The 247,770-nt window shown below is 46.9% G+C and overlaps 6 protein-coding genes and 3 long non-coding RNA genes across 23 annotated transcripts; 5 read left to right on the top strand and 4 right to left on the bottom strand.

Annotated features, from left to right (window-relative positions):
- Positions 1–13,719: 13,719 nt before the first annotated feature.
- Positions 13,720–18,171, bottom strand: LOC102966939 (cytochrome P450 1A2). Of its 2 annotated transcripts, XM_015538672.2 has the most exons (6): positions 17,344–18,171; positions 16,678–16,798; positions 16,112–16,201; positions 15,810–15,933; positions 14,806–14,892; positions 13,720–14,080 (listed from the first exon to the last, which is right to left on the bottom strand). In XM_015538672.2, exons 1-6 carry the CDS (start codon positions 18,160–18,162, stop codon positions 13,783–13,785), a joined length of 1,539 nt encoding a protein of 512 aa, XP_015394158.1. In that variant the 5' UTR covers positions 18,163–18,171; the 3' UTR covers positions 13,720–13,782. The 2 variants fall into 2 exon arrangements, with proteins under 2 accessions (XP_015394158.1, XP_042843612.1); XM_042987678.1 differs by lacking the exon at positions 14,806–14,892 and having other exon boundaries at positions 17,344–18,162.
- Positions 18,172–35,019: 16,848 nt separating this feature from the next.
- Positions 35,020–41,983, top strand: LOC102966263 (cytochrome P450 1A1). 2 transcript variants are annotated; one of them, XM_007084593.3, is made up of 7 exons: positions 35,020–35,140; positions 37,989–38,853; positions 39,401–39,527; positions 39,619–39,708; positions 39,793–39,916; positions 40,062–40,148; positions 40,300–41,983. In XM_007084593.3, the coding sequence occupies exons 2-7, from the start codon at positions 38,014–38,016 to the stop codon at positions 40,583–40,585; spliced, it is 1,554 nt and encodes a 517-aa protein (XP_007084655.1). In that variant the 5' UTR covers positions 35,020–35,140; positions 37,989–38,013; the 3' UTR covers positions 40,586–41,983. The 2 variants fall into 2 exon arrangements, with proteins under 2 accessions (XP_007084655.1, XP_007084656.1); XM_007084594.3 differs by having other exon boundaries at positions 37,992–38,853.
- Positions 41,984–54,481: 12,498 nt separating this feature from the next.
- Positions 54,482–115,094, top strand: EDC3 (enhancer of mRNA decapping 3). 4 transcript variants are annotated; one of them, XR_006218501.1, is made up of 8 exons: positions 54,817–54,997; positions 72,473–72,654; positions 75,857–76,176; positions 92,433–92,768; positions 106,787–106,940; positions 109,390–109,607; positions 112,238–114,433; positions 114,519–115,094. XR_006218501.1 is itself a non-coding variant. In XM_042988395.1 (7 exons), the coding sequence occupies exons 2-7, from the start codon at positions 72,491–72,493 to the stop codon at positions 112,570–112,572; spliced, it is 1,527 nt and encodes a 508-aa protein (XP_042844329.1). In that variant the 5' UTR covers positions 54,482–54,615; positions 72,473–72,490; the 3' UTR covers positions 112,573–115,094. The 4 variants fall into 4 exon arrangements, 3 of the variants coding, with proteins under 3 accessions (XP_042844329.1, XP_007084654.1, XP_042844330.1); XM_042988395.1 differs by lacking the exon at positions 54,817–54,997 and adding an exon at positions 54,482–54,615 and having other exon boundaries at positions 112,238–115,094; XM_007084592.3 differs by having other exon boundaries at positions 112,238–115,094.
- Positions 115,095–115,166: 72 nt separating this feature from the next.
- Positions 115,167–129,079, bottom strand: CLK3 (CDC like kinase 3). 2 transcript variants are annotated; one of them, XM_042988398.1, is made up of 13 exons: positions 128,978–129,079; positions 125,332–125,483; positions 124,498–124,714; positions 122,561–122,657; positions 122,217–122,283; positions 119,787–119,903; positions 118,946–119,112; positions 117,654–117,748; positions 117,434–117,563; positions 117,101–117,183; positions 116,607–116,686; positions 116,219–116,309; positions 115,167–115,579 (listed from the first exon to the last, which is right to left on the bottom strand). In XM_042988398.1, exons 2-13 carry the CDS (start codon positions 125,481–125,483, stop codon positions 115,403–115,405), a joined length of 1,473 nt encoding a protein of 490 aa, XP_042844332.1. In that variant the 5' UTR covers positions 128,978–129,079; the 3' UTR covers positions 115,167–115,402. The 2 variants fall into 2 exon arrangements, with proteins under 2 accessions (XP_042844332.1, XP_042844333.1); XM_042988399.1 differs by having other exon boundaries at positions 128,930–129,050.
- Positions 125,664–127,315, top strand: LOC122239422. Its single transcript, XR_006218502.1, has 2 exons — positions 125,664–125,765; positions 126,959–127,315. It is a non-coding gene; the product is annotated as an uncharacterized LOC122239422 (long non-coding RNA).
- A 1,579-nt stretch (positions 129,080–130,658) lies between the features above and the next one.
- LOC107179870 lies at positions 130,659–145,369 on the bottom strand. Its single transcript, XM_042989208.1, has 3 exons — positions 145,167–145,369; positions 137,810–137,949; positions 130,659–131,044 (listed from the first exon to the last, which is right to left on the bottom strand). Exons 1-3 carry the CDS (start codon positions 145,367–145,369, stop codon positions 130,659–130,661), a joined length of 729 nt encoding a protein of 242 aa, XP_042845142.1.
- A 68-nt stretch (positions 145,370–145,437) lies between these two features.
- Positions 145,438–206,057, bottom strand: ARID3B (AT-rich interaction domain 3B). Of its 7 annotated transcripts, none has more exons than XR_006218500.1 (10): positions 205,949–206,057; positions 202,760–203,397; positions 169,677–169,748; positions 169,401–169,473; positions 156,395–156,578; positions 155,027–155,307; positions 154,673–154,927; positions 153,161–153,259; positions 149,459–151,266; positions 145,438–145,715 (listed from the first exon to the last, which is right to left on the bottom strand). XR_006218500.1 is itself a non-coding variant. In XM_042988390.1 (9 exons), exons 2-9 carry the CDS (start codon positions 203,318–203,320, stop codon positions 151,109–151,111), a joined length of 1,683 nt encoding a protein of 560 aa, XP_042844324.1. In that variant the 5' UTR covers positions 203,321–203,397; positions 205,949–206,057; the 3' UTR covers positions 148,698–151,108. The 7 variants fall into 7 exon arrangements, 5 of the variants coding, with proteins under 5 accessions (XP_042844324.1, XP_042844328.1, XP_042844325.1 ...); XR_006218499.1 differs by having other exon boundaries at positions 145,439–145,715; positions 149,298–151,266; XM_042988390.1 differs by lacking the exon at positions 145,438–145,715 and having other exon boundaries at positions 148,698–151,266.
- Positions 150,488–152,419, top strand: LOC122239424. 2 transcript variants are annotated; one of them, XR_006218505.1, is made up of 3 exons: positions 150,488–150,575; positions 150,926–151,038; positions 152,335–152,419. It is a non-coding gene; the product is annotated as an uncharacterized LOC122239424 (long non-coding RNA). The 2 variants fall into 2 exon arrangements; XR_006218506.1 differs by lacking the exon at positions 152,335–152,419 and adding an exon at positions 152,153–152,325.
- Positions 154,033–160,525, top strand: LOC122239423. Of its 2 annotated transcripts, XR_006218504.1 has the most exons (6): positions 154,033–154,407; positions 155,287–155,366; positions 155,839–155,986; positions 157,644–157,726; positions 157,956–158,076; positions 160,241–160,525. It is a non-coding gene; the product is annotated as an uncharacterized LOC122239423 (long non-coding RNA). The 2 variants fall into 2 exon arrangements; XR_006218503.1 differs by having other exon boundaries at positions 157,644–158,076.
- Positions 206,058–247,770: the final 41,713 nt, after the last annotated feature.

Genomic DNA, 247,770 nt, shown 5'->3' on the forward strand with positions numbered 1-247,770 from the left:
CCGCTCTGGCTCAGTCGGTTGAGCGGCCGACTTCGGCTCAGGTCACGATCTCGCGGTCCGTGAGTTCAAGCCCCGCGTCGGGCTCGGTGCTGACGGCTCAGAGCCTGGAGCCTGTTTCGGATTCTGTGTCTCCCTCTCTCTGACCCTCCCCCGTTCATGCTCTGTCTCTGTCTCAAAAATAAATAAACGTTAAAAAAAAATTAAAAAAAAAAACATCAATGATAACAAAGCTAGATATTCTGTCCTGGAGAATCTTCCATATCATACATATTGTCTTGTATGGGTCTATTATAATTTATGTAGTCATTTCCAGGTTATTAGGATTAATGAGATGCTGCAAAAAAATCACTGAAAATACTGTCATTTGTGTCAGCTTAACTGAAGCATGAGTTTCTAGAAGTGGCATTTCTGGGTCAAAGGTATACACTTTTTTTCCTAAAGATTTTACTTTATTTTAATTTAATTTAAATTGTTTTAATTTACTTTTTAAGTTATCTCTACACCCAATGTGGGGCTCAGACTTACAACCCCAAGATCAAGAGTTGCTTGCTCTGTTGACTGAGCTAGCCAGGTAACTCCAAAAGTATATACTTAAAAAAATTTTTTTAAGAATTTTTTTTTTTTTTTGTAATCTCTCCGCCCAACGTGGGGCTCGAACTTACAACCCTGAGATCAAGAGTTGCATGTTCCAACTGAGCTAGCCAGGTGGCCTTATGCTTGAAAATTTTTGACAAATATTGTCAAAATTCATTTTTAGAGATTTATTTTTTAACTAAAATTCACTTTCACCAGTAATGAATATGAGTGACTGTTTTTAATCCCGTGGCCAACACAGTGTTATCAAATATTTCATGTTTGCCAATATGATTGGGGAAAAAATGTCTGTCATTTTAGGGTTTTTTTGAAGTTTTATTTACTTAAGTAATCTCTGCCTTCAATGTGGGGCTCAAATTCACAACCCAAAGATCAAGAGTCGCGTGCTCTTCTGACTGAACCAGCCACGTGCCCCTCTGTCATTTTTGTTTTAAGTTATATTTTTGGGGGCACCTGGGTAGCCAAGTCAGTTAGCGTCCAACTCTTGATTTTGGCTCAAGTCACGATCCCAGGGTTGTGGGATCAAGCCCCGCAGTGGGCTCTGCGCTGATCATAGAGCCTGCTTGAGATTCTCTCTCTTTCCCTCAACCCCTCTCTCCCGCTTGCATTTTTTCTCTCTCTCAAGTAAAAAAAAAGTTATATTACAAGTGAGGCCAAGTATCTCTTTATAGTTTAAAATTCATTTGTATTTTCCTGTTCTGTTAACATTTCATGTTCTTTGTCCATTTTTATTAGATTGTTGTTTTTCTGTAGGAACTCTTTGCATATTAAGCAAATTAACCTTTTACCTACATATCATGTATGTACCTATGTATCATGTACCTATGTATCATGCAGGGTTCCGACAAGAAACAGATGGCATTCTTTTTTTTTTATTTATATAAATAGATATCTATAGATCTATATATATATAAAGAGAGAGAGAGAGAGACAGAGAGAGACAGGGAGGGAGGGCGGAGGGGCAGATAGGGAGAGAGAACCCCAAGCAAGCTCCACACTGTCAGGGTGGAGCCTGATGTGGGGCTTGAACTCACAAACGGTGAGATCATGACCTGAGCTGAAATCAGGCGTTAGACGCTTAACTGACTGAGCCACCCAGATGCCCCCAGATGGCATTCTTAAATAAGTTTAATTTGAGGAAGGTTTAATACAGGGATTATTGGGGCGCCTGGGTGGCTCAGTCGGTTAAGCGGCCGACTTCGGCTCAGGTCATGATCTCACGGTCAGTGAGTTCAAGCCCCGCGTCAGGCTCTGTGCTGATGGCTCGGAGCCTGGGGCCTGTTTCAGATTCTGTGTCTCCCTCTCTCTCTCTGACCCTCCCCCGTTCATGCTCTGTCTCTCTCTGTCTCAAAAATAAATAAACGTTAAAAAAAAATTTTTAAAAAAAATACAGGGATTATTTACAAGGGCATAGGCAGGGAATAGGGAGGAGCTCGAGGGATAGTTCAGTTGTCTGAAGGACGCTGCTGGAGGGAACAGCTGAGCCCCGGGGAGAGAGCTGCATGGGGAGGGAGGTCTGAGAGGACACATCCCCCATCTTCCATTACAGCTTAATTTCCATGTATGCAGCTAGAAAGCAGAGGGCAAGAGAGTCTGTGGGGGAGGCTCCTGCAGGTCGCCTTCCCATGACAAAGAGCAGCGTAGAGAAGGGTAGAGAGGGGGATCTGCAGGGGCAAAATGGAAGACACATTTATTGCATGTCTTTTGACTTTATGATTCATTTACATGCAGAAATGGTTTATTTTGGGGGCGCCTGGGTGGCTCAATCAGTTAAGCGTCTGACTTCGGCTCCGGTCACGACCTCACAGTTCATGGTTTGAGCCCCGCATCGGGCTCTGTGCTGACAGCTCGGAGCCTGGAGCCTGCTTTGGATTCTGCGTCTCCCTCGCTCTCTCTCTGCCCCTCCTCCGCTCACGTTCTGTCTCCCTCTCTCTGTCAAAAATAAATAAACATTAAAAATTTTTTAAAAAAGAAATGATTTATCTTTATGTAGCAGAATCAATCTTTTATAGCTTTTGGACTTGTGTCAAATTTAGAAAGACTTTTTCCACTCTCAGATTATTTTCAAGAATCCATTAATTCCATTTTCTTTGGGCCTTTTACGGTTTTATTACCAACATGTAAATTTTTGATCTGTTTGAATTTATGTTGGTGTTAGGACGGAGGGAGGTATCTGGTTTTTTCCAACATCATTGATTCAATGGTTGAACCATTGATTCCCACACTGGTTGGAAACGATGCTTTGTAATAACGTATGAATGAGTGAATCGGTAGTATTGCTGAAAACAAAAACTCATTGTTGTATCACTTGCTACACAGCGCTAGACCTCCGCCATTATCACTTGGCTCTGTCTGGGGTTCATCTCCAAAGCCCTTTTACGCCCCTAGTGTCCTCTGAACCTCCAAAGTGGACATAGTGTGGGGTCCACAAGAAGATGTAGGTCCGGGGGTGGCCCGAGAGCACCAGTGGGCCAGTGGGGAGTGGCGGTAGGCGTGGGCACGCCTATCGAGCACTAGTCCTGGGGGGGTGTGTAAGAGGCTGCGGATGGGGTGGGGGGGCACCTGCTCTCGGTGGGTGGGTGCACGCGGGCGAGTGTGGGCCTGGAGTGGCCAGGTAGATTTGCGTGCGTGAGTTTGCCAGGTGTGTGTTCAGGTGAATCAGCACACCAGCCAAGTATGTGCGTGCTTGCAGCCAGGCGTGTGTTCGCAGGTGTGCCTGCCATCTCCTGTGCCCTCCGGGCCACGGGAGCTGCCCGCTCGCGTGCCTGAGTCCTTGCCTTGAGAATCGTGAGAATCAGGAATCTCTCAGTCCCCAGATTAGTGCTTCCTCCGCAGTGGGGGTGGCTGTGGGGAGGTGGCTGGCAGGGTAATTAGGCAGGTTTGGGAAGTATGTGTTTGCTCCTCCTGCTCACAGGCAGTGGTCGCACCTGAGAACCTGGAGACCTGGACCTGTTGGCCAGGGGAGCTGAGACCCTGCCCAGAGCTCTGGGCGGGGGCGACACGGGGAAAACAAGTAGCTGGGGCGAGATCCAGGCGGACCTCAGCTTCTATCGCACATCAGACAAGGCTGCGCTCTGGGCCGCAGCATCCGCACACCCAGGCCAGGAGGGCCCCGCCGCAGGGATGGTCTCATCCAGTCCACACCTCATACACACACGGCTTCTCTTCTCGGTGGGGAAACTGGTGCCTAGATGGGGGTGCTGTCCAGAGCTTCAGGTGGCTAGCCCCCCTGGTGTGAACCCTCTGACACGTGCTGCTGGGTATGGACAGGCAGAGTGGGAGAAGAGCGCCCCCCTTCCCTCCACCCTCCTCCCTGGCCTTAGAGAGCCCCTAGTCTGAAGGAGGAGGCACTGGACCCACCCGGGGTGAGGGGGATGTGCGTGAGAAAGTTGGGGTTGTAGGTGAAGGAACTGCTCTACAAATGAAACCCTGTATGGTGGAAGGACTTTTGAGGGAGGGCGAGAGCACCCTTGGCCCCCCAGCAGTGGGCCCTATGCTCTCTCGAGGGATTTCCGGGGCCCTGGCCTCATCGCTATCTGCAGTGTAAGTTCTGGCTGAGCTGGATCCTTCTCTCTCTCATCTTTCCTGGCTCAGCCCTGGGCCCCCGACTATCCCTGGACTGGCTTCCTGCACTCGGTCGCTCACTTAGTTGGTCAACACTCATGGAGACTGCTCCAGCCGGGCCACACACTAAGGGACACAGGGATGAATGACAACGGAGTCCTGGGCTCCTGTGGAGGGGGGCAGGGATGCCTTGGCCAGAGCAGTACAGGAAGCCAGTCCAGGTGGTAGGGACAGAATGCACCCTGAGGGAGAGGCCTGGAGCACACAGAGGCCCTCCCCTTGAGCAGCATGGGGGTCTCCAGGCTTCCCTGGAGCAGGCGTCAGGGTGGTGGCAGCCTGTCCCACCGGGAGGTGAGTTTCCTTCCGGCAGCTCCTTCTCACGCAATGGGCCGGAAGGGGTTGGGGGCCTATTGTTCCCTGGCACGCCAGCACCCCCAGCCCTTCCCAGCTTCTGGGCGGGGAGGGGCGGGGAGCAGTGGAAGGAAGTGGGCTGAGCCCAGACCCTGGCAAGACCCCAGTGAGAGGGTGTAGGGTCCCGGGAATGCTGGCTCACACATGTGTGCCTGGCATACACACAGCTGCAAATGCAGCATGCGTGTCATGGTTTCGGTCTTGCCCCGAGACCTCTCTTCCCAGCCTTCCTGGTGTGTGTGTGTGTGTGTGTGTGTGTGTGTGCTGAGCATTGACCTAAATAATACCTGGCACTTTACCCCCTGTATCTCATCAAGCCTCCCAGCAGCCCTGTGGGGTAGGATTGTCATCCCCAGTCGCACCATGGGAAAAGCTACATTCAGAAAGGTTATACAACTGGCCCAGGGGTGAGCTGGGATTTGGACCTCTCCTTGTGAGCCAGCCTCCTGCCTTATCTCCTTTCCCTTTCCCAGGCCCTGCTGGGGATTGGACTCCCATCGTCAATTACCTGCCCAGAAGGAAGTGGGAGGTGCAGACATGAAGGGGCAGTGTGGGGAAACGTATCGAGTATCACTGTGTTATCCTTCCAAAACCAGAGAAATCTGCTGGCCCCCAGGGCCCCCAGGGAGAGTGCAGGTGGCCTCAGAGAGGACCAGAGATGGCCCCCCTCGTTAGTGCAAGGTGAGGGCTTTGCACAGGGCAGTCTCCTTCCCCCAAAGTTCTCCTACCCTTGCACATCTTTGAATTTTGGCCCCAACTCCAGGGGGACCCTGCGAACCTGGTGTTATGTCATGGTAGAGGCATAACCAGAGTGCAGGGACTTGGGGGCTAATTTTGAGGGAGGGCATCATTGCAAGGTGGGGCACTCAGGTGAGGGTGTGATGAACTCTGCTGGCAGCCCCCTCTCGGGCACAAGAGCCAATAGCAAGGATGAGGCGGAGGACAGACTCAGGGACTGACTTTCTGAGCCAGATAAACTTTGGAGTAGGAAAATCTAGCCTCTGCTTGGTTTCCCAGACGTGCACCCACCACCCTGGTTTCAGTCTGCCCTGTCCCTCAGATTTCTTTGTCAACTGGAAAATCTTTCCTTGGGGAGCAAGTTGCCTTAGGACTGAGACTTATCTGGGCAGATCTGGGTTCATTTGCATCGGGACCAAGGGGATCCTGGGAGAGAGGTCACCCTGCTGACAAAAGGATCAAGGCAGGACCACCTGGCTCAGCATCACTATAGCCCCTTCAGAGATGGGTTGAGCTGCCTTGGAGTAAGAACAGGGATGGTCCTTCTCCTTTCCTAATCAGAAGGCCCAGTCTTGGAGTATCAAGGAGAATATGGTTGTTCTGCACTGAGGGTGTGAGGAGGGGTGGGCCAGGCAGGAAAGTGACAGATGGGAGTTCTTGTGCCATCGTCTCTCCAGCGTGCTGAGACCACTTGGATCAGACGTGAGCAATTGCTCCAAGGTGACCCAATCACTGGCTAACCTGTGACCTCTCACCCATACGGCCTCGGTGGAAAAGATGGCTTGAGCCCATCACATTCCTCTCCAAGAACATGAACTAAGACCTAGTAGGTGGATGATACTTGAGATAAAAGGAGTTGGGGATCTGACTGCACATGCTGGGAGGCCAAGGAGTCATTTCATTCTCCCCCTGAGGCAGAGGCGGGGTTCCCACTGTGTTCACCAGAATTAGCCCTCCCCTGTGCACTGCCCCTCCAGGTGTGCCGGAGCCTCATGGGATTTTGCCCACAGCCTGAAATGAGGCTGGCAGAGCAGGGATATTGTTCTTGGCCCTGGCTTCAGGTTTACAGTGCTGGAGAAGACATCAGAGGTGGTTGAAGACAGGGGTCTGAGGCCCAGAGATGGGGAGGGACGTGCCCAAGGTCACCCACACCTGGAACCTGAGCTCAGGGCTCCCAACCGTCCCACTGAGTGCTTTTCCAACTCTCCACGGGGTTCACTGATCAAACTGCATTTCGAGAGCCACCCTGTTCCAGCCAGACAGTCCTGGCTAAGTTGGGGGGGGGGGGGGAGGAGCAGGCAGGGAAAGAGGCTCTGCACAGGTGACACAGCCCTGAGTTCCTTCCCCACCGGTTCCAGCACATGCTTTCCCAGGCGTGGACTCCTTGTCTCCAAGCAGGGTATAATGGTGCCTACCTCCTAGGGTTGAGAGAACACCCTGCGGTGATGTGTGTCCCACACCTGCCCAGGAAGGGGCAGGACATGACTGTTCCAATCGGCCTCCAGCCTGCTGTGGGGGGCAGGGATGATTAGCAGGGGTGAGGGGTTGCGGAGTCTCTATGTCTAATTCCTCCAACTTTGGCTCTGGCCAGAGGTGAGCCCTAGGCCAGCCTGGGTGAGTTAAAGATTGGCCAGGCATGCGTGAGAAGCTCAGGCCAACTCCTGACCACAGGGAGCAGGACAGGGTGGTGACCGCTGAGTGACCTGTGAGCCTGAAAGTCAGCTGGGACCTGGCTGGAATCTCAGACTGGGAAAGTATGGCACTGTTTGTTGCTTGATGGGGTCTTCATGTGTGCCACAAGGGTGCATCCATGGAGTTTTCCACGAGGGAGAGGATCTGAAGGATTGGACCATGTTCCCCTCAGACTGGGGCTCCCAGAACAAGGCAATGTTTCCTTCTTCAGACAAGGCCATGCTTCTTGAGATTCCAGGGCTGGGCTCCACCCCCATCCTCAGACCCGGACTCTCAGGGCACGCACATTTCCCCCTCAGAGTGGAGCGCCACCCCCCCCCCCCCGCCCCCCGGGGTTGTGTCTCCTCCCCTCAGTTTGGGATGTCCAGAAAAGTCTCAAGTCCCCAGGGCAGGACTTTGTAGTCCTCCTCAGGCTGGTGTTCCCTAGGGCAGAGCTGTGCCTCTTCCATCGGATAGGTGAACTGAGTTTTCTCTCAGATGGAGGTTCCTTGGAGAGTTTGCTTTAGGTTTGAGGACAGGTGTGGGCACAGCTGGCTGGAACCCAGGTGGGGTGCATCCTCCCTTCAGGCTTTTAGCACAGACTCCAGCTGATTTTCCTTCTTAAAATGTATCAACCTTTTCAAAGCTGCAGATGACCACAATTGTTTCCAGAACGTTGGGGGCCATTGTGCCATTGGATGAACACTTCAGAAATGAAGGTCTGGCTCATTTTCATCTCGTCTCATCTCGGAGAATTGTAATTTGTAGGACAGATGAGGCTGAGTTTATTCCAGAAAGCAGGGGGTCATAATAGCTGGAGGGGCACAGCCATCCTTTCTGTGTCCGACCTCCTTCAAGGGCCCGCCCTGAGGATTCCTCCATGATTTTCTCTCTTCCATCCCACTCACACCTGGGTGGGTACTCTGGAGTCAGTTGGTCCCTTCAGGCATAAAGGCGTGTCCCTGGAAAGAGCCTGGGGCCAGAGGGGCATTAAAGAGTCAGGTGGCCATTCAGGTGTGTGGGGGAAGGGGGGAAGCCCAAATCTCGGCATCCCCTAGTTTCCTGTTTCTGTTTTTCAATGGGGAGGGGATAAAAGATGATGAACAGCTTTCTCTTTTTGTAAAGAACAAAGCAAACTTCTTATACACTTAGAACCTAGGGCTCTTATGAGATCAACTAATCCAACTCTGCCTCCATTCTGCAGGTGGAAACACTGGTGGTGAAATCAGGGGGCACCGGAGTGGAAAATGGGGGCTCCCCCCCCTCCCCAGAGCTATGTGGAGAGATGGAAAGGCCTGGACCTTTGTTTAATGTTCTGGCAATATATTATTGTGTTATTTGTCTTTTTTTAATTGATAAACTTTCATTTTTTTATTTCAGAGAGAGAGCTGAGAGGGGCAGAGAATCTTTTTTTTTTCTTTAAATGTTTATTTTTGAGAGAGAAAGACAGAACATGAGTAGGGGAGGGGAGAGAGAGGGGGAGAGCAGGCTCCAGGCTCTGAGCTGTCAGCACAGAGCCAGCCACGGGGCTTGAACTCACAAACCACGAGATTATGACCTGAGCCAAAGTTGGACGCTTAACCGACTGAGCCAGCCAGGCGCCGAGAGAGAGAGAGAGAGAGAGAGAGAGAGACAGAGAGAGAGAGAGAGAATCCTAACCAGGCTCCATGCTCTGCCCTGAGCCCAACGCAGGGCTCAATCTGGGATGAGCCTGGGATCATGACCTGAGCTGAAATCAAGGTTGGAAGCCCAACCAATTGAGCCACCCAGGCGCCCCAGATAGGCCTTAATTAATTAATTAATTGATTAAAGCAGTTTTAGGTTTAGAAAATGAGCAGAAAGCATGGAGAGTTCCCACATACCTGCTTGCCCTGCTTCCAGTTTCCCTATTAGTAACATCTTGCATGAGTAGGCACATATTTTGCAATTAATGAACCAGTATCGATTCTTATTATTAACTAAAGTCCACAGTTTACATTAGGATTCACTTTATGTTGTACATTCTGTGAGTTTTGACAAATGTATAATGCCATGTATCCGCCATCATATTATCACATGGAATAGCTTCACTGCCCTAAAAGTGCTGTGTTCTACCTGTTCATCTCTCCCCCACCCCCACACCTCATCCCTAAACTCCTGGAAACCATGGATCTTTTCTCTGTCTCCACCATTTTTCCTTTTCCAGGATATCATACAGTTGGAATCATAAAGTAGGTCACCTTTTCAGATTTGCTTCTCTCTGTTAGTGATAGGCATTTAAGCTTCCTCCCTGTCTTTTTGTCACTTTGGTAGCTTATTTCTTTTTACCGCATGCAATATTTCATTGTGTTACTTGCTTTTTAGAAAAATTGTGGTAGGAGTGCCTGGGTGGCTCAGTCGGTTAAGTGTCCAACTTCAGCTCAGGTCGTGATCTCATGGTTCCTGAGTTTGAGCCCCACGTGCTGTCAGCACAGAACATGGAGCCTGCTTCGAGTTCTGTGTCTCCCTCTCTCTCTGCTCCTCCCCTGCTTGTGCTCTGTCTCTCTCTGCCTCTCTCTCTTTCTTAAAAATAAATAAAACATTAAAAAAAAATTTAAAGTCCCCTAGTATTGTATTACTGTCTATTTTTCTCTTTAGGTCCGTTAGTATTTATATATTTAGGGGTCTCTATGTTGGCTGCATAAATATTTACAAGTGTCATATCCTTTTGTCGGATTGACTTCTTTATCATTATGTAGTGACCTTCTTTGTCTCATTACGGTCTTTGTTTTAAGCTCTTTTTTGTCTGATGTGATCCCAACTTCCTTTTGGTTTCCATTTGTATGGAATATCTTTTTTTCATCCCTTCACTTTCAGTCTGTGTGTCCTTACATCTGAAATGAGTTTCTTGGAGGCAGCGTATAGATAGTTATTGGTTTTTTTTTTAATCTGTTCATCCACTCTATGTTTTTTGATAGGAGAATTTAGTCCATTTACATTTAAAATAATTATTGATATGTAGTGATTGCCATTTTGTTAATTGTTTTGTGTCTCTTTTGTATTTCTCCTGCTCCTCTTTTTCTTTTGTTCTCTTCCTTTGTGATTTGATTATTTTCTGTAGTGGTGTATTTATTTTTGTTTTTGTTTTGTTTTGTTTTGTTTTGTTTTGTTTTTTTTAAATTTTTTTTTCAACGTTTTTTATTTATTTTTGGGACAGAGAGAGACAGAGCATGAACGGGGGAGAGGCAGAGAGAGAGGGAGATGCAGAATCGGAAACAGGCTCCAGGCTCCGAGCCATCAGCCCAGAGCCTGACGCGGGGCTCGAACTCACGGACCGCGAGATCGTGACCTGGCTGAAGTCGGACGCTTAACCGACTGCGCCACCTAGGCGCCCCTTTGTTTTGTTTTTATTTTTTTTTAAATTTTTTTTTTCAACGTTTTTTATTTATTTTTGGCACAGAGAGAGACAGAGCATGAACGGGGGAGGGGCAGAGAGAGAGGGAGACACAGAATCGGAAACAGGCTCCAGGCTCTGAGCCATCAGCCCAGAGCCTGACGCGGGGCTCGAACTCACGGACCGCGAGATCGTGACCTGGCTGAAGTCGGACGCTTAGCCGACTGCGCCACCCAGGCGCCCCTGTTTTGTTTTTAAATAGGTTCCACACCTAGCATGGGGCTTGAACTCAGAAGCCTGAGATTAAGACCTGAGATCAAGAGTTGGATGTTCTACTGATTGAGCCACCGAGGTGCCCCTTTTGTTTTTGTTTTTGTTTTAATTTTGAATATAACATTTTATTTAACACGCTATACCAAACATATAATTTCACCAATATACCAAATTGAGATATTTTACATTTTTTGTACATCTTCAAAATCTTGAGTGTAACTTACATTGACAGCACATATCAATTTGGATTAGCCACATTTTAAGGGCTCAATACCCCCATTAAAATAGATTGTATGAAAAGAAATTGGCCTGTACCTTTCTTTTTTAAAATGTTTTTTTAAATTTACTTTTGAGAGACAGAGAGAGACAGAGTGTGAGCAGGGAAGGGGCAGAAAGAGAGGGAGATGCAGAATCTGAAGCAGGCTCCAGGCTCTGAGCTATCAGCCTAGAGCTTGACATGGGGCTGGAACTTGTAAACTGGGAGATCACAGCATGAGCTGAAGTTGGACACTTAACCTACTGAGCCATTGAGGTGCCCCAACCTGTATCTTTCTATTGTCTGGTCTTACTAATGTACTTGTGGACAAACATTCGAATGTCTGCTACTCTCCAAACTCTATATTCTATCATTATAGATTTGGCCCAAGATATATTACTAGCAGAATTTATATATTAACAAAATTAAACAGTGTGAGACCAGTACCACATCTGATACTAGATAAATTGCAACAAAAATGTCTACCATGTGAAGTTCCTTTCAATTATTTATCCATTTATAGGTATTAACACAGCTAACAGTGAGTGGACAGTCTTGTTTGTAATACCACAATTACTCATTTTCTGTATTTTTTTTTTTCTTATAAAAAATGTGTGTTGTATGTGTGTGCATCTGGTTGTGGAGTGTTTAGATTCCTTTCTCTTTATCTTTTGTGTATCTACCATAGGGTTTTGCTTTATGGTTACAATGGAATGACCATTTATATTTATATAACGAATTATTTTTATACCCATCTAGGTTTTTAAAAATCATTATTATAGCCATTCTAGTATGTATGAAGTGGTATCTCACTGTGGCTTTGATTTGCATTTCTCTAATAATTAATGATGTTCAGCATCTTTTCATGTACTTATTGTTCATTTGCATGTTTGCTTTAGAGACCTTTATTCCAGTCTTTCTCCCATTTTTAAATTTGGTTGTTTGTTTTCTTGTTGATTTGTAGGATTTCCTTGTGTATTCTGGATATTAATCCCTTATCAGATATATGATTTGCAAATGTGATTTGCAAATCTTTTTTCCCATTCTATGGCTTATGTTTTTACTCTTTGATAATTCCCTTTGATGAGACCTGGGCTCTTGCAGATAACCTGAGGACTTCTGGGGAACTTGTCCTCCCCTAGCTGTAGATGAACAAATGAAAGTCTTGTGAGAAGTCAGATGTTTTGAGGATGGGACATGAAGTTCCCCCCATTCAGCCATCTGTGTTTGGTCCACAAACCTGGGTCCCTTCCTTCATATTCCCTTCAAGTGTTCAAAGACTTGGGTCAAACAGGAAAGGAGAAAAGAGAGCAGTGAACAATGTACCCTCAATGATGGAGGAAACAAACCTGGGCCTACTCATAGTACTCAAGACATTTGATACTGATACATGCTATAACATGGATGAACCTTGAAAACATTACACTAGTAATGTATAGTAAAGTGAAGAAGCCAGTCACAAAAGACCACTTGTCACAAAAGTCACAAAAGACCTCTTGTTGTATAATTGCATTTATATGAAATGTGCAAAGTAGGAAAATCTATAGAGATAGAAAGTAGATTAGTAGTTGCCTAGAACTGGTGGGACTCGGAGGAGGGTTGGGGAAAATGGGGAGTGACTGCCAGTGGGTATGAGCTTTCTTTTCCAGTCAATGAGAAGTTTCTAAAATTGATTATGGTATGGTAGTACAATTCTGTTGCAATTTGTGGTTTATGAGAAATAGATGTTGGTCATATGAATGACCAAACATATTTCTCATATATATTTGGTCTTTGTCCACAGATCCTGGCTCACAGCTTCTCAAACCCTTGGAAGTTCCTAAGTGTTGAGAGTGATGAAGGTGTCTTTTGTTTATATATATGTATATATTAAATGTATATATATATTATATATATTTAATATATATATAAAGTATATATGTATTATAGAGAGAGTGAGTGAGTAGGGGAGAGGGGCAGAGAGAGAGAGAGAGAGAGGGAGAATCTTAAGCAGGCTCCATGCTCAGTGTGGGCTCAACCCTGGGATCGTGACCTGAGCCGACTGAGCTACCCAGGCACTCCATCTTTTGTTGCATTAATGAAGGTAACTTTGGGAGATGGTTTCCAGGAGGTCCAACCATGTGATTAGAGTGTTGGATCAGTCTCACTCCCTGATCTCTGGGGAGGGGAAAGGGGCTGATGGTTCAATGAGACAGTGGTCAAGGACTTAGTCAGTCCTGAGTATGCAATGAAACTTCCATAAAATCCCAAAAGGACTGGGATCAAAAGCTTCCATGTTGGTGAACACCCAGAGATTGGGGAGAATGATGTGCCTGGAGAGGGCATGGAAGTTCTATACCCCTTCCCCAGACCTTGCCCTGTATATCTCTTTGGCTGCTGATTCCTATCTTTCATCATATCTTTTAATAAACTGGTAAACATAAGTAAGTGTCTCCCTGAGTTCTGTGGGCCACTCTAGCAAATTAAAGAACCTAAGGAGGGGGAGGTCATTGGAACCCCCAGTCTGAAGCTGGTTGGTCAGAAGCACAAGTAGCAGCTTGGGGCTTGTGACTAGCAACTAAAGTCAGGAGTGGGGGGTGGGGGGCAGTTCTGTAGGATTGAGCCCTTAACCTGTGAAGTGTAATGCTATCTCTGGGTAGACAGTGTTAGAATTGAGTTGAATTCTTGGACACCCTGTTGGTGTCCAAGAATTGCTTGGTGTTGTATGTGTGGGGACCCCCCCATGTTGAAACTAGATCCAGGAACCCCCTGAGATCTGTGAATATACTAAAAGCCATTGGATTGTCTACTTTTAAGAAAGTGAATTGTATGGTATGTATATTATACCTCAATAAAGCTTTCATTTAAGAAAAAGGCAAAAAACAAGGGCTGGGGACCCATGGGTGATCCTCACCCCTCCCTCTGCCTTGGCATGCTGGTGTCTTCACTTGATGGAGAAACGTGGCCGGGCCTGGACGTGCTCACAGCGGACGTGCTTCATGGTCAGTCCATAGATGGGAGTTAGGTCTACTTTCACACCCGCTGGCACGCTGAACTCCAGCTGCTGCAGCAAGATGGCTAGGAAGAGGAAGACCTCCCACTTGGCCAGGACCTCCCCTATACACCGGCGCTTGCCCAGGCCAAAGATCATCACCTTCTCGCTTAAGATCTTGTTGATGGCAGTGCCATCAGCAGTGAGGAATCGCTCTGGCCGGAACTCAAATGGATCTCCCCACACCTTTCTGCAAGAGGAACAGAGGAGATGGGATTTCTGGGTGGGGGAGACCCTGGGAGGAAAGACCTGGGGGAGACTTCTGTTGATGGTACAAGTGTTAGAATAGGTCGAGAGTAATGAAAAGAGAGTGGAGAAAGCGGCCAAACCGTATTTTGATGCTTATTTCTTTTACAAATCTCTCTCTAAAATGATTGGCCTTGCAAATGGTGCTTTTTAATATTAGTTTGTTATTTTAAAGAAATAATGCTTCAATTACAAGAAATTAAAAGAAGGAAAATGTTATCTCCATCCTACTCAATATATAAGGGGAATCAACAGTACATCCTGGTTTATGCTTATTGCTTTGGAGGAATTGTTGGCAGTATCCCTTTTCACACTCAGGAGCGCCCCCGTTTAGATGGTAAATTATATGGTCCCTCTACCTACAGGCTAGAGTGGGATTTTCTAAAGAGAGGTCACCAGGCCATTGCCATCAGAATCACCTGAGGTACTCCATTTTACCTCCCAAAGTGGAATCTTGGGGGATGAGGCACCCTAATCTAACCAACCTGCTGGTCATTTCCTATGTGCACTATAGTTTGAGAAACATGGACCTAAAGTCTGTTACTTAGAACAGACTATGTATAGCAATCAAGGCCCCATTCCTCTATTATATAACCAGTTCCCAGGGGGACAGACAGCCTTCCTGACTGCTGAGCCTCACGTATTTTTTAGTGGGAGATGTATACTCACTGGTCATGATTGACCTGCCACTGGTTTATGAAGACAAGGTGTTTCTCTGGGATGTAGAAGCCATTCAGTGTCGTGTCCCTTGTTGTGCTGAGGAAGGAAGAGGGAGCAGTCAGGCTCAGGGCAGGAAAACTGGGGCATGTCTTTGGGAACTATTCTCTCCTACTTCCGCCCCAGCCCAATAGCTTGCTCGCCACAGTCTCCATACCCCACACTGGGAGGGAATGTCAGGTGCAGGGAAGCGGTGAAGTTATCCTTCCCCTTCCTCAGCGCCTGTTTTTCACCTTCAGCCGAGCAAGTGTTTACTAAACTTTTTTGTGCATCTGGCTGTGCACTTGGCCATCCTCTGGAGCCAAGAAGAAGGCAGTCTGGGCCAGCCCTGCGGGAGTTCCCAGCTTGGCTGAGGAGTCAGACCTCTTGCTCCAGGAATGACTAGACCAATATATGGGTAGAAGTAAATGTTCACTAACTCTCTTGACATTGTGAAAAATCCCAGGACATTATCAAAGACAAATGGCTGAAAGTTCTGCAAGATATCAGAGAATGAATCTGTGCCAGCCAGTTGAGTCAAGAAAGCCTGCTAGCGAAGGGGAAGTTTGTGTCAGGATGGACCTTGGGCAAGCACAGGATTCTGGTAGCCAGAGAAGAGGGTAGATGGCATTCCCAGAAGAAGGTCCAGCATCAGCAGGATTGGAGGTTGGCTTCATCGTGCTGGTGAGGTACAGTGAGGCCAGCCTGGCTGGGCTGAGAGTACTTGCAGGGAGGGAATGTGAGCAGAGGTGAGTGAGAGCTGAGGTCAAGAATGTGACTTTGTCTTGAAAGTGGGGTAGTTTGATCAGGCTTGGACTGGCTGGGGGACAGACTAGAGGCTGAGAGTCTGTGAGGAACTTGGTGACATGGCCAGAAATGAGATGCCGAGATCTGAGCCAGGGCCAGGGCTGAGAAGATGGGAAGAAGAGACATGGTGAGGACTTCAAAGGTGGCAGGGCAGAATAAACAGATCTTACCTGTGGGGGACAGTGAAGGGGATGAAGGAGGAGTGTCGGAAGATCTCCAAGATGGAGGCCTCCAGGTAGGGCAGCTGGAGTCTGTCAGACAACCGGGGCCGCCGTGCCCTGCCAACCACTGTGTCTGTAGAACACGGAAGACCAAACAGGGCTTAGGGCCGTCCTGATTGCTCCATAGCATCTGCGTCCCCTAGTATGTCCCTATTACATCCCCTGTTAGGCCCATAACGGCCACGTGTAGATCGAATAAATCACCTGGGGATCCCAAGGCTTCTCTCAGCCAATGCATCTCTGCCACGTACCCAGCTCCTCCTGGATCTTTCTCTGTTTCTCAGGATTTGTCACAAGGTACATAAGGCTCCAGGAGATGGCTGTTGTGACAGTGTCAAATCCTGGGCAGCATGGTGCAAGGTAAGGAAGTAAGAAAGCCAAGAACAAGAAACCGGCATTCCCCAAACACCCAGCATGAATGTACAAAGCATTGCTTTCTCTGCCTTCTTCCCCCCTACCTTCTCCACCCACTCCATGAGTTTTCTGAGGGCAGAGACAGATCTTCTCACCGCAAATTTGGTCACTGGTTTTAGAATTCGTTTCTGGAATTACAGGGACCCAGACTTCCAGGCTAGAGAACCCTTTATTATTCAGGTAGGGAAACTGAGGCCCAGAGGCAGAGAGGGGTTTGGTTGAATTTCCACTGACAGTTGTTGGCATGGCCTGGACTCAGACCCTGAACATGGGCCAGGTGTCTGTGTGTCCTGCACCCATCTGGTATGTGGTTGGCAAGTTATCTGATGGACTCAGGGGCTGAACAAGTCTGTGGGTGGACAGCAGGCAGTGATGGATGGAGGAGCAAGGGTCTGACTCCTACCGGCCCCAAAAATGTCGTTGATAAGGCTGACAATCTTCTCGTGAGGGATGCGGCCACCATTAGCTCTGGAGCCCTTCTTACAGTGCTTCAACAGGGCGCCTGTGATGTCCTGGATGTTGTTCTGTGAGGACACAAGCTTAGGGACAACCCTGGCACTTCCAGGGCCAACCACTGAACCTTGCCCCATTCCACATGGCACCTCCCCCTGGCCTCTAGGCAGTAAGCTGGGCTTACAGTGGGAGCTGGTGGCAGCCCTGGGGACCCTTCCTCCCAATAACCCCAAGGGTCCAGTTTCCAAGGAGGAGGCTGGGGTGAGTACTGGGAAGCAAAGTGCCACCTGAGCTGGGGATTAGCCTCTGTCAGCATTCAGATTCCTGCAGAACAAAAGCCTTCTTAAGACAACAACCCCCACATTGCAGGACTCTGCCAGGGGCCCATTCACAGCCAAATATCTCTGGGGCTTCAAGCCACCCTGAAAGAGAGGCAGGAGGGATGAGGAAACTGAGGCCAGAGAGGGAAAGGGATTGTTTCCAGGTCCCTCAGCTAGTCCAGGGTGTTCCAGAGCCTTCCCAGGCCTTGGCAGCAGCATATCAGCTGCGTGTGTACCTTGAAGCTGAGTGAGAGGGATGGCACCCAGGCCCTGCCGCTCCAAAACCCTGGGCTCACCTCGTCAAAGTCCTGGTAGTGCTCCTGGATAATTTTCTGCAGGAACTGTACCAACTTCTGGTTGAAGGCCTTGAATCTCTGCAGGCCAGGGGTGGGGATATATTGAAAGATGGGGAAGAAGTCCACAGGGTTCCCAGAGGACGCATTCTCCACGAATGTATTGCTGCTGTGTATGAGGCTGAGCTTTTCCTCACTGTCCTGAGGAAAGTGCTGCCCAAAGCACATGGCACCAATGACATTGGCCACTGACAGCACCACTTGGCTATGGGGATCGAAGCTCCCGACCTCTGCCATCTGTTCCTGCAACCTGCTGATGAGGGCCTCGGCCTCCTTGCTCACATGGTCTTCCAGATGGCAGGAGGATGCGGAAGCCGGGTCTGAGGCAATGGAGAAGGTGTTGAGAGCGCTCTGGGCCAGGCGCTTGCAGGCGGCCCACACCGGTCCAGAGTCTGGGCTGAAGGCTATGCTGTGGCCATCAGTGACCAGCCTGAAGCTGTAGAGGTCGGGCCGGCCCTTGAAGTCATCACCCTGCTGCACCAGGGCCTGCCGGATGGTGTCCAGGCCACTGAGCACCAGCACGGGTGTGGAGCCGATGCGGATTTGCAGCACGTCCCCGTAACGCTGGCTCAGCCTTGCCAGCACCAGATGTGGGTTCTTCCCCAAGGTCAGCACGTGCCCGAGCAGAGGCCAGCCCCAGGGCCCTGGTGGACTCTTCAGGCCTTTGGGAACCCGAGGCTGCCAGGCCCTGACCACCCAGAACACCAGGCAGAAGGCAAAGGAGGCCAGGAGAAGCTCTGTGGCCGTTGGGGATATTGCCATCTGTATCAACTACTGGGGAAGAAGGAGGAGCCAGGTTGAGTATCAAGATGGAGCCATTCACTCGTTCATTCACTCACTCAGTCAATAAACACTGGCACATGATTGGTACTTGGCTCCTAGCTAGATGCCAGAAAGACTTAAGTGTATCCACCGTAGGTCCCATGTCCCAAGAGCTCACTCTTAGAGCATCACCGAATCTGAGGCCTGGAAAGGAGACTCAAAATTCCCAACCTAAGTGTCTGAACTCTTACCCCTGATGCTCCCATCTGCCCATCACCTCAATTTCCAATTCTGAGGCTGGAGTGGAGGCAATGGACGACTTCAAAACAGGGAAGCACCCTTGCCAGCCCCCAGTTCAAGGTTATGCTGGACATTATGCCAAAGGGTCCCTGCCGATGCTGACTTCCTGCCAATACCTCCTCCTACCCAGGGAAAGGGGAACAGCTCCCACCCAGCAACAAACACTGAGGGGGCCAGGGTCCCAGGGCTCATGCAAATGACTGGTGATGCTTCCTCCCCTGGGGCATTCTTTACCAGATCAAGGAGAGTCCCTCCTCTGAGGTTGAGTCCCCACCCTCTCACAGTCTTGGAGACTGAGATTGGGCTGCAACCAAGCCACAGCCAGGGCTGCCCTTGTGCCAGGTGGGGACCCCTCCCCATCTCTCCATTCTAATCAGAGATGGCCCAGTCCAAGTTGCTAATTTAAAAATGGAGACAGAAAGAAAATTTAAAAATAAAAATGGAGAGGGGCTTTTGGGTGGCTCAGTTGGTTAAGCTTCCAACTCTTGATTTCAGCTCAGGTCATGATCCCAGGGTCATGGGATTGAGCCCCGTGTTGGACTCCACACTGAGAATGGAGTCTGCTTTGGATTCTCTCTCTCTCTCTCTCTCTCTCTCTCTTCCTCTGTAACTCTCCCCCACTCTCTCTCTCTCTAAAGATAAATAAATAAATAAGTAGAAACTGAGGTCTGGAACTGGTCAGGGTGGACCAGAACTCAGGCCTCCTACACCTAACTCAGGGTCTATTCCTTTCCATTCATTCCCAAGATATTTCCCAGGGACTGGGAAATGAGCCCAAGAAAGGTACCTGTAGAGGCAGGTGCTTGAGATCAGCAGGATTATGGAGTCTGGCACGGAGCTTCTGTCTCTGGGTGAAGGGCGTTTTATAGACATCACCCTCTGTCAGATTGGCCTGGCCATCCTGGTCACCTGATATCAATGTCATCAAATGAAATCAGAAGGGTCAGCCCTTGACCTTGGGCAAGGATCCCTCAGCTGCACCCGCTACCCAGGGCCCAAGGCAGGTCTTGTCATGTCCCTGGGGAGGAATGTCCAGCTCTTTTCAGGCTCCAGGGTCAAAATGTTTTTTTCTCTCAAGGGCAGGTCAGGGTCTAGGAGCAAAAGACCCCTGGGCTGTTTCAGTCTCCTCTCCCACTGCACCCATGAGGAGGCACCCTGCCTGGGCACTTGGTCCAGGCTGATCTGCTCCTCTCAGGAATGGTGATCTGTAGCACCCTTCCAACAAGCTGCAAGACCCCGTAAGAAATGGGCGTGTTCCGGCCAACTCCGAGTTTCAGCCCAAATCTTTAATCTGAAAAACATTTAGGACCCTGCATTCTGAAAGGTGACCCCTTTGCCCTCCTCCCTCCTGGTAAGAGATGATAAGAAATTTAAAATCAAATGAAGAATATCCATGCTGTGGGCGGTTCCTCATGGCAACTGGCTTCAAAACAGTCAACGTCATTAAAAAAAAAGGTCCTTTTCTAGAGTGAAGAACCTGAAGAGACAAAGCAACCAAATACAATATGTAGGGGCATCCGGGCGGCTCAGTTGGTTGAGTGTCCAACTTCAGTTCAGGTCATGATCTTGCGGTTCATGAGTTTGAACCCCACATTGGGCTCACTGTTGTCAGCCTGTCAGTGTAGAACCTGCTTTGGATCCTCTGTCCCCCTCTCTCTGCCCCTCCCCCTCTTGTGCTTTCTCAAAAGTAAATAAATATTTTTTAAAAAAACAAAAAAAAATGCAATATGTAAAATTTCACTGGACCCTGGATTTAAAGGAAAAAAATTTTTTTAAATTTTACAGAGAGCGTGTGAGTTGGGAAGAGGGGCAGAGGGAAAGAGAGAGAGAATCCAAACAGGCTCCACGTTCCGGCTCCATGCCCAGTGCAAAGCCTGATGGGGGGCTCGATCCCATGACCCTGGGATCATGACCCAAGCAGAAATCAAGAGTCAGACACTCAACCGTCTGAGCTACCCAGGCGCCCCAAGAAAAAAATTTTTTAAAGCTACAGAAGACATTTTTGGGACAACCGGAGGCACATGAACATAGATTGGAGATTAGAAGATATTAAGGAATTAATGTTAATTTTCTTAGATGTGAATGTAGCATCGTGGTTATGTGGCAGGGTACTGTAGGAAATTTTCTTAGGAGATTAATGTTATGGTGTTTGGGGGTGACGTGTCATGATTTTTGCAACTTAAAAACATTTTTTTTTTACATTTATTTATTTTCTTTTTTTTTTTAATTTTTTTTTCAACGTTTTTTATTTATTTTTGGGACAGAGAGAGACAGAGCATGAACGGGGGAGGGGCAGAGAGAGAGGGTGACACAGAATCGGAAACAGGCTCCAGGCTCCGAGCCATCAGCCCAGAGCCTGACGCGGGGCTCGAACTCACGGACCGCGAGATCGTGACCTGGCTGAAGTCGGACGCTTAACCGACTGCGCCACCCAGGCGCCCCTACATTTATTTATTTTCGATAGAGAGAGAGCACAAGTTGGGGAGGGGCAGAGAGAGAAGGAGACACAGAATCCGAAGCAGGCTTCAGGCTTCTAGCTGTCAGCACAGAGCCCCATGTGGCACTCAAACTCACAAACCGTGAGACCATGACCTAAGGTCAAGTTGGACACTTAACCAACTGAACCACCCAGGCGCCCCTGATTTTTTCAACTTTTAAATAATTCTGTTAAAAAATGTCTAAGGGGCCTCTGGGTGGCTCAGTCGGTTAAGCTTCCAACTCTTGATTTTGGCTTAGGTCATGATCTCACACGGTTTGTGGGACTGAACCCCACCTTGAACTCTGTGTTCACATCAAGGAGTCTGCTTGGGATCGTCTCTCTGCCCCTCCCCTGTTTATGCAGTATCTCTCTCAAAATAAAGAAATAAACATTAAAAAGAAAATGGGAAAAAATGTATGTCTCTGGGTGTATGCATATAGAGAGGAGAGACAGTAGATATGGCAAATGTTAGCTATCCAAGGTCCTAGGGGAAGGTATGTGGGTGTTCACTGACTATCAAGGAGCTTTAAGGTAGCAAGAGGGCTGTTGCTTGGTGAGGATTTCCATCGTGATTCGCTCTCCCTCCCTGGGGAAGGCAGGAGGAACTCTCCATCTCAGAGCGCTAAGTGAGGAGGGTCCAGAAGACCCAAGGTTTGAAAGTCGGATACCTGTTGGGGTCCCTGGGTGGCTCAGTGGGTTGAGTGTTTGACTCTTGATTTCGGCTCAGGTGGTGATCTCACTGTTTGTGGTTTCGAGCCCCCGTGTCCGACTCTGTGCTGATGGTTCAGAGCCTGCTTGGGATTCTCTCTCTGCTCCTCCCCACCTCAAAATAAATAAACTTTAAAAAAAAAAGGAGGGGAGAATGGCGTCTCCTTCTCGGGCCAAGAGTCCAGGTGGGTTGGACAGTGGTGAGGAGGACTGTGCCATTTGCATATTTATCACATACTTTATAGAGCTTGATAGTTATGGACTCAGTTGTTCTAAGAGCTTTTCACATATGAACAAAAAGCATTCTCAGTCATCCCATGGAATCGAAATTAATACTGTTCTCGTATTACAATGGAGTAAGAGAGGCACAGACAAGTTGTGTAATTTGCTCTAGGTTCCAGAGGAGTGTATTAGAGCTGAGACCCAAACCTTCAGAAGACTGTACTCCGGACCAACATGTTATACACCTGCTGGAAATGTGTCCCTGGATTTGGGGGAGCAGCTGTGATGGTGGGGGCAGCAGAGGGCAGTCTGCATGGCCAGAGTGGGATGCAGTACCAGGATATGAGTCTCCTGAGGGCTGGGTAGACATCCTGAAGGGATTAGACATAAGCTGCATCATGGGACCTCACTGCAGAAGGGAGGGGACCTCAGCAGCCACAGGTTGCAAATGTACCCTGTGAGAGTGAGCTGGGGGCGGGCAAGAGGTCAGCCAGAGAGTCCATGCGCTACTTAGGGACTCTATGATATGGAGGACAGTTGGGACTCTAAGCCACCCGATGCAAAGCTGGCAGTGGAGTATCTGCTACACATAAGGGCGTCTTTAGCCAAGAGAGAAGATAAATAGCACCCAGCAAATACAAAGAGATTGGCTTCTCTTCCAGCACCTTCCCTCTTTGCCCTCCCTGGTGGAGAGGCCAGTAAAGAGCAGGGCAGGGGAAGGAAGGAGTACAGAAACAGAGCAACATTCTCTCCTCATGGGGTCTGGCCAGGTCTCCAAGAGGCTGGGAACACACCCTAAATTGGACGTGAGAAGCAAATTTTGATTTAAAATTTTTTTTTAATGTTTATTCATTCCTTGAGAGAGATAGCATGAGCAGGGGAGAGGCAGAGAGAGGGAGACACAGAATCCGAAGCAGGCTCCAGGCTCTGAGTCCAATGCGGGGCCCAAACCCACGAACCGTGAGATCATGACCCAGGCCAAAATCGGACACTTAACTGACTGAGCCACCCAGGCGCCCCGTAGCAAATTTTGATTTAGATTGAACTGGGGAAAGCTGTGTGGTCAAGCTGGGCCAAGGTCAAGAAGTCTGATACAACTGCAGAGAGGGTTTGAAGATCCACGGCTGAGAGAAAGGAAAGCGGTTTTCTGTCTGTATCTCTACTGGGTTCAGCTTGCGCAATAAAAAGATCAAGGTTTGGGGCACCTGGATGGCTCAGTCGGTTGAGTGTCTGACTTTGGCTCAGGTCCTGATATCAAGGATCGTGAGTTCGAGTCCCGCATTGGGCTCTCTGCTGTCAGCGCAGAGCCCTCTTCGGATCCTCTAGTCTCCCTCTCTCTCTGCTCCTCCCCCATGCTTTCTCTCAAAAATAAATAAACACTAAAAAGAAAGATTAAAGTTTGAGGTTAGGCTAAGTTTTACAGAAAATTAAATATTTCTCTCTTTCTTTCTGTGGGTGTCTCTCCTCCCTCCCTCCTGTCCTTCCTACTTTCTTTCTTCCTTCCTTCCTTCCTTCCTTCCTTCCTTCCTTCCTTCCTTCCTTCCTTCCCTTCCTCATCCCCTCTACCTTTATTTCCCTCTCCATCTCTCTCACTCTAATTCTTTAATTAAAAAGTCATACTTTATTCAGATCTCCTTAGTTTTTGCCTGATGTCTCCTTCTGTTCCACTATCCCATCAAGGAAGACCCCATATTACACTGAGCCATCGTTAAGCTCCCCTAGGTTGTGACGTTTCTCAGAGTATCTTTTTTGATGGCCTTGACAGTTCTCAGGAGTACTGGTCTGTTATTCCACAGGAGGCCCAGTGTTGGAATCTGTTTGATGCTGGGACTATGGGTTATTTGTAGAAGACCACAGAAGAAAAGTGTCATCTTTGTCACATCATGTCAAGGCTACATATTGTCAGCTTGGCTCAGGATGGTTGATGTTGACTTTGATCAGCTGGTTGAAGTGGAGTTTGTCAAGTTTTTCCATGGTGAGTCACTCCTCCCCCCCCACCCCACTTCTGTACTGTGCTCTTTGGAAAGAAGTCCCTGTGAGCAGCCCACACCTCCAGAGTGGAGAGTTCTGCTCCCCACTCCCAACCTTGAGGATGGAGTATCTACATAAAATATTTGAACTTCTATGCAACAGGCTATCTTATTTTTAATAAAAATCTTAAAACTTTTAATTAATTATAAGATCCACACTGAAAAGTGTAGATATTGTGTACAGCTTGATGAATTTTTACGGATTTAACAAACCCATGTAACCAGCCCTCAAATCAAGAAACAGAATGTTACCAGCACCCTAGAAACCCCCTTGTGCTCCTACCCTGAGGGAAGCCATCACCCCAACTTCTAAGACTGCAGGTTAGTCTTGTCTGTGTTTGTTCTTTTTTAAAAAAATTTTTTAATGTTTATTTTTGAGACAGAGACAGAGCACGACTGGGGGAGGGGCAGAGAGAGAAGGAGACACAGAATCTGAAATAGGCTCCAGGCTCTGAGCTGTCAGCACAGAACCTGACACGGGGCTTGAACCCACAAACTGTGAGATCATGACCTGAGCTGAAGTTGGACACTTAACCAACTGAGCCACCCAGGTGCCCCTGTGTTTGTTCTTTATATAAATGAAATTATGCTGTGTCTACTCTTTTTTTTTTTGTCATGGAATATTTAAAAAATGTTTTTAAGTGTTTATTTTATTTTTGAGACAGAGACAGAATGTGAGTGGGAGAGGGTCAGAGAGAGAGGGAGACACAGAATCTGAAGCAGGCTCTAGGTTCTGAGCTGTCAGCATGCATGAACCTCGAGATCATGACCTGAGTCGGATGCTTAACTGATCGAGCCACCCAGGTGCCCCTGTCCTGTAATATTTTTAGTTAATAGACTTTCTTTAGAGAAAGGGAGAGGGGCAGAGGAGAGAGAGAAGGAGAGAGACAGAGAGAGACAGAGAGAGAGAGAGAGAGAGAGAGAGAGAGAGAGAGAAAGAAAGAGAGAGAGTGAGAGAGAGAGAGACAGAGAGAGAGAGAGAATCCCAAGCAGGATCCACATTCAGCATGGAGCCCAATGTGGGGCTCCATCCCCCAACCCTGGGATCGTGACTTGAGCCGAAATCAAGAGTCTGAATTTTAACTGACTGAGCCCCCAGTAGATTTTATTTTTTATAATAGTCTAACTTTATAGAAAAATTGAGTGGAAAGTAGAGAAAACTGCCATATACCCCCCTACCTCCACTCCCCCTTTCCCCTATGATCAACACCTCCCATTAGCATGATTTGTTACAACTGGTGAATGAATACTGATACATCAGTATTAACTAAAGTCCATTGTTTACATTAGAGTGACCTCTGCTCTATGAATTGTATGGTTCTATGAATTTGTTTTTACTTTTTCTATTATGGTAAAATATAAAATAAAAAATCATAAAACTCATTCCAACCACTTTTAAGTGTCTAACTGAGCAGTCAGTGCGTACTCCTTTGTATCTACCTTCGTCCCTTTCCATCCATTTATGAGATTTATTCACAAGTTGGATGTGGTTGTAGTTCGTTCCCCTTACTGTATGCTGTTCCATTATAACATGAACACGCAATTTATTTATCCATTCAACTGCTGATTGATGTTTGGGTTGTTTTCCATCTCGCACTATGATGAGCCTGAATGTTGAGAGCGTTCTTACACATATTTCTGTATGTATTTCTGCTACGTATAAAGCCATAAGAGGACATGCTACATCATAGGCTAGACATAGGTTCCGTGCTAGTGGATTCTACCAAACAATTTTCCAAAGTACTTGAACCAATAGGTACGTCCACCAGCTGTGTGTGAGGGTGCATGCTTCTCATGCACACACCACCATGGACTACTGTTCACATTTTTCATTTTGTCCATTCTGGAGAGCGTATTGACTACTTCCCTTTTTAAAATCCCTTGATGTTTCTCAGATTTCAGGATAAAAACCAGACTCCTTTGCTCAGCACCCAAAGGCTTCAGAGGCAGCTGTTGCTCACCTCTATGGCTCTGTTTGCTGCCATGAGCCCCCAGCATACCCCCAGCCCACCTCCATTGTCTTTCTCCATATGTTGATCCCTTTGCTCGAAACTCACGGCTACCCCGTGTTCTCTGGCCAGTTCCTGCTCATCATTCTATACCCTGCTGAGCTGTCACCACATTGCTCCTCTGAGTTCCCCCAGGCCTCACACTGCTCTCCTTGACAGCTCCCTTCATGCTGTCTCCCCTTTGGACTGTGAGCTTAAGGGTCGAGGTAGCCTCTGCTTTTCTCCTTACCTCTAGTTTCCAGCACCAAAACTGGCACACAACATGTATTCAGAGCAAGATTTGTTGAATCCATTAGTGTTCACAAGTAAGAGTGCTAACCTGCATGAGAGCTTTGTGAACACTCTGCTTTGGGCATTTCCTGCATCAGTTCTATGGAAATTTCAAGTAATAATCCTGACAGTTAAAATTTGCTGAGCACCTACTATGGCCCAGGCTCTGTGCTGCATACTTAATGTTGGCTGTCTCTGTTTTAGCTTCACAGCAGTCCTATCCTGACGAAAGGATTCCAGGAAAGTGCAGAGTGTGGCTAAGGTTAAGGTGAGGGGAAGGGTGAAGGGCACTCCTCCATCACTCAACAAATTTGTTCAGTGCACAGTCATCAGCCTGGTTGGTGGTCAGGACTCAGCAATTGGCAGCCCCTTTTCTGCTCCTTGTGGGGTGAGTCCTTCTCTGTGCCTCTCATCATCCCATTCTCACTTCTGCCACAGCTCTGGCCACAAGGAGCTGTAGTTTTTGGCTGGCCCGTCATCTCACCTAAACTCCAGCAGAGACTGTGGGCCCCTTGAAGGCAGGGGCTGAGTCCCATTCATCTCTGTGCCCAGATCTGGCAGAGAAGGAGACCTTGCTGGACATAGGTGGATAATGAAATCTAGGGAGGGAGTCTCACGATCTATGAGATATGGATCTGGAGCTTCAGTTCTGGACATCCAATCACCTGCTGCATGGGTCCACCCAGGAGCCCCCTCCCACAGCACCCTTATCATGCCCACATGAATCATGTCACCTCCCTGCCCACACACCTTCCCTCTGGATCATCAGCCCAGCCAGAAACTCAGGAATCCTTCACCACCAGCTGGATTCTCAAGATCCTACTGCCTAAATACCTCTTAAGCCTTGCTCCTTCTCTCTGTTACTGTGGCACTGTCTGCAGAAGGCTGTCCACACCACTTCCTGCCCTCGCTTTTGCGGGAATCTCCTACTTGATCTCACTGCCTCTAAGCCAGTGCTGTCCAACAGAACTTTCTGTGGTGGTAGAATGTTCTGCGTCTGTGCTATCTGATAGGGTAGCCACGAGCCACAAGCTGCTATCAAGCACTTGAAATGTGGTTAGTGCAACTGAGATACTGAATTTTATTTTTTTATTAAGTGTTTATTTATTTATTTTTGAGAGAGAGAGAAAGAGAGAGAGAGAGAGAGAGAGAGAGAGAGAGGGAGAACGCAAGCAGGGGAGGGGCAGAGAGAGAGAGGGAGAATCCCAAACAGGCTCTGCACTGTCAGTGTTGTTACTGTAGAGTCTGATGAGAGGCTCAGTCTCACAAACAGTGAGATCATGACCTGAACCAAAATCAAGAGTCCGACGCTCCACTGACTAAGCCACCCAGGCACCCCTAACATACTGAATTTTAATTCCATTTAATTTAATTTAATTTAATTAATTTTTTAATTCCCTTAAATTAAATTATTTTTAAATTCCATTTAATTTAATTTAATTTAATTTATTTATTTTTTAAATTCCATTTAATTCTAAATGGAAGTAGCCGCATGTGGCTCAGGGTTGCTGTATTGGCCAGCACCCTTCTTGGCTCCCTCCTCGACTCATCCCTCCAGTCTGAGCTCCATACCACCACCCAAGTGAACTTGTTGAATTGCAGGTCTGAACGTGTTATATCCCTATTCAATTTTTTCTTTAGTAATCTCTCCACCCAACATGGGGCTCAAACTCATGACCCGGAGATCCAGAGCGGCATGTTCCACAGACTGAGCCGGCCAGGTGCCCCCAAAGCCTTTAGTAATTTCTTAAGACATTTGAAACAAATTTCAAACTCAGTTCAGCATGTGAGCCATTTTCTGTTCACTCCTCTCCTCACTTCCCACCGTCCCCTCCTTCTTAGGCGTCTTTCCCACCAGTCAGAGGTACCATTTATCCTTCTTGTTGCCTGCCTCTGTGCTTTCACACATGCTCTTCCCTCTGCCTGGAACACCCTATCCTCTTCCAACCACTTCTTCCCCATCCAACAAACACCCTCCAGGAAAAGCATTGCTTCCAGGTTAGAAATGCTTACTTACATTACGATATTGTGATGCATTAATGACAAAGGATTCTCATCTCTCCAGTAGAGCAAATTCTCCAAACCTTAGCTCCAGCCCCACCTCCTCTGGGCCAGCCTGACCCCTTACTCTGGTTCGGATCCTCCTCTTTCGGGCCAAACTCTCCATGGCACTAATACCCCGGTGTCACATTGCTTGGTTTCATTCTTCCTTTCTAGACCAGACAACTCAGTTTTTAGTACAGTGCCTGTCATTAGCGGATGTTCGGCCATATTTATTGAGCATAGATCATGCTGCCGGCTCCTGTTCTGGGAGAAAACGTACAGCAGTGAAGAAGACAGGCCCCCTGCCTTCACAGAGGAGACTGACAACAAGCAGGCAAACAGAGGAATGAGATCATCGCAGACTCACTGAAACTCCTCTTTGTCCTCCAGACCCACCCCCACCCCCTTGCTCTGTGCACGGAGAGGTTAACCACTGCAGACTATATCAGTGCCCTCCTCCCACCACCATCCTCTGGCTCCTTGTTGGGTTCAGTCAATGGGAGGCGCTGGCCTGAGATGGGAGGGTGGCAAGAGAGTGAGGCTGGGGTATTTTTTCTCACACAGCCTAGCAAAGTCGCTACAGTAGGCCACAGCTTGACAGCCACCTCTACTGGACCTTGTTTCATACACGAGACAACACAAATGGTCCACAAAACATTTTCCTTTCTTTCTGAAGGTTTTATTGAAGATGCGTTGTTATCATTAACCAGTCTTCCTTCACCAGATGGAGTCCTAGAATTTACCAGATTTCTCCAGATCTCATTAGCCAGAATCATAGTACAGATCTGTGTTTAATCCAATCACCAGCAAGGCAACTGGAGCCATAATGAGTGGTTCAAAGCAGCCAGGACACAGTACCCGCGGCTGGGGGGCTAGGGTCAGCCTCCTCCAGAGGCACATAGCTCTGGAAAGGAAGAGGAAGGGTACTTGCACAAAACTGGGGCTGGGGGCGGTGTGAGAAAGGAGGAAAACTCAAGGTGGGAAGAGTGGCTACTGGGTGCCTACAAGAGGCGGGGCAGTTGGGAAAGGGTTGCTAAGTTGGTTGAGTGGCCTGTCTCTGGCTAGCGGTGCAGCCGGGCTGTGCCCCATAGGTCTGAATGAGACCTCCTCCTTGGCAGAGACAGTGGGAGGTCATCCAGGAACATCTGGCTGACAAAGCAGAGGCCTTGCTTTGATAAGAGGACAAGAACGTTAGCTCTCAGCAAACCTCTGTGTTTATTCAAAGGGCATCTCTAACGGGAGATCAGAGCATTTCCCTGAGTGTGCTGAACATGCCCTTTAGCTAGTCAAACATTTCCCTGCAAGGCTGTTTTCACAATGCACTGGCTTGGCAAACATCCCCAGCAGTAAAGGCAACTGCCAAGCTGAGTAGAATTAGTCAAGCTCTGCTATGTAATATGGATCTAAATTAATCATATCAGATGCCATTGGAGGAAGAAGAGAAAAAGGCGAAAAGAAGGGCTGCCTTCATCTCCACTGCCCTCCAGAGTTAGCCCGGAACCCTGGGCACCTTCCCCCACCCCCAGCCTTCTCTGTGCAGTGTCACAGGGTCTGTACCTTCCCAGCCTTTCCCCATCTATCAAAACATGGAGATCTCTTGTCCTGATCCTGCAGAGGTCTATCTCTGCGGAGGGCCCCCACAGAGCCTGCTTTCTGCTGATTATTGGGGGGGCCTGGTTGTGGCCCTGTTGAGAGGAGCCAGGAGGCTTTGAAACTGAAAGAAAGTGAGGACTTCTGGTGATCGCGGCCCTGTGGCCAGCAGTGTGGCCTTGCCCAGATGCTGGCCCTGGACGGAAGTGAAGGGAGCATATGGTAGGATGCCTGACCTGGGCCATCTCTCCTCATCTCTCAGCTTTGCTTTCCCCTGAATGGACATCATTCTAAAGTAGGCCTCCTTTAAACATGGCCACTGGTAGCCCCAGACTTATTTTCCTACTAGCTTGGCCACCCCTGGCAGAAAGAGAACTTCTCTTTTCCAGCAATTTCATAAAAACATCTGTAACGCTCTCACTGGCCTCAGTCATGTGCCAGACTGATGGCCAAACCTACTGGCTAAGAATAGAAGTGAGGTAGTCCTCAAAGGACAATCAAAGTGGTACTTCCAGAAGAAGAGAGAATGGATGCTGGGCACACAAAACCCCTCAGATATCCACTAACACTGGGGTAATCATATGACTTATGGTCCAAGCCATAAGTCTCTGAGAGGAGAGTGAGAGGAGAGTGAGAGAGGGCACTTTTAATAGTCATACCAGTTCAGTAGGTTTTGTGGGAAAGTGTTGTCACCCAAACTAGAGTAGCCAAGGGCCAGGGAGCCAGGGGGCACTGCCCCATCTGAGCCCTGGATCCTGCAAACCAAGTCTGTCTGGCTGTCGGGGCACAGGTAGGAGAGGTGAAGGTGCTTAGGGTTCAGAGCTCAGTGTGGTCGAGGGCGAAGACACACTGGGAGGCAAGTCTCGGTGCTCCACATCCACTCACACCCTACTCTTGTTCCACAGCCTCACCCCAACCTCCCGCTACCGTGCCTCGTTGGTGCTATGTCCCCTCCGCAGGCCAGGAATACCCCTCCTCTACTCTTCTTACTCTACCCTCCAGCAGAGTCCCCTTACCTGCCCCCCACCCCAGGGTCTCAACTTTTTCTCAGCTCCCGGAGCACTTCCAGATTCCGCACAGGCTATGTTTGGGGCATCAACCCCGTCTCCACCGTGGGGTAGGGGTTTCTTGTGAGTCTTGCTGTCCCATCCCCCTACTACACTGCCTTCAGCAGTGCTGACCAAACACTCTTGGCTGGACCAAGACCCTCAGCCCAGAGCCCTTTCCCCCTCCTCACTGCCCCCCCCGCCCCCATGTTCCTGGTATCAGACCAATCGATTGCTAGGGAATCCTAGCCAAAGATCTTCTCACGCAAAGGCATGTAAACTTTGACCCAGGATGGGCTGTTCAGCTCCATGCCAAGGCTCTCTAGCCACCTGCCTTGCCTCCCTCTTTCTCTGCCTGGTGATTTGGAGGCCCCTTTGTCTTGTGGGCTGTTCACTGAGACAGGGCTTGCTGATGAGAAGTGCAATGCCTCCTGTCACCCCAGTGCTCCAGACTCTTGTCCAGGAGTATGGGGAAATGGGGGCCCCTGATCCAGGGGCTGAGCCTGTCCACCTTTGGACCCCTGAGGCTTTGCTGGTAATCTGGGATAATAAATCATGGTGGGTAGAGCCCTGGCCGGGAAGGAAGAGGCCAGAGTTCTGGACTCTGATTTACCACATGCCCTTGGGCCTTCGTTCTGGTGTCAGTCTCTCCAGCTCAAAGTGCCTGAGAAGTGGGAAAGAAATTGGCTTAATTAGCTAATGAATTTCTCTGGGGTCAAGAGCCCCTTAGAGAATGTGAGCAAAGCATCTTCTACCAAGAGGAGTTTGCTGGCTCCCTGGTCAGGAGCCCCAGCAGACAGTCTCCATCCCTGATGAGCAGGCTGCCATGATTTTCTAGAGCTAGGGCATTGGCGGGGATTCTGGGAAGCCAAAGGGAGAGACTGGGTTGCAGAGCAGGATAGGGATCTGGGGGTGCCTTGCTCTTTGCTCCCTTGTCACAGTTTCCATATGGGTTCTTTCCACTCTCTGTTGCTCCAGCTCCAACTGAGATTAAAGGACAGACCTTTACTGGGTGCCATGAAGCTCCTCAGGCTGAGCCAGCGGTACAAAGGTGGAATGAATGGAAGGATGCTAGGCAGAATGGAAGCCCATACCTCCCTTGTCTCCCGCCTGTCCTTTTGCTTAAATTCCACTATTATAGCATTAGGGCTCAATATCACCCAGGTAGGGGCGTCTGGGTGGCTCAGTCAGTTAAGTGTCTGACTTTGGCTCAGGTCGTGATCTCATGGTTTGTGGGTTCCAGCCCTGCATCGGGCTGTATGCTGACAGATCAGAGCCTGGAGCCTGCTTCGGATTCTGTGTCTCCCCCTCTCTCTGCCCCTCCCCTCCTCATGCTTTGTCTCTCTCTGTCTCTCAAAAATAAATAAACGTTGGAAAAAAATTAAAAAAAAATATCACCCAGTGGATCTAACTCCTTTACCAATTATTAATATCTTGCAAGGCCTTGACTTAGCAATCTGTTTCTCCCAGGTTGGTGTTTGTCTTGTGTTAGGGCATGGAGGCAGGAATGACGAGTTGGGTTGGGGTCCTAGCAGGGGTCAAGTGTTCTGAGAATCACCACGGGGCGGGGGGAGCGGAGTGTTGGAAGACCAGATCAGGAGACCCCAAACTAGCTGTGGGGAGGATTTGGGGTGGGGTAGGGGCTTCCCAAAGAAAGTGATGTTTTAGCTGAGATTTCAAATAGGGGAGATTAGAAGTCGAGGTGCAGGCCAGGTAGGTTCTGCTAAAGATTCTGGGGTTTGTTCAGATGGGGGCTACTGAAGGGGCATGGTTGTGACAATGAGATTTTCCATTTTTGGAAAGACCATTCTGGATCCAACAGGCTAGAGAAGGAATCGGAGGGAGCCACAGGCAAGTGGGAACCAGGTTTGGAGGCCATTTTAACAATAGGGAGCAATGCTGGGGTCCTGGCCAAAGACACAGCAGGGCTGGACAGATGTTAAGGTGGAGAAGTGTGTCCTCCACGTAGTCTATTCTCAGTACAGTAGCCAGAGTGATCTTCCTTGTCTCAGACCCCACAATGTGTCCATCTCACATGGAGGAGATGTTTCTAGTGCCCCTGGTACTGCTCCCTCCCAAAGACCACCCTTAGGGTCCTTTGAACTTGCTGTTTCCTCAGCCCCGTGCACTCTGCTTCCAGATATCGGTGCGTCTTGAGTCTTGATTCCACACACCTGCCTCTGCTCAGTGTCATTCTCTCAGTGAGGCCTTCTCTGATCACCCTATTTTTCTTAAAGTAGGTTCCACGCCAAACATGGGGCTTGAACTCTCAACCCCCGAGATCAAATGTCGCATGCTCCACCAACTGAGCCAGCCAGACGCCCCTGACCACCCTATTTTGAATGGCAATTTTCCCCAACGTGATTCCTACCCCTTCTTTTACTTTTCACCCTCTGACATTCTCTGTGCATTACCGACCCCACCCCACTCCGGGGGCCACCAACATAAGTTCCGTGTGAGCAGGAGCGGTGTCAGTTCTGTTCACTTTTATATCAGTCGCCAGCATCCAAAACGGCGCCTGCCACATAGTAGGGGTCTGGTAAATATTTGTCCAATGCGTGCATGAGTAGAGCGCAAGGTGAGGGAACCTCAGAGGGGAGGAGGCTCTGGTTTTGGTTGGGCCAGGGGATGGCGGTGCCATTTGCTGGGTTTGGGAGCACGATGGGGAGGGCGGGTGACGTGATTAGTTTGGGACAGGTTGAGCTAGACACGCAAATACAACTTTTTCTCCCTGCACATTCTATGGAGGGAGGCTTGGCAAGGGCGAGGACAGCGTTCGAGGCAGCCAGCCAGGCGTTGGGTCTGCGTGTCTGCCCCCAGGCGTGGGCCACGAATACGGACACACGCAGGCGCCTGCTTGGAGGCAAAAGCCCAGCTCCGCACGCAAACCTGGGCCCTTTGCACCGCACCCGCCCCCCAATCCGGTCGTGCACCCGAGGCTTCGCGGCTACTCCCGCTCCACCCTCACCTCCAAGCTCGCTAGGGACTGGCTCTTTAAGAGCCCCGCCCTCGACTCCCCGCCCCCTTCGCGTGACTTTGCCGGTACCCGAGCCTGGGAATTGGGCTGTTGGGTGGTTGCGCAGGTCTCCGAGCCCTTCTCACGCAACTCCCGGGCATCGTGCCCCCGGCCAGGTGGGGCAGGGATGGGCCGCGTGACCTCTGCCCCCTGGAGGGATGTACCAGACACGTGCACGCTAGCCTGGGGAGGCATCAGCGCCTGGCGCCCGGCTCCTCGGTCCCTGGGCCCCCTCCCCTGCCCGGCCCGAGGGTCCTCCTTTCCTCGGCCACCGGGAGCTAGCCGCGCAGCCCCAGTCGCCTCCCGATTTCTCCGCCCCGCCAACACGCTAGCAATCCCGGGAGTCAAGAGGGAACCTCGAGGGCGGGTGGGTCCCGGCTGGAAGTACCTCTGGTTTACAGTATTCCAAAGTGGCCCTAGAGCTAGTGAGAGCCAGTGAGCCCTCAGCGAGACTGCCACCGCAGGTTTCCATGCATTCCTGCCGGTCTGTCCGGGAGCTCAGACTTCAACTAGTCGCCCGGGCTCTGGGGGCTCTTGGCGAACGGAGCCAGCCCATCGGCGCCTCTGGCCTTCCGGCCCCGGTAACCTCGAGGCTGGGGTCGCCGCGCTTCTCACGCGAGCCCGAGCCCGGACTCAGTAACCCGGGGGAAAGAGGTCATCACACGGCAGCCTGGCCCCGCCTGCCAGGCCCCTGTCAACTAGTAGCGAGGGGAGGCACTTGCAAGCACTTGCAAGTTCCAGTGCATGCAAAAATTAGGGTGAGGGGTCCCCGCGCCCGGGGATGGAGGCCTCCCAATACCGTGTCTTCGGGGTGTCCTGGGACTTCTCCTTCAAATTCCCACCTCAGCGGGGCTCTGTGCTGTCCATGGGGTACCTTGGAACTGGGGTCCCAGGTGTCCCCAGCCCTCACCCCTTTACGTGCTGGCACTAGGATGAGGAGTGCCCATAGTGGGTTCTTACCTGTCCCTCTGAGTTCCCCCAATCCTGTCTTCTCCCCCACTTACCATCCCCCTTTCCTTCCCTTTCCCTCCCTCCTTTCCCTCCATCCTAGAGCGACCACTCCCCCCCCCCCCCCCCAGCCCGCCCCTTCCTCTGTCCGAGCTCCAGAGGGCGTGGCCAAGCGTGCAAGCTGTTTTATAAAGGTCGAAGTGACTTCACCCTCATCCTGAAGGTGACAGGTCTAGCAGTCTTCCCTGATCTTCTTTGGGGTCCTGGCTTAAGAGACCACGCATCTCAGCTGAGTTCAGTACTCCTCACAGCCACAGGTGAGTGCTGGGAGCTTATGGCTTGCCCTTTCCCAACAAAAAGAAAATTTTGATGCCTCCAGGTTTTCCTAGGTGGCCACCGGTCTAGCACCTCAAAAAAGGAGGCTAAGAGGATCCTTGGTGACCAGGCTCTCCAGCTCCATAGTGGGAAAACTGGGAAAACTGAGGCCAGGGGGAAGGGCAGGCATTGCCCAAGGTCCCACAGCTGGTGCCAGAATTCTAGATATTAGATGGCCCCCCTCCAAGGACTCCAGGATTTAGTCTCCAGCTCCATTCCCACTGACTCCCTGAATGCCCTGGGGCTTCCCCATCAGGGTCACCTGGGAGGCTGGGATACGGACACAACTGTGGAAAGCTGGGATCATGTGCAGCCCTTTTGTCAGGCGGTGTGATGAGAGGGCTTCTTCATGGGTGGTCAGAGTGGATGGAGGGGAAGGTTGGGTTCTTACCAGCTGTACCTTGCCTTGTCTGTAAGCTACGCCTGGCTGTCTCTACCCTCCCAAGGCATGGCTTGTTAGAGCCAAGATGTGCTGGCCAGTACAAAAGATGCAGATCTGAATAGGAGTCCCGGGCACTGCCCCGGGCCTTCCCTACCTCATCGACTGCCTTCTCTGGCTTGTACTGGGCAGGGGCAATCAGTGTGAAAGACTGCTAGCTGTAGAGAGCTGGACTATCAGTCCCTGAAAACTCACCAATCACATCTCTCTTGGCCTCTTACCATCTCACTAAGGCTAGAGGTCCTTGGGGCACCTGTGAGCAGAAGGGAACACTGTGGCACACCAAGGCTCATCCCTCGTTCACTCAGAGTCAGGGCTAGAGTGTGCTTTGAGATCCAGCTCCTCCAGGGAGCCGCCCTAGAGAGATGGCTATATAGGTAAGGTCGGATCCAGACAATCTTCCCATCCTGGGTAGTTCTCCTGTGGGGAAACCTCACTAGTCAGACCGTGAGGTTCCGCAGGTCAGATGTGGGTTTTCTTTCTCTGGGATCCAGCTGGGCACCCTGAACCGGAGATCATATCCTACCCCCTCTCTCAGGTGATATAACTGGAGCCCAGAAAGACAAAATGACAAGTCCAAGGCCATGCCATGGAACCTGGAATACTCAGTCTCCTCATCTCCAGTCCAGGGCACCTGGCAGATACCCCAGTCAGAGGCCAAAATCTTGAGGAGAATCCTCCATGAATTTGCGTACCCTTTCTAGAACAAGCCTAGAGAGAAAGTATTATCTCCACCTCTGTTAAATCTAGATTGATTCCTAATGTCCCTTATTCCAGTCTAGCATTTTCTTGCAGCCCTTATCTGGTGGGGGCTTTCCATTTTATTCTCTGCTCTCTGGTGACTGGTAAGTGGGGGAGGCTGAGACTACTCATTTATCGAGAACTGAGCCCAACAAAAACCCTGGCCTGGACCTCTGTGACCAGCAACCTCAATGTAGCTTGTCTCCAACTGCTTTTAAACTATGAGTCAGTTGAACTCAGAGAGCTGAGGCTTAGTAGTGTGGCTTAGGCAGTGGTCTTCCAGTCCCTTCTCCCCTCCCAAGGTCTGGTCTGGCAGGATTCCCTAGACCCTGGGAGTGAGCAGTAAAAAAACTGAAGGTTCTGAAAAACAAAACAAAACAAAACAAAACAAAACAAAACAAAACAAAACAAAACAAAAACACCTTTTCATTGATTAATCTGGCCACTCTTCAAAGGGAGGTTTCTGTGACAGGAGCTGAAAACTTACCAGGGAATTTTCCATAAGAAGTCTGAGTCCTGGCTCTGTTGGTGAGTGCTGGGTGACTTTAATCAAGTCAATGACCCCTCTGGAGGTCAATTTCCCCAAATGTGAAATGAGGCAAAAGAAGCCCACGATCTCTAGCTCTCCTGATGGCAGTGTTTCCCCAAGTGTGGTGGGTAGTATTCAAGGGGGTTGGGGGTGACATATATTGATTATGCGCTTAATTAGGGGAAAAAATCAAACCTGTTCTTTCACGCAGGTGTCTGTATGTGGAATCATGCTCAGTGGGTAGATTTAAAGTTGATTTTAGTGGGGTGTCTGGGTGGCTCAGTCAGTTAAGCATCTGACTCTTGATGTCAACTTAGGTCTTGACCGCAGGGTCTTGATCTCACAGTCGTGAGTTTGAGCCCAGCGTTGGGCTCCACGCTGGGCATGGAGCCAACTAATAAAAATTGTTTTTCTTCAGTTGGTTTTAGAAAAGCACAAAATAGGGGCGCCTGGGTGGCTCAGTCGGTTAGGCGTCCGACTTCAGCTCAGGTCACGATCTCACGGTCCGTGAGTTCGAGCCCCGCGTCGGGCTCTGGGCTGATGGCTCAGAGCCTGGAGCCTGCTTCCGATTCTGTGTCTCCCTCTCTCTCTGCCCCTCCCCCGTTCATGCTCTGTCTCACTCTGTCTCAAAAATAAATAAACGTTAAAAAAAATTAAAAAAAAAAAAGAAAAGCACAAAATAAATAACAGTACAGGTGCCATATGGGAATCACAGACTGATGTTTGGAAAACCCATTCAGCGGGTGGTGCAGCGGGATTCTGAAATTGGGCACTTGGGAGTGTGGATCCAACACTTCCTGACGGTGTGACCTTGTACAAGTTACTTACCATCTCTGAGCCTCACTGTGGTCCACCTTATAGGCGGTGGCCAGGACTGAATGAATGGCAGTGAAATTCTTGGCACACAGTGGCAGCTCAACAAACAGCTTCTCTCCTCTCCTCCTTTCCTTCATGTCCACTTGGCTGTTCTGGGTAGGAAGATTTCCCCTCTCTTTGACTAGCATGATGACACTTTCGGACGCTGGTTCCTCACATCCCCCCTTCTGATATCTTCATCTTTTCTTCTCGCCCCACCTCTCAGCAGCCATCTTGAGATCTCTACACTGATGATGTTGTCTGTGTTTGGACTCTCTGTCCCCATCTCGGCCACAGAGCTTCTCCTGGCCTCCTTTGTCTTCTGCCTGGTGTTCTGGGTGGTCAGGGCCTGGCAGCCTCGGGTTCCCAAAGGCCTGAAGAGTCCACCAGGGCCCTGGGGCTGGCCTCTGCTCGGGCACGTGCTGACCTTGGGGAAGAACCCACATCTGGTGCTGGCAAGGCTGAGCCAGCGTTACGGGGACGTGCTGCAAATCCGCATCGGCTCCACACCCGTGCTGGTGCTCAGTGGCCTGGACACCATCCGGCAGGCCCTGGTGCGTCAGGGTGATGATTTCAAGGGGCGGCCCGATCTCTACAGCTTCAGTCTGATCTCTGAGGGCCAAAGCATGACCTTCAGCCCAGACTCTGGACCGGTGTGGGCTGCCCGCAGGCGCCTGGCCCAGAATGCCCTGAAGAGTTTCTCCATTGCTTCAGACCCGGCTTCCTCATCCTCCTGCTACCTGGAAGACCATGTGAGCAAGGAGGCTGAGTACCTCATTGGCAAGTTCCAGGAGCTGATGGCAAAGGTTGGGCACTTTGACCCCTACAGATATGTAGTGGTGTCAGTGGCCAATGTCATCTGCGCCATGTGTTTTGGCCGGCGCTATGACCATGATGACCAAGAGCTGCTTAGCTTAGTCAACCTGAGTAATGAGTTCGGGGATGGCGCTGCCTCTGGGAACCCTGTGGACTTCTTCCCCATCCTTCGATACCTACCTAACCCTGCCCTGGATTTCTTCAAGGACGTGAATGAGAAGTTCTCCATCTTCATGCATAAGATGGTCAAGGAACACTACAAAACTTTTGAGAAGGTACAGGCTGGGGAGAGGCGGGTGGATGGTGGGGAGCAGGTAGGGTTGGGGCCAGAAGGTCAGACATAAATGGAGCAGTGGGGGGGGGGTTCTGGTAGGCTCTCAGGGACCTTCCTCCCTGGGGTTTTGAGGCCAGTGGTACAGTGAACTCCATCCTTGGTGGGGAATTAGAACTTTTCCTTGGCTAGCCTTTCTTTCCTTCTGTCAGACAGCAATATTTACTGAACAGCCAGTCTGTGCAGAACCCTAGGCCAGTTGTCCTGGGGACCAGGGAGAGTTAAAAAGTTGATCTCCTGGCCTCATGGGAGAGAGAAGGGTAAAGAGCATATCCAGAGGACACCTCTGTCTCAAGTGTCCCTTGAGTTGGGGCCACCAGTACTCTGGGCAGGAGGGAGCCTTGAAGAGGTGTGGGAAGCTGGGACGGCAGCCTAGGAGCACAGAAGTCACCTCTTGAACAAAGGTACTAAGAATGGTGAGGAACCAGGCCCAGATGGAGAGGTAGCTCTGGGTTTGGGATCTGGTTCATCTGTGGGCTTTCCCCACCCAGGGTCACATTCGGGATATCACAGACAGCCTGATTGAGCACTGTCAGGACAAGAGGCTGGACGAGAATGCCAATATCCAGCTGTCTGACGAGAAGATTGTTAATGTTGTCTCGGACCTCTTCGGAGCTGGTATGAGCTACCCCATTGTCCTTTCCTGTGCCCAACTGCCCTGACCTGCCAAGCACTTGATTTCTTTTCCCCTTTGTTTTTCCCTGGTCAGGATTTGACACAGTCACAACTGCCATCTCCTGGTGCCTCATGTACCTGGTGACGAGCCCCAATGTACAGGAAAAGATCCAGAAGGAGCTGGGTAGGTGGTGGCTTCCTTTAACAAGACAGAGGGTCTTGCCTCTTCCAGGCAGCCCCTTCATCCATGGTCCTTTATGTTCTACAGACACAGTGATTGGGAGGGCGCGGCAGCCCCGGCTCTCTGACAGACTCCAGCTGCCCTACATGGAAGCATTCATCCTGGAGATCTTCCGACATACCTCCTTCATCCCTTTCACTATCCCCCATAGGTGAGGCCCCGTGCATCCACTGCTCTCTGATCCTGGCCCTTCCTCCAGACCATGTACCTGATCAGGGCTGGTGGAAAGGACATGTATGGGGGGCAGGGAGATCTCTTTGTAGCCCTGAGCCTGACTGAGCTTCCTTCCTCCCCAGTACCACAAAAGACACAAGTCTGAGTGGCTTTTACATCCCCAAGGAGCGTTGTGTCTTTGTGAACCAGTGGCAGATCAACCATGACCAGTAAGTTGAGAGGAGGCAGGGGAAACCCTACCCTGTCCCAAGCTGTCCCTGGGCCACTTGCCCATCTCCTACTCTTTGGGGCTGGGGTTCAACCCACTTGATGCTTCGGAGCCCCCAGGCTACCACTTCAGCTGCCTGTCTCTGATTACAGGAAGCTATGGGGTGACCCATCTGAGTTCCGACCAGAACGATTTCTCACTCCTGATGGCACCATCAACAAGGCACTGAGTGAGAAGGTGATTCTCTTTGGTTTGGGCAAGAGGAAGTGCATCGGTGAGACCATTGCCCGCTTGGAGGTCTTTCTCTTCCTGGCCATCCTGCTGCAGCAGGTGGAATTCAGTGTGCCACAGGGCACGAAGGTGGATATGACCCCTATTTATGGGCTGACCATGAAGCATGCCCGGTGTGAGCACTTCCAAGTGCGGATGCGCACTTAGGGGTCTGAGAGCCCTGCAGCTTAGACTCTATCTACCTGGCCTGTCTGGGCAGCCAGGCCAGGGGGCTGACCTGGGGTCTGGGTGGGGGGAGGGCGATCTAAACCTTGGCCTGAAACCCACAGATATTGGTCTGGCTGAGTTTTGCTGTCTGGGCTGCAGGCAAGCATGAAGGATCATGCCTGCCCCCCACCCTGGACTTGCTCCTTTGCATATTGACCACAGACAATGGACACAGCAGGGGCCAAAAAAGGAGCAGATGGAGCCTTCCAGAGTTGTGCTTGAGGCAGGAGGCTTGGTAGGGTTAGGAGGTCCTCAGGCCCCTGGAAACCTTGAGGGAATTCTCTAGAAGCCTCTAAACCCAGCGGCTGGCTGGCTTTCTGTGGGGACTGACTGGTTTGAGAAACATTTAGAGCAGGCCACATCAGGGCCTGTCTAATCTCTTTGACAATTGGGAGCTGCCAAGAGTGAAGGGAAGAGGCAGCTTAGGCACAGAGGTGGTCTCCCAGATTGAATAAGGCTGAGCAGTCTAACCACATGGGTTTGGGACACTGCGATGCCTTCTTCTGTTCTCCCTGCAGGCAGGAACAGGGCTGCATCCTGGCCTCACAAGGACCCTGTTCCTGTCCAGGAGGGGCTGGGGGCTTGTGCCTAAGAGGAGCAGAGAACAGAGGGAGTGCCCAGATTCAGGCACCTGAGTCAGGTCTCTATGCCCAATATTAAAATGCCTTTAAAAAATGTTTATATGCAAGAAGTTTTATATTTTAGCCTGCATTGTACTGGCATGCCTTCATTTATCATACGTAAGAGCTTAAGAACAATTTATTGAGTGCAATAGAGAACATTGTAACCCAAGTATCCAGAAATGTGCAAGAAATTTCTACCTAAGCTAAATAAAGATATTATCCAGAAGTCCTATGGTGGAAATGTTTTGAATCTGGAATGAAACCATCACTCCTCTATATGCCCACTTTGAGCCCAGGCTCATGTTGGATTTTAGTGTGGGAGAAAGAAAAGGAAAAGGAGTCAGTGAAGAGGTGAAGCCATGGCTCTCAGGAAGCTTGCAATCCAGTTGGGGCGCAAGACTCTATCCCTACACTGTCTTTCTCCTTCTCTAACTGATCACACGTTGATGAAGTACATTCTGTAGACCAGGCACTGGGGGTATAAAGCAAATAAAACATGGTCTCTGCCTTCAAAGTCCTCCCAAACTGGTTGGAAGAACAAACTTACAAACACATCATGTAATTCATTGTGATTACAGCTCTATCAGACAGATCACCCAGGAAGGTGAGGCTCAGAGCTGGGGCTCATTGGGTGTGGAGAGGGGCTGCTGCACATCTTGGGGCTATCTATGCAGATCCCTCTTCAAAGAATGAGAGGCAATCTCACTTGGGTCTCATGGCATTAGATTCTCAAGTCCAACAGGGAAGACTCTAGTCACAGTGTGGGGGGAGAAGGAAGGTTCTCAGCTCAGAAGCTGTGGTCTGCTCCTCACTTAGTCATGCCCGGTTTAGGTCCTGCTGCCTTATTGGAACCCAAGGCTGGTCACAGTTGGAAAACGAGGCCTTTGGTCATTGGGCCCCACAAGCAGGCTGTGGCCCAGATTTCAACACTGAAAGTCCCTGTCCATTTGGAATGTCAGAGTAGTTAGTGGTACCCAGTATGGACAGAGGCTGGACCCACATAACCAGTAGCTGTTCTGACTGACGGACTGAGGGATAACACATCCTAGGATGTGACCTCCAGCCTAGCTTTTGTCCTCAAGCAACCAGCAGTTGCTATACAGGAGTAGATAGAGCCAATGTACCAAAAGCTTCAGGCTACTGCAAGGGACAAGCTGAAGTCAGCCGGAGCGAGCCTGCTTATGTAGGGAAATGAGGCATTTGGTGTCCAATCTTACTTGTATTGACTTATTTTTTTATTTTTATTTTTAACATTTTTATTAATTTTTGAGAGATAGCACGAGTGGGGGTTGGGGGCAGAGAGAGAAGGAGACACAGAATCCGAAGCAGGCTCCAGGCTCAGAGCTGTCAGCACAGAGTCTGATGTGGCCTTGAACCCCCGAACCTCACAGTTGGATGTTGGACGCTTAACCAGGACTGAGCCACCCTGGTGCCCCTTATTGACTTATTTTTTACTTAAAAAATAACTCGTATTGTATGCTATAACATAGATGAGCCTTGAAAACATCACATTAAGTAAAAGAAGCCAGACACAAAAGACCACATGTTGTATGATTCCATTTATATGAAATGTCTAGAACATGTAAATCTATAGGGACAGAAAGTAGGTTAGTGGTTGCTGGGGAGAGGGCGTGGGGGAGATGGAAGGTACAGGCATTTCTTTCAGGGGTGATGGAAATATTCTGGAAATAGATAGTGGTAAGAGTTGTATAATGTTGTGAATATACTAAAAACCACTGAATTGTGCAGTTTAAAATGATTAAAACAGTAAAAAAGAAAAAGTTTTCTGACTTTTGTTCTAAAAGAAAAGTGAGAGACATGGGGATAGCATATGAAAAACAATTTATGTAACTGTTCTCAGTAATCATATTGATAATGGTAATATTAGTATTTCTTTTTGAGACGATAGTTTAATGGGGGGGTAAAATAAATGAGTAATTAATAATGAAGATACCTAAATTCATCATCCTCATGCATTCTCACTCGTCACTCATTATTCATGTATCCTCAAGACTTAGGATTTTTGGTATGAAAAAAAGGTAGAGATATAATATAGAAAATGTTAAGTATACATATACATATATATGTACATATACAAGTGACTCTTGAACAATGTGGGGGTTCTGGGTACTGACTCCCATGCAGTAAAAAATCTGTGTATAACTTTGACTTCCTCAAAATTTAACTACTGATAGTCTACTGTTGACCAGAAGCCTTATCCATAACATAAACTGTCAACGTATGTTATAGGTATTATATAGTGTATTTGTACAATGAAGTAAGCTACAGAATAGAAAATGTTATTAAGAAAATCATAAGGAGGAGAAATACAGTACTGTACTGTATTTATAAAAAACAAAACAAAACAAAACAAAACAAAACTATGTATAAGTGGACCCACACAGTTAAAACTCCTGTTGTTCAAGGGTCAACTGTGTGTGTGTGTGTGTGTGTGTGTGTGTGTGTGTATTTCTACGTGTTAGAATCAATGACCAACTCATAGCAATGAGCATCCCTGATGCTTAGATTACCATTCAGGTAATCTCCACTTCTTGGAGAAATGATGGTTACAGATTTGAGGCAGGAAATATAAAAAATGAGCCCGGAACAGCTGCTCATACCAGACAGCAAAAGCCATAAAGACTACCAAGAGTGGATCATTCTATTCAGGAGCCAACTGAAAAGGCTCCAGCAAGCCAAAGATAGGGCAATTTGAGTGTCAACAACAATAATGACCATTGATTAAAATCTATCAGATGTGTTTGAATCCACGAGTTCATAAGCATCTATGTATCTATTTTTTAATTAGCTGGCTACCTTCGGAGGAACCAATTCAGTATTTTAACAAGAGAGAAACAAAGGCAAAATATTAAGTATTTATCCTACCTTTCCTATATGACCTATACCTACAGACAACCAAAAAGTAGATAAGAAGCGTCTCTTAAGTATTCCAATTGATAAATGAAAAAGAAATAATAGATGTCACTACTTTACAGCCACCAACAAATTAATGGATCTGGGCATTGCACCGAACAACTGCTAGCATCCTAAAAATGAAAGAAAACCAGAATATGTGCTTCCTGATGAAAGAACCCAACACTGCTAACTGTATTGCCAGAGGGATTGAACAAAAGTCTAATAACTTAGCTTTATCCAGCTTCCAGCTTGCAATTAATGTAGAAGATGAAGAAACATGCTAGACAGAAACATAAGTGTGCAATCAGTAAATTTCAGACCTTGGGATGCTACAGGTCTGAAAGCCTGGGGTATTCAACAGAAAATTTGTAAGGGAAAGAAAGAATTGGAGGGAAAACTTATAAATTAAAAGAGACTTCAAAGATGTATAGGGGTGTCTAGGTGGCTCAGTTGGTTAAAGGTTAAGTGTCCTACTCTGGATCTCAGCTCAGGTCTTGATCTCAGGGTCCTGAGTTCAAATCCCATGTTGGCCTCCATGCCGCCTACTTAAAAAAATATAAGTGTATAGAATTTTAAGAAATTAACAGGGATGCTTGAGTGGCTCAGTCAGTTAAGTATCTGACTCTTGATTTTGGCTCAGGTCATGATCTCACAGTTTGGGAGTTCGAGCCCTGTGTTTGGCTCTGTGCTGGCAGTGTGGAGCCTGCTTGGAATTCTCTCTCTCTCTCTCTCTCTCTCTGCCCCTCACCTCTCTCTCAAAATAAATGAATAAACTTAAAAAAATACAATAGGATCTGTTAGTTCCATTTATGGGTATTTGTTTGAAGAAAACAAAACCCCTAACTCAAAATATACATTCCCATGTTTGTTGTAGCGTTGCTTAATAAGGGCCAAGATATGGAAGCAACCTAAGTGTCCATTGACAGATAAATGGATAAAGAAGGTGTGTGTGTGTGTGTGTGTGTGTGTGTGTGTGTGTGTGTGTAAAGAGAGAGAGAGAGAATAGAAGAAAATGAATGAAATCTTGCCATTTGTAATGACATGGATGGACCTTGAGGGCACTATGCTAAGTGAAATAAGTTAGACAATGAAAGACAAGTACTGCAATGTTTCACTTATAAGCAGAATCTAAAAAACAAAACAAGGAAACAAACAAAACAAAATCCAGACTCCTCTGTTCTCTCCAGAGAGAACAGAGTAGTGGTTGCCAGACAGGAAAGGGGTTAGGGGTATGACATGGTGAAGGAGAATGTAATCAATAACATTGCATTGACTTTGTATGGTGGCAGAAGGTAACTAAACATTGTGGTGACCAGTTTGTAATGTATACAAATGTTGAAATACCGTCTTTTACACATGAAACTAATAGAATATTGCATGTCAGTTATACTCCAATTAAAAGAAAAGAAATAATCATACATTGCTGTGGAAATGAAAAATGATGTTGCCACTTTGGGAAGTAGTTCCTAAAAAGGTTAAACACAGAGTCACCATATAATCTAGCAATTGTATTTTTAGGTGCATACCCAAGAGAATTAAAACATATATCTACACAAAAACTTGCATATGGATGTTCATAACAGTGTTATTAATAATAGCTAAAAAAACCTGGAAATAATTCAAATATTCATCACCTGGGGAGTGGATAAATAAAATGTGGTATATCCATGCAACGGAATATTATTCTGCCATAAAAAGGATTGTATCAGAAGCATTTATACATGCTGTAGCATGGATGAGCCTTGAAAACATTAAGTCAAAGAAGCCAGACCACATATTACATACATGCCACATATTATATGATTTAATTTATATGAAATGTCCAGAATAGGAAAATCCATGGAGAAAGAAGGCAGATCAGTGGTTGCCAGGGGCTGAGGGGTGGGAGGAATGGGGTGTGACTGCCAACGGGTACAGGATTCTTTTCTCATGGTTTGTAAGATCGAGTCCCACATCGGGCTCTGCACTGACAGAGTGGAGCCTGCTTGGGATTCTCTCTCTCCTTCTCTCTGCCCCTCCCCTGCTCATGCTCTGTCTCTCAAAATAAATAAATAAATAAACACTAAAAATTTTTTTAAAAAAGGAAAAGAAAATAATTATCGACAGGGATTTAGTAATGCCATCTTCTTAATTGGTTTCTGACTATTGTTTTTAATGTTTATTTATTTATTTTGAGAGAGCGAGGGATGGGGGGGGGGCAGAGAGAGGGAATCCCAAGTAGGCTCCTCGCCCACCGCAGAGGCTGACTTGGGGCTAGGTCTCATGACCTCAAGGAGATCACGACCTGAAATCATGACCTGAGCTGACATCAAGAGTTGGACACTTAACCAGCTGAACCACCCTGGCACCCTTCTGGCTATTTTGTAGTTCCCTTGTGTTTTTCTTCCTCTGTTTCTGCCTTCCTTTGTGAATCAATGATTTTCCATAGTGGTATGCATTGATTTCCTTCTCTTCATTTTCTGTGAATCTTACTGTAGGTTTTCGATTTGTGGTTACCATGAGGCTTACATAAAACATCTTGTAACAGTCTATTTTATGTGGATAACAATTTACTATTTTTTTAGTGCTTTTTCTAAATTTATTTTTTGAGAGAGAGAATGAGGGGGAGAGAGAGAGAATAATTGGGGGAGGAGCAGAGAGAGATGGGGACAGAGGATACAAAGTGGGCTCTTGCACTGACAGACTGACAGCAGCAAGTCCGACATGGGGATCAAACTCACAAACCACGAAATCATGACCTGAGCTGCCCAGGTGCCCCTACATGGATAACAATTTAACTTCAACCACACACAAAATCTCTATTCTTTCTTTGACTCCCTGATTTTGTTTTTTTATGTCACAATTTACGTCTCTTTATATCGTGTATCCATTAACAAATTATTGTAGCTATAGCTATTTTAATCACTTTGTCCTTTAACCTTTTTCTTTCTTTAATTCCAGTAGAATTAAATGTAATTAGTGTTATATTAGTTTCAGCTGTACAATGTAGTGATTCAACCATTCTATACATTACTCGGTAGTCATCACGGTAAGTGTATGTCCTTTTAACCTTTATACTAGAATTAAGTGGTTGACACATCACCATATTATAGTATTAGTGTTCTGAACTTGACTATGTGCTTACCTTTAACCAGTATGATGTATATTTTCATATGCTTTCATGTTACTAACTAGCATTTTTTGTTTCAGCTTAAAGACCTCCCTTTAGCATGTCTTGCAAGGCAGGTCTAGTGGGGGTGAATTCCCTCAGCTTTTGTTTGTCAGGGAAAAATCTTTACTTTGTACAGGTTTAACTTAAAGTAGCAAAGCTGGGGCGCCGTGGGGGAGGCGGGGACTCAGTCAGTTAAGCGTCTGACTCTTGATTTCAGCTCAGGTCCTGATCTTATGGTTCATGAGTTGGAGCCCCACATCGGGCTCTGCACTGACAGTGTGGAGCCTGCTTGGGATTCTCTCTCTCCCTCTCTCTCTGTCCCTCCCCCACTCATGCTGCCCCTCTCTCTCAAAATAAAAAAAAACTTAAAAAAATAGCAAAGCTAATGTGATATACATTACTTAATAATATGTTTATAAAATCAATCATATTTTAAGATTAAAAATGGAAACTTTAATATTGTCTTCCAACATTGTAGGGTATGACTAAATCTTTAAATGTATTCATATAATGGTGTCAGTTTAAAATATTCAATTTAAATATGGTAGGAAAAAGGGGACTTTTTCCTAAAGGAATATTATGGCCTGGAATATACAGCTTGTTCTAGAGATGAAGAACTAAATAATATCCTTTGTCCTCTGCATACTCTACTCAGACAATAAATTATATTTTTCCTCACCTGTGTAAATGCCCCCTCAATTCTTGAAAATCTAATTTTTGTTTCCCAGCTGCCTTTTCCTAAACTCTTAGGTTGTTTTAATTTTTATTTTTCCCTTAAAATTTTTTTTTTAATGTTCATTTACTTATGAGAGGGAGAGACAGAGCACAAGCAGGGGAGGGGCAGAAAGAGAGGGAGACACAGAATCGGAAGCAGGCTCCAGGCTCTGGGCTGTCAGCACGAAGCCCAGCATGGGGCTCGAGCCCACAAACCGTGAGATCATGACCTGAGTCAAAGTCAGACGCTTAACTGACTGAGCCACCCAGGCGCCCCTTTATTTTTTCCTTTCAAGTAGGCTTCATAGCTAGTGAAGAGCCCAATGCGGGGCCTGAACCCACGACCCAGAGATCAAGACCTGAACTGAGATCAGGAGTTGGACGCTTAACCAACTGAGACAACCAGGCACCCCCTAGGTTATTTTAAATAAAACAACAAGGAGGGCGCTTGGGTGGCTCAGTATGTTAAGCATCTGACTTCCACTCAGGTCATGATCTCCTGGTTCGTGAGTTAGAGCCCTGCCTCCGGCTCTGTGCTGTCAGCTCAGAGCCTGGAGCTTGTTTCAGGTTCTGTGTTTCCCTCTCTCTGTCCCTCCCCTGCTCACACTCTTTCTCTCTCTCTCAAAAATAAATATTAAAAAAAAAAAACAAAAAACAGTTGGGTGCTCAACTGACTGAGCCACCCAGGCACCCTTCAGCTTTACCCTTCTAGACTTCCATAACACATACTGTCAAGTCAAAAACTGCAGATTAGTGCTGTGCTGTTCTTGACCTAAGAGTTAATTCTCTACTGGTTGATGCCTTTATTAGAGATTATTAGTGTGGCCCACAGGGCAATAAGGCAAAGTAAGTCTTGTTAAAACTCCCTTCCATATGTTGGGAGAGGCAAGTGGGTGCTGCCCACTGAGCCATCTACAATGGCTCCCAGAAATTTGACTCTGCTGGTCAGGTAAGGTCTACCCAGTTCAGATAACTCTCTCCAACCAGCAGCAGTACCTGGGGGAGTTCTATAACTTGGGAACTTGGGAAGTCTTCGAGAGGATTCGGTGAGTAGTAAATTCTGTCGCTGAATGATTATTATTTTCAGTTGCCACTACTGTTATTGTGTCTCACTTCTTACCTTCATAGTCAAATTTCCTGAAATTGTCCACACTCACTGCTTCCACTTGCTCATCTCCCATTCTCTCCTGATCCACTGACATTTGACTTTTGGCCCCTTCACTCCCTCATAAAGCCCCCGTCAAAATGACCAGGGACCTCCTAGTTACTAAATCTAATGGACATTTTCAGTCTTCCTCTGATTCAAGCTCTTTGCAGTACTTAGCACTGTTAACTATTCTCTTAAAGTTCTCTCTTTTCAAAAAAAATGATCACTTTTCTGGGTCTCTTTGGCATTACCCACTGCTGAGTTTTCTTTTGTATTCCTAGTTGCAGCTTCTTGATTTCCTCTGAATCATTCTCTCCTTATGTGTACCTCTTAAATATTGGTGTTCATCAGAGTTCTGTCCTTGGCCCTTGACTATTCCCTTGCTGTATGCCATCCCTGGACCACATCATCCATTATTGGGTCTTTAAGTACCACCTGGTTATTGATGACTTCCAAATCTTTTCTATCTCTCCCGAGCCCCAGATCCACATTTCCAATTTCCTACCAGATGCCTCACAGCAGGCCCACTCCTAACACACATGGAGATCCCTGAACTGTTTCCCTTTTTTCCTATCCCTATTCTACCCCACGCTATGAGGGGTTTCTCAGATCCACATGGGGGAACATTCCAGCCTGAATTTCTAAGCTCCATCCACACCCCTCCCAAGCAGCCACATTTTTGTCTACTCCTTGGGCCTAGGGGTATTGCACAATGGCAGTGAGGTCCACCAACAGGATGACCTGGGCAAGATGCTTATCTATGGGCTGAAAGTGGACTCAGGCCATTTGGAAAGGAATTTGGGAATCTTAGGAATGTGAAATACAGCAGGGCTGAAAGAGGGGTGTGTGAGCTCTGGGTAGTCATGCCCTCTTAGCCCCAGAGAGGAAGGTTTGGCTTAAGGAGTTCCAGAGTGTGGACCATCTAAAGCGTGGAGTCTAGCGCAAGGCTCCCAATTTCCCAAGTCTCAGGATTTTCACTGCTCCCACACACCTTAAACTCAACATATGCAGACCTGAATTTATCCTCTATCTTTTCCCCCTTTTGTCTTATTGCCTACCCGCAACCTCTTCATCCTCTTCGAGTCCATATCTGAGCAAATAGCACTGCCAAACAATCTTTTGCCTTAGCCATGAAGCTGGCGGTTGATCTATCTCCTGAGCATCTTTATAATTTGTCTGTGGTCACCTCATCAGCCCCACTTGCTGGTGCTTTACCATGGCTTTTCAACATTTCTCATCTGAGTTTCCCGTTTTCATTCAAGTCCATGTTCCATAATACAAGTCTGACTAGGATACTCTCTTGCTTCAAATTCTTCATTTGTTTCCCATTGCCCTTAGGATAAATCCAAACTCCTTATGGCATAGAAGGCTCCTCGGAATCTGGCTCTGCTTACGTTTCCAGATCAATCTATCATCACTTCCTCCCTTTACATATATGTTCCATTCAAGTTGAGCGACTTGTATTTCCCTGGATGGGCTGTGATTCACTCACATTTCCTTGGCTTTCTATACAATTCTCCCTTTACTGGAGTGACCTTCCTATATCACCTAATAATTCCCTTTTCATTCTTTATATCTCAGCCTAGATATTATATCTAGAAAACCCCATGCTTACTGTTAGCACCCCCTCCCCTACTTCCTTGTCTGGGGGAATTATACAGTATATAGCCTTTTGAATCTGAATTTAAATTAACATAATGCATTTGAGATTCATTCATTTTGTTCATATATTTTTATTGTTTGCATGGGTCTACCATAGCTTGTTTATTCATTCCCCAGTTGAGGGACATTTAGGTTATTTCCAATTTTTGTGTACCTGTTTATGTGAATACAGGCTTTAATTTCATTTGAATAAATAGGAGTGCCAGGTGTGTGATTAGTATGGTTGCAATTAAGTTATTCAAAATTATCATTAGTGGGGCTCCTGGGTGACTCCGTTGGTTAAGAGTTCGACTCTTGACTTCAGCTCAGGTCATGATCTCACAGTTTGTGGATTCAAGCCCTGCATTGGGCTCTGTGCTGACAGTGCAGAACCTGCTTGGGATTCTCTCTCTCCCTCTCTGTCTGCCCTCCCATGCTTGCACTCTCTTTCTCTCTCAAAGTTAAATAAAACTTGAAAAAATAAAATTATCATTAGTAACACACAGATTTTAATATATTCGATGAATTTCCATTGTTCTCATCGATGCTCAGTTGTCCTACTTTTGACTAGTGGGAGCTTCTTAAGTTGGCTTCCAAGTTCTTTTAGCAAAAACCTAGTAGTCTGATACCTTCCGTGCATCTTGTACCACAAGATGTTCTGGGTATATGGTATTTCTTGTCCGAACTAGTGTTCAATTTAACACATGGAGAGTTAATCTGTATAGCTGGTGGTTGTAGCAAAAACAGGGTGTTTGGAACAGTGTTACAGCAGGACTTCCCCTCTCCCCTAATGATGTAACATTATAATCTTTAATTTGAATTTATTTTATAATTAATGAACACCCCCACTTCTAGATTCTATTGAGAGAACATACCTCTTGTGTAAAACTGAATATGCATTAGTGTACGAACCATCACAGCAAAAGGAGAAAGATGAAAAAGGAAAGAACTAAGTTCAGCTTTGGAGGAGTAAACCTTGTCAATTTCTGTGTAATTTGGCTTGGGGTGGTGGTCGGAGGCCTGGGGAGGGAAGGGTGGTGCTAGGAAGCTTTGCTATCTAACATTAAGCAAAGAACTTTGTGCCTCCAAAAGTATGATATTTTAGCCACCAGCATCAGAACTCCCTAAGGAGTTTGTTAAAATACAGACTCCTGGGGGCACCTGGGTGGCTCAGTGGGTTGAGCATCCCACTCTAGATCTTGGCTCAGGTCTTGATCTCACAGTTTGAGATGGAGCCCCGTTTTTGGCTCTGGGCTGACAGCTTGGAGCCTGCTTGGGATTCTCTCCCCCTCTTTCTCTGCCCCTCCCTGGCTCAACTGCACACACTCTCAAAAGAAATAAACTTAAAAAAATCTTTTAAAATGCAGACTACTGGATCCTACCCCAGAGTCAGTGAATTAGACTGAGAGTAAGACTTAGGAATGTGTATTTTAAACAACCTTTGCCCAATGCCACTGGTTTGTGGTTTCTGAAAGAACTCAATGAAAGCAACTTCTCTGTGCTCAGGTCAGGAAGGGAAACAATCCCTTTCTCAGAGAGGATCTTTGTGGTTCTCAGACAACCAGCCCTAGAGAAAGAAGAATGAAGACATAGTTTAGAGAAAACAAAGTTCCCCTTTACAATTCTGAATGTATCTGCCACTCCAGTTAGGCCAAATGAGAAACTCAATGTTTAAAAGCATTAAAAGATGGGTGACTGATCCCTCCATGAGGTCAAAGTTCAAAAACAATACACTGTTTTTTGCTAAGCAGAGCAATTCAGCAGAGGAATTAAGGCAGTTGGTCTCATCTCCAAAGTTTAATGGCTGACCAAATAGGGCTTCAGATCTTACTAAAAGCTTCCCAGTTTGAGCTCTAGGCAGTCTATGCAGGGGGTCTTGGGACAATTCTTTCTTTCATTCAACAGACACTTATTTTAGCACCTACTCTTGGCAAGCACTGTGCAAGATGATGGGGCAGCAGAGAACAACCACATGACCGAAGGCTGATGTGGGGCCTCCAGATTGGGTGGAGGCTGGTAGTGCAGGAGGTGAAAGAATTCACCCAAGGCAGAACAAGGAGATAGACATTTATTGAATACACTGCAAGAGAGCAGCGGGCAGGACAGCAAAGGAGAGACTGTCCGTCAGAAGGCAGTGGAGGGGGGCTGCACTTAAGGGGGAGGGAGTGAGGAAGTATGACAACATATAGAATTTTCCCTTTTTGGTACCTGTGCCTGGTTGCAAGTAGCCCATTAGTCAGCTAGGGTCTATGGCTGTTTTGAGGTTGGTTGCCTAATGTGCCTGTTTGCATTCAGCTGGGTGGTCACCTTGTACCTTACTCAGGTTTCCATTGCTCAAGCCTGTTGCCTAAAAGTGGCCTCTATGACTGACTTCACCTGTGAATTTAAAAGATGGTTCCAAGTGGACTATAGAACACTTAACCAAAAGAAGGCACAAGAGAATTAACCACCTTTTTTTTTTTTTTAGGAATACCAATCATGTTGGGGTGCAATTTTACAGCAATTTTGTTAAGTTATTATCTCCAGTTTATCTCAGTTACACAGCTGTTATAAAAAAACACAAAAGGTAGGGGCATCTGGTTGGCTCAGTCAGAGGAGCATCCAACTCTTGACCTTGGGGTCATGAGTTCAAGCTCTACCTTGGGTGTAGAGATTACTTAGATAAATAAAACGTTAAAAAATGATATATGTAAAAAACAACAGGTAGAGCTAGAACAAAACTCAACCCTGAGTTTCATACAGCAATGGCTCCCAAATCTGGGATGTGCAAAGAATTGATTGTAAAGAACGTTTAAAATAATATACATGTCAGAGCTCCTCCAGACCTATGAAAACTGAATCTCTTGCGTTGAGGGAGGGGAAGGCACTCCCTGGAGAGAGAAAATTTTATTAAATTCCTCAACTGATTTTGTAGAGCCGTGTTTGGAACCACTGTCCTACTCTTTGCTACCTGCCCAAGCAGTGGTTCTCAAACGTGGCATCAGGTTTTAAGATGACCTTGCAAACTTGAAAGGTCTAAAATCCCTCATTATACTCAGTCGTGGTCTTAAACGCCTATTTTTTTTTTTTTTTTTCAAAACCAAGACTACCAATGCTCTAAAATGCCACAAAGAGAGTGGCACTTACCCATGTACCAAGTACTGGGATGTGTGGGGGGAGCGGCACTCAAGTACACATTGGCTAGCACTAACTCCAAAATGAGCTGAAGCAGATTCCACTCCGAAGATCAACCGCAAGGGGAATCTGTTTCCTTTAATCCGTTGCGGGGGCCTACTTATTGCGTCCCACAGCTACAACTGATCGAACGCCGACGTCCACGCCACCAGGCACCCCCTCCTCCCCAAAGTCCTCAGCTCTTCTGCGGCGATAAGCCCGAGGGATCTGGAGAGAAAGCTGGAACTTTTCGTCACAACTGGGCCGGAAAGTGGGTCAGGGCCCCAACTCCAACCAGGCCCCTACCCCGCGTGAGCAGGCGGGGCTCGCAAAATGGACGCCCAGGCGCGGTTCCGGAAGCCGCAGCGCGGGCATTCGCCGCGCTCTTCCAGGCTCTCAAATTTCCCGGGAGCTCCGCCCCTCAACTGCCTGCCCTCCGGTTTCCAAGGCGTCGCGCCGGAAGTGACCTCACGGCGGTGGCGTGGAGACGCGGGGCGCTTCCGGCGGCGGCCGCGACTGTGGGGGTGGGTGCGGAGAAGCCCCTTATCAGCCTCTGGGTCTCCTCGTGTTGCGGGGTCTCCTTGGCGCGGTGTGCGGAGGCGGCGACAGGCAGACGGCGTTGGAGGTGGGAGTGGCGGGGCGGCTGGGGTACGGGCGCTCGCGGGAGGGGGCTTCCGGGGTTGCCAAGCGGGTTTGCTTTTAGGCTTCGGGGTTCCGGGCCTTGTAGACTTTTATAGAGGCGGGCGCGAGCCGGGGGCCAGGTCCTAGGGGTTGCCTCAGGGGGTGTGGTTTGAGGTGGGCGGTGGAGGGCAGCAGGATTCTAAACAGCCCGGGAAGCGTGGGAGGGGGGAGGCATTAGCGGCCTAGGCTGTTGGTTTAGCCTCGTTGATGGCCGGGGCAGCTAGCCCACTCTTTGCTCCATGCCTCAGTGTCCTTTTGCACAATGGAGTAGGGTGGCATGGAACAGCGCGGGTGCCACCTCCGTGACTGATAGCCTGAGGACAGAGGTGAACTGGGGTCTGAGAGGGAAAGGTGGCCGAGAAGTTAACGATACCCGCCGGGGCGCAGCCTCTTGATTCTTTCCAGCTGTAGGTGTTAAGCCTGAGCTGCTTTAACTACCCTTTGTGTGCTGTTGATTGAATTTATCAACATTTGGCTTGTTGAGTGGTTCAAGTGTTCTGGCGTGTGCGAGGCGTAGTCCTCGCCTGGTTGGCGAGTTGGCTTTCAATGAATCTTCCAATTCCAGAGCTGGGAGGAGTCCTAACAATCCTCTCCTGTGGTTGCGGATGAGGAACTGGAATGGTTTTTCTACTCTTACCTAGCCACAGACTACACTGATTTCGGTCCGCTGTCAGGTATCGGTCTAGTAAGACCATCAGAACATAAATGCCTGTCTGTGAGCAGGTCACTATTTCAACTGGAAACCTCAGATGGATTCTAGTCTTTTTTTATGAATGGCAGATTAGGGGTACTGAGTTCAAAATTCCTATCTGTTGGTTTCTCTCTATGAAATAAAGATGGTTACAAATAACGTAACTTTTTTATCACTAAGAATTTTTTGGTGGAACTTCCTTGTGGGGGTAGGGCTGTGGGACTAGCAAAGGGTATTTCAAACTTTTTTGACCTGGGACCCACAGTTAGATACAGTTTACATCATGACTCTGTGTGTGCTCCCAGCATGGGCACAGTACACACAACACACCCCTCAAAAGTTTACCCTTTTTACATATGATGCCCCTTGACATTTTCTATTTCATCGAAAGAAAAAGTTGATTGCTACTCACTAAATTGACTGCCAACAGGTCTGACCGCCAAAGACCTGTAGTTTGAAAAATACTGGATTAGAAAATGTTTAAGATATTTGTGACTTCTGAGAATTCAAAGTGGAAATGTATCCTAGCCAGAGGAGCAGGGTTGCTAGAGTTATAAATTCATCCAGAACAACAGGACAGAAACTTCAAATTGGTGTCTCAAAGGAATATAGTGATAGTGTGTCAGGATTTTAGAGGGCATTCATTACATCTTTTTTATGATGACCTGGTGGATGACATAGGGGAATTTGCCAGATTGTGGTAAAGTTAGATGGAGTCATGACTTTGAGCCTCTAGGTCTGGAAAGGTTTGATTTATGAATACAACTTACAGTTGGGATTCTGGTGAGTTGAGGCTATATCACTTTCTTTATATACAGTGTGTATTTAAAGCCTTATCTGAAAGGTGTGCTTATCAGATTTTTTTACCTTTTTGAAGTGAAGAGAGAAAATATCATCTGGTTAATCTCAAGATTTGCCCAGTGCAGTTTAATGAAACGAAATGGTTATACAAATGTGAGAAATTTCAGTTAGGTTACAAAAAATGCAATTATTCCAGGTAGTGAAAGTAGATGTAAAAAAAAAAAAGAAGGTAGATGTAACTTAGAAGGGGTTCATGTGATAAAAAGAAGTGGAGCTTCAATCATCTGAATCAGTGGCATGGCTAGGTTGTGAGAAAAACTCGTGGGACTGTGGTGGCAGATTGCATTAGGAGAACATAGAATCTAGGACAAGAAAGGAAGATTGACCTTAGCACTGATTAGCTCTCTCCTGGAATATAAGGTTTATGTCTGGGTACTCTAAAAGAGTAAATTAATTTGGGGGTACAAGTTAAAAGTCGTTGGAATTTGTCAAATTTTCAAAAGTAATTTTTTGTTGCTTGTCTGAAGTAATTTTTTATTGGTTGTCTGAGTTGCATTGACATGAGTGATTCTTTTTCCCTTGTTACTCAGGGTCTTAAAACTTTTTTTAGTGTCCAAAACATTAGAAAGTCTATGTATCTCTTACACATTTAAGTTGGCATCTGAAATTGGTCATTGTAAATTTCAGTAGTTTATTTTTTTATTTTTTTTAACTTTTTAAATTTATTTTTGAGACAGAGAGAGACAGAGCATGAACGGGGGAGGGTCAGAGAGAGAGAGGGAGACACAGAATCCGAAACAGGCTCCAGGCCCTGAGCTGTCAGCACAGAGCCCGATGCGGGGCTCGAACTCACGGACCGTGAGATCATGACCTGAGCCGAAGTTGGCCGCCCAACCGACTGAGCCACCCAGGTGCCCCGTAAATTTCAGTAGTTTAAACATTTTAAATAATTTAGGATGTAAGTTTTGGCGTGTAAATACTGACTTCTAGAAGATCCATACAAAGTTATCTAAATATGCAATTTGATGTTCTTATTTTCTTCGTTTTTTTTAAGTGGGCTCCACACCCTGTGTGGGGGCTTGAACTCAAGACTGTAAGATCAAGAGTCACATGCTCCACCAACTGAGCCAGCCAGGCACCCCTTGATGTTTTTAAAATATACAAGTAACCTTTTTTGTATTAAACCTCTGAGATATGTGTAAGATATGTATAAATGGTGTATTACATTACTTGAATTTTGGGTGTTAAACTAATCTTGTGTTCCTGGAATGAACCCCACTTAGTCATGGTGTATAATATTTTTTTATATGTTGCTGAGTTTAGTTTGCTAATATTTTGTTAAGAATTTCGTGTCTATGGGGCGCTTGGGTGGCTCAGTCGGATGAGCTTCCCACTTTGGCTCAGGTCATGATCTCACTGTTCGTGAGTTCGAGCCTCGCGTCAGGCTCTGCTGACATCTCAGAGCCTGGAGCCTGCTTCAAATTCTGTGTCTCCTTCTCTCTCTGCCCCTCCCCCTGCTCACACTCTGTCTCTCTCTCAAAAATAAACAAACATTAAAAAAAATTAAAAAAAAAGAATTTTCGTGTCTGTGTTCATGAGGGATACTGAAGTTTTTTTTTTATGTCTTTGGCTTTAGTATCAGAGTGATAGTACCCATATAAAATGAGTTGGGAAATGTTACTTTCTTTTCTGTTTTCTGAAAGAGTTTGTGTAGGATTGTTTATTTTTCCATATGTTTGATAGAATTTACTGGTGAAGCCTTCTGGGCCACCCAGGCAACCCTGCCATTCCCAAGATTTTGATTAAACAGCTTTCGAGATAAATGCATGGAAAAATACCTAGTTTTTCAGAAGCCCATAAGTAACCACTTACTCATCCTCAGCTGTTGGTTATAACTGTCCTTAGTTGACCAGAGTTGTTTCAATCTGAATAGTGTGAGTTCTGTCTGATGTGGCAGAGGAAATGGAAGTTAGTTGGTTTGTAACTGGCAAGTTCTTCATTTGTAGTTTATAAATTGTTTTGGCAGCTGCCTCAGTTGCATAATGGGTGGAAGATCATTTAGGGCTACCTGAATTTATTATCTAAAGGCCTCTTATAAGAGAAATGATATGGAAAGCCTCATACTTAATGGGGAAAAAGTGATAGTTTAGCATTTGAGCAGATTAGTCCATACATATTCTAAGACTTTGTGTGTAATTGGCCAGCATAAATGGGCACATTTGTTCCCAACAAAGACAAATACAAAAATGTTAAATTCCTTATACATAATAGCCCCCCAAACAGGATGGGTAAATACACTGAGGCATAGTTATATAATAGAATACTATATAGTCATGAGAAAGAATGAACTATTGCTACATACAACAATAAGGATGAATCTCACAGATGTAAAATTGAGCAAAGAAACCAAACACTTCAAAAGAGAACCTTTATAAATAAAAAAATAAATAAGAATCTTCGTGATTCCATTTATATGAAGTTCAAAAAGGCTACTTAGGGGTGCCTGCGTGGCTCAGTTAAGCATCCGACTTTAGTTCAGGTCCCGATCTCACGGTCTGTGAGTTCAAGTCCCGAGTTGGGCTCTGCTGACAGCTCAGAGCCTGGAGCCTGCTTTAGAATCTGTATCTCTCTCTCTCTCTGCCCCTCCCCCGCTCGCACTCTGTCTCTGTCTCAAAAATATTTAAAAAAAAAAAAAAAAGGGCTACCCTAATCCTTTGTGTTAAATATCAGAATAATGGCTACCTTTGTGGGGACACAATGGAAACTTCGTGGGAGTTCAAAGTATTCTGTGTCTTGATTTAGGTGGTGGTAATGTGGGTGAATTAATATGCAAAAGATCATGCAGCTGTACACTTAAAATATGTAGGCTTACTATGTATATTAGGCCCTGATAGAAAAGTAGAAAGTAAAAGACATCAAAGATTGGTCTCCTTGTGGCTTCTAGATCTCCTTCTGCTTCAGCTGTTGCTCTTCTTTTGACACGAAGATGCTAGCCCTCTGATTGATGAAACCCCCTTCCTTAGTGTGTTCATCTGATTCGGAACCCAGATGGCACTCACTGGTTTTAGATTTACTGGTTTAAATTAATAGAGCAATTTTCTTTATAGAATGAGCCTATTTGATGAGTTTGGGATAATGCATTAATGTATTTTACATAGAGGGAAGTTTGTGATAATAGGGTAATTTGTTACACGTTGAGTGGTTACTTTTTAAAAAGTTTCTATTGTAGAACTGGCAGTCCACGTTTTAAAGCTATTAAAAGTTCTCAATTATTACCAATATAAACTTGAATGTACAACATCTTTTTAAATTATAGTTGCTGTACAATCTTATGTTTGTTTCAGCTGTAATTCTGTACATCACATTGTGCTTATTACCATGATGGATATGGGTACCATTTGTCACCATACACTGTTGTCACAATATCATTGACTATGTTTCCTGTGCTGTACTTTTCATCTCTGTGACTTATTTTGGAAGTGGAATTTTGTACTTCTTAAATCCCCTTCACCTAATTCACCCTCTGTGACTTATTTTGTAAGTGGAATTTTGTACTTCTTAATCCCCTTCACCTAATTCACCCATCCCCTCAACTCCATCCCCTCTGGCACCCACCATTTCTCTATTTATGATTCTTTGTTTTGTTTTTAAGATTCTACATGTAAGTGAAGGCATATGGTATTTGTCTTTATCAGACTTATTTCACTCAGCATAATGGCCTGTGGGTCCATCCATGTTGTCACACTTGGCAAGATCTCATACTTTTTGACGACTGAGTAATATTCCTGTGTGTGTACCACATCTTATACATTTATCTGTCAGTGTGCACTTAGGTTAGCTTTCATTTCTTAGCTATTGTAAAGCTACAGTGAACATAGGGGCGCACCTGTCTTTTCACACTGGGAGTTTTGTTTTCTTTGGGTAAATACCCAGTAGTTGAATTACTGGATTGTATGGTATTTCTTTTCTTTTCTGTTTAATTGATATTCAAGTTAGTTAACACACAGTGTAGTCCTGGCTTCAGGAGTAGATTCTAGTGATTCATCTCTTACGTATGATACCCAGTGCTTGTCCCGAAAAGTGCCCTCATTAATGCCCATCACCCATTTAACCCATCCCCCTGCCTTCCCCCACTCCAGCAACCCTCCATTTATTCTTTGTATTTAAGAGTCTCTTACAGTTTGCTTCCCTTCTCTTATGTTCATTTGTTGAGTTTCTCAGATTCCACATATGAATGAAATCATATGATATCTGTCTTTCTCGGACTGACTTATTTTGCTTGGCATAATGCCCTCCAGGTCCATCCACATTGTTGCAAAATGGCAAGATTTCATTCTTTTTCATTGCGGAGTAGTATTCGCTGTAGGTATGTATGTATGTATGTATGAATGTGTATATCTTTTTAATTCATCAGTTGATGGACATTTGGGCGCTTTCCATAGTTTGGCTATTTGTCTTTAAAAAATATAATTTATTGTCAATTTAGCAAACATACAGTGTATACAGTGTGCTCTTGGCTTTGGAAGTAGATTCTCATGATTCATCGCTTACATACAATACCCAGTGCTGATCCCAACAAATGCCCTCCTCAATGCCCATCACCCATTTTCCCCTCTCCCCCAAACCCCTCCCATCAACCCTCAGTTTGTTCTCTGTATTTAAGTCTCTTATGGTTTGCCTCCCTCTCTGTTTTTTCCCCTTCCCTTCCCCCATGGTTTTCTGTTAAGTTTATCAAATTCCACATGAGTGAAAACATAGGATATCTGTCTTTCTTTGACTTATTTCATTTAGCATAATACTCTCTAGTTCCATCCACATTGCAAATGGCAAGATTTCATTCCTTCTCATTGCCAAGTAGTGTTCCATTGTATATCTAAACCACATCTTCTTCATCCATTTGTCAGTTGATGGACATTTGAGCTCTTTCCATAATTTGGCTATTGTTGAAAGTGCTGCTATAAACATTGGAGTACATGTGCCCCATGAATCAGCACTCCTGTATCTTAGTAGTATAAATTCCTAGTAGTGCTATTGCTAGGTTGTAGGGTAATTCTATTTTTAATTTTTTGAGGAACTTCCACACTGTTTTCCAGAGCAGCTACACCAGTTTGCATTCCCACCAACAGTTCTAAGAGGGTTCCTGTTTTTCCACACCCTTGCCAACATCTGTTGTTTCCTGAGTTATTAATTTTAGCCACTCTGACTGGTGTGAGGTGGAATCAGACTGATTTTGATTTGTATTTCCCTGATAATGAGTGATGTTGAGCATCTTTTCATGTGTCTGTTGGCCATCAGGATGTCTTTGGAAAAGTGTCTATTCATGTCTTCTCATTTGTTCATTGGGTTATTTGTTTTTTGGATGTTGAGTTTAAGTTCTTTATAGATTTTGGCTACTAACCTTTTATCCGATATGTCATTTGCAAATAACTTCTCCCATTCCGTTGGTTGCCTTTTAGTTTTGTTGATTGTTTCCATTGCAGTACAGAAGCATTTTATCTTGATGAGGTTCCAATAGTTCATTTTTGCTTTTATTTCCCTTGCCTTTGGAGATGCGTCAAGCAAGACGTTGCTGCATCTGAGGTCAGAGAGATTGTTGCCTTTTTTTCCCTTTAGGGTTTTGATGGTTTCCTGTCTCACATTTAGGACTTTCATTCCTTTTGAGTTTATTTTTGTGTATGGTGTAAGAAAGTGGTCCAGTTTCATTCTGCATGTTGCTGTCCAGTTCTAGCATCATTTGCTAAAGAGATGTCTTTTTTCCATCGGATACTCTTTACTGCTTTGTCAAAGATTAGGTGGCTGTACATTTGTGGGTCCAATTCTGGGTTCTCATGCACATTGGTCTGTGTGTCTGTTTTCGTGCCAATACCATACTGTCTTGATGATTACAGCTTTGCAGTAGAGGCTAAAGGCTGTGATTTCTCTCACTTTGGTTTTCTTTTTCAACATTACTTTGGCTACTTGGGATCTTTTGTGGTTCCATACAAATTTTAGGATTGCTTGTTCTAGCTCTGAGAAGAATGCTGGTGCAATTTTAATTGGGATTGCATTGAATATGTAGATTGCTTTGGGTAGTGTTGACATTTTAACAGTATTTGTTCCTCCATTCCATGAGCATGGAATGTTTTTCCATTTCTTTGTGTCTTCAGTTGCGTTCATAAGCTTTCTATAGTTTTCAGCATACAGATCTCTTACCTTTTGGTTAGATTTATTCTTAGGTATTTTATGGTTTTTGGTGTAAGTGTAAATGGGATTGATTCCTTGATATCTCTTTCTGTTGCTTCATTATTGGTGTATAGAAATGCAGCTGATTTTGTGCATTGATTTTATATCTTGTGACTTTGCTGAATTCATCTATCAGCTCTAGCAGTTTTTCGGTGGAGTCTTTCAGGTTTTCCATATAGAGTATCATGTCATCTGTGAAGAGTGAAAGTTTGACTTCTTCTTTGCCAATTTGGAGGCCTTTTATTTCTTTTTGTTGTGATTGTTGAGGCCAGGACTTCCAACACTATGTTGAACAACAGGGCGAGAGTGGGCATCCCTGTCATGTTCCTGATCTTAGGGAGAAAGCTCTCAGTTTTTCCTCCATTGAGGATGATATTAGCTGTGCGCCTTCGTATATGGCTTTTGTGATGTTGAGGTATCCCTTCTATCCCTACTTTCTTGAGGGTTTTTATCAAGAAGGGATGCTGTATTTTGTCAGATGGTTTTTCTGCATCTATTGACAGGATCATATGGTTCTTATCCTTTCTTCTGTTAATGTGGTGTATCATGTTGATTGATTATGAATATTGAACCAGCCCTGCAACCCAGGAATGAATCCCTCTTGATCATGGTGAATAGTTCTTTTAATGTACTGTTGAGTTCGATTTGCTAGTATCTTGTTGAGAATTTTTGCATCCAGCTTCATCAGGGATATTGGCCTGTAATCCTTTTTAGAGGGGTCTTTGGTTTTTGGAATCAAGGTAATGCTGGCTTCATAGAATGAGTTTGAAAGCTTTCCTTCCATTTCTTTTTCTTTTTTTTTTTTTTTTTTTGAATTTCTATTTTTAATTTTTTAGGAAGCTCCATACTGTTTTCCACAGTGGTTGTATCAGTTTGCATTCCCTCCAACTGCACAGGGCTTCCTTTTTGTCTACATCGTTGCCAACATTTATTGTTTCTTGTCCATTTGGTATTGCTTATTCTGACAGATGTGAGGTGCTATCTCATTGTAGTTTTGATTTGTATTTGCCCGATGATTAGTGATATTGAGCATCTATTCATGTGTCTGTTGGCCATCTGTATGTCTTCTTTGGAAAAATGTCTATTTGGGTCCTCTGTCCATCTTTAATCAGATTATTGGGGTTATTTTTTTGTGTTGTGTAAGTTCTTTACAGTTTGGATATTAAACCCTTACTGGAGAGGGTACCTGGGTGGCTCAATCAGTTAAGTGTCTGACTCTTGATTTTAGTTCAGGTCATGAGCTCATGGTTTGTGGGATTGAGCCCTGCATCAGGCTCTGCACTGTGTGGAGCCTGGTTGGGATTCTTTCCCTCTCCCTCTCTCTCTGCCTCTCTTCTGCTTGTGCACATACTCTCTCTCTGTCAAAATAAATAAATAAACATTAAAAAAATAAACCCTTATTGGATATATCATTTGCAAATATCTTCTCCCAGTGGTAGGTTGCCTTTTCCTTTTTTTGGTTTCCTTTGTTGTGCAAAAGCTTTTTAAAGACAACATCAGTGTCTTAAATACATATATTGGGTAAAGAAGAAATAAAAGTCTTTCACATCTCATGAATTTCTGGTAGTTGAAAAAATTCTTGTTACTACAGCTTTTCATTCTGCAGCTAATAATACAAGCATCAGAGTAGGATTATGACGGAGTATAAATGATGGGAGAGGAAATTCATACTTCTGTGATACTAAAGTAGACAAAGGCTGGTCAGGACATGGGAAATAAGCCTAAAGTATGTGTATTTTGTGCCTTTTACCATCATCAGTGTTGTGGAAATTGGGTTGCATCGGAAATTCACCTGATTTCTTAAATGCTTATATTGATAATTGTTGTAACTCAGTGATGGGTATGTGGGGTTCATTATGCTGTTCTGCCTACATTTGTGTATGTTTGAAATTTTTTGTAAAATGTAAAAAAAAAAAAAATCTAACAGTTGATCCTGCTAACACATTATTTTCTGTTCTGTCAGCATAGTTTTCTGATATTTACTTAGATCACTGGAAAATTCCCTGAGTTTTTCTTTAGGTTTTGTGTTTCTGATGGGACATACTCTTTTTACCACAGGAGTGTTTTTTATTTTTCCTTTTTTAGGCTGTATATTTTATGTAGGTGTATTTCTGAAATTAATACTTGAAAACAGCTTGAAATGCTCTTTCTTTTCTGTTTTTTCATGGAGAATGCCAAGCAGTATTTCATTTTGTACTTAATATTGTATGTTATGTTTATACTCATCTGCTATTTCCTGACTTCCTTCTGTATGTAGGGCAATGCTGGATTTCATATCTTTGTAGGATTTTGCACAGAGTATGCTTAACAGGTATTCTGATTTTAGAACTATTTCCAAGAAGGGCCAAGGCATCTAAATATAAATATTTATATACTCTAGATTTTGAGTGATTAACTTCTGTCAGATTTATGACATGTAAATTCATTCATTGATTAGATAAATATTTGCGTTTCTTTTTAATTCTGGACACTCTTACTGGCTGAACAAGGCAGAAAAGGTCTCTTGCCCTCATGAAGCTTACATTTTAGTGGGGTGATACAACATAAACTAATAAGGTAATTCGTGTTGTGATTAATTTTGAGACCATAACAGAAGATGAGGTGTTGAAGAGTGATGGTGAGTAGTGACGTTAGATTGGGGTAGCCAGGGAAGGCCTCTTTGGGGTGGTGACATTTTAGCAGATACCAGAAAGACAAGATAGAATTAGCTATTCATAGTTTTGTTGTAGCGTAAGTTTTTTGTTCCTTTTTTTGCTGAGTAGTGTTTTGTTGTTAATACCATAATTTATCTCTTGTCCTTGTTTCTAGTTTTTGCTATTGTGAATAAAGCTACTGTGTACATTTGTGTACAAGTTCCTTTTTGAGCATGTTTTCATTTTTCCTGGGTAAATGCTGGGAATGAAATTTGGGGTCATAGGTATGTGTTTAATATTGTAAGAAATCATTAAACTCTTTCCCAAAGTCGTAGTATCATTTTACACTATCAGCAGTGTAAGGGGGTTCCAGTTGCTCCATATCATCACACACATTTGGTGTCACCTACCGTCCTTTAAATTTTAAGCCAAGATACCAAAATGGTATCTTACGGTGTTTTTTCCAACATAATTATTTTTTATTGTTGTAAAATACATGTGTATAAAAGTTACTATTTTAAGTGTGTAGTTCAGTGGCATTGAGTACAGTCACATTGTTGTGTAACCATTACCACCATCCATAACTTTTTCAGACTCCCAAACTGAAATTCTGTACCCATTAAACAATAACTTACCATTCCCTGTTCCCCCCGCTCCTGGCAGCCACCTTCTGCTTTCTGTCTCTGTGGTAGAATAGTCTCTTGTGTCGGGTAGTCTCTTGACTGCTGTAGGAAACTCCTATCTGGCTTATTTCACTTAGCATAATGTCTTCAAGGTTCATCTGTGTTGTAGCATATATCAGAACTTCTTTTTAAGACTGAATGATATTCCACTCTAGGTATATACCACATTTTGTTTATCCGTTCACCCAGCATGGATGTTTGAGTTGTCTCATTGTGTTTTAATTTGCATTTCCCCAGTAATTAATGATGTTCAGCTCTTCGTATGTTTATTGGTCATTCAGATAACTTCTTTTGCCCGTTTTTAAAAAATGTGTTTTTCCTTTTTTATTGCTGATTTGTAAATATTCCTTATGTATTCTGGATACAAGTCCTTTATCAGATATATTGATTGTGAATGTTTTCTTCTTGACTGGCTTTACCTTTTTTTTCCCCCTCTTGTTTTGGGCGATAGTAGAAGAAAGAACCATTGTTTTGCTTCTTGAAATGCTTGGCTTGGCCAAGTCTGGGAGGTAGCCTCCATAGAAGTGATTTTGGGATGTGGCTAGACTATGTGGAATATCTTCTTAAATATTTTATTATGTTACCATTATTTTAAATGTATGACTAACCCCATTCAGAGAATGATTTGGTTTGAAAAGAAGTTGAAAAAATATGACTTGGAAAAAAAATAGTTTTCTGCTCTGGGACATTGTAATCAAAGCTAGATGACTTTACCTTTTTACTGATTGGGGCGTTATCCTAAGAAAATAATTTAGGACAAGCAGTATATGAAATTGATCATTGCTGCATTAATTATAATTGTGAAAGATGGAATTCTCTAAATGTTCAATAAGAAAACTAAGGGGGTGCTTGGGTGGCTCAGTTGGTTAAGCATCTGACTCTTGATTTCGGCTCAGGTTATGACTCAAGGTTCTTGAGTTTGAGCCCCATGTTGGGCTCTGTGCTGTCAGTACAGACCCTGCTTGGGATTCTCTCTTCCTCTTTCTCTGCCACTCCCCTGCTCATTCTCTCTGTCTCTCTCTCTCTCAAATAAATAAGCATTTTTAAAACACTTTTAAAAAATAAAATGGGATAGTAAAGTAGCTACCCCGTAGAATTGTCATGAGGATTGAAGGGAAGAATGCCCCTAAAGTTTTGGCTGACTCATACTAAATGTGCAGTAAATGCTGGCTGCTGCTGCTGCTGTTGCACAACATGATGGTATGTGTTTAAAGGCTGTGGGATTATGTGTGTTCCACTCACCTTTTATTTTCTTAGCAGTAGTTTTTTTCCCCCTTCCTTTCTGTTACCTATCATATTAAACCATCATTAGATTCAGACCACCTATATGAAAGGTCAACTTCTTTCCATCTCCATTGATCTGTTACAGTTTACCATCAGCTCTCAGATGCTCTGCTCTAGTTGCCTCCCAGTTGGTCTCACTGAAAATATATATATATATATATATATATATATATATATATATACACACACACACATATATACACATTTTTTTTCATCTTTTCCAATTTATATTCTTTATGGTGACTTTTGATAATTAGAACTTTTACATTTTGATGAAATCTAATTCATCAGATTTTTTTTTTCTTTTATGATTAGTACTTATTTGTGTTTTGTCTAAGCTTTTTCTCACCCAAGGTCACTAAGATACTGTTTTCTTAGTAGCTTTAATAGTTCTAGCTTTTATGTTTAGATAGTTTGTTTCAAATTGATTTTTTGTATCTGGTATGGGATAGGAATACAAGGTTATTTTTCCTCCTGTATATCTAGTTCTAGCACCATTTTTTGAAAGATACTTGAATTTCTTTATTGATTTATCTTGGTACCTTGCTTGGAAGTCAGTGTGGGTCTGTTTCTGGGCTCTGTTCTGTTCCATTGATTTCTTTGTCTAGCCTTGCACCAACACCACAGATTTTCTATAGCTTTATAGTAAATTTTAAAATGAGGTGGTATAAAACATGTAGCCTTGTTTTTTATTTTCATGATTATTTTGGCTGTTCTAAGTATTTTGCATTGCCATATGCCTTTTAGAATCAGTTTTTCAGTTTCTTCAAAAAGACCAGTTGGGATTTTTATTGATATTTGTATTTGGGGAGAATTGACAACGTTGAGCTCTTTGACTTATGAAGGTGGTACATCTCTCCCATTTATTTAGATCCTCTTTTAATTTTCCTCAGTGGTCTTTTATATTTTTCATTGTAGAAGTTCTGCATGTTTTTCATTAGATTTATCCTAAGTAATGTTTTTTTTTAATCCTAAGTAAAGTTTATGGTTTTTAATAGTACTACAAATAGTATTTTAAAATTTTATTTTCAGTTTGTTGCTAAACTGAGAGTACAGTTTATTTTAAATTGAGCATGTATCCTGTGACCTTGCTAAATTAATTTATTAGTTCTAGTAGGATTTTTTTAGTTGGTACATTTCTTAGGGTTTTCTACATACACGGTCAATCATATGGTTTATAGGTAAAGACATTTTTAGTTCTTCCTTTCCACAATTTGTGCTTCTTATTTCTTGTTGCAGTGTAGAACCTATAGTATGGTATTGATTAGAAGTAGAAATGATGGAAGTGGATATCCTTGCCTTGTCCCAGTCTTTGGGGGTAAAAGATTCATTATTTCACCATTAATATGGTGTTCACTATAATTGTTTTGCAGATGCCCTCACTCCCCCCTTTTTGATTTCATGAATGGATATTGAATTTTGTCTGATTATCTTTCTGTATTTATTTATTTTTTAAACATTTTATTTTTAAGTAATTTCTATACCCAATGTGGGGCTTAAACTTAACCCCAAGATCGAGAGTCACATGCTCTGCCAACTGAGCCAGCCAGGCACCCCTGTCTTTCTGCATTTATTGATATCATATGTGATTTCCTTGTTTATTTTGTTAATGTGGTAGGAGACATTGATGTTTTAAAATTTTTTTATTTTTGATTTTTGTAATGTTTATTTTGAGAGCTAGTGTGTGTGCTAGTGCAGGGGAGGGGCAGAGAGAGGGAGGGAGAGAGAATCCCAAGCAGGCTCTGGGCTGACAGAGCCCCTACCCCCCCCCCCCCCCATGTGGGGCTCAGTCTCACCAAGTGTGAGACCATGACCTAAGCTGAAATCAAAAGTCAGATGCTTAACTGACTGAGCCCAGGGGACCCTGATTTTTTTAAATTAAACCTTTTATTTGAGATAATTGTAGATTCTTATGCACTTGTAAGGAACAATACAGAAACATTCCATATACCCTTCCCGGTTTTCCTCATTGGTAATAACATTTTCAAAAACTGTAGTACAGTATCACTACTAAGATAATGACATTGATGTGGTCAAGATACAGAATATTTCCATTATTACAAGGATCCCTTTTATAGACCTTTTGTTGCCCTTTCATAGCCATCCCTATTTCCTTCCTTCCTCAGCCCCTCCCTAAACCCTGGGAACAACTCATCTCCATTTCTGTAGTTTGTCATTTCAGAAATGTTGACACAAATTGAATCAGATGGAATGTAACTTGATGGGGTTGGCTTTTTTTTTTTTTTTTTTTTTTTTTTTTACTTTTTCTCTATGGTACCGCAGTTTGTTCAGTCATTCACCCATTGGAGGTCATCTTGGTTTCTAGTTTGGGCCTATTTGTGTGAACTTAAGTGTTGCTTTCTCTGGGATAAATGACCAGTTGTGCAGTTGCTGAGTCATGTAATAGTTGCATGTTTTTAATATTTTTTATAGATTGCCAAATTGTTTTCCACAATGGCCATACCATTTAATAATCCCATCAGCAGTGTGTGAGGAATCCAGTTTTTCCACATCCTTTCCAGGATTTGGTGTTGTCACTAGTTTTTATTTTAGCCATTCTGGTTGATGTGTAGTGATCTTTCATGGTAATTTTAAACTGTATTTCCCTAATGGTTAATGATGTTGAACTGTTGAACATCTTTTCATGTGCTTGTTTGCTGTCTGTATATCTTCTGTTTTGAAATGTCTTTTTGTGTCTTTTGCCCATTTTTTAATGGATTTTTTTTCTACTGGGTTTTCAGAGTTCTTTATATATTCTATATACTAGTCCCTTGTCTCTTTCCGATATGTGGTTTGGAAAAATATTTTCCCCATTCTGTAACTTGTCTTTTTTATCCTCCTAACAAGGTCTTTTATAGAACAAAAGTTTTTTAGTTTTGAAGAACTCCAGTGTATTTGTTTCTCTTTTTATAGATTGTGCTTTTGGGGTCTAAGAACTCTTTGCCTCGCCAGATCCTGAAGGTTTCTCTTATATTTTCCCTAAAAGTTTTATAGTTTGACATTTTACATTTTAAGTCTATAATTATTTAAAAAAATTTTTTTAATGTTTATTTATTTTTGAGAGAGAGAGAACAAGTAGGGGAGGGGCAGAGAGAGAGGCAGACAGAAGCAGAAGCAGGCTCCAGGCTCTGAGCTGTCAGCACAGAGCCCGACACAGGGCTTAAGCCCACAAACCATGAGATCATGACCTGAGCTGAAGTCGATGCCCAACCGACTAAGCCACCCAGGTGCCCCAAGTCTGTAATCATTTTTAATAAATGTGTGCATTATGAGACTTAGGTCAGGGTTTAGTTTTTTTTACTGATGGATATCCATTTGCCCCAGCACCATTTGTAAAAACTATGTTACTTTGGTTGAATTACTTTTGCATTTTGTCAGAATCATTTTGGGGCATTTTTGTGTGTATCTGTTTCTGGGTTTTCTATTCCATTCCATTGATTTATATATCTTTCCTCCCACCAATACCACATAGTTTTGATTACCATACCCATATAATAAGCCTTGAAATTGGGTAGACTGATGCCTCCCATTTTCCTGTAAAAGTTGATTTAGTTATAAAAAGGTTGTAGTTTGGGGGCGCCTGGGTGGCGCAGTCGGTTAAGCGGACTTCAGCCAGGTCACGATCTCACGGTCCATGAATTCGAGCCCCGCGTCAGGCTCTGGGCTGATGGCTCGGAGCCTGGAGCCTGCTTCCGATTGTGTGTCTCCCTCTCTCTCTGACCCTCCCCCGTTCATGCTCTGTCTCTCTCTGTCCCAAAAATAAAAAAAAAAATAAAAAATAAAAAAAAATTAAAAAAAAATTAAAAAAAAAAAGGTTGTAGTTTGTGTGATTAGATGTCTAGGTAAATATTATCTTTACTGTTTTTTCTTTAAAGCAATTATAATATCTTTATATAAATTAAATTATATTGCTTATTCATTAATATAACAAAAAAAAGTAATTCAAGTATAGTTAACCTACAGCATTATATTAGTTTCAGGTGTACAGTACAGTGACCCATCAATTCTATATATTACTCAGTGCACATCAAGATGAGTTGTACTCTTAATCCCTTCACGTATTTCACCCATCCCCCCACCCACCTCCCCTCTGGTGACCATCTGTTTGTTCCCTATAGTTAAGAGTCATTTTATTTTATTTTATTTTATTTTATTTTATTTTATTTTATTTTATTTTATTTTAATTTTATTTTTTGCTTTTATATATATATATATATATATATATATATATATATATATATTCCCCTCAGCATTTTTTTTTTTTTTTAACTTACATCCAAGTTAGTTAGCATATAGTGCAACAATGATTTCAGGAGTAGATTCCAGTGATTCACCCCTGTGTATAACACCCAGTGCTTGTCCCAGCAAGTGTCTTCCTTAATGTCCCTTACCCATTTAGCCCGTCCCCCCTCCCACATCCCTCCAGCAACCCTCTGTTTGTTTTCTATATTTAAGAGTCTTATGTTTTTGTCCCCTTTCCTGTTTTTATATTTTATTTGCTTCCCTTCCCTTGTGTTCATCTGTTTTGTTTCTTAAATTCCTCATATGAGTGAAGTCATATACATGTCTTTCTCTGACCAATTTCAGATAGCATAATACCCACTAGTTCCATCCACATAGTTGCAAATGGCAAGATTTAATTCTTTTTGATTGCTGAGTAATACTCCATTGTGTGTGTGTGTGTGTGTGTGTGTGTGTGTGTGTGTGTGTGTGTGTGACATATCTTTATCCATTCATCTGTAGGGTCTGTTATTTGACTTGTCTCTTTTTCCCTTTTTGCTTTATTTCTTAAATTCCACGTGTGATTGAAATAAGATAATTGTGTTTCTCTGACTGGCCTGTTTTGCTTAGCACTATATGTTTTAGCTCTATCCATGCTGTTGCAAATGGCAAGGTTTCATTCTTTTTTATGGGTGAGTAATATTCCATTGTGTGTATATGTGTGTGTGTATGTATGTATGTAAACATCGCATCTGTTCTTTGGGTAAATATGCAGTAGTGCAATTACTGGATCATAGGGTAGTTCTATTTTTAATTTTTTGAGGAACTTCCGTGTTGTTTTCCGTAGTGACTGCACCAGTTTGCATTCCCACCAAAAAAGTTTTTTTTTATTTAATTTTTTAATGTTTATTTATTATTGAGAGAGAGAGAGCATGAGCATGGGAGGGGCAGAGAGAGGAAGAGATACAGAATCTGAAGCAGGCTCCAGGCTCCAAACTGTTAGCGCAGAGCCTGACGCGGGGCTTGAACTCCCAAACCGCGAGATCGCGATCCGAGCCGAAGTTGGTCGCTTAACTGACTGAACCACCCAGGCACCCTCCCCCCCACAGAAAAGTTTTATTTTTTATGCTTTATTACTTCAATTAAGGATGTGACAGAATATGTATTATTAAGCAACACCTGGTTCAGAGCCTGACATAATATTTGCTGATTTTAATTAAAGATTTGTCTGTTTCTCAAGATTTGAATGGCTCATTCTCTCTACAGTGGTCTCACATCAGCAACATGGCTACGGATTGGCTGGGCAGTATTGTGTCCATCAACTGTGGTGATAGCTTGGGGGTCTATCAGGGAAGAGTGTCAGCAGTGGATCAGATCAGCCAGACCATTTCTCTCACCCGGCCTTTCCACAATGGAGTGAAGTGCCTCGTGCCAGAAGTCACCTTCAGGTGAGTGTCCTGACTGATTTCTTCAAATCTAGTCTCGTGGTCTGTGGAGCTTGAATCTAGGTCCGATTGCCGACGTTCTCTTGTATGGGGCTGCTTTTGAGGAGAGTCTTGTCAGGTGAGATTTTGAAGTCTTAACTCTTCTAGTCTAGCTGCTGTTTCAGCATAGAGTTTGTGTTGTGTCATAATTAACTTTTAGCCAATGAATCGGGGTTTGTCAAATATTTTTCTCATCTCTGTCAAGCACTCAATATTATTTAAGTGGGTCAAATTCAGAATAATCTTTCTATTTTCTTTCTCAGATTTTTATTATTTGTATTTTCTTAGATCTAAGGCCTTTATTGATCCTCCCCCCACTGCATAAATGTATCTCTCTTTTAGATTTGTATTGTAATTTATCTCCAGAAGCACACTGTCTCCAGTAGCTGAGGTCCTTAGTTACTGAAATGTATTTTTCTTTCTTTTGTTTTTCTTTTTAATGTTTATTTACTTATTTTGAGAGAGAGTGTGAGCAAGCATGAGTAGGGGAGGGGCAGAGAGAGAAGGGAAGAGAGAATCCCAAGTAGGATCAAGCTGTTAATGCAGAACCCAACACAGTGCTTGATCTCATGAATCATGAAATCATGACCTGAGCCAAAACCATGAGTCAGATGCTTAAATGACCATGAGTCAGATGCTTAACTGATCTCAAGTTCAGTTGTCTGCAAGTTCAGTTGTTGTCTTCACATCCCTTTTTTCACCAGTTTGTCATACAGCCTCCCTTTCTTAGGTTAGAGCAACAACAGAACGGTCATACGAGAGCTTCCTCGACTCTCTAAAAAGTACCTTCACATAATCTTTAGGAGTATTCAATTCTTATTTCTAACCCCTTCTAAAATCTCAATAGAAGACATACCCTGTGTGTTCAGGGCTACCCTTGTCCTGTACGCTTCACATACTATCCTTTTCTGTCTCCTTTGACACCCTACTCCATGTCTTTTGTGTCTTCATTATCAGCCTCTATACTGTCTTTCTCCTCTTTGCATTCCAACATTCCCAGCCTTCCCCCACAGTTCACACCCTCCAACACCCATGTCCACCCACAGCTTGCATGTGCCATTAGGTATTGCCCGTCCTTTCCTTTCTCTTTATACCCACGGTTCTTTTCAGAGCAAAATAGTCTGTTTTCATTCCCTTTGTGGCCTCATTCTCTAGTTCTTCTTTTCCCCACCATTGTCTTTTTTTCTAATTTTACCGTCTTGCTAAACTAGCTCTCACTAGTTCAGTGTTACAAATGAACTAATTGCCAAATTCTGCAGCAGTGTCTTCATTCTAACGTTAACTCAGATGCCGCCTGTTGAAGTATTGTCTTTTAGTTCCTCTGTCACTCCTTTGGGTTTTCTTTCCATGTATTCTTCCATTCCTTTACATCCCCGACACCACGTTCCTTTTCTTCTACTTTTTTTTTAATGTTTGTTTATTTTTGAGAAACAGTATGTGAGTGGGGGAGAGGCAGAAAGAGAAGGAGACAGAGGATCCAAAGTGGGCTCTGTGCTGACAGCAGAGAGCCCTATGAGGAGCTTGAACTCACTAACTGTGAGATCGTGACCTGAGCCGAAGTTGGATGCTTAACTGACTGAGCCACCCAGGCGCCCCTCTTCTACTCACTTAAGATTGATTTACTCAAAGTTCTGTCTTTGATTCTTTTCTTTGTCTGTAATCTCTCTCGACCACTTCATGTGTACCCTCGTACACATTGAGACCCCAGATCTTTAATTTAGACCCATTATCTGAACTCCTGACACTTATTTTGTTTATTGGTCATTTCCAGGTGGATGTCCCACAAAATATCTTTCTGTTTTTACACGCGGTGTAGGGCTGGACCCTGAGATCAAGAGTCGGATGCTCTTTCAACTGAGCCAGTCAGGCACCCCTTGCACAGAATATCTTTTTTTTTTTTTTTAATGAATATGTGAAATTTGCTCACATATTCTTTTTTTTTTTTTTAATTTATTTATTTTGAGAGAGAAAGCGTGAGTGGGGAAGGGGTAGAGAAAGAGGGAGAGAGAAAGAAAACCAAAGCAGGCTCTGCACTGCCAGCATGAAGCTTCACATGTGGCTCGAACCCATGAATTGTGAGATTGTGACCTGAACTGAAGTCAGACGCTTAACTGACTGAGCCACCCAGGCGCCCTGCTCCCACAAAATATCTTAAATTTAAGATTTTCAAAGCTGAACTCATCATGTTATCTGTAGGTTTCTTCTTTCAAAGGTCTACCCTTAATCGGTAACTAATTATACCTTTCCGAGTTAGAAACTTAGGAATCATTGTAAATTCTTTCTCTTTGATCCTCATGCTTAGTCACCAAACCCTATGGAGTCCAAATGTCTCTTGGTTTCATCCTCCCCTCTCCATTTGCATTGTCACTTGCCCTGTTCGTTGCCTCTATTTCTTGCTTGATCTCCTCACTCAGTGTTCTTCCCGCTAGCTTTTCCACCTTCCCTACAGCCACTAGAAAAATGTAATATGAGTATGATCTGGTCCCCATTACCTCCACAGCTTTGCCTCCTGTCACTACTGTCCATCTCCAGAACTTTCCCATCACCCCACAGTGAAACTTCATACCCTGTAAACACTAACTCTCCAATCTCCTTTTCCTCCAGCCCTGGTAACCAATTTTTTACCTTCTTTTTCTATGAATGGGACTATTCTATATATCTCATATAAGTAGAATCATTTAATAATTGTCCTTTTGTGATAGCTTATTTTACTTATTAGCATACTGTCTTCAAAGTTCATCCATGGTGTACCATGTGTCAGAATTTCCCTCCTTTTAAAGGCCTGGTGGGGTGCCTGGGTGGCTCAGTCAGTTAAGTGTCCAACATCAGCTCAGGTCATGATCTCACGGTCTGTGAGTTCAAGCCCCTTTTTGGGCTCTGTGCCGACACTCAGAGCCTGGAGCCTGCTTCGGATTCTGTGTCTCCCTATCTCTCTGCCCCTCCTCAACTTACACTCTGCCTTCCTCTCTCTCAAAAAACAAACATTAAAAAAAATTTTTAAAGGCCTAGTAAGTATTTCACTGTAAGTCTGTACCATATTTTGTTTATCTGTTCATCTTACAGTGGACACTCGGGTTTCTACCCTTTGGCTCTTGGAAAGAATACTGCTATGAACATGAGTATGGCACTATTAGTTTTGAGACTTGGACTGTTTTGTGTATTTCAGGGCAGGTGACATTACAGAATTAAAAATTCTGGAGATACCAGGTCCTGGAGAAAATCAACATTTTGGAGACCTTCATCAGACAGAATTAGGCCCCTCTGGTGTTGGGTACCAAGTGGGTATCAATCAGAATGGCACAGGCAAGCTGGTGAAGAAGCCAACCTCTTCCAGCAGTGCCCCTCAGAATATCCCTAAGAGGACAGATGTGAAGAGCCAAGATGTTGCCGTTTCCCCACAGCAGCAGCAGTGCTCAAAGAGCTATGTGGACAGGCACACGGAATCCTTGAGTCAGTCCAAAAGTTTCCGTCGTCGGCACAACTCTTGTAAGTTGGATCAAGTTGATGTTTCTTCTTACCCTTGTGTTTCAGGGCTATAAGGTTTTATCCACTGCTGTTCTGTAAACAAATTCTTTGTTACCCTAGTGAAAAGGGATGCTGGTAAAGCTTCTCAAAAATACAGCATGATTCTCTTATTGTAGGTCTACCCCTTCAGGAGATTAAGGGAGAGAAAATAAGCTGTTAGAGACTCATACCAGCTCCTTACCCTCTCCCGCACTTAACTTCCTTCAAGAAAAGTCAGTAACCTGCCTGGAGTTCACGTGGACGAAAGCGATTATTGTCTTCAATCTGGTAACAGATGGTGGTGGTGATGTCTGAGTTGAGTCTACACTTGACTGTTCCAGGCAATTCTTGGCTAACTTGTGATTTGGCTCCCATCCTCAGAGGAAAGGAAGGGATTGGCTTATACATGTCTGTGATCGGACGGTCTCTGACAGACTACAATTTTTTTTTATTATTTTTTTTATTTTGAGAGAAAAAAGTGTGAGTGGAGGAGGGGCAGAGACAGAGAGGAAAGGGTGAGAATCCCAGGCGGGCTCCTCACTGTCAGTGCAGAGCCTGACGTGGGGCTCGAACCCATGAACTATGAGATCATGACTTGAGCAGAAATCAGATGCTCCACCGACTGAGCCACCCAGGCACCCCTTCCGACAGACTACAATTTTAAATTTGCTATATTCACTGTCCTTACTAACACATAAAGGAAAATATGCACTGGTGTGTTGATAGCCTAGTTGTGTTTGGCACTAACAAATTGTTGAATGCCATGTACTCACTATGGAACTGTAATTAATTCACTAGAATCTGGTATGCTTTTTAATGCATTCACTAGACTAATGTTATAAAAATGAATTATAACAGATTCACCAGAATCTGTGTGGCATCTGTGTTAGGGGCCAACATTTTTACATTTGAAAATGCCCTGATTTCATGAATAAACTCTTGAAATTTTGGAACTTAAAAAAATGTATTTCAGGACTCATTCCTTCACTGCTTAAGTAACTGTCTGAATTGACAGTGAAAACCTGAGACTAAAATTGAATTGTTACTTCCACATCTTTTGAAAAACTAAAGAATGCTTGGATAGGAAATTTACTATTTTCCTTTAGACTTTAACCTTCTCTGCTTTGCTTTATTCTCACTTAAAGCCCTTTTTTCTTTACTGAAAACACTGACTTGTTTGTTTAAAGTTCATGTAGTCAAGCAGCTTATAATCTCATGTGCTTAGAGATAACCTTCATTAGCATTTTTCCTAGTATTTTTTTCTCTGATTATTAACATCTTACTAAGGTAAATTTGTTACAGTTAATGAACCAATATTGATACATTATTATTAAGTAAAGTATTTTCTTCAGATTACCTTAGTTTTTACCTAATGTCCATGTTACAGACGCTCATCCAGCATACCACATTACATTTAATAGTCATGTCTCCTCTTACATCTGACAGTTTCTCAGAGTTTCATTGGTTTTGGTGGCCTAGAGTATTTTGACGAGTACTGGTCAGGTATTTTGTAGAATATTCTCAATTGGGATTTGATGTTTCTCTTGTGATTAGATTGGGGTTATGTGTTTAGGGTGGAAGACTACAGTGATAAAAGTTATTTTCATCACTTCATATCAAGGGTATGTACTGTGAACATGGTTTATGACTTGATGTTGACCTTGATCACCTGGCTGAGGGAAGTGTGTATGTCACATTTTTCTGTAGAGTTCTCCCCACTCCTCCTATATTGGAAGGAAGTCAGTGTGCAGCCCACACCTCTAAGTAGAAAGTTATGCAGAGTATCTGTATACATTGCTTGGAATTCTTCTGCACCGGAGATTTGTCTCTTCTCCCATGTTTATTCAGTTATTTATTTTTATCAGTATGGACTTATAAGTATTTATCTTACACTTTAGGTTATAATTCATCACTGCTTTATTTTAGTGCTTGGCATTGGCCACTGGGAGCTGTTTTGGTTAGCTCCTGTTTTCCTTGGACATTTCCCCCATTATTGTGGATAGGTTTTTTTCCCCTGTACTTCTTTACTTTCTGGCCCTACAAGATGCTCCAGGTTTATCTTCTAATCACTTTTTGTTATAAATGTTTATTTTAGAGAGAGAGTGCAAGCATGAAGGTGGGACAGGGGCAGAGGGGAGGGGGAGAGAGAGTCTTAAGCAGGCTCCACACGTAGTGCAGAGCCTGATGCAAGACTCGCTCCCACAACCCTGTAATCATGACCTGAGCCAAAATTGAGAGTCGGACGCTCAACCAATTGAGCCACCCAGGAGCCACATTTTCTTCTGTATTTTTTGCCTTACCCCTAGAATCAGCCATGTCTCCAAGGATCCCTGTTTATTTTATTGGAGAGTGGTATTATAAGCCATTACCTGGGTGCTAGCTATGTTCATTGCTGCTGGGTGTTGCCTTTAAAAAAAAAAAAATTTTTTTTTTAATGTTTATTTTTTGAGAGAGACAGAGTGTGAGCAGGCGAGGGGCAGAGAGAGAAGGAGACACAGAATCTGAAGCAGGCTCCAAGCTGTCAGCACAGAGCCTGATGTGGGGCTTGAACAACTCACCGACTGCGAGATCATGACCTGGGCTGAAGCTGGCCGTCCAACAGACTGAGCCACCCAGGTGCCCCTCTTTTTGGCTGACAGAGCAGGGAAATAGATATATGTATACTTGACCAGTGTATATACATGTATGCTATTTTTATACGTAATCTTCTGTACTATATGAAGCTAAGCATGAGTTCATACTGATGTCTCCAGCTTGAATCCATTACTACCTGCGTCACTCTAGCCACCTCTATTTTCTCATCTGTCACCTTTCACTCTAACAGTGAAAGACTGGTGTCCTACCATCTGTTGTCCATGGGCTTAAATCATTCAGTTCCAGTGCACAGGTATAGCACTATCGGAATTACTAACCTGTACCACACTCCCTTCATTGACTTGTTTTATGCATTTGTAACAGATTGTTTTGTCACATTCTGCCTTCCATTCTGGGATCCTCCCACCTCAATGAATTTTTAAAAATTTGCGTATTTTAAGGCTTATTCTTTGTGCTCTAAGGTTCTGAGTTTTAACCTGCAGTGCCTTGTATCCATCATTACAGTATTATACAGAATCCCTTGTTTCACCAATTTAGTCTTTCCACTTTTTCCTCCATGACCTCTCCCCTGCCTCAGCAAGTACTGATCTTTTCACCATCTTTGTAGGTTTCACCTTTCCCAGAATATGACATAATTAAAATCACACGGTAGGTAGCCTTTTGAGACAGGCTTCTTTCACTTAAAGTGCATTTAAGATTCATTCATTCATGTTGGGGTGTCTGGGTGGCTCAGTCCGTTGAGTGTCCGAATCATTTTTTTTTTTTTAATTTTATTTTTTATTTTTTAAAATTTACATCCAAATTAGTTAGCATATAGTGAAACAATGATTTCAGGAGTAGATTCCTTAATGCTGCTTACCCATTTAGCCCATTCCCCCTTCCACAACCCCTCCAGTAACCCTCAGTTTGTTCTCCATATTTATGAGTCTCTTCTGTTTTGTCCCCTTCCCTGTTTTTATATTATTTTTGTTTCCCTTTCCTTATGTTCATCTGTTTTGTCTCTTAAAGTCCTCATATGAGTGAAGTCATATGATTTTTGTCTTTCTCTGACTAATTTCACTTAGCATAATACCCTCCAGTTCCATCTACGTAGTTGCAAATGGCAAGATTTCATTCTTTTTGACTGCCGAGTAATACTCCATTGTATATATATACCACATCTTCTTTATCCATTCATCCATCGATGGACATTTGGGCTCTTTCCATACTTTGGCTATTGCTGATAGTGCTGCTATAAACATGGGGGTGCATGTGTCCCTTCGAAACAGCACACCTGTATCCCGTGGATGAATGCCTAGTAGTGCAATTGCTGGGTCGTAGGGTAGTTCTATTTTTAGTTTTTTGAGGCACCTCCATCCTGTTTTCCAGAGTGGCTGCACCAGCTTGCATTCCCAGAGTGTCTGAATCTTGATAGAGTCGTGGGATTGAGCCCTGCCTGTGTTGGGCTCCACATTGAGGATGGAGCCTGCTTAAGATTCCCTCTGCCCCACTCTCCCACTCGCACTCTCTCTCCCTCAAACTAAAAAAAAAAAAAATCATTCATGTCTTTGTGGCTCGATAGCTCATTTCCTTTTATTGCTAAATAATATTTCATTGTATGGATGTATCAAAGTTTGTCCGTTTACTTATTGAAGGGCATCTTGGCTGATTCCAACTTTTGATGATTATGAACAAAACTTGCTAGAAACATTTGTGTGCAGGTTTTATGTGGACATAGTTTTCAGATCAGTTGGGTAAATACCTAGGAGTATGATTGCTGGATGTTATGGTAAGGCTATCGAATTGTTTTCCCCTTACCAACAATTATAGCAACTCTCTTGAAAGAGTGCAGTTAACATCAAGCAAGTAATTTATTTGATCTTTAACAAGTCACTCTGGTAAAAAAGTTGGGTCACTCTCAAAAAGTATCCCCTGGTGGATGATGCTTCTGCTTTTGCTGTTTAGTCTGTTCCCTAGATTATTAAGTGCACATAAATAGGGTAAAGGGATCATGGCAAAAAAAAAAAAAAAAGTTATCCTCTTTCAGAGAACTTCTTCTGAATCCAGATTAGTTTGGAAAATGTCTGTGACCTGGGAATTTGATGATGAGATGTGGCTTGGAATTGGTTTGTGATAGGTAGAGTTGCATTTATTTGTTTTTATCATTTTTCTTTAATGTTTATTTTTGAGAGGCAGAGTGCAAGTGGGGGAGGGGCAGAGAGAGAGGGAGACAACAGAATCCGAAGCAGGCTCCAGGCTCTGAGCTGTCAGCACAGAGCCTGACGTGGGGCTCGAACTCACGAACCGTGAGATCATAACCTGAGCTGAAGTCAGATGCTTAACTGAGTTGCATTTATTTATTTGTTTAGTGAATGCTGTAAGATGAGTAGAAAGGTCTGCCAGAGGATTTTAAGGATTCCAAGAAAATAGATTGGTTTCTTCCCACTGCAGTTGTAATGTAGATTATCATTGTTTTTTTCATTGATAAAGAAATAGAGATTAAGTATTTTTCTCATTAGAGATATGTAAATAGAAATTTTCCTGGTATATGTCTATTGATGTTGAAACTAGTAGATTGGTAAAGTATAGGAATATAATCTCCAGTTCTGTTTTTTTAAAATTAATTTATTTAAGAATTTTTTTTTAACGTTTTTATTTTATTTTTGAGAGACAGAGACAGAGTGCTAGTTGTAGAGGGGCAGAGAAAGAGTGGGATACACAGAGTCTGAAGCAGGCTCCAGGCTCTGAGCTGTCAGCACAGAACTCGACACGGGGCTTGAACTGACGAACCATGAGATCATGACCTGAGCTGAAGTCAGATGCTTAACTGACTGAGCCACTCAGGCACCCCTCTTCAGTTCTGGTTTTTAAGTATTCTGTTAAGGTTAGTGATGAGTTGTTGAGGGATTTGTTAGTTATAGTTACCTAATCCAACATTTGTGAGAGATTTAGCACAAGCAGATTTTATTTACTTTTTTTACAGGTTTATTTATTTTGAGAAAGAATGTGTGCACATGCGAGTGGGGAAGGGGTGTGTGTGTGGGGGGGGGAATCCCAAGCAGGTTCTGTGCTGCCAGCAAAGAGCCTGACGTACGGCTCCATCTCACGAACCAGGAGATCATGACTTGAGCCAAAATCAAGAGTCAGATGCTCAACCAACTGAGCCATCCAGGCGGTCCTAAGTTAATTAATTAATTATATATTTTTTTACAGAGAGAGAGTGCAAGTGTGTATGTGGCAGGGAGAGAGAATCCCAGACAGGCTCCATATTTGTCAAGTAGATGAATGGAATATTAGTCCTCGGAGGCTGAGGGAAACCAATTGAGACTGGCTAAGGATACAGGTCTGTGTATGGTCTGTTCATTTTACCAATGATCCCACCATCCGAGGTCCTACTATAACTTCTTAACCTCCTTGGATGTGCCCTGGATGTGCCTTCTTGGTGCTGGAGCCCAAGAAGTTGAATTATTACCAAGGCCTAGAAGTTGGGGAGTTGAAAAGAAGGTTCCAGATGCTCTCAGTTATCTCTTCGTGAAGCCCATTGAGTCTGACATTAAAACATTTGCCATTGACCTTCAGGTGCCCTTTAGCGTGCTAAGTGCAGGACAAAGTTCCCTTTTACAATGTGTGTGTGACAAAAACCAATAAATAAGTGGCACTGAGGGTTACACAACAATGGGTTTGTTGTAAGTTATCCTGGCCAAAGGGCTTTTGTGCCAAAGGCTGGCAGCAAAATGGCACAGGAAGGCGGCCAGCCTCTAGTCTTAACACATACTTGGCCTTTGTAATTGAAAGGTAAAGAAATCTGTGAAGCACTGTTTATCTTTTCCAAGGGAAGCGCTTTTCTCTCCTAGTGGCCAAAGTCCATTTTATTTTTTTATTCCCCCCCCAATATTTTATTATCTTAAATTCTAAACAAGAGCTTTGCTGTTTAGTTTTATATATATTATATTTCAAACAAACACGTTTTAATTATTTGCCAAAGGCCATTTTAAACATAGAGCCAGGCACTTGGGCTGAGTAAGCCAAGTATTGAGACAGCTGATTCACTCAGGACTTCCCAATATTTGTATTAAAGTATGAGGAAAAGGAAGAATCAGAGACAACTGAGCATATTGGCTTGCTTTTCATTTACTTTATAATCTCTTATCTTTTTCTTGCTGACCTATTTCCTCTTGGAAACCTTTTTTGCTGTCTACTTTCCTAGCAGTGTTTGGAACATAGCTGATCCTTGGTGTATATTTGTCAAATGAGTGAATGTAAGCTCTGTATTCAGAGTGTGAGAAAATACCTGATACCTTCTGAAGACACAACTCTGGTTTGGTTGCAAGTGATGTTTATAGAGTCTTAAGGCTGACCCCAAAGTGGCTTCCTATTTTGCTGCTTTTGCCCTGTCTTCTGTCAAGCTGATAATTGCTTGTCTTCATCTGTCATTGTGATAGATTCAGGATAGTTCATTGTCCGTTCATACTGGGCATGACTGAACTCCTTTCCTCTGAAGCCCTTGCCTCATACCCCCTCTTTTATTATTGTTGACAGCTTCATCTTCCTGTCTTTTTCAGTCACGCAAAGATTTGATAGCTACCTTTCTTTCTCATAGTTCATCTCAAGTTGCCTTTTCTTTAGTGACTTCTTTAGACTCTTTTGTTGTTTGTATGGGGTGTTTTTTGTTTTTTTAGATGGTTTTTATGAATTCAGAGATTTGTGTATTTATGGTAGACAGGGCATAGAATTGGGTGACAGGTCTGAATGACAAATTTCTGCCCTCTGTTTGCTTACATTGTCCTTGAGTTAGAGTAAAAACACAGATAACTGCAGAACAAAGTAGGTAGTATGGGGCAAGTGCTAGATGAACGGTACCCACACTGCTGCAGGTGGTCAGATGGGGGTGATCTTTCAGTTGGAGTCATCAAGATGGTGTGTTTGGGCTGAGTCTGTAACAGTAAAAATGAGAAATAGCTTAAAAGTTCATCAGTAGGCATGGTATACATCAATAGGGTATAGTCTATAAAAAATCTTCAAAAAAATTTTTTTAATGTTTTATTTATTTTTGAGAGACAGAGACCGTGTGAGTGGGGGAGGGGCAGAGAGAGGGGGAGACAGAATCTGAAGCAGGCTTCAGGCTCTGAGCTGTCAGCCCAAACTCACAAACCATGAGATCATGACCTGAGCTGAAGTTGGAAGCTTTAACCGACTGAGCCACTCAGGAACCCCTATAAAAAAATCTTATAAAAAGATATTTGGAGAAATCATTCATGAAACAGAAGCTCCTAAGCAAGATAGCAAGGTACAAAACTTTATAAGATGGATGCATATTTTTTGACTAGAAGGGAACATATCAAAATGTTAAGTGAATATCTGCAATTTTCGGGCCACCTGGCTGGCTTAGTTAATTAAGCGTCCAACTTCAGCTCAGGTCATGATCTCATGGTTCATGAGTTTGAGCCCTGCATCGGGCCCCCATGCTGACATTGCAGAGGCTGCTTGGGATTCATTCATTCATTCATTCTCTCTCTCTCTCTCTCTCTCTCTCTCTCTCTCTCTCTCTCTCCCCCTCCCCCTCCCCCTCCCTCTCTCTCTGCCCCTCCCCTGAGTGTTCCCTCCCTCCCTCTCCCTCTCTCCCCCCACCCCAGAATAAACTTTAAAAAAGTTAAGTGAATATTTGCAATTTTCTGTATATTTTATGCACTATTAAGAACATATATTAACAAAAAGTTACTTCTAAAAAAGGAATACTTGTTTCCTGTTGCTTTTGAATTCCTTTTTTACCATTGTGCTGTACTGAATAGGTTTTTTGCTTTTGCCTTCTATGCTCATTTTCTAGACATGATCCTCTGCTAGTTCTTTTCACTTTGCCTAGGTCTGTCAGAGTTACATGGTTTCCTTATTCTTGTCTCCACAAATACCATGGAATTTGGAATCTGACCGATCAGAGTTCAAGTCCTAACTTAGACATACCGGTTTGGAACATCCTTAGTTTCCTCATTGGTAGAATGCTAAGGTTAATTGGGTTGTCTGAAGATAGCTGAGATAATGTGCGTATCAAAGCCTAAGATGGTGCCAGCTGCATAGGTTCTGCAAGTTGACAAGCGTTTAGCAGCATCCCTGGACTCCACCTTCTAGATGCCAGGAATATTTCCCAACCACCCCCAATTGTAACAACCAAAAATGCCTCCAGACATTGTCAAATGTCCCACTGGGGCATAATAGTGCCCCTGATTGAGAATCAAAAGTTCTTCAGGAATGAGGAAACCTTGTTATCAGAAACTGCTGTAAGATCTACTCTCCACCTTTCACCCCATTCTGTCTTCTTGACCAGTATTCTTCACGTGCCCATGCTTAAATCAGTTGTTGGCATGAGAACCACCATGATTGATTTAGAAATTTACCTGTTCCCTCCCCTGAGAGGAGGGTATGGTATCTATCTGAACAAAAATGGGTATTGTTCTGAGGAAGAGATCTGGACATTAGATAGGCAACAACAGAATCTGCTTACGGGGCAAAAAACTCTAAAATTGCTTACCTCTGGCAAGGGCCTATCGCAAGTGTCATGGTGGAAGATACAGGCAGTTTGACTGTTGGGTCTGCAGAAGCGATTGGGAATGGTAGTAAAGGGGGGTGAGAGTAACTTTAGGTGAGGACAGGAGCTATATTGATATTGTTCACCGTTGACTCTCCAGCACTTAACACAGATCCTAGTGGATAGCAGATGCTTAATGAAAATTTTAAAAATGAATATAGAAAAATACTGATCAGAATTCTGTCCTGGTGAAATGTGAAGTGTGTTTTGGGTTCAGTGAACGGTGGTATGATTATAGGTACAGTTGGCTGACATGAAGAGACTCCTGGAGACCACCCCGATTCCTTTCTTTCAGATAAACTGTATTCAGCTTCAGGGAAATTGTGCTTTGGCCTAAATAGTGCCTTAAAATAAGCATGAAGTATTTGACTCCTGATATTGATGTTATTAATTCATTAGGTTTCTTTTACTTCCTTTTGTAAAAGTAAACATTTCTGTGACACAACTCCTGATGGGCTCACCAATTGATTGGCTTTTTTTCTACGATACATACATGCTATGTACATGAGATATGAGAAACAGAGGAACAAATTAAAAAGGACTAGATAAACACAAAGTAAACTTTCACAGTAATACTGGTTTAAATTTGGTTTAATGGTTCAAAATATGTTTTGCTTATTGAAAAATTAATATTTGCTTTTTCAACAGAGTGAATAACTATGAGTCATTGATTCTTTTGGAGGTGGTGGGGAGGTGGAGATATTTATTACCTTGATTGTGGTCGTGGTATTACAAGTGTTTGCATATGTCCAAACTCATCAAATTGTATACATTAAGTATGTACAGGTTTTTGTGTACTGATAAAACCTCAGTAAAGCTATAAAAACAAAAATCAGTGTTGTCCCTCTGAGGAGATGAAGCCCAGGTGCATCTTCTCTTGGCTCCCAGGACTGAATCCAGGGCAGCAATAGGACCTTGGCTGACTTTATTTCTTTAGTATTTTACCTTACTAATTTTGTGTTTTTGCTTTGTCTATAGCTAAGCTGTTCCCCATTGGTAGCAGCAGTGATTAGGGGTTTGGCTTTATGGTTTGATCACTTGATCTGTTTAAGGGAATTAATGTTTCTAGATACCTGCTTTCTGTTGGGTGAGAGACAACAGCAAATCTGGTTAGTCTGTTCTATTTGTCTACTTTGAGCTCAAGTCAATTAAGATTTTCATCCCCACTGGGAGAAGATGGGCCCTTTAACATCTATACTGGTCTGTGTTTAATCTTGGCCCATGTCTGAGATTTTAGGGTTGGAGCTGTAAGCACTATTTCTGTGTATATCTGTGTGTCTGTAATTCAGAAAGTTCTTTACCTTTACAATTTACAAGGGATAAAATAAACATGAAATATTTTTAAAGGAATATTTTATTAATGGTTCAAAACTTTTTTGCTTATTAAACATCAATACTTGGTTAGAACAGAGTGATTAGCTGTGAGTCACTCATTTTCTTAAATCTTGGTATACCACTTAAGAAAATAGTAACCATACTAGTTATTTCAGAAGAAATTTAATAGAATTGGTTAAGTAGGTGTTAGAAGACCAAAAAAGCAAAAAGAGACCTTGAGGGAGGGGAAACAGGGAACAGGCTGCTGTTACAGAAACTTGAAGTTCAGAGAAGAGGCTTCTCAGAGCTGGTGCCATTAGTTCTAGGGAGCTGCACTGAAGCTTGTTCTGTCTGCATGAGGCGGAAAGGAAAACGGGAGACCGGAACCGACTGCCAGGGCAATGCTGGTGTGAACAGCAAGCGAACAAGAAGGAGACCGTCCCGTGTCACTGCTCCTTCCTTGTTCCTTCCACTCTCTTCACATGTCTACTACTGGTAGTGGGACCTGACGGGAGGAGAAATGCAGTTGTGGAGTCCCAGCCCAACACCACAGAGACTGAGTGTGGAGTTGAAAGACTAATAAGTGATACCCTGAACACTTTGAATGAAACAGAGGTTCAAAGAGCCGGTCCTGGGTTCAGTTAATTAAGAAATTAAAAATTTTTTTCATCGCTGGAAAGGTAGTAGCTGAAAAAAAGGCAAAACTGGAAAGAATACCTCTCTCTGAGAGGCCTACTTTTCCTGTACGGGGTCAGATGTTAAATATTTTAGGCTTTGCCGGTCATGAAGTCTCGGTCTCAAATACTTAACGTTGCTTTTGCAGCACAGAAGTGGGCTTAGACAGTATGTAAACAAATGAGTGTGACTGTGTTCCAAGAAAACATATTTGCAGAAACAGCAGTGGGCTGAATTTGGTGAGCGCCAAACAGTTTGTAGACTCCTGATGTAGAATATACACTTAGGGTGAGGTTAATCAATGATAGTCCATATGGATTCATGTTTGGAATAACCTTGATACTTTTTTGAATTTGGGAGACCATCTTCTTAGATCTGATCAATTTTTTAAAAATTTCATTCTAGCTAACGAAGGCCTGTAAGAGGAATCGGAGAGGTGTTAGCTCTGCCATTCTTTTGTTCACTTATGATTGCATTATTAGTATTATCTTTAATGCATAGTTTCTTTATAGGAATCTTTTTTAAGCCACTTACTCATTTTAGTATGCTTTAGTAGCTAAAAATGTATATAGTTGCACAACAGTGTGAATGTACTTAATGCCATTGAACTGTATACTTAAAAGTCGTTAAAATGGTAAATTTTATGTTAACATACATTTTACCATAAAAAAATTGATGCAAGTCTATTTGCACGGATACACGTCCTGTTATGGAACATCACTCTTTCTTCCAACATCTCAAGTACTGGCAGTGATTGGCTGTCATGAAACCTCATAAGGGTGCCAATTTCTAGCTGAACATTAAATTCATAAAGCCTAATTTCTTATTCTTTTTAATTAAAAGAAAAAATAGAGTATGAAATATCTTCTCCCTTCATCCCAGTGGATCATTCTTTACACTCCTGGGTATGCCAAGACCACAGGGCCAGAGACCTGTTTTCTAATAGTATGCTTTGATTTATATTGAGGCAGAACATTAGTCCTGTATACTGGACTTTTTTTCTAGTTCTTCCCCTGCCTGCTTCTATTGCTGAGGGTGTTACCCTGACCTTGTATTTTCATGCCTGCACTCCCATTCCTAATCCAGCTCTGTTTTTTTCGTCCACATTTCTGTGATACTTTATATAAATTTCTGTTATAATTCTTACCACGTTGTATTTTAGTTGTTTGCTTATATATCACTCCTCCTTTAAAAAAAAAAGTTTATTTATGTTACAGCACGAAGCGGGGAAGGGCGGAGAGAGAAACAGAATCCCAAGCAGAAGGAGCTCAATTCCACGACCATGAGATCATGACCTGAGCTGAAATCAAGAATCCCTTGCCCCAGTAATGAACATTTGTGCTTCCTACAGTTTTTGCATGGGAAAAGGTCTCATGGCAACTTGTTGCCAGAGTTTTAAGAATTTATTTTTTTATTAAAATTTTTAAAAATTTATTTATTTTAGAGAGTGCAAGCGGAGGAGAGGGGTAGATGGAGGGGGAGAGAGAGAGAGACAGACAGACAGACCGGGAGAGAATCTTAGGCAGGCTCCACACTCAGCACGGAGCCTGACACAAGGCTTGGTCCCACAACCCTGGGATCATGATCTGAGCCGAAATCAGAGTTGGACGCTCAATTGACTAAGCCACCCAGCTACCCCTCTCCTCCTTCCTTTTTGAGTAGCATGTCTTGGTTATTTACCTGGCTGTGGCACATAGCATGCTCTCACTAAATGTTTTTGTCAGATTACTGGAACTAGAACTTAACCCACATTTTGACAATCTTGTCATTGTTTTATAATCCAAGCTGTTGATGGTGGCTCAGCTAGATCTTCCTCTCCTTTATAATTTTGGCCAAGCTTAGTTATTTTCAGAGTCCTAAATCTCATCTTCCAGCTCAGCCCTTTTCTATACCAATATTTGGCAATAGGAAGACTTGGGGACACGAGTTATATTTGCACAGTACACATCTTTCAGAATAATTATTGCAATTGATCTTGCCAATGTTGATTAATTTGTTAAACAAATATTTATTGACTGCCTGCTGTGTGCTAGGAACTCTGCTGGGGATAAAACAGTGAGCATTTTACATACAAGGAAATTGAGATTATGTAACATGTTAACGAGAACTGCAGCTGGAGCCTAGGTGTCCTGGCTCCTCCATGGGGTAGAAGGGAGTTGCTGTGAGAAGTTAGAGCAGTATAGTTGGGATGCTGTATGTGAAGGAGTTTGCTCGTGATCATTCTAACCTCTAAGTATTTTCAGTAATTAAAGAGCTCAATCTTTCAAAGGGAAGCACATCACATTTATTTAAACCATATTGGAGGTTCAGTTTGGCAAACCGTTAGCCTGGTCCACCCTTTCAGGATGGTCAGAATATAAACTCAATTCAGGATTCTCTAGGAGTGGATGGTCTGGAGAATTCTGTGGGATTTTCTGTCTTGGCTGCTAGAAAAGTAGTTGACTGATGTGTGGTGGCCAGATAGAGAGTGTCTGCTGTTCTGGTGTTGATGTGCATCTTGGTGTGGTCACTGTAGAATCAGGTCAGTATGATCCTTGTCGGTTGATGGTTCAGAAATTGCTTCCCTACAAGTATTAAATTCTGAGAAAAGATCACATTAAGAGATCTAGGGGTGCCTGGGTGGCTCAGTCAGTTAAGTGTCCAACTTCGGCTCAGGTCATGATCTCGCGCTTGTGAGTTTGAGCCCCAAGTCAGGCTCTGTGCTGACAGTTCAGAACCTGGAGCCTGCTTTGGATTCTGTCCCTCTCTGTCCCTCTCCTCGTACTCTCTCTCTCTCTCTCTCTCTCTTAAAAATAAATAAACATTAAAAAAGAGAGAGATCTAAAAACAGGTTTATAAGTCAAAATAACAACTTACAGTGATAGATGTATATCTGGCTCAAGATCTGGAATCTCTCTAAACCAGAGATTCCCTCCTGCTGGGTTCTAGGCTAAGACCACATTAAAAATTAGAAGGTTGTTTGCTTGGGAAGCATAGAATTCGGAGCCAGTTGAGTAGTATTTTTTTGTGAACTTCAGGTTATGAAGAGTTGATCTTCTTTTACTCTGGGGGTATTTCTGTCTTTACTCCTGGACATTTGGGGTCAAACCACTCAGACCTGTGGGAAGAGACTGCTGTACCCTTGCCCTTCCACTTTCTTTTTTTTTGTTTGTTTTTTTCAGATATTATTTTTTTAATTTACATCCAACTTAACATATAGTGCAACAGTGATTTCAGGAGTAGATTCCTTAATGCCCCTTACCCATTTAGCCCATCCCCCCTCAACCCCTCCCCCAAACCTCTGTTTATTCTCTATACTTAAGAGTCTTTTATGTTTTGTCTCCCTCCCTGTTTTTATATTATTTTTGCTTCCCTTCCCTTATGTTCATCTGTTTTGTATCTTAAAGTCCTCATATGAGTGAAGTCCTATATTTATCTTTCTCTAATTTCGGTTAGCATAATATGCTCTAGTTCCACCCACGTAGTTGCAAATGGCAAGATTCCATTCTTTTTGACTGCTGAGTAATACTCCCCTGTGCGTGCGTGCGTGCGTGTGTGTGCACCACATCTTCTTTATCCATTCATCCATCGATGAGCATTTGGGCTCTTTCCATACTTTGGCTATCGTTGATAGTGCTGCCATAAATGTTGGGGTGCATGTGCCTCTTCGAAACAGCACACTTGTATCCCTTAGATAAATACCTAGTAGTGAGTGCAATTGCTGGGTCATATTGTAGTTCTGATTTTTTGAGGAAACTCCATACTGTTTTCCAGAGTGGCTGCATCAGTTTGCATTCCCACCAGCAGTACAAAAGAGATCCTCTTTTCTCCACATCCTTGCCAACATCTGTTGTTGCCTGAGTTGTTAATGTTAGCCATTCTGACTGGTGTAAGGTGATATCTCATTGTGGTTTTGATTTGTATTTCCCTGATGAGTGATGTTGAGCATTTTTTTCATGTGTCGGTTGGCCATGTGGATGTCTTCTTTGGAGAAGTGTCTGTTCATGTCTTCTGCCCATTTCTTCACTGGATTATTTGTTTTTTGGGTGTTGAGTTTGGTAAGTTCTTTATAGATTTTGGATACTGACCCTTTATCTGATATGCTGTTTGCAAATCTCTTCTCCCATTCCATAGGTTGCCTTTTAGTTTTGCTGCTTATTTCATTCTCTGTGCAGAAGCTTTTTATTTTGATGAGGTCCCAGTAGTACATTTTTGCTTTTGTTTCCCTTGCCTCTGGAGACATGTTGAGTAAGAAGTTGCTGTGGCTGAGATCAAAGAGGTTTTTGCCTGCTTTCTTCTCTGGGATTTTGATGGATCCTCTAGGATCTGTTGGAAGTGCTGCTAGGATTTTGATGGCTTCCTGTCTTACGTTTAGGTCTTTCATCCATTTTGAGTTTATTTTTGTGTATGGTGTAAGAAAGTGGTCAGGTTCATTTTTCTGCATGTTGCTGTCCAGTTTTCCCAGCACCATTTGCTGAGGAGACTGTCTTTATTCCTTTGGATATTCTTTCCTGCTTTGTCAAAGATTAGTTGGTCATACGTTTGTGGGTCCATTTCTGGGTTCTCTGTTCTGTTCCATTGATCTGAGTGTCTGTTCTTGTGCCAGTACCATACTGTCTTGATGAGTACAGCTTTGTAATTTAGCTTGAAGTCCGGGATTGTGATGCCTCCAGCTTTGCTTTTCTTTTTCAAGATTGCTTTGGCTATTTGGGGTCTTTTCTGGTTCCATACAAATTTTAGGATTGTTTGTTCTAGCTCTGTGAAGAATGCTGGTGTTATTTTGATAGGGATTGCGCCCTTCCACTTTTTGGACATTCAGTTGTTAAAAAAAAGCCTCTGTCATTACCAGTTTCCTTGTGAAGGGTAGAACTGATTAGGATTTCCAGGAGTTGTACTTATTTTATATTTATTATTACTTAGGTAATATATGAAATCTATTATTCCAGGAGATTTGTGGTAGTTTGTGCTACTTAATACGATCTAGGAATAGCTTACCTTTCTTTACAATCTTCACTTTGATTCCTGTAACACTCTCCATAAAGCACTAATGTATTTTCCACTTCCACTGAGCACTTACTGTCGGCATACTGACCTTAGTCCCTGTTTTTCCCTCCAGGGTCATCTAGTAGCAGACACCCAAATCAGGCAACTCCAAAGAAAAGTGGATTAAAGAATGGCCAAATGAAGAATAAAGATGACGAGTGCTTTGGGGATGATATCGAGGAGATCCCAGACACAGATTTTGATTTTGAAGGGAACCTGGCCCTTTTTGACAAGGCAGCTGTGTTTGAAGAGATTGATACCTACGAGAGGAGAACTGGTACCCGTTCCCGGGGCATCCCAAATGAAAGGCCTACTCGGTACCGCCACGATGAGAACATCCTGGAGTCGGAGCCCATTGTCTACCGGCGGATCACTGTGCCCCACAACGTGAGCAAGGAGTTCTGCACTGGTGAGTTGCACCAGGTCCGCTTCCCACCGGCTGCTCTTCCCTCTCCATTATGCCTGAAACACAATGACCTAGATTCTGAATCAGAGGCTTGCAGTAGGAATTAACTAAAGTGGCTTTGCGGTTGGCTTATTATCATTGTCTCTTGGGAATTGTGGCTAATGTAGCATCCTACCTATCACAGCATAGGGTAGGGGGCTGATTTCATGTCCATTTATATCCTACATCTGACAGAACCTGGTCTGCTCTTTATTTAGTGTGTTGTGATTAACAACTAAAGGCATAGGGGCCAACTAATCAGATCTTTGACTTTTCACTTTGGCTTGCCTATTACACTGCCTTTACATTTTACCAGAGGTTCAACTCTGATTCACTAGTTGTTTGTTGGGGTAAAAAAACAGTTGGAGATGGATGGTTGACACCATTGGCTAAAGTTAGGGTTTTAATAAATTACATTTGTTTACTATGCTGTCCTTATCTCCTGAGAGCCCTGGTCATCTGGAAGTTTGGCTAGTCCTAATTCTCATGTAACCAACTAGTGCCTGGGTAGTCACCTAGGTCACTATATTGGGTAGTCTAGTCTATTACCTCAGTGGTTTTTAAGTTTCTTTTTCTTTTTCTTTTCTTTAAATGTTTATTTTATTTTGAGAGTGAGCATGAGCGGGGGAGGAGCAGAGAAGGAGACACAGAACCCCAAGCAGGCTCCAGGCTCCAAGCTGTCAGCACAGAGCCTGACGCGGGGCTCGAACTCACAAACTGAGATCATGACCTGAGCTAAAGTCAGACGCTCATCCAACTGAGCCACCCAGGTGCCCCAAGTTTCTTTTTTTTATATGAAATTTATTGTCAAATTGGTTTCCATACAACACCCAGTGCTCATCCCAACATGTGCCCTCTTCAATGTTCATCACCCACTTTCCCCTCCCTCCCACCCCCCCCTTCTCAGTTTTTTTTTAAAGGTCTCTTATGGTTTGCCTCCTTCCCCTCCCCCATGGTCTTCTGTTAAGTTTCTCAAGATCCACATAAGAGTGAAAACATATGGTATCTGTCTTTCTCTGTATGACTTATTTCACTTAGCAAACACTTTCCAGTTCCATCCACGTTGCTACAAAAGGCCATATTTCATGCTTTCCCATTGCCAAGTAGTATTCCACTGTGTATATAAACCACAACTTCTTTATCCATTCATCAGTTGATGGACATTTAGGCTCTTTCCATAATTTGGCTATTGTTGAAAGTGCTGCTATAAACATTGGGGTACAAGTGCCCCTATGCATCAGCACTCCTGTATCCCTTGGATAAATTCCTAGCAGTGCTATTGCTGGGTCATAGGGTAGATCTATTTTTAATTTTTTGAGGAACCTCCACTCTGTTTTCCAGAGTGGCTGCACCAGTTTGCATTCCCACCAACAGGGCAAGAGGGTTCCTGTTTCTCCACATCCTCTCTAACATCTATAGTCTCCTGATTTGTTCATTTTAGCCACTCTGGCGTGAGGTGATATCTCAGTGTGGTTTTGATTTGTATTTCCTCTTTTTTTTTTTTTTTTTTTTTTTTTTTTTTTTTTAATATTAGGATCTTTTCTTCAAACGTGGCATTTGAGGCAGATAAATGCAGCTGTGGAGAAGTGGTCTTCTTCACCCCTCTCCCTGTCCCTTCCACCCCAAACCACATTATTATCTGGGCTTCTGGGAATACAGTTTGAAAACCATTGTTACTGAAGGATCTTAAAGAACAAAGGAGGAATCATAATCATTTTAATTAAGTAGAGAAGGAACTAAGTACAATATTCATTTTGGTTTGAGGGTTTGAATATAGGGAATATAAATCTAGAACAGTAGTAGCAGTTATAGGAAGTATTATGGAGATGACTTAATTACATTTGGAGCAAAATCAGATGTGGTGTGGCTTTTTTGTAGACAGTAATAGGGTTTTGATGTATTTGGTTTGCTGTATAGAAATTTGCATGTGCTTTCCACGCGAAAACAAAAAATAAGCCGACTCTCAGGCTAAGAGAGATTACCAAGTTATTTTCCATTGGTCACTGGCAGATTCTGGTGGGCATGCCTCTTTACTAAGGTAGTTTCCCTAAGTGGCACTGACAGTGTAACTTGCTGAACTCCTTTGATTTTTACCACCTATGCATAGGCAAACAGCCTAGCTCAGAATCAGGCTTAATTTGCCAGATTTTAAACTTTTCAAAGGCAGCTGTCATCCAGCAGGTCTGATAGTACAGATTCTGCTATTTATCTACCCCTATGGCTCCCCTTTTTTACTGCCCTCCTTTGTAAAATAAGCTGCCTCTGCTGGTGGCTCTCTGAGCTGAGGTGGTTGGGCCATGCGGTATGTCATTTCCCTGAAATCCCTGAGCTTGGGGAGATATAGACTGCCTTGGAATGAAGTGGCTAAAAGGGAGGGAATGATAGACTCAGGAAAGATTCTCAGATCTAAAAAGAACCTGAGAAAACATTGCTAGAGTAGGCAAAGGGGAGGGGTGGGAGTTTTTGCCTACTATACATTCCACCTCCCTAACTTGATTTTTGCACCTAGTTTAATTTAATGACCGAAGTAAAAAGTTCCCTCTCTTACGTGAAACTTTTCCAGAATTGCCATTAACAAACATACTACAAACCCCATGAGCTGGTCCTCAGCCAAGAACTCCGGTATGGCGGCTTGTGTATAGTGACCAGTTGTACCTGACTGAGGCATGACAGTGAGAGGAGGAGAGGCCCTGCAGCTTCATGCCATCTGGTTTTCCTCTTTGTCATCAATAGTGATCAGGAATGCAAATGAAGCCCTTTTGCCAAGCAGGGTCTATGCTGGAAGTGGAGCAAGCAAGCTGTTGCCTTGCGGAGCAGCTTCTCCTACAGGTGGTTTTCAACTCTGCTCCAGGAACAAGAGACAAGCCTCAAAGTAGGTTTTTTTTTTTTTATTTATTTTTTTTTTAACGTTTTTTATTTATTTTTGAGACAGAGAGAGACAGAGCGTGAACGGGGGAGGGTCAGAGAGAGGGAGACACAGAATCTGAAACAGGCTCCAGGCTCTGAGCTGTCAGCACAGAGCCCGACGCGGGGCTTGAACTCATGGACCGTGAGATCATGACCTGAGCCGAAGTCGGCCGCTAACCGACTGAGCCACCCAGGCGCCCCTCAGAGTAGGTTTTTACTGTTATTCAGATAGTGCATGGCTGGGGACACTTTTACACTTGGGTTTACTATGCAAATGTTACAGTTAGAATAAGACAGACTATCTGGAATAGGTGGGGGAATAACCTAAGACCATCAAATGTTAGTGTTAAGTTACTTGATCACTTAGTATGATTTTCTCATGTTACACATGAGGACATTGAGACCCAGAGAGATAAAGGCTCTTAGAAACCTTATCTGTTATATTTCATTTTATCTTCCAAACGTGGATACGTTAAAAAGGAAGAAGAATATAGTATAAGAAGAGAAGGGCATGTAATAGCAAAATAGACTGCAGTCGTTTCTTTTTAGTATTCCCTCAGGAATGGGCCAGCTTAGATCAGCCTCTGTGGGGAGTGACTTGGCTGGCTCCCCAACTAGCCTTTGAGCATTCGTGTCCTAGAACCCCAAATACCTTGTTTTCTGCTAATCCCCAGGGTAGCAAAAGAGCAACAACATGTTTACTACCCATTTGGTGATGGCTTGGGTTTTGGGATTCTGACAGCTTGCTGCTGGTATCCAGCACACTGACTGCATGCTAAGTGGTGTCAACTGTTTCTAAGCCGTTATGCTGTCATTGCTTGCACTCCTCTTGGCAATCCTCTGCCAACTGTGTGTGTGTGTGTGTGTGTGAGTGAGATGGGGGCAGTGTTCTAAAAGGTCTGTTGATTGGGAAAACACGTTCAGGAAGCAACTAAATTTAGCTCTTTGTTTAACCCAAATCTTTTCTCTCTGGAAAGCCTTTTTGAGTCCTTTGATGGTGCTGTTTCCAACAGTCACAGATTGTCAGATATTCCTCCACTTGGACTTACCCTGCTAAATAACGATATCCAGGAGTCATACACTTGTGTGTTAAGTTTGGCTATAAATAGTGTGAGATGCGTGTGCGCTCTCTGTGTTCGGTGGTAAGTGGTCCCCAAAGAACACTAGTTAGGAGAGAGATAAGGCTTCGAAGAAGAATCTTTGCTCAACATTCATAATACTCTAAAAGAAATATTTACGACCATTCGGTCAGAATACTGTGCTTATTTTGTGTAAGTGACTCTAAGACCTTGCATTCGTTATTAAAATGTATCAGAAAATGGAAAGATACCATATATGCCTAGAGTCCTGTGAGCGTGGACATTAATTGCACTGGATATTGAGAAGCAGGAGAGGTCCTGAAGGCTGGGCTGATGAGGGATGGCTTCACAAAGGGAGCAGGACAGAAGCCTTGAAGCACTGGGCAGTCTTCACTAGGCAGAGAGCAAGAGGAGATGCGTGGGTGGGCTGGTAGGTGCTGGTGAATAGTGTGAAAGAGCCATGGGAGATTGGCCATTGGCTGGTTTGGCCAGGGCACTGAGTTTGCATGGGGGACTAACAGGAATTAAAAATACTTTGGACCGGAGCACAGAGCCTTGTGTGCATATGCTGTCCTTGTCCTATGCCATAGAGAGCAGCTTAAGGGTTCTGAAAATGACATTATCTCAAATCTCTTTTAGGAAGACTTTTAGTCTAGGAAGACTGGTCTCATGATAGAATTCAGGGTACAGTGGGAGGACAGAGGGACGAGAGCAGCAAGACTGGTTGAGCTCTGGACATAACTCATTACCAGAGGTTTGGGGCTCTGAGTGGAAGGAAAGAGCTGTGAGAGAAATGGTACAGAGGAGTGTGATGGTTGGAAACAGGTAGAAAAGGGTTGAGTGGGCGGGAGTGTTGAAAGGCATCAAGCCCGTGGGGCAGGAAGAATGGCCGTGAGCGTCTAGTGGTAGTTAGACTGTGTAAGTCTGCAGTGGGCCAAGTCTGCATGGTTTTGTGATTTTTCTGCCCGCAGTGCTTTGTGGCTCAGCTCAGAAAAGACAAGCAGTAGAGTTACCTCACTGAGAGAGAGGTCAGGGAGTTAATGCAGGCTTCAGTGAGGAGGCATCTGTAGAGTCAGAGAGCAGAGTTATAGAGCCAAATAGGGGCTACTGAGCCTATTTCCTTCTCTGTAAAGTGGGATAAAATTGTCAATTAAATGAGATCATGTGGAAAAGCAGCTAGTACAATGCCCAGCTTGTGATCGTTAGTCAGTATTTGACTTCAAATAGAATTGCAAAGGCTGCCTCAGTAAGGTTATTTCAAAGCATCTACGTTTATAAAATTTCTACCACGTGCTAGGCACCGTTCTAGACCCTCTGGGTAAGTCATTAGTCATTGTCTGCCTCCTCAGGGGCCTCAGGAGTAACTAAATGTGTAAACAAATAATAGAACTGTGTATAAGGTTTAGAGGCGGCAGAAAGGGGATGGTGGGGACCTGTTTTAGGAGAAGCAACATCATTGTGATCAGTGTCATAGTATTGAAAGTTCATTGGGTATTTATGATGACTATGTCACGGGCACCATTCTGAGTACTTCACGTGCTTGTCACAGTTTTCACAGCACATCTGTGAGATTGCCCTGTTCTCCTCGTTTTGTTATTATCCCCATTTTGTTGGCATTAAGTGGTCCAGTAGACCTTTCAGTCAGGAATGACTTTAAAGTGTCTCGAATTCTTCATTTCCTGAGTTCTAATAAATTCTTCTTGGGTATATTTATTTAAGAACCCTTCCTATTGGGTAGAATTCTTATTTAACTTCTGCCATTTGTTTTCTACTATGTAGCCTCCTTCAGCCCTCTAGTATTTAGAAGCCCAGATGGGAGGCGGTTGCGGGGGGGGGGGGGGGGGGGGCTGTTGGTGCAGGCCCCGAATCTCTGCAGTTGTCCCATTTGCTTTGTCTGAAGGATGTTTCTTTACCACCATACTATCTGCCCACTGAGATTTGAGGAGCAGCAAATGTATGAGGAGGATGACCGGAAACGAGTTACTATTTAGTGTCTTGCAAAACGATCAAGTCAAAGTTTAAGTGGGGCGCTCTGGTCTGAGCTCCCTTTGCGTCCATTACCACTTACCCATGCCCATGTGTCTTGGTAAAAGCAGTTCTGGTTCCTACTTCGAAGGGGAGCTGCTGGTGAAGCCACAGTTGGTTTGTTCCTGCTGCTTTATGGCTTGCCTCTTTACTCTTCCCACCTTGGCTAGTGGAGTCTTTGAGCTTCAGTGGGGATGTATCTTGCTGTCAGGACAAGCTTGACCTTCGGCATTTCAGGCTGGCAGTTGTCTTCCACACCGGCGTTCCATTTCTGCCTCTGAGCTCTGGCTGCCTGCTTCTGCCTCTTGTCACTGAGAGTCCCTTAAGAAGTATTCTAATCCTTTCAAGACCAGGAGTGTTCTTCTCTCTTGAAGAACAGGTAAACAGGAAATCTGCTTTGGGTTTCTATGTGTGTTCAGTAGGAATTCAGGAAGAAATAAATCTCTGAGTTTAGAAGTGGCCACTGAAGAATTTTACCATAAGGGTAGTGAGACTTCCTTCAGCGCTTGTGCTCCTGAGAGCTACAGGGACACATCAGGAGGTAAATTCTAGGAAATGTTCTGGATCAAAACACCTGCACTAATACACCTGTGCTGCGCCAAGTGCCACCATAATTTTGCACTGAACAGAGTTGATGAACCTAGTTTTTTAAAATTGTGTCTCTGCTAGCAGACTTCCTCGACAGTGACTTGGTTGATTTTAAGAACCTCAGATTCTAACAGAGTTGAGGGAGTAGTCAAACCTTTTAGTATGTTGTCCTTCAGAGTTTGGGGGCCTGGGTAATCAGGTAGATACTTGTCTTAGGCCTGAGGGGCTTCGTTGTAGTCACTGGCAATCTCATGAGGTTTTAGAGCAGTATTGTTAAGACAGGTGTCTTGGCTAGACCCTTCCCCCAGTAATGAACATTTGTGCTTCCTACAGTCTTTGCGTGGGAAAAGGTCTCATGACAACTTTTGCAAGAGTTTTAATTTAAGAATTTATTTTAGTTAAATTTTTTAAAATTTATTATTTTTTTATTTTAGAAAGTGCAAGTGGGGGGGGGGGGTGGAGAGAGGGGGGGAGGGAGGGAGGGAGGGAGTGAGTCTTAAGCAGGCTCCACATTCAGCTTGATCCCATGACCCGGGGATTATGATCTGAGTTGAAATCAAGAGTCGGATGCTCAACTGACCAAGCCACTTAATTTAATTTCACCAGGTGCCCCTTAATTTAAAATTTAAAATTTAAACTAAGGCCTGGAGGGTCCGGAAACTTGGTATATATTATGACCTCACAACTGAGCTTTGATATATCAAAAGCTGCCAGTTGGTCATTTTATTGTTTTTTTTTAGAAAATGATTTGGTCTTTGTGAATGTGACCACTTTGCCAATATGTATCGTCTTCCCATTTCAGAGCCACAGGTGTCTAGCCAGAGTGAGGAAGGAGTTTGATTTCAACATATGCACCATCCACCATCCTCCTTAAATTCGACATATCGCAGCTAAGTCAGTCGTCCCTTCCCAGCATCCTTGCCTCTTTCCCATTCCTGTTCCTTTCAGTGCAGTCGCCGTTCTTTAAGTGCCTGGCATAAAATTTGCAGCCACCTTTGCCTCTTCCTTCTCATAAAAATTCATGACTAGAAAGGATCCCAGAGGCCATTTTTCTTCCTTCCTTCCTTCCCTCCCCTCCCCTCCCCTCCCCTCCCCCCCTCTTTCTTTCTTTCTTTCTTTCTTTCTCTTTCTTTCTTTCTTTCTTTCTTTCTTTCTTTCTTTCTTTCTTTCTTTCTTTCTCTCCCTCTTTCTTTCTTTCTCTCCCTCTTTCTTTTTCTCTCTCTCTCTTTCTTTCTCTCTCTCTCTCTCTCTCTCTCTCTCTTGCTTTCTTTCTTGAAGGCAGACTGTAACATGCAGCACCTCATTTGGTCTCAAAAGCTTGACTCCCCTATGTTCTCCTACAAATGGACCTTGAGAGCTTGTTTGGAGGCTCTAGCAGGGGAGCCACCCATATACCCTTGACCCAAGAACGGCCCTCCTCTATTGGGGAAGGTTGTCCTCTTCACCCAGCTCGCAGCTTCAGGAGGGATGCACATGGAAAGGTGAGGAAGAAAGGGGACACCTGCCTAGCCAGCCAGACCAGCCAAATCAACCCTGGAGATCTGTGGGGTGACAGATGTCATTAGCCCACGTGCCCTCACATCCTTTTTTTTTCCTAATAGCAGATGTAGTGATTCCTTCTGTAGCAGCCCTGGCAAGGAACTTTTGTTTATCCTCAGTATTCATTTTGGCTTCAGGCTCTCCTATTCTTACAGAGTCGCCCATTGAAATGGTCATGGCTTTTTAGTTTCTTGTGCTACCCCACAGGTTCCCTGTGTCATCTGATACCAGTTCCACATAGTCTTTCTGTCTTCGTTAACTTCCCCCTGCATAAAACAACTTGGCCTTTAAAGCCTTCTGAACTCTGGGCCCACCTGCTACTCTAAGCCGGCCTTCACGTCAGCACCGGGGCTGCAGGAAGGGAAGTGTTCATCTGCACGTGTCACACAGATTCCAGCCTCTGGACTTTTGTTCATGGTTCCTCCCCACCGCATCTGGAGTACTCTCTCTCCTGTCATTCTGGCTACAATCCTGCCTGTCTTTCAAGGCATAGTTCAGATTGAGAATTGATACCTATCGCCTGCAGCCCCTGATTTGAAATCGATACATTACACTTGTGCTCAAGACCACAGTTCAGTCTGTGTATTCTCTGGTATCTGCACATATTTTTTGTTTTCAGCTAGATCATAAGACTGTGGGAACAGGGTCTTTTTTCATGTTCTTTGTATTTACTCTGTCTTTTGCCACTCCCCACCCCACCACTGGCTTGATGCGTTGTTACTCTGCCCACATTCGTTGGTCCTATTTGAAGGCACTTAATTAACTTTCTCTTTTCTACCCCCCAACTTTTTTACGTTGGAAACAATTTCAAACTTTCAGAAAAGTTGCTAGAATAGTATAATGAACACCAATGCGCTTTTCGAACGCCATGCGCTTTTCCTTTAGATTCACTTAACATTTTGCCACATTTACTTTGTATATAAATGCACGTACACACCTGAACCTTTGAGGTTTAGTTGGAGCACTCCTACTTCCTTCCATTACCCCTGCTTGCTTCCCTGTGCGCTCAGCATGGTGCTGTGTGTACAACAACACGGTGAGATGGCTCTCAGGAAACTTTTAACCCAAATGTGTCCTCATGTTCACTCCATATCCACAACTTTCCAGTTGTCCCAGTAGTGTCCTTCGTAGCTGTGTTTATAGTCAGCAGTGGTGCATTACAATTAGTTGTCATCTCTCGTTTGTTTCCTTTTAACCAGGACGATTCCCACAACTTTTGTTGTCTGTTGTGATATGGACATTTGTGAAGAGTCTAGGCAGGTTGATTTGCAGTATACTCCTTAGTTTTATTTACTGATTGATTGTTTCCTCTTGATGTGATTCGTGTTAACACATTTTTCCCAGGATTTTGGTGGGGCTCTGTTCTATTCAGGGTATCACATCATAAGAATAGACAGTGTCAGTTTGTCTCACCACTGGGGCTGACTTAATCACTTGGTAAGGTATTGTCCACCGGATATCTTCTTCATAAAGCTCCTTCTCCCCTTCATAATTAAGAAGTAATCTTGTCAGGAAGTCCTCTACACCCTTGAGTCCAAGGCTTGTTCCAGTGGAGCTTTAACTTGAAGGAATGAGGTCCATTGTGGACAGGGCGTTGATCTAGTTGTTGTAAATGGAGGAAGGAAGACGTGAGGAGAGAATCCAAAACCTCTTACCCACACTTAACCTTTGGTTACAGCTGGGCTGTTGTCCAGCTGCAGAATGGAAGGCGCTGAGGCTGTTTTATAGGTGTCCTTTCCCATTCATTCATTAATTCAACACCTATTGATGTAGACCCTCCACCAGGCCCCGTGCTAACACTGAAGGTACAAAGAAGAACAGGTTACAGCAGCAAATGAGACATACATGGTCCCTGCCTTCATGGAGTTTACAGTCTGGCAAAGTAGATAGTCCAAAAGAAAAAACAAAACAAAAAACAAAAAAACCCCCAGTTGTTTACAAGTTGTATTCAGCACAGTGAAGGAAATAAACAGCATGCTGAGACTGAGGGCTCTTTAAGCTGAGACCTGAAGAATGAGGAACCAGCCTTGAGTGTGGGTAGAGCATTGGAAGAGAGAAGAGAGGCCCCAGAGAGGGGACAGGCTTCCTGAGGCCAGAAGGGAATTGAGGTGTTTAGGAGCCAAAAGGCAGCCAAGGTGCCTTGGAGCATGGTGGGAGTTGGGATTTAAGGTGAAAGGGGTAAAGTGAACAGGGCCCAGATCATGGGCCCTAATAAAGAGTATTAAGAGTATTTAGGCTTCCTGTAACACATTCTTCTTTCAGGGATACACTGGACACCAAATTTCATTTTGTGGTAGCTTTAATGTAAATCTACAGGGGCTTTCTTGTACACTGTGGGTCTGAGGGTATGAACTTACCGGTGGTTTGTACTCCAAAGAAGAACCAGTGTGTTTAACTATAGAGAACAAACCGATGGTTATTAGAGGGGAGGTGGTATGGGGATGGGTCAAGTAGAATGATGGGGATTAAGGAGTGCACTTGTTGTGAGGAGCACTGGGTGATTAAAACAAAAACTTCAAAACAAAACCCAACCAGTGTGATATTGCCCCACAGTTGAGTGACCACCACAAAGTGGAATCCGCATTCATAGCCCCGGAGAAATCACCATGCCCATTAATGAGCTGTGCTCCTCGTTGATAAGACCTGGGATGCACACAGCCTTTCTAACCAAAGGGCCATGTCTGTGTGAGGATTGAGTTTAGATCTGAGATGACACTTTGTGGTGGGAGCCTTGTTACATAACCGAAAGGCTGGGAGGTTTGAGGGACAGGGAGGGATGTACATGCAGAGGCCGCTGGAGAAGGTTTGGACATGGTGCTTGAGGGTGTGAGAATGTGTATATATGTCCATAAGGGAGGCAGAGGCCTGAAATAGTATGTAGTGGAAGGAGCCGTGTGGAAGTGACAAAGGCCTGAAGAAGGGGAGGCCACAGCAGGCACCGGGCTGCTGGCCAACGAGGCTGTATTGCTCTCGCAGCTTTATGCTGCAGAGTGAGCTCCTAGCCTGTATGGGGTGTGCCTGAGTCGTTTTCCTTGATACCTTAAGGTTAATTAGATCCTAAGATGTGCTCTTCTTGTCACGAACTGGCTATAATCCTGTCCCCCTTTCTGGTTTCGCCGACAGCTGTAAAATACATACTAAGAGAAACCCTACCAACTGATCTTACTGCTTTGGTTCCTGAACAATAAGGATCCACCTTCCAACCCAAACATAATTAGGCTTGGCTCGTGTTCAGATTTGGCAGTGTTATTGTTTGCAATTTACACGCTATGTTCTTGGTTCCCTTCCTTTGGAGTTTATTTTATTCCCTCTGCCTGTTTCTGATAAGCCAGTCTGACTGGTTGGACTTTGTGTGTGAATGTGGAAAAGGAACATTTTGTGGTGCTTGCACATTCCTTTCAGAGAAACTGAGTAGGGTATGGTGGAATCCTAGACCCTGTAACTGGCAGACTGAGCAGGAAGGAATCCCGGCCTTGTCTTTCCCTAGGCTACAAAGTGTGCCGGTTCGTCAGCGGTGACCCCCTCACCCCACTTCCCCGGCCCAGATCCGTGAGAGGCTGGTCATTGATGTGCAGCTCTCTGCTGAAGCATTTAACCAGCCAGGGTTTGGGGTAAGCTCTCCTCTCCCTGTACTGTGAGTTCTGTACCCTTCAGTGCCGAGGAGACAGGTAGCAGAAAGTGCTCAGTCTGCCTCCAGAGAGCCCTCAGAATGGGAGAGGGGGTGCACCTGCACGCAGCACACGACGTAGACCCAGAGAGAAAGCTTGATTTGTAGGGTGGCAGGCTCAGACTCACTGCCTTGATCCGTTTCAGATCCAACAGAAAGCACATAACTGGGTGAAGAAGTGCACAGGCTCGAGGGAAAGCTCTCTCTTGCGTGACTTTGCAGGTAAAGAGGGGTTTGTAGTAGGCGAGTGCATGGCTTGTCTGACAGGTTAGGGTTGTTAGTGACTTATGACTCTGAGAGTTCACTGGACCTTTTCACACCGCTATCAATGGTTCCTAATTAGTTCTGATAATATGTGCGTGTCTGGAGCAGGCCGTAAAAATGACTGTTTTAATCAGCTGTTGACATGCAAGGTCAGGCTGCAGCCTCCCTAGAACTGACATTTCAGAGAGTGGGAGAGGAGACAGCCTGTGTTCCTAATGGCGCTGTTTGTGCCAAGGCGGGAGTAGGACTCAGGCAGGTGGAGGGGTTCGGTTAACCCGCAGGATAGTGTCAATGTGGATGTGTAGACTTCTTGTATTATCATCATTACATAAATTACTATTATTTCACCTTCCCTTGAGAGGATGTAGACCTTGGTGCTTTGGGTTCAGTCTTTGTGCTTGGGTTCCTGTTGTTCAAATGTACCAGTCTCGTTCTGTGTGGTTTTAAGAATCTTTGTAGGCAGGACTGGATCTCTGGTAGAACTTCAAGAAATTATTCCTGAAATGATCAGTGAGGAAGACAAGTTTTTCTGTAGAGGGTTCTGGAATCAGTAGGATAATGATGAACTTCTTGACAACTCCTACCATAGAGTTAGGCCAGACCAGAAATAGCACCAGGATTGCATCATGTGTATGTTTGAGTACTTGATGAGAACCCACCTCTGTTGATGAATGTTGCTGAGACAAGTTGAAGAGGTGGGGGGCCAAAGAAGTGAAAGGTTTTATTTCCCTGCTTTGAGGAGTTTACAGTCCGGTATAGATGAAGACACAGGATCTAAAAAGGCACCTGATCCAGCCAGACAAAACTAGTTACCTGCAATCCCATGATGCCTTGCCAGTTGGAGTCTGTGTGTATCAGTCTGTTGGTCCGTAGGGCCAAGATGGGACTCTTTGGCAAAAGTCTGCTCCCTTGGGGCCAGTCCAGTGGCTTCTAGTATTTGTAAGGTGGCATCGGTTGTCAAGATGAGCTGCCCATTACAGATCACAGTTTTTTACTTCGGCATTTCTTTCCTGTCCTGGTTTTCCTGGGCCCTGAAACAGCTCCTGGTGTGTTGGAACTGATGCAGGTAAGACTCTTTCAAGTGTACCAGCTACCGCAGACCTCGGCCTCACGAAACCAGATACTTTCCATGGTGTACTTTCAGTGACTGTGATTCTCCCTAACATTTATTGAGTTTTTTTCTTTATGGCAAATAAAATGTTGAAGATTCTTGTCAGTAGCTTGCTTTTTTCTATGTACTCTTTCCCTGAGGTAGAAGTGTTAGGTTACACTCAACCCCAGATGGGGAGAAAATGACAAATTATTTGAGGAAACAAGTTGCTCGTTGAATTTCTTAAGCAAAGAGGAAGGACAGAGTAGAAGAGAGGAGGAGGAGGAGGAGGAGGAGGAGGGAGCAGATGGGAGCAAGTCATCCGGCCTAGACAGTGAGCAGCAGGGAGCAGAGTGTCAGGAGGCTTAGCGTCTGTTCCACTTCTGGGGAAGAAGGAGGGAGGGGCCTGCTTGTGAGGACTAGCCCCACTGCCAGGGATGGCGTTCCCCCCACTTTGGGAAAAGCGTGTTCCCTTCTGACGTGGCCGATAGGTTGCTGTTACAGGCTGTGCCGCCTTTTCTGGGTAGTAACAAAACTGATCTTGGTAGACTTGGCTTTTATGGCTAAAGCTAAATTGCTAAGAGCGCTGAAGCTCGCCTCTGCTCTTTGGTAACATGAACAAGTTGTTACTCCCTTCCCGTCCACTACTTGAGCCCTGGAGGGCTGCATAGCACACCCCGGTCCCCATCAGGCAGATGGGCCAGGGGAGGGTCGGTCTTAGAGTCTGGGCTTTCACAGAATCCTGGATTGAGTACACCCACTTGTGGATCTGGTTTCCTATCATCACTTACCCTTTCTCTCCTCACCTCCTTTTGAACTGCAGACTCGGGCCTGGTTGTCCCAAGTGTTTCCTATGAGCTGCATAAAAAGCTGTTGTCTGTGGCCGAGAAGCACGGGCTGACTCTGGAGCGGAGACTGGAGATGACAGGGGTGTGTGCCAGTCAGATGGCATTGACCCTACTCGGAGGACCCAACAGGTAAATAAATGCCTCCAGACCGGCAGGAGACAGAATGTGGGCAGGTGCTGCTCGCCGAGGAGTTTGTCAGTGTGAGTCCCTCTGTGAAGTCACTTTCCTGGGTGCTGCGAGGGGTTTTTTGCCCCTCTTAACCCTTTGACCCTTTCTCTCCCTGATAATAGCTGGTTCATGACACTCCTGCTGGCCACCAGAGGCCTGCCTTCTGTGAGCCTTTAGAGACGCAGCCTTTGGCACTTGTCATTCACTTCAGACAGACTGGGACACAAATCAACCCCAAGTTCCATATCTGAGAACTTCTGGAGCCACCCTGACAACTGGGTGTGAGAGCTGGAGTTCGGTGCCTTCCTACCTGCCCTTGGGCCCAGATATCAAGAGCAGTGCTTAATTTTATTTGTGGTCATTTACTGAGATCATGCGTCAATCCTTGTGCTAGGACTAGGGACACAAAGAAGAATGAAATACTGCTCCTGCCCTCCGGAAGGCTGGTGAGGTCTCCAGAAAGTACGATGCTATGGTAGAAGAAACAAGAACGTACAGGAAGCCACAGTCCTACTCCAGGCTGGGCAAGTCAGTTGTCCTACCTGGAGCAGCAGCATCTAAGCTGCGTCCTGCGGAGAAGGGGGAATTCACCGGGGCAAGCAGGAAGGGAGGGCAGGAGCAGGTGTCGGGAGGGAGGGAAGGCGCCGAGGGCAGAGGGAATTGAGGGCATGGGAGTGGCCGGGATCTGGAAAGTCACTCTTGTGTGGCCGGAAAGTAGGGCTTTGGACCAGCTGAGCAGTCGGGAGCTGCCGAAGAAACAGCAGTGTGGGGGCAGGGTGCGGATGTCCTCACCAGGTCACATTCCTCTCCAGCTGGCTTCTTGGGGCCGGTTGTCCTTGTGCCTGTCTTCTCCCTGCGTTGGAACTCTCAGGAGGCCACCTCCAGCTCCTTTGCAGCAGTTGCTGGTTTTCCTTTGAGAAAGATCACCACAGCCAGTAATCTTTGTCATGTGTGTGGGGTCCCATATGGTTTATCACTGTGCTTGCACAGCAGTGTTGAATTTGATCTTCATAACTTCACTTCGAAGGTAAATCTAGCCTGGTGTTTGAGGCTGAGCAGGCTGAGGCTCACAGAGCTGTAAGACTTGCCACGTTGACACTGCTGGTACTTGGTGGAGCCGGGTCTCCCGCCCAGCTAGGCCCGGACTCTGCCCCCTGCCGTGGGGTAGGCGGTGCCATGGTCTGCTTTGAGTCCTGACAGGGTGCCTCTGTGAGAGGAAGAGTCCGTTTCAGGAACAGACACGGGTGAGTCAGACGCCACAGCGCAGCAGTATCTGTCCGAAGGGAGAAGTACTTGTCGTATTTCCTTAAGATGCAAACATAATGGGGGAAATGAAATGGTTTGGTGTATAGGTAGAGTGCATTGTTAAATTCCCTAGAATTTATTTGGAGGACAGAGGTTTCCTTTTTGACTTGAACAGCATCTGTCCTCTTCCTCCCTTTGGGAGAGTAGGTGACGGTCACTGCTAAGCAGGGACCTGAGCCTGTTTTTTGCTGTCCGTCTCTAGTTGCCTTCTGCCCTGGAGGCAGAGCGTACTGTCTGTGGGTTGGGAACAGCTCCAGAGTGAATCCTCCAAACCTCCTTACTTGTGGCTCAGCTTTGAATGGCAGGAGCTGGAAATGACTTGGTCAGGAAGTGGGTATCCAAGGGAGCTGCCAGCCTAGGAGACCAGGAAGCCCCGAGCCTGCTGCCTCCTCTGTGACCAGTGCTATAATGTGTCAGGCCCTGTTTAAATGCTGTCTATACCTCCATTGATCCACACAGCGTTCTAGGGAAGAGGTACCATCCGTACCTACGGTGTTGCCCTTATTAGCTTACTGGCAGCTTGGTAAAGAGAACTTGGTTTGGCAACTGATTGAGGATGATTTAGAACTGCCATTTTCAGTACTTGCTGTGAGCTTCTTAGGAGTTGAGCCAGAGTAATCCTGGAAGACGTGAGCCTTGAGCTGGATCTCAAAGAAAACGTGGGTCAGAATTTGACAAGGAGAAACAGGAAGGAGCCTTACAGGTACAGGACAGAGTGGGGCCAGCCTTGCTTCAGTGGAACAGCATGTTGGGGAAGAAGAGTGAAAGCTGTAGAGGTAGAGAAGCGTCTTTGCTAAGCAGGATTTGGACCTCACAGGACACAGAACAGTTCAGTGGTTTGATTGGAAAGCAGTGTTCTGGCAACCGTGTTATATGGAACGAGATCTGGGTGAACTGCCTAGTGAGAGGACCCAGCAGATGAAATGACACTGATGTGTGGGACAGGGCCAGTGCCACCCTGTAGACCTGGGATGCTGTGGATTTTGGCCCCCTCGGGACCTGGGACTGTAAAAAACTCTGAGAGCAACGGGTGCTCTCGTCTGGTTTAGGGTGCAAGGGATTGGCAGGTCTGCAGCTGATAGCGCTTATTTACCTTCTGTTCCAGGTTGAATCCCAAAAATGTTCACCAGAGGCCTACAGTGGCCCTGCTGTGTGGCCCCCATGTGAAAGGGGCTCAGGGGATCAGTTGTGGAAGGCATCTAGCCAACCATGATGTCCAGGTCATCCTCTTCCTGCCCAACTTTGTGAAGATGCTGGAGTCCATCACCAACGAGCTGTCTCTCTTCAGCAAGACCCAAGGCCAACAAGTATCTAACCTCAAAGGTGAGCATTTGCTAGGGCTGGGCTAATATGGCAAGCCCCCCCGCCCCCTCTTGGAGCTTGGTGGTCTGGTGCTGCCGCCCAGTGGTGGCATGTGGAAAAGCACCACAGGTGTAAAGTCTGTTCTGCCTGTAAGTTTTCGTGCATAAAGGAAGTACTTAGGGTATTGACCTGCCTACTTCCCATCCCTTCACTGTCCTCCCTCCCACTTCTCATATGGAGAGCTGGGGACCCATTTGTTCATTTTACAGAACAGGCACTACTCCTGACACTGAGGATGTAGCAGATTTTTGTTTTGTTTTGTTTTAAATCCATGCTTCATGGACTTAGGTTCTGGTTAGGACAGACAAAGAGACAAATAAGTAACGTTTCCATTAGGTCAGGTGGTGGTAAGTGTTACGGAGACAAAGCAGGGAAGGGAGCTAGAGAGTGTTGGGAGTGTTCGAGAGCTGGATAGAGAGTAGCATAGACCTTTTAGGGTCTGGTTGTAAAGAAAGGACCTGTGGATCACTATAAGGGTTTGAATGTTAACCCTGGGTGAGATGGAGAATCACTGGAGGAATAAGTAGAAGGAAGATAGAATCCATCTCAGGTCCCAAATGATCATTCTGGCTGCTGTTTGGAAGTAGACTAGAGGTTTACAAAGAGAGGTGTTAAGAGGCTCCTATGATACACTGGAACACAGACTGGTGATTCTGGTAGAGGAGGTGAAGGGTGGTTGGTTTCTAAATCAGTTTTTAAGCTAGAGGCTGCAGATTGGATATATGCGATGTGACAGGGAAGGGTTAAGAACGACTCCAAGGTGTTTGGCTTCAGTCACCTGAAGGATGGAGGTGCCATCCTGAGATGGGAAGATTTGTGGGAAGAGGTTTGGGCAGGAAGAGCAGAAGCTCAGGTAGAGGTGCTCAGTGGATATGCAGGTGGACATGTTGACTGATACAGATGGGTCCGCAGGTGGGTGAAGGGGTCCGGCCTGGAGGGCCAAGTGTATAGGTGGGAATGAGCCCTGATGAGCTTGGATAAGCTATCTCCTAGGAAGAGAGAACAGGTAGGGAGTTCTTTGTTCAGAAGTCAGGGAGGGGGCGCCTGGGTGGCTCAGTCAGGTTAAGCGTCCTGACTTTGGCTCAAGTCGTGACCTCATGGTTTGCAAATTCAAGCCCTGCATCAGGCTCACTGCTGTCAGCACGGAACCTGCTTCAGATCATCTGTTCCCCTGTCTGTGTCCCTCCCCCTGCTTTCCCTCTCTCTCTCTCTTTCTCTCTTTATCTCTTTCTCTCTCTCTCAAAAATAAATATTAAAAAAAAAAAAAAGTCAGGGAGTTGAGAGACCAGCTTAGGAGAGTGGTCAGTGAAGGAGAAGGGAAACCAGGAGAGCTAGGCACTTAGAAGGTAAGTGAAAAGCAGGGGTGTGGTGCCGTCAGCTCTGCCAGCAAGCAGCTCTAGGTTAGGCTCAAACGAAGACTGGGAATCGACCACTGGATCTAGCAGTGTGGAAGCTCCTGATGATCTTGACCAGAGCAGTTTCAAGTGGCGAGGGGGGGGGGGGGGGCAAAGTGATTGGAGAGGGTTTCAGTGTGAGCTGGGGAGGAGTGGAGAGAAGAAATAGGAAGAAAGAGCTTTGCCAGGGGTCAGATGGCAAGTTGGGGCCAGACCCTGGGCCAGAACCTCAGTGTCCTATCAGGCCAGGCTCCTGTGTGCACATAGAACGTAAGACAGCACTCTTACTGTTGAGAGCCTAATGGCCCACAGGGACATCCCCCGACCCCTCATCATGGTGGCTTATTCTAAGTAAGGAAGCCATGAGTCCATAATTGAGAAATATCATTTCTTTAGGCCAAGAGCCAGGAAGGGGGCCTGCTGTGGGTTCCCCCTCTTGAGATCTGTAACATGATGCCCTTTTCCAGGTAGTTCTTCCTCTGGCTACCCAAAAAGCCTTCCTTTTTCAACTCTAGAAGCTAAGTCTGAGGATGGTCTGAGTTTGGTCTGATTTCTTCTATTCTCAGTTTATCCTCTTAGGTTCGTCAAGACTTAACATACTTGTTGAGACCTCTGTTTTTATGCTGTCCCAGAGGCTTGGTTTGAGCAGGGAAGCTTTTTTAAATGCCTGGAGAAGTGATAGGTTTCCCTCTCCATTCTTAAGATTGGGCTGGAAGGACGGCCCATTTCCATGAGATGGGAGGGCGGGATGAGCAAGGCCCAGCTGGTTCCTGAGGTGTGAGTAGGCTAGCCCAAGGCAGAATAAGTAAGCGTGTTCTCTTCTGGCCTGCTTGCAGTTCTGGGGCCAGTCAGCCCGTTTCTGCTGGGCTCTGGGCAGGGCTCCCCCTTCTCAGAGCTTAGTCGGATGTGCATTCCTGTGCCCAGAGGTGGCCTGCACAGCCATCAGGACAGTGCTTCGGCCTGGGGGTCTGTGAGAGGTCAGTGGTCCGTCGGGCTGATGTGCCCTTGGTCTCTGGTGCCCAGCCCAGCCAGGCCTTGGAATTTCTGGAGCCTGACCCAGTCTTGAGAAAGCCAGCCTGTGGCGAGGCTCGGAGTGGTGTCAGAACAAGGTACCCTTGGGGCCACATGGGCTCTAGTCCCTACCTGGGCTGCTCTCTACTTAAAGCGATTCCCAGATGGTGCTCTTTCCACCTGCAGATCTGCCCACCAGCCCCGTGGACCTAGTGATCAACTGCCTGGACTGCCCCGAGAATGCCTTCCTGCGGGACCAGCCCTGGTACAAGGCAGCTGTCGCCTGGGCCAATCGGAACCGGGCACCGGTGCTCAGCATAGACCCTCCTGTGCATGAAGGCGAACAGGGCATCGATGCCAAGTGGTCACTGGCTCTGGGCCTGCCTCTACCACTGGGGGAGCGTGCGGGCCGCGTCTACTTGTGTGACATCGGCCTCCCCCAGCAGGTGTTCCAGGAGGTGGGCATCAGCTACCACTCACCCTTTGGCTGCAAGTTTGTCATTCCACTGCACTCTGCCTAGAGGAGCTCTGGGCGCTGCAGTCCCCTGCTGCTCCGGACACACTGAACTTGACAACGAACGCCTTAAGGATGTGAAGCTTCATGGACCTTGTTAAATTTTTTCGCTTTTGGATTTGTTACTTCTGTGAGAGAACAGATCATATTTAAAAATGACCTGTCACCTGCCCTTAGCCGGGGAAGGCTTTCCCACTGGGTGTGCGGGGTGAGTGGCAGGCTGAGTGGCTCTAGGCATCTCTACACTTGGCCCCCTTCGCGGCTGGGTGGGGCTTTGTTTACAGACTTAGGCAGCTCACAGACCCGTGTTTCAGGTTTACAGTCACTGGGGCCTGGGCAAGCACCTCGTGGGGTGGGGTGGGTCCTGTTTGGGGGCCCGTCCTTGCCGGAGCTTGCGGCTTCATCTCCCCTGCTTCCCTAGCCGGGCAGCCCCACCTTCTGATCATGTCGAACTGGCTGTGCTGCAGTTGCCCGCTAGAGGGCAGACTTGCACTCTGCATTCATTTTGAGGGCTTTGAGGAGGCCTTCCTTCCCAGAGCCCCACCACAAGTTGATTTGGGGGCTTTTGACCCTTTCTCCTGAGCTGATGCAAGTTTTATGCTGGGATTTCTTTCAGGGGTCCTTCCTTTCCACTCCCATCACTCCGAGAGGCAGGGAAGGGGGTGACATCAGGATGGTTTTACTGTATTGGGATTTTATACTGTTTTTCTGTTTTCAGCATAGGTAGTATAAGGTTATGTTACTGTAGAACCACAGTGCCCATCTTGCCAGCCGTGCCCCCCAGCCCCATACTCTCTTTAGCGGGGGGCAGAGCCTTTGCCGAGTCTGGGGCCAGAGCCCTCAGGGTGCAGCTTTAATGTTCAGTATTGGGGAGGTCCCTGGGGGAGCCTGGTGCTGAGCCAGAAGAGGCTCCCTGGTGCTTCTGTATTAGGCTACCACTATCCCACCCCCACCTCCTTGCCTGCATATGTACCCCAACTTCCTTCTGCCCGCCCCGCCCCCCCCCCCCCCCATCTTTCCCCTGAAAGGGTCCTCTGCAGCTGTCATCCCAGAGCAGGGTGCATGCCCCTCCCCTGTCTGGGCTCCACCCCAGTTCTTAGTGTCTGGGCTTTGAACCCTTTATGGTTGTCCACTCTAGTTCTGAGTAGGCTTGGGGCCAGCCCCCTATCTCAAAGATGCCAAAATGAGTCTAGTTCTAGATGAGCTAGCTGGTGGGGCTCAGCCATAGGAACATACTGCTGCTCAGGTCCTAAGGCAGTAAAGCCCTTGGACCTTCACAGGCTTAGGCCTTGGAGGCTGGTTTCAGAACAGGAGCTGTGCCCTGGAGTCCCTGGCAAGGGCCCTTGCAAAAAGCTCGTGCTTTTAAAAGCCTCTTTCAGGAATTCAGGCTTCCTTCTGTTCTCTGCCCACCCACTCTGGTTAAGGCGGCGAGTGGGAGGGCTCGCCAAGGATCGTGGACACAGGGTAGGCCCTGGTACCTTGGGTTTCAGGCTACTTATCACTTTTCTTATAGGAGCATAGCCAGGAGCAGATGAGGCAGGGCAGAGGGCTGGTCCCTCCTTTCCTCCCATCCTCCCTCAAACAAATTGTCTCCAGTAGTGGGAGGAAGCCAGACTATGAGCCTTGTCGTGTGTATCCTCCCTGAGCTTCTGCTCACTCTCAGGGCCAAGAAGCTCCCAAGATGGGGCCGTCTCTTTAGAGGCAGGGCCATAATCTGAGGAGCAGTGCTGGATTACAGGCATTGTATGTTGTAAGCAACCATTAAGCAGATTTTGGGTGCCTGCCTGTTAATGCAGTTAGGCCCCCCCTTGGGTACAGTGGAAGGAAGAGCTCGAGGAACCCCAGCCCAACGGACTCTGCTTGCTCCGGTAAGTTGCAGTGGCCCTGGGGTGAGGACCGTGTTAAGGGACCACTGGGAGCTTATGTCCAAGCCTCTCCGTCTTCTCCCTGCAGGTGGCTCTGGAGCCTCTTCCTGCCTTCAGCCCGGGCCTTCTCCAGTGGTATTAAAGATAAGCATGATTCCTCTATCTTCGGCTCTTTTCGGAGGCCTCCTGCCCCCCCCAGTGCCCAGTCCCCAAGGGGCCCCAGTCAGGTGGTCGACTATCACTCCTGCAGTTCTTGGGGAACTAAAAACCAGCACTTAAAATAAAGCTGAATGACGGAGTCCTGCGCTCTGTGGTAAATTGCTGTGTAGGCTGCAGTGAGGTGCCGCCACTCGGGCCGTAGGAGCCCAGCATGATCATTTCATGTCTGACAGCCTCCAGGAAACCAGCTGTCAGGCACATGGGGCCTCAAGTGCCAGCCGGTGACAGGGCTGGAAGAATACTAACACTAGGTGCCCCTGCCCAGGTGCAGCGGGCCACTTCCCCTAGGTTGCACGGGCTGAGGGGAGCAGGTGCCCTCCAGCAGGTTCCCCCTGCTTCTGAGGCTCTTCTCCTGGGCCCAGAGGGACCCCTGGCTTCTGTCTTTCCACTGGCTAGCCCTTCCGTGCCCAGTTCACACTTAGCTCTCCACAAGCTGAACTGCTAAGAAAGACTTTATTAATCAGGTAGGGGGAGGAGAAGGCAAGGAGCCTGGAGACGGACACACCGGTACCAGGGGTTACAAACAGTAAGAAACACTTTATTATAACTTTACAACATATAAATAGCTTGGGTCAAATCTGTGCTTTCTGGCAGCCGGGTATCAAGTCCCCTCCCCTGCGGGCTCCTGCCTTCCTTCACATTGCACTGTTCGTTTGGTGGCTCTGGCCCTGGGGCCCGGTGGTGGTGGAGGTTGGAGAAGAGGGGCCGGGCAGCCCAGTCCCGCTCTCCATCGCACGTGGTGGCCTGCGTCTGTCATCTGCTTGGGTTGCGGCTGGTGTGGAAGGACCGCTCCTCGGGGGTCAGGCCGGCAAAGAAGGGGTGCAGCAGGGCCTCCGCCAGTGTGATGCGCTGGGCAGGGTCGAATTCTAACATCCTCCTCATCAGGTCAAACAGCTGCACGTGCTCCAAGGAGTCCTGGAGCATGTAACTCTGCTCAGGGACATAAGGTGCCTCAGTGTGACGGCAGGGTTGTGGGAAGCCTCGCTGCAGGGGTCAAGGAGGCAGTGACACCTCCCCGGAGGACTACGTCTCCCCTCCTGGACAGTGAGCAGCTCCTTTCCTCTCATGCCTGTGTAGGGCGTTTTGCTCTGAACTTGTCAGGCTACTGGGTGTCTTGCTGGCTTGGTGCCTCTGCCCCCGCATGCAAAGTCCTGACAGGTGGGTAGAAATCACCTCTGCAGAATTCGCTTGTCCGAGCACCAAATGCAGTTGCCAGAGGCTTCCGGGCCGTGTCTACGTGTCCCCTCCCCCTCACCTCTGTCCTGCCTAGTTCTTCCCAAAATTGAGAGGAGAGAGGGACAGGAGGCAACAAGGTTTCTGACATCTGGCTCTTCTGCTGTTCCCCAATTACATCCATAGCCACCCTCTGGGGAAGGGGTAGGGCTCAGGGCCCCTCTGGGGCAGTTTGCATGAAGCCCCGTGCCGGCGCCCAGCAGCCTCTGGTGCGGCCCCAGGCAGAGCCCCGGCGAGGAGGCCGCCTTTAGCGGCCTCGCCTGTCTCTGCTGTGTGTCTGCCCAGTGCCTGGGGTCTCCCTGGCCTGAGGGGAGCTGGGGGAAGCCAGAAACTGACCTTCAGAGGTTTGCAGTTCTCCTTCACATACCGGCCATCAGAGCTGTTCTCATCCCAAACCAGGCCCCCCTTGTAGAAATATTTCTGCTTCCTGAAAGTGAGGGAAAGGTCAAGTGGTAGGGGTGGGGAGGGGGCCACAAGTCTCGGGTGGGGGTCGGGGAAGACCGCGGCACTCTGGAACGGCAGCAAAGCCAGGTGGGGGTGGGGGTTCCTAGCCAGCCTGACCCAGCAGGGCAAGCAGTCCGCCGAGTCTCTCGGTGTGTACGGCAGGGAAGGCCGCTGTGAGCCCGGAGGAGCCAGGCTGTCCCGGAAAGACAGGCTCGTGACCCACTGCCAAGACCGGAAAGGCCCCAGAGGCCAGCCCCAAGGGCGCTACCTGGCTCCTTACCTGGTACGGTGGATCATGTGCGATGGGATGGGCCCCAGGATCTTCTCCATCATCACTAAATGTTCTCGGTTCTCGTGGGTCTATTGGAAGGTCGTGGATAGAGCAAGCAGGGGTCAGTACCAGCCTCAGAGAAAATAAGGGACAGAAAAGATGGGCAGGTGCCCTCCCTGCCCCAGGAGAGGCAAATCCACCAGTGGAACAGCAGCCCCGGTCTGTGACCCGGTGGCAGCCTGCCAGCCTGTTCCCTCAGGGTCAGGCTCCCACCCCTCAGCCTTTCGGTGGACTCATCCATCACCGCACACCTCTTCCCAAAACGTGCCCTGCCTGGGCCCATCTCTGCCCTTCGCTCCTCCCGCCCTGGCCCTCCATCCCGAGGCTGAGCACCAGACTCCCCGACTGGTGGGTGGTTGAATTGAAGGGCTCCCCGCACCGGCCCCGCCACCTGCCAGGGGAGCAGCGCGCGGGGCAGTGCAGTGACGCGGGATGGGCCTCACCTGGAAGAGGGTGAAGCCCCGGTAGTACTCAAAGAGGATGCAGCCAATGCTCCAGACGTCACAGGGCTGGGCCCAGCCCAGCTCTGAAAGCCAAGATGGGGAGAAACCATGAGATTCAGCCCTGTGCTCCCAGCCGAGAGGTCAAAGGGCAGCGGCCACTCCGGCTGGCAGGACTCTTGCCCCAACCTCAACAGGAAACCCTTTCTCGGGAAGGCCAAGTCGGCAACCGCAGTGACTCTAGCATCGGTCCCCGGTGGCGGGCACTGTCTCTATCCGTACCCTCCCCCAACGGCTGTCCACTGGATCAGGGCCGGGGGCTGTACAGTCACTCACCAAGGATCACCTCAGGTGGGCGATAGTGACGGGTGGCCACGATGGTCGTGTGATGCTCATGGTCAAAGGTGGCACTGCCGAAGTCAGCTACTCGGATGCTGGTGTTCTTCACTGACTTCTCCTCACAGCTCTGACAGGCAAGGGGGGCGAGCCAGGTCAGGAGTCCGTGCCATGGGCGACCCACCCCAGAGCACAGCCTCGGCCTCGCCCTGACCGATACCTTGTGCTCATTGTAGAGAGTTTCAAACTCAGAATTCACAAACAAGATGTTCTCTGGCTTCAAGTCTGTGTGGGTCAGTTGGTTTTCATGTAGAACTGAGAGAGCGGGAGGAAAAAAGCAGAAACTTGAGAACCCTGGCCGCCTCTCTGGTCCTCCCGCCAGCTCCAGGCCGGCTCCCTCCTCCACAACCGGCCCGCCAGGGCCTTGCCCACCCCTAAACTCAGCAGCGGGCCACGGGATACCAGACTGCGTCCACACCGGCTTCCCTCTCCACGGTCCTCTGTGCTTGGGGCCTTGGAAGGTCCTGACACTCTATGAGAGGGGCAAGGGAGACTTTTCCCACTTAGAAAACCTCCCTTCACCTCCTCTGTGGGGGCCTGGCCTCCTGAGCCTCTCTCACCAAAGCTGCAGCACCAGCCCTGGCATGGGTCCCTCTCCCCAGCGCAGCTACGCGATCTGCAGGGCCCGGGGCAAAATGAAAACGCAGGTCCCTTGATTCAAAAGTCATTAAGAATGTCAAGACGGCGGGAACAACGTTCAACTAACCACGGGGCCACCTGCGAAGCACAACCTAGGCCTGAGCGGACATACCTACCATTTCCTCCGGCCCCTGCCCCACCAACGGTGGCACCCGCCACCTCTCACTTTCTGGCTCCAGGCCCCCTTCAGCACGCTGTGACCCACTTCTCCCCAGCACGGGCCCCTCTCTTCTTCAGAGTGAGTTTCAGCACGTGCCGGGCTCTGGGCCCTCACCGCGCCGCTCACCTTGCTTGGAGTATCCGTCCCCGTCCCCACCATCTGTGCGGACCGCATACAGCCTAGCCCTAGGCCTGTCTACCTCCTCTCCGAGGAGCCTCTGTCCTGCGCTGCCCACAAATCCCGCAGTGCTGAGCACGTGTGCCACCAAAGAGGCTCTTAAAGGCTGGCGGGCAGATGGGATGTGATGGCCAGACAGAGGGGGTCCGTGTGGGCAGCGCCTGGGGGTGGGATCTGCCAGGGCAGGCTTTGACCTTTCATCCTCTGCAGGAAGGTGAGAGGGTACTAGTAGCCGAACTGATTACAGCCGCTCTCCTTCCTTCCCGAGTGCCTGTGGCACAGGTGGGCTCAGGAGGCCCCTGGAGGGGACTGAAGCTTCTCCATCCTCCCGGAGATTCCCACCTGAAGGCTTTTCAACTAAAGGGGCCCTGGTGTCTCTCAGGCCCCGTAGAATGGCGTGCTGGTGTGAACGGGGGAGCGTAAGACCGCCGGGCGAGTTTGCCACCCCACATGCCCCGTGAAGTGTGGTCACTTACATCTAAGGGCGTGGCAGAGCTGGTAGGCCATGTGCCGGACGTGTGGTAGGGGGTAAGGCTGGAAGTTATTCTCCTTCAGGAACTCAAAGGTGTTCTTGCCCAGGAGCTCAAAGGCGATGCACATGTGACCGTGGAAGTTGAACCAGTCAGACATCAAGACACACAGGCTAGAGAAGGACGATGGGTGGGGCTCAGGCTCTGCTGGGGGGGCGGGGGCTGGCTCCCCGCCCCTCCCTCAGGTGAAGCCAGTCCCCACTCCGGGCCACTGGGGCACGTCTCCCCAACAGAAGTCCCCCAGACCAGCTCAGGGCAAGGACTAAAGTTCTGTTGCTGTAGGGGGAATTCCGGTCCTAGGTGTTCTGCCCCATCTATTATGACCTGGGCATAATCCCTACACCTCAGAGAGTGATGGCATCACACACTTTTTCCAGCTCCCTTAACCGAGCCTCTCGAGTCTGCAGGGCTCAGCGCAGTGCTCGTGGGAGAGGAGCTGCTTAGCCTGTGTGTGCGGAGGTGGCTCTCCTTCGGAGCTCTCTGACCATGCCAGAGCCCCAACGGCTTCAGGCGTGCGTCTTGTCTACACCTGCCGTGACCCCCAAGGCCCCTATTCACAGAAATGGGCTTGGGGGACTGCCTGGGAACACAGAAATGTTTGGGGTGGAGGCTGGACTGAAATCCAAAGGCTCCTTCGGCGAGACTCACTGGCCCAGCTCCCCTGGCTCTGGGAGCTGGGAGCTGGGAGAAGGCCTAGGGCCAGTGAGAGGACATGGCTCCGCCCCCGGGTCTAGAGGGGACGCCATCCCCACTGAAGGCTTCCCTCCCGCTCCCGGTCGACACTCACAATTTGTTCTCTTTGTCTTTCTCCTTGATTTTTTTGAGAACATTGATTTCTAGTCGGGCGGCCTCCCGGTACTTGCCCACGTTTCGGATGATCTTCAGGGCAACCTGAGACTTCCCTCTGGGACCAGGGAAGGAAGTGCAAGTTCTTGTGAGAAGCGCCCCGGCCCTTCCCCCCACCCCCACCCCCACCCGGCACCTCCTGGCAAATACCATCCAGGACTCCAGGAACAGGGCCTGCTCTGAAGACAGCAGACACCGGACACCCCTGCCACCCAGGTGACACCAGACCTCTACTCTCCCCTGGCATCTGTGAGTTAGCGCTCTTGGCATCCGTGCCAGCCTAGGCTTATCTGATGTCAGCCAGCTGCCAGCAACCAGAGGGCAGTGGGCAGAGGAGCAGAGGCCTAGCCCACGGACCAGCACCAGCTCACTCAGTAACCCAACCTGTAGGCCTGTCAGCCCTGACCCTGGCCAGGCCATCCCACCCAGAACTTTCTTGCAGCACTTCCTGACCTTCCTAATAAGCACATCTCCAAACAGCTCCCCCTGGGGTGGGGGTCCTAGGGGGGAACCCTTGGCAAGAAGTTTAAGGGTGCCAGTAGAAGGGTGCCCCGGGGAGCACCTCATTGGGAGCCCCAGGATCACTCCCTTTACCACACTCCCTGCAGCCCCACCAGCCTGCCTACCAACCAGCCACAACATTTCTCAGAGACCACCGAGTGCCAGGAGTCCTCTTTGGTGTCCAGTGAGGATTTTAACAATTCCTGCTCTGCATTTCCCAGCCCCTGGGCCCTGCCCCGCAGGCCGCCTGCAGGATGCCAGCAGAGCAGGAGACCTGCTGAGATTTGGCGGCCGGGCCCAATGGCTATCAGGGAGGGACAGCCAGACTTCAGAGGCCTGGTCCACAAGGACGTGACCCCGTGAGGTATCTGGGAGGCTGGCCATGGTGCCTAAGGAAAGTCTCCCTGGCCCCAGGGCAGAGGCATGTTCTGGAGAACACCTGGTTTTTCTCTCCCTATCCCGTTTTCCTGGATTTCCAGGGCAGGGAAGGACCTCAGAGGAAAGGCTACCCTGCTCCAGGCTCCTAGAACAGGACCCCTCAATGGCATTCTCCTCTTCAACACAGGGAGCTCATCATTTCCACAGGCAGCCAGCATTAGGGCTGGAGGGCTCTGGGGATAAGGCCCTTCCCTTTGCTGAGCTGGAGGTCACCTCCTCATAACACCCCCACTGGCCAACTCCGTTTGGAGCCCCTGAAAGTCCCCTGAGCCTTGTGCCTGCCCGTTAGGGACTTGGCTCAGTTTCCCTCCGGCTGCTCAGAATGCCACAGCCCAGAGAGCTCAGCTGCCCCCGTGTGCCACAGCTCTCAGATCTGCCACATGTCTCTCTGGCCAGCGTGGTCTACCCATCCCTAGGCCCACTGGTCCCAGCCCTGACCTTTTGGGCCCCGCTGGGTCCAAGGGGTGTTTAAACAGGAACTGGGAGCCCAGGGAGGTTTCCTTGTAGTCACCGTCACCATCTTATTGGGGACGACAGGGCTAACTGGATTGCTGGCTCTAACTGTCCTTTCTGAGCTCCCCGTGTGGTGGTTCTTGGTGCCAGCCCTCAACAACTGGGGGTACAGGTAAACCCCGAGTGCGTCTCTTCACCTCTAACACCGTGGAAGGGTCGGGACAGGTGGCATGTGGCTCAAGTGAGACAGCGTGGACACGAGCACTCTGTAGCCAGCACACCAAACCAAAGAGAGTGCCATTAAAGGAGGCCACGGGCCCCAGGGAGGTGGCCTCCCAGCCTAAGGTAAGAGTTCTGGCCTTGAGGAACGGCAAAGGGACGAGAGCGTTTCCCTGTTCAGCCTAGAAGGCGGCAAGGTTCCCCCGAAGCACCCGAACACACACAGGTATACCCCCAACTCTACCTGAGTACACTCAGAGGGACCCGCAATCAACCCTGGCCACCTCCGGGGAGGCAATGGCCTGTGACGTAAGAGAGCCCAGGTCTCTCTCGACTGGGACGTGCACGGCCTCTCAGGCAGGCCTCCGAGGGCGGGGGCCCATGCTTGGTGTGGGCGCAGCAATATGTCAACTCCCCCCCCCCCCCCCGCCGCCAGGCCCAAACCCTAAAAGAGATCACAGGACGCGGCCCCAGACCACGTAAGGGCCAGGGCCTTGGCCCTGCTCCAACACCCACCACCACGGCCCTGGGGACGTGGGGCAACACGGGCAGCCCCGCTCACTGGCCGGCACTACCTGGGCAGAGATGCACGTGCCTGCAGAACCCCAGGAATGTCTCCCGACCTTTGGGGACAAGCAGAACCCCAACACGTGCAGGTCAGCACCCTGCTATGGTGCTACCCTTCAAAAAGCCAAAGGATAAACCGATCGCCGCCACCCTCAGGAGCCCCAGGCTAGCTCTTCCCAGGAGGAAGGCTCACCTGGCGTGGTCCAAGCACTCCACCACCTTGCCAAAGGTGCCTTCACCCAGGTTCCCCACGATCTCATCTAGGAGAGAAAAGAAGCGGGGCGTGAGGGTCTGGAGGGCAGAGGGTCGGCAGCTCCTGCAAGTTCACAGCATTCAAATTCTCAAAAACAAAAAAGGTTTCTCTCTCACTGCTACACTCTTAAAAACAGAAGTTGCTAGCGTCTGTGTCATTCAGGCAATTACTGGTGGCCCCGCTAAGGCGCCACGCGCAATAGAGGCCCCTCCGGGCAGGAGAGGTCTCGTCTAACAAGGGGGGTAGAAAGTAGAGAGGTAAAGTTTTACGAAAGGTGGCTGTACATCGCTCTTGGAGCCAATCGCCGATCCGGCACACCAGGTGGCCCTCCTTGTCATCTTCCACACTCCGGCTGCTGCGCTTACTGCTCTGTTGGCTTCTCTGCATGCACCGCCCCCCGAAACGCCATCCGACCAATCGCATGGTAGGCGGTTCCGATTGACAGATTGAGGTGTCAGTCAAAGGCAGAGGTGGAGACGGTGAGGAGCCGGTGGGTTGGTTGGTTGGATTTTCCAGATCCCAGCATTTCATAAGGCACACAGCATATATAACGATAGGGATATTGCAAGGGACACGTCAAGACACAAACTGACTTCAAAAACAGAAAAGTAAAAACAGCTACAGGTATGTAAAGAAAACTCGGACATTATCTAAGAGAAGGGCGCCGCAAACGCTCAGAAAGACGACCAGCCTCTGCTGCCGGGGGGCCGGGCCACGCAGAGAGCCACGGCCCCGACTCCCTTCTCCACTGAGTGTCCCCCTCCCGGGCCCTCCCGTGATGGCTCCGGCCGGGACGAAGACGCAGCGAGAACGGCGCAAGAAGGTGGCTGGCTCAGCCCGGGTCCGATCGTCCAGCGTGGGCGGCAGCTGCAGAACGCCCAGCCCGTCCTTGCCTGCCTCTGTTTGCACACGCAGCCCTGCACGTGCCCGACAGCTGCCACTCAGAGCCAAGCTGCTACCTGCCCCCAGACAGCATCCGAGGCCAGACTTCACATCGCCACCAGAAATGGCCTTCTGTCAGCAGCCCTTGTGCCACCGGCCTCGAGCGGGGAAGGAGCCCGGGATCCTCTGGGCCAGCCGGCCTCCTACCACGATGGCCCACACAGGCCCCAAGCCAGCTCCTGCCCTGACACCCGTGATACTCACAGGCCAGGCCATCCTGAGCCTCGTGATGACAGAAGGCACCAAAAAGAGAAGCAGCAGAGCCACAGACCCGCACCGCCATCTGCAGCAGCGTGTGGCAGTGTGCGGGAGGCCACCAGGCCACGCAGGACACCTGCAGTCAACCCTCAACCTGTGGCCACTCAAGGAAGTCCAGGAAAGCTGTGCAGAGAAGATGCCTGGCTGCCTGTCCTCCGCCACTACTCCTCAGGCCGGCGGGAGGGAAGAGGGGTGGGGAGGAGAAGAGAAGACAGCACGTAACCTGAGAGACACACGAGTGGCCTTCCTTGCAGGGGCCCGAGTGCCGCAGGGGCTCCCAGTCTCGGCAGAGAGCTATACAACCTCCATGCTAAGAACACCGCCAGGCCCCGCTCTTGGCATGCGGCCTGCGAGCGGACAAGGCCTGGGGCTGCGGGCCTTTCTGCCATTTCTTCCGGTGCGCGATCACACAGGCAGCCCGTCCCCCTCGTCCTGACCGCCTCTCACAGGAAGAGGCTGGTCTGAAGAGGGCCTGGCTGGAGGTCGGAGGGGAAGCTCCCGGTCTGAGCCGACTGACAGGCAGACGTCCCCTACCCGCGGGCACTCCAGCCTCCAGGCCTTTCGGGAGGGGTGTTGAGACGAGACCGCGGAGGTGGGTGCCGTCCACACCAGTCAGAACACGCGGCTGCACGTGCGGGCAATCTCTGGGTGGGAAGGACCAGGCCACGCAGCTCCAGACCGGCAACCCTATCAGGTTCTCTACGTGTCCCTAGCCACTCGCACCACGTGGCCTGTGCCTGGAGCCGTGTGGAGACATAGACAGGCCGGGGGCCAGCCAGCGCCGGAACCAGAGCCCCTATCACTGCCACTGCCAACGGGCCAGAAGACAGAGGAGCCGGGCCTGCTGCTCAGCCCTGCACCTGGACCAGACAACACACACACACACACACGCACACGCGCACACACACCAAATGCGCGTGCACAGGGCTGGCAGTACTCACCCACACCAGCCAGCCTGAGAGAAGGCTAGAAAGAGGTGAGGCCTTTAAGCCCCAGCCGGCACACTCTGGCCACCACTCACCGAGGAGGCGCTGCTACAAGACCTGGTGCGGCGTTTGTGGCAGTGGTGGGCGTGCTTGCGGGTCCGGTACGGCTCCCTCTCCCGCGACCGCCGACGATGATGGGAACGGGAAGATCCATAGCAGTCCTCTCCAAAGGATGGGCTCCGCTCTTCACACCGGTATGTGTCACTGTCGCGGCGCTCCCGGTATCTCCTCTGGTAGGGCAGGCGGTCGTGGCTGCCAGGAGGGGGACGAAGACACTGGTGAGATGGGGACCTTCCTCCCACCGGCCAGGTTTCTGCTTCTGGGCCGAAGGCATGTGGGGAGACCCCTACACAGAGCTCACAAGGGCAGCCTGTTGGAGCTGAGGGGAGGGGAGAGAGGGTGTATGTGTGAAATCCAGCCTCCAGGACCTTGGCCGCTGGTGGCAACTCTCCAGTGCAGGCGGCAGGGCACCAGGGCAGGTGAGCAGCGAGAGGGCTTCAGAGGGTCCCAGCGCCCCAGAACTCCCCGTGGCTGCTAAGACAGGGCCAAGGGACCAACCTCTGGAAAGGACAAAGACTGTGTTCCTAACCCCATCGAGGAAGGCTCAGGGGTCAGCAGGGAAGATGCTGGCTTTGAAAATGGGGGGACGCGGCTGGAGAAAAAAAGACTCAAGGATAGAGAAAGGGGCAGCAAGGACGGCAGCGAATACGGAGGCCCAGAAACGCATGAGGTCAGGGGCAGTAAGCAAGGTGCCGCAGGGCAGAGGCGGCAGGCAGCTGATGGGACCCAGGGCTGCCACACGCCTCCAGGCCGTCTCGCTGGTCCCAGTGAGGGAAGGAGCCCTTTCCTCCCACCTAATCCCCTGTCACCTTCTGGACCGAGATCTCCGGGGCGGAGGCTCCCTTCGAGACGGATACCGCAGCCTCCCTTCGTGCTCACGACTGTAAGACCTCCTCCTCTTCCATCGGTAGCTCAGGTACGGGTCTGGCTCAGGGGAGCGGTATCGCTTACAGTGATGCATCTAGGCCACAAGGAACAGAGAGCCCTGCTAAACACGCAGCCAGCCACCTCTAGCCACAGGGCTGCTCGGGAAGCCTAGGAGCTCCTGAAGAAGAGGCCCATTGTTCTGTTTGGGGGCAGCCCCTCCCAGGGGTTTATGAAGTGAAGAAGAACTCTGAGGTCACACTGGTCACACAGCAGACAATGGGCAACACCCTTCTCCACCAGTGAACAAACAAACAGCTGCCTCCCCAGCACAGCACCGTCGTCCCGAGCACTCGGGGCACCAGGGGAGCCAGCACAGGTACGGAGATAGAATGTGGATTGGGGGGGTGGGTAGGGGGTGATGGTGAGCACCATCACAGGAGATCAAGGCCAGGGAGAAAGGAGAGCCTCCTGGGTTCAATTCCCTCCTGTCTGTGGGGTTGTATGAAGCGACTGGTCTGCAAGCCAGAGGCCAGAGTCAAAGGGCTGTTGGCAGGAAGCCAACACACAGGAGCAAAGGGTGAAAGCCCTCAAGTTTAAAGCCAAGTTGCCTGGCTGAAACCCTGAACTGGACCCCACTCAAGGGAGCAAAGACCACACACCAATGGGAGGAGCCATAGGCAGAGACAAGAAGACCAGCCCTTGGAGAAGGAGGTGCACAGGGCCTCTCCGACATTCCCTAGCCCATCTGAGGGTCTGGCCAAACAGACGTGGGGGTCTGGCCAGCCCCTGCTGCTGCTCTACGCTCTGTCTCAGCACCAGTAAATGATGCCAGCATCCTCAGGGCATCCAAGTTTCTTGCCCAAGGCCCCTCAGGCCACCTGTGGTGCCATGCCAAGCAGTGCCTCCCCTCTAACTGCACCACTACTGCCCCCTTCCAGATTCCCTGTTCCAGTACCTTCTCCTGTGCTCATCTCAGGAGTAGCCGGAGGGCTGAGTGCCTGGCAAGCTTGTGAGCTTGGAGTGGCAGGCCAAAAGGGCCCCACCTCACTATCCCTGTTCCGCAGAGACTTAAATCCACCACAGGAAATTGCCAGGCTAGATCAGACACCAGCTGGGAAAGATGGATGTGTGAGAGCAGCTCCCTGTTCCACCCACACCCAAAACTCTGACACTGGCTCCATTGGAAGGCTGGGCCAGAGACCGTGGCCAGCCTTCCTCCCAACCCTTTATTTGGCCTTAGCCAACCTCCAATGGTGGTCAGTCCTGGGCTTGCCTGACTAAGCACATTTGGACAAACCCACTGCGGCTGCCCGATCTCCTGAGAAGGGTCTATCAGGAGAGCAGAATGCAACCGCTCCCCTTGGATGAGCAGGGCAGCAAGGCATATCTGACTAAAGCCCCAGAAGATTCTCCATGATCCTGAGAAAGTCACTGCCCTCGATCTCCCCACCAGCAGGTTTCTTCCCCTATCCACCTGGAAGCCCAGGGCGCAGCAACTCTTAGAGGTAAATACTATGTAAAATTACCAGCAGCTCCCCCAAGCTTAAACTGCTGTTCTGTTTTGATCAGGTGACTAATGTTTCACTGCTTTCCTGCAATCACCCTGGGTCAGGTGCCCAAATTATGGAATGAAGGCAGCATCTCACACCTCACTGAGTGACACGGAAGATGCTCCAGTGGCCAGGCAGAGGTCTGCCCATCCTCGCTGGGTGGACAAAGCACCAGAGCTGGAGGAGGGACGTGGTTTGGTCTGCACCAGGCCAAAGACTCCCTCCTGAGGCCTAGAGGATTCTTAGGTCCGCACGTGTTCATGTTAGTAGACCGAGCACAGATTCAGAGTCAGACAGATGTCAGGCTGAATCCTGACACTGTGCCACTTCTAGCTGTGTGCCTTCAGGCAAATTAATAAACTACTCTGACCTTCAACTTCCTCTTGCAACAAGGGGATAGTAATTTCTTACAGGGCTCTGCAAAGATTAAATCATGCCACTTCTTTAACATGCCTAGCACATGGCTTCAGGTCAAATGCTTTACTGAAGACAACTTTTTCGTAAAAAAAAAAAAAAAAAAAAAAAAAAAGTTCAAGGTAACACCTCTGGGTCTATGTTAAATGCCTTAGGGCATAAAGGATTCCCCCCCCCCCCCCTCTTAAGACCCTTCCTCCAAGGAGAGAGAGAGCTCTGGGTAGAAAACCCTGAACTAAATCCCAGTGCTGCCACTTACTGGCCTTGTGACCTTACATAAGTCACTCTAGGCCTCGGTTACCATACCTGAAAATTAGAGATAACACCTCCCAGCCAACTTGGCAAAGGAGATGACAGGTATGAGAGCTATTAAGTACCACATAAAGTAATCACAGCAGAGATAACTTCTCCCTTAACACATTCTGAGCAGCTGAAATTTTGGAAATACCAGATATCCCTCATTATCTTCCTAGTCAGGGCTCTAGGTCCCATTTCTCGTCAATTACCTCTGATTCTCTGAAACGCCAGCCTATAGATTATTTAAAGAGGTTAAGGGTCACAATTATGTTCAGGAAGGCTCTACTCTTACACAAAGAAGAAAGAGATAACGTAAAGGAAACCAGGCCAAGGATGCCAGCTTTTCTCTAAGCATAGGCCTAGTCGGCTTCTCATTTGCTGTTCCTGGCCAGAGAACTGGGTTGACGAGAAGAGCAGCCAGCCAGGTCAGCGTCTGCCCTCCCGGTTCCCAGCCACTCCAGCGCCCCATGGTTATTTTTGGCTGACGCTGCCCCACCACTGCAACCTCAAACCTGCCACCTTACAAGCCGCCACCACCGGGTGAAACGCTCCTCCTTTTCAAGGGCATGGAGGAGGGAAGCTGGAAGATCGCCAACTCCGCCTCGACGGGGGCCTGGCTCAGGCAACTCCCACCCCAGGTCCACACCAGGGCACCCGCACCCGGAACTAAAGCACACAGGGACTCCCGGACCAGGGAGCAGCCCGGGCATTTGTACTGTCAACTTGGGCTGGCCCCTCCCCCGGGCTGGAGCGGCTCCATCATCACAACAAAACGCGTTGGAGGCCCGCGGCTCTCGCTCGCGTCCCCTCCAGACGTGCCCTGGGTCTTAGAGACCTGAGCCCCTTCCCCCATAACCGCCGCCAGTGGCGGACAGGGGAGACTCCGGGGGCAGGCGGACGGCCAGCCTGAGCCAGAATCAAACTCCAGGCCGCGCGGGGAGGAGGAGTCTACAGACCCAGCCTCGAGCCAAGGGTATGGGAGGGGTCTGAAGGCCCCTCCAGGCTCTCCCAGGTAGGACCCCGACCCCATTCCGCGGGAGGTGCAGGGCCGAAACTGGATCCCTGCAGGGGCCTCAGAGGCAGCTCAGATTCCGACACCGCGGGATCCAGAGGTTGGGGTCTGTGGTGACCGCCCCTCCGGGGGAGAAGCGGCGGGTCAGGGGTGAGAGGTCGGGGCCGCGGCCAGAGGCGGGCCGACGAGGAGAAAGAAAGAGAGTAGGCCGAGACCGAACCGGGAACTCGGGGACCCGTACCCTGCACGTCCTGTTCACCAACTCACCCCCCGCCGCTGCCGCCGCCGCCGTCGCGGGCCCGGGCCCACACTCACCGTCTCCCAGGATCCGGCTGCGGCTAGGCCCCACTCCCCGCTCCGAGCGCCTCTTCCGCTTCCGGCTCCGGCCTCCGCCCGCGGCGGCCCCGCCCCTCGCGTGACGCAGCCGTCGCCAGTCCTCGCTCGACCTCGCTCGGTGGTCTGGTCGCTCTAGCCCCCGACTCGAAGGCTCTGGAGGACCCGTCTTCGCCGCCCCGGTCCAGGCGACAGCAGTGGAGACTGGTTCCGGGAGGGCAGAGGGGACGTCCCCGACTGCGGCCCGCCCCCCGCCGTGTCGCGACGCACGTAGGCCCAAGGGTGCCGTCCCGCGCTGCGGGCTTTGGGAGCCCCGACCCGGCCGGGGATCGTGCCTGCTCGTCGGACCCGACCCCCCCCACCCCCCGTGCCCGCCAACCCTTTCCTGCGCGCGGAGAAGCGGGCATTGTTTCGCTGACGCCTCAGTGAAAATCGGACGGGCCTTGAGCGCCCGCCTGGCCCCGGGACCTCGGAGGGCGCCAGAGATGACGGAAGTCTGTGTCCCGAGGTTCGGGAAGGCGGTCGCGACTCTCGGTTTTGTGGAAGAAGCAAATGAGACCTTATTCTTTGTGTGTGTGGCGGGTGGGGGGGGGTGCGGGGAGGTTAAAGACATGCGGCACGCCCACATTCCCATGTGCATGCAGAGCAGATTCGCGGAAGATAGCCGAGAGCCACGTCGGCGGGGCTTCTGGAGGCACGGGGTCTGGGGGAAAGGGAGTCTCGTTCTCCCTGAGCGGCGCAGTGAGCGGACTCGCAGTGTGTCTCCGCTTAATAGGCCCCCGCCAGAGGAAAGCCCGCGCCGGGCCGCGGCCAAGCCCCGCTGGCCTTTTTTTGCGAATCACTCGACGCCCCCTTTGGCCGAGGTCGCGAGGACAGGATCGCTGAAGCCCCTCCCACCCGCTGCCCCGCCCCTGGTGAGGGCGGGACGACGAGACCCCACTTTTCCACGGGAGAAAAACCGAGGTGTGGTCCTTTGTGGAGACCTCACGGTTTGTGAGAGTTCGCGCCCCAGGGCCCTCGCTAGAGTCGCCCCGCTAAGCGGGAGGCTGCGGCCCCTCACTGCCCCCATCCCACGCCAGGGTCCGAACGGCACGATGCCCCGCCCCTCCCGGGACGGCTCTGTGAGGGCGGGCCGCCCGCCTTCCCGCCTCCAGGCCGCGCCCGCTCCCCAATGAGGGCTGGGCACGCCCCTGATGCGAGGCGTCGTGCCCCCGCCCCGCCCCCCCGCAGGCGCCGTGCTTGCGGAGCCACCCCTCCCAGAGGCGCGGTGCTTCATTCACCTCGCCTTCGGTCACTGGCGTTCCCTTAAACTGACAGCGTGGCTCGAGGGGCTGCTTAATCCCCCCAATTCTATGTTAGATGCTCTCCCCCCCCCCATCCGAAGTAAACAACCGAAGCTAGGGGAAAACGGGAGGCTTGCTACGCAAACGCAGCCTCAAAACGGCTCCCGGTCCCCTTCCAACCAAAGGCACCCGCCCCCCCCAATACAGAAGTTCAGGAGGTGCTTCGACTGTGCTGTGGGTCACCGAGAGCCCTGCTGTCCTCGATCCCTTAGAATCCTGCCTCAGGGCTGGAGGCAATGAGTTGCCATTCTTGCCCGGCCCCCGTGCTTGGCCACAGGCCGCGGTCACACCAGCCTGGTTTCGTCTGGGGTTTCATCCACTCACACGAGGTGAATGGACTCTGTGTCTCCTCCCCGCACCGCGTCGCGTCGCCCGCGGTTTCCAAGGCTTCTGGAAGCCAGGACCGCGTGGGCAGCTGAGGGTGGAGGAGCTGAGAGGGGAACTCCCGTCTCCAGCCCTGCCCTGGGAGCCAGGTTCTTAAGGGTTAAGCCGGCCCATCTTCCCACCATCCCTTTCCATATTAGGAACCCAGGAGCCCTGCCTCCCAGAAGGAAGCCAATCTCATTTTCTGAAATGGAACAGGAGCCATCTCCCAGCCCCTTCTCCAAAGTCTGCAGTTCAGTAGCTGTCCGTGCCTCAGATTCTACCATCAGAGCTTCATTTTTTTCATTAGAGCTTGTCTTTTTGTTCCTGAAAGAAATCACACCTAGAAGAAAAAGAGGCAGAGTATCAGGCACTTGGAAAAAGATCTGACCTGAGGTGAAGTAAAGGTAACTCTCCCACCCCCAACCCTCTCACCTCATCCCTCCAAGGCTGAGATTTTGGGAACTCGCCTGGGGAGCTCAAGCGAGTGGGTCGTCTCCAGGAGCCTTGCTCCGTGCCTGTCCAGGAACCTTGTTCCACATCCTCTGACCTTCAAGGACCAGCCTCTTTCCCCAGGCCTCTACCCTTGTGCGCACCAAGTCTTTTTCCGTGTGGGCTGAGAACTGCAGCCTGGTTCAAAGGCCCCAGGGAAATGCCCCTGCCCTGTGCCGTGCTGCCAGCCACCTGACACCCCCAGCAACTCTTGCCCCTCTTGATGTCCCTTTTGCCCTGCTGGGCTCCTAGCTCAGCGTGCTGCCCCCTCCAGGCCCCAGCTCCTCTGATCCCCTCCTTGTCCTGCCCACCCTGACTACCACATCCATCTTTGTCTTCTCTGGGGCTGTTAATTCATCTTTGAGCCTCGGCTGTAGGGTCACCTGTCTGGAAAGCCTTCCTGGGTGCTCCAAGGGGGAGTCAGGCTCCCCTTCCCTGCGCTCCCACAGCACTGAGGGCCGTGCCTTCTTCTGCACAGGCTCTGCAAGTTCAACATCTGGTCTGTGCCACTCCCTACTCCGGCAGACCATGAGCCCTTCCACGACCAAGCCAGGCAGAGTTCGGGTTCTCAGGGGGCGCTGGGGGCTACTGTGGGGAGCGCCTGTTTTTAGTGGGAAGACAGAGCACCCAGCCGGAGGGGAGTTGTGGGTGCTCCCCAGGGCCTGGGAGAGCGGGGCGGTGGCCAGTCTTCATGGTCCACTTTGGAGAGGAAATGTGGAGAGACAGCTCCGGAGGGGCTACAAGAATGTGGGTCTGGAGACGGGAGAGGAGATCGGCAAGGTGTCTGAGGGGAGAGGGCTGGTGGGTGGTAGTGCCATCCTGAACAGGGGGCGGGTCTGGGAATGTGAGGAGTGAGCAAGTCACTTAGGGGGTGGGGGAGCTCAGCCCAGTGACGCTGTCCTCAGTGAGCACCTTCTCCCTGTGCCTGCACAGAGCTGGGGCAGGGTGCCTGGTGCCCAAGGGTGTGGGTAGAGAGACAGTGCTAGGATTCTGAAGCCCAAACCCTGGAGGTGAAGTGGGTGGGCATAAGGACAAGTGGAGTGTGCAGCCCCTATCGACCCCATGAGGCCCCTTAACCAAACTGGTGGGGCCTAGGGCTCAGGGCCCCTACCTTACAGCTGAGGCTATAGAAGCCAAAGAGGGCAGTGAAGCAGTAACTTGGCTTAAGGGCTCTGACCCCCACATTAGAGCTAAACTACCATGTCCCCCAGATGTTCCCCTGTCCCCTGCCATTTCCAGACTCCCACACTGGGAAGGGGAGCAGCAGGGGTGGGGGAGTGTGGGCCCAGTTCACAGTGGACTCCCTTCATGACCTTGGGGCAACGGGTGAGCCCTTCTGAGCTTCAGCTCCCCCTGTCCAAGATGGAGAGCGCCAGATGAGCTTGGTTGTTTAGCAAGTGGCCGGGCCATGGTCAGCATCACAGCTCATAGAAGCTGTTGGAACCGAAAACTTCAGGGGGGCTGAGGCTGGTGTTTATTTGTAGTCTGAATCATCAGGGAAAAGTCGAGGCCAAGTGGTGGGGGTTGACAGGTTTAGGTGCATGTTCAGCCCCGGGGCCTCAGTTTCCATGTCTGAAGAGGGGTCTCAGAAGCTGATGCTCTGGGAAGGCAGGACTGCCCCAACTCCAGGGCTTCCCATCTGTCCTGCTCTCAGGACCCACACTGAGGCAGAGCCCCGTGGACCTGATGCCTGGCCCCTTCTGCTCTCCCTGGCACTCCCGTAACTTCTGGCCACTGGACTGTGCCTGCTCACCAAGCCCCACTGAAGGGTGCAGGTGAGTGTGGGGAAGGTGGGCACAGCAGCCCCTGAGGCCCAAGCCGAGGCTGGGCTCCTCTTTCCTGGCAGGTGCTCAGACAGAGCCCTGGAGCAGGACTGGAGGCCGTCAGAGAAGGACCTGCGGGTATGGCTGGCAGAGCGCAGCTGGCAGCGTTGGCTGACCACCTGTGGACGGCGCTGGAGGCCCTATTGAGCGAGTACAGGCGCCGCAGATGCAGGGATGCAAGCTGGGACTCTGCAGGGCCCTGTGTGAGCTCCTCACTCTGGGGCACATAGTGAGGTTCCCGTCCTTCTCTCCCTGGTCTTCCTTGCTTATCTGCAGGCCCAGGGAGCACCCCTGAGCTAGAAAATCCTCTTCCCAGGCCGAGAGCTCTAGAATGCTCCGGGCTGGTTGCCCACATCTGGGGTCATGTTCTCAGGAAGGCTTGTCAAGGTCTGGGGCATCCAAACAAAACAGGAATCGAGTCCCCAACAGAGCTTCTGTGAATAGTGTCATTTCTGTGATGGCCCCCCTGGAGGTGTGCAGTGCATTATCTGGTGTGGCTGGGGGCACTGGATTGGAGGCAAAGGAAGGGCCAGGGTCCCTGTGACACCCACCCACCCCCCGGCCAGAGAGTCAGAGGGAGGGAGGCAGCTGGTTTCAGCTCAGTGGATAGAAAAGTTTCCAAGGCCCAGTTGCCCCTGGCGAAAGCTGCAATCCCCAGGGAGTGAGGAAGGTGAAGGTTCATGCAAGTTGAAGATTCTAGGGGAGGCCCCCGGAACCCCTGCCCCATGTGGGCAGCACCACACTGTGATGGCCTAGGCTCCTAAGCTTTTAGTCACGGGGGGTCTCAGCCCACAGCCGACCCTCCTAGAGCTCCTGCTCCCTACCATGCTGGGGGTGACCCTGGGGACCCACCTGTCTGCTCCTGCCTCCCAGCTCTCTAGCATTCCATGACAGCATCCCTACTCCTTTTGCTGGAGCTCCAAAGCCATCAGCAGCTAGTGTGGAGGAGTGCTGTCTCAGGTCCAGCTGGAGGTGGAGGGTTACGTGTCTGGAGCCTATAGTGGTTACAGCAGCCCCTCAGAGCTGCGGGGCACAGTCCCAGGCGTACAAGCCAGGACTCGGGTCTGTGCTGGGCTAGCAGCCAGGCCCTTGGTGGGGCTTATCGCAGCGGTGGAGCAGGCAGGGCCTTGTGGAGTCTGCCTGCTTTATCAAAATCCACAGACACTGCCGTGCCTGGGGACAGGGATGGCTCTCTGCAGGGGCTCTGTGCTGCCTTCAGCCCTCCTGGCAACAGGTGGAAAGCTCCCTGGCCCACCTGGCACAGGAGAGGCACCAGCTGCAGGGATCCCAGAGACAGGAGTGGAGGCCAGACTGGGACACACAAGACAGGTCAGGGTGCCCGGTTATGGGTGAAGGGCATGGTGGCAGAGGATGGGCAAGATCGTGCTACTGCAGACGGAAATGGAAAAAGCCCAGCTGTGTTTGGACCAGAGGAGCCAGGGGCCCCGTGGGCCAGAGCCCTTCTCTAAGTGGGTGCCTGGCAGGGCGCTGAACACCGGCCCTGCCTTCTACTTCATTCTTTGGTCTTCATTCTTAGAGCAGCAGCTGGCAGAGGAGGGCAGTGCGAAGATTGTTCAGTTCCCTCCCCGTCAACATTTGGGAAGACGCTGCCATCACCCGGCCTACTCCCCTCCGGGTCCAGATGGGAAAACAAAGCCTAGAAGGTAGGGAAGAACTTGTTCAGACTCCAGACAATGTGGTCTGGAGGCTGTGAGGAGACCTCAGGACCCTGGACCGAATGTACCTGCAGGAGATGCTGGTGTCAGGCCTGCCAGGCCAGGAGCTGAGCTGCGATGGGGACAGGGCCTGGGCACTTTAGGGCCCGGATGACGTCTTGATGGGGGCAGCTGAGACCCCTGCCCAGGCTCAGGATATAGCCTTCCTGCAGGAGCAGCTCTTGATCCTTGGGTCAGGTGGCCCAAGACAGCTGGCAGGATCGTGCCCCCCCCCCCCCCAGGGAATCCAGGGCACCAGCTGAGCCAGCCTGTGCCCACCTATACCAGGGGGGCAGAGAAACAGGGGATTCTAGGCCCTGACCTTGGGGATTCCAAAGTTGGGTGAGGGGCCTAGGGACACCATGGAAAAGGGAATGCCCAGGAGGGACAGATTGGAGCAGGGCCTCCACACAACGCAACTCCAGCGTGCACCGTTCCCACTGTGGCCCCAGAAAGCGCCCTTTGGCGGTACGCAGCCTGCCTTAACCCGTCTGGTCCAGATTGAAAGCTTGGGGTTTGGAGAAGTCCCTTGGGGGCTGGTGAGGTCAGAGGAGGCCTCTTGGAAGAGTTGAGTCCCAGAGGATGAGGGGAAAAAAGGGCTCTGGGAGAGGGTAAAGGCCTGGTGGCTAGCCTGAGCAGACTGATCCCAGCCAGGTGAGCCCCACAGTCCTGGTGGAGGCCAAGCCATGAGTGGGGGGAAGGGGGGTCTTCACAAGTGAACAGGAGACTCTCAGAAGGGCTGGGCAGAACCCCCGGTGACCAGTGGTCTGCTTAGAGCAGCCTAGAGGCTGGTCTCCACAGCCTCTAGGAGAGCACATACGGTGTCAGAGGGCCCCGTGCAGGCCCCGGGGGCAGAGCACCAGGGCTACGTGCGGAGAGGGTGGTGTGGCGAGCAGCACTGGGGGTGCCCCCCGGAGGCCTGGCAAGTAGCCACTCAGGCCCACCCTCAGATCGTCTCACACTGGGTGAGATGGCCCTGTGGGCAGGAGGTGGGCCAGCCTCTGTCCCCAAATCCTGAATCATGTGGCCAAATTCACAGATTCCCTTCCCTGGGTATTAACACTCCTGGGTGTCCCATTCTGGCCCTTTTAGGGAAGCACGGGGGAAATCTTTCAGCTTCCACAAGTCCTGTCTCTGCCACGTATGGCCAAACCTTTCCTGCTGGCCCAGGGCCAGGCTGGGGGGAGGCAAGATGACCTTAGCTGCTGGGCTCAAGTCAGGATGCTTGGGAGTGGAAGTGCCCAGGACAGAGGGCTCTGTGTGTGTAGGGGCCACAGAGGAGGCGTCTCTGCCCCAGTCCCCATCCCAGCCAGTAAGACATCGTGAGGACGTCCATGCAACTTGGAAAGAAACCATTGAAAATGGGTTGGGGGCCATCTGGGGCCCATACTGTGTCCATTTCTACTAGCACACTCTAGGTCCAGGAGGTGCCAGTGCCCCTAAGGAAAGAGCTAGAAAAGGAAGAATCACATCCCAGGCTTCAAGAGAAGGTGGCTGAGTGCTGGAAGGCACGCTGGCACCAGGTGGTAGTTGCCCTGAAATTGAAAGAACTGCAGAGACCCCAGAGACCGAGGCCTGGTCTCCCCAGGTGGGTGCTCTCTGCCCACCTTCCTCTCCCTCCCCACGTGCCCCCTCTCCTCCTTCTCTTCCCCACTGTCCAGTCTTTCCTACTGCGAGCTATTTAGTGTCTTTCTGCTCTTAGGCTGCCCACTAGCTTTATCCTACACTTCCTTCCTTTCTCCTGCTTCTTCCTCATTACGCTCCATCCACCCACCCACCCATCCTTCTTTCCATCCCCCCCGTTCATCCAGCATACCTTCCCTGAACATCTACTGCATGTCTGGCCCTCTTCTGTGTGCAGGAGAACCAAAGTCAGATCAGACCACTCCTCGTCCCCAAAAGTTTATGGTTTGGGGCCACACAGTCATCAAGTGGGCAATTACAATTTAATACGTCTGATGAGGAGATGGGCGCCTCGGTGGCTCAGTCGGTTGAGCATCTGATTCTTGGTTTCAGCTCAGGTCATGATCATGGTTTGTGGGTTCAAGCCCCACGTCAGGCTCTATGCTGACAGCACGGAGCCTGCTTGGGATTCTCTCTCTCTCTCTCTCTCTCTCTCTGCCCCTCCCCTGCTTGCTCTCTCTCTTCCTCTCTCAAAAATAAATACATCAACATTTAAAAATATATGTCTGGGGAGCCTGGGTGGCTCAATTGGTTAAGCCAATTTCAACTTTGGCTCAGGTCATGATCTCGCAGTCTGTGAGCTTGAGCCCTGTGTCGGGCTCTGTGTTGACAGCTCAGAGCCTGGAGGCTGCTTAAGATTCTGTGTCTCCCTCTCTCTTTGACCCTCCCCCACTCACGCTCTGTCTCTCTCTCTCTCTCTCTCAAAAATAAACATTAAAAAAATTTTTTTAGGGGCACCTGGGTGGCTCAGTCGGTTGAGCATCCGACTTCGGCTCAGGTCGTGATCTCATGGTTTGTGAGTTCGAGCCCCGCAATGGGCTCTGTGCTGACAGCATGGAGCCTGGAACCTGCTTCAGATTCTGTTTCCCTCTCTCTCTCTGCCCCTCCCCTGCTCACACTCTGTCTTTCTCTCTCAAAAATAAACATTAAAAAAACATTAAAAAAAATATATGCCTGATGAGGGGAAAGGCACTGTAGGAGTTGGGGAGGGGGGCAGCGGATAGGTAAATCCTCCCGATTGAAGGGGTTTCTGAGCCTCTGAACCATCCCTGAAGGATGAACTGGGCATCCTCAGTGAAAGAATGAAGGGCACTTCAGCAAGAGAGAGGGGCGCATGCAGAGGCCCAGAGAGGACAGATGTGGAGGTGGCAGAGTGAGAACAGTCCCTGACCCAGATGAGGAGTAGAGAGGGCAAGGGGGTGAATGGTGGGCCGGGGGCCAGGGCAAGGGCTTGGGTGTCCCGGGCCGTGTCCACCAGACTTCGAGTGCAGTTTGGTGACGGCCTTCTCCCAGCCAGTGCCCTCCCTTAGTGTCTAGGGCAAACGTGTACATGCACAAGCAGACGGACTGGTGGACACTCCCTCCCCCCCACCAGGATACACGCGAGACACTCACCCAGAGACACGCACATGTTCCCAGATGTGCGCACACGGACACAGACACAGAGAGTCAGCAAGGAGGCGCCCTGGAGGCCCAGGGATGTGGAGCTGCAGGGACCCAGGAGGGGGGTCCTGCTCTGCCGCAGTGGGGCTCGTCTGCGTGAGATGAAGGAGCGTGAGAGCGGGTCTCAGCAGCAGTGCTTAGCTGGCCTTAGGCCTCACGAAAGGTGGCGTTGGTCTAAATCGGTGTCTCAAACTGGGGTCCAGAGCTTTGCTCCAAGAGGGCTGTTAGCTCCTCAAGGAAGCAGATTTGCAGTGATCGTCTGCAACTGCGCATTTGTACAGAAAGAAATCTCAGTTTTTGTCTGTTTATCAACCCAGACCCCTGTGGGTTGGAGGTTGTCTCCTCAGGGCCTGGAGAGACACTACTCTTTATGGGGTGTGCACCCCAGTCAGGAGGGGGGCCTGCAGGCGGACAACTCCGGCGAGAAAGCATGGTGACTGAGGGCTGGGACCTCTGGGCAGATTCAGGTGCCGGGAAGGAAGTGGTGCGGAGCGAGCCCTGCGAAAGCAACATGCAAATGACCCGTAAACCAGTGTCAGTTTGGGCCCCAACCGGAGGGCCTTCCAGTGCTTTGCTTCTCGGGGACTGCCCAGGCCATTTCTCTCTCCCCAGTCCCCAGGGAGGCCCGGCCTGGACTCACCTTCTGTGAGCAAGTGGTGCCCCAGGCCCTGCGCCTGTCCAGGGAGGGTGATCTAGAATTCCACCCTGGGCCATGGGCAGGGGTCCTCTGGGGAGCAGGGCCCGGGGCTCTCAGGGAAACTGGGCAACATCTGGCTGGCAGGAGGGTGCGAGGGGCTCCCGGGGCCTCCGGCGCTCTCCACCTACAGTCTCATCCCCAACCTCAAGCTCCTTCCACCCTGACCCTCTCCCGGTCTCTGTCTCAGTCTCTCTTCCTCTGCGCCAGCCCAGGATTCTGTGCTCTGCACTGTCCCCAGATCAGTGGTTAAGACCGTGGGCCCCAGAGCCCGAGTACTGGGCTCCAATCCTGCCTCCGCAGTGTACTTGCTACGTGACCTCGGGCAAGTTTCTCTACCTCTCTGGGCCTCATCTGTGAGGAAGAAACCCCAAAACCAAGAACAGTTATGGTTCTCCCCCATCCGCTAAGAGGGGTAAACTGGACACGCATGTAGAAGGCTCAGAGCAGTGTCGGCATGCAGCCAGGAAATGTTCGCTCCTGTTACTATACACTTCACGCTGCTTGCTGGCCTGGCCGCTTTGTGGCGAAAATCGCCTTTTCCAACCGGGGATCCACTGGGGCTCCATGTCACTCGCCCTCTGGCAGTCTGCCAGGGCTGCCAGAACAAAGTACCGCAAACCAGGGGGCAAACCAGGGGGCTTCGGCAGCAGACACTTCCCGTCTCACGGCTCTGGAGGCTGGAAGTCTGAGCTCCAGGTGTCGCAGGGGTGGTTCCCCCTGAGGGGGGGATTCTGTTCCTGCCCCTCCCCGGGCTTCTGGTGGCTGCTGGCAGTCCCCGATGTTCCTTGGCTTGCGGACGCATCACCCCAGCCTCTGCCTCCACGTGCACAGGGTGCTCTCCCTATGCACGTGTTTGTGTCCAAATTTCCCTTTTGTAAGAACACCAGCCAGATGAGATCAGAGCTCTCTCCAATTACCTCTGTAAAGACCTTAGCTCTAAGGTCACATTCTGACGTACTAGGGGTTAGAACACAAACATAGCTTATACCTCCCAATTTGCATCCTGCTACCTTCCTGTCGGGTGGGTTGGGTAGGACTTGGGATCTCGGGGACCCAGCTGTTCTGTCTTCTCTTTCCCCTCATTTAGCCCCAAGGCCCTGACACGGCTGCAGAAAGGCTGGAGGGGCCACAGGATCGGCTGCTGTGAGGAGGGGTGGGCACTGTTTAGTGAGCCCCCAGGCAGCCTGTCCGCATCTGGGTGGGAGAGGCAGGCGAGGGGCCAGGATGGAGATCACACACAAGCGCGTGTGAGTGTTTGTGGGCATGAGAAGATGGGGTGAGGGCTGCCCTCTGTCTGGCCGGCGACAGAGCAAGATGCAGACTCTGGAGAAGGAAAACAGCCAGGTGGCTGCCAGGATGTAGAAGTGGCAGGTGGCGAGGAGCTGGAGGCTGCCCGAGGCTGGGATGATATGGGGCCCACCTGGGACCAGGGCCCCCAAGGAGCCCTTCCTGATGACCCTAGAGTCTTTCCCAAACCCGAGATCAGGGACCTGGTGCAAAAGAGTGGGAGGCCCAGGCTCTGCCAGTTACCAGCCACTTCCCCTCAAGAGGTCTCGGCTTCCCTGTCCCAAAGAGTCCCAAACTCCCTGCCCTGGCCCCTGTCGTACCCAGGGGCTCAGGGGCGGGGCTGTGGGGCCCTGGGCAGCCCATCTGTCCACAAATGGACAAGAGCCTTGCACTCCTGGCTGAGCTGGATGCCGGGGAGCTCTAGGACTTTGGGCGCAGCTGACACCGGAACCCGCAGGGCCAGGTGCCCTCGGGTCAGCGAGGCCTGGGCCTGCCCACACCCCAGAACAAGGACAAGAACCTGGACAGTTCAGCCAGCCTAGAAGGGAGGCCAGCAGTCCCAGAGTCCTAGCCGCCCACCCTCTTCCCCCAGCAGGGTCCCCAGGCAAGCTCTCAAAGTCTGCACGTGGAGGGTGGGCTCCCCACCCTGTGGAAGTCTAGGGACCAGACTGCCACCTACTGAGTGGAAGTCTAGGGACCAGACTGCCACCTACTGAGTGGGCACCAGTCAAGCCCACTCCCTCGGCCTCCAGACACAGCCTGTGGGGAAGGCCACTGTGGAATCTTCCCTGGGCCTCTCAGGCAGCTGGGAATGGTGGCCTGGTGGCCCTTGCTGTTTTGGCTCAGATCTTCATCTGTACACTGGGAGTGGTGTTGGCAGTACTCAGGGGTTCTGATCCTCATTGGTCCTATGACCCTGTTCGGTGTACCCACTGGGTTACTGTCCCTGGGTCACACTCTCTCCAGCTTTTAAGAACTAGGCCGATGCCCCAGCCGAGTGGCCCATTCGCCTTGGTTGGGCTAATGATGTTAGAACGGGGGTGGGGATGAAGGTACAGGTCTTGCTGTCCCCACCAGGCCCCAGGAGCTGCCAGAGCCAAGGACCACAGAGGAGCCAGAGGAGTGTCGAGCGTGGGCCCCACCAGAGGCGGAGGGGAGAGCTCACGGGCAGGCAGGGTGGGAGCTGCTCCAGCCCCCACAGGAGGTGAGAGCTAGCTTGGGGTGCTGGCTGCCCTCCCTCAGATCAAGGTGGGGGCAGGGCTAGAGACGGGGCCTCCCAAGCAGAGGACAAGGCTCTGATCCCACACTGGGCCCTTGTGACCAGGGGTGGGAGGAGCTGAGACCAAGGGCCCCCAGGGAGGTGAAGGTGGGGAGGGGAGGTGCCTAACTTGTTGGAGCCCGTGAGTCAGGATCAGGGTGTTTTCACTGAGGGCCAAGAGCAGAGCCTAGACCCACTCTAGGCTGGAGCCCCAGGCGGCCCTGACCTTGTACTATTGCAGGGTGGCCCTGGGAGGAGCCCAGGCACACAGGACAGGCTCACCAATCAATGCAAAGCAAGTGCACGAGGGCTAAGTGCACAGGGACCCCATGCAGGGAGACGGGATGATCTGGAGATGGAGAGGGTTCGGAGACCTGGCCTGCCCTCGGGGAGCCCTTGGGCTGAGCAGCGTAGCCCCATAGGGAGCACTGAGGGAGTATCACCCATTCATATTTTTGTATTCAGGGGAATTTGTAGTCACCTGTACAGTGTGGAGAGGCAGAGGCTGTCCTGCTCCCTCCTCCAAGTGCTGTTCTACCTGCCTCTCCCTGCCCGACAGCTATTATGCCCCTTGTTTGGGTCAAGGCAGAGTCCCAGGCAGGCCCCCGCGAGAACCAGGGTGGGCGATGTCCTGAAGCACCAGATCAGGGTAGGAGCCAGTGACTGACTCCCTCTCAGACTCTCCCCCTATTCCCAGACTTCCCTGAAGGAGGCAGGCTTGGAGCTGGCCCAGATGCGAGCTGGGCTCCAGAAAATCCGGGACCCGGAGCTGGAGGCTCACCAGCCGGCCCTGGAGGTGCCCAGAACCAGGTGCTCAGCATCCCTCCGCCTCTGTGCCTCTGCCAGGCCTGCATGCCTCAGGGGGGGGCACGGTTCCCTGTGCCCAGTCCCCAGTGCCACTGACCTGCCCTCCCCGGACTCAGTCAAATCCCTCCCAACCTCGCACTGCCACCAGGAGAGCCCAGGCCCTACAATGTGCTCACTGTCTTTCTGCCTTCCTCCCCAAGGTGGCAGAGAGGCTTGCTGAGAAGCTGAGGCTGGAAGCAGCTGAGGGCTCTGAGCAGGAGCTGGTGGAAAAGTGAGGACCATGGAGTGAGGGGCACCCGGATCTGAGGGGCTCTGTGGGGAGGAACCACCTTCCTTCACAGAGACCCTCACAGCTCTTCCCCTTCCCGTGAGGATTTGGGGGTAGATGGGAGAGGGCATTTAGGGACATGCTAAGAGAATCCCAGGGGGGACACTGCCAGGCCTGGAACTTGATGTATCTCCTGGTCTGCCTTATTCTCTCAGAAGAACGGAACACGGGGAAGAAGCAGGAGGGGGCATGGCTGGGTGGGCTCTGGAGGCACAGGGATTAGGACCTCTGGGTTCCTGGGCCTGGGGTCATGGATGGAAGGAGAGTGGCCTTCTTATGCTCAAGTCACCTCCACCACTGACCAGCTCAGCGAGCGTGAGCAAGTCTGCCTTCTCTGGGCCTCAGTTTGCTCTTCTGTAAAAGGGGGATACTGCCTATCGTACCTATCTCAAAGGATGATGTGAGGATTACACGAGACAGTGTGCCTGGCTGGTGGCCCTGAGTTTCCCTATACCTGGGGTCCAGTTAGAGTGAGTAAGTACTAAAGTCATAAAACCATGGAGGTGGGCCCAAGACCACCTGCCTATAGGGCTTTAGTCGCAAAGTCTATTTGTCCGGTATTCTATCAATGAGGCATTATTTGCACTTAATATATTCAGGAGACAAAGTGGGCCGCCAGTGATGGACAATATAGCACGTTCCACGGCCTGGAACAGCTCCTGCTTTAGGCTTGAATACCATTTCACCTTGATGCGGGTCCTCATCTTTATGACCCTGTGTGGAGGAGCTTGATGGGGTGCGGACTTCTATCTTTTGCCTGAGCTTCTCTCTGGGGACCCCTAGAGAATGGGGTCACATCTGCCAGTGGGACCTGGGAGACTCCAAGAGTTCCGACTCTCAGGCTGAGAACTGTGTCCCCAGGGAGAGGAGCTGGTGTAGCTCTGAGCATCGAGGGCTCTAGCACTGGGAGGGCGGGAGCCTCCAGCCATCTCTCAACCCCTGAAGGTGACACCTGGGGACTCCCTAGAGGAACAGGCAGAGTAACCCCTGCCTCCCTGTGTGACCCAGACCCTGTTTCTCTCTCTGCCTTTGTTTCCCCATCTGCAAGCCAGAGTGGGGGGAGACAGAGGCCCACAAGGTCCTTCCAGCATGGGCCTTTGGCGATTCTGAATGGATTCCTCAGCTGGCCTCCCTTTCCCTGGCTAGAACCGGAACTACTCCATACCTGGTTACCTGCCCTGCCTCTCTGCCCTCTGTGGGGTCAGCTTCTGCTTCATTTGTCCCCAGGTGTCAGCCATAGCCCAAGAACCATGGAGGAGAGGAGCATCTGAGAAACGGTGGCACTTGGGGCAGTGCCCTAGCTGGAGGAGAAAGGTGTTGTGCCCACTGAGGCCCAGAGCCACCAGGGTCCAGGTTTATAGCCTCACTCTGCTGCACAAGAGACCGAGGTCAGCCCTTTGCCCCCAGTGAGCTGACAGCAGACTGTCAGGCTTCAAGAACCAAGCGTGGGCAAGGACTCCCTGGGGAGAGTGGAGGCACCCCCCCCCCACCGCTAGGGTTTCTGTCAGGCCTGAGGCAGGGGACCTGTCATAGGTGGCTGCAGTCAGAAGCCTCCCTGTCCCCTGCCTGAAATAGGGCCTGAAATGCCCATGTTAGTACAAGGTTCTTGACTCTTAGTGGACGAGGCCACCTGCCCTTTCCCAGAGGGACCCTGTGGCTAGAAGTAGATCTGGGCAGAGAGTGGCCAGTGGGGCGCTGAGGTCCTTGTGGGGCTTGGTTGGTCCATTCACTGCCCTGTCCCAGCACAATGATGACCACAAACCTTCTGTCTTACTGGTGAAGGCCTTGGGTATTGGGCTTTAGACTTTTCAAAGTGAGTTCTGATACATTTGTGCCTCACATCACTCTATAGTCCCTATTTCACAGGGAACTTGCCCAGACAAGGCAGTAATGTGCCCAAAGTCACACAGCAAAACGGCAGCTAAGCCCCCTGGTCCCTTAACCTGTTCCAGAAAGGTAGTTTCTCGTTTCTGAGCTTGATACAATGGCCATCTTTGATGGCCACAGGCAAGGCTGGCTTAGAGTTGTCCCCCTTGAGGTTATCTGGCCATTTTTCTCCTTCTGAACTTCCCTCCCCACCCTGCTGTGTACTTCCTTCCCCTACAGAGCTCCGTCAGCTGGGCCACATGCTTCCAGAACCTCCCTCAACTCTGTCACTGAACATTCCCTCCATCTACTGACTTAAGCAGAGTTTGGCAGAGGAGGACCCTGGCAGGATGGAAGGACAGAACAGCTCTCAGATTGTTTCTCCAGCATCGTCTCCTGCAAAATGTTCTCTGCCCTCCCTGCCATTCACACAGCTGCTGTGGGAGCTGCAGAGTTCCCAGCTGATGGGTCCAGCACTGGGTCCTGAGCCCAACAGAGCCAGTGGCCCTGTCCTGATCACTGGACTTGAGACAAAATCGTAGTCTCTCGGGGCTGAAGACTGGACACAGAAAACTTGGGAACTGTTAACTTCCCTGTTTTTCATGGTGTCAAAAGCCGACAGGTCCCAGGACGTGGAATTGGGATGGAGATACTTTAGCTCATCCCAGGAGGTCTCTTGTATGGAGAAGACATAAACTTGACCTTTAGGATGGTCATCTCACGTTGCTCTGTGGCCCGGGCAGCATGGTGAGCTGGTCTTCAGAAGGAAAGGAGTACCTTCCAAGGGCAGCACTTGCCAAGGCCAGTCCCACGCCCCGCTGTCCTTGGGCTCCCCCAGACTCCGAAAATAAATTCTTCTCCTTTCTGCTCACATGAGATGAGTGGTTTGGGACCCCTGCCAGGGCGCATCCCCAGTGCGCTCCAAACCAGGGCGCTGCCCTCCCCGGAGGGCCCTCCCTTCAGGCCGGGCACCCACCCTCCAGCCGCTCACTCCCTCAGGCCGGCTCCTGTTTGCTTCCTGGCACAGATGGCGTTCCCCCCCCCGCCCCCTCCAGAGAGACGGTACCTCTCTGTCTCCAAGCGCAGCAAGGTCCCGACTCGTCCCGGTCCTGCTTTTCTGGTCGGTTCCTTCTTCCTTTCCCTCCAGTGGTGATTCCGATCTCTCAGAAGCCGCAAGCCACCAACTCCCGTTTTCAGGGCGGAGACTCCCAGGAGAAGGTGCAGTAGGCGTCCGGGCTTCCCTCCCGCGCCCCGCCCCCTCCCCCCCATTGGCTATACGGAGGGCACGTGGCCAGTCCTGGCCAATGAGGTGGGGGGAGGTTGCGGCGTGGCGCGGAGCCGGGAAGGCTGGTCCAGGAGAATCTTGGATCCTCTCAGGACTGTCAGGCGACTCCCGACTGCACAGCAAGGGGGACATGGGCGGAACGAAGACTTGGGACGACCAGACACCCCCTCCAACTTCTGCTTCCTTCTGTCACCGGGCTGGGTCGCCCCTGCCCCTCAATGAAGGGAGGCACATGCAGGAGTTTAGGGCAGCTGATTGGAGTCCATTCACAGCCCTGCCATTCACTACATATGTGACCTCCAGCACATTTCTGCTTTTCAGTTTTTGCATCTGTAAAATGAACGAAGTTACTGCCTCATAGGGGTGTGGGTGGAGTGGAAATAAGCGTGTATAGAATGCTTAGTACTTGCTGGGAGGGCAGACTCTGGACTCCGTAGCTACCGAATTAGAACCCCTAAGCTCTTCTCACTAGCTATAGGACCTCAGGCTAGTAACTCAACTTCTCTGTTCCTCGGTTTCCTCATCTGTAAAATGGGAATCATAGTCCCATCTCATATGTGTAGAGAATCCAAGGAATTAACACAGAGAACTTAAAACAGCACCTGGCCCACACCAGTGTTCAGAAATCGATAGTTTCATAGGTAAGTGCTGTCAGGTCTCCTGGAGCACACGTGCAGTTCCTCTGGGGTACAAACCTAGGAGAATTGCATGTGCCACTTGGGAATGCCCAAGTGTTTTCCAAAGTGGTTAGACTAATTTACACTCCCCTAGCAGTCTCCAAGAGTTCCCATTGCTCCCCATCCTTGCCAAGACCTGGTGTTGTAAGACCAAAGTGTGTGCCAATCTGATGGTGTGGAATGGTTTTCTGTGCATTTCCCTGGCCCCAGTGAGTTCCAGCCATTTGTATTTCCTCTTCTGCAAAACAGCTGTTCATGACTTGGCCCCCTCTTCCAACCCCCCCTCCCCTTTTTGCTTTTAACAATAAGCATTAACACACACACACACACACACACACACACACACACACACTCTGGCTGTTAGTTTTATGTTGCAAGTATCATCTATTTTTTTTTTAAGTTTATTTATTTATTTAGAGAGAGAGAGCACAAGCAGGGGAGGGGCAGAGAGAGAGGGAGAGAGAACCCAAAGCAAGCTCCGTGCCATCAGTGCAGAGTCCAACACAGGGCTCAAACTCACTAACCGTGAGATCATGACCTGAGCCAAAGTCAAGAGTTGGATGCATAACCAATTGAGCCATCCAGGGGACTCTCCCAGTGTGTCTTTCTAAATACCAGTATCTTTTTTTTTTTTTTTTTTTTTTTTTACTGTTCATTTATTTTGAGAGAGAGAATGTGAGAACGTGAGCAGGGGAGGGGGAGGGGGGGGTAGAGAGAGAGAGAGAGAGAGAGAGAGAGAGAGAGAATCCCAAGCAGGCTCCAAGCTGTCAGCACACAGCCCAATGCAGGGCTCGATCTCACCAACCCGTGTGATCATGACCTGAGACGAAATCAAGAGTCCAAAGCTTAACCAACTGAGCCATCCAGGTGCCCCCAAAACCTGTATCTGTCTATTTTGAGGGGGAAGGGCCAGAGAGGGGGAGAGAGAATCCCAAGCAGGCTTCACACTGTCAGCACACAGCCGGATGTGGGGCTCAAACTCACGAACCTGTGAGATGATGACCTGAGCTGAAATCAAGTCAGATGCTTAACTGACTGAGCCACCCAGGTATCCCAAAATACCAGGATCTTTTGATAAACTCTTTTGGAGGGTCTAGTTGGAGAAATTCTTCCCTTTCTCGAGTTCTTGGAAGATATTCTCCTATAGGTCTTGTTAAACTGAAACGGGAAGGAATTGCAGCGGCCTGGTGCCTTGTTCTTCCTAGATTCTCCACGTCCGTCGGGAGCTTTTCTCCTCTCACCACCCCCTGCAGTCAACGATGCACCGTTTCCGCCTCAGAGGTCTCTAGACCCTGCTTCTCCTCACCTCCCCGACACCCCCGTGGGCTAGGCCTGCTGCACCTCTGTGTGGCGGCCCCCTGCTGCGCCACAGGAAGCTGTGAGGTGTGATACCAACTACTGGTTACCAGTTATTAAAGTACTAAGGGCTAGCGGTGCCTGGCTGGCTTTGTCAGTGGAGCATGTGACGCTTCATCTCCGGATTGGGGGGTTTGAGCCCCACGTTGGGTGTAGAGAATACTTAAAAAAAAGGACTGGTCATTTCTTTCAAAAGGTGTTTAGAGACCACTGAGAGGCTCAAGCCTGTCCCAAGGTCACTCTTCGTTTGCTAGCACTTCAGAATGGCAAAGGGGTCTGCATTTGCCTGCCTCAGAGGACTGCACAGACTGGGGAGGGGCGTTGTTGTTGTGGAGGAGGGCAATTACAAATCCCCAGTGCTTTTCCTCTCTGCCCACTTTTCTTGGTTTCACCAAAACTGGGTTGTAGCCATAGGATGTGCATCATGGCGGAAAAAAAAAGGCTGGGCACTCGGGGTCCAGGCCCGAGTTCCAGCGGAGGCATCCCAGAGGTCTAATGTCCAGAATGTCTCCTGACTCCAGATCACACTTCCAGAAAAGCCTCTTTTTAAGCCTAGGTCCTGGTTAAAATGTGTCAGCAGTGCCCTGATGCTCAAAGGATGGCACCCACATCCCTTAGCCTGGGATCCATCCTGGACCCAGCCATACTTCTCCCCAATTCCTCACCCCTCCAACTCCAGGTCCTGGCCACAATTCCCCAAGGGCAGGTCCTCTGAGGCCACCAAGTTTCCATAGATCAGTTCCTCTGCCGAGAATGCTTCTCCTCACATCTCCAGCTAGCAACCTCACTCTTCCAGCTGAAAGATCGCCACCTCTGGGAGGCTTTCCAGAGATGCCCCAGTGAGCTGCCCCAGCATCCATCTGCCATCAATGGCCTACTGTCCCAGTCACACTGCATTTCAATTTTTGATTGGATAATTGTGTGTGCCTCCCCAACAAGACTGTGAGCTCCATAAGCACGGGGACCATACTTACTCGGCAGGAGCTCAAAAAAGCCTTGCTAAATGGAGGCAGTCCCCTGGCCCCGTGCCTGCCAGGACACTGATGCGGAACCACTGGAGATGGTCCTGGTGGTCAGGCAATACCTAGGGTTTCCTGCCAAGCCAGAAACAGGCTGAGAGTGAGCACTCTGGAGAATGGATAAGCAGTAAAGGGCAGAAGGTTCAGGAAAACCCAGGGATCCAGAGGAGCGGGTCCTTTCTACTCTCAAGGCTCTCACCGCTCCCTCATCCCGATCACTGCCCACTGGGAGGGTCACTGAAAGCATCTGAGAGACCTGCTTGTGTGAAGAGGTAGAGGTTTATTGAAATATAAACATTCGAGAACATGTAAGATAGAAAATAACCACAACATATACAGACACTTGCTGCAAGAGGACGTCTGAGGTATTTATCCACTGCCTAGGCTATCCATGTGCTAGCACATTTTCCTGGTCAGAGTACACAGATGGGGAGGGGAGGAGGGGTGGGGACGAAGCAGCCCCGGCCCACCGCCTGCCCTGTGGCCTTCAGGACTGCACCTTCAGGGAAAGCTTCTCTTGCCCAGGGCCCTGCTCCTGGGGCACCTGCTGGCATCCCTGACTCTTGGGCTTCCGGGCTGAGACCCTGCTGTTGTCCTCGAGGGCAGCAAGGGTTTGCTGAGAGGGCAAAGCTGGCTGGGCAAGCTGCCTGGGGAAGGGGAGAGGATCCAATGACCAGAAAGCCACAGTGCACTGTCCCTGTGTCCTCCGGCTAGAAGAGTCCATCCTTCGTGACCAAACCCCTGAGAAAGACACACTGGCCAAATGTTGCGACACTTTCAAGTGGGCCCAGCGCCAGCCAACCAGACCCTTCCTGGCACCGGATCCCAGACACTCTTCTCTGCCCACCTCCTGCGCTTACCTGGTGGGTAAGGCGGGAAGGCTCCTGAGGCCAGAAGAGGGTCAGACCCCGCTGGGTGGGGCTGTGTGTGTGTGTGTGTGTGTGTGTGTGTGTGTGAGTGAGCAAGTGTGTGGAAGGCTGGGGAGGGAGTGAGAAGATGCGTCCGGCAGAGTGCAGCTTACCAGGCTGAGGGAGCTGTTTTGTGCTCCAGCTTTTGATTTCCCTTTCCTTTCACAGACAGGGCCGAATGCTAGCCGTGTGACAGCTCGTGCCAGCGTGGCCTGTCACCACCACAGCCCGATGACGTCACAGTGAGCGGTGTTCTGTGAGCTCTGCAGGGCGGACTCAACCAGAGATGAGCCTGGTGTGACAATCACCCCGTCTTCCCAACATGGGAGCGGCCGGCTCCAGCCCAGAGGCCCAAGGGAGGACGGAGCTCACGGCATCCCCTTATCCCTGGGATGGCTCTACAAGGCCTCTACAAGGCCCAGGGCCTCCCCGGCCTGCCCCTGCCCTGAGGTGGCAATGCTGAGTGAAGGGGAGCCATTCTGTCCCCACCCTGGGGAGCTGGGGGTAGGGGTGTGGGACCAGCCCTGCTCTGGCAGCAAATGGGTCAGGAACCATCTTCAGAACCGTGTGGTTTCCGGACCTGACCTGCGTGAGTAAGGGCCTCTCGCTTCACCGCCTCCCCGGCCACCGTGATCCCTGAGTCATCTGCCCTGCCTGCCTCCCCGCCTCGTCACTGGGGTCTTAGCGAAGGGCCGGAGGGGCTGGGGTACCAAAGGTTTGCTCGGCTTTAGGGGTGATCTGCTTTCATTTCTTTGGTGCTACAATAACAACAATAAAAATTAAAAACAAAAAAGTCAGCAAAACACATATAAAAAAGATATCAGAGATGCAAATACTTCCTGAAGAATCAAACATCAACAATTACAAATCTGAGGTATTTCAATGAACCTGACATCAGCAGGTTTGGGGATGTTGGGGCTGAGGTGACCCCATGAGAAGGGAGGGCCCGAGGGACAAGTGGGCTGTTCCTGGGAGAGGTGGCCAAAAGGGCGAGTGAGAGCGTGAGGTCTGGGAGGGCCAGAAAAGGGTCAGTGTGAAAGCGGGTGCCAGGGCCTGCCTGGGCAGCCCCCTGAGGCTCTGCCTCTCCCTCAGCAGGTACCCAGTAAACTCTGGGGCCTGAGGACTGCCCTCGTGTGTCCTTTCTTGGGACCATTAAAAGAGGGACATGGGGCCCTGAGGATAGCTTCGAGACTTGAATATGAGGGACCCACACCCCTGGAACCAAACATGGTAGGTGAGGTGGGTAGGAGGGCCCCATCCCATGCTCAGCGGAGAAAGGCCATGAAGGCATTGTCTTGGCCCCTAGCAGCCCCAACATGGGAGTTAAAGACTGAAGGGCTGAGCAGGGGAAGAGGCCAGTGACCCCAGGGTCACGGCAGAAAGCAGGGGAAGGGAAATAAATTAAGGGGAAGGGCTCTGGAGGGCCTCCAGCCCTGTGCCGGCTTACAGATTGTCGATACACTGTGCCCGGGACGGGAGGTGGCCTGGGAACCCCGGAGGAAGCTGGCTGCCCACAGACCCCGCCCAGTTCTCCAGCACAATCCCTGATTGGACAACGCTGCCCTGTCCTGCCCCTGCAGCCTCTCCCTGTCCCCAGAGTACAGCAGGACCCGAACGGAGCCTGGACAGACGGACATGTCCAAACTCTCAACATCTGGCCACATGGTGTTTGACGTGGGCTCCGTGAGATGAGGTAAATTCTGTGCATCAACCTCCTTCACTCTCGACAGGAGAGCGGGGCACGGGGAGCTGGGTCCTGCCCCTCAGAGGGACCAGCTGGTGGAGGGCTCAGCGCTGGGGGTGCCCCGGGACGAGGTAGGACTGGCTGAGCAGTGAGAGCTGCCGCTGCCACTGCCGCCCATGCTCTGGGCGGCAGACCCTGCGATGAGGTGGACCACGGGCTTCTGGGCAAACAGCACACCTGGGGGGGGAGGGGGGGAATGAGCGTGAGCAAAGAGTCTCGGGCAGCTGCACTCTGTCCCCGCTACGGGTGCCCAGCCCTGTATAAGGCTCCGTTCCAGACACCGTGCTGGCCGCTGACCAGAGTCCTGAATACTGTCCGGCCTCAGGTGCTGACAGGCCGGCCAGGGGCAGAAACGTAAACCGTGATTTTTGAGGAGATGTAACCAGTGCTCTGTGGGCACTGCTCCCTCCTCTAGGGGCTTGTGGGAACAAAGAGAAGGTGGTGGAAGGCAGGGGCAAGCTGGTCAGGAAAGGCTCAGGGGGAGAGCATGCCTGGGCTATCAGAAAGAGCGGCCAAAGGAAGAGCCGGAGCAGGGAGGTGGCAATGTGCTGGAGGCTGGCATGGCAGGTGAGGCTGGACGGATGGGAAGATGAGGGAAGGGAGGCCTGTGTACCTCTTAGGAGGCAGGTTTTACCCTGCGAGGGTCGTGAAGGCCCTGGAGCTTTTAGGAAGGGGAGGGACACGATAAGATATGGGTTTTAAAATGCTCTCCACGGGGCTGGGAGGAACAGGGGCAACAGAGGCCCACAAGGAAAGAGGCCCAAACCAGGGCAGCGGGGTTGTGGGGTGGCAGAAAAGGGGAGAGAGCAGAGGAGCGGGGTCTGTCAGCTCTGGGGGTGAGGACAGAGGTGAGGGGCTCTAGGGAACGACTTCCCAGTTCCTGGCCTGTGCGACACGCACGCCCACCAAGAAAGGGCACAGGTGGGACAAGGGTGATGCAGGTGAGGTCTGGGGTGCCTTCACCTCCCTTCTGACTGCTCCCCATGTTGTGAGGAGGCGTTATCTCCCACTTTCCAGACACTGATATCGTCTTTCCCTGCTTTCTCCGTGGACCCACCCCCAGCCCCCAATCCTCTTAGACCGTCAAGTACCACCAGATGGCAAAGAGCACCTAGGCCCTGCCTGTTGTCTCGTCTGGTCTCCTTGAGAGGCCCCCATGTCAGGCTGAGACTTCTCAATGTGGCCTCCAAAGCACCAGTCATGTGGTGACCGGCAAGGTGATGTGGCATCGCTGCTTCTCCGTAGGCTGCTTCCAGGAACTCCGTCTCTTCCCTGGCTGCAACCCTGATGCTGGCAGCTGGTGGCCGGCAGAGCCAGAGCGTGAGGCCCACAGGGTGGCGCCGCCAGAACAGGAGCACCAGTTTGATGGAAGGTGTACCTTAAAGCCCCTCCTCTGGACCCCTCGGGCTCTCTGGCCCCCACTCAGCAAGCCGTGCTTACTAGTAAGACTTGGGGCTTGTTCCCAAACTCACCCCTAAACCAAAGAAATGGGAGCGGGAAAAGGACTGGTTTCCAGCAATTGAAAAGACTTGGTAGAGATGCTAACCCAACTAGCCAACAAACTACTGCCCAAGTAGACAGCAATAACTTTAAAGGACTGGGCGGAATCATAAAAACAGGCGGATTTCTGCTACACTCAGATTCCTTTGCCTGCGTGTCAGTCCTTGGTCCGTTTTAAAGAAAGGGAATGACAGGCAATGTTTAGAGAGAGTGGAGCTGAACCATTCCAAGGAGCCCTGTGCACCACAGGTCCATGACAGCAAATGCGATGTTTAAGGCATGGGCATAGACCGGATTATGATGCTTCGTGCTTAAGTGATGGGTGCAATTAGCGAGTCAACCGTTGGTCCAAAAGGGTTAGATGAAGGGTCTCCACCATTCTGTCGAAGGTAGGGGGGGGGATCCGTCATCCTGCTGGCAATCCTCAGCCTCGCCCAGTCTGGAAAAACCACTTAACCTTTGGAACCTCGAGACTACATACAAGAGAGCCACCCCTGGGAAGCTGTTCAGATGGGAGGGTGACAGGAGGGGCCCTGGCTGTGGGCCTCCCTCGGGGCTCCCAGAGCCTCACCTGCGTAGGTGGTGCCATCGATGTCCACGGACATGTTGATGCTCCCAATGCTGCCTGTGGCCAGGTTCAGCGCTGCGGCCGAGGCCTCTGTTCTGTCTTCTGCTAGGGACAAGGGAGACAGCGGGCCTGATTAGGACTTCCAACACTGCAGTGTCCTCTCCGAGGCTCTCCCACTCTCCCGGACTGACCAGAGCAGGCGAGGCCTCCCACTGTTCTAGAAAGTATCTGGATAACCTTCCCCTGAGCGTAAGGTCAGGCAGCAGGAGAACCCAGGCTTGCCAAGGTCCTATCGCTGGCTTCCTCTGTTCCCTGCTTAGCCACTCACTTCCCCCATTCCCTCTGTTCTCCCACGAAAGGGATCACAGGCTGCAAAGACTGACCTTGACTCACAGCTGTGCACCGCCACTTTCAGTGTTTCAGCAAATGCTAACTAAGCATCCACTATCCATCAGGCTGGGGAACCAGAGACCAGCAAGCCCCAGTCCCTGCCTCTGAGGACTTGCCCTTAACCTCTTCTTGCCCTTAACCTCTTCTTGCCCTTAACCAGGCCGGGTGGTCCTCAGGTAGAGGGTCTACCTGCCCAGCATGTGGCCCGGCACCTGGCACCCATCTCCACCTGACCACCTGGGGTCTGTAGAAAACTATAGGCTCTGGCTCTGCCTTGTTCACCCTACACTCTGCCCTTTCATCACGCAGCCAGTACTTCTTCCGGGTGAGCTGCTTTGCTATTAGTGTCTGGCTTGTGCAGGTGACAGAGCAGAGCCCTGCCGTCTGGGCTGTCGCCCCCAGCGTCCTGCTCCTCACCTGGGGACAGTGGGGCAGGGAGTGCTGCCCTCGAATGCACACAGCTCCCTTCACACCTGACTTCCCACCACATGCTGGCTGAAGTTTGTTCTGAGACAGAATCGGGGCAAGAATGGCCAAGAAAATGTGGGGGGTGGGGGGAGAGGAGAAAGGAACAAGGGGCATGGAGTGTGTGATTCAGGAGTCCAGAAGGTAGGGCACCTGAAAAATGAGGAAGGGAAGGGAAAGATGTCAATTATGCTGCCAAACTGGTATTTCCTCTTTCCTCTGTAAGGGTCACAGGCAGCCCGGGCCCTCCCGGAGGCTCCTGGAGGCTCAGAATGGAGATGCCATCTTCCGCCCAGATCTACATCCGGGGAGGTACCAGGGTGAAGGCCGAGCCCTTTAATTTAGACAGATCAAAAGGCTGGTGAGGAAGAGAAACACAGCAGCTGTGCCCGAAGGTCTCTGGCTCCTCCCCCTTGAACAAATGCTTTTCTTTTCTGACAGAGAACAGGGCACTCACTGCCTGCGGCAGTTTTTAGTCAGCTTGGTGAAGGTAAAGCCCTGTGTGGCTTTCTGGCCTTGAGACCCTTCCGGGTACCCGGAGGGGCCCCCACCCCAGTCCTCGGGTGTGGACTCGGGGTGTGGTGGGCCCGAGTGGAGCCGGGAGGAGGGCCCTCAGCAGGAGGGCAGGGAGTGGAGAGTGGAGTCGGAGGCGGCGCTCACCCCTGCCGTTGATCCTGATCTTCATGGGCAGCTGGCGCGCCATGCTCAACAGGCTGCGCTGGAAGGCCTGCTGCACCAGGCGCTGCTCCTCCTCTGACAGCCGGGAGGCCTTCTTCTCCGGGGGCTCCCCTGACTCCAGCCGCTCCCGCAGCTGCTCCAGCGCGGCCGTCCGGGGCCCGGCCTGCTGGCCTGCCAAGGTCACGGGCACAGCCAGGCGGTTTGGCACAGGCACCGTCGTCACTGGGACTCCATCACCTGGCAAAGGCACCAGAGCGGCACAGACCTCGCACCTGACGACGGGCTCTCCCACTCCCTCCCTGTCCCCCTCCTCCCCCCTCCCTGGCCCCTGCAGACCTTTCCTGAGAGTGGCTGCTGGGGATATCCGAGGGCTGCTGGCATTGGCGCCACTGCTGGAGCCCAGCCCGAGGATGGGGAAGCGGATCTTGGGTGGGGAGAGCAGGGCGGGGGCCCCGGCGGTGGCAGCAGTGGCAGCAGCAGGCGAGTAGCCAAAGAGGGAGGAGCTGTAGCTGGGCCGCCGGCCCTCCCGCCGGTTGCCGTCGATGGCTGCCTGGAGCTCGGCCGGGGAGCTCAAGGCTTTTTTCTCACACTCGTAGGCATAGAGATACTTCATGTACCTGGAGGAGAGGAAGCAAGCGAGGAGAATAATCCAAAACGGCTCCAGACGCCGCCCAGTGTAAGTTTCGGGGTCTCTGTGGGGCAGGCCTCTAGGACACAGGGTCACTTGGCAGAAGAGAAAGGTCCAGGGCCCGCCAGCTGCTACTCAACCCTGTCCTGATCTCTGCTCCACTCAGAGGCACCATTCTTTCAGGGAAATAAAGCATATCTCCACTCATGCTTCATGTGTGTTTTGGTGCTGTGTTAGTACCCTGGGAGAAAGGTTTTGCAATGTCTTCCTGGCTCCTGGGACGTCCTAACCATTCTGAGTCATGCTGCTCGGATAGGAGTGATTTGTCCCACTGTGCGTGGACCCGGAAGTGCTGTTCGTCCTTGCATCAGATGTCCCAAGAGCCTCAAGAGAAGGACTGCTGTACTGGTTACAGTGCTGTCCCCGACTCCTGCTGGAAGAGTTCCAAAGATAAAGCCCTCCCACTTCTCAACAAGGCTATGCCGTACTGACTCACAGATGCTCATTCCATATTCTTTAGAGAGCAACATCCAGCATGCTCCAAAGAATCGATGCCCCTCAGGCTACTCTTGGTTCCCCTGCTCCTGTTACCCTCGGAATCAGTTCACATGGTTGCAAAAACGGGTCCCACATCCCGGTCCTCTGTGGCCGGGCGCGCAGAATGTCAGGTAGGAATGGCTAAGGCTTAGGGTGGGGGTGCGTGGGGGAGACGATGTCCCAGAAGGAGTGGATGCGGGGCCAGAAGCCCAGGGGTGAATCTCAGCTCAACTATGATCTCTGAGACTCAGTTTTTGTTTTCTGAAAAATGGCATAACACCTACTTCACGGAGTTAATGGTGAGGCCCAAAAGAAAGAGAATGGCAAAGTAGCCTAGGAACATACTTGGGAAATGGTGGCTCTCATCCTTACTCAGGTCTAGAGAGGGACTCCTCTCAGAAAGTTCCTGGCTGCGTTGGGAATTCCTCTCATCTTGCTCACTGTACAGTGGAATTTCCTTCCTTCCTTCCTCTCCTCTAGGTTAAAACATCCCTATTCTCCAGCCTCAGCTTCCTTTCCCTAGGGCCCTGGCCACTCACTGGGTCCTCAGGGTAAAGGCGGCGCTGGTGATCGATGTGGGCAGGTTCAGGCCTTTGGTGATCTCCCGCCAGATTTTTTTGTTGATGATCTCCACCAGGCCCCCCTTCTCCGTCACCAGCTTATACAGCATATAAAGGTCCAGGATCTGCTTGGCCATGATGGGGATTCGGTTGATGGGAGTCCCTGTGATTGTCCAAATAGAGAAACAGAGAGTTGTGTTATCAAGCAGAGAAAGAAGACATATCCATGGGCCCACCTTTTGCTGAGTTAGAAATATGTTCACGAATCTGCTTTAATCTGACTCCAACTCCCAAAGCTGGAAGCTATCAGACAGACTAGCTGCCAGTTCTCCTTGGGATGAGCAGACAGGTCCATCTCACAGGCTTTGTGGTCTTGCTTAAGACATTAGTCTTTCTGGGTATGTTTTCCCTTTATTTTTATTTTTTTGGCTACCAAGATGAGTCCAGATTCTTTCCTAATGATGTGGCCACTCACATTCCTCTCGAGCCTTCAGAAGCCACTCGGCTGTCCCACCACCCACCTGCACAGCTCCCTGGGTGTCTCTTTCGTAGCTCTACATGCACTTTATAACAGTGTTTTCATTTGCATACTGCCTGCTTCCCCCTCTCCTGTGGCAGGATGGAGAAATGTTTTCTCTCCTGGGTCCCCACCAAGTCAAAGGAGCCGCTGGACACACAAGTCTCCAGGGGGATAAAAAGCCACTCAATGGTTCTCTCCCCACTAATCACTCCACCCCCTCCCTGGCCTCTGCAAGAGGGAGGGTCAGAGCAGCTTCCGCTACTGGCCCCGAAGGGAAGTGAGAGGAGCCAGGGACTTGATTAGGAAACCTGGCACCAGGCAGGAAGGCCCACTAATGAGCACCAGGGGACGGCAGGGAGGGCGGGGCTGGGGTCCTTTCACAGGCGGCTGGGATGCTCGTCAGGAGGCGTGATGGATGACTGTCATTTGGCAGCCTCAGGATTAATGATCTGGAGGTCAGAGGGGAGAATTCCGCAGGGAAGGGTCACCGTCCAGGGCAGGGTATGAGACTTGTTGCCTTTTGATGGCAAACTCCTTTTACTGTACACAGGCTGCTCTCCTCTGCCTTGGCCCCCTCCCACTGCCCCAGTCTTGCTGAGGTCTCACTGCCTGCCTGGTGGACGGTGAGCCAGCTTGGTTTTCGAGAAGTGCTGTTTATTTCAGCTCTTCCTGCTTCTTTCCCCTCAAGGAATGCCATTTTCTTCCTAGCCCTGGAACACTGGCCTCATCAACTCTTTTACAGGATAATGCAAGCTAGAGGCACGAAGAGCAAACAGCCTGAGCATGAACATGTATGTGGAGCTGGATGGCAGCACCAGGCCTCTTTTCTAAGTGTGGGGAGGGGGCAGGAGGTCTGGAAGAACTTTTGTCTTGATCAGCTGGTCCTTAGAGGGTCAAAACAAAAAGGGGTCATAGTGTTAGATCCAAAGATTCACAGGTAAAATATGCAGAGGACTGTGGGTACACTGCCAAGACACATAGTTTGTGTTGGTTCACTTTTTCTCCCTGTGTTCTGGGCAGTGAACCTGATTCCGGACGTAAACACGAGAGCCTGGTATGGCAGAACTGGTCTCCTGGAAGGACAGGGCTAAGGTCCACGTCCTTCGGGAGGCCTGTCTGCCGAAGCACACTCATGGCCCAGGTGAGTTCACACCCTCATGGCATCGCCCAGACTCTGGAAGGACCACTCCCAAGGCCCCCTCGCATTTGCAGAAGCTTCCTGGACATCTTCACAGTGACCCGTTCCCTTCCAAGTCAGAATGTTCACACTGAGCTTACCCTTATCCCCAAGCCAGCCCGTCCTCTCCCATCACTTCCTTTTCCTTCCAGCACCACCATCATCCTCTGAAGTCTTGGGCAGCACCGGCTCCTCTTCTCTCCCCTATCGCCCCTCTTGAGGTTGTTAGGAGGCTCCACTGATCCTTCTTTTGAGGCACTTCTCAAACGTATCTGCCTTCCCAGCCCACGGCGGCCTCTTTACCCATGCGTTCACCCTGAGCACGGCTGCCACCACAGCCCTGGCATCCTTGTTCAACACCTACAGATTCTTATGCCTGCCCATCCCGCCCCACAAGCCCAGTCTCATCACCTGGGGCCCCAACACCCCTTAAAAGGTTACCTACAAAGTATTTCAAGCATCCCAACAACTCACTCTCACTCACTAGCTGGGTCCCCTCATGACGCTCCCCAAACCAGGCCCATTTCTCCTCCATGGTTTGTTTGGTGTTCTCCCTCATCAAGCCTAACATGACCTGCCTCTGCTCAAGTCCTCTCCATAGTGGCCTTCAGGAAGAATCTTCTAGCTATCCTAGTTCACAGGGATTTCTTCTCTCTCCGAATTCCTGTTATGACGCCTACAAGTTCAGCGATACTTAGTCTCTGATCATTTTACCTATGTTCACTGGGTAGCCCAGGATGACTGTCAGCTCTGTGAAGGCAGAGACTGTTTCTCCTTCACCATCTCTTAAATGTTATAGTGTGTAATAAGTTAAACTACTGTGCAGGTTGGAAAAAAAAAAATGCTCCTCAGAGTCATAGCTACTAGCTCTGGGTTACCCAACTTGGCATCTCAGATGCATTTCCGTAATGCTTGCAGTGCGCCCGCCAGACCTGTCACCAGCATCAAGTCAGGTGTCTGAGGCCGACAACCCTGAACAGAAGTCCCTGTCTCCTCAGGTCCCAGCGGGCTCATTAGGGTCACGACCCTTAGTAAACAAACTGGGGGAATGGAAGCCCAGGGTTGTTAAGGTCTTTGCGTCCAGGTCCCACGAAAAGTGGACAGGCAGCAGAAGGATGGATGGAGAGTTGGGGGGGGGGTGGTTTTGAGAAGGTAAAGAGACCATGAACACGTTCAGTGGGGTCAAAGAGAAGGGGCAGCATGTGTTAAAGAGTGGAGGGCAGCCGGGTCTGGGCTATACACAGACGGGTGCGGCTGAGTGTGTAACCAACCACGAGGCAGGGCTTGCCCAGCTGATGGGAGTGCTGTCCTCCAACCGTCACAGATGGGAGCTATGTATCTGGTTTTCGAAATCCATTTGCAAATGGCCTTCATAATTTACACGATTTTCATTACAATCTCCGATGCTGGTAAATCTTCAAACGTAAACAGTGTATTGTACTTTTGGACACGGTCATTTATGGAGGCAAGCCAGGAGAATAGAAAGTGACCAAGCTGTTTATACTGATTTTGTTTGAAGATGAGGTGTAGCTATGAACCATGAAAGGTTCTCAGGTGTAGCTCACATGGCCTCTGGAGGCTATTCCCTAGTCATCACTGGACTGTCTAGCCATTTGACATGGCTTCTTTGAGAGACAACATTACAGATGTAGAAATTTCATGAAAAGTTAGCGTTTTGATAGTCACACAGAATGTGACTGCATGAGGCTGAGAACTGTTCAGGGCAGGGGAAACAGAGGTAGGTATAGGAGCTGAGGCGACAAGAAAGGGGCACAGTGGCACGTGAAGTCATAGGCCGTAAATCTAACCAAAAAGTGACCTCGTCCCAGCACCCCTGGGGAGAAAGCACAGGTCTGGGATACAGCTGGCACCCTGGTGCAGAGACGAGTGGGTAAGGGGGCAGGGTGGTATCTTCCCAGAGTCTGGCGCTCGGTGAAACTGCTGAAAATAGTTCCCAGGGTAGGAGGCACCCCGATACTGTCAGAAACAAAGCTGAGACTATTCTGAGTGCTAGATGTAGAGGACGGTACGGTTTTCTCACACTGTCCAGACAATCCATACACAAAACCTGCGCTGGCTTCAAGACAAACGACAGAAACAGGACCCTCAGACTGGTCTGTCTCTGCAGGCTGCCCTGTGCTTAACGGACCTGGCAGCCATCTCCCTTGCCTCAAGGAGACTCAGCTATGAAGAGAGATGGGGGAAGGCCTTCTGGTGGAGTTTACCTTCTGAACAAGAAAGAGGACCAATATATCATACTGGGGAGTGGGGACGAGGGACTGACATACTCGGGTCTCAGTGTCTCCATCTGTGAAATGAGGAATTTGGGCTAGATGCCTTTCAGTCCTATGAGTCTATGAATAAAAACTTAAAACAAAAATGGATAGTTGTGATTATTGCCGAAGGGAGGGTGAGTTGGTTTTAGGAGCTTGCCTGAATTATGGAATAATGTTGCCCAGTGACTTTAGGTGGATGGTTTAGGAACTTGTCCTATGGAGGCCCCTGTGTGGCTAAGGACCACGGCCATACGCTCTTCCCCCAGCCTTGCAGGGAAGAGGGGTGTCTCTGGCTTGCTCTCTGGGCTGGATTATATCTTCCTCTAAGGAGGCTCTTCACCTGGAAGGTAACAGATCTCTGTCCACAATAAGAGCAAAAACAACCTGCAGAGAACCAGGAAGGAGGCAAACGGCCTTTGCAAGAGCGCTTCGTGGGTCACTAGCGTTGGCCCTGCAGGAGGCTGAATCTCCACCCCCATCAGGCCTCCCAGAGGGGGCGTGAGCACCTGATGGGGGAGCCTGTGTACTGTCAGTCACTGCTATCAAAGCAGGAGCTAGGATTGAGGGTAATTAATCATGCTCCCTCTGACAGGAATCCAGGGCCTTATCTGTACCCCAAGAAATGCCGCTGGTCTCCAGTTCCCTCCTCAATAAAGGAGACTGACAGTTCCAACAAAGAGGGCCCTTATCAGATTTCAGCCAGGGAGCCTGAGGCAGCCCAAGGGACTACGCAGAAAGGCTTTTATGAGGGCCAGGGACCCAGAGAGGCTGTGGGGCTCCTGGGGCTTTAACCCTTGGGTGGTGGGAACGCCGCTGGGGCACGGCACTAGCAAGGCCAAAGCTGTCATTGGGAACTTCCAGATACATGGAGCCAAAGAAAAGCTGCTCCCTGGTACTTCGCTCTCCTTCCTGCCACTCAAGACTGCGGAGATAGGGGGAAGGGGTAGGGGTGAGGGCGGAGGGAGGAGACAGCCTCCTTGGGCGCTGGAGACAAAGATGGGAGGTGGCACATCCACCCCACCACAGAAAATGGGCCTGTTCCAACGAAGACGAGACACAGTCAGGGGCGGGGACCCCAGACGGTCACATGGCTGCCTTCCCGCCCGCTGATCAGGGGTGAGGGCCCAGGACCCAGGACGTGGCCCTGCCAAGGACCCTCGCTGTTTTTTCCTGGCTTTGAAAATGATCATTAATCATTTCCACTGCCTGTCAAGAGAGCCGGGCGGTCGACTGGAGAGCCTAAAAGAATTAAGGCCCGTGTTAAGCAGGGGTGTGCACGGGCAGACGGACAGGCTTCCTGCCCATTCCTCTGCATATTCATTCCTTCTCTGGTCCTGCCGCCCAGGAACAGGCAAAGAAATGACGGGTGATTTTTCTCCCAACTTGTTTATTTAGAAAATACCTCACGCCAGGAGACGGGGCAGCCGTGTCTGGCAGCGTTCGGTGCAGCGTGTGGCTGACTGTCCCACAAAACAGAGCAGAGGCAAGATGCTCAAGCGTCCCAGTACTGGACTGACAGGTATCTTTAAGCTCTACTTTTGGTTTCCCACCGAGTGGGTCCAGCAGATACACACCACAGTGCGCTCATCTTAATACACAGCTCACTGGATTTCTGCTTCTGTGTACACCCCTGTAACCACTTCTCAGATCTAAATACAGAACATTTCCAGCACCCCAGAAAATTCTCATGCCCCTTCCCAATCAATACGCATTCCCCACCTCTTCTCTCCCAGGAGGTAGCCATCACCCTGACATGTGTCACCACCACAGGTGATATACTTGAACTTTACATACGTGTAATCACGTAATATCTACCCTTGTGTGTCTGGCTTCTTTTGCTCAACATTAGGCCTATGAGATCCCTCCAGTGCATACAGCAGTTCGTTCCTTTTTATTGCTGCGCACTATTCCACTGTGTGACTATGGCACCATTTATCTGTCCATTCTACTGCTGATGGACATTGGGGTTCTTTCCAGTTTTTGGCTCTAATAAATGGTACTGCTCTGAATATTCTTGAGATGTCTTTCAGTGAACACAGCATTCATTTCTTTGGGAATACACCTACGAGTGGAATTAATGAATGACAGGGTTTGGCATATGCTCAGCTACAGTAAACACTACCAAATAAATTTCCAGAGTGGTTATGCCCATTTATATTGCCAGCAGCAATGCATGGGAGTACTGGAGGGACCACAACCTGAGAGGTTAAATGTTAAACTCCTCAACTTAAAAAAAAAAAAAAAAAAAAGTTTATTTAAGAGAGAGTATGCATGTGGGAGCAGGGGAGGGCCAAGGGGGCAGGGACAGGGAGAAGGGGAGAAAGAGAGAAAGAGAGAGAAAGAGAGAGAAAGAGAGAGAAAGAGAGAGAGAGAGAGAGAAAGAGAGAGAGAGAGAGAGAGAGAGAGAGAGAGAGAGAGAGAGAGAGAGAGAGAGAGAATCCCAAGCAGGCTCCACAAGCTATATCAGTGCAGAGCCTGACTCAGGGCTCAAACTCGCAAGCCGTGAGATCATGACCTGAGGCCAAAATCAAGACTCAGGACGCTTAACCGACTGAGCCACCCAGGTGCCCCAAACTCCTCACCCTTTTTGATACTCTAGCTCAGGCTAATTGCTTTAGGTGAAGTTCAATGTGCAATGCTGTGTTCTACTATGGCTTGTAAGGTCAGGGCCGTGCCGTCTCCTTCCTTAAAAACTATGTTCAGAGAAGTTGGTCAAGGAGTTAGAAGGAGGTGGATCATCATGTCTTCTCTGCTTTCTCTGACTGCTGCTGACCAACAGACCTAGCTGGTGTCTCCAGGAGAGGGGGTGGAAAGTTGGCTGGGGAAAGGTACAAGAACTCAAGGGCCTTTTGGCCTAGGCAGTTCATGACTGTCTTCTATTGCCAAACCATGCCACTGGCTTCTCAGTGCTCAGTAGATCTTCTCACCACGTAAGTGGACCAAATCCTTGCTTTAGACTATTCCTACATCAACCCTTGAATGAGGTATTAAGTATTAGCTCACTTGGAACAAAGAAGGGCAAACTATCAACTCAATTTTACCAAGTGCTAAAGTATCAGTAAAAGATCTGGAGGGGAAGAGGCTGAATTTAATGACAAAATTGGGCTCTTCAAATTAATCATGCCCTCCAAAAACCAGGATCCCTTCCTATTATTAGGAATAACTGAATAGATATAGGATATTAAATGACTATTGTAAGTGGGAAAAAAAGGGGGAAAAAACCCAGTATATTAATAGTTGGAACACCTGGGGAGAGAAAAAGATTTGGCTTCAAACAAAGGCCAATCATGAGACAAATATTTGCATTTTAGACTTTCATTTGGTGCTAAAGTTAGAAAACGAAGCCCCAAAGCCTATTTCATCTGACAGAGACACGTATTTTAGTCTATCAGGAAGAGTGTCCATGGCATAGACCATTTACTGCAAGTTACAAAGAATATATGAGAAACTGCTTCCACCAAAAGGCAGAGCGATATATGTCATGAACATTTCCTTGCCTGAGATGGATAGATAAGCACACAACAGAAGGAAAAACACTCAAATCGCACTTTGAGGCAGACCAAGCCCTTTTCCCACAGTAAATTCTTTGTATATACACATCAAAAACAGATTCAACAATCCATCTGGGAAAACCAAGGTCAGTTTGCAGCCTTGAACAGAACTAGTTGGGGGAGGAGGGCAGTTCTCCGGGTGAGGGCTTGACAAAGTTCGTCCTCTATGTGACTAAGCAGCTCACTTACCTGGTGTGCCTGGCTAGGGCAGGGAGAGCAGAGCCTTGTTCGGGGGTGCTCTGGGTGCGTGTAAGATGCGTTAGACCTTCCCTCTCCCGTGCCCCCCATCCCCCCATCCTGCCTTGACAGATGGCAGCCTCTGTGCTACTGTGAATCGTCACATCTGCCCTTCCCTGAGAGGCGGGCCTTACCCTGAGATGAAGACCTCTCTCACGCGAACAGTCCTACCCCCGTGTTAATCAGCTAGATGCTGTCAGACTCTACCACACACTGGCCTGCGGAGGCAGACCAGCATTCTCTGTGGGGCTCAGAAGGCTGAAGGCAAGACAAAGCCTGCCCACTGCCTGAACAGGAAGCGACGGAGCTGCTGGCACAAGGGGCTGTTTCTCAAAGGCGCTGCAGGAGAGGGAAAGAGCACTGGCCTGGAGTTGGGGGACAAGTGCTAAGTCGGCTCTGTGACCTTAGGCAAGTCACTTAACCTGGTAACTTTTGCTCTCGCTACCCCTCAGAGCTAGAGCTGTGCAGAGCGGCAGATCAGAAAATGGGTTGAAAGGGGTCTATAAAACACATGGGATAATAAAAATAACAGCAAAATCATCCTCTTTCTCCTCTTTGATGACATATTTCTTTCTGTTTCACCACCTAGGGAACAAGCTTTTCTTCCTCACTGTCGGAGAATGGAACTGTTTATAAGCCCTTGCTTATCAGACTTCCAAATTAGTCCCCCTCCAGCCTACCTAGACTTCCCCCTGGAAAATCTAACACGGAATGAGATCTCAGAAACCATCCATAGTCAGTTCAATTAGCCAGAGAATTTTACTTACAATGATTTGGCTTTATTTTTTGCAAAGAAACGCGTGTGTATTTTCTACATAGGCGCATGTGTGTGCACACAGCAAAAGGTAATAAGCAAGAAGGGGCATCAGAACTCTGAAATCTAACCCGTCTTTCCAGAGAAACATGGGTGGGGGTCAAGATCAAAAGCAACTTGTTTAATTCAATTTGGCTTAGGCATGGAAAGGGGAGAAGTACTTGTTTTTGGGGGGTCCTCAGTATAGTTTTCTTTTTTAAATACTTTTAAAAAAAAATTTAACATTTATTTTTTTGAGAGACAGAGAGAGACAGAGCGTGAGCAGGGGAGAGACAGAGAGAGAGGGAGACACTGAACCCGAAGCAGGCTCCAGGCTCCGAGCTGGCAGCACAGAGCCCGACGCGGGGCTCGTACTATGGACAGCAAAATCATGACCTGAGCCAAAGTCGAACGCTTAACCAACTGAGCCACCCAGGCGCCCCCTCAGTATTGTTTTTACACAACTGTTTCGACAGAAAATTGCTATCTTTTTGGTAAGTGAGGGTGACCTGTTGTTGGTAGTGCAAAAGACACAATCATGGACATGATACAAAACACAGAACTTGGAAGAAGCTTCCAGATTAACTCGAATTGAACCCTCACATTTTACACATAAGGTATCTGGCCCCCAGAAGGAGAATGCTTTGCTCCCGATCATGGAGATGGGTGGGGCGCGAGCCTGGCCCTGCACCCCGTCTACAGCTCTTTCCCCTGCCATGTGCCTGCCGACAGGGCCACAGCGGCTGTTTCCCAAGGCAGGCAGGAGACAGCCCGACAACGCGGCGCTGCCTCGGCCTCTTCTCAGGCTCCTTCTGGGGCAGCTTGTTCTGCTGGTGGGGGAGGGGACCATCGGCCCAGAAACCAAGGTGCCCGGAGCTGAAAGGCCCATCTGTGGCAGTCAATTCACCCGAACACGTTAACAAGCGAGGGAGACGCTGCACAAAGCAGCAGTTACAGCCTGGCCCCTCTGCCGCTGGACAGCCGTTTATCACCTGCAGCTGCACTCGCTGGGCAGCCTGCTGGGCGCTGCCTCCCTTGCAGCCCTGTCTGCTTCCCCTGCAGTGCGGCCTGCCGTGTCAAAGCTGCCCGGCCCCACTCACTGTCCAGGTGGGAGTCACCAAGCCTTTCAAACCCAGGCCATCTTCAGTGGCTCCTGTGAAATCTATGTTTGTCCTTCCCCTTGGCCCTGGAGGAGGAGTCGCTGCCCTGCTGCCGGGATCAATGAGGCTTTTCCTCCGACCCAGCTAACGATACCTGGCTCCTGAGTGTCCCAGACACTCCGATTTGGGAGTGACGAAACCAGTCACAAATGTCTAAGGGCCCTTGGTCTCACCACTGTGTGAAGAGGGAAGACAGCAAGCGTCACATGAATAAAACTGTGATCTGCTCCGAGCCCTCTTGGGCCACACAATCTAGTTTACAGCCTTAGATGCTAGTTTTCCAGAGAGGAGACCACTGTGAGTTTAAAGGGAACAACCTCCATAATGTCTCTGTGCCTCATTCTCCCCTCTCTGCCCCCATCACCCCTGCTTGCCACGCACGGCAAGCTTCCTGAAGGCCCAGCTCTGGTGACGCGCCCCATGTTTTATGTCCACAGACTAAAGTGCTAACTTCTCGGCCAGCCACGGCTCTTCACAATCTGGTGCCAGTTGACTCACCCAGGCCACAGACAATGAAGGATTCTTCCAGCTGTGCCTGGCCCATGGGTGCCACCACGCTTCTGCCTCCACCTGTGTGGGTCTTCCACCTGTTACCTCCAATGCGGTGGAGGTGCAGAGGCCTCCCCTGTACCCCAGCCCAGAACAGGGGCCCGGCACGCACTCTTCTGGCACTTGGCCACAGGAGGGGCGCCTGTGATATTGCCTGGCACAGGCCCCCACCACCCTCAGGTAGGGCTACCTGAGTGGAGGGAAGATGATTTCCATAAAGAATTTCTCTGTGAAGGAAATTTTAGAACTTCACCCTCTTTCCCATCTTTCTAGCAGTGGTTCTCAATGGGGAAGGCGTGGTTTTCTTCCCCAGGGGACATTTACAATATCTAGAAATATTTTTGGTTATCATGACTTGGGGGGGGGGTGCCCCTATAGCAAAGGACTGTCCAGTCCCCAAAGTAAATATGCTGAGGCTGAGAAACCTTGTATTTGGGTAACTAACAAATTGCAAAATGGACTCCACTGTTTCCTTCCTACAGGTGATGCCAGCAAACAGTGAAATACCTAACGTAAGTGGTGAGGACAGAAAAAGATTTGCCCAGGGGAGCCTGGGTGGCTCAGTCGGTTAAGCGCCCGACTTCGGCTCAGGTCATGATCTTCCGGACTGTGAGAGCCTGCGTCGGGCTCTGTGCTGTCATAACAGCTCAGAGCCTGGAGCCTACTTCAGATTCTGTGTCTCCCTGCTCCTTCCGCACTCATGCTCTGTCTCTTTCCCTCCTCTCTCTCTCTCAAAAAATACACATTAAAAAAAAAGAAAGAAAGAAGAAAAAGATTTGCCCAGCCTGAATAACCATAAACTGACACGATCAAAGGGAGTCACTCACTCCTGCTTCGGGGTCCCTGAGAAATATCCTAGATGGCAGTGTGACAGTCCCCTGTTTCAGGGTCCCTGAGAAATATCCTAGATGGCACTGTGGCAGTCCCCAGCTGCCACAGCATGGCAGGCTTCTCGGCACACGCTGCTTTCTACTGCTGACTTCAGATTACAGGGCGGCTACCCAGAGCGGGGCAGCTCAGCCTTCCTGCGTGGGGCCAGCTAAGTGCAGAAAACCTGAGTTAGGACTGCTTGCACGGCAAACACATCTTGAGCACCTCCCTGTACGGTCCTGTGTGAGCACCGGGGACACAAAGAAATGATAAAGTGGCTGTCCTCAAGGAGCTCCTAGTCTACTGGGGACACAGAGTAGTAAACAAATAATTTCCGACATTCACTCTTGGCGAGGATGATCTAACTTCCATTTTCCTTTAAAAATCCTTCTGGGAAGGGAGACAATAAAGTAGAAAAGAAAGCAGTGGAGCCACACTGCTGATTAAAATCTATATTGCTGTGGCAGCCCCTCTGAGACGAGATCAGCTCCTGGGTTTGCACCAGCTGGGCTTGTGGAGCTTGTAAATAATTAAAAGGTAATTGGAAGGGAGACCAAAGTATTAAGTGGATTTTTCGCTCTCAGGGCAACCAGGGAGTTTCACTGCTGCCAGTCACATTATCTTTGGGGATTATATTCTTGTTTTGCATTGGCACATGCAGCTCCAGATAGCAGCTGGAGGAGTAAACTGTGGGCTGCCTGGACGGCTCTGAGAGGCTTGGAGATGGGAGGACACGGAGACACCAAACTTCCTACTACCTCTGTAAGCAAACCAGCAGTAACATGCACGCTACTAGGACAGCAGTGAGGCTTTACAAGGTAAAGGAAGAGGAAGGAGGAGAGAGGGGGAAGGGTGTGCTGGGGGGTCGGGGGAGAAGAGGGAGAGGAAGGAGTTAACGCAGAATAGTACCTGCTGGGGGCTGCCATTATAGCTCAGCCTAGGATAAAGAGGAAGATTTCATTCCCGGGTCTCAATAAAGGAGCAGACACAGAAACCAAGGGATACACAATCAGACATAGGCAGGGTCCCAGGCAGGAGGCTGGTGGGAACAGCTGTGCTGTGTGGCTCTGTCCTGAGGGTGATGAAGGTGGAACTACACAGGTTGCTGAGGACCTCCTAGAGAGGCTGGCTTTCTGGCCATGCTTCCTGAGGGCTAACCTGGCTGGTGAACTCATTGCTATGACAGGACATAAAGCCAGGAAGTTGAGTCATTGGGCTCAAGACTCAGTCCCACCAGGGTCCAACGTGGAGATGGCTGGGGAGTGGGAGTGAGAAGGAGAGAAGGACAGAGAAGTGAGAAGGCGCATTATAAAGTAGGTGCCCATGCAGAGTGCCCCAAACCAAGCCACGGGGTGCAAAAACCAGAGCCAATGGATAAGAAAAAACGAGTTAGCCTTTCCTTTTCACGGATCATTTCAGACCCTCTCAACAAATCCTGAGGGACCTCTAGTCTTTTACTGGCCTTTCTCAGTGTCTGCAGGACTAGGTACACCAAGAGGAAACCTGACATACTAGTTTAAGTGATGCCCAAAGTTGGTATGAGGCTAAGAAAAAAGTACATTTGAATTTAAAATAACACCAGAGAGGCCGGTTAATCAGAAGAGAGCAACAAAAATAAGGCAGGACCAAATTTAGATGGATCATTCCATTTATTTTCTGCCAAGGCCCTCTCTGTCCTCTTCGATCTGGTTGTCGACTACTCTGCTAGGTCAGAACCACTCAGCAGTAAGTGCCTCTTGTTCTCCTGGGCTAAGATGCCAGCACTCTGCAGGGAGAATGGCTAACAGTGACTTACACACAGTAAGCACTCAATATTCACTGAGTTGAAAAACTGAGGAGACTGCACACTCACCCCTCTTCTGCATAAAGACGAAGAGGTCATCCAGGAACTCTTTCCTTTCCGGATCACCGTCCAGTTCATACAGCTGCAATCCCGGTCCCCCAGAAAAAAACACAATGAAAAATTCCGTCTAATGCAGGAAGATTTCCACCCGAGATACACAACCATCTATCTGTATGACTACAAATGTGACTCACGGGCCATTCCCGTCCTTATTCCTTGGGGATCAGATTTAACAACCCACTGCAGAGCTGCCCCATTCATTATCACAAAGGAGACATTACAGACCTTGGCAAAATCTCGAGAGATCTCTCTTCCCCGGCCTCCGTCCGCATCATCGCTCCAGGCCAAACCACCATTCTAAAGGAGAACAAAGCACAGAGTTCAGAAGGGAATAGGAGAGTGACGGAGGACAAGGCAATCTTTTAGGGCAAAGATGAAGACCCTGAGCAATTGTGCTATCTTGGCTCAGACTGTAAAAGACTCCTCAGGTAACCGCCTCTGCTGCTCTTACAGGGACATCTTGTTCTTTCGCTTTCAGTAATGGTTCCAAAGTAAGAGGGAGTCAGGTGGAAGAATCAGGTCCAGTTGTTGGAGGAGGGTGGGTGTTACTTATCCTTGATAATCCTAGAAGAGGAGGAGACGAAGGCCCAACTTTCTGAGAACCTGTTCATCCCTAGCTGATCCTCCCGAAGCCATCACTCTGAGCTGTCCCACTTTTCTTCAGGTTCTACACGGCATGTGTGTTTGTATGATTTTATGGCACGTTTGTATACTACATAGCATGCTGTAAAGCCACGTGACCACTCGAAGTGGAGGATAAAGGATCACAGATGGCAGGCCCTGAAGTTCTGGTCTCTCCACTAAACCTCACCACTGGAAGCTGGAAGTCTAGTGACCAGAACTCCCTAGTGATAGGACAGCCTTCAGAGTTTGACGTTATTCCCAAGGTATACAGACTGTGCCCCTGGGATGAAATTCATTTCCATTAGAGAAATAATGAAAACCTAATCCTAATTTAATTGATTGGGTTAAACCAACACCATTCAGCCAATTAGGAGGAAATAGCAAATACACCCTTGTTTATGTTCCTGGAACCTGCTTCCTGCCTTTATTCAGTTGGGTAACTCTTACTCCTTAGATTAGGCAACATATTCTGGGGGAAGCCTTCCCTTCACTCTCGGCTGCACTAAGTATTTTGGAAGAAATCGCTATACATTTTGAGCTTAGAATTTAACATACTTTGGAATTATCTATCATCCTCACCCTATCGTAAGCTCCTTGAAAGCAAAAGTTTCTCATCCATCTTTGTACCCCCAGCATAGAGCACATTGCTGGCACTTAACAGGCCCCAGCGAATGCCTGATGAACTATAATCACTGCTAAAAGGCCTTAACTGGCTATTTGAGTCAATTAGGCACCTCTTCAAAAAATATACACACATACCATACAGAAGAGTCAAACAGGCCCTCTGCCAGTGGGGAATATGAAATGTCACAGTAGAAGTCTACACTGGTCAGTGGAGGACCCAGTGGATGGGACTGGATGCACCAAGCCTGTCACTCTCTCATTTCTCCCCGAGGACTTCGGGCGCATGCGCAGGCACTGGGGCGTGTAAATGGTTGGGGAGGGGCATCCGGGGATGGGGAGCAGGGGTTTCCTGGGAGGACATTCTTTGGACTGCATAGGGATCTCGCTGTAAAACCTTGTCAGTAACATAAAAGCCTGGTCTAATTCCCTTCTTTTCTATCTTCCCCTCTAATCAAGCTTGCCCGAAAGCAGGAGGTATTATTTATTCAGTTATATTCTGGGACCATACTTTGCCTCCCCTACTCAAAGAGGGCTCTGAGATGTAGACCCACTTCCTGATAGTAGCAATTTAGTACACCGTGAGGTAAGTATAACCAAGAAGAAGTGACACTCTGTCAGCTGAAATGAAACAGGCTACACCAAATTGTTTCCCTGCTTATCTCACAAAAGATGTGTGTAAGGAAGTGCTCAGTAAATGCTATCTGACTGTGCACTCATCATCTCCCCAGGCAGACGTTGTTAGAGATCTCTCTACAGCTCTTCGGCTCAGGGAAGCCAATAACCAAGCGGGAGAAACACTATTTAAAAAAAAAAAAAAAAAAAAAAAAAAAAAAGCTAAGATTCAGCCCCACATTGTAATTACAGTCAACAGAAATCTGGTATCATCTGGTGGGAACCAGCACAATGAATAATCAAGATGAATTATGCCTGTCGGGTCAGCAAACCCAGACAGAGTTACAGTCCCCCTTTCAAAAGATGCAGTAGGTTGCCCTAATGCCCAGTGATTTTGTTTGAGCCAGTAATTCCTGCTGGAAAGTCAATTATCCCGGGAGCCCCTATCGGCTGAAAGACATTTAATGGGGGATCATTGCCGCTTCTGTTATGTCAGCTGTTTACTGTGGCAGCTCAATTCCCAACTCTCTCCAGCTAGAGATCTGAAGCACAGGAGGATTTTTTCTCTATCAGTCACCAAGAGAGATGAAAACACAGTTTTTTGCTAATTACAATAACTTCCAGGCACTCAGAATGCTCACTCAGAAACTATTTAACACTCAGCTGGGTGAGGAGGACAGAATCCACAACCTAGAATTCAGACAGGGCTTTCCACAGCAGGAGAGGAGTGTAAAAACAAGCACATCAGTACAACCACTGTGTGACTATGTGTGAAAATAAACACCCAAGTGCGAGAGCTCAGCTCAGGAACAGAGGAGAAGGGTGGGGGCTGGGGGTTGTCATGACCCCTTGGCTTTCTCCAGCTCTGCTTAGACATCAGAACCCAAGTGGTGGGAGAATCAGACCTCGCACTAGCTGTGGCTCACTAAATATGAAACACTTGCAAATCTGCTTAGCTATGGGATTTTAGCCTAACACCCCTAGCTCAGTGACCACAGAAGACAGGGAAATTTGCCAGAATGGGACGGAAAGAGGACACTCAACTCTTTGGGCAATGCTACCATTTGACCCATTCCACAGATAGGAATTTTAGTTATGATTTAAAGAAAACACAGGAAGGGCACCTGGGTGGCTCAGTTGGTTAAGCATCCGACTCTTGGCTTAGGTCATGATCTCATGGTTTGTGGGATCGAGTCCCATGTCGGGCTCAGCGCTGACAGCAGGGAGCCTGCTTGGGATTCTCTCTTCCTGTCCCTCCTCTGCTTGCTCATGTGCAAGCATGCGTGTGTGCTCGCTCTCTCAATAAACATGAAAAAAAAAAAAAAGCCACAGGGGAGTGGAGTTGTTTTCTTTTGTCCGAGGCTGGGATGGGTCATTACTTAATTTAAAATATTCAGTTGGGGCTGAGGAGAAAATGTCCGCTCTCTTTGCATGACTCTCTTGGTCTTGGGGCAGTTACACCCTACTTCACAAGATTTTCTGGCTGCAGTGAGAGTAATTCCTGGCTCTGCCCGCCCTTCACAGTCTAGCCTGAATGCTGTTCCTCCACGAAGACTCTCGCTTCTGCCCACCAGGCAGAATTGATGCCTTTCTCCTCTGGGCTATCACCGGATGTGCTGGTTACTTGCGTCCCGCCTACATCCCCAGTCTGTGTGTGTCCCCTCGAGTCTGTGCACATCCCATCAGGGTATCCCCAGCCTCTAGTACAGAGAAACCATGGGCACGTTTACTGAAAGGCAGGAATGGGCTCCCCCATGGGACCTCCAACCCCACAACTCCTCTGTTCTCTCCTCCTTTCATGGGGAGGACTGCAGGCTTCAGCACTCTGATCAACTACTGTAAAAACATAGCTCACTTCAAGCTGACGTGTGGGTTTCTTGGCCTCTCACCAGGCTGTGGGTGTGACTGCTCGAAGCCCAGCGATGACTTCTGTCTTGGATGCTGAGCATGGTGGGGAGGAGAGTGAGGAGTGGCAGAGGTGAGCGTGGGGGACACACATCCAAAAGGAGCTAGCTCCACAGTTTAGGGGGGTCCCCGAGAAAAGCATTTCAGTTGAAGGGCCGCTGCATGCAAGGCTACCGGCCAGGGGAACAGGCTCTGTTACCATGAGGGCTGCAGGCAGTAGTGAGTGGTCACTTACTGCCATTTACAACCTTCCCAGCCTCTCCTACTTAAGACCTCTCTTAAAAGCTTTGATCTCACCAGGAGCTCACAGGAAACTGACAGTTTGTTCCCAAATACCCATCCAAGGCTAGCTGTGGTTGCTATATCCACATTCAGTTTATTTTTCCCAGGGAAGCACAGTGTCGTGCCTTTAAATCCCTCAAAAATGGGAGTGGAAGAAGGCTGGGGGAAGGAAGGGAAGCTAATGTTTGGGCATCTTCTGTGCAGCGAGGACTGGGCCAGGGGCTTAACAAGCATTTTCTCACTGAATTGTATGATGTAGGGGTAGTGATTTTAGAGATGGGAAAACAGTGGCTCAAAGAGAGCAAGCTGCTTAAGTGGCCCAGGGTCTCAGAGCTTCCCAGTGGCAGTGCCAACATGCAAACGCAGGTCTGGCTCTCTTTGTCACGCCGTCCTGCCTTGTGGGTGGAAGAAACAGCAGAGAGTGTTCCGGGTGTGACATCGGGAAAGGAGAGAGGGAGGAGAAGAAGAAGAAAATCCTCTGGTCACAAAAGCCTACACTGCCAAGTCATGGCCCTTTTAGTCCCAGATTCATCTCCTAGGTTTCACCTGGCAAGTGCAGCCAACCAGGAAACTAGCCCTCAGGCATCACCTGCCCGGGGGACTTATCTGGGGATACTGGGATAAGAACTGCTAACCTTTCACCACTACCTCCAAAACAGAACATCCTGGGTAGGAAGGGACCCATCTTCCCCCAGGGGACAGGACACCAGGGGAAAGAGAAAGAGAGATAAGCAGGTTACGCCTCTGAGAGGGCGGCAGAATATGGCACCTAGCACTGTGAACGTGCACATAAAAGGCCTTCAAACAACAATGAATCAAAGTCTAACCTGACTGCTCCTCAAAATTAAAACAGTGCTTCCCCAACACTTCAACCTGGAAGATCCAGAAGACAGAGGGATAATGTATTCACTCTTTGAAAATCTAAAAGGCTGCCTTGGAGAAGAGGACGCAAGGTGTTGTTGTTTCTTTTCCTTTTTTCCATAAAGCCCCAGAGGGCAGAACTAGAGTTACGGGGCAGAAATTACCCAGGTCGACAGAAGAAGGACTTCTCTAGCAATCAGAACTGCCCAGTAACGGAGGGGGCCTTCTCAGGAGGTGGCAGCTTCCTGTCCCGGGATGGCCATCTGTCTGGGACGTCACGCTGAGGAATCCAACATGGGACAGGGTTGGATGAGAGGGCTTCTAGGGGCCCTTTCTGTCCTGAGCAGCAAAGACCCTATGACAAACTCATTCAACACTGATTTCCTGAGAACCCAGCCCAGGGAGAGCATTGTGCAAGCTGCTGAGAATACCCCTACTCCCCAAAAAGTGATTCTCCCTGCTGGGAGTTTTACCATGGAGTTGGAAAAACAAGCTGGACACAGAGCATTGAACAGAGCAAGTCAAAGTACCAAAACACAAAGTGCCCAGGAGGTGGAAGAAAGGAGAGCTCCTCAGAGGTGGAGATAAAGCCGGCATGGAAGAATGGGTTGAGGGGAGATTTACAGTGTAAATGAGCACAGAGTGGGGGGATAAACAAGGCATGTTTTGGCAGGGAGGATTCAAGTCTGAATAGTTGAGGTGGGAACAGGCTGTGAAATGCCTTGAATACCAGGAGGAAATTTAAACTCTGAACTGTGAACAGGAGGGAGGCAGTGATGTTTTCTGAGCAGAAAATAAATGATTAAACCAGTGTTTTAGAAGATTTTAATGGCCTACTTTGGTTGGGAAAAAATAGAAATCTAAAAACGTATGTAGACACCTAATCGGGTTGAGACTATGCGGGATTTTCACTTTCCAATTTTTCATTATATCATTCCCGTACGAACATGTGATCACCTAGGATATGCTAGAAACTGTGTAAAGTTCTGAGGCAAAAAGAGCAAGACAGTTAGGAGCCTCTGACCTCCTGGAGCTTGCAGTCTAATGGAGAGGGAGAGATGATTAAAAAAACAATTGTTTATTTTTTCTAGATTAACTTTTGAATGATGTGTCAAGCAAGACCCATCACTTGCTCTCCCCCCTTCTCCCTTGACCCCAGTGAAGAAAATCTGGATTGCACTGAAATTATGAAACAGTTCAGTGAACTGACACCTTCACAATATTTAGCCTTTCTAGTAAGGGGGCAGTATGACTCTTCACGTAACAAAATATGCTTTGGCCCGCATAACGTTTTGCAATGCAGATACACTACTTTTGTAAAATGCACGGAAGACCGGAGAGGAAAGCCAGCACAGGGGGTGGCAGGCTGTGTGGTAGTCCATGCAGAGAGCCTAGGGTAGGGGTAGGGGACAGCAGGACCAGGGAGAAAAGAAAAGTCTTGGGAAGAAGCAGCCAAGTCAGAGAATTAACTGGATCTGGACTAAGGGGACAAAAGGGAAAGGATAAATGTGAACCTTATCCTAAGAAAGGTTCTAATGGGAATGGAAAGACGCTGGGCAAGTAATCACACAGGAATAGACCACTATCTCTGGTGCTGGTGGTAAGAGTGTGCGGGAAAGAAAGGTGGGGGGAGGGGAGAGAAGACAGAGAATATTCCACAACCCTGGAACAAGCCAGGTTATGGCAGCTGGCACCAGCAAGAGCCAAGCTTCTGGTGGGGAGAAAGGGAGAAATTCAACCAGTGTTTCCTGACCCAAGAAGGCTACCTTGGGCCTTTCTTTTTACTGGGATTTGGAAGGAGAAGAAAAAAAAAAAAAAAAAAAAAAAAAAAAAAAAAAAAAAAAAGCCCAACCAGACCACGCCTCCAAGATCTTAGGAGCCAGCACTACATTCCTTAGAGCTGTACCTCCCCAGAGACAGGAGCGCCTGACTTTAAAAGCAATTAAGTATCTAGGCTATTTTAGGATTACTCCTTGACCACCTGGAATATCTTATTAAAGCACAGCTCAGATGTCCAAAGCAATTTTAGTTCCCATTCCTCACTCCTCCCCAAGGCAAGAGTTAACCCTTTCCTTCAGGTTTAAAGTGCAGAGGCTAAGTCACCAACTCTTCATCTATGCTCCCCATATTCTGAAACCTCCAAGAAACTGTCATGTCCTTCATACATACTTCAGATAACTTTTGCAGAGATTCTTGAGTGTTCTCTAAAGACATAGAACAGTAATGTGTTTCCTTTCTGTCTACTCTCTATAATCTAATAGATTCTGAACCCCAAGGTCAAGGATCTGGGCAAATTCCTGGGGGCTGAATCTCAAGGTAGTCATTAGGAAAATAACTAGACTTCAAAGGGACTGATCTCAAAAACTCATGGATACTATTTAATTGCTTTGAAATATAAAATGTAACTAAAGTACTTGGGCTGAATATTGCTGTTGTTACTATTGTAATTTTTTTTTTTTTTTTTTTTTTAAATAAGCAACTTACCTTTTCATTGGCTAGCCCTTGGCTCTGCAGGTATCATCTATGCTCACTGTGACTGCTCTACTGCTGGCCAGGTTGATGTTGCTGGAATGTTAAAAGCTCAATTCCCAGATCTTGGTAGGAAGAAAAAAAAAACATCTTTGCCCTCGCACCAGTTTTAACTGGTTCCAGGAGGTAATGAGACATGCACAAGGGGGTAATGGGCAGGATTATACGAGAATCCTAAAAGGAGATTGAAGCCCCAGGAAGTAAAACAGATATTGTTATAAGCAACACTGTTGGACTACAAAACCCTCCTGATAAGATCAGGATTACTGCTCTTAGCTAAATCGCTCAGGCCTTGGAAACACCAGAGTTATAATTATCAGATGCACACCTTCCGCTGTCAGGTAACTTTAGCAGGAACCAGAAAGCACCTCCCCTCCTCTTACTAGCAGCAAAGATCAATTGAAAGTCGGTGGCTTGGAAAAAGAGCTAAGGGACACTTTCTTGATTAAGCAGTAGAAAGGAGGAGGAGGGGAGGAGGGGAGAGGGCAGCAGTCCTACCTTGCCATCTAGGCACACCATCCCTCCAGGCAATACTTAAGAGTGCCCAGAAATTGGGTGTTCCTACAAAATGAGGAAGAAACTCGGAAGTGCGGTGCTGGCGATGAGGATACCCCTATGCCAAAGAGTGGACCGGCCCTGCCAAGTCTAAGTCTGCCACAGAGCCAACTGCCAGCTCCTTTTCTCAGCAGAGTTCCGCACGCTTATTCCGCCCTGTAAGCTATCTGCCCCCTGAACTTCCATACTGGCTCCTGCCATCCATTTAAACCACAGAGCTCAGCCAGCCAGCAGTGTTGTGAACGGAGGAAAACACCTCATCTGACCTTCCTAACGGAAGGGAAAATTGAGATCTGAAGACGTTAGGAAACATGCCCAAGATCAGTGCTTTCAGAAATGCTTTTTTAAATGAAACTTTTTTCAAGCTACATTTTAAATTTAATTTTATTATTTTATTTAAGTTTATTTATTTTGAGAGAGCAGAGAGAGTGTGAGCAGGGGAGGGGCAAAGAGAGAGGAAGAGGGAGAATCCCAAGCAGGTTTGGCACTATCAGCACAGAGCCTGACGTAGGGCTTGAACTCATGACACTGTGACATCATGACCTGAGCTGATATCAAGAGTCGAAGGCTTAACTGACTGAGCCACCCAGGAGCCTCTAAAGCCACATTAAAAAAAAAAAAAAAGATTTTGTTTTTAAGTCATCTCTACACCCAATGCAGGGCTCGAACTCACAACCTTGAGATCAAGAGTCGCACGCTCCAACTGAGCCAGCCTGGTGCCTCCAAGCAACATATTTTAAATGTATAGAAAGAACACATTTTTTAAAAATGCTATGACAAATTATTTTATAAAGTAAAAAAAAAAAAAAAAGAAAACTTCTTTCATTTCAAGCTTGGTATTCCACGGAGAGGGTTTCCTCACACCAAAGGCAGCTGCACTTTGTGTTCAAAAGTCGGCCCCACGTGTAGTTTTGAAAACTTCTCCTAAGGTTCTCCCAACCCCACAGCCCCATCTTGGGGGGCGGGGGGTGGCAACACGATGTGTACACGTCCTGACTCTGATGCCTGCTGCCCCGTGCTGCCTGCCACCTCTCCTAGCTGTCTTCTCTCATACACAGCAACTTGCTCCTCTGTGAGGCCAGGGCACCAGCAAAGGGCCCGGCAGGTGGCAGGGGCTCAAATGAATGTCAGTGCCCGAAGAACAAGCCACAGGCATAGACTTAGGAGGATCCCCACAGGCTAAGTGACGAACTGGGGGGCAACAAATACTTAAAAGAAGGTGGGCTTCAAGTTCTAAAAATACAATTCTAAAAAAGGGACCTAGAAGGCAATAGAAACCATTTTCTAAAGTCAGCAGTTTAATTTTAAGGTTCAAGAGGAAAACAGAAGTGTATACATTAAAAAAAATAATAAGAGCCCATTATACATATTCAATTTTACAAATTAGCAAAACTTTAAAAAATGATAAGATTTGGGGCGCCTGGGTGGCTCAGTCGGTTAAGCATCCAACTTTGGCTTAGGTCATGATCTCACAGTTGGTGAGTTCATGCCCCACATCGGGCTCTGTGTTGATGGCGCAGAGCCTGCTTCAGATCCTCTGTCTCCCTCTCTGTCTCTCTCCTACTCTCTCACTCTCAAAAATAAATAAACATTAAAAAAATTTTTTTTAATGATAAAACTCAATGATAACAAGGGGTTGGGGCAATGGGATCTCCTTTATTCCCATAATAGAAATATAAAAACAACAGGACTTTTCCAGAAAGTCACTTGTCTTAAAATGGCATCACGGGGTGCCTGGGTGGCTCAGTCCATTAAGCGTCTGACTCTTGATTTCAGCTCAGGCCGTGATCTCACGGTTGATGAGTATGAGTCCTGCATCAGGCTCTGTGCTGACAGTGGCAGAGCCTGCTTGGGATTCTCTATCTCTCTGCCCTTTCCCCATTCAAGTGCACATGCACGCACTCTCTCTCTCTCTTAAAATAAATAAACTTAAACCCTAACGCTAACAGTAATTGAGTACTCACCACGTGCCAGGCCCTGTTCCGGTATTTCATGTGTATTAAACATTTAAGCCTCAGTAGAATTCTGAGGGGGTGGGGGTACTATTATTACTTCCATTTTTCAGATGAGAAAACCAAGGCATAAGGAAGGTATAGGAAACACCTTGTAGAAGGTTGCAAAGCAATGGAACAGAGGAGTCGAGAATCAAATGCAGGCAACACATCTTTAAGTCTCTGCTTTTAACTGCTTCACTATCTAGTCTCCTCCTGATCTTAGAATTCTGTTCTCCAATTCTACCCTAAATAACCAGAAATACAGTCAGTTTTATTTATAATAGCAAAAAATTGGAAATAGCCTAGATATCTGACATTTACAGGCAACTCGTGAAGGTGCTATCCACGTGACAGATGTCGTGCAATTAAAACATTCAATCCCCACTTCATATCCTTCCCATTAATTCCAAATTAAGGAAAGGGCCCAAATGTCCATCAACTGATGAATGGATAAAGAAGATGTGGTATATATTTCCTACAAATAAAAACATAATCATAAAATAATAATTATATACATATATATTTATAATTCTGCGGAGAGGAGGGTCTTTTTAAATAGAGAAACCATACAGGGAAAGATCAACTGATATGGCTACATCAAAATTTAAACTCCTACCTGATGAAAGGACTACAAGATGAAAGACCAACAACTGAAAAATGCTTGCAACATAAAGACAAGGACCTATGCATAAGAGCTAGTACAGCTCAATGTGACAAAGATAACAGAATAAAAAATGGGCTAAAGCAACAAAACACAACATACCCAAACTCATGGAATGTAACAAAAGCAGTGCTAAGAGGGACGTTTATAGCAATAAACGCCTACGTTAAAAAAGAAAATGTCAAACAACCTAACTATACACATCAAAGAACTAGAAAAAGAACAAACTAAGCCCAAAGTTAGCTGAAGGAAGGAAATAATCAAGATCAGAGCAGAAACAAACAAAACAGGCACTCGAAAAACAACAGAAAAACATGAACTAAACTAACAGATGGTTTTTGGAAACGATAACAAAATTGACAAACGTTCAGCTAAACTAAGAAAAAAGAGAAGACTAAAATTTATTTAAATTCAGAAATGAAAGAGGAGACGTTACAATCAGTGCCACAGAAATAAAAAAGATTATAAGAGGCTACTCTGAATAATTATATGTAAACAAATTGGAAAAGGACAAATTCTTAGAAACTTACACCTACCAAGACTGAATCATGAAGAAATAGAAAATCTGAACAGCCCTATAACTAGTAAGATTAAATCAGAATCAAACCTTCCAACAAAGAAAAGCCCAGAACCAGATGGCTTCACAAGTAAATTCTACCAAACATTTAACTAAGAATTAACACCAACCCTTCCCCAACTCATCTAAAAACTTAAAGAGGAAGGACCACTTCCAAATTCATGTTTTGAGCCCAGCATCACCCTGGTAACGAAGACAGAAAAAGACACTACAAGACAGCTACCTGATGAATACAATGCAAAATCAATAAAATACTGGCAAACCACAATCAACAGCACACTGAAAGGATCATCTACCATGACCAAATGGGATTGATTCCATGGGACGCAAGGATGATTCAACACACAAAAATCAACCAATGTGATATACCACGTTAACAGATAGAAGGTAAAAATCACATGATTATCTCAATAGACGCAGAAAAAAACATCTGACAAAATTTAACATCCTTTCATGATAAAGATGCGCAATAAACTAGGAATACAAGTAAATTACCTCAATATTTTAGAGGCCATGAATGAGTGGCTCAGTCAGTTAAGTGTCTGACTTCAGCTCAGGTCATGATCTCACAGTTTGTGGGTGTGAGCCCCATGTGGGGCTCTGTGCTGACAGCTTGGAGCCTGGAGCCTGCTTAGGGTTCTGTGTCTCCTTTTCTCTCTGCCCCTCCCCCGCTCACACTCTCTCAAAAATAAAATAAAAACATTAAAAAAATTTTTTTTTAAATGCCATGAATGAAAAGCCCACGGCTAACACCATACTCAATGGTGAAAAACTAAAAGCTTTTCCTCTAAGGTGAGGAACAAGTCAAGGATGCCTACTCTTAACATTTCTATTCAACACAGTACTATAAGTCCGAGCTAGAGCAAGTAGGTAAGAAAAAAATTAAAAAAGCATCCACATCGAAAAGGGATAAGTAAAATTATCTGTTTGCTGATGACAAGATCTTGTATGTAGAAAACTCTAAAGATTCCACACATACACACACAAAAACCCTGTTAGAACTGGTAAGTGAATTCTAGAAAGTTGCAGGATACAAAATGAACATACAAAAATCAGTTGTGGGGCTCAGTTGCTTAAGCGTCTGACTTCAGCTCAGGTCATGATCTCACAGCTTGTGGGTCTGAGCCCCGCATCAGCCTCTGTGCTGACAGCTCAGAGCCTGGAGCCTGCTTTGGATTCTGTGTCTCCCTCTCTCTCTGCCCCTCCCCCACTCATGCTTTGTCTCTCTCTGAGAGACAAAAAATGAATATGTTTAAAAAAATAAAAAATAAAATAAAAAATAAAAAATAATCCGTTGTGTCTCTATACACTAACAATAAACAATCCAAGAAGGAAATTAAGAAAAAACAATCCCGTAAATGGCATAAAACAGAATAAAATAAATCTAATCAAGGAGGCAAAAGACTGGTACACTTAAAACTACAAAATACTGCTGAAAGAAGTTAAAGAAGATACAGAAAAATGGAAAGACAACCCATGGTCATGGACTGGAAGACTTACCGTTGTTAGAATGTCCATACTACCCAAAGAGATTTACAGATTTAATGCATCTCCCAACCAAAATCCCAGTGGCATTTTTTTAACAGAAAAAGAAAAAACAATTCTAGAATTCATGTGGAACCACAAAGGACTCTGAACAGCTGAATCAGTCTTGAGAAAGAACAAAGCTGAGGCTTCATACTTCCCAATTTCAAAACATATCACAAAGCTACAGTGATCAAAACAATATGGGCATAAAGACAGGTATTATATACCAATGGAATAGAATACAGAGTCCAGAAATAAACCCACACACATATGGGCAACTGATCTTTGTCAGGGTACCAAAATAAACAATGGGGAAAAGATAGTCTCTTCAACAAATGGTGTTGGGAAAACTGAATATCCACATGCACAGAATGAAAACTGACCCTTAGCTTATACCATACATAAAAGACTTAAAAATAGACTTGAAGCTATAAAGTTCCTATAAGAAAATATAGGATGAAAACTTTGTGACATTACTCTTGGCAACGATTTCTTGGATAGGACACCAATGGCACGGGCAACAACAGTAAAAATAGACAAATGAACTACAACAACAACAACAAAAAAGTTTTCGCACAGTCAAGAAAACAATCAACAGAGCAAAAGGCAACATACAGAATGGAAGAAAATATTTGCAAACCATATATCTGACAAGTGGTTATATCCAAAAGATATAGGAAACTCCTACAACTTAACAGCAAAAAGAAACAAACAACCTGATTACAAGAGGGGCAAAGACTAGAACAGACACTTCTCCAAAGGCATACAAATGGCCAGGACATCTGTGAAAAGATGCTCAACAACACTAATCATTATAGGGAAATGAAGATCACCTCACATCTGTTAGGATGGCTATTATAAAAACAAAGAGAAAATAACAAGTATCAGAGAGGATATGGAGAAACTGGAATCTTTGTGCACTGTTGGTGGGAATGTAAAATAGTACAGCCAATATGGAGAACAGTATGGAGGTTTCTGAAGAAATAAAAACAGAACTACCATATACTACAGCAATCCCAGTTCTGGGTATTTATCCAAAAAAATTAGAATTAGCAAAGGGGCACATGCACCTCAATGTTTATAGCAGCACTATCAACAATAGCCAACTTAAGGAAAAAGCCAAATGTCCATTGACTGATGAATGGATAAAGAAGGTGTGGTATATATACATATATACAATGGAATATTACTCAGCAATCAAAAAGAATGAAATCTCGTCATCTCAACAATGTAGATGGAACTACAGTGTATTATGCTAAGCAAAGTAAGACAGTTAGAGAAAGACAAATATCTTATGATTTCACTCACATATAGAATTTAAGAAACACAAAAGATGAACATAGGGGAAGGGAAGGAAGATAAAAACAGAGTTGGAGGCAAACCGTAAGAGACTCTAAAATACAGAGAACAAACTGAGGGTTGCTGGATGAGGGGTAGGCTAAATGGGTGATGGGCATTAAGGAGGGCACTTGTTGGGAAGAGCACTGGGTGTTAACGGAAGTGATGAATCACTAGGTTCTACTCCTGAAAACAATACTATGCTGTATGTTAACTAACTTGAATTTAAACTAAAAAAAAAAAGAATTCAAGTATTGTGCTCAGTGCTACGTGTAAAATTTCCAATGTTTACACTAAACTTTACATCTTAAGGAGAATGCTGTTATAGCCTTCGTATCCTACCATCTACAAGTGTACATGGCTTAAATACTGAATAAAAAGTCATCTGTCACAACTAAGGAAAAAAAAATTAGAATCAGGATCTTGAAGAGGTATCCACATTCTCATGCTCACTGCAGCATTGCTTACAATAAGCAAGATATGGAATCAACCCTAAGCGTCCATCGATGGATGAATGAATAACAAAAATGTGGTATACCAGAAATAAACCCAAACTTATACGCTCAATTAATCTACAACAAAGGAGGCAAGCATATACAATGGGGAAAAGATAGTATCTTCAATAAATGGCGCTGGGAAAATTGGACAGCTACATGCAAAAGAATGAAACTGGACCACTTTTTACACCATACACAAAAGTAAACTCAAAATGGACTAAAGATCTAAATGTGAGACCTGAAACCATAAAACTCCTAGAAGAGAACACAAGCAGAACTTCTTTCACATCAGCCTTAGCAACAACATTTTTTCAGATGTCTCAACAGGCAAGGGAAACAAAAGGAAAAAATAAATTATTGGGATCACACCAAAATAAAAACCTTTTGCACAGCACAGGAAACCATCGACAAAATGAAAAGGCAACCTGCTGAATGAGAGAAGATATATGCAAATGATACATTCAATAAGGAATATCCAAAACATATAAAGAACTTATACAATTCACCACCAAAAAAACCAAAAACAAAAATAATCTGATTCAAAAATGGGCAGAAGACCTGAATAGACATTTTCCCAAAGGCATACAGATAGCCAACAGACACAAGAAAAGATGTTCAACATCACTAATCATCAGAGAAATGCAAATCAAAATCACAATGAGATATCACCTGACACCTGTTAAAATGGCTAGAATCAAAAAGACAAGGGGTGCCTGGTTGGCTCAGCCAGTGGAGCATGTGACTCCTGATCTCAGGTTGTGAATTCAAGCCCCATGTTGGGTGCAGAGATTACTTAAAAATAAAAACCTTAAAAAAAAAAAAAAAGACAAGAAATAACAAGTGTTGGCGAGAAAGTAGAGAAAAAGGAACCCTGCTGCATTGTTTGTGGGAATGTAAACTGATGCAGCCACTCTTAGTGAGGAGGTTTCTCAAAAAATTAAAGATAGAAACATGATACAAATCTGATAATTCTACTAGTGGGTATTTACCGAAAGAAAATAAAAACACCAATTCGAAAAGACATGTGCACTCCTATGTTTACCGCAGCATTATTCACAATAGCCAAGATACGGTGGCACCTGGCTGGCTCAGTTGGTTAAGGGCCCAACTCTTGACCTTGGCTCAGGTCATGATCTCACAGTTTGTGGGATCGAGCCCCGTGCCGCTCTCTGTGCTGGCAGCTAGAGCCTGCTTGGGATATTCTCTCCACCCCCCACCCCCACTTCATGCTCTCTTTCTCTCTCAAAATAAATAAATAAACTTAAAAAAAAATACAATAGCCAAGATATGGAAGCAACCTAAGGGTCCACTGATAGATGAATGGATAAAGAAGATGTGGTATTCATATACGACGGACTATTATTCAGCCATAAAAAAGAATGAGGTCTTGCCATTTGCAACAACATGGATGGACCTAGAGGGTATTATGCTAAGCGAAATAAGTTAGAGAAAGACAAAACCCATATGATTTCACTTATATGCAGAATCTAAAAAAACCAAATGAATACACACACAGAAAAAGCAGAAACAGACTCACGAATATAAAGAACAAACTGATGGTTGCCACAGGGGAGGGAGGCAGTAGGATGTGCACAATTGGTGAAGGGGACTGGGAGATACAGGTTTCCAGTTATGGAATGAATAAGTCATGGGGATAAAAGGTGCAGTAGAGGGAACAGAGTCAATGATATTATAATATTGTTGCATGGTGACAGATGGCAGCTACACTTATAGTGAGCACAGCATGAAGTACAGACTCAGTCAAGCACCATGTGGTACACCTGAAACTAATGGAACTTTGTGGCTCAACTATACTCAATTGTGGAATATTATTCAGTCATTAAAAAAAAAAAACTCTGTAATATGTGATAACGTAGATGAACCTGGTGAGCAAGATGTTAAATATTGACTGTATACATTTCAATAAAAAGTCAAATAAATGTAATTAAAGTGAAATAAACTAGTCACATAAGGACAAATGCTTCATGATTTCACTTCTATAAGGTATCTAGAGTAGTCAAACTCATCAAAGCAGAAACAGAATGATGGTTACCGGGAGCCTCAGGGGATGGGAAGGAAATGGAATGGCTGCTCAATGAGTTTAAGTTTCAGTCATGCAAGATGAAAAAGTTCTAGAGATCTTCTGTACAACATTGTGTTTGTAGTTAACAATATGCATTATACACTTACAATTTTCTTAGGAGGGAATCTCATATGTTTTTCACAATTAAAAAAAAAAAAGAAAAATGGACAAAGGCTACAAGCAGGATAAGAACAAATACAAAAGGCAAACATATGAAAAGATAATAATAGACATATACCCTCTGATACAAGAAATTCAATCTCTCGGATACTGTAACCTGCCATAGAAATACAGACACAAGGACAAGGGGTTATAGAGCATCTACAAAGATAGTTTACATTTATACTAAACACACACATACATACACTCTCAAATACATTCTGTAACTACACAGTTAAGTAGGTAAATATACAGAAACAGCCCTACAAGCTGATTCATGCCAAATGTGGCCTCCTGCGAGGTGGGATGGGTGGGTGGGTGCAGCATAGGCAACACAACACTGTATTTTTTTAAACTATAAAATTTTTATTCTGCATTTTCCTAGGTGGTTTTAATTTTCCTGAGCATCTCTTCATACTGCTGGTGTAATTCTGAGATAAATGATTATAAAATATATCATTATGAACACACATGGAAAGAAAGCCACAACACTGAATAAAAAAATATGTTGCAGGGGTGCCTGGGTGGCTCAGTTGGTTAAACATCTGACTCTTGATTTCCACCCAAATCTTGATCTTGCGGTTCATGGGATTGAGCCCCTAGCCAGGCTCTGCGCTGACAGAGCCTGCTTGGGATTCTCTCAACCTCTCTCTCTCTCTCTGCCCCTTCCCTGCTCACGTGCGTGTGCTCTCTCCCTCTCTCTCTCAAAATAAATAAACATTAAAAAAATACATTGCAGAATAATGTGTAGAGTACCTATTTTTTGTTAAAAACAAGCAAAATGTTTCTGAAAAGAAAAAAAAGTTCTGAAAAAGTATAGAGCACCAAACTGTTAACAAAGACTAACTGAAAGTCAGGCTTTTATTTTATACATTTTTATATTTCTAAAATTATTTTAGTCAATAGCACTTCTGTAATACATTTTTAAAATTTTAGACCATTTTAAAATTATCCTTTGAAATAAATTTTAATGATACAAATTGCTCATGGTCTACTAGGTGACAAAAGGTGGGCACAAAATTACATATAAGATACCTATCGCAGGCATTATTTTTAAAACAGAAAGGAAATAGTGCGCCTGGGTGGCTCAGGCAGTTAAGCCTCTGACTTTGGCTTGGGTCACGATCTCGCAGTTTGTGAGTTTGAGCCCCTCGTCAGGCACTGTGCTGCAGCTCAGAGCCTGGAGCCTGCTTCGTGGTCTGTGTCTCCCTCTCTCTTTGCCCTTCCCTTGCTTGCACTCTGTCTTGCACTCTCTCAAAAATAAACAAATATTAAAAAAATTATTAAAAAAAACCCACAAAGGAAATACAGTTGAACCTTGAACAACACAGGGGTCAGGGATGCCAACTCCGCATGCAAATCTGAGTATAATTTTTGATTCTCAAAAGAAGCCTTACTGATAACATGCAGTTGATTAACACATATTATGCATGTTATATGTATTATATACCGTATTCTGACACAAAGTGAGCTAGAGAATAGAAACTGTTCGTCCGTCTTCAGCTCAGGTCATGATTTTGAGCCCTGCATTGGACTCTGTGCTGACATATCAGAGCCTGGAGCCTGCTTTCAGATTCTGTGTCTCCCTCTCTCTCTGCCCCTCCCCCACTCACACTTGGTCGGTCTCTCTCTCTCTCTCTCTTTCTCAAATAAATAAAAATAAACTGTTAAGAAAATCACAAGGAAGAAAAAATAACACTTGTAGTACTGTACTGTTTTTATGGGGGAGAAGTCCACATATAAGTGGACTCATCCAGTTCAAAACTGTGTTGTTCAAGGGTCAACTACACAGGAAAATGTTTACAGTTACACCTATGTTATGTGGTTATGGTGACTTTATTTTCACCTTTACAAATGTTTATATTTTCCATGTTTTCTAAAATGAATGCGAATCCCTGTGACAATCAGAAGAAATAAATCAAAGTTACTTTCAAAGTAATGGAGCACTGAAGGAAGATTATCGTTGCCCTGCTCCATCTGGAAAGGAGTGAGAGGGAGCATGGGAAGAGGTAAAGCATGGAGGCTGAAGTCAGAACCCCCAGCCCAGCTTCCCAAATGTGAGACTACAAGGAGCCCACTCCACAATTCTTTCTTCATCTATAAAACAAACACATAAAGGGTGATGATATCAGGGCCCGCCTCACACAACTCAGTGAAATAAGGCAAGTACCTGGCATACAAGAAGTCAAAAAGTCTGAGCTATTAAAAATCAAAAACTTTAAAAAAAACAAAAGCAGCAAACAAACCATGATTGAGGACAGTCTGATATGAACTCTACTACCTCCCTCCTTTGCCAAGAAAACCTCACCTAGAAATGCTAGATAAAAGTCAGCACCCTCCACTCCTTACACATATAGCTAAGCTGAAACCAAGAGAGAAAGCCGAGCCTGCAGTGCAAGGAACAAAAAGGAATCAACCAACAGTGAGCAGGTGCCAAAGCTGTAGGACTCAAGGGAAAAGGAACCTGGATATAGTTCTTAACATCTAAGGGCTGAGGACTGGGGACTTAATCCCAAAGGAGAGGAGTCCCAAGGGCTGAAGGTCCCTTGCATGACAGGAACCAGAACGGAGATACATGCATAAAGCCAGAGGCCATGAAGGAATACATTTCCACCCCTCATTAGATGGGGCTTAAAAAATTGCACACCAGCCTGGAGAAGTAAGGGAACTAGCCTTTTGCCAGGGCCCTCATGGAAAAATAGAGTCCATAAGAAACAGAAGCCCAGACTCTCACCAGACACAGATGGAGACTCCAAATACACATTACTCCAAAGTAATGACGACTAGCTAAACTCGCAGGGCCCCAGCAGAGGAGAAAACAAAACTCCCCTTAGGAATGCCTCCATAATCCAGAGCACATGGGACTCCCATGGAAACAAATCCCAACTCAAAATGAGCTTCCACTGGGAAAACAAAAACACCATAAGAGGAAATAAACCATCATATGGGAGAGTAACAAAAGAACTTGTACTGCAACGATAAGATAATAACAGAATAATCTAAAAGCATCTTTAAAATAAGCATGTTTAAAGAATGGCATGGGGCGCCTGGGTGGCTCAGTCGGTTAAGCGTCCGACTTCAGCTCAGGTCACCATCTCGCGGTCCGTGAGTTCGAGCCCCGCGTCGGGCTCTGGGCTGATGGCCCAGAGTCTGGAGCCTGCTTCCGATTCTGTGTCTCCCTCTCTCTCTGCTCCTCCCCCGTTCATGCTCTGTCTCTCTCTGTCTCAAAAATAAATAAAAAAACGTTAAAAAAAAAAAATTTAAAAAAGAATGGCCGAATGTTAGTAATTGGTGAAAGCTGGGTAAAGGACACAGGCAGTTCATTACCATTCTCTTTTCTTTTGCATGTTGGAAATTTCCGTAATAAAAAGTCTTAAAAATTCCATAATGTAAAGTTTTTTAAAAAGTTAACGATGTCTGGGGCACCTGGGTGACTTAGTTGGTTAAGAGTCCCACTCTTGATTTTCGCTCAGGTCATGATCTCACAGTTTGTGAGTTCAAGCCCCGCATCGAACTCTGCGCAGACAAGGTGGAGCCTGCTTGGGTTTCTGTCTCCCTCTCTCTCTGCCCCTTCCCCACTTGGGCATGAGTTCTCTCTCTCAAAAATAAACAAACATTAAAAAAAGAAACATTAATAAAAAAAGTTCAAGATGTTCAAAGAGCTCAAAGGAAGGAACAGAAGCCAACTGGTAAAAACAGGCAGATTTTTAAAAGCCAAAAAAAGTACAGAAACTAAACATTAAGCTAAACACACAAAAAATTTTTTTAAATTGGTTCCATGCCCTTTGTGGGGCTTGAACTCACGACCCTGAGATCAAGAGTTGAATGCTTTACCGACTGAGCCAGCCAGGTGCCCTGTAAGATAAACAATTTTTTAAGTTATTAAGTAGAATAGACAGAGCTGAAGACAGAATTTAAAATTGGAAAATAGAATGTGAAAATGTTCCAGCATGCAGGAGAATGACATAAAGAGATAAGGCTATATACAAGAAAAGATACAGAGAATACTGATTGAGAAGGTCCAAATACTTCTGTTAGAACAGTAGTGAAGAAAAAAAAGAGCAGCCAGAGGAAAAAAGGAGACAGATCAGGTCGAAGGAGCAGAAAAAGGCCCAAGTGGGAAAAAAAAAAATTAAGTCCAAACCTAGAATACTGAAGTACAAGTGAAAAATAGCAGAGCCAAAAAAAAAAAAAAAAAAAAAAAAAAAAAAAATCTTAAAAGCCACAAGAGAGAAAAAGGAATCACAAAAGTGACAATTAGACCGACAATAGACTACTCAACGAAAAATAGCTGCTAGGAGACAATGGAATCATATCATCAAAGTGTTAAGAAAAATCAAGGTCTGGGACACCTGGATGGCTCAGTTGGTTAAGTGACTGACTCCTGATCTCAGCTCAGGTCTTAATGTTTTGAGTTTGACCTCTGCGTTGAGCTCCACGCTGGGTGTGGAGCCTAAAGAAAAGAAAATCAAGGTCAATCTAGAATTTAAAACTATGAACAATCATACAAGAGTATGGGAAAAATGAAGATATAAATTAAAAACTTTTTATCAGACATACCAAGGCTGATTTTACTACATACAAATCTCTGCTAAAAGAATTACTAAAAAAAGGAAAAAGAAGACCAAGCCCAAAGGGAAAGAGTGGGCTGTAAGAAGTCATGGAGAGGAAAGAAAAGGATAGGCTTGTTGGGAAGTCTAAATAAATACTTATCATTAAGGGAAAAAATTAATTTAGGGGAGGGGTTAGAACAAACTGCAACTAAAATACTAGCCACAATAAACTGGAAGATGGGAGAATAAATGTTAAAACTAGAATCTTGAAGGTGCTAATTTTTTTTGATAGTATAAAAAGTCAAGAATGCAAGTTAAAAGCTAAACATAACCAAAAAAAGAACAGAAACAGAAATTAATTTCTAAACCAGTAGATGAGACAAAGACTGAATTTTAACATTTATTTTTAACGTTTATTTATTTTTGAGACAGAGAGAGACAGAGCATGAACAGGGGAGGGGCAGAGAGAGAGGGAGACACAGAATCTGAAACAGGCTCCAGGCTCTGAGCTGTCAGCACAGAGCCCGACGCGGGGCTCGAACTCACGGACCGTGAGATCATGACCTGAGCCGAAGTCGGACGCTTAACCGACCGAGCCACCCAGGCGCCCCGACAAATACTGAATTTTAAAAACTCCATCATGGGGCACCTGGGTGGCTAAGTTGATTAAGCGTCTGACTCTTGATTTTGGCTCAGGTCATGATCTCACATTTCATGAGATCGAGCCCCACGTAGGGCTCTGTGCCGACAGCGCCTTCTTTGGATTCTCTCCATCCCTCTCTGCCCCTCCCCCACTCATTCTTTTTTTTTTTCTCTCTCTCTCTCTGAAAATACATAAATTAAAAAACAAAACAAAACAAAACAAAACCTCGGGGCACCTGGGTGGCTCAGTCAGCTAAGCATCTGACTTTGGATCAGGTCATGACCTGAGTTCCAGCCCCACGTCAGACTCTGTGCTGACAGCTTGGAGCCTGGAGTCTGCTTCAGATTCTGTGTCTGTCTGTCTGTCTGTCTCTCTCTCTGCCCTTCCCCTGCTCATGCTCTGTCTCTCTCTCAAGAATAAATAAACATTAAAAAAAATATTAAAAGAAAAACAACCCCACTCAAATAACAAAAGACAGGAGAGAAAAAAATAACAAGCAAAGAAAAACTATGGTCGAACTGAAGACCCAAGGACAGAGGGTAGAAATAGATCCAAGTGTATCACCGATCCTAATAACTACATGGATCAAATAAAGCTAATAAAAAGGCAGAGATTATAGGTCTTTTCAAAAGAATTTATTTTATTTGAGAGAGAGAAAACAAGCATGCACAAGGGAGGAGCAGACAGGGAGGGAGGGTTAGAGAGGGAGGGGAAGAGAGAGAGAGAGAGAGAGAGAGAGAGAGAGAGAGAGAGAGAGAAGGAGGGAGGGAAGCGGGGCTTGAACTCACAAACTGTGAGATCAGGACCCCAGCCAAAGTAGGATGCTTAACTGACTGAGCCACCCAGGCACATGAGACAAAGAAAATCTTAAGCAGGCTCCATGCCAAGCTCAGAGTGAAGTTCAACTTGGGGCTTGATCTCATGACTGTGAGATCATGACCTGAGCCAAAATAGAAAATCAGATGCTTAACCGACTGAGGCACTTAAGACGCCCTGTTTATATGTGGTCTTAAAATGTAAAGATTGGAATGTGTCAAGGGCACCTGGTGGCTCAGTTGGTTAAGCGTCCAACTCCTGATTTCAGCTCAGGGAGCGCCTGGGTGGCTCAGTTCGTTAAGCATCTGACTTCAGCTCAGGTCATGATCTCAGAGTTCATGAGTTCAAGCCCCACATCAGGCTCTGTGCTGATAGCACAAAGCCTGCTTGGGATCCTCTCCTCCCCTCTCTCTCTCTGCCCCTTCCCCAGCTCTCTTTCAAAAATAAATAATAAAACATTTACAAAATAAATAAATAAAATTAAGATTGTGGGCTGTGTGAGGAAAAAACATACTAACACTAGTCCAAAGAAAGCCAGTCCTACACTGGAATACTTTAATTTACTTCTCTGAAACTGATTACACACACAAAACTTAGTAAGGATAAGGAAGATCTGAATAACACAATAAGCTTGATCCACTAGATACACAACACCACATCTATCAAAAACAAAACTGGCATTCCTTCCAAGCACATGGAGAATATCTAGAAGCTGACCATACATAAGGCCAACACAAAGGACATCATAAAAAATTCCAGAAAATTAGTATCATGCCAGTTCTGTAACCACAATGGCTAGAACTTAATTACAAGCTAAATGAGAGGGTGGCTGGCTGGCTCAGTCAGTAGAGCATGCAACTCTTGATCTCAGGGTTGTGAGTTCAAGCCCCACACTGGATGTGTGGCATACTTAAGCTATAAATTAGTATTTTTTAAAAACCTCCACATTTTTTAAAAACCCACATACTTGGAAACTAAAAAATACTTCTGAACAACCCATGGGTTAAAGAAGCAATTACAACTGAAATAATGAAGTGTTTAGTACTAACCAATGAGAACATTACATATCAACATTTGTGGAATACAGCACAAGTGCAACCCTGGGAGAAATCTACAGCTTCAAACGCATTTATTAACAAGAATTTCAGAAGCTATATTAAACATAAAATCAATTAGCCTTAAAAACAAAATAGACACAGGGGCACCTGGGAGGCTCCATCGGGTAAGCGTCCTGACTCTTGATTTTGGCTCAGGTCATGATCTCACAGTTTGTGAGATCAAGCCCCACATGGAACTCTGCGCTGACAGCGTGGAGCCTGCTTGGGATTCTCTGTCTCCCTCTCTCTCTGCCCCTCCCTCACTTGCTCTCTGTCTCTCAAAAATAGATAAACTTATAAAAAAAATGAAATAGACACATACAGTGTACAAGTAAAATTTAGAAAATCTAAGATCAGTGGATAAAGTCTTTGTCAATACTTAGGTTGCGAGAGTATACTACAGTTTTATAAAATATTACCACTGAAGGAAATTGGGCAAAGTGTACAGAGATCTCTCTAAATTATTAAAAAGAAAATTTTTTTAAACATTTATTCATTTTTCAGAGACAGAGAGAGACAGAGCATGAGGAGGGAAGGGGCAGAGAGAGGGAGACACAGGATCCGAAGCAGGCTCCAGACTCTGAGCTGTCAGCACAGAGCCCGACACGGAGCTCGAACTCAGAACTGCGAGATCATGACCTGAGCCGAAGTCGGACGCTCAACCGACTCAGCCACCCAGGCAGCCCTCTCTAAATTATTTTTTATATTGGCCTGTGAATCTGCAATTATCTCAATGAAAATTTCAATTAAAAAAAAAAAAAAAGGCCGAAATATCAAACACTACCACCACGAAACGCTGGCAAGGATGTGGAGTAACAGGAACTTTCATTCGTTGTTGGTGGGAATGCAAAATGATACAGACACTTTGGAAGACAGTTTGGCAGTTTCCTACAAAACCAATCATATTCTTAACCTACAATCCAGCAGTTGCACTCCTTGGTATTTACCTAAATGAGCTGAAAACTTACGTTTATACAAAAACCTGTACACAGATGTTTACAGCAGCTTTATTTATACTTGCCAAAGCAACCAAGATATCCTTCAATAGGTGAATGGATAAACTGTGGTACATCCAGACAATGGAATATTACTCAGTGCTAAAAAGAAATGAGCTATCAAGCCATGTAAAGACATGGAGGAAAATTAAATGCATATTATTAAGTGAAAGAAGCCAATCTGAAAAGGCTATATACTGTATGATTCCAACTATATGATATTCTGAACTTTTTAAAGTGTTCATTTATTTTTCAGAGAGAGAGAGACAGAGTGTGAGCAGGGGAGGGGCAGAGACAGAGGGAGACACAGAATCCGAAGCAGGCTCCAGGCTCCAAACTGTCAGCACAGGGCCCGACTCGGGCTCAAACTCACGAACCGTGAGATCATGACCTAGGCCCAAGTCAGACACTTAACTTACTGAGCTAGCCAGGCTCTCCCAACTATATGATATTCTAAAGAAGGTAAAACTATGGAGACAATTAAAAAAAAAAAAAAATCAGTGGTTGCCAGGGAAGGAGGGATGAACAGGTGGAATACAGAGGATTTTTAGGGCAGTGAAACTACTCTGTATGATACCACAGTGGAAGATACATGTCATTATACATTTGTCAAAACCCACAGAATGTACAGCACTAAGAGTAGACCCTATGTAACCACAGACTTAGGGTGATAATGATGTGTCAATATAGGTTCATCGATTGCAGGAGATGTACCCCTCTAGTGGGGAATTTTGACAGTGGGAGAGGCTGTGTGTAGGTTGGGGCAGGGACTATACAAGAAATCACTGTACCTTCTACTCAGCTTTGCTGCGAACCTAAGACTGCTCTAAAAAAAAAAAGAAATAACGCCACTGACGTTAAAAAAAAGAAAAACAAAAACAGGGCAAACTAAAAGACAGTGGAAGACACAAATATTTATTCAGCACCTATTATCTGCTATCACTCTGCTAGGTACAGAGATACAATGATAAGCAAAACAGATATGGTCCCTGTCCTCTTATAGCTTACACCTAGTATAGGAATCAGATGGCAAACAAACAAAGCAACCACACGAATATAAAAGTATAATGTTCAATGACAGCATATAACCTGATTTACAGCAAAGGTGAAGACAGTGCCTCTGAGAAAGAGATGTTTAAGGTGAGAACTGAAGGCGGGATAAGAGCCGAGAGGAATGTTCTAGGCAGAAAGACTAGCATATGAAAAGGCCAGCGTGGTTGGAGTAGAATGATAGATCAGGAGATTCCCAAAAATAAGGCTGGACAAACAGGCAGGGATCAGATTATAAAGATTTTGGCTTTTGCAACTGGAGCAACTGACACCACACTTGGATGGCATTAACGGAGTGACATAATCGGATTTATTTTTTAGAAGATCATTCTAGTTGCTGTGTAGAGAATGGATTAGAATGGGGGAGGGAAGACAGAAACTTGTGGATAGCTCCAGCAGTAGGTAGGCTACCTGGATTAGGTAGGTGATAGTGGAGAAGGAGAAAAGTGGCACAATTCTAGACATTTCAATGGGAGAACTGGTAAGACTTGGTGCTGGACTGGATGGCTATCAAATGGAGTGACAGAGTAGGAGGTATGAGAGATGGTCAACTCTGAGGTTTCTGACATGAAGACCAAGTGGAGAGAAATGTCACTTCAGAGAAGTAAAAATAAAGGAGGAAGTAATTATAGGGGAGTAGGTTGGAAAGCAAGAGATGCCAGGAAAATACCTAGGTGGACATTTCAGGAATGTAGTTGGGGATACAGCAATTGAGCTCAGAATGGAAAAATGGGCTCAAACAATGCATACTGGAGTCCATGGCTTGTGGGCAGTATTTAAAACCATGAGAGTGAAAGAAAATTGCTCAAGGGAGCCTATATAGAGAAGGTTTAAGCCCAAGCCCGGGGTAACTTGGGATTCTAGCAGTCGCACAGAAGACAAAGGAAAATAAGCCAATGGAGGGGCTATGGAAAGCAAAGGAAGAGAATGCTTCAAGGAGAGGGGTCCACTGTATTTGGAACCACTGAGAAATCAAGTGAGGTGAGGGTAGGTTGGGCTTAGCAACATGGCGGTCACTGGGAGGCCTCACCAAGAGGAACTTCAGGGACACGGAAGAGACAGAGCCCAGACTGAAGTGCACTGAGGAGTAAGCAGGAGATGACAAAGTGGAGGTGGGGAGTGCAAACAATTCCTCTGAGCAGCTCTGTTGTGGGGAGGGGAGACAATGAGGACCAAGCAGGAAGGAGATGGCCAGTCAAGGGAAGGTTTTTAAAAAGTGACTTCTCATTCCCTTGTCACAAATGAATCAGACAGACTTACTGATTAAAGGAACTTTTTGCTGTTGTTGTTTTTAAATTTGGGAGATAGCAGAATGCACATGAATGTGGAAAAAAGCTTCAGAAGCCAGTGGGTCCCAAGAAATAGTCCTTTCTCTGATGGAGCAAGTCCCTGAGAATTAGGAGGGGATGGGATCTCAGACACATGTAAAGGGATCAATGTTTGGTAAGACTGTAAGGAACTAACTTAAGTTGCGACCATGCCTTTATAAGAATTCAATGTAAATAAAGCTTAGTTCCACCTAAAGAAGAAATATGCACATATCCCTATTTTTTTTTTTAAGTAGGGTCCCTGCCCAATGTGGAGCCCAACGCAGGGCCCAAACTCACGATCCTGAGATCAAGACCTGAGCTGAGATCAAGAGCTGGATGTTTAACCGACTGAGCTGCCCAGGCGTCCCCCCACGTATCCCTATTTTAATGTGGAAAGAAGCAGCTTCAAAAGTGCAATGGTTTCTCAACAAGGAGAAAATAAAAAAATTTTTAAAGGTGCGGACTAAAAAAAAAGTGCAATGGTTTCAGCTGACATAAACCTGAAATGTTTCAGAGAACTCCAGAATACTAGAGTTTGGTTACAGCTCTAGGAAACTTGAAAAGAAATTGTTTTAGAGCAGTATCTAAGATTTATGGAGCATCTTACTTTATACGGGTAGTAAAGACTAAAGGATTACAGCTTCAAAAAGATCTCAGTGCAGGGGCACCTGGGTGGCTCAGTTGGTTGAGCGTCTGACTTTGGCTCAGGTCATTATCTGGCGGTTTGTGAGTTCGAGCCCCGCGTCGGGCTCTGTGCTGACAGCTCAGAGCCTGGAGCCTGCTTCGGATTCTGTGTCTCCCTCTTTCTCTGCCCCTCCCCCGCTCATGCTCTGTCTCTCTCTCTGTCAAAAACAAATAAATAAACATTAAAAAAAAAACACTAAAAAAAAAAAGTATCTCAGTGCTAATGACAACCTGACCCAACCCTTGTATGACGGTATAAATTGTACAAAGGTCTCTCACTTCTATTCTTTGCCCACCTTGGTAATGTCTTTACAATTGCTCACTGAACACAGTAGGAGAGGATTACCATCCTGTGGGATAGATGGATGCATGGGTTCAGAATGGCAGGCTAGGACACCTGTCCCAAGCAAGCAGCGAAGCTAGGATCTAAAGCCACATTTTTGGCTCCAAAACCAATACCGATTTACTAATTAAATCTGTTACCAATTAACAAGTTTGCTGAATATTTATGGCTTAACCTTTCAGGGTTAATGTATACAAGGGCAACCAAGTCTAAAAATCACCACAGACATTTTTAGACATCACGGAATGCCAGGCTGGAAGCACCACTGGTAGAAATAGATGAGACAGTACAAGTTCTGGGTCTCAATCCTCTCCTCAGTGACAGTTTGGTCTCCCAGGTGACTGTGGGGAAAGACATGAACTCAACACAGACACTGAAAGTAGAAGTGACAAAAACTTTAAGTTTGACAAACTCTTCAGAGACCAAGACCAAAACGCAAAGAAACAGAGTCTAGGGCGGCGTCGAGGAAGGCACGGCGTACGTTCTGTTTCCAATCACACAACGTAAAGCAGGGTTTCTCAACACGGTAGTAGTGACATTTTGCACCAGGAAATTCTTTGTCGTGGGGGACTGTCCTGTGCAGTACAGGATGTCTAGTAGTAGGGCCTCTACTCACTATATGCCAGTAGCACATCTCCTACACCCCTGTCACGACAACCAAACATGTCTCCTGACGTTGTCAAACAACCTCTGGGAGCAGGGTGGAGGGAGACTGACCTCAATTCAGAACCAACCACTGGCTGGTTCCACTGTGATGGCAGAAGCTAAGGGCACACAAGACAGACCTACAAAGAAAACGAGGAAAGCTTATGACCTTATTTTTTTCAGGCACCAGTTTGCACAGTCTTTACAAAAAGCATCAAATGTTCCAAGGACAGGTAGCATGTACCGAGAAAAGTAGGCCTAGTCCAAGGAACGGCACCTTACTACCTAGAGGAACTCTTAGTAATAGGTTTTACAGACCAAGCAGTCAGCCATCCTTCCTCCTTCCCACACTTGGTGACCGAGGTGACCAGCAAAGCAGGCCGAAAATCAGACACCTACACTCGGCTCCCCCATGCCTACCAAGCCGTTCCTCATCTTTCTATTCTCTGGCAGGGAGTCTACACCCTTCTGGAAACCTTCTGGCTCCACTAACAGGCTCAAGACAGACAAAGCCTGTATTGCCTGAACTACCCTCTTCCCAGGAGGGCAGAAGACCACCTCTAATAGGCCAGTAACACCCCCCATTTGGTTGTATGCTGACAGGGCTCTACTGATCTCCCTTGAGAGAAGGGACACTCAGCTCTTTGTCTGTTGCCTTGTTTTACAATTATTTACTCTGCCTATCGAAATCTGATGGGCTTTAGAATGCTTGGTTCAATGGCATTATCTATTTTCCCATCACTCTGGTGTCAGAGAATACTACATTCTGTCTAACGATCCAGGCCTTAAGAAGCAATTCTTTTCTAAGAGTTTCTTTAAGGAGAATCCATAAAATTATCTTGACTTCCCATGTTCTAAGAAAAGGGCTATAGAACAAAAGATAATCTGTGGAATCCTTAGGCTTTTTAAATTTTGCTTGGCAGATGCCTGCTGACCCAAGTCCCCAAAGTCTTGTAAAATAACTTGAGTATTCCTGCTGGTTTCCCAAGCTGTGCTAGCCATGCTGTTGTCAAAATTAACTTTTTTACCTTGGTGTGTGAATGTCCGAAACAAAACCTCATTTTAAAATATCTGCAGCATTGCTATGACTGGGCAGCTGGGCTTCGGCTGACTTAGGACAGAGTGAAATTACTGCCACCCAAGCCCCAGTCCTCCTGGAGGTTTCCACACGGCCTCTGCTTAGACTGTGAGCATCTTGAGAGGGAAGCCCACAGTTAGTCCATGGAGCTCAGTCCTTCCCTGCAAAGAAGCCTTTTACAAAGAAGACTTTTACAAAGTCTGTTGTGTAAAAGACCAAAATGGATACTGCAACACATTAACAATGAGATCATTTTGTGTTACCTGTAGAAGATCTCTGTAACTATTGCTGGAGCAAAGGATACCCCGTTCCTGCTCTCTACAAGTCAACTGCATCAGAAACAGAAGACTGTGAACAATAAAAAAGCTAATTTCATGCTCTGTGATGGTTCCTATAGGCTCTCCCCAAGTATAGTTTTTTAGCACCCCCTTCCTAAGCACAGCTTTTTAAAAGTTGGGTTTTTTTTGTTTGTTTTTTGTTTTTTTTTTTTTAAATCCCAAGCACATTATTTACTTCTTTAAAAGATTAAGGGTACCTGGGTGACTTGGTCGGTTAAACATCCAACTTCAGCTCAGGTCATGATCTCATAGTTTGTGAGTTCAAGGCCCGCGTCCACCTCTGTGCTGACAGCTCAGAGCCTGGAGCCTGCTTCAGATTCTCTCTCTCCCTCTCTCTCTCTTTCTCCCCCACTCACACTCTTGTTTCTGTCTCCTTTCTTTTTGCTTGGCAGGAGCACAAGCAAAGAGGAGGAGGGCACGGACCAAAGCAATTTTCTAAAATTAAACTCTAAAGGAAAAGGTGTGCATCTGAGGTTTTCCCCAACCCAGTTCTTGGTCTCCGAATCCAAGGGGAAGGGAAATTTGGGGCGTGAGATTAGGCCTCAGCTACGCGGGCATTTATAAAACATCCTGGCAGGTGCTCTCTGCCAGGCAGTCTATAATTAGTGAGTGTGCCTCAGAAACTTAAAACGAACTCAAAGGGTTTCAGAAACCATCAGCCAGCCCCTGAGCACTGAGCTGTGTAGTCCTGGGGCCACTCCGCCCAGAACACGGCGCTGGGTGCCCGCTACCGTGCATCCGTGTGTGCATGCACACGCCGGCTGGGGAGAGTCTCTTTTTTCAAAGCTCTCATGGCTTGACCTCAACACCTGCTACACTTCCTGAAGACAGACAGGCTCTGGAGCTCCACTTGTTCCTCGCACGCGGCTGCACTTTCTAGGAACGACCGCACACACGCAGAGGCTGGCCAGCTGCCAAGGCGGGGGCAGCCCAGCCGCCTCGGGCCTGAACTTTCCCAGTGCTGTCAGGGCGGGATCCCGCTATGAGCTGACTCAGCGGCCGGCATGGAACTCTGCCAGCCACAAGGCAGCGCGGGGGCTGCAGGCAACTCACAGATGTTTTGCTAAACCAAAGCAATCAGCCAGGAGGCGGGTCTGGGCTGGCGGCCAGGCTGCCGCTGTCGTGGAAGCGGGGACTCTCTGATCCAAGTCCCAGCTCTGCCACTACCTCCTGGTGATCTGAGGGAAAACCTCGGTGCGCCTCGGCATCTTGCCTGCTCCGGGGCCTGTGTGGCTGCGGTGGAGGAGGTGGAGGACGGTGCATAAAAGAGCGTCTGGAGCACTCCTACCTACCGTGCTAGCTCAGTCAATCCTCACAACACCCTTGGGAGGTACGCCTGTTTTCACTTCACAGACGAAAGGATGCAGGCTCACAGACTGAGAGCCCTACTAAAGGATCACAAGGGTAATAAATGGAAGAAATGGGAACTGAACCCCCCACTTTGCTAGCTCTGGAATCTACTGCAAACACTGCTGGGGTCAAACGCAGATCAATTACACAGAGCTCCTGTATTCAAAGCCGCTGATTTTTCAGGTTCCAAAGGACCTTTCTTACAGGACTTCTCAGTTGCCCTGTGAACACCCACAGCTCTTTACAACTTATTTCCAAAGAGCAAAGCACCACTGGGCCGCATGAAGAGCATGTACTTGTGGGGAGTACCCAGATACTACCAGCTTTATCACGAACTCCCTAAGCCCCAGCAAGTCACTTCACCTGGAACAATCCACCAACACTCCCATTCTGTTGGTGAGGAAAAACTGCATGGCAGGTCAGAAAGGGAAGAGGAATCAGAAGCCAAAGGCTTGGTTGACAACACAGATTCCTTGGGCTCCACCCAAATAGAATTCATTTTTATTTTTAATGTTTATTTATTTTGAAAGAAAGAGGGAGTGCATGCAAGCAGGGGCAGGGGCAGGGGCAGAGAAAGAGGAGAGAGAGGGAGACAGAGAATCCCAAGCAGGCTCTGCACTGTCAGCACAGAGCCCAACGCCAGGCTGGAATTCACAAACCATGACCTGAGCCAAAAGCAAGAGTCAGACACTTAACTGACTGAGCCACCCAGGCGCCCCCCAAATATAATTTTTTAAGACCCTGGGATCTGTATTTTTTAAAGCTTACAAAATAACTGTGATGCTCAGCCACGTTTGAAAATCACCTGCGCGTGGGGCACCTGGGTGGTTCAGACGTTTAAGTGTCCAGCTCTCGAGTTTGGCTCAGGTCACAATCTCACGTTTGTGAGATCAAGTCCCATGTGGGGCTCTGTGCTGAGTGTGGAGCCTACTTGGGATTCTCTCTCTCCCTCTCTGCCCCTACCCCTGTCACAGACAGACAAACAAACAAACGCCACTTGAAAATCACTTCAGCTTACCTTGGCTAAAATTGGAATTTTGAGGTCTACCTTTTCCTGTTTCAAAGGGGGTGGTATAAGGGTGAAATGAAATCATGTCTACAATGCTCTTCGTTGGAAAACACACACAACACAGGTGCTTCTTGTCAGCTACACTTAACTGCAAAACAACAAAACTGTCCTTAAAGAGTACGATCCTGGGTTAGCCTGGGGCTATGAAATGGTCTTAGGCAAGACTGTTCTCTTACTAATGTACAAAAACTGTAATTAGAGTCGCGTGTTGCATATATTTAGATATCCCTCATAACACTGTTGCAACCTCATCCTTCCTTTTTAAAAAAAGAGATTGTACTGACATTCTTTCACATCCAATTTGAAACTATATTCGGAGGACACACTTCATTGCTGTAATCAAGAAACGAGTATGGGGAAAAAAAACTCAAAGTCTATTTACGGTGAGACCGTTGGGTCACTGAAGCGGGGTGAGAAGGCACACACTGGGGGAGACCCCGGCCCTGGCAGTACCCCTCTCAGCCAGCCTTTAGGAAGGACAAATGACCCCCTGCACCACAAAGACTGACCTGCTTGAGCTGCTCATCCAGATTCCAGCTCGGCTGCCCAGCTGTGGAGACGGAAGGTGGGGCCTTGGAAGCATCTTTGGTATGGTCTTCTTTAGCTTGCTGTCCCCGTGGCGGGAGCCCCGGCGCTGGAAGCAGACCGGACACGGGTGCTGCTCTGGGGTCCTGGCGAACCACTTTCTGCACATGAAAATACTTTGAAGGAGCCTGGGCCTCTTTCTCAGCCACCTCTGCAACTTCATCATCCCCATCCTCATCTTCCAGACCTCCTTCCTCTTCCTCAGGCTCTGAGTTCACGTTGCTCCGTTCAAACACTCGGGCCACTGCTGTGGCTGGTGGAACTCTGGCTAAGGGCCCCAGGGCAGGGCTGCCAGAAGACCTCCCAGGGGTGGCGGAAAGGAGAGTCTGCTGCGCGACCAACTTCTGGGCATATAAGAATGGGGCTTCCCTCATCTGTTGTCCCTGCTTCTCCCTGGCATCCATCTGCAGAGGAGCCAGGTGTGGTGGCTGTGGCGGTGGTGGTGGCGGTGGCGGCGGCTGCTTCTGTTGCTGCAGTGGCTCCATCACTGCCTCGAGTTTCACCCACCGATTGGCATGGCTCTGAACCTGGGCACAGCCCAGTGGGCACACTGGGTCTGAACCTTAAGTGATCAACAGAAACCACAAAGAAGGAGAAACAAGGGGGGAAAATGTAAAACAGGTATTAAAAGACTTTCTTTTTTCCACTAAAGGGTGTGAGTTCTGAACACTAAACATACACTCCTAAGCCTGGGTTTTAAGAGGAATGAGTGGACTTGGGGGGAGGGAGGTTGGAGGGGACGTAGTGAACGGTGTGAAGACAGGATGAATCTCAGCAGAGGTGGACTACCGTGGGTTTAAAAAGAAGTAAATCCAGACAATACCTAGCCTGTGAACTTCTGTGTTCTGACCTTTCTCTCTCAACATTATCAAACATTAGCCAGTTTATTACTGTGAACTTCTGTGTTCTGATCTCTCTCTCTCAACATTATCGAACATTAGCCAGTTTATTACTGAAAAGGCAACTGGGTTTGCACTGTACAAAGGTGGTGAGCATGAAAACCTCAAGAATAAAGGAAAGAAGGTCCTGCCTACAAAAGAGGGAACACTGTTTACGTTCCCGGGCCCATCAGAGAAAGAAGTACCATCCAAGCCAGACGCAGAGCAATCAGGAAGACAGAATGATTTCTCTCATACCAAAACAGAACCTAGCAAACGGCTTTTAGGTTTAAACTTTTCAAATTTCCCAGATCAGATTGCCAGCCTGCTCTTCAAGTGGGCTGAGCCATGTTAACTGTACATTATGGCCTCAAAAAGAATCCAATTTCAACAACATGAAAGAAATACACAAGGAGGCAAGAGTTTCAAATTGCAGTCGTCACTCAAAAAACAAACAGTGGGGGAATTCCTCTGGAGATTTTAAAGTTAATTAAATTGAAACAGATATTAATATTGTCTCAACAACAAGGTAATGCTTCTTTTTTATAAACCACCAAGTAAATCTCTTCACATCTCTTTTCTTTCTGATTCACTTCTACTATGATATTCTAAGACAAATACCAAAAAGAAAAGGCTTTCAGGCCGAAAGTACTCTAGGGACAGGTTTATCAGCATTCTTACCAATCAGTCTCCAAACACATCCCCCTTTCACACCCTCTTCTCCGCTAGCTCCCTCTTTCCCTCCCTCTTTCCTGTCCTCCTCTCCAGATCTCCACCCCCAACAAACCTCACTTGAGTTATGTTTCCCCATAACTGACTGGATTACTACGCACGGGCAAATTTTAGGTAACAGGACTCGCAACATGGAGTACAATGTTGTCATCACATGAAAGAAGAAGCTGCTTCGCACAGGTTGGGACTTGATATTTGCATTGTTTCACTGTTTTAGAACGGAGTATAAAGATTAAAAAAAAAAAAACTAAATGCCTTCAGTGTTTTCAAAAATTCATGGGGAAGTAATCACATCCCTAGCAATAAAAACTGTGTGGTTTTATTAATTTTTTAATGGGTTAGAGGAAAAAGGTACAATTTTTAAAACTAGGCAAAAAAGCAGAGATAAGAATTCTCATTTTCGGTTTATCCGAGAAGCACTGCTTTTGCCTTTTGAATTTGGTGGAAGATTCAAATTCCAATTTGCCTCTTACTGCCTTTACTTCCTCTCTTGGCACTTGAGAAAGTGTGAGTTACGCCTGCAGCTTTAGCCCTTTTTATAGTTAACAGAACATGAAAAGACTTACACCCACATTAAATCCAGTTGGCAAAAGTATGCATTTAGGATAAAAACTGGCGTAAAAAAAAATTAAACAAAAGAATAAAGCAAATAATTCGGTGGTCATTTTAATTTTCCTTACAATCATTGCAGTCAATCAGTTACAAGAGAATAATTTTTCGACTAGGTCCTGCCAGCCATTGAACAACTGCTTCTTGTCCTGTGGCACCATCTTCTTAGTATGCTGTCCCCAGCAGAGGGGGAGGTGTCTCACAGCCTCTTTAGTAAGATTGAAATGACTCAGTTCCACAACTCAATACACACACCCTCCCCCAAGAGCCCATCAACCTCCTGTCCCTAAGCAGAAAGATCCAAACAATAATGCCACCTGCCTGTATTTAGAAAACTTGTGTCTCAGAAATCTAAGCCAGTTCATCCCTTCACACGGCCCCCTCCCCCATTTCCACTAAAGTTCCCGGACCACCATGCCCGGCGCAACGGACCGCTTGTAGCTTTGAACCCGGCCTCCCCTACCATTCCCGCTACCTTCGCTGCCGGATCCCTCTGGCCCTGGTCCCCTTCAAGCCCCACACCTCCTTCCCTGGTTACGCCAGCACCCCCCCCCCCTTCATTATACCCCCAATCGCAGCCCTATCACTTTTACCTCCACCAAGCCCTCTCAGCCAATCCGCTGGCTCTTCTTCGATCGCCCCAACCCCACCTATCCTCGCCCTCAGTTCCCGGGGGCCCCTTACTCTTCCCATCTCTTTATCTCAAATCACCCTACTGGTTGCAGGGCGCCTCGGGTCTCCTCCCGGCGCTCTCACTTTTCCTCCGCGGCCCCGCGCTCAGCCGGCCCGCGCCTTCGCGTCTCCCCCACACACACCTGCCTCCCCTCGCGTACCTCCACCTGCCACAGCCCCCTCTCCCGCGCGACTGAGGGAGCCGGGCCCCACGCGGCTTACCTGTGCGCAGCTCTCCGGGTCCGGCCGGGGGGGGGTGAAAGCAGCCACTCAGGCCCCGCCGCAGCAGCTGCTTCTCGGACTCCTCCGCAGCCGGGGGCCACAGCCGGGGCGGGGCCCGCACCGGAAGCGGCGCCGCGGGGCCGGGACCGCGAGCCCGGGGCGGGGCCGGGGCGGGGCCACACTGGATGGGGCGGGGCCTGAGGCCGGAAGCAGCCAAAATGGGAACGAGGGGGCGGGGTCAAGCGGAAGTGACTTCTAGGGACGGCTCCGCCCGACTGAGTCGTTGGCGGAAGCGGATGGAAGCTGGCGGAAGCTTCCGCCAATGGGGAGCTTGGACTCCGCGGCGTTCCGGTGTGAGGGCTTCCGCGCGGAGTTGAAAAGAGATGGGCTGCGTTCAGTCTTTTCTGTTCTCTGTTTGTGGAGGTGTGGCGCGGAGTCAGGTTGGTAGGAAGGTAAATAAAGGACGAGAGGTGTCCGTGTTTTTTTCTGCTTCCGTCCCCTTCCCAACCACCTGCTTTCAGACCGATTTGCCTCTGAGATGCCCTCTTCCAGACCAGTTTTCTCTGAACCTCTTGAACTGGGACCTGGTTGTGTTCCGAGGATGCTGCATCCTCTGGAACCCCCTCCCATGAATTAGTATTCTCACTTCCGAAGTTCAAAAGGTGGGGGGCTATGTGCCGAGTCCGGTCACCTCTTGTAAAAACTCTTGCTTCTCAGACACTTCTTAAGATTTTGCCACCTATGTAACCGCCTCTTAGAAACCATCTGTTTATTTGTGCATCCAGCTCCGTGTTTTAATTTTCTCTCCTCTATCTTCCATCTTGATAATTAAAGTGAAACTGACCCTGAACCATCTTGGGCCTCATCTTTAGCGACCCTGACATCAGCCTCCCAATCTTAGGCAAAAGCCCAGACCTTGTCACCAGAAACATTGTTGTGTCACAAATTAGTAATTGGAACATCCTTCCAATTGCAACCTGATGTCCTTTCAGTTTGACTGCTGAAGAACTTGTTCAGAACTTTTTTTTCACTTTATCAGTACCTCTAATCCGTTGAAAGCCTCCACTTAGTCTGCATTCTTCACTTCCCTTCTTATGCGTCTTAGGTACAAGGGTGTACCATTACAATCTGGCTCTTACTACTAAACCTGCCTGCCATGCCCTTTTTCTCCAACTAAGTCCTCCACTCTAGGTGGACCAACATGCCTCTCTATTCCTGTAGCTGGTCATAGAAAATTGTCCTGCTGAACAGACTGCCATCACTAGCTTATTAATTTCAACCATAAATTGGCTCTGAAATTTTTTAGTGCCTGGAAATTTCATTATATTTTTCTAGTTAATTTGCTGTCCACTAGCTCTGCAAATCTGTAACCCTACACTTCCCATACACCTTCCCCTGATTATCTTACTGTATAAGTCACAAAGTGTAGAATGCCTTATACCCCCCAAATACAGAAACATTAAAAGGGATACATGCACCTCTATGTTTATTGCAGCATTATTTATAATAGCCAAATTATGAAAACAGCCAAGTGTCCATTGATAGATGAATGGCTAAAGAAGATATGGTATGGTATGTGTACACACACACACGATGGAATATTATTCAGCCACGAAAAAAAAACCTTGCCACTTGGCAACAATGCAGATGAAACTAGAGAGTATAATGCTAAATGAAATAAGTCAAGCAAATAAAAACATACAACATGATTTCACTCATATGTGGAATTTAAGAAACAAAACAAAGGAGTAAAGGGGAAAAAAAGAGGGACAAACCAAGAAACAAACTTTTAACTATGGAGAACAAACTGATGCCTACCAGAGGAGAGGTGAGTGGGGGAGTGGATGATATAGATGATGAGGATTAAGGGGTGCATGTGTCATGATGTGCACTGGGTGATGTATGGAATTGTTCAATCACTGTATTGTACACCTGAAACGAACCTAATACTGTATTTTAATTATATTGGAATTAAAATGAAATAAATGTAGAATTTCCTAAAATCTAGAGATCTACAGGTGTTTCCATTCTGTCTTTTCCGCCTATGACTTATTAAATAAAAAATACTCGTTGAAGGGGCACCTGAGTGGCTCCGTTCGTTAAGTGTCCTGCTTCGGCTCAGATCATGATCTCCAGTTCGTGAGTTCGAGCCCTGCGTCGGGCTCTGGGCTGACAGCTCAGAGCCTGGAGCCTGGTTCAGATTCTGTGTCTCCCTCTGTCTGCCCCTCCGCTGCTTGCACTCTGTCTCTCGCATTGTCTCAAAAATAAATAAACATTTAAAAATACATATTCGTTGAACTTCCACTCTCTGCCAGGCAAGGGACCCCTCTAGGTGCTTGTTAAGTGGCAAACAAAAAAATTCCTTGTCCTAAAAGATTTTTCTAGTGTTGAAAGACAGAAAAACAAATATATATGTGCTATATGAAGAACAAAGCAGAGTTAAGGGTTAGACAGTGGTGTCATGAAGCTGCTATTTTACATGTCAGTCAGAGAAGGACTGATCAGCAGAAACTGGAATTGACTTGTGCATATCTAGGGAAGGAGTGTTCCAGAGGAGACAGAAAATTCAAATGCTCTGAGGCAGGAGCATGCCTGACTTGCTAACCGAATGGCAAAGAGACTCCTATAACTGACACAATTAATGAGGGGGAAAGCAGCAGGAAAAGAGATCTGAGAGGCAGCCAGGGGCCCAATCATGCAGGGCCTTAGGCCATGGTGACAAATTTGGATTGTTAACATTGAAACCACCGGCGAGTTGAGCACAAGAGTGGCTTGATCAGATTTAAGCCTCTAAAAGGCTCATTCTAGCTGTTGTGTGGAGAGTAGACTGAGGGTGGAGGGGTAAGAGTGGAAGCACTTGTCCTCCAGAGCATGCTGGTGGCCTGAACTAGATGACAGCAAAGAAGCTGGTAAGTAGTCAGATTCCAGGTCTATTCTGAAAGTAAAGCCACCAGGATTTACTGATGGATTGGATGTGTAGGTTGGAGAAGAGAATCAAGGATGAAGCCAAGGTTTTTGGCCCAAATAACTGGTAGAATGGTGAAACCATTTACTGACCCGGGGAATGCTATCAGAAGCTGACCCCAATGGGATATTATATTACTCAGCAACAAAAAAGGGTGAAGTGCTGATCTACCCAACAACTTGGCATTATAACATAATGATAAAGGCATTACGTTGAATGAAAGAAGCTAGTCTCAAAATGACACTCTTGAAAGATAAACACGCAGTGGTGGAGAATAAGTCAGTGGTTGCCAGGAATTCGAGGTGGAGGAGTCATTATAAAGGGACAACAAAGTGTGCCTGGGTGTCTTAGTTGGTTGAGCATCCAATTCTTGGTTTCGGCTCAGGTTATGATCCCAGGGACATGGGGTCAAGCCCCAAGGTGGGCTCCACACTCAGCATGGGGCCTGCTTAAGATTCTCTCCCTTTCTCTCCTCTCTTTCCAGCTCTCTTTGTCTCTCTTTCTCTTTCTGTCAAATAAAATAATACAGGGACAGCAAAAAGGAGGGTTTGGGTTTGGGGAGATGGAACTCCTCTATCCTGATTGTGGTGGCAGTTATGTGAAGGTGTTAACGTCCACAGAACTACACAATAGAAAATAGAAACTGTATATAGAAAAATACAGTCAATTTTATTATATGATTTTTTAAAAGCCAAACATTGCACGTGCGCTCGAGTTTCCTTTCTCAATTCTCAGGGCTCTCCCTCTAACCTCTTGAATACTGGATCCTTCTAACAGTATTCAAGCAAGCTCTAGTTTCAAACATCTTTTGCTTAAAACAAAACAAAACAAAAAAAACAAAACAAAAAAATCTTTCTCTTGACCCCATATTCTATGACGAATGGCTTATCTCACTATTCCCCTTCCTGGAAAAGCTTCTAGAATTACTGTCCTCACTGCAGCCCAAGTGATCTTATCTCTCCTTAAAGTGCTCTAAGGTCCCATTGCTCTTGGGATCAAGACCGAAATTCCTTCATGTGGCCTACAGAGCCCTAACCTCTGCTACCTCTTTGGTTTCCTCTCTTCTCCTCAGGTGTAGTAGCAGACCCAAGAGGGCAGCCTTCCTAGATGACCTCAGTAGTTAAAACAGAAAAGTCCTCCTCCCCATAGACATATGTTTCAACCCTGAGATAACCATCCATTCTGGTTATAAAGAATAACATTCAATCTCTCTATTTTGGCTTCCAAGGTATAGTAGATTGAAGCGAATAGCCTTGGTATTTTTTAGCTTCTCCCATCAACAGGTATAGTCTCTCCCTAGTCTCTCATTCGAGGCTTGCTTTGTTCTATGGGACATTAGCAAATCTGATACAAAGAGATTCTTCTTCTTCTTCTTCTTCTTCTTCTTCTTCTTCTTCTTCTTCTTCTTCTTCTTCTTCTTCGATACAAGGAGATTCTTAAAAAGTGCTTCCGATTGCGGTTTGCTCTCTCAGTGCTGGGAACTCCACCACCTTGTGAAAAACTCTTGGCTAACCTGATGGATGGGTGATGAGAAACACGAGATCAACACCTTGTCTGATGTCTAACCAATTGCCAAACATACGAGTGTGGCTCATTGGATCGACTAACCTGCCAACCACCAGACATGTGAGCTGGGCCATTGTAGACTATCCAAGTCCAGCTGTGCTGGCCTAGACCAGGAGAAACTTCCAGTGAACCCAGAGACCAGTGAAAAATAATGTTTATTGTTTTAGAGTTAAGGCAATCAGTTGTGAAGTGGTTTGTTTTGCAATAAAAGATAACAGATACCCAGGGCATTTCTTTGTATCTGTTGGGCTGGATTTGTTTGGGTGTACTTCTTGGAGCTGCTTAGCACCTGCAGAAGGTAGCCATCATGCATCATCATCACCTAGTTAGTCTATGTTACCTTATGTTCTCTCATCTAATTTCTCATTGTTTTGCTTATTTACAGCAGGGGTGATCTTACGCATCCTGTCTGTTGTATTTCAACTCATTCGGTAAAACTAATAACATTCGCCTGGTTTTCATTGATTTTATTACGCTTTTTTTTTTTAAATAAAGGTTGAATTGTATAAATATTGGGTATCATTTGTATGTATATGTTGTTAGAAATTTAATCTTAAATGTACAGGGCATAAAAACTAAGAAACAACAGAGAAATGATCATATTATAGAATAATAATGTAATTAGTCATGACTAGTAAAGGGAAGAATGGCTTCAGTTTGTGTTTCTGATAGCCAATATTAATGACTGACGTAATTGTGTCTCTCTTAATGAGATTTGGTATTTTAGCATGAGTGGGTGTCAGTCTGGGGACTCAAGAAACATAAAATGCTTTCCCATTGAAATTACCAGTGATTACATTTCCAATTTGCATTGGCCCCACAAGAGGGGGGGACACAATGATACTAGTAAGGCAGGAGGGGACTGTTCTGCAGTGACTGTACCTTTAATGCCATGGACAACTAAAATGTAACCAGATGATTAAGGCTTCCTCTTGTCCTGAGATCAAGGTATAGCCTCAGGAGCTATATATGAGCACGTGTACAGCCTCTGCTGAGTAAATGTTATTAACGTGTGTAAAGAAAGAGTGTGACTGGCCAAGAGGGTGTGAAAGGAGGTGGATCAAGTCCACCATTCCTGAGGGGACCTCATCACGGAGGTGGAGGCACCAGTGATGTTGTCTGCCACCTGATGGGGCTTTCATTGTCCACTGGGTTTTCCTATGGGAGGTGGGGGGATGCCCATCAGGCCGACTCTTCAGGCTTTTCTTTTATAGAACTGTTTCTATAGTTCTATAGTTTGAATCAGAAAATGGTTATTTGGTGTCTGATGACTTGGGTTACATGATGTGTCAGCTTCCATAAGCCAGTCAAGCCTGGGGGACTGCCCGCACCTAATCACTGAGGCCCAAAGCTGAACTTTGAGAACATTCTTCAAAGTAATAAGGGCTCCTGCTGGTAGCTGCTGTCTTGCCACATTCCCTTTCAACCTGCTTCCACTGCAAAAGTCCTTTCCAATCTGGTGGCTCTGGGTTTTGCCAACATTCTGATAAACTGCCTTGACTATTTTGTTCTTTCCCTCACCTGGGAATGGAACAAGTCAGACCTCTAAAGCAAATAAAAAGGCCAATCCCTAAGTGACTCACTCACCTTTGAAAACATTAGATCATCTCACTCTCCTTGATACTTAATTGAAAGCTGTCTTTGCAAACTCCATCCAGATTTCTTTGGTGGCTCTAGCTCTCGGCAGTCCCGCAGACTGGTAGAGCAAAAGGCAGCAAGAGGCAGTTCAAGCCATCCGTCCCAGAACGAGATATCTGGTCACAGGTCTGTGCCTCTGGTCGGGGCTTTGTGGGAGCCATCTGGCCCTCCACCCGACAGAGCTGTGATAAGCCAGACACTGTCAAGTGCTAACGAGTCTTAAGATGAGAGGGCGCCTGAACTGAAGTTGGTCGGCTGGGAGAATCATAGAGCCAACCGGTTGCTGTAAATGTGTCCACAGACACCTACACATGCCCAGGGGCTTTCCATCCATCAAAATAATCTTTATTTCTAAGCACCAACACTGAATGTTGAATTACCAAGAACAGTAATGTGCATTTTCCTATTGTTAAGGTCGACCAGGACTCTTGTCCTCTCTGAATTAAAGAAAAAAAAGTCAATTTCAGGACGTAAGTATAGAGAATTTAAGGAGGTAAGTATTTTGGAAACACGGGCTCAGAGGATGCAAGGTATCATAGAGAAACTTCAGTGGAAAAGAAGTTTCCTAAATCTAGGGTGGAGAAAAGGCGTTTCTCAAGCAGACCGTGGAGAGCACTTGTTTTATTAGGTTTGAGGTGTTTGGGTCTCATCATGTCTTTATTGCCCCCACAAAGCACATGGCACAGCCATGTTCCCATTGCCAGTTTACAGCCCTTTTATCCCTGACTCTTAGCTAAAGAAAACTGAGTATAATATAATGGGGATTCCTGATATTTTATCAGGGTGAAATACATTCAATGCCAGAGAGGTTGAAAGGATTGTCTGTGTCCTAGGCCTTCATTTACGACTTCATAGCAAAAGCGTGTGTTGAATGCTTTGATTTAAACCTGTCTTTTTTTTTTTTTGAAAGAGAGAGAGAGAGAGAGAGAGAGCAAGTGGGGGAGAAGGCAGAGGGGCAGAGGGAGAGAGAATCCCAAGCAGGCTCCACACTCAGCTCAGAGCCCAACACAGGGCTCAATTCCATGACCCTGGAACCATGACCCAAGCCAAAATCAAGGGTAGGACGCTCAACTGACTGAGCCACCCAGGTGCCCCGATTCAAACCTGGGCTTTTAACCTGCTGCAATTTCAGCCAATAACACATAACCTCATTTGGGAAACTGATGCAGAAACGTCATCTTTAAAAAATGAGCTGGGTTTTCAAGTCTCTCCAATTAAAGTGAAAGCTTGATTTTATAATGCTTCTAACCCCGGAGATTATGCTGAAAGAGAATAGGGCGGTTATGAAGCTAACTGATCTGATATCCTCCCGACCAATTCTCTTCCATATCACCCACCCCCCAAAAGCAAAACACTTAGCTTAACTGTTTGGCCATCAAGCAACCAGTCATTTCCTAATATGGACAGTTCAGCCCTCCAGTTTCACTTCTGGAATTCAAGTGCTAGGAGAATGGCATTTACACTTGCCTGCATTTTCTACCATTCTCTTTCTCACTCCCCAAAGCAATGAGGCCTCTGTGTTGTTTGTTTTAACGTTAATTATGACACGGTAACAAGTGAATTTCCTGAACCTGCAGTATAAGCCTTGACCCAATGTAATTGAACTCTAATAGTTAGATAGAAAACTCAAATAAGTGGTCACAAGATTTGGGGGCTTTCTCTTTATGAAAAAATGAATAGCTACCAAAAAAATGGTTATGGCCACTAAAAACAATGAAGTCAATACTTTCTACTGACATGGGAAGATGTCAGTGGTAGAATTTAAGAAGAAACTACCAAGTTGCAGGAAAGTATGTAAAAGAAAATCATTTTGAAAAAAAAATCGAATGATGATTTAATCTTTTGAAAACCAATTCCCACTTTAAGACTAAAGATACTCATGGGGTGCCAGGATGGCTCAGTCAGTTAAGTGTCTGACTTCAGCCCAGGTCATGATCTCGCAGTTTGTGGGTTCGAGCCCTGCGTCGGGCTCTGTGCTGACAGCTCAGAGCCTGGAGCCTGCTTTAGATCTGTGTCTCCTTCTCTCTATGCCCCTCCCCCACTCTCTCTCTTTCTCAAAAATAAACATTCAAAAAAAAGAAGAATAAAGATACTTAATGGGGTGCCTGGGTGACTCAGTCAGTTAAGCATCCAACTCGAGTTAGGCTCAGGTCATGATCTCACGGTCTTGAGATCAAGCCCTGCATTGGGCTCGGTGCTGAACGTGGAACCTGCTTGAGATTCTCTCTCTCCCTCCCTCCCTCCCTCTCTCTCTCTCTCTCTCTCTCTCTGCCCTTCTCCTGGTGCTCACATGCTCTCTATCCCTCTCTCTCTCTCTCTGAATAAATACATAAATAATTTTTTTTAAAAAAAAAAGAAGAAGAAAGACACTTAGGATGCATGTCCTAACCTTAGATTCAAGTTTAATTTTTGCTTTCCTTGGGAATTAGAAAAATGCTGTATTAAGAAAAAATCTACAGTATTTATTTACCGCTAGTTATTGTATACTAAGCACTTCACTTACCTTCTCACTTAATCCTCATAATAAGCCCCATTTTACAAGTGAGGTAACATGCTCACAGGAGTTAAGTAACTTGCCCCAAGTTAAGTTACATATTATAGAGAGCAGAGCTGGGATTTAAAACCCAGGGCTGTCTGACTATAATTCATGCTGGTAACCACCATGCCATATTCCTCCCAGCGGTTTCAATATTTGACTTGTAACCATTTGAGTTTCTTTTTCTTTCTTTCTTTTAAGTTGGCTTCATGCCCAATGTGGAGTCCAACAGGGGGCTTGAACTCATAAGCAAGAGATCAAGACCTGAGCCGAGATCCAGAGTTGGACGCTTAAATGACTGAGCCACCAAGGTGCCCAGAGTGTATTTTTCAATGTACAGTTTATAAGCGTACCACAGACAATCAACATTGTCACATAATTAGCTCTGCAATTTGGAGAAAAGAAACTAAGTAACGTCATGCATCAGAGAATGAAACTAGATCACGCTGGACATGAGGCTGATCTGTATCTTGTGTTTGCAGAGTACCAATGGAAAGAACTTGAGCATGTGACACTAGCAAAAGATCAGAAACAGCCCAAATGTCTACCAGCAGGGAACTGGTTAAATAGTGTTGTACCTGAGCTATCAAAAAGCAAAAAAGAAGAAAGAGAAAAATGAGGAAGTCTTTGATGTACTGAAATGGAACGCTTTCCAGGACACTGAAAAAAGCAAGGTTCGTTACAGGGTGTTTAGTATGTTACCATTAATAATTGTGTTTACAAACGGTGTCCGTGTGTGGTCATTATGTTGAACAAGCATGACTCATGGGGTAGGTCTCTAAACTTCTGCAACAACTACATCCCAAACATGACTCAGCAAAACAGCTTATTTCTTGCTCACCCTAACAGTCCTGGGCAGATACTCAGGTCAGGGAGGTGGCTCCTTCATTGCTATCATTCTGGACCCTAGGCCCCTTCCATCTTGTGCTCTACCATCCCCTAGGTCACAGAGTGGTGCTCATTGCTTCCACTCGTGTTACACTGGAGAACACTTTGTCATATGGCCACTCCCATATTGGAAGGGGATGTGAGAAAGAGTCTAGCCGTATGCCTGCAGAATAATGGCTTTTGTTAGGCAGCAAGAGGTCTCTGTTATAGTCAGTCTTTCTGACCACCAAATAGACTCACCCTTCCCCTAAGGGAGATGACAGAAAGTCCCATCCAATTATGGCATTCATATCAAAATCTGGATTGCAGTCTTCTCTAGTTGACCTGGATTAATTTCCTCATGGTCTAACAACGTATGAACTAAAAACCAAGTTGTTGGGGCTGGCTGGGTGACTCGGTTGGTTAGGCATCCAACTCTTGATCTCGGCTCAGGTCTTGATCTCAAGGTCGTGAGTTCAAGCCCCGCGCTGGGTCCGCATTGGGTGTGAAGCCTACTTAAAAAAAAAAAAAGCAAACTAAAAGCCAAGTTATTGCCACTTCATCACTACCCCACTGCACAGTGACAGAGGGGGCAGGAAAACTGCAATAAACACTGTTTGTAAAAGGGAGAATGGGAAACACGAAGTCACATGCAGAGCAATCGTGGAATCCTACTACATAGTGAAGACTCCCTTTCCTGGCAGTGAAAGAAGTTCCTAGATTAGACCCAATTTTTCTCTTTAGGGAAAATTCTCTTGTCCTTGTTTTCTTTGTACCCTGGTTCTGCCCTCAGCCATCGCTCTCCCTGGCTACATAGGAAGCAGGGAGCATGCCCTCCTTGGGGACATTACAGCCTTAACAGTCCGCTTCCTGCTGGTGCAAGTCTGGAGATCCAAGGGTTGTTTTCTGCCTTTGCTTATTCAGGCCAGGCTTGTGGGTTTTTGGCAATACAGCTGTCTCAGAAAATTCAGATCTATTTGCTTCTAAGCAGCTTCTTGTGCCAGAAATCATGGCCAAGAGATTTTTTTTTTTCAAGATAGAAGTATCAACTTTCATTTATTTCTTTACTCCATGCCTCTTTCCCAACTTAATGGCAGTTACAGTGAAGCCATATGAAATGAGAGGCTTAGGTGGGAGGAAAGCCTTGAAGCTGTTCTTCGCACTAGTGCTGAAAAATTCCTCTGTTTAACTGAAATATCTTCGTAGACCTTTGTTTCTCAAAACCTTTTCCGTCTTTTTTCCTGCTGGTCGGGCGTAAGGCCCTACTTCTGGGCTCTGTCGGCTCCTTTTCATTTCTGCTTGCAAACCAGGACCTTCTAGCCTGAGCTTACCTCTTACAATATCTTGTTAAACACAGCAAGGAACAAGCAGTACATTCTGACATTCTGACTCACGGCCCATGATTTCAGAACACCATGGAAAGAAAGAGAGTATTTCTTCTTTTTACCTCCTCAGGTGTGCTTGTTAAAAACGGACACCAAATAAGCGAGTTTCTTGACGTCTTGGAAATTACTTCCATTAAGTAGAGGCTCACACATACACAAATTAGAGGAAATGCTTTATAAATCATTATGCTCACAAGCTGCTCTAACTGAAGTCTTTACACAGTGATTTCTTTTAAAAACGGGATGAGGAGCCTACGGAGAGGTTCAAGAATGCCATCATACATGAAAAAGTTTGGTTGCAGGATCCAGGGAGCCAGCCTCCAATAACACCAGAACACCTCAGATGGACACTGGACACCACAGAGGGGACAGAGTGGCCGTGATATTAAACATGGATGGGGAAACTTACCTGAGACAGGAGAAGACATGGTCAATGCACGCCTCACCTGTGAACAAGGTAACCCAGGAAACCTTATAAAAGTGAGGCATATAGGGGCGCCTGGGTGGCTCAGTCGGTTAAGCGTCTGACTTCAGCCCGGGTCACAATCTCGCGGTCCGTGAGTTTGAGCCCCGCGTCGGGCTCTGGGCTGATGGCTCAGAGCCTGGAGCCTGCTTCCGATTCTGTGTCTCCCTCTCTCTCTGCCCCTCCCCCGTTCATGCTCTGTCTCTCTCTGTCTCAAAAATAAATAAACGTTAAAAAAAATTAAAAAAAAAAAAGAGTGAGGCATATATTGGAATCCTGCCCTGAGAGATCCTTGGAATATTTCCAAAGAGACTCCACCCAATTACCTCCCTGTATGAGTTATGGATACTTATGGTAATCATGTGTTTCTTTTCTGGGTGAGTTGAAGCCTGCCCCTGTCAAAAAGCCACAGCGCTCACAGTTCTGCGCTTTGACTGCACTTTGCAGTCACTGCTTAAGATATTCCAGCTTGGTGTTTAATGACACAGGAACGTATTTCACTGGGGCAATTATTCTTGAGTTTTGTCAAGTATCACCTCTCACGTAGAAGTCTCACTGCCCTTATCACTCTTAATCACCTAGAAAAGAAGAGAGAACAAAAGGAATATTGATACTTCAATTAGTTGAATTAGTGGACACGCTTGACTTCCCATGGCCTTAAGAACTGTCCTTGGTTCTTAAGACTCCATGTCCTTGCCATTCAGGAACTCACAGATTGCCTTCCTACGAAGTGGTACCTGGTAGGCAGGCCCATGTGACTAGGAATCTCTCTACCTATAGTGGATTCTAACCTCTGAGAGGCAGAGCTGGCTGCATGTTGTAAAGGATTAACCGAATCAACTTAGTCTGATCAGTAAACAGGCACATGCCACATGCCCTTGCCAGCCACTGACCCTCTTCTAAATGCCCTTATTAGACCAGGTGATTGGGCGTTTTGAAAAAATCCGAGAAACTTAAACCTTGCTTGAAAAGAGGGCCTTATCACAGCAGTCAAACTCCAAAGGATTGATCTTTGGATTCATGTTACTCAGCTAAGATGACATTATCTGTTATACAGCAGTAAAAATCAGAAAATTGCACTTACTGGAAATTTTAAACTCGAGTTCCTAGAGAGCTGCCAGAAAGCAGATGACCCTTAGAAGTTGCTACTGAACACAAGAACCCTGCAGCAAGCTGATGACTGTATGAAGTGCTAAGCCTCTACCCGAGAACCGCTCACTGACATGCCCTGCTTTCCATGCTTTTGTTCTCTATCCTAGGGGCCAGAATTTTCCATTCTAGGTGTTCAGGTTTATATAATTTAAAAGTTATTTGGTGTCTGGGTGGCCCAGTCAGTTATGTGTCCAACTTTTGATTGATTCTGACTCAGGTCATGGTCTCATGGTTTGCTAGTTCGAGCCCCAGGTAGGGCTCTGCACCGACAGAACCCTTTCTTTCTGCCCTTCCCACCCCCCCTCCCCGGACCGCTCTCTTTCGAAATAAATAAATAAACTTAAAAAATTTTAAAAAGCTATTTGGTGATAATTTCAGACTTATAAAAAAGCTGCAAAATTGGTACAAAGAGTTCCCATATACTCTGCCCCAGACTCTGCAAAGGTTAACATTTTCCCACATTTGCCTTACCATTCTTTCCCTCTCTGTATACGTATTATTACTATATTCTATGAGCCATTTGAGAGTAATTTGCAGACACAACATCCCTTTATGCCTAAATATTTTGGTGTGTGTTTCATAAATACAAGTACATTCTCCTACATAACCATTGTATGATTTCCAAAATCTGGAAATTAACTTTGATGCCATACTGTTATCTAACTTACAGATCATACTCCTAGTTTTTTAAATATCCCCCAAATAGGTTTTATAACCAAATAAAACAAAAACTTGTTTTTCTGGTTCAGGGTCAAACATTGCATTTAAAATCGTCAAGTCTCTTTATTTCCCTTTAAATAATTAATCTACAGTCTTTGTCTTTGATGACTTCGACATTTTTGAAGAGTACAGGCCCATTGATTTGTTCATTGTCCTCAGTTTGGGTTTGCCTGATCAGATGTGAGGATGTGCATTTCTGGAAGGAACACCGCAGAGGTGGTGTTGTTGGTTTTCAGTGCATTATATCGGCAGGCACAGAGTATGGCAATGTTAACTTTGACCACTTGGCTAAGGTGGTTGTCTGCCAGTTCTCTCCACTGTGAAGTCATTCTTTGTCCCTTTGTAATTAGTAAGTATTTTACACAGACCCAAGGTCCTTCTGTCCATCACCCTTGGTGTCCTTGTCACCATCTGTATCCAGTTAGCAGAAGAGAAAAGAAAAGGGTTTCATGGCAGGGAGTGGGAAGGGGTTGTTGCTAAGCCAGTCCTGGAGGTGGTGCCCATCAGATTAACCCTCACCTGTCCACATTCCATTGGAGAGAACTTAGTCTAAAGAGTCTACCTGATTGCAAGGGACACTGGGAGGTATCGCCTCGCTTTGTGCCTGAAGGAGACAATGTGTACTGGTAAGGAGCTAGAGGGTGCAACTTTTCCACCGGCCCTTTAATCTATTCCCTGGGGTTCTAGTTTTCTACTGTCCCTTTCGATGAACTCTTGGTCAGGTTCCTCAACTTCGCTGGTCACTCTTACGTGTCACAAGTCCTCCCAAACAGCATCAGTTAAGCAAGAAAAATGCCCAGCTCCCTGTGATAGCCGTCACTCAAAAACTGACTTGGGGGCTCTCCCTCCCTTCCAGCTTGGGTCTCTGTGAGGTGGGTCTCCTCCCGTGGAAAAGGACTGTATGACCAGTCCTTCCTCAGTCAATGCTTCCATTCCCTTCTTCGTCTCCCTAGCAATTGCCTCTGAGCCCTCCAAGCTGGGTGGCTGCCGGTTCAAGTGCGGTCTCGGTGCAGATCAGAAAGCGGTTCCCCTTGTGGATGGGTGCAACCCTGTGGGGAGAGTACCGTGCCTCTGCGTAAAGAAGAAAAAGGCAATTCTTCCTCCCAGAAGACACGCCCCCTGCCAGGGCGTATGGTTTGGAGCACGGAAAGCAGGCTGGATTGCGGCCCCCCAGTTCGTACCCCTTTCAACTTGCACAACCATAAGGCCTATTGAAGTTGGAGCATGTGGAGGAAGTAATAGGCCAGACAGTCAAGTTTGCCTTTGACTAGCGCTGTGACGAGTGGCATCGGCATTCTCTGGAGTTCGCAGACACTTAAGGTTGCTCTTTCTGGGGAAGGGACTGTATTCCTTAGTTCTTGAGAGCTCCCTCATTCCATCAGTGGGGATCTCACCTCTGCGGTTTCTCTCATGGAGATGAGTGTATTGCTTTTACAGGTGTTTGTTTAGTTATTTCTCAAGGCTCTGGGCCTCCGGTGATGTGTCTCCACCTTCCTCTGGCTGAAATCCAGTCACTTCTCTGGGCAGCGTTGTTTTTTGTTTTATTTTTTTTTTTATTTTTTTTTATTTTTTATTTTTTTAATATATGAAATTTACTGTCAAATTGGTTTCCATACAACACCCAGTGCTCATCCCAAAAGGTGCCCTCCTCAATACCCATCACCCACCCTGCCCTCCCTCCCACCCTGCCCTCCCTCCCACCCCCCATCAACCCTCAGTTTGTTCTCAGTTTTTAACAGTCTCTAATGCTTTGGCTCTCTCCCACTCTAACCTCTTTTTTTTTTTTTTTTCCTTCCCCTCCCCCATGGGTTTCTGTTATGTTTCTCAGGATCCACATAAGAGTGAAACCATATGGTATCTGTCTTTCTCTGTATGGCTTATTTCACTTAGCATCACACTCTCCAGTTCCATCCATGTTGCTACTGTTTTTTGTTTTAAATGTTTATTTATTTTTGAGACGGAGAGAGACAGAGCATGAGTGGGGGAGGAGCAGAGAGGGAGACACAGAATCCGAAGCAGGCTCCAGGCTCCGAGCTGTCAGCACAGAGCCCAACGCGGGGCTCGAACTCACGAACTGCGAGATCACGACCTGAGCCGAAGTCGGACCCTCAACCGACTGAGCCACCCGGGCGCCCCTCTGGGCAGCGTTTTTTGAACAGGATCCAGGACAGTGCATCTCTGGACCCCTTGCATGTAGGCACCATATCTACACTAGACAAAACATGTTCATTTGACCCATTGTTGGGTCACCCCCAACCATAGTCTCATGTCTACCCCACAGGATGCCTGAGTCAGCCCTTCACCTTTCACATACTCCAGGCATAACTCAGACACTGGCCACTGTGTCTCTCAGATTGGAAGGAACACACATATGATATATTGCCGGGTGCTTCCAGCAAAACTCCTTCCATTAGTGTGAGGTGATGGGCACATGTTCCTTATGATGAGGTTAGGGGTGTGGCAGTGAGTCAGGACCCCAACAGCTTTCTCTAAAGACCTTGAATCTCCTATTTGATTCACCCTCTCCAACATCTTTTATAGGGTGGCGGTGGGGGGGGGGGGGGAACCGAGAGTGAAAAACTGGTTTTCTACAATCTTCCGCTGTAAATCCTGTGGTGGTGGATTTTCAGGTTAACTTTGAATGTGACCTTATTGTTTTGGGATCTGAGACAAACCGGAGACTTACGTAAGCTTCATTTACACAACCTATGTGTGACGTATCTTTGGAAGCATACATGTGGAACAGGAAATACTGGTTACCTCTTGTGGGAAATGTGTTGGCTCAGGGAAGCTGTGGGAGGGAGAATTTTTCACGTATACTCTTTGAACTGCTTTCAAATGATATGTATGCAGTAACTATTTCAGAAATTTAAATTGAAGAAAGGGACCTTGCAAATATATTTAAGTACATTCACAGAAAAGAGCACTCCCTAACTCTTCAAAAGAGTGAGCTATACATTCTGATGTAGAAAAATCTCAAAGGTGTTGTTAGGTAAGAAGAGGAAGATATAGAATATTTCATAATATACCGACTTACAGGCAATAAAATGATGCATAAATACGTATTTTTAATCCACGAGGAACATTTTAAGAAAATTTTTACCAGGATAAACTAATCATGTTGTCGCCACATATTAAACTTGAAATCTAATCTCAGAAGACTTACTCTTCACTGTACTGTTCACGATGTTCATGTGCTATTTGGAGCTTTTGAACCATTGGGTCATGGATACTTTTCCAGTTAAAAGAATTAGGAACTCGGGGCGCCCGGTTGGTGACTGGGACTTAGCTGGTGCAGCATGTGACTCCTGATCTCGGGGTTGTGGGTTTGAGCCCTGTGTGGGGTGTGACCATTTACAAATAAAATCCTACAAAAATAGAATTAGAAACTTTAGCATCAATGGATACTAAAATTAATGGGTGAAAGCTTTATGAGGGATAGGATAAAGGATAACAATACCTCCTCACATGGTACTTATTAATTAATTACAAATGGAATGATAATAACTTTACGGTGGGAAACCTGACCATCTTAACCAAGGGATCAGAGGTAATTAGCACCACCAGTAATAGGACAAATAGACATCATATGCCTCTTGATTAACTGAGAAGAACACAGCATCATTTTTTTGTGTGTGGTATTCCTGCCAAAAATGAATAGCCTGAACTTAATCACGAGGAAAAAAACCTAATGTAATGACTTTTGTCCAAAATATCTGGCCTGTATTCTGCAAGTGACAAGCTAACGGCAGGCAAAGAGAGACTGAGGAGTTATTCTAGACTGAGGGAAACTGAAGAGATTTGTCGATTAAACACAACATGTAATCCTGGATTGCGTCCTGAACCAGAAAAATCCTTTGTTCCCTCTTTGCTCTAAAGGACATCATTGAGACAACTGAAAATATCTGAATAAGATCTGTAGGTTAGATAATATTATTGTATCAATGTTAGGTTTTGGATTTTATGATTGCTCTATTGTTATGTCAAGAATGACCTTGTTTCAGGAAATATTCAAGTATTTAGGGGTAAAAAGGCATCATGCCTGCGATTTACTCTCAGATGGTCCAGGAAACATATAGATAATGAAATGACTACATTTTTATATATTAACATACTAATGTATAATATATATATATAGCTTTAAACATATAAAAATATAACTAATAATATATGTAATTATATAATTATTTCCTGAACCATTTGACCATTTGAGAATAAACTGCAGATAGCCTTTTTCCCCCTAAATGAATATATATGTGTATGAGTATATATATATATATATATATATATATATATATGAAGAATGATAAAGCAAATGTGATAAAATGTTGATATTTTGGGAATCTGAATAAAAGGTATGTGGTAGGTCTTTGTAGTCTTCATGAAACCATTCTATAAGTCTGAAATTCTCTCAAAATAAAAAGTCATTAAAAGTGATGAGTAACTGGGGCGTCTGGGTGGCTCAGTGAACATCTGACTCTATATTTCAGCTCAGGTCATGATCTCAGAGTTGTGGGATTGAGCCCTGTGGTGGTCTCAGTGCTGGGATGGAGCCTGCTTGGGATTCTCTCTTTTTTTCTCTCTTTCTGTCTCTCTCTCCCTCTTTCCCTCTCTCCCACTCGAGTGTGTGCTCTCTCTCTCTCAAAAATAAATTTTTAAAATGTTTTTTATTTATTTTTGAGAGAAAGAGAGACAGACAGACAGAGCACGAGCAGAGGAAGGGGCATAGAGAGAGGGAGACACAGAATCTGAAACTCTAGGTTCTGAGCTGTCAGCGCAGAGCCCGACACGGGGCTCGAACTGGTGAACCGTGAGATCATGATCTGAGCTGAAGACGGTCGCTTAACCGACTGAGCCACCCAGCCATGTCCAAAATTTTTTTTAAAGTTAAAAAAAGTGACTAGTAACTAACTATACTAATTAAATTTGAGGACTTTTGCACTACACATAAGCTGATCAGCAGATTCTAGTTGTAATAGAATGAAGGTACAGGGTAATTTTAAAATTACGTTTCACAGAACTATTGCAAGGACCAAATGTTACAATATGTGTTGATGTAGTCTGTAAACCACTATCACAGGCCTTGTTTTCATTATTGTTGTTGTTTTCCTTTTTTTTAAAGTTTTATTTATTTATTTTTTAGTAATCTGTACACTCAACATGGGGCTCAAACTCATGACCTGAGATCAAGAGTCACACGCTCCTCTGACTGAGCCAGCCAGGCACCCCCTGTTGTTTTCATTTTGACTGAAGTAGATGATTCCCATTGGAGAGTAATGGAAGTCGAGGATGAACTAGTGACACATGGGGCACCTGGGTGGCTCAGTCGGTTAAGCATCTGGCTTTGGCTCAGGTCATGATCTTATGGCTCCTGAGTCTGAGCCCTGTGTCAGGCTCTATGCTGACAGCTCAGAGCCTGGAGCCTGCTTCGGATTCTCTGTCTCCCTCTCTCTCTGCTCCTCCCCTGCTCGTGCTCTGTCTCTCTCACTCTCAAAAAGTAAATAAACATTAAAAAAATTTTTAGAAACAGAGACATGAACAACTTACCGAATCAGATGGTAAGTGCTAGGCCAGGGGGCTTGGATTTTGCCTGTACAGGACACTTTGGGGGTGCTGAAAAGTCATTACTCACCAAAATGGGTTGGGGGAAAGCTGAATTCTTAACAGTGCTGGAGAGTATCCAGAAGGATGAGCTGATGAGTGGTTCAACCTCTTCATTTTACAGTGAAGCTGGTGGGTTTTACAGGCAAGGCATCGCTAGGACCAGCTACACGATTTGGGGGGCCTAGCACAAAATGAAAATGCAGGACCCCTTGATCATAAGTTATTAAGAATTTCAGAACAGTAACAACAGAACAGTAAACCAAGCGGGGTTGGGGGGGGAGGGGGACTACCAAGCACGAGGCCTCGTGTGACAGCTAGTCACACACCAGTGAAGCTGGCCCTGCACATCACAATCCACCGAGGATGGATGTTCACATTCACTCAATGTTGCAGGGTGCCTTCTGTTGAAAGGACTGAAACCCTGATGCAAACTGGCTTAAATCAGAAGGAAATGCAGACTGGCAGAAGCTTGTTCTTCAGGCACATGCTGGCCACAGGTGCCCAATATCATCAAAGGCCCGTGGAACTTGCTCTGAGTCCCCATAACTTCCAAAGTAAGAAATAAGGCACCTCTTCCTGTTCTCTTTGACAGGAGCAAAGATGACTTTCCCAGGAGCTGTGCACATTTCCTTAACCAGAATCGGGTCCCATTGTCCATAGCAGGAGGAATGTAGAGCCATGATTGGATTATGCAATCGGGATGCCCCTCCTGTAGTTCAGGGCCCCCGATGCACAGGGCCACCTGGAGGAGGGTGGATGCCTGAACAAAATCAGGATATTGGGGGGGGGCGCTGGCTGGCTCAGGCAGTGGAGCATGAAACTCTTGGTCTCGGGGTTGTGAGTTTGAGCCCCACATTGGGTGTAGAGATTACTTTAAAAATATGATAAATAAATAAAAAGTAAGTGTCCTGTTGGGAAAGAGAAAGAGCGTTTGCTACAGTTCCTGACACATCGTTTCCAGAATTGCTGATACAAGTGCAGAGTGGTTGGTTAGCAAATAGCTGAAGGGGGAAGTGCAGAGAAGGGAGCACTGAGAGGAGCCTGGGAAGCCTGGCCAGGGCTGGGATAATGTGATTCATGCTAGCCAATCTGGGTTTCATCCAGTGGGCCGCTGAGGACCACTGGTGTCCCACAACATAACCTTAGGCAGGCCACAAAAGGAGATTCTTATTTCAATAGATACATATTTATTCTTACGCATAGTTTAAAATAATTAGGGGTGCCTCGGTGGTTCAGTTGGCTAAGCGGCTGACTTTTTTTTTTTTAATGTTTATTTATTTGTTTTGAGAGAGAGAGAGAGTGAGCGAGCGAGGGAGGGGCAGAGAGAGAGGGAGACAGAGAATCCCAAGCAGGCTCCATACTGTCAGCAGGGCTCAATGCGGGGCTCAAACTCATGAACCATGAGATTACGACCTGAGCTGATGCTTAACCGACTGAGCCACCCAGGTGCCCCAAGCATCCGACTCTTGATTTTGGCTCAGGTCGTGATCTCACGGTTGGTGGGATGGAGCCCCACATCGGGCTGTGCACTGACATGGCTGACCCTGCTTGGGATTCTCTCTCTTCCTCTCTCTTTGCCCCTCCCCCACTTGCTCTCTCTCATTCTCCAAAATAAATAAAAATAAACTTAAAAAATAACTAGTAAGTGGAACACAAAAAGTACAAACCATAAGGAAAAAGATTGATAATTCAAACTTATTAAGATGAAGAACCACTGTTCATCAAAGACACCATGAAGAGAGCAAAAAGGTAAGCCACAAAGAGGGAGAATATATTTGCGATATCCAACAATAGGCACTTATCAAGAACACACACGCAGAGTGGTGGGAGATGGGAGAAGATGGTGTGCATAATTTGTGACAAGCTCCAGAGAGATCCCTGAGGTTCTGGAACAAGACCGCGCCATCTGCAATGGAGAATTAAACACGTTTTGGCAAATATATACAAATCCTACAAAGCTAAAAATCGGTGAGAAAAAAGACAACTCAATTGAGAAAAGGGTAAAAGACATGAACAAGCACTTCACAAAAGAGGATATGCAATTGACTGATAAACGTGAAAAGTGTTCCAACCTCATTAGTCATCAGGAAAGACAAATGAAAACCACAATGAGCTATACTTTATACTAATGAGAATGGCTAAAATTACAATGAGAGCAAGTGTTGCTAAGGATGTGAAATAACTGGAATTCTCATTCAGTGCTCCTGAGAGGGGAGATTAGTTCAGCCCACTGGACAACTATGAGGCAGAATGTAGTTAACACTGAACATATATAACCTATGACTCAGCAGTTTAACTCCTAGGTATATACCCTTAGAAATGCATACATGTGTATTACTAGAAGACATGAGCAAGAATATGCATAGTGGTACTATTCATAAATAAATCCTAAAGCCTGGGAACCATCTCAATATCCATCAATGGGTGAATGGATGAGCCAATTAGGGTGTGATCATATAATGGAATAATATACATCAATGAGAAAGAATATTGTTATATGCAATAAGATGGATGAATTTCACAAACATTAACATTGAAGGAAAGAAACTTACCACAAAAGAATACCCATGATCTAATTTATTCTGTTGTATAAAGTTCAAAAGCAGGTAAAGGAGTACACTCATTCATAGCAGTATTATTCACAGTAGCCAAAAGGTGAAAGTAACCTAAGTGTCTGTTGATGGATGAATGGATACCCATACAACGGAGTATCATTCAGCCTTTAAAAGGATGGAGATTTTACATATGCTAAAACGTCGAAACTTGAGGATGTTATGCTGAGTAAAACAAGCCAGGCACAAATAGACAAATACTCTATGATCCTATTTATATGAGTTATCTAGAGTGGTCAAAATTATAGAAACAGAAAGTAGAATGGTGGCTGCCAGGGGGTGAGAAGAGGAAAGAACAGGAAGTTGTTTAATGGGTACATACACATATAGAGAGACAGGGTCAGTTTTGCAAGAAGAAAAGAGTTCTGGAGATTGGTTGCACAGCAACGTGAATATGTTTAACACTACTGAATTGTGCCCTTAAAAATATTTAAGGGATGCCTGGGTGGCTCGGTTGGTTAAGTGACCAACTCTTGATTTTGGCTCAGGTCATGGTCTCGCAGCTTGTGAGATTGAACCCCCCGTCGGGCTCTGGGCTGACAGTGCAAAAGCTGCTTGGGATTCTCTCTCTCCCCCTCCCCTGGTTGCGTTCTCTCTTGCTCTCTCTCTCTCAAATAAATAAATAAACATTAAAAAGTAGTTAAGATGGTAAACTTTATGTGATGTGTGTTTGACCACAGTTAAAAAAAAAAAAACCTCAGGTAAATGAGTCTATGGTGATGGAAGAAAGATAGTTACCTTGAGGGAGAAACACTAAGAGGGATAAATGGTTTTTTTGTGGTTCGGGCAAATTCTGTTTCCTGAGCTGGCCGATTGTACCTGGGTGAATTCACCAAGCTGTACACGCAGGACTTATGCACTTTTGTGTTACTGCGGGACACACGGCGATGTATTGCCCAGATCCCGTTTCAAGGAAGGGCCAGCTGCCCAGCTGCAGGGACAGTGGTTAGCGGACAGTTTCCAGTGTCCGTTCCTTCAGAGCCTGCAGAGGGCTGTCTTGTCTAACGTCATGCCCTTCCTGGTGCAGGCTGCATCTGGTGACTGAACACAGCAGGGGTATAAAGGTCTAGCTATTTAGACTCGACGCTGATGGGACTTCGCACTCCAGGGTTAACTGCTATTTGGCTGAGACGTTGGTGACTCCACAGCACAGACTTCCTTCAGCCCAAATCCTGCTTTCGTTCCCCTCCTTTCATAGCTGTGGATCTCTAACAAGCATTTTACATCCCAAACTCCAACTCAGCCTCAACTCTTGAGAACCTGACCTTCCGACAGTTGGTATCAGAAGCGGACGAGAAAGTGGGTTTAGAGAAGATGGGGTTTTGGAACTGGGTCACCACCCATCTTACAAAGAGGACCCCATTACTAGAGGTAGGTGGAGCACACCCAGTGGTGAATTGGGAGAGTGAACGAATAGAATGGAATGCTCTAGAGGGCACAAGGTAGCAGATGCTTGAGATGTACGGAGGAAATAGTAGCCGTAAGGATGATGGAATTGGATGGCTATTGCTAAGTGCCACGGACGTGCCGCAGGATAGTGAACAGTTAGCCAGGAAAAGTCGGGTATGAAACCCAGAGGGCCCTTTTGGCCCATACAACAAAGCCCACATCTCCTGCAGTGGAAGAGCAGAGAAGTTGAGGACTAAGCCCAGGACTCAATAGTTTGAGTGACTGACTTCAAAGGCAGTTAAATCGCCAAATAAGGCAGATCTCTTAGGCTAAAGTCAGGGTCCTAGTTGGAAAAACCTGAGATTCTGACACATGGAATGGAGATATCTGGGTGGATGCTTCTGAAGATTTTAACTCTACAAATTCCTCTGCATCTTCTGAGCCTGCAGAAGTAGCCCATCCTTCCCTAGTGAGAGCCAGCACTCCGTCTCCACTGGGAGGCAGTGCAGGCAGCTCTCCCTCATAAAGCAACAGGTACCCCTTCAGGATCTACGCCCACTTCTCCTCCTAGCCACTAGGCCTATCCCAGGTTAGCTGCAGCATAACCCAGCATTCGAGTGTTGGGCCTGATAAGAGAGGAAAGGGACTCTGCCCATAGGAGCGGCAAGGCCTAGCCAGTATGAACTGGAGGAGCCAGAGGGGATATATGTGGAACGGGATGCTGAGGGTGCTTGTTGGAGGGGGAAGGAACATAAAATCAGGAAGGGAAGGGTTTATTGACTTGGGATTTCTCTCTCTCTTTTTCTCCCTCCCCCCCCCCCGCCCCCGCTTTGTTTTCACATGTACCCAATTTTGGATCAACTACTTACTTTTTGGGGGAAAGTTTTTACTTAAATTCCAGTTAGGTAACATACAGTGTAATATTAGTTTCAGGTGTACGATATAGTGAATCAACACTTCCATACATCACCTGGTGCTCATCACAAGTGCACTCTTTAATCCCCATCACCCATTTAAACTATCTCTCCACCCACCTCCCTTCCAGTAACCCTCAGTTCTCTATAGTTTCTCTATAGTCTCTATAGAGTCTGTTTCTTGGTTTCTCTCTCTCTTTTTCGCTTTGCTCATTTCTTTCTTAAATTCCACATACGAGTGAAATCATATGGTATCTGTCTTTCTCTGCCTGGCTTACTTCGCTTAGCATTATACTCTCTGGCTCCATCCAGGTCATTGCAAATGGCAAGATTTCCTTCTTTTTTGTGGCTGAGTAATATTCCATTGTGTATGTATGTGTGTGTGTATATATATATGTTGTATATATATATATATACAACATATATATATACTACATATATATATACTATATATATACTACATATATATATACTACATCTATATATATAGTATATATATAATATATATATATATATATGTAGTATATATATATATATATACTACATCTTTTTTATCCCCTTCATCAATTGAGGGATACTTGGACTGTCTTCATAATTTGGCTATTGTAGATAATGCTGCTATAAACATCGGGATGCATGTATTCCTTTGAATTAGTATTTTTATATTTTTTGGGTAAATACCTAGTAGTGCAATTGTTGGATAATAGGGTAGTTCTATTTTTAACTTTCTTTTTTTTTTTTTTAAGTAGGCTCCACACTCAGCATGGAGGCCAACACAGGGCTTGCACAACCTTGAAATCAAGACCTGAGCTGAGATCCACAGTCAGATGCTTAACCAACTGAGCCACCCAGGTGCCCGTTTTTAACTTTCTTAAAAAAAATTGTTTTTAATGTTTATTTATTTTTGAGACAGACAGAGAGAGGGAAACACAGAATCTGAAGCAGGCTCCAGGTTCTGAGCTGTCAGCACAGAGCCTGACGTGGGGCTCGAACTCACGGACTATGAGATCATGACCTGAGCCGAAGTTGGATGCTTAACCAACTGAGCCACCCAGACGCCCCTGTTTTTAACTTTCTGAGGAACTCCATACTGTCTCCCACAGTGGCTGCACCAGTTTGCATTCCTGCCAAGAGTGCAAAAGTGGTAAAAAAGTGGTACTCCACATTCTTGCCAACACTTGTTGTTTCTTTATTGATTCTAGCCATTCTGACAGGTGTGAGGTGATAACTCTTAGTTTTGATGTGCATTTCTCCGATGATGAGTGATATTGAGCATCTTTTCATGTATCTGTTGGTCATCTGGATGTCTTCTTTGGAAAAATGTCTATTCATGTTTTCTGACCATTTTTAAATTAGATTATTCATTTTTTGGGTGTTGAGTTTTATGTGTTCTTTATATATTTCAGATACGAACCATTTATCAGATATGTCATTTGCAAATATCTTCTCTCATTCCATAGGTTGCCTTTTAGTTTTCTTGATTGTTTTCCTCACTGTGCAGGAACTTTTTGTTTTGATGTAGTCCCAATAGCTTATTTTTGCTTTTGTTTCCCTTGCTTCAGGAAACATATCTAGAAAGAAGTTGCTATGGCCAATATCAAAGAAGTTACTGCCTGTGTTCTCTTCTAGGATTTTTATGGTTTCAGGTATCACATTTAGGTCTTTAATCCATTTGGAGTTTATGTTTGTGAATGGTGTAAGAAAGTGGTCCAGGTTCATTCTTTTGCATGTTGCTGTCCAGTTCTCCCAACACCGTTTGTTGGAGAGACTGTCTCTTTCCCATTTGATATTCTTGCCTCCTTTACTGAAGATTAATTGACCATATAGTTGTGGGTTCATTTCTGGGTTTTCTATCTGTTCCATTGATCTTTATGTTGATCTTTATGTCTATTTTTGTGCCAGTGCCATACTGTTTGGAATTCTACAGCTTTGCAATATAACCTGAAGTCTGGAATTGTGATGCCTCCAGTTTTGCTTCTCTTTTTCAAGATTGCTTTGGCTATTTGGGGTCTTTTGTGGTTCCATACAAATTTTAGGATTGTTTGTTCTAGCTCTGTGAAAAAGGCTGTTGGTATTTTGATAGGGATTACATTAAATGTGTAGATTGCTCTGGGTAGTATAGACATTTTAACAATATTTGCTCTTCCAATCAATGAGCAAGGAATCTCTTTCCTTTATTTGTGTCATCTTCAATTTCTTTCATCAGTGTTTTATAGTTTTCAAAGTACAGGTCTTTCTTAGGTTTATTAATACCTCTTGGGTTTATTCCTAGGTATCTTATTACTTTTGGTGTAATTGTAAAAGGTATTGATTCCTTAATTTCTCTTTTTACTGCTTCATTATTGGTGTATAAGATGGAACAGATTTCTGTGTGTTGATTTTGTCTCCTGCAACTTTACTGAATTTGTTTATCAGTTCTAGCAGTTTTTTGGTGGAGTCTTTCGGGTTTTCTATACATAGTATCACGTCATCTGTAAATAGTAAAAGTTTTACTTCTTCCTTGTCAATTTGGATGCCTTTTTTTTTGTCATTGTCTGATTGCTGTGGCTAGGACTATGTTGAATAAAATTGGTGACAGTGGACATCTCTGTCTTGTTCCTAACCATAGAGGAAAAGCTGTCAGTTTTTTTCCTCATTTAGGATGATATTAGCTGTGGGCTTTTCACATATGGCCTTTATCATGTTGAGATATGTTCCTTTTAAACCTACGTTGTTGAGAGTTTTTACCATGAATGGATGTTGTACTTTGTCAAATTCTTTTTCTGCATCTATTGAAATGATCATATGGTTGTTATCATTTTTTATTAATGCGATGTAACACATTGATTGATTTGCAAATATCACAACCCAGGGATAAATTTGAGATCTCTCTCTTGAGTTACACAATTCAATATCCTGGCAAGAACCAGAAGATGGTGCAAACTCACCACCAGGGTGGAAAAAGCCTGGAAAAAGTGATGATCCATGCTAAAGAGCTTAAGTAGCAGAATTGCTCTGGAAGATGATGCAGTGTGATTACAACACTCAGGGAAGTGGGTATGCCAGAATAGACTAAGGATAACCAGAAGTCCCACCAGACAATTATGTTCCATGGAAAGAACCGAAAGACACACTTTTTCAAGACCATAAAAATCTACTGGTGAGAGACCACCAGAATCTCTAAAAAGGTTAAATCATGGCTCTCCTCCAAAGACCAGGGCTGACGATGGAAGAGACTGTTACAGAATTTGACTCACTGACAGCAATGGGGACAACCGGACCCTGAAACAACAAAGGCCAAGTGGCAGTGCTTAACTTCCAGAAGCGAGGGAATGACAATTATCATAATGGCTGGTAAGCCTGGAGTGGCAGCGAGGGGGACTTGGCCCACAGGGAGTTATGGAGATGGTTAATAGAGCAAAGCATCCTTAGAGGCAAAATAGATGGGTAACTGTCATGGGTACTACTTAGCTTGACCAGCAGAAAAAATTGTGTAGGTGACTGGAAGACAGAAGGCACTAGCTCCCCTCAAAAGTCACAATCCCTTCCCAGAGTCCAGACTTGAGGCAGTTTTCAAACCATGACTGAAGAAGTGGCTGGGTCCATAGGAGGAAGGACCCTCAACACTATAGCAAGAATATATGCTAATGATTCCCCCAGCCCTCTCCCAAAGAGATCTATGGCCGTTTACCTGGGCAACTGCACTGCGAAAGGAAGAATACCCTGACATATCAAGGTCTGTTTAAGACAGGGTGTGTGTTGACATTGATACTGGATACCTGAAGTAGCAGCTGCCTGCTCCCAGTCACAGCTGGGGAGGCACATGGAGCCAGGTAATAAGCAGAATCCTGTCTTAGGTTTGGCTTACAGTGGGTCCACTGGGTTCTTGGACCCACTCAGTGGTCATTTCCCAGCCCCTGAGTATATAATAGGGGTTGGTTTGTTCCTGGGGGTCAACAAAGAAGAGTGCTGGGCGTAAGGATAACAGAGATTAGTTCCATCCTTAAGGATAGAAAGGATGCAGGGATGCTGGTTTCCATCACGTCTCTGTTTAATTCATGATTCTCACCCCTGCAGAACCCAGAACCCTGGAGGGTGACTGTAGACTCCGATGAGTTCAACCAGGTACCGTAGCCCTGACTGCAGCTGCTGTGCCCAATGTGGCATATTAGCTAGAGCAATTGGTCTGGCCTCAGGTGCATGCTATGCAACCATTGATTTGGCAAATCCCAATCAGATAAAAAGGGGCAGACAAAACTTGCATTTACATTGAATGGACAACAATAGACACTTAAAGCTCCCCCCCGGGTTATGTCTCCTATGCTATGTCATAACATAGTCTGAAGAGGTTCAGATATCTGGACATACTGCAGAGTACCACATTGATACACCACATCGATGGCATCACATTCATGGGCCAGATGAACAAGAGTGGACAATACACTGGAGGCCTTAGTAAGATACATACTCTCCAGAGGGAGCTCTGTGAAATTCAGGGCCTTCTACATGCATAAAATTTTGATGAGTCCAGTCATCAGGGCATGATGACTCCCTTCCAATGTAAAAGACAAATTATTGCCATCTTACATCTACCGCAAAGAAAGAAGCACACCACCTGGAGGGTTCTAGAGTGAACATATTATACACCTAGGGATACTGCTCCAGTCTACAGTGGGAGAAGCTGACAGCTTTGAGTGCTGCCTGAAGCAGGCCCAGAGCACGGTGGATCCCTCCCATCCCAGAAGTGTCAACAGTTCATTGTCACAGGAACAGACATATTCCAGGTATGGGTTTGCCTGTCCTCCCCACAAGGTCTTGGCCAGCACCACTCACTGAGGGCTTATGAAATATTTGATCCACTATCATAGAATCCCACAGAACTGTATCAGGTCGGGGGCCCACTTTGCAGTGAAAGTGTTGTGGGAATAGGCCCACGGCCATGGTATTGATGGTCATGTCCTGTGCTGTACCTGATGCAAGGAGACGCTTGTCCAATAGAGTGTTGGGGCAGTCTGCTGAAGGCAGAGGCAATACTCTGCAAAGATAAGGTGCCATTCTCCAGGACATAGAGAATTCATTGAATCAGTATAGCAGCAGTGGTGTGCCACAGGTATTTGGAATCATGCTAGAATGGATAATAAGGACTACTACTATGGGTAACCATAGATTGGCTTTCCATGCCAGTTACTCCTTTCTTTCCAGAAATACATCAAATCGTTATTTCTAGAAGTTGCCAATTATTTTGTATCGAAGTATGCACACAGGCACCTAAAATTGTAAACTTGAGTTGTACCTGTGCAGCTTTATGTTGCCTTTTCCCCCTCTATTGGATCAGTGGTTAAAGTAAGATTTTCCCTTTTATCTTGAAATAACTTCGAACTTGAAGAATTGCGAGACTAGTGCAAAGAACATTTTTTGCCCTGAGCTATTTAAGAGCATGTTGCCAGCAACATGCCCTTTTACGCACACAAGGACCTTACTGTGCGTATTTCCTACAAACAACAACATTCTCTTAAATAAGCACAACACAACCATCACAGCCAGGATGCTGATGACGATATGTTACTACAGTCTAACCCCCAGAGCACATTCACATTTCACCAATGGCCTCCAAAATGTCCTTGCAAAATAATCCAACTCAGGATCACACCCTGCTTTTGGTTTTCACTTCTCTTTCGTTTCCTTTAGTCTGGAACATTTCCTCAGACTTTCCTCGACATGTATGACCATTTTTGATGGTAACAGGCCTAAGTATTTGATGTTGTAGACTGTCCCTTGATCTGAGTTTGTTTGATGTTTTGTCATGTCTAGATTCAAGTTGTGCACTTTGGCAGGAATATACTCCCATTGCATTTTATCAGGGGTATGCAATTTCAATTTGGTGCATTAATTGTGATGTTAGTTTTGATTCCTTGATTTACTTGGTTAAGATGGTCTCTTCCAGGCTTCTCAGCACTCAGAATCCAAGATCTCAGTGCTAAGAAGACTCCTTGCTTCAGGATGTTGTTGTTCCCAGTCTTTCTCAGTGGACAGATCAAGAGAATTTATGTTTTAGATATACATCCATACAAGATACATACATTGTTATAACCTATCTATATGAAATGGAAACCATTCCAATTCCCATCCAGCACCACAGGCTTTTTCTAGTTTCTCCATTATTATGTTTGTCCTTTCATTTTTTTAAGTTTTATTTATTTATTTTGAGAGAGACAGAGACCACGTGAGTTGGGAAGGTACAGAGAGAGAGGAAGAGAGAGAGAATCCCAAGCAGGCTCTGCACTGTCAGCATAGAGCCCAATGTGGGGCTCGAACTCACAAAACCGTGAGATCATGGCCTGAGCCGAAACTGAGAGTCGGACACTTAACTGACTGAGCCACACAGGCACCCCTGACCTTTTGTTTTTGATAGTGAGAAATGTGGTTCCCTTCACCTAATTATCCTTGAAATATTTACTTGTTTGATAAATCCCTTTGTATCTTCCATGTCACCACTGTCCTGCCCCTCCATGAGCCCTCTCCTTACCTGGCTTAGACTCTGAGATGTCCAACTGGGTGGCTACTGCCATGTCCCTGTCTTTGTCCTTGGCCATCACCAACCCACCTCTCCCCACTACAGACTCTCTCCTCACTCTGCTTGGGCTTTGATACCCTGAGCCCAGTCATGAAATAGGATTTTTTTTATTAAAGCAAAGGGATTAAGAATATGCACTATAAATTCTGACTGTGGTGAAATCGGCCATATGTCTTCGTTTGGCATGAGGACAAAATTAACACAATTCTGTATTTATGTTAGAGTTCCCTAAGTACCAACTACATTTCAGCATTTAATCTACTGGGCACTTGTTTTTGTAAATGTATAAAATGGGGGTCTAGTTTTTTCCCTGGTAGATAACATCAACACCATTTATTAGATAGTCATCCTTTTATCACTGAATTTCGCCTTTAATATGTTCTGTTCTTATAAACAGATTATCTATTCCTGGATTTTCTAGTCAGTTACACTGGCTCATTTGTCTATTCTTATGCCAATATCATATGGGTTTTCTTATGGTAGCTTTACAGGGTCTTCCAATATCTGGTAAGCCAAGTTACCCTTAGTGTACTTCTTCCTACATTTATTGGCTATCATGGGTCATTTATTCTTTTCAAATGAATTTTAAGATAATTTAGTCCAATAAAAAATAACTCTGTGGAGATTCTAATTGGAATTTTATTAATTTATTTTTATTAAAAAATTTTTAGGTTTTTTATTTAAGTAATTTCTACACCCAACATGGGGTTCAAACTCATGACCCCAAGATCAAGACTCACATACTCTTCTGATTGAGCCAGTGAGGTGCCCCTGGAATTTTATTAATGTTATATAGGGGCACCTGGGTGGCTCAGTCGGTTAAGCGTCCGACTTCGGCTCAGGTCGCGATCTCGCGGTCCGCGAGTTCGAGCCCTGCGTCGGGCTCTGGGCTGATGGCTCAGAGCCTGGAGCCTGCTTCTGATTCTGTGTTTCCCTCTCTCTCTGCCCCTCCCCCGTTCATGCTCTGTCTCTCTCTGTCTCAAAAATAAACGTTAAAAAAAAATTAATGTTATATAAATATATGGAATTGACTTTTTTGTGACATTAAATCACATTAAGTCACATATAAATATAGCCATTTATAATTAAGTCATATATAAATATATGGAATGGACTTTTTTGTGACATTAAGTGACATTAAGTCACAAATCATCCTAGGATAAAACAATGAAGGCCATACAATGTTTATTCATTGTTCAGATCTTGTTTCATTGATTTACCTAACAAATATTTTTGAGCACCTACTACATGCTAAGCCCTATTCTAAATGCTGGGGAGGGATACAACCGTGAACAAAACAGACAAATTTCCTGCCTTTTTGAAGGGTACATTCCAGTGGGGGAGACAGGTAATAAACAAATGCATAATAAATATAACAACTAAAGACGCAATAGGTCACTTGTTGTTACACGCTACGGCCAAAAAAAAAAAAAAAAAAAAAAAAGAATCCAGCTAAGGGGTTATATAGAACGGTATAGAATGGTGGACTAATGTTTTGTTTTTTTCAACTTATTTATTTAGGGTGATAAGGTGATATGGTGATGTTGATAGCAACTGCCAGGACAGGTGCACGCGCGATGTGTTACACTGACAGAGGAAGCACAGGCAGCCTGCACAGCTAGCATGGAGTGAGGGGTGGATGGGTAAGAGGGGAAGTGAAGACATTAGCTTTAACTCTGACTAGAAGGAAAGTTGCTCCTGAGTTCTGAGCAGAAGAGTAACATGACCTGATGAGGTTTTAAAAGCTCATTCTGGTGGACAGGAGGGGAAGGAGGGAGACCCATTAGGAATCTCTTAGGATAATGCTTGCCTGAGGCGATGGTTTGGACAAGGGTGGAGGCGGTTAAGAAGTAGGGGATTCTGATTGGCCTGACTGAAGTGCCGCCATTGTCCACCAGGGGGCTGTAAACATGTGTCTTGAAGAGACAAAGCCGTGACAGACAGTCCTTTCCTTTCCCTCCCATTATGGTAGGTTGTGATTACCTACCTATGTAACAACCACCCCTCCGCTTTTGCTGCTAGAACTTACATTTCATTTGGGGCTGTGTGTGCCCAGCCTTAAGGGATGAATCATGATGGTATAAGCAATATTTCCATCTCCATGATGGCAGCCACTGAATATCGTGACCTTCATCAATCCCACCTCCTACATACATGTACAAGCATCAACTAGTGTATTTGTGTAGTCTGGGAAAACAGGTTTGCTGAATGTGACTAGGAACTCCTCTCTTTGCCATTATTTCTTATGGGAACATTGCCTTTTTAAATCTGTAATGTTGAAAAAAAACCCAATGTTTAAAAAATTAAATTCACGGGCATGTGACAAAAATGAAGGAGATGTTTACTGCCCAATAAAACTACAATGGGAGCCACAGATATAATTTAAAATTTTCAGCTACACACGTGACCAAATTAAAAAAAATATTTTTTTAGAGAGACACAGACAGCATGAGTAGGGGAAGGGCAGAGAGAGAGAGAGAGAGAGAGAGAGAGAGAGAATCAGAGAGAGAGAGAGAATCCCAAGCAGGCTCCACACTATCAGCACAGAGCCTGATGCGGGGCTCAAACTCATGAAACTGTGAGATCATGACCTGAGAGGAAACCAAGAGTCCGATGCTTAACCGACTGAGCCACTCAGGTGCCTGTCCCCCTAGTTTTCTTAAAGTAAACAGAAACAGGTTGAAATTAAGTTTAGTAATGTATTTTATTTAATCAAATATATGAAAAATATTATCATTTCAAAATATAATTGATATAAAATATACTTAATGAGATATTTTACATTCCCTTTTTTTTTTTTTTTTTTTTTTTCCAAAATCTAGTGGATATTTTACACTTATGGCCCGTCTCAGTTTGGACCGGCCACATTTCAGGTGCTCAATGTCCACCTGTGGTCAGTGTCTGCTGTACTGGGCCCTGCAGGTTTACAGTCCCTGCAAGAACATCGTATCATCCCCCTAGCGCTCATTCTTCTCTTTCTTTTATTATAGACACACACCCCCAGCCTCAAGTTTAACAACGCACGTGATTGCCCAGCTGGGGACACCATCTCCCAGCCCCCCTAAGAGTTGTGTGTGGCCATGCGGATTCATTTTCTCTTGCAGTGTAAAAAGCTACCACAAACTTAGCAGCTTATACCAGACTTACTGTCTCAGAGTTCTGTAGGTCAGAAGTCTGGGCTTGGCTGTTTTCTGCTCAGGGTCCCACAAGGCCAAAATCAAGGTGTCAGCTGGGCGGGGCTCTTGTCCGGAGGCTCTGAGGAAGAACCTTCTTCCGAACTCACTCAGGCTGTTGGCAGAAGCCAGATCCTTGTGGCCATGGATCTGAGGTCCCATTTCCTGCTGTCTGTTCCTCCAGGGTGCCTGGACCCCTCCTCGTGTGGCCCTCTCCATTTCTAAAACGGCATCAGTACAGCAAGTCCTTCTCAGGCTTTGAATCTCTGACTTCCTCTTCTGCCCACCAGCAGGAGGAAGCTGGGCTTTTAAAGGGCCTGGGATTAGAGTAGGCCCACCTGGAGAGCCTTCCTTTTGCCATGTAACAAAATATGATCACAGGATGAGATCACACCCGCACTCAAAGGGTAGGGACTTCACGGGGCATTGAGGGCATTCTCAGAACTCAGCTTCCTACAGCATGTGACTAAATGCCAGGCAATAGGAAGCTAATGACAACTCTATCCTTCAGTTGCTCAGGGCAACGTTTTGGGTGTCATCCTTGTCCTCTTGCTTTCCCTCACACCTCACTGCCAATAAAAAAATTCAAGGGGCACCTGGGTGGCTCAGTCAGTTAAGCGTCTGACTTCGGCTCAGGTCATGTTTGGTGAATGAACGGCAACATGAGAGGGAGATGACAGGAGTCAACACGTCCTAAGGCCCTTACCTTGTTGGGAAGGAAGGCAGTGATGTTAACATTAGACTTTGCTATGTGCATGCTACCGTTTTCACGGTTACCATTAAGAGAATGGAAGTAGAACTGTGACTTCAAGGGGAGCTTGGGTGGCTCAACTGGTTGAGTGTCCGACTTCAGCTCAGGTCATGATCTCATGGCTTGTGGGTTCGAGCCCCTCATCGGCCGGTTGCTGTCAGTGTGGAGCCTGCTTCAGATCTTCTGTCCCCTTCTCTCTCTGTCCCTCCCCCACTCACGCTCTCTCTCTCAAAAACAAATAAATCTTAAAAAAAAAAAAGAAAAAGAAATGTGACTTCAATGTTGAGGGAAGAAGGATGGGCAACAGAGAATATTTAAGCCAATGGAAGGCAGGATTGAAGAAAAAACAGCACAGTAGATATGATAAAAGGAAAGCACAGAGCTCCCTGACTCCTGTACAATAATGGCAGATTCCTAAACCCTTTCACAGTCCTCTGGAAACCACACAGATCCACAATGAAAGCAATTTAAATCACCCCAGCTCTCACCTACAGCATTCTAGGAGACAGAGAATACCTCAAATTCCAATTTACATGTAAATGGGCAGATAACTATCTGGAACTCAAGAAGCCAGCTCCAGAGCTCACATCAGCAATGAGGTATGGGGGCAGGAATGGTATGTGGAAGAGAGGAGTCCAGCTGGTCCTAGAGGAGGCCAATGCCAACAACATCAGCTAGGAGAGGGTTCCATCCTGTGAGGGGAGATACTGAGGACAGGTCTGACACCTGGTGGATCAGAACACGGGCTAGTGGGCAATTGAAAGGAACAGTCATTAAATGGATGAGTCATTGGGTCACACAAAAAAATTTCAGTAACTTTAAAAATAGCAATAGCATGAGCAACATTCTTTGATCACAAATCAATAAAATTATAAATTAATAACAAATTAAAAGCAAAAAGTGGGCTCCTGGGTGGCTCAGTCAGTTAAGCATCCAACTGTTTTTTTTTAATGTTTATTTAGTTTTGAGAGAGAGACAGAGAGACAGAGAGACAGAGAGGGCTTAAGCGGAGGAGGGCGAGGAAGAGGAGACACAGAATCCAAAGCAGGCTCCAGGCTCCTCCCTGTCAGCACAGAGCCCAACGTGGGGCTCGAACCCATGAGCCGTGATTAGGGGCTTGAACTCTTGAACCATGAGATCATGACCTGAGCTGAAGTCAGATGCTTAACTTGACTGAGCCACCCAGGTGCCCTGCCAAGTGGCTGACTCTCGATCTCAGCTCGGGTCTTGGTCTCAGGGGCATGAGTTCAAGCCCTCAGTTGGACTCTGCACCAGGCGTGAAGACTACTTATAATTATTTTTAAAGAATGTTTTAATTTTTTGATTTTATTTATTTTTGAGAGAGAGAGAGAGAGAGAGAGAGCGAGCTGGCATGCAAATGGGGAAGGGGCAGAGAGAGGGAGACACAGAATCCAAAGCAGGCTCCAGGCTCTGAGCTGTTAGCACAGAGCCCGATGTGGGGATCAAACTCATAAACTGCAAGGTCATGACCTGAGCTGAAGTCAGACACTTAACAGACTGAGCCACCCAGGTGTGCCTAAAAACAATTATTTTTAAAAGGCAAAAAGACCCGCCAATTTAAAGCACTGTCTATTAAGCCACTCATGGGCCAATGAGGCAATACAAGCCAAAATTGCAGAATTTTATGAAATAGTAATAATGAAAACATAGCTTATCTGAAGCTATAAGATACTGCAAAAATAGTTGTTAGAAGGAAATATATTACATGAAATACCTGTATCAGCAAAATTGAACATCAGTTAAAGGGGCTCCTGGGTGGCTCAGTCAGTTTAGCATCTGACTTAGGCTCAGGTCACGATCTCATGACTGGTGAGTTCAAGACCCACATGGAGTCTTATATCAAGCCCTGCATGGAGCCCCACATCGGGCTCTGCCTTAAGTACAGAGCGTGCTTTGATTCCTCTGTCTCCCTCTCTCTCTGCTCCTCCCTCCCTCCCCACCTCTCAAAAATAAATAAACGTTTAAAAAAGGCTAAAACTGAAAAAGTAAACTGAAATAAAGCAGGACGAAGGGATTATTAAGGATATAAGCAGAGATTAATGAGTTAGAAAACAGAAAAATATGTAAAAAGAATAAATAAATCCAACCTCCGGTTCTTAAAAAAACCTAATCAATCCAATCAATCAAATAGACAAAGCATTAGCTAACCTAATCAGGAAAAAAAAAAAAAAAAGAAAAGGCATAAATATAGAAGATAAGAAATGACAGGGAGGAAATAACCATTGAAACAGAAGAAAAATAAAAAATCTTAAGATACTGCTTTTCCCAAGTCTAGACCAACACACTTGAAAACCAATGATGATTTCCTAGGAGAATATCATTCACCCAAATTGACCCTAGTAAACATAAAGAATTTAAATAAATGAAAGGATTACTCTTCAAAAGACACAAGACCCAAATCAGTTCATAGGAGAATTTCCTAAACCTTTCAAGCTACTTAGAATGTTCCAGAATGTGGAAAAGGGAAATTCCCATATTATATTTACGTAGTCACATGCATGTAAAGAAACCAAAAGGAATAAAGAGACTTTGACATTTATTGACGTATTTGCCATTTCCGATGCTCTGAAGATTCAAGTTTCCATCTGGTTCCAGGCAAGAAAAGGGGAAAAGAAAAGGAGAAAAAGAGTGATACCTGCAGCCAGAAAGCAAAGCTTTTCCAGATATCCTTGGCAGAATTTTCCTTATGTCTCAGTGGCCAGAAAACTTTGGTGTTGTTTTTAGCGGGGCATGTTGCTTTTCCGAACAAATTCAAGGTTCTGCTAATAAAGAAGAAAAGGAGAAGAGTCATTGGATAGGAAAAAGCAGTCAATACTACAGTCCACCCTGTTGGCTATCCATCCTCCCATAGGTAGAATATACACCCTCCCTAATGGGAACAGTGCCAAGGTCTCATCCAGACATTGCATACATCTCACAAGCCCAGATCTCTAGTCAATCAATAGTTTTCTCCATGTAACCCTGATGTGAATCCTCAGAGTCCAATAAACTAAAAGGCAAGTTATCTTTCCCCAACATATTCCATATATAATAGTGGAGAAGGAATGAAATACAACTCCCACACAGGAAAGGGAAGAATGGGAAGTACATCTACAGCAAATACCAGATGCTACTAGAGAGGAGTCGCCAGGACTCCCTCCCTGACAGTAATTTCCTTACTCAGCCAACCAACTCTCTGAGAAGATATCCCTCGTTGATTGTGCTCCATGGTCCAAGTTCCATCTTCTTTGCAGAGGACTTCTCGTTCAGTATCCTCTCTCAGTCATATCTGAAGTGAACTTTGGGGAGGAGGCCTGTTCTATTATGTGTGTTCAGGGGCCTGGGCTGAAAAATGATAAGGTGTTGCTGGCCAGATTCTTAGAGTCTCATTTTTGGTGATATGATCCCCTCAAAAATATTGTAAGGTTCCAGTCTATTTACCTCTTATTCAGTCCTATGTGTGAGATTAGCCACAGCCAAAACACCTATATAGCCATGGCATTTATCTATCTATCTATCTATCTATCTATCTATCTATCTATCTATCATCTATCTATCTATCTATCTATCTATCTATCTATCTATCTATCTACCTAGTTACATCCAAGTTAGTTAGCATATAGTGCAATAACGTTTTCAGGAGTAGATTCCAGTGATTCATCCCCTACATATAACACCCAGTGCTCATCCCAACAAGTGTCCTCCTTAATGCCCCTTGCCCATTTATCCCATCCCCCCTCACCCCAAACTCCTCCAGCAGCCCTCAGTTTGTTCTTTGTATTTAAGAGTCTCTTCTGTTTTGTCCCCCTCCCTGTTTTTGTATTATTTTTGCTTCCCTTCCCTTATGTTCATCTGTTTTGTATCTTAAATTCCACATATGAGTGAAATCATATTTGTCTTTCTCTGACTGACAAATTTGGCTTAGCATAATACCCTCTAGTTCCATCCATGTTGTTGCAAATGGCAAGATTTCATACGTTTTGATAGCCGAGTAATATTCCACCGTATATACATACCACATCTTCTTTATCCATCCTCTTTATCTTCGTTATAGCCACAGTTTTTAAATATGAAACTCCTCCTCTATAACCATCTGGCCTCTGTGTTCTGCCCTATCCCTCTAGCCTTCAACTTGATGTTTACTGATTTGAGACAACTGAACACAAAGCAAAACAAAACAACTGTTTTGAAAACAAACAAAACAAAGTGTCAGCCCTCATTTCCTCTGTTGAATGGTTTTTCTTAAAGGAAGGTACTTAGGAAAGATCCAGGACACCAGTCTCATGTTCTAGACTATTGCTTGGCAGCCTACCTATTTAGAGAACAGAAAGAACAGTCTTGTTCAGCCCTGAAAATCTCCAAATTCCGAGAGGCTCCTTCAAAAATTTGCAGGCCTTAGGCAGAGTGTTTTTCCTTAGTGAAGGAGCTCTGTAAACAAGAATTTCCTTCCCTTTTTCCTTCAGCCTGGAAAACTCTAGTACACTGGTCTCTTTCAGGACTTTGTTGAAAGTGGAATGAAGTCACCTGCAAGTGCCAACATTCTATTTTTCCCTAACACAACACACTTGGTTGGCATGTGGGGTATCTTCCATAGAAAAGCAATGTTTCACCACTGCATAATGAGGTCATGGGCATTCCAGTCTGCAATATCTGTACCCTCACAACCCAAGGCCCCATCTCTACTACTCTATTGAGTCCATGTTTCATGGACTGAATTCTCTAAGTGATTGCATTTGACTGCATTTCACAGAAAACTAACACAGTGGCTAACCCAATAAGGGGGTTAGTTTTTTCATGTTATGAGGAGTCTGGGATATGTAGTCCAGGGCTGGTGCAACTGTTTAAGGAATCAGGCTCCTTCTATCTTCTTTTTTTATTTTATCATTATTTTTTTTTAAATTTCGGAGATTCAGAGAGAGAGAGATTGGGGAGAGAGGTAGGGGGACAGAGAGAGAGAGAGAGAGAGTGGGAGAGGGAATCCCAAGCAGGCTCCATACTTAGCACAGAGCTCAATGTGGGGCTCAATCTCATGACCCTGGGATCATGACCTGAGCTGAAATCAAGAGTCAGACCGACTGAGCCACCCAGGCATCTTCTATCTTCTTTTGCTATCCTTAGTATCTTTTGGCTTTGTAATCACAAGTTGGCTGTCATTCTTCTGGATATTTTATCTGCTCTGTAGGCAAGAAGAGAAGGGTAGAGGAAGGCAGAATGTATGTGCCAGTTGAGTCTGCCCTCTTTTTTTTTTAATCAGAAAATCAATCACTTTTCCAGAATCAATATTCTTAGTGAGTTTCATTTGCATCTTATTGGCCACATTGCCACCCTTAGCTCCAGGGGAATATGGGGAGATGGATATTTTTAAACTATAAGTAAACTGGAGGTTCTGTAAGTAAGGAAGAAGAGGAGAATAGATATTGGATAGTCAACTGAGTCTGCCAGACCAATGCAAACTGTTTGTACAAGAAAAGGAATACCTTGGCTCAAGTAACTAAAAGTCCAGAGGCTGTGTTTGCTCGATCTCCAGTCTGTCTTCTTCCGTCTCAGAATAATCTGAGGTTGACTCCCCTTGTGGTCCTCAGATGGCTCCCAGGGCTACAGGCTTTCTCATTCATGCCCACTAGGAAATGGAGAGTATCAGGATCTCGGCATTTGCAACTAACATGCTAAACCCATCCCTGGGCTCAGAGGATGGAATGTGCTGATTGCCCCGCCTAGGTGGCAAGCTCCAAATCTAGATTTGGGGTGGAATCATCCCAGGAGCTGCATGGGACAAAAAAAAATTTAGCAAGTCTCTGAAGGAACAATGACAGCATTCATTTATCCAAGTACTGGTGGGGAAGAGGGAGGCCTGGCCCAAGGTCATATCTTGTCCAGTTCCAATGGCAGATCCATTTTTTACTGTGAAAGTCTTGGAAGCACATTCTTGTCATTACCAGCCCCCATCTCTCATCCTGGTGTTCTAATTCCAGCTCGCCATGCAGGTTTCTGATTGTATTTGACTTCCCAAATTATTTTCTTATAGGGAGAGAGTACCGTAATCAGAGACTGGAATGCATGGCAATTCTGGTTCACAGTGTGAACTAACACATCAGCATTCTGAGTTTTATATTAATTTTTCACTCACTGTGTCTGCAAAAGCTTCTTTCTGAGCCTGTGTGGCTGAGAATCAGACCCTGAAGTCCTGGTGTTTCCAAGATATCTGAAAATGTGTGAGTCTATCAGCAACCAGCCATTGTCATGTGTCATGTGTCCAACACCTGCTCAGGGTATTTATTTGAAGCTTCATTACATTCAGTGTCTTATGCTGGAATCCTACCATATTATTCCTGATGTTGATAAGGCTGGGTTTGAGCTGATGAAAAATTCTTTTTTATCTTCAGGATCTCTTGCTGGGAGCTTCATGACCTGCCTAGCTGCCCTATAGCAGAAGCCTATGAGGCACAGACTTAAATCTTACATGAACAGACACTTCAGAAAAGAGGATATTCAAGTATTCATAGGAAAATGTATTCATGTTCATGAGTCGTGAGGGATATGTAAATTAAAGCCAAAATGTGGGGCGCCTGGGTGGCTCAGTCAGTTAAGCATCTGACTTCAGCTCAAGTCATGATTTCGCAGTTCGTGAGTTTGAGCCCCGTGTTGGACTCTGTGCTGACAGCTCAGAGCCTGAAGCCTGCTTCTGATTCTGTGTCTCCCTCTCTCTCTGCCCTTACCCCGCTCACACTCTGTCCCCCTCTCTCTCTCTCAAAAATAAACATTAAAATTTTTTTTACAAGGCCAAAATGAGCTACTACTACATACCCACTGGAATGACTAAAATGAAAAAGACTGACAATACCAAGTGTTTGCCAGAAAGTAGAGAAAGTGGGACTCATACATTTCTCCTGGGAATGTAAACTGGTACATCTACTTGGGAAGTCTGTTTGGCAACATGTATGAAGCTGAACATACACTTATCCTATATCCTATATCCACTTATCCTATATATCCTATATATACTTATCGTAACTATGTGTACAAGAGAAATGCATACATATGCTCATCCAAAGACATGCATAAGAACATTCACTGCAGTACCATTCTTAATAGTTCTAAGAAATACCCTAAATATTAGAATTAATAAATACATTGTGTTACATTCATACCTTCAATTGTATGATTGAGCACTACAAATGAAGAAACTACTTCTATTCACAACAACAGGAGAAAATCTTGTTAACATGTGGTTGAATGAAAGAAGCCAGACACAAAAGACCATATATGGTATGATTCCATTTAGAAGAAGTTCAAGAGCAGGCAAAAACTAATCTATGGTGTTAGAAGTCAAGCTAATGGTTATCTTTGGGGGAAGAGGTGAGTAATGACTAGAAAGGGGCGGGCAAGGTGCTTCCAAGGGGTTGTTAATGTTCTGGGTTTTGATCTGGGTGGTGATTATACGGATGTGTTCACTTAGTGAAAATTTATCAAGTTGTACAACTTTAATTTGTACACTTTTCTTGGCTGGGCTCACTCACATATCTGGAGGTTCATC

The sequence above is a fragment of the Panthera tigris genome, chromosome B3 (genome assembly GCF_018350195.1).
Source record: "Panthera tigris isolate Pti1 chromosome B3, P.tigris_Pti1_mat1.1, whole genome shotgun sequence".
Lineage (NCBI taxonomy): Eukaryota > Metazoa > Chordata > Mammalia > Carnivora > Felidae > Panthera > Panthera tigris.

Bases quoted from the DNA above. Each gene is read 5' to 3' on its own strand.
- LOC102966939 (XM_015538672.2), bottom strand. From the start codon at position 18,162: ATGGCAATATCCCCAACGGCCACAGAGCTTCTCCTGGCCTCCTTTGCC. The intron at 14,893-15,809 runs GTAAGATCTGTT...TTCCTTCCTCAG, and splicing joins CCCTTCACTGTCCCCCACAG to CACAACAAGGGACACGACAC. The intron at 14,081-14,805 runs GTGAGTATACAT...TTCCTCTTGCAG, and splicing joins TGGCAGGTCAATCATGACCA to AAAGGTGTGGGGAGATCCAT.
- LOC102966263 (XM_007084593.3), top strand. From the start codon at position 38,014: ATGATGTTGTCTGTGTTTGGACTCTCTGTCCCCATCTCGGCCACAGAG. The intron at 39,709-39,792 runs GTAGGTGGTGGC...TATGTTCTACAG, and splicing joins AAAGATCCAGAAGGAGCTGG to ACACAGTGATTGGGAGGGCG. The intron at 39,917-40,061 runs GTGAGGCCCCGT...CTTCCTCCCCAG, and splicing joins CCTTTCACTATCCCCCATAG to TACCACAAAAGACACAAGTC.
- EDC3 (XM_007084592.3), top strand. From the start codon at position 54,911: ATGCCTCAGTGTCCTTTTGCACAATGGAGTAGGGTGGCATGGAACAGC. The intron at 54,998-72,472 runs GTGAACTGGGGT...TTCTCTCTACAG, and splicing joins CTGATAGCCTGAGGACAGAG to TGGTCTCACATCAGCAACAT. The intron at 106,941-109,389 runs GTAAATAAATGC...CTTCTGTTCCAG, and splicing joins CTACTCGGAGGACCCAACAG to GTTGAATCCCAAAAATGTTC.
- CLK3 (XM_042988398.1), bottom strand. From the start codon at position 125,483: ATGCATCACTGTAAGCGATACCGCTCCCCTGAGCCAGACCCGTACCTG. The intron at 122,284-122,560 runs GTACAGCCACCT...TTTCTCTCCTAG, and splicing joins CGATTGGCTCCAAGAGCGAT to ATGAGATCGTGGGGAACCTG. The intron at 116,310-116,606 runs GTAAGGAGCCAG...CCTCACTTTCAG, and splicing joins CACATGATCCACCGTACCAG to GAAGCAGAAATATTTCTACA.
- LOC107179870 (XM_042989208.1), bottom strand. From the start codon at position 145,369: ATGGGGGGGAGGGGGCGGGGCGCGGGAGGGAAGCCCGGACGCCTACTG. The intron at 137,950-145,166 runs GTACCGTCTCTC...CATCTCACGCAG, and splicing joins CTGCGCTTGGAGACAGAGAG to ACGAGCCCCACTGCGGCAGA. The intron at 131,045-137,809 runs GTGAGTGTCTCG...TTTTTCTTCTAG, and splicing joins GAACATGTGCGTGTCTCTGG to GTGTGATTTCTTTCAGGAAC.
- ARID3B (XM_042988390.1), bottom strand. From the start codon at position 203,320: ATGGAGCCACTGCAGCAACAGAAGCAGCCGCCGCCACCGCCACCACCA. The intron at 169,474-169,676 runs GTCTGTAATGTC...CCGGGATTGCAG, and splicing joins TCTCTCGAGATTTTGCCAAG to CTGTATGAACTGGACGGTGA. The intron at 155,308-156,394 runs GTGAGTGGCCAG...CCTCTCCTCCAG, and splicing joins GCCTTTACCCTGAGGACCCA to GTACATGAAGTATCTCTATG.